Source organism: Hirundo rustica, chromosome 2 (assembly GCF_015227805.2).
Source record: "Hirundo rustica isolate bHirRus1 chromosome 2, bHirRus1.pri.v3, whole genome shotgun sequence".
Taxonomy (NCBI): Eukaryota; Metazoa; Chordata; class Aves; order Passeriformes; family Hirundinidae; genus Hirundo; species Hirundo rustica.
The window spans coordinates 18351588-18586325 of NC_053451.1; the positions used below are offsets into that span (position 1 = coordinate 18351588).

The 234738-nt window shown below is 41.2% G+C and overlaps 6 protein-coding genes across 12 annotated transcripts; 5 read left to right on the forward strand and 1 right to left on the reverse strand.

Annotated features, from left to right (window-relative positions):
* Positions 1 to 54891: 54891 nt before the first annotated feature.
* Positions 54892 to 64373, forward strand: LOC120749371 (SH2 domain-containing protein 1B-like). The gene is given in 4 exon segments (XM_040056720.1): positions 54892 to 55130; positions 58391 to 58454; positions 60746 to 60914; positions 64333 to 64373. Coding segments are annotated over 4 exon segments (513 nt in total).
* Positions 64374 to 68027: 3654 nt separating this feature from the next.
* On the forward strand, positions 68028 to 93296 carry CIP2A (cellular inhibitor of PP2A). The gene is made up of 21 exons (XM_040056911.2): positions 68028 to 68212; positions 69220 to 69367; positions 70618 to 70730; positions 72643 to 72737; positions 73348 to 73444; positions 74401 to 74523; positions 74675 to 74817; positions 75528 to 75603; positions 76702 to 76932; positions 77408 to 77567; positions 78410 to 78551; positions 79296 to 79395; positions 80272 to 80390; positions 82546 to 82738; positions 84958 to 85032; positions 85116 to 85226; positions 85973 to 86169; positions 88043 to 88156; positions 89978 to 90060; positions 90548 to 90687; positions 91725 to 93296. The coding sequence occupies exons 1-21, from the start codon at positions 68111 to 68113 to the stop codon at positions 91893 to 91895; spliced, it is 2733 nt and encodes a 910-aa protein (XP_039912845.1). The 5' UTR covers positions 68028 to 68110; the 3' UTR covers positions 91896 to 93296.
* A 19110-nt stretch (positions 93297 to 112406) lies between these two features.
* Positions 112407 to 160052, forward strand: MYH15 (myosin heavy chain 15). Its single transcript, XM_040054663.2, has 43 exons — positions 112407 to 112425; positions 115319 to 115467; positions 116526 to 116629; positions 117161 to 117304; positions 118757 to 118913; positions 120239 to 120266; positions 121154 to 121247; positions 122527 to 122544; positions 123132 to 123224; positions 124501 to 124564; positions 124657 to 124755; positions 126614 to 126717; positions 127130 to 127268; positions 127848 to 127966; positions 129068 to 129217; positions 129528 to 129698; positions 131757 to 131936; positions 133227 to 133359; positions 135136 to 135203; positions 136394 to 136481; positions 136711 to 136828; positions 137092 to 137215; positions 137924 to 138060; positions 138425 to 138680; positions 139117 to 139359; positions 139997 to 140173; positions 140680 to 140825; positions 141409 to 141499; positions 142460 to 142849; positions 143820 to 143946; positions 145089 to 145207; positions 145689 to 145885; positions 146937 to 147286; positions 147830 to 147954; positions 150712 to 150827; positions 152778 to 152970; positions 153631 to 153834; positions 154854 to 154979; positions 155362 to 155532; positions 156048 to 156152; positions 157431 to 157526; positions 158040 to 158177; positions 159927 to 160052. The coding sequence occupies exons 2-43, from the start codon at positions 115374 to 115376 to the stop codon at positions 159942 to 159944; spliced, it is 5814 nt and encodes a 1937-aa protein (XP_039910597.1). The 5' UTR covers positions 112407 to 112425; positions 115319 to 115373; the 3' UTR covers positions 159945 to 160052.
* Positions 160053 to 161846: 1794 nt separating this feature from the next.
* HHLA2 (HHLA2 member of B7 family) lies at positions 161847 to 166536 on the reverse strand. The gene is given in 7 exon segments (XM_040053707.1): positions 161847 to 162019; positions 162259 to 162549; positions 164358 to 164423; positions 164426 to 164611; positions 165061 to 165245; positions 165247 to 165361; positions 166473 to 166536. Coding segments are annotated over 7 exon segments (1080 nt in total).
* Positions 166537 to 171820: 5284 nt separating this feature from the next.
* On the forward strand, positions 171821 to 192122 carry IFT57 (intraflagellar transport 57). The gene is made up of 11 exons (XM_040056903.1): positions 171821 to 172027; positions 173409 to 173571; positions 174653 to 174771; positions 181832 to 181922; positions 183826 to 183894; positions 184453 to 184575; positions 186626 to 186697; positions 187288 to 187419; positions 188323 to 188385; positions 190161 to 190227; positions 190756 to 192122. Exons 1-11 carry the CDS (start codon positions 171849 to 171851, stop codon positions 190932 to 190934), a joined length of 1257 nt encoding a protein of 418 aa, XP_039912837.1. The 5' UTR covers positions 171821 to 171848; the 3' UTR covers positions 190935 to 192122.
* A 16291-nt stretch (positions 192123 to 208413) lies between these two features.
* CD47 (CD47 molecule) lies at positions 208414 to 229974 on the forward strand. 7 transcript variants are annotated; one of them, XM_040054988.2, is made up of 12 exons: positions 208414 to 208512; positions 211720 to 212070; positions 213411 to 213449; positions 215936 to 216025; positions 217679 to 217780; positions 218162 to 218254; positions 218780 to 218875; positions 220396 to 220488; positions 222229 to 222260; positions 225013 to 225037; positions 225685 to 225712; positions 227610 to 227750. In XM_040054988.2, exons 1-11 carry the CDS (start codon positions 208467 to 208469, stop codon positions 225708 to 225710), a joined length of 993 nt encoding a protein of 330 aa, XP_039910922.1. In that variant the 5' UTR covers positions 208414 to 208466; the 3' UTR covers positions 225711 to 225712; positions 227610 to 227750. The 7 variants fall into 7 exon arrangements, with proteins under 7 accessions (XP_039910922.1, XP_039910926.1, XP_039910927.1 ...); XM_040054992.2 differs by lacking the exon at positions 225013 to 225037; XM_040054993.2 differs by lacking the exon at positions 213411 to 213449.
* Positions 229975 to 234738: the final 4764 nt, after the last annotated feature.

A 234738-nucleotide genomic window follows, 5' to 3' on the forward strand; every position in this document is an offset into this window, starting at 1 on the left:
TATGTGATACAAACTTAATTTTTAATATTCATATTCTCACTCTAAATCATCTTGTATTGTAATAAGTTAGCAGAGATTCCATTATTTTCATGCAGGAAAAGCCCATTCTTTAAAGACATAAATTATTTTATACAGTTTTCACAGACCTTGTGTGCAACACCTATTGGCTGGCAGTTTTCTTACTACTTCATTTATTGGTCAGAAGGTGATTTGTGTGTATGTACTAAGATTCAGGTTGCTTACATTTTTCTTTTATGGGTTTTCATGGAAGAGATCTTATTGTTTACACAGATGAACTTATTTTTCAACCCAAGAATATGCTGTTGTGTTAATGAGTTTTCATACCAAGATTGTTTTTGCATGGGAACTTGCGAGTTACTTAGAAGTGACAGGCTAACTTTGGCAATTTAGCAGAGCAGGCCTGATTTTATGAGGCCTTTCTTTTATAATTCTTCTACCTGTCACGACAGTCTTGGGTTTAACGTCATGTTGAATTCAACAAAAGTATTTGGATATTTCTTAACCTAAATTACAGAACTGTTTTACCTAGGAATGCTATGTGACCCTTCCTCTCTGGAAGTTTCTAAACCAAGACCTAAAATTATTGCTGAGAGCTTACAGTTTAACAACAACAGGGTTCAGAGGCATGATGAAGGAATTACAACACTGCCAGCTCTTGAAAGTCAGGTTAGAATAACATCTAGAGTTTATGAATCTGGGGCCACAGTCCAGTACAGTTGTGGAAAGAAAGGATAAACAGCATGTGTCTTACTGTGTGTATTTGTCTTTAGAATTTAATGAAACATGTCTGTGTTTAGATAGAGAAGCCACTTTATTCTCAGAACTGGAGTAACTTCTTCCAGAGGAAGCTTGCACGCTGAGCACTGTCAAAGAAACCTTCTGTTAACTTCTGATGTTTTAGGTATAGTTTGGGTTTTGGGGTTTTTCTCCAGAGCAAACAGTTTTATTTCCTACAATGTACAATGTAGGAGGGTTTTCTTAGGAGAAAATGTGAATCACATGATCTTGTTTGTTCTTTTGGAATACATAAATTGAAATAGCTCTCAGTGTAGCCTAAGGAGCAATGTAAAGCTCTGCTCTTCAAGAAAGACACTAATGTGAGAAAACGTCCTCTGCAATCTGTGTTTACTTGGGATGCTATTACTTTGGATTATTATTTTTGTATTAACTGCCTTGGATCGATGGCTAAGAAATAATTTACTGGATTAGCATCTTATTTGAACATGAAGGAAGAGATTAATCTTGATTAATATAATATATCCCATTTAAGTCTAAGGGTGATATAGACTCAGCTACTCAGAACTTTATCATAATGTAGTGAGTAGAGCAGGCAGAATTAATCTGAAAATACTCAAACTGGTAGGAATTCTTATAGAAGGATACTGAACTGAGAGAGAAACTGGAGAGTGTAGAAGATATGCGTTGTGAAAATGAAGACAGTTGCTTAGTTTCTCAGCTAAGAGCACGAGGAGTAAATCTGAGATCTGCAGAGGATTCAGAATAGAATGCTTATCAGCCTGAACAAGAAGCTTACAAGAAATAAACTCCTTTGGAGATAATTAGGAGCATAATGGAAAGGTGAATACTGAGAATGCAGTGGGGGATTTCTGGGTTTGTAGTCCTGCTGGTGTGTTAAAAAATCTGCTCTCCAAGAGCAAACCATTGCTGTACTGTATCAGCGTCAGATGGCTGCAAAAGCAAAGTCTATTGGACTAAATGTGAGCTTGGTATGCTATTTTGGGCAACCTGCAAGAGACAGAAGGCTCTGTTAGACAGCGAGAAAATATTCATTTCAGGCAGTAAAATCCATTGTGAACAGGAGGCTTCTCTTTTTCCTTTCCCTTGTATCAGTGCTACGTTAAAATCTTAGGGAGCCAGTAGTCTGCTTAAAGCACTGTTGTTCAGGATAATAGAGACAAGGACAAATCATGGCTGTAATTGGAAAGACAGGCCATAAGGTAATGCTATTTCACCCCACCTATTGCATACAAAGGCATTTCCTCCTCTTTTTTAAGTCCCCAAGCCATAAACTCCTGGGTGCATATTCTGGGAAAGTATCTCTGCCTGCTTAACTGCTTATGTGATCTTTGGTAAATGTATGATGCTGGTATCTCCAGAAAAGAGTCTGACTCAAGAGGACATCTGCCTTGGATGGCAATAGCTCTTGCTACTGACGTTCTTGGAGAAGGTAAAGGAGCGTGATGAAATATTGATGTGCACAGATGTATAGGAAGGAGCAAGTCTCTGCTGAACTGGAGTCAAACAAACAGTACATAAGTACATTTTGTAAAGTATGCAAGTTGCCAGCAAGTTGGGCTTTTCTAAGACTGCAGAATTCATGTTTATTCTGGCTTCCTGAAGGTGAAATAAGCTGCACAACTGACAACACCATCAGACCTCAAAAGCCTACTTTCTCTATTACTACTCAAATTATAACCTTTCTTTGAAAAATCGTGTCATTTTCTATGCTGTGTTTTAGTGGAAATCCCCTTGCAAAGAATGTAAGAGACACTTGAAAAGAGTAGGTATTCCTGCAAGATGTAAATTGTGTTTGTGTTTGAAATGGAAATCTATTTTTAAAAATGAAACTTCAGAGTTTTCTGGCCAAAGTAACTACAGCAAAAATGTTTTTAATTGGGTTTATGCTGAAGTGGAGTCTGCTCTGGTTGTAGTCTCACATATTGGAGAAGTAGAACTGTTCTTCTAAGCTGAGCATCTGACTCTTTACTTTGATATTGCGTGCAGACCTGGTGCTCCTTGTGCAGTGAACACAAATGAGCAACAGTGCTACAGGAGAGAGGTTGGTTTAAAAGCTGCCAGAGCTTTAAGAGCTGCCAGAAAGAGGGAGGCCTTTCAAGTGAGCTTCAAATGCTGCAGAGAGCTCTTCTATCTCTTACAGTGAATTTTGTACTTAATGATAAGATTAAAAAACTAATCAGGGTGCTTTGTGCATTGTAGACAAGTCTGTCTTTAATCACCACTTTACTTAAGACCAGTGTTAAGCAGAATGCTATCTCATTAACTGCCCCTGAAATTGTGGCTCCTATTAAAAGCAGTATCGTGGGTTTCCTGTGGGGAAACCACTGGGTGTTTGTTTTGTTTTTTGGTGAGTTTTTTGTTTGTTTTGGTTTTTTTCTGAATGCTGCAAAACCTTATTATCAAGGACTATAAAGAGAAAATTTCTTATCTTGATAATTCTGCACTGAAAAATTTCCATTGAAATCTAACACTGCATACTTGTGCAGCTTTGGGTGGGGTTTTCTGTGCTGCACGCTTTGAGATAGCAGAGCAGTCCCTGTGCACTTAGGAGAGAGAGAAGAGATGCCACTTCACTCAAAACCTGCAGAAATAAAGTGTCACTTTTTCTTTGACTTCACTAGATTTTATTTTCTATTCAGGTAGACACTGTATCCTGACAGGGATGTAATCTCTAGTGACTATTCTTTCAATAGCCACAAGAAGAATGAATTTCCTATTAAAATGCTATAATCCATTTACCCAGTTTTAGGATTTTTTAGTTCCCTCTTGACATGCTTATACAAGTAGGGAAATACTTTCCCCTGGTCAGCCAAAGGCCTGGCCCTGCAACTCTTCCCCATGTGAGACATCCTAGTGAAGCCAGCAGGCTCCACTCTGTCCTTGGTAGCAAGCTTACAGCTCTATCGACTTTGACCAAAGTGCAAGAAGAACTTGTGAGAAAGACAGCGACCCTAAAATACTGAGCTTATTCTTTTGAGTTTCTGTGGCTCTGTTGGAGCCAGTGTAGAAAACCCAAACTCATGTACATGTGGCCTGAAGCCTCATGGGGTATCGCCCTGAACAATCCAAGTCACTTGCTGTGGCCTGAGCTGATAAAGCGACTCCTCCCTTGTCCTCACTGCTGAGGTGATGAAGCTGACTCCTGCTCTGCAGTGTGTCCTTAACCAGCTTAGCCTTCATTGTGGACTTTCTCATCATGGCTAAGAGAATGTCAGAAGCTTGTCCTCTGTGTTCCAATGAGATAAACTTGTTCTACCTTGAGTGAAGTGTTCCCAGCCACAATTCTGAATGAAAATACCCCCTTACTTTGGGGAAAATGACTCCTGTGCTCTGCTGAGTGACTGGTATTGCGGGTAATGAATTCTTGTAACTCAAGATGCTGTCTCTGCATTTGAACACTGTCTCTTCCACCACTTTTTGAAGCCTGTATTATCACAGTTCATGTTGGACTGTCCTTCTGGGCAGAAGAAGAGTTCTAAGCTCTTAAAAATCTGATGGAGACCTAGTCTAGGCTGTCTTGTTGAGGGTTCTTGTTAGGAGTCAGACTTGGGTGTACATGTGAATGCCCCCACCTCACTTTGTCGTGACATCACAGATGAAAGCACTTGAACTACATGGTTTTCTCCTCTGAAATCCTTCCTGCATTTTATCCAGAGGGACACTACTTCCCTCACACAACACAGTTGCTAGGGAGCAGTAGGAGAACCACTGAAACAGAAGTAAAGTGCAGGCCATGCACATGTCCGAAAAGTCACAGTGACAAGGAAATGAAAAAATGTTTGAGCCTCCCTCAACTTAATCTGTGATTGCAAATATTTACCAGTAAGCCAAGGTATCTCTGCAGTGCAGCTTAATGACTGCTTAGCTCTAATTAGTGTGTGTGTAGGTTAAGAGAAAGATTTGAAATATTGACGGTGAAGCTAAGCTAAGCCTTAAAAACTGGTCAGTGATGCATTGAGGTAATGAATTTGAAGTGAATTACTTAACTACTGAACCTTTCAGCTTAACAGTGTTGTGGTTGCATCTCTATTTAAAGAAGTTTCTGGTAAGCGGATAAAAGTGCTCATCTTGCCACATTCACGGCTGTTAAAACATTGTTTTTTACTACTTCCTGTCGAGCAGCACATTTGGGCACAGCAAAGCGTGTGCTGCTTCTCTTGTAGTTTAAACTGTCAGAGACTTGTTAGCATTTACAGAAAATAAGAACACAGGTGCGTGGAAAATGGCTGTCTTGTCCCACAAAATGTTGAAAGCCTGCGAGGTGACTGTCCCACATTGGCCATGAGCATTTTGGCTTTTCTCAGAGGCCAAAGTAGGAATTGTCCCAGGAGTTTTCTTTGAGCGTGAGAGTCTTAGATGAAAGTGTGTGTGTGAAGGAGGCAGGGCGTAGGCAGAACGCTGTCTCTGTGTGAGAGATGAAAAATGCAGCCATGGACCCCTTTAGGTACCGTGGGTGACCTTACTCTGTCATGCACAAACGCTGTAGCTGCAGAGGGAGGACGCTGGTTTGGAACGAGATGATCTGTAACGTTCCTTCCAAACCAACCCATTCCATGACAATTTTTTCCAAGAGAATTTTCCCAAGAGAAATATCACGGCACGTTTCACTAAGCTTCCTGGTTAACAAGACCGTATTCTTTCAAAAGTCTGGCATTGCCAAAGCACTGATAGTCTCTAAACAAGCTCTGTTATGCCTACCTTGAACTAGCAAAATAAACTCATTACTTCAATTTTTGTTCTGTTTATAATCTAGGCTACTGAAGTTCTTTTTATTCGTGTTCTGTCCTTAATAACTCTTATTTTGAGTTTGGTTAAGAAAGTTGTTTTGCTCTCTAATGAAACACGCTCCTCAGGAGTATTTTCTGTCTTCTTTATTGTATGAGTTGCTCTGTGTGCTATTATTGATGCCAAAAAATTCTTGCTGGGTTGCTTAGTCAGTGCTTTATTTTGTAGCACTATCCAGGGATGAAGAAATATTTGCATAAGTAGATTTTCTCTTTTTATAACCTAAAGAACAAAATTACTTAATATTCAAAGGTGATAGCCAGTTGTGTGATTTGGTTGCTATTTAGAGATTTCTGTTCAGATACTGAGGTAACTGATGCATAAAATATGATGCACACCCTTCCACATTACCACTGATGTGCACGTGTGTGTAGGTTCAGCTCTCCACACCAGATATGGACAGGAGGAGCAAAGACAATGTGGCTGAGATGGGAGTTGAATGAATTCAAAGCATCCAGCAGTGCTATCCCTCTCTGTGAGCACTGCAGAAATAGATGGTGTTTCCATCTTGAAAACTGGCTGTCATTTTAGTAGAAAGTCTGCCATAGCTATGTAGTTCGTAGAATACTCCTCAGGTCACGCTCAGCCACTGCTGAAAAGAAAGGTTCTTCTCAGTGGAGTTCAGGAACTTGATAGCAATCCCTTCAAGCAGAGGAGGCATGTAGATCAAGCTATTTTCCAAACTTTCCTACACTATTAAAGAGGTAGGATGGTTTTAAGTAGTATAGGGGGGTAGAGAGGAAAAAGGAGGTGGATTAAATGCTGTACCCACACCTCGGTGAGGAAACAAAAAAAAGTACCAGCATGTGTGAAGCTTGAAAGCAGAGTGAAACAAGCAAGAGAATAGTGTTAGTATTTGATCTTTGTGCACTGAGCTTTATTTTCTTCTCAGTACATAAATAAATGCATGCTTAAAACTGTTCATCTTTGCAGTGACTCAAGCATCCTAGATAAAGCATCAGTTTCAAACATTGCTCTACCCTTTACTTGAAGTGAAACATTTTTAGGAGTTAGAGCACCATGCTAAAATTGAGAGAAAAGTGTAAATTATTTTCTATCAGTTTTGAAAACAATTATCCATTTTAGCTGAACAGGCCAGGTTTTTCAGCTACTTGAGGAGAAAAAAAAATGTGGTAAAGGCTGACCATTCTGGTTTGTGGCTTTCTCCAACTGAATGCTTTTATTCTGTGTTTGAAACTGTGCACACTGTGACTTTACATCATGGGACAGACAGTTCACAGTGGGTCACCAGATCACACAGAGATGACAGGTTCTGATGTGCTTTGCACTAGTTTTTCTGGAGTCGTGCTCAGCTCAGTACCAATAGCAAAACTGTGGTGTGCAAAGAAAAGCTGGAATCTTCTCCATATGTACACGACTGGTTTTCTTTTAACCATTGTTAACTTACAGTGTACACCAAAAGTTTGCACTGGTAACATTTTTGAACAAACACGCAATTTGACATCAAACCCCAGAGTTTCTTTCTCCATAACTGGAGGCTAAGGAGGTTCTTTTAAAGAAACTGTTGGTAGCTTCTCTTTTTTTTTTTTTTTTTTTCAGTTGGGAGGAAAAAGCTCTGAGGCCTCACTAAGTTTTCTATGTCACTGGTTAAATGTGTAATTTGGTGCATGATTCATACATTAATGCTGTGGTTTGAAGCTAATTTTTTTCCCTGATATCATATAATGGAGGTCTTTATTTTAATGTGCCTGCTTATTTTAGGCAATCAAATCCAGAGACAAGGCACACAAAAAAGAATCTGTACTGACGTGCTTTTTTATTACAGGACTTGTATTATTACAGGACTGTCTGTCTTTGAAAGGTATCAAAACTCTTCATAAAGTGAAACCAATAAATACTGTGCACCACACAGAACATGATCATACAACCAGCCCTGAATTAGAATGTACACCTTACCCAGCAGCAGCTCTCTGAGGTTGTTTAAAGCCACGATGGAAAGGTGATACGCAGGGAGAAATGCAGTTTGGCTTCTGCTTGGTGCAGGTAATTACACCGTTTCCTTCACACATTGGAGTAACTTGTTTCTCTTTGTGCAAACGGATCTGTGGTATATATGCAGAGTCTTGGCTCTGCGTTTCCTTTGAGCATTACTGTATTTGCGAGTTCAGGTCTCCAATGGATTGCTGAGAGCATTAGTTCATGTCCAGTTCAGCACTAGAGAAGATTTAATGCATTTACAGATACATGTGTGCAGGTTTTCAGGAAGGGCATTGTATTAGTACTTCTACTAATTCCTGGGGTGAGGCAGTTCCTACCCTACGGAACAAGCTTGTGGTTTGTAACATGACTTCATGTATCAACTCAGTAATATTTCCCTGTGACTGTGCCTGACAAAGTAACTATGAACAACTACCTGTACTTCCCACTTCGATGCCGGTGTTTTTAAAGATGTCATATAGACGATTTAGACGGTTAAATTTCAGGTTTGGAGAGGCAAAGGAGGGAGCAGAGCATTGTTATCAGACATCTCGCTAATGTGTGGCTGGCAGTACTTACAGTACCATCCTTTTATGTGTCTGCTTTTCTGCTGTGACACCTGCTGCTGTGAGCATCCTGGTCCCGTGGTGGGTGAGGGACTCCCCCTGGGCTGAACAGCTGGCAGCTTGCTATGGGCAGGCTTCATTTTGAGCACTGTCTTTCCTGACATGACTTGCTTCCCTTGCTGTAGAGCAGAGCTGGAGTGTCTCTCCTGCACTGATCCACAAAGGAAAACTCTGATGACAGTGAAGCATGTGATGGGAGAAAATTGGGCAAGGTTGTCTTACCTCAGATGAAAGACCTGGCAGCCTTAACAGGAAAAAAGAGCAGAGGCTTGGCTGCATGCACAAACCTTCAGCAGCATGTCACTTTGTCTCCTAATAGAAGGCAGAGAGGAGTGCAGGAAAATCTTTTAAACTTAAAGAATGCTGACTAGGTTGTCTGGTGTCACCTATGAAACTAACATTCCTTTGAGCCTGCTGGTTTCTTGAATGGTCAAAAAGATCCTATCTCACTTAAGCATTATTTGATACAGACCAGCCACATCCTTCCCTTTCCTCACCAGAACACTGAGGCTGCCAATTAACTGGCAGCTGCCTTGCTGTAGCTCATAGATGAAGATGTTTGTTATCCTGGAGTGGAATCAGTACCTGTGTTGCTTTATATCCAAAGCCTGTGATTTCTGGCAAGCATAATGACTTTTCTGCTAGATTAACCCTAACTGAGATTTAAATAGAGGATTTTAAAATGATGAATACATCCATCTGCCCTGTGCAAAGACTTTCTTATGATGATCAGCTGAGCAGCTAGAGCATCAGATCCTTCCAGCAGACATCTGTGTTAATTTGGAGAGCTTTTCAAGCTCCTTTCTTTCAGGTCAGCTCTGTTCTATACTTATTTTTCTACCTTTAAGAATAGAACCTGTCCCATGCCCTCAGCAGGAGCTAGAATCTTCTCAGTGCCAGTAAATTCTCACACTCTTTTGTTACCATTTCCTCTTCCCTTCTCTGTTCAAAGTGTGTCTTATCTAGAGAAAGCAGAGCATGGAGCGAAAACAAACCAACTTATATGTTCAGTAAACATCAGGTCAAGATACATAATTCAATTTACCACAGCAGGGTGGCATTTTTGAGAGAGGTGTTTAAGGTATAGAAAGGGATTTTCTGGGCTGTATCTGATGATACATGGCTTCTGTCGGGAGAAAAATCCTGGGGTTTGTGTTTCTTCATTAGAATAACAAATGAAAAAGCAGAGTGCACTGTGTGTCAAAGCTGTATTTATCTTCATGCCGTATTCAGCACTTTCTCAAGGCAAATATTCTAGCTCAGAAAGGAATTGTGAAAATGCAGACTGAGACAGCAGGTTCTAAAGTCTCTGTGCATGCTTTTCAGCAGCACATTTTGAAGCTGAATTCCTTTGCTCTCAGGAAATTCCTTGGGTTATGGATACTTGATTTTAACAATGACTCTGTTACATCAAAGGTTGAACGGGATCATGAGTCTTACTGGAAAATACAACTGGGCAATACTGCAGGGAAAAGAAAAGCAATATTCAAGATGAGAAAGAGGTAAAAAATAAAGATATGTGGGTGAAAAACACAGAGGAGAACTCTAATCATTTCAGTAAAGGGTAGATAACAAGGGCCCCATGACGTGAGCCATAGTTCATTAAAGTAGCCAGAGGCACTGAGACTCAAATGATGGGCTAAGCACTGTGCTGGAGCTCTTGGACAGCATCTTTCCTGAAATCTTTGGGAGCCCTGCTGTGAGACCAAAACTGAGCCCTTACATAAGGACTGTGCCAGGTCTGGGGCAATAGCTAATGGAGATACAAGCCTTATGCATTTATGTGAAAAAAAGTCTGTGGAAGTGTTGAATCTTGCCACTACATCCTTCTTCCCCTCACCTGCTCTAAGGAAATACTGTGTCTCCTGCCAAGGACACAGAACAGGCTCTACACAAAGGCAAAAGAGTAACATCAAACAAACAGAAAAAGAGGGACTTTTCTGGGTTTAACAAGGGAGCAGCTGTGGAGGAGTTAATTCTTGAGGAAGTCTTAAATCTCTCTGTGTGGCTTTCTGTGGGCTACCTTCAGTGCCAGAGCTTTAATGACTCAATCTCAGACCTCTCAGGAATAACACCTCCTGACCAGGTGCGCTGTGGAATTAAGGCTGCAGTACAGGTCACAAATTCCCCCTTGAGATTTGGGGATTTTTTTGTGTGGGGTTGAAATTTTTGGCTCATTTTGTTTATTAGGTTTTTTCCCCTCTGGTGAGGAAACTCATGGACAAGTACTGCAGTGTATTGCTACCTCAGTGGTGTCAGTGCCACTTTTTGTGCTCTTATAACTGTTGTTGTGGACTGGCTGCATTTTGCAATATTCTAAATAAATTTACGTCATTTCACACAACACACTGTCTTTATAGTGACTTCTAGAGCCAAACTCAGAAGGAAGCCATGAAGAAAAAGAATGCTGTTTATAGAAGTCTATAGACTTAAAAGGCAACTCTGAAAGGACAGAGTACTGCTCAATACTGCATCATTTATAGCACTTTCATGTAAGTGTGCCAGCTTCCTTGATTTATGTGTATGTATATTTTGAGTTCTTTTCTTCCTATCATCCCAGAAATTGATTCTCTTTTGTCATGCCTCTGAGCCAGTTTACAGACCGTGTGATATTCCATCACCTGCCTGAGTTATAGTGAATACAGTGGAACAAATGCCCAGATGCTCCATTTCCAGAGTGAGGAAAGGGCATTTGTTCCTGCCTGTGGAGATGAGGACGGCTGGTTTGCTGCTGGCTAGATCATGCATGTCTCTGGTTTGGGTTATCAGAAAATGGGATGCTATTTGTGCTGCTTTCCTAGGATGTGTCCTCTCTCTTTCTGCACTTGGAAATTTTATCTGAATGTGACTGTTTGCAGTGTTTAGGATTCTGAGAAGCCTAATAGGAGTAAGTGGTGTTAGAGAGGTGTGCAGGGTGGTTTTCATGCACCTCCAATGTGTTAAACTTCTATGCTGGCTGTAAACACTGTGCACCCACACTTGTGAGAGGTGGTGTCACTCTGCTGCTCAGGACAACCATGGACAACCATGGTGAGACACCTTCAGAAGCACTTACAAAAGAAGGATCACATTAGTATTTACTGAGTGGTAGCCTTCCCAAAAGGCACAGAAATCCTACGTGTTCTCTGCCTCCTTTGGTTATTTACCATGACAGATAATTCTAAACTTCCTGACTGAACTCATTGAGCGCTAATATGATTATTGTCCAGCCACTTTAGAGGGAAGGTCTGGCAATTTAAGGAGATGAAGAAGGGTGTGTGGAAAAAAGCACCTAGAGATTTCAGCCCCAGGCATAAAAGCACTGTGCTTAGAAGTAACCTCTGAGAGAATATGAAGAGCACCATCTACTGATGCAGAAGAAAATTAACCATTTGTAAACAAAGCTTTTGTTTTTCTTTTCCTTCTCCTTAGACAAGTTGTTGGTGGCTTTCTGAATGCAGACTTTAATCTGGGTTTTGATTGTCACTGGCAAGATATTTTAACTATAGACTCCCCTTGCTAATGGTGCTGATAGAGAAGAGGGGGTTTTGTACATGGTCTGTTCTGACCCTCAGCAATCCCAGCAAAGAAGGGGCCTCATTAGCACCCTTGATATGCATAAATATGCATGCCAAATGTATCAGCTGCCTGCCTAATCCTTATTGTCATGGCAGTTGCTTTCAGTATCAGCTTAGAAAAGCATGTTGAGCTGCCACAGACCATCATGGTCTCTTCCCAGTGCCAGCTCCCCTCAGCTTCCTAGCTGAGAGCTGAATGATTTGTGGCCTTACCTGACAGCTTTATGAGCTCCAGACTTGGAACATTCCACAACCTTTAGGCACTTGACACTGTCCTGGTTTGTTGTGCATGGGAATGGATCATGCAGGTCCTGTTGCTGTCAGCTCCTAGGCAGAGCAGGCTGTGCTCACCTGAGAAATTTGAAATTTTCTTAGAATGAAAATGCACTTTTTATTTTTTCCTCTAGATCTCCATCAGCCTGACCTGCTCCCCTCTGCTAGGGAGGACTAACTCTATATTCAATCTTGTTTCCTCATTACTCACTAGTGCTCCATCATCAGGGCCTCTTTTTCAGTGTTAGACTGGGCATGAACTTGCATCATTCAGAATCTCAAGTTAGTTAATTTAAGTTTGCCTTAAGGGAGCTGTGATGGGAATGATTAGACCTGCACAGATATCTGTATCTCAGATGTTGTAATCTTTCTATCCTCTTGCTGCCTGATGACGTATGGAAGAGGGAGCACAGCCTTGCTGCCTATTTTACAGAAGCACAAGGCTCCCTCTTTTGTTGTACACCAGCACCACTTAGTGCTGAGATGTTCCAGAGGTCACTAATAGAAAAACATGTTTATATATGATCATATTCAATTTCTTAGTGAAGCCCTTGTTTGTGAGGCTGTGAATTAGCACATGATTATTTTTTGCTCTGTCTTTGCTTTTTCTTTCCTGCCTACCTCCATTTCATAGAAATTAGAGCATTTTTTCCTACTGGAGCAGTATATTTGCAAGTATACACAGTTTATTCACTGGAGTCTAGGGTACAACTCATGTCTTGGGCCACCCCTTCCCAGCCATCAGCCAGTCAGTTCTAAAATATAGATGCAGCTTCATAAAACCTACTAGATATGAAGAGATTGAATAAAGTCTGAATATTAACAAGGGAGACAGAATCTTAGAACTGGCTATTCTGTTTGGTGAAAAAAGACACAAAAATGATCTTCAGGATAGTGAAATGCTAACAGCCTGGAGTTGGTTTTAGTTTGGTTTTGGTTTTTTTTTTTCCCCCATCCATTAATCATTGAGTAGAGGGATTGTCTTCTTACCTTGTTCTACAGAAACTGAACAATCTGAAGAGCTTAGTTTAGTGCAGGTAATTACAGAGAGGGGCAAGGATCCTTTTACCTGCTTGTGTCCATTATCTCTGAACTGAATAAAAAACACATCTGGAACCATAATAGCATCTTGTTTCCTAGGAGGGAAAAGGACAAGTAAGCCATTGAACCATTCAGCTCTTCTGAACGTTTTCTTCCTAATGTCAGAGGAATGTAAGACTTGGATCAAGTCTGCCGCTGCCTTACCTTGCTCTGAGATACAAACAAACTTGAGCAGAAAGAACTATGTTAAGACTTTTCTGCGTCGTAGGCTTATACCAAATGATACTTCTGGCACCTTACACATATTTAAATGTGACACTTTGAATACTTTGAATACTTTGAATACACTTGAGATGTGTCATAGCAAATTATTTCTTTCATTGTCACGGAGAGCATTTGGTGGTCACTTTCTGAACAAGAAAATGCCAGCTAATGCTTGTTTGCAAACAGTAGTGCCTAAGGCAAGCCGGGAGAGGGAGGACAGGACACCTGCCTACATAAGAGGCAGCAGAAATTGTTTGAGGCACATCAGGTTCTAAATGTTTGGACAAGGGCAATATCCCAATGTTTTGATGGCAGTTTTTTGAGTGCCAGTAATCTCCATTGTTCTCTCCAAAAGGCTCCTTTTGTGAGTAGAAAACAGCAAAGTCCGGAGGTGACAGCTGCAGAAGGACAGCAAGCTCTTTGGGATCAGGGCACAGGGGAAAAGGAGACTCCTCTCATTTAAAGAGCCCAGCAGTCATACAACAGTGGGGGACTATGGCCTAAATTCCTTCATCTAGCATGAAAATGCATCAAGCTGAGGAAGGCACTGTCTCTTTTTATTTCACTGTGAAGGGAAATGTGTTCAAAAATACTGAATAACTTACTATGGAACAGCCCTTATGTTTATATATTTATTTATTTCCACCTATCATCATACTCTCTGTTTTTCATACAAGGGTGGGGAAGTGTGGAGATACAACTGTGTAAAGTTTCTAAGTTTGCCACAGTTATCTGGCAAAACCTGCCAGACAAAAGCATCATTTGCTCGCTCTATGCTTTATTTAGGCCATTTTCTTATTTTATTGTAAGACTTTATTGAAGATTCTCGTTCACTCAGCAAGTGAACTGAAATAAAACTTTGTTGCTCCTTTTTTCTGTACTAAATAATTTGGTGGTAGTAACTGATTTGTCTAGTAAAGAAAATCAAATGGACAACTGGATGACAGTTTCCGCAGCTAGAAGAATTTAGTATTTCACAACAAAATATATTTAGGACCAGAAACTGATCTCCAGATTAGATAGAAGATTTTGTGATCTATATTGTTTCTTACAATGAGTAGTGCAGCTGTTGTATCTTTGCATATGGACTAGGAAAAATTAATGATGTATTCAATTTTTAAAACTGTTTCATTATCCTAAAAAATGTGTGTAGATAAAAAAAGCACGTGGGGGATGCTTTTTTACTTTGTATCACTTCCTTTAGGTTTGAAGCTCAGGCAGATCTTGCAGCAAAGATGATGTTTCAGGCACAGCAGTGAGAAATAATCTATTGCGTGACACTTGTCTTCCGTAAAATTCAAGGGTTTGGTGTTAAACTGCAAGGAAAGATTTTACCTGTGAAATTTAACACTCAACAAAGTCAGGCTAAACAGAAATACAGAAGTGTTCTAGCTGCGTATTGGTCATTTGTCCCATGCCAATGGCTCACAAAGCCTAAAATTTTGTCTTGAAACTTGAACTTGCTCTAGGAATTACTTTTCTTTTATTATAATCTACTCCTGGGAAGTTTGGGGAACAAGTAGGATAGCGAGACCTTACGTGTTGTCTCGGTTTTGGCGTTCTTGTTTGTTTAGTAGTAATTCTAATACATCTGTGTACATTTTCCTTTGTATCTAGGGCCAAAAATGTCTAGATAAAAAGACATGTTCCTGTTCCAAGGAATTCCCAGTTGCTGCCACACATGAAGTTTGTGGAAGACTCGCTGCACTGCCTACGCAGGCACAGAGGTAGGAGGGGGAGCCCTGGGAGGCAAAGCAGAGACGCAGTCCTGCATCTGAAGTCAATAATTGATCTCACAGCTGATCACTGGCAGCGTGGGCGGCAGGTCCCCAGCGCCTGCCCCCGCTCGGCATCAGCACTGGTACCTTACTGAGCCCCTGTAATCCACGAAGCTTTCAGCACTGCCAGCTCCTCCTGAGCCACTGTGGGGACACAGCCCTGACCTCTGCCTCGTGTGTGCCCTGTGGGGACAGCTCGACCTTCCCACGGGGGCCTGAGCTGGCACAGCCCCGGGCAGAGCCCAGCCCGGGGCAGGAAGCACAGGTGCAGCAGGGGACACAGCAGGGCTCTGCCAGAGGGGAGTCCGTGGTGCAGTTTGCATCTCATGTCTAGCACTAATGGCTTTTACAGATGTGTGTGCCCAAGATAAAGCCATTCTCTTGTGGTGTCAAACTCAACGTCGGCCAATTTTATATTTCCTCAATGACTGTATGAATGGCAATATGCACCTTTTTCTGTTTGAGTAGCTCCTCTAGAAAGCTGACAATTGGAGGTGGTAACATTCACTGTATGAGCTTTCCTCTAAAACCTTAAATGAGATCTAAAATTTCCATTAGAATTGTTTTGATGTTACATTTTGGAATTCCTTGAGCAAGTATTTCTTGAACATCTTCTTGAATCTCCTGCTTCAGAACCATGTCACCATATATTTCTTCCCTTAAAAACTGTGGATATATAATATGTAGTTTTCAGAAACTCATTTTAAATGGTTGATTTTTTGTCCCCTTTGGGGTCAAAACTTTTTGAAACCTTGGACTTCTTCAAAGGACAAAGTGTATTGTTGCTATGACTAGTCAGACTAATATGTCACCACAGTGTAACATGTCCTTCTGAGTTTATTATCAAAACAACTTTTATTACTTCGAGTGGGTCTACAGAGGAAAATGAGAACACTAAATGAAACAAGGACTGAAGAGGCAGGAAGCTATGAAACAAAAATAATATATATATATGTAAGGGAAGTGGAAAAATACGTGGCAAGCAGCAGTAATTAGGGCAACAAAAGACATATTGTCAAACAAATGATAGAACTGAAAATGCCTGAATGAAAAGGGATGCTTTTATAAAAAAGGAAGACCCTAAAGCAAAAGGCAAGAAGGGTTTTTTATCACTGTTGAATGAGTCATGGAGACATGTAGGGAGAGAGAACTGTGGTGAATTCATAAGGAAAGGAAGGTGAGTGGAGGAAGAAAAGGAAAATTTTCTGTTGATACTTTAAGCGGGTTGAAGCCGGATGTTTGGGGGCTGGAACATTTCCATCCTTTACTGCAGCAAGCATGTAGGGAGCTGGTCAGCACCTAGATGTGAAGTGACTTGCTGAGGACTTCAGTCAGCTGGTGTCAGCTGCCTCTCCACTGCTCAAGATGCTGCCCACCTCTGCACCTCTGCTAACAAATCTCAATAAGCCTGAGGGCCCCTAATGGAAAATGCTTTTATGGGGACATTCAGTAATGTGTGTAGCAGTCAGCACCCAGAGAAAATCTCTGGGAGCCTCTCTGGTCAAGAACAGTGTCTTGGACAGCACAAAGGGATTGCTGAACACGACTAGGCAAATTAGAGGAATTAGACAGTGGTTTAGAAGATGAATGCCAAAGGTATGACAGAGGGTCATTGACCTTTCATGATATGCAGCCCTCGTTAGCAGCCCCGCTGCACAGTGAATTATCCTTTCTTCATGTCACTCGCCTGACTGGCTGATAAGCAAATTTGAACCTTTGCAATTCAATCCAATCCAATTCACTATACCCTCATCAAATCTTAATTCTGTTCCCTACTCCTACCCCCTATTTCAGCTGCATAAGGAGTAAGTGAGGCTAAAGCCTATAGTTAATTTTCATGCACAAATTAAAGGCTAGATGACTATACTGTGCAGACTCCTTGTCGTAGTGGGTGAGCTGTCCTTTTGATAGTGAAAGCAGTGTGTGGCTGCAGATGTGGTGTCCTGGAAAACTAATTTTCTTGGGAGGGTCTTGGCAGCAGGGCTCCAGGCTCCATATTAATATGACACTTTCAGCCAGTGTTCTGGACCTCAGTCTTTCTCCTTTTAATTCCTGAGTAACTTAGGTCAAGGAAGACAGTGAGAAATCAGCTCCTTTCTGAAGGTCAGGAAGAAAACAACTGCAAGAGCTCCAAGTAAATCCAGATCAAACTCATTTAACAGCAGCTGCACAAAAGATGTAAAGAGTTGCTTGGTAGGTCCATAAATTAACTGCTGAAGCAAATACTAGCAACAATATACAGAGAAGGGTTATAATGGCAGTTTTAGGCTAAAAAAAGGGATCAAATTTACAAGTCCTTCACTACTGGTATTCTAAGAACATATTAATCCTGTTTCCTCCTTCACCCACACTTTTATTTTGAATGACAATTTGTAATGAAGGAGTAAACTGGTTTGTGGTAAAGAGAGCAGGCTCCAGGAGGTCTGGTGGCAGGATACCCCAAATGGCCAGAGCAGGGTATAGCAGAGCAAACAATTTCCCCCCTTCAGTGAGCTATTTTGAATTCAGGAAAGATGAGATGTGATCCTCTGAAATACTAAATATTGAATTCAGGGCAGGTGGTATAATTTGAGATTAACTCAACCATTAGGGTATCTCATCTTTTGTTCAGTACTGGCAACCCAGGACTTAAATATTCTTAAAATAGTTCTGTATGTTCTTTGCAGCTGCATTCCAGCCCTGCTCTTCTTGGCTCTAGCACGTGCCTCAATACTGTGCTGCTGTAAGAGAGAGCACAAAGACCAAACTTGCTTTTATTAAATGAACCTGAAATGCTGCTGCATTTGGAGAACCCTTGGGATTGCTGCTAGAGTTTGTCTAAAGCCTACAGATACATGCAAAAGGGATGGGGGATGCATACAAATCCCACGAATACCACAAACCTAGGTAAATACTAGGGTTTGCACAAATTTATTACCCAAGTAGTGACAAAGTTTGTAAACTCTCTGACTGAAGGAAATGGCTGGTTTACCTACTCTGCTTCCTTTTTGCTTTGCAAGAAATAGCTGTCTTATAACTGGGAACCTTCCTCCTGTGCCTTCTTTTATTCGTCTTCATGCAAGGTTGTCCAAAGAAAAATTGATAACCTGGATTACTACTCAGTATGCAAATATCCATACTTTTTTGAACATCTAGTTTTTGGAAGCTGCTTCAACACACAAGTAGCTTGAAAATCTACCTTAAAACAGAAATTAGCTTACAAGCCAGACAGGTCTGTCTATGGGTTTGAGGTTTCTTTTTTTCTCACTTCTGGCAAAACTACTGCAAATTGGACAATGCCATTATATTGAAAAAGACTGTGAAAAATACTTGGTTTTGATGATATCTGTCTCTAAAATGAAAAAAATCCCATTTCAAAATGCTTGCTTACATTTTAAACTTTGGCACCAAATAACTTTATTTCCAAGTTTTTATGTACTATGGACTAAAAGTTATTAATGTTTTGGGAAGGTTTCCCTTGACTGTGATCAGGATACACAAAGCTGTTACACGGAGATGAGAGATTTTCGCAGGGCAGAGAGTTCTTCTGAGCGAGCTCAAGGCTGAGCCAAGCCCAGAGCCCCTCTGCCTGTTTATTTCTTACTTTTTATACATTTGTGGGTCTGGCTGTGGATTGGCTTCTGGAGTTTTCACCTTCCAGCCAAATGGCCAGACCAACTGTCAGTTACAATTGTTTTCAGGTTAGAAATATGCAAACAAAGGACAGAGAATGAAAAACAAAGGATTTGCTTATGTTACATGTGTGGGAAAAGGCAGAAACTGCTCCTAATATTGTACAGTAGCTAAAAAGTCTGACTCCATTTTATGAACAATCAAAAGGCTTTTAAAAACTCAGAAAAACCAGGGTGACACTTGACTGAAAAGCAACATGAATATTTTCTTCATACTTTCTTATATTTTTGTGGCACTTGGGTTTTTAAAAGTATTCCTACCCTAAATTATAGAATTATAAGTCATTTGATTTGGAAGGAATTGGGTTTAAAGGTCACATAACCCAACCGCCCTGCAGTAGTCAGGGACATCTTCAACTAGATCAGATTGATCAGAGCCTCGTCCCACCTGGCTGTGGATAGTTACAGGGATGGGGCATCTACCACTTACTTCTCTGGGCAACCTGCTCCAGTGTTTTACACACCCAAAACATAGTGTAGTCAAATGCAGTGCCATGCAGAGCTTCCTTTTCAGCAGTTTGTTCACGCCAGCAACACAAGTTCGTTTCACCTGTTAATTTCAAATCTTCAGACGTGAGGGAATCATCATTCCTAGTACCTTGTATGGGCACATACTCCCCAGGTAACTACTTTGTACTTCGTGTCCTGGACTGATATTCCTTTGCATATATGTTTATATGTATATATCTGTGAAAACATTGCTTCATGTCCCAGTTCTCACTGTCAGGCCCCCAGAATAATTCAGCAGTTTGGAGGCATACTTACTTATAATATTTACGTAAGATCTTGTCATTATTACAATTTATTGCTTTTTCTGCCCAGTAGACTCCTTTCTTTGAGGGCAGAAAGGATCCTGGAGGAGGGACTATATTTATCTGTGGTTGCAAAGTGTCAGACAATAGTAGGGTAGAACTAAAAAATCAACTGATAACAGGTAAGTTCTTTGTCTTCTGGCCTGATACTAAATAAAGTTTTGGGGCTCATGCAGATCAAAGGCAATATCTATTAATCTATTTTCAAGTGATCTTCTTTTGGGAAAGCACTAAGCTGAAGTACCTTTAACTTACCTTTGTCTTCTTCAGCAGCATAGCTACCTAGCCTATAAATAGTACCTCTTATTCCCCTCATGTTTAAACATTTCCTAAAATTTCAATACACTAATTTTCAAACCTGTTCATCTGAGTCGTTGTTCCCTCTCCAGCACTTAGAATGCAAATGCAGTGAAATAGTGTTGCATTAGAAAGTGCTAATTAGCTCAACATGAAACATGAAAATGAAGAGTGTAGGTAGGTTATCTCCATCAACCTACTAGATTTTTTTCCTAATAACGTTCTCATTAATTTAGAAATACATTTTCTAGTCTCTCATGGCTGTTGAATGACTCCTACAACAGTTAAATAATATGAAAAGACTGAATGCTTTGCAGATCTCTAAATGGCCACTTGAAGTTATTTAAATCTTACAGCTGCTTTTCTTAGATAATATCTTCTGATAATTAAACTAAGCCTTTTGAAAGCTCATCTTTCTTCCTTTTGAATATAAAAGGAGATCAAAAGAGAGTATTTCATGGGAACACAGTAAAATCTTAAATCATAGAAAGTTCCTGCCTCCCATGAATAAACTAGAGATTGCAACAGGCTCAGAGGGGAGCTGAGTTTTGTACTTGCTAGTAAGACCCTGGCTGCTTCTGTGGCAGGAAGGAAAAGGTGATTCAGAACCATTCTGCTTAGCCTCACACCAAAAGGGAATTTGTTCCCTTATTTCCAGCATCAGCAGTCAATAGAAAACATTCCCACTTGGATATTTTAGGATTTGAGGTGGACTTAGTACTTTCCAACCATTTTCCTAAAGCTGTCTTGAAATACTGTTTCACATCTTAGTGGAACATCAGAATAACAGGATAAACAGAAGAAACCTGAATCACAGAGAAACTTGAGGCATTGTATTTTTACCAGCTTAGGGTTGTGTGGTTTATAACGATAAACTGCTGGGACTTTCTTCTAGTTTCCCTGTTTTCAGAATAAAGAAACACTGCAGAGCAGCTTTGTCACATTGAAGCTTCAAGACCAGACTTTAATTATATAGTGTACTTGCTTTGCATTTGGGTAACGAGGACAGCAAGTGAGAACACAGCATGATGTCCTGCAACAGCATTGTTGGGATGTCTCTTTGTTCAGATTATCAGGATTTTGGCAAAGCAAACATAACAGGAAATGTGACAAATTCAGAAAAAAAAGAAAGAACCTGTAGGAAGAACTGGAGCAATTAAGAGTTTGAGCTAATTTATCAAATCTGGGATTGCTGGCAACTGGTCACCTCTGTGCATTAAATTAAATTTTCCTTAATTGACACATGGGGGATAAATTTTAGAGATATTTAAAAACATATTTTAGGGGGAAAAAAATAAAATCCATAGCTACTTAGTTATATTTGACTTATTTTCTTAAGTTTAACAAAGAGTCTACCAGCTCAACTCAGGTTTCCCAAGAGGGTCCAGAAATACTTTGTTGAAGACCCTCTGCTTTATCTCAACCTTTATGTTTCAGATTATGTTGGGACAAAGTAGGAAGCTTGTATTTTGTTGAGCAGCTGTTGCAGTGTTGTGCCTTGGCATTTGTGGGATCTTGAACTGATTATGGCATGAGAAAGTAATTTCTCAGGAAATCAAGTTACATACATCCATATGCAAGAAGCTGTTGCTCAGATTTAATTGGGTAAGATTACAAGTGAAAAATGGCCTAATGTTATTTCAGGTTACTGGTAGGGATTAGGAGTTTCTCCAGAGAACATGCAGACCACATTCATCAGCAGAAAGCAACAGCAAATCTCACTTCAAGAAAAACTGGTTTGCATAACTAGCCTTGAGTCATGATGCAGGTTTTATAAATGACTTAGTCAATCTAAAAGATGCTTGCTATTCAAATTATGAAGCCCCTGTGAGTACAGGCCCATTTCTCTGGATAGAGAGGCCATGAAAACATCAGTAACTCTGGCATAAAACTGATGTATTGTGTAATAATGTTTCACATAGAACCCAGTCCTTCATTTATCATCAGTGTCTGTAGCTAGGTTTGGTACAGTTTACAAATGAAACTCTGAATACTTCAGTCACAGATGTTAATAAAATAGCATATAGAGAGGTTGAACAAGATGAATTTGGGATATAATGACTCATTCAAGCCAAATGCTCATGAAGATTAATGGAGGAGGATGGATGGGAATCTGTGCTTTAGAATTATGCTGAGCATCTTCCTACCAATAGAAAATTGATCAATCTGCTATGGAAGAAGTAAATAGATACAAGGCAGGTTTCTTACCTAACTGTCTACTTGCATAATTCAGCTCATTTTGGCAGCTTTAACATATCACTACGTGCTGGTTTTGAACACTAACTTTCCCTAGGTGCAGAGTAAAATCACAGGGAAAAGTAGAAGTTAAAATCCAGCAGAATGCAGATTTGGTAGGAAAGGTGAAATGGGGTAGAGAACAGGGTAGGAAAGAAAGAGTGAAAGAGACAGGATTCAGGAAAGTCTAAGGATAAATTTAAAGCTTAAATGCAAAGCAACTCATATAACTGAAAGCTGGGGTGCTTTTTTTTTTTCCCTCTTCCAGTAATCCATGTGTGAATTAACAGTGAGTGACTTGGAGAGTAAAGAGTTAAGCCTTCTTCACCACAACCAGGATCTGGAATTCCTCTGACCAAGCCCTAGTGATCTGGTTTTATTTCCTTAAGAGCTCTTGGCGTGTGTCTGCAGCATGGGAATAAGGCTGCTTGCTGATAGCACAGACTTGTGCCATGTGTGAGCAGTTAGAGGTGACAAGAGAGACTCATGCATGGGAAGTCAAGGCTTTTTAAGTTGCCAGTCAGGGTCAGAGCCAACTGCAGGCAGGCCACTATCCTCTTCTGTACTCTGCTTTGTATTTGATAGCAGCTGAGACAAAATTAAAGTAAACAATGCCTCCTGTGAAGCATGACTGCTCTTGCCTTTATGTATCTTTAAATATTGCACTCTCTGATCCTTCTTCCTTGCTACATGCTCTGCTCGTGGAAGGGACAAAGGCTTTCACAGGCATCCATTACAGCATTATGTCCTTACCTAGAACAATATGTTATATCTGTCATTGTTCATGTTGCAGTCAGAGACAGGAACATCAGGAAGGCCGATGTAACAGGATGTTTAGGTAATGTATCTTCATTTCCATAGGAGGTTGTGTAGACACATCTGTGGGCTCCTGTGCTGTATACTTCTAATTAACTACTGGGCAGTGGGGTTTCTTAATATCTCACCATTCCACTTGTTAGAAAATATTTATTTATAGAAAAAAAGGGAAGCATCTATATAAACGGCAGAGTTCTAGCAAATGTATCAGGTTCCTTTTGAATTGCTTCTGAGATGCAATGATAAATCTTACCTGATGCCTTATACCACTCTCTTCCTAAGGAGAAAGCTACTTTTAACAAGAAGGTAGAGGAGCATGCAGTTTCATTATTTCTCCCCTGAAATCTCAGATTATAGTTAATCCTGTGCTTTTCAGATTTACAGTTTTGATTCCCACAGGACTACAGACCTGCTTTTGAAAGCTTTCCTCTCCCACCTCTCTCATCTTGATCCCACATGCTGTTTTTCAAGGTGACACACCATTCTTCAAACATGGGAGGAGGTGGGGAAGGAGGGGGAAAAATCATTCCATTTTAAATGGGTGCAAAATGAAATAAGACTTTAAAATGTTACAAAGAAAACATTTAATCTCCCAAAGCATTACAGGGCCAGCACATTCCCACCTTCTGCGTCCCCTTAATCCTATTAGATAACACCAAGAATAAGCAGCTGGCAAAATAAAAAAAAGCCAAATAAATGATTTTGAACTGCTTGAAACTATGAGCAAAAAAAAAAGCACGATGGATGAAAAGCACTGGGAACGTGACAAGAATATGAGAGTATTCGGCCCCTAGTCTTGTGCATAATGGCTGTCACTCAAATGTGTGTAGTTCAGGCTTGGGAAGGTATTCATTCCACTGGAGACTTTTTGATCTGGGTATCATCTTGCATGAAAATTTCCATGAATTGTTTCTTTCAGTAGTTTGATGATATTTCTTTCTCAGCTAAATGAAGAGAAGTATTTATGAGAGCTCTGCAATCTGAAAATGCTTTCAAGGAATATGGTCATCTGAGTGCCTATCTCTGCTTGTCAATTCATTAGTCAGGAATGAGGAGGTGGTGAGGAGCCCCTGTTCCTTCAGATACTCCTTGCAGCAGAATGCTCTGGTGAATGTCCTGGTAATTGTGGGGGGTTTGGATTTTTTTAATCTGATGCCTCTCCATTAATGAAGCGCAAAGTATTTACATAGCTGTCACTTCTGCCTCTCATTCCACAGAGGAAACTAAAGTAGAGAAGAGAGGAATGACTTGTGGTCCAGGAGACAATGTTAATGCAGAAATACAGTTTAGGTTTTAGTCCCTGTGTTTTCTCTGGTGACATGTTTCAGTCTCCAGTTCTCTAGCAGAGCAGGGTTACTCACTCCCTAATGAAGCAAAATGTTGAGCCCACACAATGTTCCTTTCAGATGCAAACTGTAAAAAGCTTCCAGGTATCTAGCCCCAAGCCAGTGAACCAACACTTGTAAATCACATCTGTACCAACACGGATTTCCCAACATTTAGTTAATTTGTGAAGTTTGACTTTTGAAAAGTCAGACGTAACTGTAGTTACGTAACGTCACTCCTACATTCTTACTCCACTGTGGCAATATGGATAAAATGTGTCAAAAATTTGTTAATAGGGTTGCTTTTAAAGGTGAATTAAGTCCTTGGATGAGGTGGTTGGGTTTTTTTCCCACCCCACTTAGGACATATATGACTTTAAAGCAAAATAATTACATGACTACCCATGGCTGTGACTCTGCCATATGCACAAGTTGCCACAATTGTAAGGCTGACAACAAACTTTCCATCTGATGTCCCAGAAGAGGCTTGTGATGTCTTTTACTCCTAAACAGAAAATAGTACAACTTTTTGGATTGAGATCAAGTCCTGGTAACTTTTTGCACATTTTCTTAAAATTTGGTCAAAGTATTAGTCCCAGCCACAAGCAGAGGCCAAATTCAGGAAATAGGGTGGAAAGGGAACAACAGGTGGAAAGATTTGTTATAAACCCGATCCACAGGTTAGAAAGAAGGTGAAAACACATACCTGTGACAGGAATGTTTTTTAAAAAATAAATATGTCTAAATAGCAAATGTACACACTTTTTCTTTAGAAATCCTTTTTGCTTCAGATCACTTTGTTAAAGTTGAATATTAGTAAACAGGGAAGACATTGGTGGAGACTGACACTTCGGCAAGCTCCAAACCAAAATCCATACATATGCCATCACTGTTTGCTGATTGCATGGCATAAGTGTGGCATTGATTATAGGATTTCATTTCCAAGATGTAAACTCTTGAAAGTTCAATAAATGAGAAGTCACTTTGAGTGAACTGATATGTGAAATACATGATTTGTCCACCACCTTGTTACTACCAGGATTTCTAGCAGCCACAGGTCTCTTACCTGCTCCAAGCCCATGACTAGAGCACACCTTCATGCCGAAACAGGAGTGATGTGTAAGACTGTAAGGAAACTTGGGAATTATTCATGGTTATACTGTGTCTCAGTCTGTGGACAAGCACAGGCTTTCAGTGTCCATGACTGCTGTTGCAGATTTAAGGCTTTAAGGTCATTGTGAATTTAAGGTTCTTTCATTGCACGCCAGATAGTTGTGGGTTTTTTTCTCTTTTCTTTGCTGGAGAGTCTTCACTTTCCAAGGTTTCCACGCAGAAGATTGCCTTCAAACTTGTTTTCTCCATAATGTTCAGATATGTCTTTGATTTCAGCCTGAGCGTGCTCAGAATACAGGGTTAGTTTCTTCTGGGTGTTGTTTAGGAGCTGCCTGTTCCAGTAGGCTTCAAATGCAGCATCAGAGACTCAAATATAAAAGCAAGTAATGCTGATGTGCCATTGTCCTAGGGTGACTTTATGATGCTTGCATCCCCAGTCATCTGTTCTGTTTGTGCTGTATATTGAGTTCTGTGCCTTTAAGACTGGTTCTGGGAGCCAAGGGGGAGCAAGAAGAAGTGTGGAGTTTGTTTTGAGAAAACTGCCTGACTCCTCCACATTCTTCTCTGGTCTGAGTGTTCAGCTGAGGCTTGGAGAGACTGCAGGATAGAGATCTTTTTGCTTTTAATTAGTTTCAGCTAGCTAGGGCAGAAAAGTTCCCTGGATTGTTGTTGGGTGGGGGTTTTTTTTCTTTGTTTTTTGTTTGGTTTGGTGTTTTTTGTTTTGGTTTGGGGGTTTTTTTGTTTGTTTGTTTTGTTTTGGGTTTTTATTTGGTTTGTTTGTTTTTTGTTGTTGTTGTTTTTTTCCTTTTCCTTGGAACTGTTTAAACCTGCTCTGGACAGAAAACCCAGGGGAGCACTGGGGGCTGCACCTGGGGCCCACCGGGGCCTGGAGCTCGGCATTTTCCAGCAGCGCCGGAGAGACTGGGACTGAGGAGACACTGAGAGAGAGAGAGCCGAGCTACACCCACGGCAAGGACTTTCTCAATTTGCCATCTCACTTCAGAAGGGGAGGTTTTATTGTTTCATATTATTCATTCTTTATACTTGTATGCACTTTGTTTGTTAAGTAAAATAGTTTCTTCCACTTTTCTTCAAGAAAGTTCTTTTCCAGACTGGTTGGGGTTTGCTCCCCGGAGGGACTCCATTCAGGGGTTTTCTCCCAAATTTGCCCTAAACCAGGACAGCCATATTTAACACAGGCTCTGCAGAGAAATCAGCCTTAAAAGATCTGTGTATATTGTTCTGCTGCTTCTCTAGTTTTTCAGCTAATGTTTCAAAATTACTCGTAGGTCTTTGTGGTAGCTTAAAGAATCATTTATATCCTGGTGTAATTGCTTGTTAACATTACTGTACTTAAAACCAGCCTCTATTGTAAGCCTAAAACCCATGTTAAGATTGTGGAAGCAGCACTGTTAGTGTTGTACAGCAGTTGTCAACCACACAGCCTTGGAGTGGGGAGATGCCCAACTGTTGCCCTACAATAACTAGTGGGAGAATCCCATATATTTTGTAATTAATGCAATTTATTCTGTAAAAAGAGGTTTTTTTAGGGAAACCTACATAAACTAAACCTCTCTCATCCAAAAAATGGTCTAGCTTTGATTAGGCACCAGAGCTGGATACCCAAAGTCCTGTTCTATCCATTATCCACTGAAGCAGGTTTGTGTGATCTGCCTTTCTACAGAGCCAAGTGCCTCATTGCCTTTTGGAGCACTTCCACCAGCACTGGCCACTGGGGGCACAGCAGCAGGTACCTCTCACCTGAGATGGATCTACGCATGTGCACATTACACTGAGACCATGAAGCTGTGAAACCCTGCTCAAATTTTAGTAAGTGTAAAAGCACTGGAGAAATCTAAATCCAAGCCAGAGCATCTTTGTGGGAAAGTCCTTTGACCGGTTCTTGGTTTCTTCAGAGGGTAAGAGAACTATTGCAATTTTCCAAGCTATTCAAGGGCTTAGAGATTTCAAAATTAAATATTTCAAAGCAAGTTAACGCTGTGCTTGGTTTAATGTGGAGCTGCAAAAGATACTTCTAAGTGCCAGGCAGTGCTTGTGCTCCATGAACTGTGAAATACTTTACAGCAGCAAAATACCCACAGCAGTCAGCACATCTTTGTGCTCCTGAGGCTCTAGAACATTTCTGAAAATGTTAAATTCAGATTCACCTCTTCAATTGTTATAGCCATAAATAACCCTATCCACATTAGTTTCTTGATTCAAGAAAACTGTACCTTTTTCTGCGTGTATTTTAGCAAAAAACAAACAAACAAGCTAGAGATTTCTTCACCAAAAGCTGAGAGGCTATAGAACGGTCTAAGAGGTGACTAATTCATGGATCTTGGGAGGACACACAACTAAGGAAAGTGATGCAAAGAATTGTTTTATTTGATTTATGTGTGATAATCACTGCAATGAGTGGAAAGTGATTTTTAGTTTAGGACAATAGAAAGCAGCTGGCTGCATGTAGAACAGACCAAAGAACATATTAATACTTCTGCAGAACAGATAAAATTCAATTTACCCTTTTAATGCTTATAGCCAGAACAATCACCACATGCTTGTGCAAGAGGTGTGGAAGAAGAGGCAGGTGGAGAAAAGATGGAGTATTTAAGCCAACTCATGAGAACTGAGGTTTTAGCGTAAACTCTTGATTTTTTTTTAGTCAAGACAGGTATATTTTCTATGGGGAAAATCCTTTTCCCTTTTTAATCAGTACAATTCTCCCAAATTTGGCATAGTAATTAGTCTGAAAGCTTCATGGAATAACAAACATAAATTTTTCTCATATTATATTTAATTACATATGTCATACTTTCATTTTATAATTACCTTTCATTTATAAGGTTGTGAAGATCACTTTAATGACTATTCAGTTATTTTGCAATTCATTGGTTTTAATTTCCATGCTCCTTTATTAGGGATGTCTGCAAATTACTTTGTGGATGAATGAGGAGGAGTGTTGCAGAAGGTTCTGCTTCTGTTTCTTTTTCTGAAAAACAAACTGGTGAAATAGAGTCAAGCATTCAGCATAAATTAAAAGCTCACACACATGGCATTTGGAAAACAGTTTGTAACTATAATTTTAGATGTGATGATAGAACTGAATTGATGACCTAGAAACAATACCCTTGGTGAGTACTTGAAGCTTATAGAAATTGCCTTGCTGAATGGCTTGAAACATAGGAGCTATAGATCTAGACCAAGAATCCCACCCAGCCCTGGACTCGCATGATTAAATCAGAATGTGTTTTACTCTTGGTTTTAGGAAAAAAAAACCACAACCACCACCACCACCACCAAAAAAAGAAAAAAAAAAGAAGAAAAAAACCCAGAAAACAAACAAACAAAAACCCTACAGTGTAAATGTAATTTTTAAAATATTTGAGACAATTAATTCAGATAGAGGTAAACTACTTTTATTTGCTTCAGCTCTAAAATGGCTTCCCAGAAAAAGTCTGCCCTGTCATAGCAGCAGGGATACAATATGCAGTTATACAGTAGAATGCTTGCTTGCTTGGGATGCTACTCGCCTTTTGAACTGATAAACTAAGTTTTTAATTACTGAAGTGCTGTGTCTGAAGACAGCCAATATTTGATGTTTCAAGGGCTGATTAACATTTCCTGTGACCCATAAAACTGTGCATTTTCTCTTACGTTGCAAACATCCTGAGGAAAAAAAAAAAAAAAGCCACTATTTATTTTCCCAGATGGTGAGAAGGAATCTGCATCCCACTGGTAATCAGTAAACCATTTACTTTGATTATTTCTGGTGTTTGGATTCCGTCATTGCACTGCATTAGTCCTACATGGAATAACAATGCTCACCTGAACTAGAGGGAAGTAAATAGCAGAAGGGAAGGGGGAGCAGTTCAACAGTCTATAAAATATGGATGAAAATGATCAAAATTCTCAACAGATATTAAGTCTTTTTGTTATTAAGTTATTAGCTGCAGGTTTGCTAAACAGAACCACAAGTGGTGATGTGAAAGAGACACTCTTACACTCAACTTGAGAGGTAGACAGACCAAAAGCCAAGCTCATTAAATGGACTCCAAAGAAAACAAGAAATCTTGTTTTGGCTCGTGAAACTATGGAAATGTTGCAAATTAGAGATTTCTCCTACAAAACTGAATGTCTGGTTAAGAACGTGGGCTTTTTGTAAAATTGAGACAAATACAGGGGTTCAGGAATTCTGGAAGTTTAAATGTGTCTCATCCTCAGAATATAATGTATCATTAATGCAGCTGTTTTTACAAAGAAATAACCAGTCTCTTCTTTTACAAAAAAACCCAAAAACCAGAATCTCAGACTCAGATTTGGGTCATAAAAAGTGTAGCAGAGAATGCAGGGTTATAAGAAAGCAAAGCTAATGCAGAGATTCAGATGAAATCAAGTCACTGTAATTGTGTGTGCATATTAAGTAGAAAGACAGTTTGGGGAGGCGGAGGAGGTAGGAGCAAGTGAGACATAGTCAACTGAAGGTTAATACATCCCACGTTTCACCAAATCAAGGAGATGAAGGAGCAATCTGGGATGGACTTAGAGCACTGCCTACCTACAGCAGGCAGCCCAGCTGCTCAGGAGAAGCCTCAGTATTCCACGTTGATGTGAGATGGTTCAGACACGTGCCAGCAGCTGCTATTCAGATTGAGTAAAAAGGAGAGCTTGCAGCTCATGAGGGAAGCGGGTTACCCCCCAAGTACTACAGTTTTACATGTAAAAGGTCTTTGGTCTGTTTTCACTGCAGTATCCAGGTGTAAAAGTGCATATATAGGCATGATGTATGTTCTTATGATACAGAGACCAGCCAGCACCGCTATTTTAGGGATAGAAACCGAAATGCAGAATAGTTTTCTGCTCACTCCTGTGCTAACAAACACCCATCTTCCACCCTGCTGCACCTCATACAGCAGGATCTCTGAGTATATGAGAAAATGGTGGAGGATTTTAGATTTTTTGAGTTATTCTACCTGCGGCTGAAAGAACGTTCTAAAATGTAGGTAGACTGGGCTGTTTGAGGGGCTTGGAGTAACTCTGCGAAAGCTGCAGGGAACAAGAGTGTGATTTATCCCTCCTCTAATTATTCACCTCTACACTTTCCTGCCTAAATCTTGCTCAGCCTCTTCCCATCTGCCCCAACAGATAAATTTCTCTACTGCACTCCTGCAAAAGCCCAGAAGAGAAAAGGAAAGGCAATGTGTATGTAGTAGAGACCCTCAGAGCATGTAAGGAATGGAAAAGGTATTGGGAAATTGAGAGATAGCCTGAACCAAACAAATTTCTCCTTTATTTTGCAGAATTTCTGAAGGCTGTTGTTATCCTACAACTGAATACAAAAGTATATCTTGACTCCCACTTGTGCCAATAGAATTGGCTCTGCAAATAGTTGCATATTTCACATCAGTGAGGTAGTTGTAATTATGTTTTTGTCTTCCAAGTAGAGCCATAAAAAGTACTTCAGATTAAGGCCCATGCTAGACTGTAGCCATGTGGATTGACTTGCTATTTATTGAATTTCATGGATCTAGAGATAGGCTGTTTGTGGGGAATGTGCTTGCTTCAGCTATGGAAAGGGGATGTGTTACAGGGATGCATGAGCTTGGCCATGTCAAGGCCTTGCTTTTAGCCCTATGTGTTTTTCATGTGACAAAAGCCTAAAATCCTTTTCAGTTTGAGTCATCACTGGCTCGTTTTGTCACTACTTTTGCAGGTTCCTGTCCACTATGGTATTCTTCATGGGTTTAAAGTTGTGAGTACCTGCAGAAGAAAGAGGCTATATTTTTGACTCAATAGCAAAATTAATTCTATCAAAGTTCTATAACCATGTAAGACCTGCAATAGATGCTCTTTTCAAACAAATGTTTTTGGGTTTTTTTGGGTTTTTTTCTGGTTTTTTGTCAAGTAAAAGAAGTTCTCTAACTATGCTAGTTCTGTAAAAATCACCAAAAGAAGAACAAAAAAGGTTCCAATTGGAAAGAAGAGTGTCCATCTGCATTTAAAAGTAATTTTCTGTCTGGGATTCTTGTTCTAAACTGTAAAGTCCCACTTTGTCTAGGTATGATTCCTAGTGTCAAACACACAATGTACACTCTGAAATTTTAAATTAACTTAAATGACTTTCATAGATCAAGCTGTTACGCTTTCCAGTCTGTATTGGCCTTAGAAGTGATATCCCCATAAATATCAGTGTGAGTATCAAGGATAATGGTAATAAGTCCTGTGTGATGCAATCCTGCAGGTTTTGTGCATTCTGGTCACGATTTCACTGAAGCACTGAGTAGTCTTATATTTTTGTCTCATATTGAACTCAACCTATTGAACTCAGCGGGGATATTTACATATTTAAAGGTAAGGATGCATTTGAACACTCAACTGGATTACATTCAGAGCAATTCTCAGCTGTCAAGAACCTGTTTACTGCAAATAAAGTAGCAAAACTTGCCAGAGAGAAACACTGATGTGTCACTGTCAAGCCCTGCTTTACTCTTTAGAAACCACCAAAGTAACTAGTTACATACAACCACAGTTAGTTATAAGCGATTAATATTTATTTAACAGACAGGGAAGTGTTAATGTACAGAACAGTGCAATGCAACTAAGTAGTTAAATTCCCAATCTTGAATGCTGATAAGATAAATTTCAAAGGAGAGACTTCTACACACAGAAATCCAGCTAGTGTTCAGAACACAGACAATTATTCCAAATAAATGTACATGTATGATCAGATTTGGACCAGTTTCTTGAGAGCTGGATCACTGTTACCCAAATGAAGATGTCTCTACTACCACCTCACCCCACCCACATCTTGCTGCATTATTTCTGTTAGCACATCACTACTAATCAGTGAACTTCTCTTCAGTAACTCATTTTTTCCTTTGGTTTTTTTTTTTTTTTTTTTTTGATTCAGAAGAGTTTACTTCTAGATCTTTTATTCTTGACTTGCATGCAATTCATAGCAAAATCTTTCCTTCATCGTAAAATAACTCTCTTCCTTGAAAAAGAGGTTTCAGACAAAACATTAGGCAAATCTTCTTAATCAACTACTGTATGAGGTTTTGGGTTTGGTTTTTTGGTTTGGTTTTTTAAATGTTGTTTCACTCTAATATGATTTTTATATGATAGATTCGAAGAAAAAAAAATTTTTTTTCAGTCAGTCTGCTGTTCTCAATGTTTAAATATACCACATTGAGAGGAACATTCAAATAGCCTAATGACTGCTACTAATAAATAAACATATCTGTGGTATAAGAATCCTGAAAATCTGCCCTTTCACTGAAGAACTGTCACAGGTTTGTTTCTAGTTATGGACAAATGTAGAATGAATTTCCGGGTCAGGACCTGGGAATTGCTTTAGAAAGGACAGGGACCTATCAGAAGGTTAGTTAGAATACTGGCATCTAGACTGACCACTAAAGATGTCCGTTGTGACTTTGGGAGTATTCATATAAAACCCATGATTTCCTCAGGTCACTCTCTTTCCCTTTGGCCAGAGAGAGAAAGGTGAGATGGTTTGGCAGCCGGGGTTGGGCCGGGCCGCTCTGCCCTGGCCGGGTGCCCGGGGCCGGGCTGACCCGGGCCCAGAGGAGCGGCCCCGGCCGGGCCGAGCCTCCGGCCCCATCTGCTGCCCTCCGGCTGGGCCCCTGAGAGGAGCTATGGGCTCCGTTTAGGCCAAGGCCGCCCCGATTTACACCGAGGGATGGGCCAAAAAGGCATTTCTGATCCTGCCTGCTTGTTTTTGATTTGCCCCGGTGCTCTGATCTCTGATGTTTCTGTGTGAGTTCTTCCCACCCTACACCCATCACCAGTGTGGCCTTGAAAATCTTAACACTATGAGCTGCAGCCAGAGAGAAAAAGACTCTGGGCAGATTTAACCCTTTCCTGGAAACATGAAGCTTCCAAGGCCTAACCTTTTCCTGAGAGAGAAAAGAAAGGCACAGAGTGAACATGAGGAAACAGCATGAAGTCAGTAGAGCAAGACTGAAAAGACTATTGGGATAGCGGGTTGAGGAGTTTGTCGTTCCATCCTTATTGAGCCATGGAAATGAAATTTATATGTAGATTATCCCTTTGAATCATGGGAAAGAAATGCATTTGGAGAGATGATTGTTTAGATTTGTGTGTGGATTTGAGCAAAGATGTTTGTGATGGACTAAGTGATATTAATCCCATGAGATGCTTTAACAGAGATAGAAATGAGAAGTCCTCTGCACCAGTGAAGAAGTGAGAAGATATCTCTGTGCCTTAAGATACAGAATCCTTTGCCTTTAGAGTTATTCATCTTAAAAAGGTGACACCCCAGTATGCAAAAGTCTAAGACCCATGACCCATAAGCAGCTTGGGAACCTGCTCCTGGGAGGGTCACAAAGGCAGGTTTCTCCGGGCGGTTGTTTTTGTGACAGTCAAAACCCACAAGAGAACTGTTCTGTTGTCAGTGGGATCCATGACTCTAAGAGAGACTCCTCTTCTAAAGACTGATGAAAGGCTATTTTCAAGTAGTAGAACAGACTGATCACAGGTTTTGTCCCTTTATGACGTTTTGGAGGAAAGTGAACAGTTTGTAAGGGGAGTGAAGAGTGTTTTTGAAGTTTCATTCTATTTTGTTTTAGTTTTTTCCCCAACTTTCTTTTTCCATTCTTTTAGTGTGCATTAATAAAACTATTTGTTCATTTTTAAGCTTAAGCCTGCTTTGCTTTTCTCCTAATCTCTCTCCCACAGAAAACAAACAAACAAACAAACCAACAAAAAACACCCACTAAGACCAATACACTAAATTTAGCAACCAGAATTTGGTGAACGTGAAACCACTGCATTAATTGGTGTTTCTGCCTGGTTTCAAAATTAAAACCATTACAAGAAAACACCCAAATATGCTTAAGAAGAAAAGAATGTAAGTTGTTTGCCCCCATCCATTAGTGATATATAAAAAACACTAATTATGCTAATTTCTTTATTAGAATCAACATAATAATGATCAAATAAAAGTTCAGACAGTGCCAACAGGGAAAAAATATTTTTGTAAAACAAGTATATCAGTCCCATACCTTCACACTGGACACATAAATTCTTCCCATGAGTTTTAGTTACAAAAAGTACAACAATTCAAAAACAGATTGTGAATACATTGTTTAACGTGGCTGCCAAGTTAGAAAAGTGGCACCTCCCATATAAACACAAAGTGTAACAGCTTTTTTCTACCACTCTGTTGGTTAATGCAGAAAGTACATGTTTTTCAGTTGCCTATGCAGGGATTCTCAGTGGAAAAATAAAGTGCTAACCACAGAGGCAATGTAAAGTTAAACCATTCTTAGAGAGGCTGGTAAGAGATGGGAAAACTTAACAAAATAAGTAATGAAGTAATGAAATAAGCCCATGGATGCCATCAGTCTTTAGGTAAATAATTTTAAAACAACCTTTAGCCTTAGGGAGATCATGTTTCATTTAGACATAGAATGAGCCAGCTGCGTCAGCAAATCCATCTCTCAAGGGTTACCATTTATTCTGATGTTGAATGTTAGAGCTGCAGGCAATGAAAATTACGGATCAAAGTCTGTATTTTTAAAATGTTTGCACTGGGGTGATAAACTTCAGTGAGCTATAGTTGGTGTTTCTTGGGGTAAGGAAACATCCGAGTATTATAATGTCTTGGTTTTAGTTGTGTGTGAATCTCTCTGACTTGATCACAACTCACCTAGCAGATCCGTCCTTGATGTTGAAATAACATCTCATGGTCTAGCATGTAACCAAAGGCCATGCTCTGATTCTTTGCTTGTGGTTTTTTTTTGATTCCAGGGCTCAGCCAAGAGAGCTTCCCCCGTTTGCTTCCAGGTTTTAGCAATCCAGAAGGACCGTCTGTAAGCACAACCCTTGCAATGGGACCGTCAGCCTGGCTGCAGTAAGAATACTGCATGGTCCAAAGGGAATGCCATGGGAGTACTGGTGTGTTAAACACACAGAAAACTCCCCAACCACTTGCAACAACAACGTTTTGTAACCAGTAAAAGTTGAGAAGAACTCACAAGTGCAAATCATCTAATACTCATTCGTCCCAGCCATTGCTCTGCTTATTTATTGGAAGCAGTTCCTTCTGAAAATTGAAATGCTTGAATTTACAGGAGATTGGTAACAAAAAATTACATGCTCATCAAAGGTAAGAAATACAATCTCCAATTTCATTAATGCTGTATGTTGTCTCTTTGGGATTTCTTGTTCCTACTTGAAAAAGAAATTTTAAAGTCCAAGTTATAAAATGTTTTCATTCTAAGTGTTGAGGAATCTTTTACTTCTGTAGCCCAACTCTGAGCTGACAACATTTATGAGAGTCTTTGAGTCTCAGAGTCTTAATCCTCTGAGTTTTGGCAAACACTGTAATGGCTGTCCCATTACAGTGAGTCCCAAAACAGAGAATAAAGAGTCCAAATGGTCCTTTATTGAGGACATTTTACTATTGGGCTTGCCTATGCCAAATCAGACTCAAGTAATTAGTCTGATACATGAGCTGCTTGAGGAGGATTTGTGTGCTTAAGGAAAATGACATAGTGCAATGCAGAGTTAAACTCTTTCTTATGCAAGGGGCTGCCCGCTATCTCTCTCACCAAGCTGTTCCTTCAACCAATACATAGATATGAAGCATAGGAAAAACTTAGGTCTGATCCTGAACGGTGCCAGAAAGATGATGGTTTGGCAAAAAAGCAAAAATAGGGGACAATTCCAAGCCATGCTTGGACATGTAACTACTTGCTTTTTCTTAGAACATTCTCCAACATCAATCTGGCGCCTTTTTTTTTTTTTTTTTTTTTAAACTATAATTGAACATGTTTTATTAAAAAGCAAGAATATGTTGCGTAAAGGTCTTGAAAACCCGTAACTTTGGTGTGATTGTAGAAATGGGTTTCTGCCATATTTCTCCGTTTTACTCTATCTGAACTAGAATTTGTTTCTGGAGTCAGAGTTTTTCTGCAGGGAGCAGCCTGATAGGCCACATGAAGAGTAAATGCTGCATATTGGACCAGAGAGCCCCAATTCCTCCTTACTGATCTAGAGCACATAATCATGGTCAGCCTATGAAGTCATTCTGGGCAGCTGGGGAAAGGTTAGGACACCAACAGGGAATACATTTTTGAAGTTGACAGAACAGGACTGTTAAGAAAGTATCATGTTTCCTCTTTATGTCATCATCTGACATAAAGAGGAAATCCTTTGAAAAGCACTGGCTTTGTGCCCCAAGCTTGTCAGAGAAATTCCCAAAAAGAAGCTGTGCTAGCTCTTCCAATCACTGTTTTGTCTGAATGGTGGATGTCAAGATGACCCTTGTGTAACACACCAAAGGGCTGAATTCATTAACCAGCAACACTGCCTGAAAGTGTCTTCTTCTCTTCTTTGCCTCAGAGCACGAAGGTGGTATAATTCATGGAATTCAAGACTGGCAGATGGAATTATTTTGACCTTGTTTACACAAGCAAGGTTATGTGTGGTAGTCTGATTCTTAAGAACAAAGAACATATCTAAAATGCTGGATAGGGGTGCAGAGGTCAAAGGTACTATGAACCATCTAAAGAAGTCACTTTAAAATGGGCAGTAGTGCTTAGCTTGAGAAATCAGAAAGATTCCTAATTTCAGCTCCTTATTTTCAGTCATGTGCTGTTGAATCCTGTGCCTACAAAGCAAAATGAGCACTAAATAATTTGCTCAAAATAGTTTAAGAATAGCATTTTAGCTTTTCTAGGCAGCATCCTCAGTTTGATGCATAATTTTTCAGTTCTCTAAGGAAATACTGTGATTGCTCAAAAGAGGTTCTGCATACAAAACAGCTTGATTTGAAACCTAAGACAGAAGGTGTCTCTGCACAAAAAAAAAAATAAATTCCCCTGTATAATACATCCAGAATATGCTGCAATCTGAATAGCCCATTTAAACAGAGCCTTTGGCTTAGATCCTTACTGCAATGGGAAACAATACTATTCTACAAGTTCTATACTTTGACTCCACAGTAAATATTATTCAGAAGTAAAGATTTATAATTAAGTAATAGAAAATATATGGGATTGACTAGTATATAGGTGGAACTCAGTTGTAGCTATCTATAATAGACTTAAAATTATGAAAGTTGTTAAATGTAAAATAATAATTACCTTGTAATGGCAGAAAATTACTGAGAACAAATGTTTTAGGGCTTGAGTCCCTTAGTTTATGCAAGTTTGCACCATTATTTTAATACTACAGATTACCTCCTGACTTGCAGTGGAATAAAAGGAAAATTTAATTTCCCTCTCCATTTAGCAGTGACTAACATTATGACTGGATTAAGAGTGGTAGAGATCTTATGCCTAAATTACAGATTGTCAAATATGGCAGTCACAAGACCTTTCCTCTATTTATTTATACAACCAAAGCTGATGTTTTTTCCAAATGATTTGAAAAAACAGCCCAGAAAGCAAAGCAGTATCTGGCTGCTACTTCAGCAGTATTTCACACAGCAGTACAAAATCAGAAAAAAACATTTTTTGACTGTCCCCTCTTTAGGAGCAGGATATGGTATTTTATCAAACAGGATTCCCTTGTGTTTTTGCAAATCTCTGAAGTCTTGAAGTAAAGGTCAGGAACAGATAAACATCCTTTACACATATTTATGACTTTATATTTCTATATCAGAGCGCAAAATAGTCATATCCTACCTGTGGGCTACACCTGGGATGTGATTACTGCTTCTGTTAGTGTTGGCCTCCACCAGAAAGCAGTCAGGATTCTTGTGGCCAGCTGGGAGCATGCATATTTGGTGCAGGAAGCAAGAGCCACGCTGAGCTCTGGGTCAGCACATGTAACCTGGATGTGGCCTTCAGCAGACTGAGGTTCATATCTGAAATACCAAAGCGCAAACGAGCTGACACCAAATTCAACCTCGCTTGCTATACAGAAACACTAAAAAGCATATTAAAGGAACAAAATGCCAGACAGCACTTAAGACAGCTACTGGCAACCAGCTAATAAAAAAAGATGTTTCATCAACAATTTCAAGTGATACTGGAGAGCAGGGCTCCAGTTTCGAAAAGCTGGAATTGCACAAGCACATTCTAATCCTCTTTAATTCTGTCATGTGAGAAAAATCACTCTGCTAATGGCTTGGGTGTTTTGTTGTGTTTACTTTCAAATGAATAAGTGTAAAACCTATATTAAGAAAGTAAACAAGCAAAGGTGAGCCTTGTTTTTCTGTGAACACCTGCAATAGAGATTTTAAAAGATTGATGTAAAAGCACAAGACACAAAATGCGTCAGAAGCATTTGAATAACAAAGAAACTGAAGGAGGTGCAGCAAAAGGCACTGGTAATTCAGTACCATTCATCAAGATTTGTACTTGTACAGGACCTCTTACAGATAAACAAGAAGACACATGGACAGAAAAAGAACCAAGAATAATTGCTGAGACTCTCAGGGCATAGCAAATAGGCTGGAACTACAAGAGAAACTGTTGACTGGCAGTAACTACTTGTGCTCAACTAGTCCCATCATATCGTAAGCAAAGAAAGGAAAAATGAGATTCAAGTAAAAGCCAAGGGAAGCCCCAGGTAAATTCTAAGTTAAAATGCTGAAAGCTTGTACTAAGTGTCTTGATTTTAAGAAGTCTTACACAGCCTGGGCCTATGAAGAGTGTCCTGAAAAAACAGAATAAAATGCAGATTTATCCCTTAGGGAAATAAAGCAATAGTTGAATTAATAACAAATATTCCATTTTAACAAGTCTAAATAACTTGAAACTGAGCAATCAGAAAAAGGAGGAAAATATTCAGGCCCCATGTTCAGAAGCACAGGGGCGCTTAATCAGATGGCTAGGGCAAACATTGCCAATGCTCTGTTGTCAGCTAGGGAGGATTACTGTACCCGTATCTGAATTATCCCAACTGGTACACAAAGGCTGCTCTCCGTGTAACTCCCTGTCTCATTTTGCATGAGGAGGGCCTACGTAACTTTTCCCAGGACAGTCAAAATGTGAATAGTGATTGATAACATTGGGCAGGTATCAGAGAATCTTCTCAAAGAAGGTATTTAAGTTTCCTTGTCTCTGTGCTTGGGGTGTGTGATGAGGCAGATGGAAAGATAAAGAAAGATGAAAATTACAGTGCAAATCAGGACATTTAAAAATTTGAATTTCCAGTAGGAAAATTGGCTAAAAGTTGATGTATTTTACTGTGAAGGAGGGCAATCATTATTGCTTCTCAGAGCAAAGTTCTAAAATATTCAAATCCCATGCTTTGAAAAAAAAATGTTTTCAAATCTTTGAGTTGAAACAAAAGAGTTTATGTTGGGTCTTTTCAGTCAAAATCATGAAAGAATCATAAATCTGAACCCTTTAAATAAGAAGTTTTGAATCAAAATCTGTACCCCCTTAAACAGATGGGTTGCAATCAAAAGTGGAACTTCGTGGCACAAATATACAAGAAATAAGGCTTCCCCCTTCAAATCTTCCTTAAAACAACTTTTATCTTTCATTATGACCTTTTATGTTTTCCACTGATTTGGAAGCCAGATTTGTGCATTTTCTTTGAAAGTTACTTCTGTTCCCTGGATAAAATATACTTCTCATCTTGGAGTAGAACAAGCTTGGGTTTTGTTTTCTGTAGTGTAACAAGAAGACACATGTGAGTTGGTGTTCTAGAATCAGGAGTGTTAAAATGGCATTAAATCTGTAAGTAGATGGCATTTGAGAACCAGAGGCAGGTAGACCTTACTGGCAAGTCATCTGTTGTAGCTTTCTGGTACAAATAAAACCAAGAGATTTTCAGATTTCCAAGGAGCACAGCTTAAATTGACAAATGAGATGCAGAACTATTGAAGTTACTTACTGTAAGGAGCATCATCAGTTGCTTTATTCTTGTGTTTGAATGAAGATGTGAGAGTGGGAGATAGGACAAAAAAAAAATGCAGCAGCTGTTCCATTAACAAAAATTGCTTTCACTTTGGTCCTTCTCTGGATGTGGACAGTAAAAATACGGTAATCACTCTGCAAAACGGAAACTAGATTACTTCAGACTGACTTCTCACTTAGTTCAAATTTCTCGCTAAATGTAGATCAAAACACAGTCTCATTGACACTGAGGCAAGAAGCAGATATAAACTGATTTATTGCTGTAATTCTATGCCTGCCTTGGTCCATCCATTTCCATAAGCCCTAAGACAGCTGAAGTGGACACGATGCCTAGTTGTTGGAGAGGATTTGGGATCTTCAGAACTCAATGAGTTGTAATTGCTATTTCCACCATGCTGCTGCTGGTATAGCAGCATATATACACAATAAGAACAACAAAAGACACTTGTTGATGTAAAACATTCTTCTCTAGACTGTTCGGGGCTACAGTCCAAGCCTGCCAGATGTGCACATTGCACCACCAGCAACTGGAGCCTGATCATTTTCATCCTGCAGAACGGGACCCCAAATGACCATTGCTCCTCTCCCACCTTGCACTGGCACCAGGTAACATGAGTTTGCTTCAGGGAATGTTCAAGCCCACTTCTGAGGGCAGGGCACTGCTTGGCTGTTCTGGTAAAGTTCCGTGTTGCTATGAAAATTGTCCAAAACAGGCAAATAATCTTGGAGGAACATTGAGGATGTTAGAAAAACTAAACATAGCACTTGAAAATCAACTTAAAAACTTTAAAGTTTCCTCATTTCATCTATTCAAGAATTTACTAATTATATCTTACAGTTGTGTCTCGTTTTCCCACTGAGATCTGAGACACAAAATTATGAGGCAGCATTATTTACTGGCAATATTTGTGTGGATCGTCCTTACACCATAATGCTCTCTGGTCCCCGATGATATTGTAAAGAAATTTGCTATATGGAAAGATTCATCTAGGACTAAATGGAATTCAGTGGTGATCATTATTTCTCCCAGTCCTCTTGCCATCTTTGTTGATGGCTGTGCTAAGAAATCACTAACACCTACTCTGAATACAGCCTGTAGGACAGAAACTGAACCAATTGACCGTGTTAAACCCCGTGGCCTTGGCTTAGGCTTCTCCTTGTGTTTATAGCAGTGAAATCATCTTTGTGTAAATCCGAAACATTTTACTTGAATCTGGGAAGGATGCATACCTTTTTATCCCAGAGGTCAAGGTAAAACAGCTTAGGCCTCTTTGGTATGTGACCACAAATAATTCTGTCATTTTCACTTGATAACTTTATTCCAACTGTTGTGGTTTCATTATAACATTTATTTATATCTCCATTTGAAATGTAGTGTTGTCACATAATGATAACATATACCACTATTTTAAAGTATTTATTACAAATAAGAAAGGATTAAACAATGCACTGTGATGTGGCTCTCTCTCTCCCGGAGCCCTGGCTCTGTTTTTGCCTCAGCTAGCTTGAGAGAGAGACCACGCTGGAAGGATTTTACCCTTCAGGGTCCCAAAAGATCCCAGAGGCTGCAAATCTTTTTCTTTAGAGAGAGCAGGCATCCGTTGATGACAAAAGGAAAGAGTCTGCCCTTTGTCCGGGGGGAGTCACGGCTTTATTCAGTCTCTGCTCCTGACCCCACAGGGTCCGGAGCCCAGTCCAGATCCCATCCCCATCCAGGTCCCAAGAGCAAGAGAGATTTCCATGTGGTCCCATGGCTTTTACCCAGGGGGAAGGGTCTAGAGGCAGGAACAAGCCACTACCCAATCAGGGATGAGGTGGGAGTAAAACAGAGTTGGATTACATTCCAGTGTAGGAGAATAGGCAGGGAAAAGGAGCAGGGACAAATCTTGTGATGATACATTTTCTAGGGGAACAGCGGGGTACGGAAGAAACCATTACAAAACCCAATATAAAAATGGAATACAATATAAACCCAAATAATACACAACAACATCACTGGACTTCTCAGTGGGTTGGAGCAGATTAAGCTTCTTTGTGAAGACTCTGTTCTTCTCTCATCCTAATTGTGTAGCGCTCTTAGAGACAATATCCAACTGCAGCCCAAATACACAGAATGCTCATACAAAATGGTCAGCCTGATCTTTCATCATGACAGCTCTCATGCTGCTTTCCATTCAGGAAATCATGTTAGAGGCTTTTATCATTATGAAGCAGGAGGTGACTAAATGCCAGTCTCTGAAAATACAAAAGATCCCTGTGATCATGAACCTGCTTTTGGTTTGTTCATCCCCCACCACCTACGCTCGTGTTTCTGCAAGTGGCTATTCTGAATAGTAATGTAAAGTGGAAAGTTGATTTATATTTGAAAACTTTTAAATTATATTAATTTCCAGTCTGGAAGCAAGAAAAAATATTATCTCTACTGATTTAAGATTGTGGATAATATCTCTCTCCATGCCTTAATAATGATGGCTAGCAGTAAATTCACTAGCACTGATTGAACACACCGATACCCTGCAATTGTGAACAGCTGATTAACTCTTCAATTATGTGCTTCTAATCAGACATAACAACCTGGCTATAGGTACTGATACATCCAGAGTACAGGGACTGAATGGTAGGGATGGGAACCTCTAATTGGATAATTCAGATTACTTAAGAAAGGACACATATGAGTAAAAGAGCACCAGCTGGCTGTAAGTGTGCTATTAACTGTGAACACACTGAGGGAAGTATTTTATGAAGCATAAGCTTGTGCTGTGACCCAAGAAGTAAACAGACACTATAAACACAGTTATTATTACATGCCTGATATATAAAAGATGGAAGATAGTCACTTGGCAGCTGTGACTTCTTACTCAATTGGCAATGCACTTTTTCACAAGGGTTGGTCATTTTAGATTAATCATTATAAAGAGTCACAGTGCCATCTAGAGACTACAGACAGCTTTCAGAACTGATAACTAGAGAAACAGAGAGGGCTTTGTTGTCATACTTAGGTTTAATGCCTTGAGAACTCTGCTTTTCACTGAAACAATAGCTTGCTTTGTGTTTATTAATATACAGTTTTGATCATGAGCCTACCTCCTGTCTTCATGGGCTTTCTTTGAAATCCAATCTTCAGCATGAAAAGGCAAAGAAGACTAGGGGCTGGTGGAGGCTTAAGCAAAACTAACCTGACAACCAACACAAGGCCCTGAAGTATTTTTGGCTGAAGTGGTGTTACGCACCAGAAGGCACTATGCACTCATGAGATAATCTGAGGGAACTTCAGAGGGAATGCCGGTGACCCATGCTTTCCCTTGCTCTCCTTATTGGGGTGGGAAGCAAGGCTCCTGTAGGGAGTATTGTGCCTTTCCAACCCTTCTGGTTAGGGCTGTGTTGGGAAGCCTGTGTGCTCAGTGTTGGCTGTGAAAACACAACCTTCACACCTATAAGGAGGAAGGCAGGCAGGCAGAGTGGCATGAGCATCTGAAGAGCATTACCTCTCTCTGCTAAATAATGTGTGGGGGAAAAAAACACTTGACAAAATCCAGTTACCAGAAAGACCAAGGTAAACAACCTGGGTTTAGCAAAGGAGAAAAGTAACACATTCTGATTTTTTTTTTCTTAATTAAATCAGAGAGATTTAATCAATGTCTTCTAATGACAAGAAGCTATTCTGAATTTTCCTGAGGCCTGAAGCAGGAGTTGCAATCTGCCCCTGTAAACAGTCTCCTGCATCTCTGTCAAATAATTTGGGATGGCCCAAGAGGAAAGAGCCAGTTTTGGGAGTTGGGTGACATGGTTCATGGCCATAGTTTGTGTACTTCAGTCAGGTGTCCAAAATCAGTTGGGTTATCTCTCTCTCTCTCTTCTCCTGTGGCAAAGATTCAAACATTTCATTTAATCCCTACTTCTGGGGATTTGGAAACTCAGGGCCCACAGCGGTGCCGTAATTTGTGCTTATACTTCATATTCTTGGTGCCTTGAAGGAGAAGGGAGAGGAAGATCTGGAGGCCTGGAGGCTTTGCAGGTTTTTTTGGAAAGCCCAGCAATTCCCTCAGAACTGGCAATCCCCATTCCATTATTCTTGGTGTCTGTAAAACCATTTTAGAGCTGGGACAAAAGCTGCCCACAGCTTTTACACCGGATGCTGTCGCACAACCGAATGGGAACTTCGGGAAAAGTTTATCAGGGAGACTCTCTTGCTGCTCTCTTGCTGAGTCACAAGGTGCAGGATGTATCATCATGCTTTCTAAACTCTTGAGAGGAGTCGAGGTACAGATGGATCCAGTCCTGTCCCCAGACTTGGCCATTAGTTTATGTCTAAAGAATGGCATAGGTGAAACAGAACCTCTATGCAAGTTTGTTCTGCAGGATTAAGGATGGCAAACCAGATATTCAATATTAATAAAATGAGCTTTCTTTTTTTTAATTGTTAATGATTAGGTGAAAATGGAAAAATTGAAAATGGAAAAGGACAAAAGGTCAAAAAGGCAAAGGGCTTTAATCAGAACTATTTAATGCACAATAAAACTAAAAATATAGTGCACTTCCTATTAAATCAATAATATCAGAGCTAGCTTATCAAATATATATTGATGTTACTCACTCATTCCAGTGGCCTTGGGCAATCACTTTCACCCAGCCTTGAAGAGTATCCTTGTGGGGCATTGCCATGCAAGAGAAGTGTCTTCACACACCTTAGAGAGGTATGCTAGAAATCCCCTTCGTGAAAAAGTTGGACTGGTCTTTTATTGTGTAAAATTATTGACTGTCAATCGTATACAATTATGTGTTGCTGTGCCTACGGTGGTGGGCTGACCTTGTCTGGGTGCCAAGTGCCCATCAAGCCACTCCACCACTCCCCAGCTGGACAAGGGAGAGAGAATAAGATTTAAAACAACCCGTAGATTGAGATAAGGCAGTTTACAAAGGCAAAAGTGAAAGTATGGAAGTGAATAAGCAAAGAAAAAGAAGTAAGTTTATTCTCTACTTCCCATCTGCAAGAGATGTTCAGCCACTTCCCAGGAAGCAGGGCTTCAGCAGTTGGAGTGATTGCTCCAGAAGGCAAACATTGCAAACAACTCAAGTCACTCACCCTGTTCCTCCTCCTTTCCTTAGCATTCATATCTGAGCTGACGCCCTGTGGTTTGGAACATCCCTTTGGCTAATTTGGGTCAGCTCTCCTAGTTGTGTCCCCTCCCAGGGTCTTGCCCACCCCCAGCCCCTTGATGGGATGGGGTGATGTGAGAAGGCAGCGCTGATGCTGTGCCAGCACCCCTCAGCAGGAGCCAAAGCACTGGTGTGCCACCAACAACCTTCCAGCTACCCATGCAAAGCACAGCACTGAGAGAGCTTCTAAGGGAAAATGAACTCCAGCTCAGCCAGACCCAATACACCTACTCAACAAAATATGCTTTATTGCTGAAAAAGATATCACCAGCTCTTGGGTGTCTCCTACTCGACACTTCTGGCTCTCACAACTCCTGCCAGGGCCTGCACAGCCGTACTGGTGCCAGACACAGCCAGGAAGCATCTGTCTGGCGCTTGTTCTAAATTGAGATCGCTTGTCAAGATGGGCTCAGCACTCTTCAACACCAAAAATCCTCTGCTCAGTCCATCACTGCCAACTTGTAAATGAGGCAAAGTTCGAGCTGCTGTACCCTAGCCTAGGCAGAGTGTGCTGCTACAGATGCTTGAATACCTAACTTCTTTGCATACCATGCAAACTTAAAATCTTCATTTTTTCCTTTTAAGCAGAGTGAAAATGGAGTTTGGGTAACTGAATTATAATAATAACAACATACTGTGTGTGTTAAGGAAAAATCACTGGCAGACCTATTGGATCCTCATTTCTCCCAAAAATCATCTTGTTGAAGAATTACTCTTCCCCTGGCAGAGGGAGAGACCCTGCTTTTTTTTTTTTTTTGCTTCAGGAATGAGCACATGAGGATGTTTAGCTATCATACCCTCATCTCACTATTTTGTTTCTATCTCCTGAAAGGGTTTTTTCTCTTTGAGAAATAAAGGTAGAAGGGTGCTAGAAGCTTGATGACCATCACAGCCAACCCAGGATTACACTCCTACAGGAAGAGCCATTGTGCATATCAGCATCCAGTGACCATTACACAGGGTCATTGACAGTATGTTTCAACCAAAAATATTGATACAAGAGAGCCCTATGGAAGCCTCTTGAGACTGGTCTCAATTATGGGTCCCATCCCTTCACAGAGTTCCTCTAAGAATGGTGGTAAAAACCCTCTCTGCCTCTCTTTAGACAGATATAGAGAGATGTGTATTGCCTAAATATAATATGCTAATACAGAGACGAGATCTCTCTGTTTTGCTGATTTATCTCAGTTCCCTTGTTGGTTATTTTTTAGTTTCTATACATAATTTAATTGCCCTTTAAAACCAATCACTGGACAAATTCTGTAACATTATCCAGAAATCTGTTTTCTCTCACACAATGACAGGAATTTCTCTTGTTTTGGGGATCTAAAGTTTAACAACTGAGTACCTTTCTAAAGCCAAAATCTACCCCACCTGCTGTTAGCCCAGTATTAGATGTAACCATTGCATATTTGTCTGTAACAAGCTGAGTGAGATGTTGTTTTATGAAAGATGTTGAGGAAACCTACAGTGCAGCTCTCAGTTTGAGAAGGCAATTTAATGGATTATGAAGTGACAAACCAGCATGACAGACCTTCCATATTATTCAGCAGTAAAACTGCCGAAAAAACTCCTCAATAAAACAAAAAGCCCAGCGTGCAGTAAAGAGCAAGGGCTGCAGAGCAGAAGGGCCTAATAGGGCTCTCAGAGGGTGTGCAAGAAAACAGATCTACTTGATAGTCTGCTGAAAGCTTTGCTGTTAAACATCACCTTTTAGCATGAGCCTAATAATCTCCAATTTTGCAAGGAAACTTAAAAATAAAATCTCGTTTAATTATTTATTATTTATCTACTTTAAGTGGATAAAATCCAGTTTTGCTATAAATCCAGATGCTCCACTTGCACAGTTTTACAGTCACGTTCAGGGCTTTTTCCATGAGGCTGGGGACAGGCTGGCACGCATGGCTGGGACCAGGCAGTCATCCCTGCTTTGCCAGTCTTCTGGTGGACCCTGACTGGAAGCAGCTCCTGGGTCAGCTCACAGTCCCTTGGGAGCACCCAGGACACCCCACAGCCATGCCAGTCATCCCTGGGGGATGCATTCAGGGCTCTTGAAGTTTGTATGTAAATGGTTGCTGCACTGCACTTTCTCTATTTTGGTCCTAATTACAGCTGCAGAACATTTGAATTTTTTTGCATATATATTAAGTGATGTCTCATAACGAGTCTTTTCATCACAGGTGAGTAATAACATCCTTGTGAATTCATATCCAAACATGGATGTATTCTCTAGATCACAGAAGTGAGGTGTAGAGCTGCAAATAGGACGCAACAAAACAAAACAAAACAGCAAGGGCTTGCCACGCTTACATTGTGAGTGTGACAGGTTTCAGAGCTGAGCTGAACCACAAATGATTGCACAGTAAGGTGTATTTTCCTCCTTTTTAATGGAGCATATCTATACAGATAGATTATAACAGTCTTTATGTAAGCACAAATTCTTACCCCTCTCTCCTCTACAGGAGTTAAGTAAGCTTTGTTCATAAACTCCCAGATCTCCAAAGAAAAATTGAAGTGTTTGAGCCATTAATTTTCATTTCTGCTTCCTTCTTCATGATTATTTTAACCAGTGCAGTGGAATTATTTTCAGAGGCACCAAGCCAGAGAATCATTGCACTCAGCTTTCATGCTGTGAGATGGAGCATTTGGGTTTGAATATGAATTTGATAGTAGCAACAGTAGCGGTGGGAAGCTTTATCTGTGAAAGGAGTCAAAATGGAGCAGAACTGAGAACTCCATCAGCAAGAGACTCTGTTATAGCTGGGCTGCAGTAGTTCAAGTCCTGTTTCTTTTTCCCTTCTTAATCTTAAGTGACAGAAAACATGTTCCTGGCTGGCTCAGCACTTGGCATGCTGTAAAAACACAAAGCCCTTGATAAATGTTGGCCTCTACTAACTTGTGTCAAAAAGAACAAAGGTTCTCTAACTAGTTTGGGGGTCTATAAGCACCGATTTGGGCTGAAATACTAAACTATAATCTAATTTCCTAAATTTTAATCCAATTATTTGTGAAACAATGAAAACCAGCTAAGGGTTGGGGAGAATGGTTTTTCACGGAGAGAAGCAGGTGCTTTTGCAGGCAAATAGTATGTAAAATTTGCCTTTGTAGGCAAATAGTAAGCTGCCAAAGTGAAGCTCTTAGGCTCTGAAATCCACAGAAAAGCTGGGTATCCTCACATGGTCTCCACTCAGGTCACTTTTATAAACTGTCCTTGAAAAAGAGAAAAGTTCATCTGCTCAAATACAACTGTGCTTGAGAAGATGAAAATTAATTTGATCAGAGAAGCTGAAGTAGTGTGGGGAAACCATCCTGCAATGCAGTTCATGGGCTATGTTCATGTGAAAGTCATAGTGCCTGTACTTCATACTGCCCTAGTGAATCACTTGTCATATGATCAGTGCTTGCTGATAGGTCTTTTCACAAAATTTGGTCAAATGTTCTTTAGATATTTCCCCCCTTTTATTATTCTTATCAGCTTTTGATTGTTTTTAAGGAAAATCAGGGTTTTTTTCATTCATTAATTTTTTTTTTTTTCCCCCCAGTCCCTTCCTTTCCCTCCTTTGTTGCCTCGCCTCTGCCTTTCCCTTCCTGTGTGGCTGACCTCAGCCACTGACCTGCTGGATGAGTGTAACTGCCCTTGAGACCCCTGCCACTCTTCCCATGGTTTTAATGACCCTCACTTTAAGGACTCCTAACAGGATCCCACTTATCCTTCCTATTGCCTGCTGCTCATTCTGTACCCTTTTTATCTGCCTCACTCCCTTCTACCCTATGATTTGCTCTGTTGTGATTTCTGCTCTCCTGGATTCCCTTTGCTTCTTTCTGGCTTTCCTTTGAGGAATCATAGAAGATTCTGACTGAGACAATGGGCCGACAGGCCCCTTTAATTTAATCGATGCATTCTCTTGGAATCTAGGGCTACGAAGCCAGTTTTCCCTAAAACCAATCTTCCGTTATGTTCTCTACCATAGAGGACAACTAAAGGGACACAAAGCTGAATGTCACCTTTGCTGGGGCATCTGCAGGTTCCCATATTCAGCTTTCATCTGAATTTTGCAGCTTCTGTCCAGCAGGACATGTTTTTTCCTACTGATTTTTACAGATAAGGTTCTTATCCTAGCTGTCCTTTCACAGTATTTATCCTTTTTGTATGAGAACTGTACTCACTTTTGTACAAAAATGTGTGTCTATCTTACTCTTTCCTTTTCTACATATTCACTAGTAACCATTTCTGGAAGTGGGATATAAAAATGACTTTTGGTTTAAACCAGATGGACAGCCTAAGTGCTTTCTTTGTTTTTGATATGCTCCACAAATTCTGCTTTAAATAGTTTTCCTAGCCTAATCTTTTGACCCTTTTTTTTTTTATATCTATGGCTTAAACGCCTATTTGTGTTTTAGCCTTTAGCTTTATAAAGTCGATACTTTAAAGCATAAACTTCTGCATGGGGATTCATGTCTGTCTTGTCCAAGATATGAATCCAAGCTCTGTGTGAACTTGTCCTGTAAACTCTTGAGAGGTGGGACCATCATTTTGTCCTGTGCATGAACTGCATGTTCTTGGAGAGCCTGGTTCTCTGATAATCTCTCTGTAGTGCTGCCCAGACCATCAGTAAAGGAAAAGGATTGTGTGAAAGAAGTTTGGTAGCTGTGGGATAAAAATTAAATGCTGGCACAAAGGTGGTTTAGAAAATGATGCAAAATCACTCTGAAGTTTATATGTTGTCATCCTGTTTTTCTTTACATTATTCAGTGCCTAATTACCAGAGGGGGAGGGGGGAATAAGTATTGTTTTCAATATTATGTGAGGATGGCACTGTCCCAATGTGGCAAGCTGTAGTTGCCATGTACACAGCATTCTGGACACTGTGATTTAGTGGCTGGGAAAATACTAGTAACGGTAAAAAGATCCACAAGTAAGAGAAAATTCACAAGGTAAAAATAATGACACAGTTAATATGACTCTAGATTTGAAGGACAGATAAACACCCTGGTCAGAGTCTGGTCAAATATTAAGACAAAAGCTCCAACTTTTATAGTGCAGGTATATTTGATGGAGTATGTAGTGGAAGTATAGAAACACAGAAAAATGTAAATGAGGTTTATCACTTCCGACAGCTTTATTTGCACATTTCTTAACAGGAAGGCAGTACTTGGGGTGCATCATGATGTGAACTAACTTCTTACTGCATTTCATTAATTGATTTATGTGATATCTGAGACCAATGAATGATGTCTTAGAAATGGAATTTTCAGGATATATTTTTATATATTCATCAAAAAGAACTAAAATGGCTATATTCCTTCTTTCTCTTGCAAGTAAATTGTTTTAAAATAAGTATGCCTCATATATACACCTGTCATTCAGTATTGTTTCACTCTAATTCACTTCAGGAGATCTATTAACAAGAGCCTCAGTTACCTAGCCTCAGAGGCAGATACTAACACTTAAATATGAATATTGCAGCTATTATAAGCTCAGGGAGTAATTGAATATGGATCACTCTGAACCCTGACAATGTGGTTGCCACCGAGAAGGAAATTACTGTTTTATGACTCTATCCTGTAATTAAACTTCTAAGCAAAATTCTAAATTATTTTAAGACCAAAACCCACTGCTTCCACATATCCATGTATCTTATAAACCTTTTTTAATTGTTTGGCTCTGTGACTTTTTAATTCAAATTTTAGTACAGAGAAGTTTTGAACTACCATTCTCAGTTCATTTTGAACTACCATTTTCTTTTACTTGCATTTTAAAAAACAGGGAGTATGTTAAGAGCGATGTAAAACAGGCTTTCCTCCTAGGTTTATATTTTATTAGAAAGCTAATGGCAGAGCTCTGAGGCCTTGGGGCTCCGCAGACAGCTGTCGCAGCAATCTCTAAGTAATAGACACACTAGTTCAATTTTCTTCTTGAATTTACATCATAATGATTTTTCTTTCAGTCTCAAGTAAATCTTGCCATCAACACAAACAAACAAAAAAGAAAAAAAAAAAGAAAATCCCTCCGTATCCAGGCACAGTAAATTGCAAAATTACAGCCTGGTGTAGATAACATGCTAAAGTTTAAACTGAAATGAAATGTAATTTTTTGCTCTAACAGTTCTTCTTGCAAAAGCATTATTGGTTCTGTTGGTAGAGTAAGCCACAGGGCTGGGACTCACAGGCAGCTCAATGAGAACTCATATTTCAGGAGATTCAGCTGGAATTCAACTTACTGTTTTCTTATGTTGTGGTTGTTTATTTCTTTCTGGCCAGATAACAAATGACCCTTCAGCTCCTTGCTTTACTCACAACAGTTCAAGCACACCGGCTTTGCTTCTGAACACAGCTTTTATTTAGCCCTGCCGTCGCACGCTCTGCCTGCTGATTCGCTGAATGTGTGACCCTCGGCGCTGTCAGGCAGCGCAGCTTCTCCCCAGATTTCCTGTTCTTACAGAAGGCACTGGCAAGAGCTTTGCTGTGCTCGAGCTGCAGCCAGGAGATATTGCAGAACCAGAGCTCCAACTGCGCTTGTTAACGGGAGGTGTTACTATCGAACGGCCCTGCTAAGTTTTACAGTAACATGAGGGGGAAAAAAGAGAAAATTAGTCCAGGCATGTCACAGTGTCCAGAAATCGCGCTGACCAGCACGGCCACAGGCTAGCTCAGTGTCTCACTGCGGCAGCGTGGTAAGGTCGGTGCGGCAGGCAGAGCGAGCCGCTTCCTTCCTGTGGGGACTTGGATCCCACCGCCAGCGACAGGCACGTAGATGACGCAAGCAACCACGGCAGCTAAGAGAAAGGCGGACTCTCCCGAGCAGGATGTAACGTAGGTTTATTGAAACAGAGGGAGCGCGGAGCTCTGCACGCTGCACCTGCTGCCCAGGAGAGACCCCGAGAGCAGGCACACGGCAGTTTTTAAGGGGGGTGGAAACGGGGGTGGCGACAACCGGTCAGCCAGTCACAGGAATTGGGGGGTTAACCGGGGGTGTGAACCATAGAACTGGGGACCAACCACGAAATGATGGGAGGGGATCTCCCGGGCCCCAGCCTATCACTCGGCACCCCTCCCGGAGTTTTCTAGAAGCCAGGGAAGGGTCTCCAAGTGACAGACAGGGCGACCACGAGGAGAGAGGCGGGGATTGACAGCGACAGGTGCAGGGAAGGAATGAATGACAGAAAATGTCTGGTTTTACAGTAGACAAAGCAACCAATGCAGAACACAGGGGTATACAGTGGACTCAGCCATTATAAAAATAACTTAAAAATCTTACAAAAATAACTTAATAACTTAATAAAAACAATTCTCACACCACCACACAGGCAGCCAAATGGCAGAAAACCGATTAGATATATGGTGAAGGAGGGCTTGGCGCTGCTGCCAAAATGTTGCAGGTCTTGTTTCTCTAGCAGCTATTTTGTGAGGGGAAGAGTGGCTAACTATCCTGCTCTTCTAATCAAAAGACTTTGCTTATTTATAGGCATCAAATTTTATAGAAGTAGTAGCCAAAGTGGTGTCAGAGAAAACCAAAAAAAAAGAACAATTGCAAGAAAAGGTGGCTTGTGGAAAAAGACTGAAGGAAGTGATCGCACTAAGTTCAGAAAACATAAGATTGACTAAAAGATGTGATTGTTTTGACATACAGAAGATTTTTAGGAAGTGAAACTCTACCTGGTTTTTTTCCCCCTGCCATGGTAGAAGCAGGCCAAGAGGCAGTCTCTCAGGAAAAAGGACTTGGTTTTTCCCCTGTTCTCTGCCTTTCAGAGAAAGGATAGTCACTGCAGGAGGCTATCCTAGAAACTGTGAAATCTGCTTAAGTGGAGGAAAAATAAAAAACAACCCATTTGAATACTACAGACAGATAAGGTGAGGTAAAAGGACAGTGTTAATTCCTGAATGCTCTCAGGGAGCTGTGGAGACAGCTGAGGAAGAAGGTGGTCAGGCAGCAACTGCTGCTGGAAGGAGACCCCAGCCCCATTTTTCCTCAAGCAACTTCTCCTTCTTAAGGTTTTGTTTTGGTTTTGTTTGTTTTGTTGTTGAGGTTTTTTTTAATCAGACAAACACTCTGCTAAGCCATCAGCAGGTAGCATGTGGTGGTTTAAGTAACTTCTACGTTCCGATCTTCAAGATCTACTGAAACTACAGTCTTATATTTCTGCTCCTGGGTAATGAGATCTTCATGGAAAATTGTAAAGAACGTCTATTTATTACCTTCTTGAAAGAGGAACTTGCAGTTGTTTCCTATCTACCTTCCTTTCAATGCAAGGAGAGAACCTGCCTGAAACAGGACAGTGCTGAGCAGCTGCTGCTCTTTATTTGCAGAGCTGGGCTTCTAGAAAAGCCATTCACCAATACCTCATGGAAATTGTTTATTTATACAATGTGTAGAAAAAAAAGCCACAAACAATTTTAACCTGAGGAAACCATAAGTGCATTTGATAAGAAGGAGAATCTTTGTCACATGTTCTTAAGGATGCTTACAAGACTGGGGTATTTCCCTCCCACTATCACTGTCCCCATTCCAATGGAGGATAAAAGAAGACTTATTCCAAATGCAGCTGTCTGCAGACAGCTGAAACTGGAGGAGCTAAGTATGTAAACAAGTTAATCTCCTTGGTGATCAGGACTGGTTTTATCAGTAACCTGTGGTCACTGCAGGACAGACCTCAGCGACAGCATCGCCTTTGACTTGCCATTTCTTATTTTCTCTCTTGGGATATCTTTTTTCCTTAAGTCTCTACATTTCTTTGAGTCAAAACAGTACCTTTTTAGAGGTACTTAATTCCTGAACTAAAATACTAGCTGGAAACAGCCTTAGTGTGATGCATGATCAACTTGCAGTTAAACACACAAATGTTAACATAAGATTTTTGTGTGTACAAAGTTGTCAGAGAAAAAAACATGAATGTAACAGCTGCATGTAAAACATGGTTGGTTTTGCTTACAGTGTTCCCATCAGTATTTACCTTGTTTTTTTCACAGGTTGTTTTTCTCTGTGATCAAAATTACAGCATCCCTGCATCTCACACTGTTCCTCTATTAAACATTTTGTGTCATTCTACAGCTTATTTTGATGAAATTTGTTTAAACCTCTGCATGAACAGAGAATTGCCAAGTTTTTTCTGGCACTTTCTACGACTTCATGACTGAGGTAGATTAAGGCATCACAAACACTTATTTTCTCTTCTCAAAATCACCTGAAAAAAGACAAGAGTGCTTTTAGATAATTTTATCCTCCTCAATACTGTTCTGACTTATTCCTGAAGCATAGGACCCTATTTTCTGGGCTTTGAGCCATTTTAAACATAAAAGTTCACTTAAAAATAAAACTATACCTCGCTGTCAACTTAGTGATTCCATAGCTTAGAGGTGTGATGCATAACCCAAAAATCTGCTGGTATAACGTGACAAAAGTGTGTTCCTTTTTGATGTGGACTGTGACCAGTGTAGACCAACCCTTTCCTGCCTTCACGGAGCTCAAGAGCTGTCAATGTGCAGAGCTAACCCACCTCGCTGGGGACAGCTCAGTGAACAGCACAGATGAACTCCTGTGTGTCCTTGGCACCTCCAACTTCACATGTCTGAAGGAAGCTGATTTTGGAATAAGTCTTCTTTTCAGGCCAGCCTTCTGACTTGCTCCAGAATTGCTTTGAAAGGCAAGACATCTTGTTTCCTTTTGCCCATGGAACTCCCATTTTTTCATGGAAAGATAACAAGAAGAACCTGTGAAGAGCTGCTGAGCAAGAAGAAAAAGAATGGAAGCTATTTAATACGGGAGAGTGAGAGTGTGGAAGGAGCCTTATGTCTCTGTGTTTTGTAAGTACCCTAATACTGATTTTTTAATGAGTTTTCAGTGGATCCAAAGACAACAATCATCTTCTCTAACATTAATAGTTCTTCCCTGATAATAACAGACTCCAAGGGAATGTATTTATATATTCAAGTAGTGCTGTCTGTTTTAGGTTTCCTTTATAGTGACCAGTGAGAAGGTGGCATTTCCAAAAAACCATTTTATGTAACAGATGATAAATCAACTATAATCAGGTGATGCTGGACTCTCTCTGCAGACAATAAGGGTAGGCCCAGAGAAGATAGCTCAGCCTGCCAAAACATGCTAAGAACCTTACTCAAAGTAATTGCCTCTGTAATGATGAGTAAACAGCATTTTCGCACTGTTGAGACACTGAAAAGCCTTATGAAGTGTTACAAAACACTTCCTTCTTTGTAGAATTTCTGTCTGATGAAAACTCAGCCTTAGGTTTCAAAGGAATTTTACCTGATTTAAGATCATAGGCTGAGGCAGAAAATCACAAAGTTCTGTTTCAATTCATATGACAAATCCACAGACAAGATGGGCACAGAAAACTGCTATTTCTGTCTGAAGCTTTAATTACTACGGTTAAAATATCATTTTCTTTTTCTGTAGGGAATAGCACTTTTATTTCCCTTTTTACACCTTTCATATATAATTGATCTGTTTGTAATGCATTCAAAGTTTAAAAACTAGAATCTACGTCTTTGTTTGAACCTATGAGGTTTTGCACTCTCGTGGATACATTTTGAGTGTGACATGAAAACCTTTTAACACATATAATCAGTTAAAAAATATGAGAAAATATTTTTATCAATCACTAACAATGAATTTCTTATGAAACAAATCAATGGAGAGGGGAGAAAAAGGGAGAGAGAAATGGAGGGCTACTGGGTTGGTGTGTAGAAGAAAGAAGGTCTGCAAAATAACAGAACCTGGGGAAGAGAAATAGCAAGTGGAAGACAAAGAGATTTCTCATCAAGGGAGCTACAGGAACCTGCTTTCAGAATGGTGAGGAATGAGACTGCAGGCGGTGAGGGGATGGCAGGGAGATAGGAAGGAATGCACACAAATGGGGAAGCTGACGCAGAGGAAGAATGACAATGTTAGCTAGAACCTGGGTAAAAGCTTTGTGCCACACCAAGAGTTGCTTTTCCTTTCTCCCTTTTTTTTTTTTTTTTTTTTTTTTTTTTTTTTTTTTTTTTTTTTTTTTTTTTTCCCTTCTTTAATAAGGGTAAAGCAGATTTGCCTTGTGATGTCTTACTGACATACTTTGGCCTGTCACATCTGCCTGTCACAATATTCTGTGCAGGCATATGAAAAGTTATGTGACTTCCAGTTTGCATCTGTAGGTTTTAGTGTGAAGAGCTGATAAAACTGAAGTGTTTCGTGGACTTGACTATAATCCCAACATTTTAAATGCTGTACTTAAACTATGAAAGTGGCAGCAATGGTGCACAGATAGATGGTGGCTTGCACAGGTTAGAGCAAGGCTTGTGTTTAGACAGCATATGGGATGGTATTAGTGGATTGGCTGAGAATTGCCTCAGTAATGGAGATGCCTGGCAGTGGTTCACTAGGCAAATGGCCCTAAAACTGAGGACAATCAACACTGAAACTCTTAGTGATATTCAAAGACAACTTTTTAATTAGCATTGCATCTTAACACCTTGTTTGGCACCTAAGATGGTTGATGTGCAAACTGATAAACCCTTCTCACACTAGCTAATCTGTGGGCAGAGGCACTGATCCACTTGCTACAACAAACTTTTTTGTCCTTTTTTATTGGGATATGGGGGAGAGTTCACTCCCATGGAGGACCTGGGAGTCAGTATAGTGGGACCTGTTCAAATGCATCTTCCCTCTAATTGTGCACGGTGCACAACTCTGCTGATACACCTTCCTCCACAACACAATTTCTCTTTCATCCAGAATTATTCCAGGTCTCTGACAGTGCCTCGTTTCAGACCTACTGGTTTTGCTGCTGTTCAACATGCCATTCTCCCTTCCAACTTGTTTTTCTTCCAGGCCAAACATTTTATTTGTCCCCTATTACTATCTCTTGGTAAGCATTTAGTAGTTAATAAGGAAACAGAAGTTTCCAATTCAATGGTAGTTTCATGTTCATTTAGTTAAAATTATAGTAGCTGAATAATATCCAGACAGTAACATTTTAAAATTTAGCTGATCAGTAAAGAAAATTTTCAAAAATCATCAGTTCCTGGTATTTCTTTTTTTCCCCTTTCTGTCTTTGTGCAAAGAATGAGCACTCACATTTATAAAAGTACTCCTCAGCAAGGAACATGTGGATTTCCACAGGTATCTCAAGAACACAAAAACCAAAATATTCATCTCTGTGATGCCACTCCTTGAATTAAAATAAATGTTATAACTGGAAGCCTTATTCTGATCCCAGTTTACAGTAATTTTTTTTTTTGCAGAACAGAACAAAGTAGTTTATTTTAAGAGTAACCCTTCATTTCTGTGCATGTCCCCTGAGCCAGGTTTTTGCCCCAAGATTCTCCTTCTCATGACAGTTCACATAGCCACTTAGGTACAGCTGAAGTCCTCCTGATGAACAGGCACACCAGTTAAAAAAATTTGTTGTCAGCTTTCCCTGCTCCCCCAACCTCCTCACTTATTTGAGATGTGTATTTTCTTGCAACTCTGCTATCTTTTTTGATCACAGTCACGATCTCCAGTTCACCTCTGGAATTGGTGCTACTGTGGTACCTGATAAAGCTTTTATTTCTGTTGACTGATTACTGATATTATATCAAAGGCCATCAGTAGCCTCAGTGTTCAAAAACCTGCATATTATAAAAAATAACAATAACTAAAACCATGGGAAATGCAAAGAACATTATTTTTAGAAGTAGGAACCATACAGTCATTTTCTGGGTGCTGGTGACCGGAGGCCATTTTCTGCCAACATCTCCACAGCCTTCTTGTGACAGAAATGCAAAATGAAGGTTAGAGCAGTGAGGAAGATGAGAGATGAGAAGAGGTGATGCCTGTGGAATCAAATTATGCTTATTAAAGGCCTGTGTTAATCTTAGTTCATATGTTCTTTGAAACCTCTGGTTAGGGTAATCTTGTATTTCAGGTATACCTTCACTCATTTTGTAACTTCTAGAATCTCTTCTCTTTTGCTCTTCTGTCTCTGCCTCTTTCAATTTTACTGCACTTCTTGTGTCTCTAATACTGTTTTCAGATATGTCCACTTAGTTAATGTGATATATAATGTATACAATGTTTTTCACAGCTTTGAGGGTCTTGTCTACACTTACCGTATCTTCAGTGAACACCAAAGACATTTTAGAATACAGGTGAGTAACTCTCATTACATCCTAAAGACTGTATTAAGCATCATAGATTTTTTAAAAAATCATAAATTAAAAGATCCTAGATTCATCTATGATTAATGATCATTTTAATCTATAATCATTTTAGTTTATGATCATAGATTTTTTAAAAAATCTGTAAACACAATACTATAGAAAACATCCCCAAGTTTGCTCTCTACTCAATTCTTATTATAGATGAGCTCAAAAAGTACTCTTGTGTTTGTAGACTAAGTGGCTCTGTTATTTATTAACCAGCTGCTTTGTCATTTAACCATTTATTTTTGATAGCACTGATGAAATATCTATATTACTTTTCTTACTTTCTCCTGTTCCTAATGACCTTTTTCTACTTGAAAGTGCTGCTATTGCATGCAGCACCTCATAGGGAACTGGGATATTGCAATGGTCTTTTTGATTTAAAGAATCTATATTCTGTGTGACTGTAAGGCACCTGAAGTGACAATGCCAAATAATGCTGCTTATTGAAGTTAAATAAGTCTTAGAGAGATTAATGCATCAATCAAATCCCCAGGAAATGTGAAAGGACACCTAAAAGCTGGCTCACTCCCCTGCTTGTAGTAGCATAGCCACGAGGACTGCCAATATTAAGCAGCATTTAAGTGGAATGAGGAAATCACTTCATAAAGAACACTCTAAGCTCTCATATGCTAGTAATTTATTGCTTATTAGTGGTTTTGCTTGTGTATGAAGGACACAATTTCCCATGATGAAGAATGGTTTGCTGACAAAAATACTCTGTTTTGGACCTTAGCCACTCTACTGGTGTTATGCTGTCATTCCTGTCAGCAGGTAACTCAGATATTTTTAGACTTTTTAAACCCATTCTTCCATATACAGTTTTGCCAATGATGTGAAAGAATTCAGTTCTTAAAAAATTTAAGTCAGATTATTTTGGCTTACTAAAATAATTTACTGAAATAATGTATTGATGGTGAAGAAGAGGTTGTTTGGAGGTTTTTTTAAGGCTGGATTCAGCCATGAGCTTTCTAGAGTGCAGCAGGCTGGCCCCGACCAGCTAAGCACTCCCACAGCTGTTCACTCCCTCACCCCTTAGCAGGAAAGGGTGGAGGGAAGAGAACACAAAGAGCAAAAGTGAGGAAACTCCTGGACCAGGTAAAATACAGTGTAACAGGTAAATAGGTAAAGCAAAGTCGTGCACACGAGAAAAGCAAAGAAGAAGTTTAGCCCATCAGGAGGCAGATGTTTAGTGACCTCCAGGAAAGTGAGGCCTTGGCACACACATAACCATTAACATCCTCCCTTTCCCTAAGCTTTTATTGTTGAGTACACAGTGAGATGGGGTGAGATGGGGTGAGATAGGATAGCCAGCATCTTGCACACCCCCAGCCTACTCCCCAGGGGAACCAAGTGCAAGAAAGAGACATCCTTAATGCTGCACGAGCTCTGTTCAGCCACAGCCAAAACATGGCTGTGTTATCAGCACTGTTTCTGTCACAAATTCAGAGCATAGATAGCACTAGGTAGCTTGCAATGAATAAAGTGAACTCATCCCAGTTAGACCCAGTACACAGAGGCACTGGCACCCAGTCCATCCAGGGCTGAATGGAAGGTGAAGGATGAAGAAAACCAAAGAAAACAAATACATGTTTCTTTGTTAGCTATCACATCAGGTGAAACCAAAGCCCTGTTCTCTTTTAATGACTACTAGTAGGGTGCTCACTGTCTGTCACTGCCCTGAAGTCACAGCACTGTAAAGTCTGTGCACAGATCCGTGCAGGGCTGAGCTGCAGCAGCAGTTCAGTCCTGTCATATGAACCCACACTTAAAGAACAGTTTTTTGCACACGACCTTTGCTTGCCAATGCTGATATTTTGTAAAAGTTTGGGTTCTGTTTGTCACCTAGTTATTTAAAGGCAACATTTTAAGTGAGTACTAAGTATGTTATCCCTAAATCCTCTGGTTTTGCTCTCAGAACCAGAGTACATTGTGTAATGCTGTTGCTCTTCAACACTGCTGTAGTGGATCGCTGCAGCACACGTCTACACCAATAATTTAACTGACGTTCTTTTTGGAAAAAAAAAAAAAAAATTGTGAGGGAAGTAACTTTTAGTGCCATAACCATAGCTCTGAACAAGTGTCCCTAGTGTTTTAAGGACAGTGCAATATTCTGTCAACAAACCTGTTTACAAAACAGTTTCTTGGTAACTAAGAAACAACTTTTCATTCTTTTCATTTAGGGGACTCCATGTGAAGGGAACTTGCAAACGCATTTTGTTATCCTTTCCTTACAGACTTCTGAAGGTGTTCCAGATAGGACCTTCAAAACATTAACAGACTTAATATACACTTTTGAAAAGCCAAATCAAGGACTGATAACAAACCTCCGCTACCCAGTGAAGAAAATGAAGGCCTTGCAAAGAAGCCAGAGGTTCAAGTCAGGAATGGACAGTATTTATGATGGTGAGAAACTTAGCTCTGCCTTTGTGGTTTTTTAAAGATGACAGGTTTGTGGTGAATACGTGCTAAATGTCTTCTTGCATGGACGGAAGTTTTACATCCTCCTTTCTCTCTTATGTTCACTGAAATGGTTATTCTTACACCTGCCCACTACAAATTAACAAATTAAAATCACTAGAGATACATAATGATGAAAAAAGCTTCCTTCAGCTTTCTCATTCATGGATGTTGATGCTTCTAGGCTGGAGAAGACTTGAGAACTAGTTTTACCCAATGTGCTTCTGCCAAGGTACCAGGCCTTTGCACTTCAGTGGGGGGTTGAGGACTTCACTGTCCAGGTTCTACGGTATTTTTATATCAAAACCTTACTGAGTTAGTTCTAAGATGGGCAGGTAAGCAAGCCAGCTTGTGATTTGTATTCCAACATGACTAATTGATAACAAGCATATAGCCTTGTGCTCATGAACATAGCTTTGGAACCAGAGTTCAGCCGCTCACTGCTGCTCTTCTGTTAATTCATGCTCACGAGTCTCAGGTGTAGAACGATGCTCCTACCTGACAGTATTATGCAAATGGATACAATAAAGACAGAGGTTCTCATAAAGCTTTAGACTGTGTTGTATAGCCCCATGTCATCCTCACATCCTTGTTTTGAGAAGCATGACTGGAGATACTGTTGGTCATTTGCTGGTATCACTCACACCATTCTTCATGTTCTTCAGTTCTACACAAGAACTGTACAACACTCAACTGCAGCATCCATCAGGCCATGGGCTGCAAAATAACCCTGAGAGTGTTCCATGACCTCTGGCAGAGTGTGCTGAGAGCCGCATCCAAGGCATGCGTGAGCAAGGGAAATCCTTTCATTAAGTACACATATCATAAAGGAAACAAAACTTTGGAGTCTCCATCCTGCCCTGTGATTTGCATCTCATGCCCAACAGCAGCTCATCATGGTGGTGTGGGGCAGTGTTATGATCCAGTTATTAAAGTTATTAGAAATGCCTCTGCCTGAATTAAGATGCAAACAAGATGATATGCCAGTGACAATAGTAAGGGTTTTATTTGATAGCAAATATGAGAGGGAGAGAGAGAAAAAGGAGAGTAAAAAGAAGAGAAAGGAGAAAGGGGGGGGGGGGGACACGAAAGAAAGAGAGTGACAGAAATAACTGTCCACTCCGTGGATCCCAACAATGTTCTGCTGATCCTCTCCAGCTGGTCTTGGCGGTGAAGGCCATCCCAGAAAGCATAGAATCCGATAGGTTAATATACACTCAGGCTAGGTAGGAAAAGCCAGGCATTTCCCTGGGGCAAGGGGGGAGTTTGTCATTGTCTCTTACAACAGACTCTGGGTTTGTTGCATCACTGTGCAGTCCTGTGGTGCAAGGCTTCAGGAATGACTCCGATGGGCACTTCAGGGGGCCTTTGATGGATTAAGGCACCCCCTCCGCTGCCTCTCACATGTGTGGGAAATGGATTTGTTGACAATTTTTAAAGTTTGATAGAAGGTTTTAAAAATATGTATTTGTATGTATAATTTAAAATAGAAAATGTTGACTTAGAAATATTATAGAATAGGATAGATATTGTTAAGAGAGAAATGGAACTAGAAATGAGTTTCAAATGATGACCTTGCAAATAAGACTAGATACTTTAGAGAAATAGAACTATGAAAGATGCATTGTAGTAGGTGCACTGAGATGCATTCTCAACAAATCCGTTTCCCACAGCATGAATGTGGATGAGGCCTTCCCAAGGCTAGGGGTTCCACAGCTGGGCCAGTTTGCGTAAAGGAGGATGGTCTCACTGCCCCTGAGCAGAGGTTACAACACACTGAAACTTCCTCACCGTCACCTCATTTTGGGAAGGAAATTTGTGCAATCCTGCTCCCAGCAAAGGAGTCTGTGGGCTACAGCCTCCCGCACCCTGAAGCAAGACAGAGATTATTCTTGTCTCTCGGGCTGCTGGGTTTGGCTTACATTCTTTTCCTTGTTTACTTGTTGGTTTCAGGTGACTGAAGAATGGGTTTTTCCCTTTACATAAACTCAACAGTTTGACTTGCAGTCCAGAGTTTCAGTCGGGCACCTTCAGGGAGGCTTCTTTGGCTGTAACCCCCTTATACAGTTTTTGTTATAATGGGAAGAACTTTATATCAAAGTTTGAGGCATGACCTATTTCAGTCTGACAGGCAGCCCCTCTGTGCTGCAGTCGCTGGGGTTTCACACACAAGAGCAGTGCAACCGCTCTGGCTGAGCTCCCCCAGCACTGTGTGCACTAAGCTGCAGTTTTGGTGCCTGAGCCCCAGCAACCTTGCTGAGGGGAAGTCACAGAGACACATTTCCCACATCTTCAACCTTACCTTGTCACCTGTATCACAAGGCAAATATGTCACATTTGCTCTAAAAATATTTTTATTGTTTCTTGTCATTGCTGTTCCAGGGAGACGGAAAATCCTGCAGTAGCATGGATATGTTTTTTTAGGAAGAATCAGGTGTAATACGTATTTTATTTTTGGTCCTCCAATGGAATTTTTCTAGAAGATGCACAGTGTTCTCATCTGGACTCACAGGGAGAAAAACAAACCCTTTCATTTCAATGTCAAAATATGTGTAGTCTTCATGAAAATGGAGGCATTTCAGAAAGAATCAAACTACTTTGGAATTGTTTTTATTAAATTTTGATTTTGTTTCACTTATACAGCATTCCAAACTTCCCTCTCAGACTGCATTATGACATGCCCACAGCGGGGGCTTATGTTAATGTTATGATGGCTCTCTCTGAAACACAGGCACTGCCCAAAGCATGGCAGTGCTCCCTAAAGCAAGTACCCTATTTCCCTGTCCCATCCCTCACGTGTCACCAGCAGCTGGCTTTGCTGCACATGTGGGACTGAGTGCTCCAGCACAACCAGTGAAACACCTCAGGGGACTGGAGTCACAGTCCTGGTGGCTGGAGATACTTGAGCTTGTTTTCTAGCCTAGGAACACCTTTTCTGAGGGCAGCTGCTTGGAGAGCAATAGGTTTCCATATTGGAGCTTTGAGTTCCAAGCATTGCATTTCTGCCTTTTCCCTGGCTTCTCAAAAACCACAGCCAATCTGACAAAGTGTAAGAGAGAACAGGATTTTTCAGGCTCTCCTCCTGTAGCTGGGATGGATGATTTCCAACATCCATCTGCCAACAGCAGTGCTTGCTGGCACAGAATGCACAGAATGCAGGCTTTGCCTGTAGGTGTGTCCCTGGAGAATCCAGTCCACAGGACAGTGGGCCTAAATGTTGGCCCTGCCATAGCAGAGAGAACACTGCGAAACCACACTGAGTTACTGATACCTGCCCTGCCACAGGCTGTGCTGCTTCCCATGGCCTTTCAGAAGAGTGCCTTGCAATAACATCTTTTTTTTGTTTGTATTGATTACTTCACAGAATTTGATGAAGACGGTGATTACATCACTGTCCTACCCTGAAGGATCTGCACCTGACGATTTGGGACGCTGCCATTCCAGGATGTGCCCCGCTTCAGTGCCTCAGATGGGGAGAGCTTCCAGCTGGATATCCTCTGCTCTGCATCTGGAATTACCCTCCTCCTTTTGCAGACTGTCAGAGTAGCTGTATCTTCTACCAGTAGATCCAGTACAAGCTATTAAGCATGTTTGCTCAGCAAGAAAAGAACTACTTTTTGTTACAGACACATATACACACACACATAGGTATGGGGAGAAAGTATCTTGTGTCCATGTATGTGTTTTCTGGATGTTTTTAGCCAGCAAATTATCCAAGATGTTGACCGCTAAAGAGAACATTCTGTTAGAAGGCAGCAATATAAATACATGAAATGAACGGGCATAAGTAATTTATGGCAGAATTGAGAGGTGTTTTTAAAAACCGTATAAGACAAAACTACTGGCATTGTAAGATGCTTTAAAACCCCCAACTTTGTTATTTTGCACATAATTCATGTTATGTCATTGTTGGAAGAGTGAATAGTATTTCAGCAATGTTGAGGAATACTAGTAGTCTGTAGTTTGAATAATGCAAATTGAAACAAAAATGCTGTGTTAAATCCATGCTATAAAAAAATAACCAACCAGAGGAAAATGGTTTGAAATACCAAATATGTGTCCAAAACTTCATTAACTGAAAAGAAAGTAGTTGTCCGTTGTGAAAAAAATGAGTGAATAATGAAAATGAGAGAAAACAATATTGCTTGAGCCAAATTAATTATAAAAAGAGGGAGGATTGTGAAAAGTGCACGTTATATGGCTCTATGCAAGATATTTACTATATGTATTATGTTGTATTGATATGTATTAATATTTTGATAGTATGGTAAACGTAGTTTTGTACTTAAGATGCAGTTTTTGTAGTTAAAATAGAAACTATGTATGTGAAATATTTTTTTAAAGAGAGGAAGGGAGTACTTGAAAAGAGATAGCAGCCACAGGAGACATAAATCTTTTCAGAAAAAAAGAATTTATTACTGCCTTATCAGAAGAGACTAACTTCTCCTGCCTCGCTCAGCCCTGAAGATGCCATAGGGATTAAGAGGAAGAAAGTGACACTGACCAGAGAGAATTTTTTGTTTGAATAGAATTTATGCACCATTGTCTAAGTTTGAAAGACAGGTATCTGCTAGGGAGGGGCAGGGCTTTTCTAGGAATGGGGAATTCCAATCCTCTCCCTCTAAATTATTATAATTTAGAAGATTAAGGAGGCTTTTCAGGCAGGGTTATGGGGAAAGGAATAACAGTTCTTTACTAGTAAGTATAACAAGGCAAACAAACAACAACAACTAAAGCAATAATAATAAACAGAACCAGGAACCTCAAGGGGCTTTGTTTCACAAGCCCCGGGCAGTCTGATCTCTTGGGACTCTGAGAGCATCAAGCTGGAATGGTGGAAGCTCCCGGGCTGGTGGCTGGAACGGCAGGATGTCCCGGCAGGCAGGGGCTGCGGGGTTACAGCATAGCAAAAAGAGCAGTGCTGGAGAAGCCGCGACTCCCGGGCAGGGCTGGCCCCGCTCCTGCTGGGCAGGTAAAGGTGTTCAGAATTCTTGGGCACATGAGCAGATGATGGTAGATCTCCCAGGACTGGACTTTCTGTTGACAGTGGACTTCTGCAGCAAAAAGCAGCCTGGCCGTCCTCTCCGATGCCCAGAGTAAGCAGAGCGCTTAGCTCCCCTAGTCCTGTCCTTTTCCCTCCCCCAAATCTCGTGTGATCTTCCCCTTCCCTGGCCATGTCTTTTGTGTTGGTCAAGCACTCTCTAAGCACTATACTTAGTCTCTTAGCAACTTACGGGGGGGGGGGGGGGGGGGGGGGGGGGAATTATTTAAGACAAAAAGGAAAAAACTTAACCCCTAACAACCATGTAAGATATGTATGAATATTCAACAGGCTATTGCTTTTAAGAGTTAATCCTCTGTTAAGGGGCATCCTTTTTTTTTGGAGCTTATTTGCCTGGAAAGGCACCCAGACGTCTGTAACTTTGTTTTTATTGTCTCATATTGTCCTAACCCTAATTGTCCAGATTTTTATTACTCTAATTCCATTACTATTTTTATAACCATTTTATTACTATTAAACTTTTAAAATTTTAAAACAAGTGATTGGCGTTTTTCACATCCATGAAAAGTTGTACTATGGGACATAAACATTCCAGCCCTTGCTCTGTAGAAGCAGACAGTTGACGTGTCTCTTTATTTGCAGAATCCAGCAGCCCGTCTGATAGCTGGTTATCACAGGTACCAGACTGAAGCAACTGCTGTGCTGAGACACCTCACCTCCAGCAGCATGGTCCTTAACTAAGGACAACACTGTAGTTTTCCTGAAATTACAGTCTCAGCAGCTCCCCAGGTGCTCACTCAGTCACGATGATGTTCAGCCGTGGGAAAAGGCCAAGTGACAAGGAATCCCAGCCTGTGCCTCTCAGTGCCTACTGAGTGACTCTGATGGCTGAGCAGGGGACAAGGGCCGGGCTGTGGTACCTTTCAGGTGGCACTTGGCAGTGTGTTTTGGACTCAGATTTACAACAGTCCTGGTGGCTGCAGCTCCTGGTGCAGCATCCAGGACTGAGGGTGACTCCAAGCCCACGCTCTGGTCACTTCACCAGTGTTCTCTTGCGGCAATCATGTGAAGCAGGGGACACGAGAAGGATCAAGGACTTAAGAGAAGAAAAAGAGACACAATGACATTTACATTACATTCACATTGTTCACCTGTGCTTTACAGCAATGTTTGTCCTTTTAACGGAATAGGAAAATATAGAGGCCAATATACACATTCCTACATATTGCAGGCCTAACATGGCAGAAAACAATCCATGCACGAGTTGAGAAAACATGTTCAAAAGCTTCACACAACATCTACCTGCCGACACCCGAAATGTGGGTGAGTGTGTGTCTATGTCAAGGGGTTGAGCAGTGCGGGGTTGGAACCTCTTGTCTTTCTTGTACACTCGAAAGGTTCGAGCACATGGTGTAAGGAAGAACATGGTCCAAGAAGGGCATGATCCCGGCATGATTCTGGGGCGCTCCAACTGCAAGGGGTACTGCAAGAGGAAAGGATTCCCGCTGCAGCGCAGGCAGGGAGGCGGGCGCAGTGTCTGCAGCGGCCTGCGGGGGTCGCTGTGTGAGGCGGACGAGCGGTCGAGCCGTGGGTTCGGTCCCCGCCACCGCCAGGACACCGCCAAAACGTCCTCCTCCTTGGGGGAGAGGTCAGGGAAACCACAGGCCGGAGAGGAGGCTGGCTTCTGGCCGGGCTTAAGCCCTCCCTAATAGGAGAGGAAAGGATAATGGGGACTAGAAAGACAGCAGGAAGGCGAGGCAGGGCTGCGGGCGCCAGGTGGGAACCGACGGCAGCTCGAACCGGACGCGGCCCTCCAGAGGCTGGGCGGCTGGAAGACTCAGCTCACCCAACCACAGAGCTCCGCTCAGGAAAAGCATCCCTCTGTATCGCCCCGATGGCATATAAGCCCTAAAGCCGCTGTCACCGATCCAAGCGCCCGTATGCCCCGGCTTCTCGCCACCTCGCCCAAGCCGTGGCTGCCGCCCGCCCCTGCCTCCCGTAAGCAAGATGGCGGCGGCGGCGTCTCCCGTGGTGCCGCGCGGCGGCCGCTGGCGCTCAGTGGTCGCTGCGTCAGTATGGCGGCGGCGGCGGGAAATGCGAGTGAGGGCCGAGTGGGGAGCGTCTGAGGGGCCGGGCCGCCATGGACGCCCCGCGCTGCATGAAGGCCTTGCTCCTCGCAGCCACGGAGTACCGCGCCGCCAGGACAGCGCACAACGCCGCGCTCCTCCAGCGCAGCCTGGAGGTGGGAGCGGCGCCCGTCCCGGGGGCGCGGAGGGAGCGGGGCCTGGGGGTGGCTGTGGTGTCCGTTCTTGTAATGGTTTATCGTGTGTTTGTGTGTTTACGTAGGTGTATGCGAGCCTATATGCACCCAGGGCAAGCAGATAGTATGGTTACAAGGGACTTATTTTTTTTTATTTATCTCCAAAATTCTGGCCCGCATGAATCATTTCACAGCTTAAAAGAATAGCGTGTGAATGACGAACTGGTCTTGTATCTGGAGTTTTCCAGTTCCGTGCAACACGTATTCAAAGGTCTTTCCTGCTAAGGGGGTGGGCCAGTGCGTTTCTCTGATCTTCAGGTACAGCTTTGTATACAACTTATGTAGTGTCCTTTGAATGCCTCTCCAAGTTACTTTTTTTCAAATACAGTTTTATTTTAATTGCTAGAACGTTTATATGAGAGTTAGTATCTCGCTTTGCTTTCGTCTCTATATCCCTTGTAAAGAGACATAGAGGAAACAGACAAAACAAAAGTTATGTGTCTCCATTATGCAAAATATGAATCGTGTTTACCTGTATTGGTGTGAAGGTGATTAATTTTTGGCCTCTTCTTATTTAGAGTTCCCTGAGCTCAGGTTCCATTTTTTCATCCCGGTTACAGAGTGCTTCCTAAACAGCGCTGACTGCTGCTGCAGATCCTCCCTGTGGAGTGCCACCTTTGGGTCCCTGTCCAGGCCTTTGGAAGGCAGGCTGATTGCTACGTGTTTGTGTTGAGCAATCGAGTTGTTCTTTCAAAATAAATAAATTTGGTACTTTCCAGGCACAAAGGAAGGAAAAACAGATTTTTTCTGGTTTTGGTTTGGGTTTCTTTCTCCAGCAGATGTGAACATAAATGTCCCATTAGAATGGTACTTATATGCTCAGTTTGTCTAGTAGGACGGGATCTATTTCATACAACTCTGTGCTTTGGCTTTTGTGTCAGTTACGTTGTTGCAGTTGAGTGAGGTTGTTTTTCTCCTTTCATCTCCAGGTTATCTCTGGACTGAAGCTTACCCGTTTTTTTGCTTCAAACCAGATTCTACCAAGTGAATGTCTCAGTTGCCTTGTAGAGCTCTTGGAGGACAATAATATAAACCCTTCTCTGGCTTTGTCTGTGATTACTTTGCTATCACAGCTAGGTAAGGTTTGCATCTGAACCTTTTATCTTTTGTCTGGGCAAGGGAAGATAAGACAGATGCTGATTCTGTGACATGGGTGATGAATGTCTTGGAAGAAGCATAAGGTGGGAAAGATGAAGTATTTTTCATTGAATTGGAGTGCTTGTCTAAGCCACCTGTTAAGAAGTTTTGCAGTGAGAACGAGATACGAAGTCATCCCTGTGAATGATAATGATCATGCTTGTCAGAATTTGTTTATTCACTGGGTAGGGTGAGAAATTAATCTCTTGTCCTTATTTGTCAAAGGAATTTTGGAGCTGGAAAAGATTACTTTTTAAATCAAGTGAGAAACCTGGCTAGGGCAGGCAAGGATGGGGACCAATCATGTCACATCCTCGAGTGTCATCACCTCAGTTTACCTCTCCCACTGGAGTGTTTGCTGGCAGCGTGGACTCTCCGGTAGCCTGGCCTATGTGCATCAAGTTTCCCAACTGCAAAAGATGTTCTGCTGCCTTTTGTTTGTGTCCTGAGATGCCTTTCTGGGGGGTTTCCCCCCGTCTACTTCATGGAAATGGGACTTCATTTTCCAGGGAGCTCTGTGCTCAGGGCACAGCCTTACATATACAGGGAAAAGTTATCCCATCACTGCTTAGTTTCTCATAATATGTGAGTAGTAATTCAAGATTTGAGTCCTTTATGATGTTCCCTTGTTTACCTTCTCTGGTTCATGGAGTTTAAGCCTCTCTGAGCTTCCTTTTATGTTTTTGGAACAATAACTGGAAATTTTTAAGAATTGAGTCCTCTTCCAAATGATCTATTGCTCTACCTGTTTTGTTCTACATCTCTTTGAGGGTTGCCTAAGTGGAACGGGCCTCTATTTATTTTACCAATGCTAGATAATCCTATCAAGTTATCAGTTTGAGTCTACCTTTCTACCATAGCATGAGGCAAGAAACTGCGCTCATGGAGTTTAAGATCTTAGCCTTTCAAGTGCAGGTTTCAAGATCTCAGAACTGAAACTTGGTAGGTAGGAGGCAGGCTGTTCTTTCAGTATCCAAGCATCTTAAGGAAGTGGATTAGTGTTACATTAACTGTATGTCCAGAAGTGAGGTAGAGAGGCAAGTGCATAGGAGCTGTCATTTATTTGTAGTTACCTTTAAAATATATGTGAAGAACTGGCCAGAGACTTTGGCTTCTGCTTCAACTGGTAGCTAATACGACAGTTTCTTTTGGTATTAATGGGGCTCTTGCTAATAATTCCTAAATTCCAGCTTCAGACACAGAGACTAGAGAAGCTCTCCAGGACACCTACAATCTGACCAGCGTGCTGGCAGGAGTGGTTCATCGAAGTTCTACGAACCTGAGTGACCCAGTCTTACTACAGGTAAAGGAACTAATGCTTAATAATGTTCGACTACTGTTGCCTAATAAACATTATACTGTATGCATATAATAACTCTTCAAAAGCTGTATTGGAAATAATATGTCAAGGAAAAGTTGATCTTAGCTGTGTACTTTATTTGCTATATGACATGAGTATGACAGGAATTTAACAATTTATAGAGTTCTTTGTACTCTCTTTAATCTTACTGTGCTTCTCACCTGCTCTAATAAAACCCCCAAAAAATCCCACAAAGCAAAAAATAACAACCAACCAACCAAAAAAAAAAAGCTGCTTTTTAAAAATTATTTCAAAATGTCACTACTTGAGAGCTCAGAAGATTGTTTTCCAGTTGATGGATTTGGCTATTTCTCCTAACACAAGCTGTTTCATAACACAAGCCTGGAGATCATTTTGTCTAATCCGTACTCTGACAGGTAACTGAAGGAGTGAAAGAAAAGCTGTGGCTGCCTGTTTCCATGGTGGTTTGCAGAGCATTTGTGGCCTCCTTTTTTCTGGTCAGTGCTACCCCACCAGTGAAAGCCAGGCGCTGTACAAATCGGAGCTTACAGAGCATCTGACAGCCAGCAGTTTGAACTCACCAATTTTAACCCGTCCTTAGAGTTTTCTTTCTTTTTTTCAAAAATGCACAGGTTTTCCTCTAAACTTTCAGCAAGTGCTTGCTGGTTGCCTGTTGTCACTTGTCTTTTTCTGAAAAGCAGAAAATTAATTTACTAGTTGTCCTGTGGCTCTTGTTCTGTGGCAAGTAAGTCAGGCATCCAGTAAAGATCCCTTTTCTTGTGGTTTGCGTTATTTCTCAAGGCTCTAGGAGTACCATGAGATCTAGGGAACCAAGTGACTGGCTAGTCAACAGGAGAGATGTTGTAGTCACCAGATAGATCCAAATCTTAAGATCTTGGAGCTCTTAGATATCTAAATGATGAGGTTTTGTTTTAACTGCTAACCTCTTCTGTGATTTTCGTAATGTTTGAGTGTATTGACTTCAGTTATGTGCCCTAAGAGGGGTCTGCATGAAGCTTTTTGCTACCCTTAGATCTGTTGACAGTCTTTAAAGCAAACCTGTTTTCCTGTAAGCATCCTTTCTACAAGAGCTCACAAAGTGCTTTTTGGATTTTGATGAGACTTCTAGACCATTCAGTAGGACAAAGCCCATTTATCACTGACAGAATGGAGAACTTGCTGGTGAGGCAAAGGTCGAAAATTGAATGTGATGCCTTGAGAGGCTGATGTGGAACAGAGACTAGACAGAGCTAAAAAATAAAGTAGATCTTTATTAAAAGGCCTTAAAAGGATACATCATGGGCACTACAAGAGCCTGGCCAGGGCTACAACCAAGATGGACCCAAAATGGATGACTGGTCACAAGGTTTCACACTTTTATAAATTTTGGTCCATTTACTATGAGGGTTAATTGTCCAATTACAGCTTCAGATTATGAAGTCCCATCCTCCTTATTTGCTCTCTTCAGTTTGCCATTTTTTGTGCTTGTAATGGTTGTCCTTGGTTCCCAAGCTGGAAAATGATTGTTTTGTCTATTTACCCTGTAAAAAAGAACTTGCTAACACTTAATGTGAAGCTCAGAGTTACACACCAAGGCAGTACAGAACCTGAAAAATATGAAAGTTGAAACTTAAAGTATCAAATGGGCTGAAAAAGGTAACTCCTCAGTCAAAATAAAATCTTAATAATCTTTTTGGGCTTTTACTAAGTACATCAGTATGTTAGGACATTACAATGTGCTTGCAGCAGTTTGTGTAATTGTTATGTTAATGTTAGAGTCTGAAAATTATTTCAGTTGTGGTGTCTTGATACTTGTGTTTTCAGTTTCATCTTTTGTAACATCGCTCCTGAGGTGGTGTAGGACAGGCATGTGAACAGCTTTCTGTTTCCTCAGGGTATTCAGCTGCTGCAGAGACTGACCTACAACGTTCCCATCTTTTGTGCTGGTGCCAACATCGATGGATTAATTTTGTTTCTAATGCATCATATGTAAGTGTGTACTCAGTGTCTTTTCTTAGCTCTAAGTTTTTAAACTTTCTGAAGGCCATTAGAGTACTGTACTAACAGAGCATCCACAGTGAGCTGTGCTCTGAAATTAACAGACTTTCCTTGAAAATCATGTATTGTTAGAGATTGTCAAGTGCAGTGATTGTGGAACTTTGGGTGATGGAATATTAATTGCCCTCAGCACACCTCTGGGAGCAGGGAGCTAACAAAGAGAAAAGCCAGGAGGAAATTCATGCTTGTCACTAGGAGCAGACCTGTTAGATTAATAAAAATTTGATTCGAGTGCCCTTGTAAGAAATCTAATGAATCTTAGAAGGATCTGTAATAAACAACCTCCGATAGCAGGTATCTGATACTATGGCGCTTTTTTTTTCAGATGTACTCAGTTAAAAGCTTCCCACACTGCATGGTTTACAATCTGAATTTTTCTTTGCATGGTGAAATGGTGTCTCATTAAAAAACAAGCTCCCACCAAGACAAAGCTAAATAAAAGTCCCCCAACCACCCAGCTCTCCTAGCCCCTACCCTACAATTTCTTATAATTAAATTCAGGATGCATCAATGAAAACATCTTTTGGGCTTTTCTTTTAAGTCAATCCACTGAAGATGAGTTAACAATACCGTGTTTAGGACTCCTGGCAAACCTCTGTCGTCACAACTTGTCTATTCAAAGTCAGATAAAATCTTCGGTAAGAGCTTTGCTTTTGTGTCATGATTCTCTGGCTTAAGGGTAAGAGTTAATTGACTCTAGGTAATTCCTTAGTGCTTCTTGAACACTTTCTTTCAGCAATGATAACCCTGACCTGCTTGTTCTGCCAAATGGGCTGTTGTTTCTCCCACGTTGGAGAAAACACCAGTGGAACAGCAAGCTGGGTATTCTCTTTCCCTTGCTACGTTGCTGTGTTGTTGCCCTGGCTTGTGTTATGTGATTGGTTTTTGCAACTGTCCTCTGCAGCTGAAAGGTGAATTTAAAATTTGATCATTCTTCCGCAGAGAAACTAAATGTCATTAAAACAAAGATTGTAGGTGGATTTTTGGTAAGCAAGAAGATTTGCCTTTCAAAAGATAAATCAATAAAAGAGCACTGATCTTCATGTCAGGGCCCTTGAATCCTCAAATACATATACATATCTGAACTGCTTGGTTCTTGTGTCTTCATAAATCAGTGCAAACATTTTATTTTTTAATTCAGAATGAGAAATTAATCTACATAAAGGCAAATGTTACTCTGTTTAACTTGGAAGAGAGGCAGCAGGCAAAAAAAAAAAGAGAGAAACTATTGTCAGATCTGATCATTGTTATCAGAGGAGGGATGGGAGTCAATTTTCAGTGATTATTTTCTCTTATAGGCTTTAGGAAAATGACTTTCTCATCTTTCTTTAAAATAATGACAGAATTTCTTCCTTAGTTGGTTCTCTGTTGTTTTGGGGTGGTTTTTCTCATTTTTTTTTTATGCAGGTTAAAAATAGAACATTACATCAATGCCCTTATTGTCCAGTAGAACAGTGAAATAGCTTTCCTAGAGAACTGTTACCATACTAACTTATTTTTATATTATTCATTATTTGTATGGCTCATGTATAAGTATGTCAAACCTGTAAATTTGGTGGGTTTGTAATGCCTTTGTTTCTCCTTTTTGCTGTAGAATAATGTGAAGAGTTTCTATCGTACCTTAATAAGTTTCTTGGCCCATAGCAGTTTGACTATGGTTGTGTTTGCACTTTCGGTCTTATCAAGCCTTACCCTAAATGAAGAAGTAGGAGAAAAAGTAAGTGAGTCTTTGAAGCTGTTTCTATTCTTAAGTTGTGGCTAAAACCAATTGTCACACTGGCCAAATAAAATTCTAATTTCAGCTAATTTTAATAAGCAAGACACCCAGCAAAGTGTGTGCTTATACATAACCTTCTTCTTCCTTTCAGCTCTTTCATGCTCGAAATATCCATCAGACATTTCAGTTAATATTCAATATTGTTGTAAATGGAGATACTCTAACAAGAAAATATTCTGTTGATCTACTCATGGATCTTATGAAGAACCCCAAAGTTGCAGATTATCTTACCAGGTATGGCTTCATTTCCTAAAAGTATTTTTCCTAAGCTCTAGTTCAATTTCTTTGCTGTATGCTATTTGAATTCTAAACCAAACCCTGGGAAAAAAAAATCCCAAGATGCTTTTTGAATGTTGCTAGTTGATTATAATTATAACTGCTATATATGAACATAAAGGGTTGCTGGGTTACTAGTTTGACACAGAAGTGTGTCTCAAAACCTGTTTTTTTTCATTGGCCCTGCAGGAATATTGGACACCCTGTTCTGTAATTCTTTGTCTGAACAGTGTTGGTGGTCAGACAACAAGATGAGTTCTGCCTTTTACAGTGCTATGTAATCTTGAAGTGGAATATAGTACAGTTCAAGTTGCAAGAAGTTATAATTTTACAGGGGGTGGTTATTAGAGTTGTTCTGTGGAGAGTTTGACTAGTAGTTCTGCAAATTCCACTAGCAGAATTTAGGTGCTGATTTTCAATCTAAATCAAGCAGTAAGAATAGCTGAAAAATCAGAGTTTATTTTAAGGAACTTGCTTTCATTCTTGGAAAACTTTAATGCTTGTGTTGTTTCAAATAGAAATTAAATTATCAAACTATCCCTGTACTTCAAGTGTTTGGGGGTAAGAAGGAGAACAGGGCGCTTTCATTCATCACTTGGTGTAAATGTCTAAATGTGCTGAAATTTCAATTTTATTTATAAGTTTTTTCTTCTCTATGCATGCTGTAGATACAAGCACTTCACTTCTTGCCTTGCTCAAGTATTAGATCTTCTTCATGGAAGGGATCCTGATTCATCATCGAAGGTATTTATACTTTTTCACTTAGAGGCTAAGAGGCTGTAATCCTAATCTAGTTTCTCTTCTGTTGTTATAAATAGGTTCCTTGTGTACAAGGGCTGGTAATGAAATACACAACTTCAGGACTCTTAAATGACCTAGAGAATTCACCAAGTTTATATTTTCTAGTAATTCAAAAAGCTGTCAAGTTGAATTTCTATTTTTTTTTTTTTTTTTTTTCGCCAGTTTTTGTGTCTGCTTTCAGGCAATAGATGTAAAGGTAAAAATCCAACATAAAGACCTTTAGTGCTTTGGCTAATAAGAAATTTTGGGATCTACCAGAAATGAAGTGTATCCCACTTTGCTCTCTAAACCTTGTTTTAATACAACTCCAACTTCAGCTGGTGATCAGGGAACCCTGATACTAATTTCAAGCATGTAGGAATATGTGTTCTCACATTAGCTGAACAAATAGATGCCACTTCTGTTCAACGAACTGTTACATTTGGCTTTGTCTCACTACCACCTTACGTAAATGAAACATTGGCTATCTGTCACTAAAGGCTAAAATATGAAATGTGAAAATGTTTGGGCTAAATGTATCTGTGAAACAAATCTGGAGCTTTTTTCTATGAATGTGTTGCACATCCTAGTTAATAGTAGATGCTACTGTTTCTTTCTGTGTGATTCTTGTTGTTGCTTATTGGGTTTATTTAGAGAGGCATATTGACAAGGAGCTTTCCAGGGTGGTTCTTCTCTTTGTGCATTCTCAAAGAATGGATGTGCATCCATTCCTGTCTCAAAATGTTTTCTCTTCAACACCTTTCTTCATGCTGAGTGCATACAATGTTTGTACTTCTTATTGTGCCACTTGCCAGCAGTCATGTCCAAAGGAAAGAAAGCAATGCACTGAATACTGAATGTCACAAGCCTTCACCAGTGCAATGAACTGTTTCTGCTGCTGACTTGGCTTTAAAGAAAGAGAACTATTCCTCAGAAAACTTTCAAGTGCTAAAAGGAGTTGCGCAGAACTTGTGTCTCTCTTTGGAGTTGTGTTACGGGAGTTGCAGTTTCTGTGTAAGTTCTTGATTTCAAAGCATTTGAACTCTTCTTCACTTCACACAGATCTTAGAGCTGCTGCTTGCCTTCTGCTCTGTGCAAGAACTGCGTCACACCCTGCGGCAGGCGATACTGGAACCAGCTGGCTTGCCAGTCTCTGCAAACACCAGACTTGTGACTCGCTCAAAGAGTTTTGAACCATCTGTTGTTGCATTGGTGCACTTGTCAAACCAGCCACTGGAAGGCTCTGAAGACTGTTCAGGTTTAGCATTGCAACTATTCAAAGAGATTTTTGAGGTACCAAGACTGATAACTGAGTTTAAAGAGCTTCTTAGTAGCTCTTATTTTTAAATTATTTTTAAACAACTATTATAATTCAACGGGAAAAATAGCACATTCAAAAAATTCCTGTAATAAAGTTCACTATAAACTAGTTATGTTGAAATAAACGTATTTCATAAAGCAACTGTTCTTTTAAAGACATGCAGTATTTTAGAAATGCCTGTGTTGTAAGTGGAAGACATGGCAGTTTTATGAAGTTATGAGGTAGGTAGAAAACTGTCAGAATTCCTTTCTAGGACTTACAGAAATGAGGAAATTCCTGCTCTTTCTATTCCCTGTTAACTTCCTCCAGTATGATACTGCCATCTTTAACCTGAAATAGCAAAAGGCTGAGAAAGCAGGAGCATAGACTGGGGCAGGAAGGGGTTGAGTAAGCTTGGCTTCCTTGTGCTGTACTTTTAAATACTGACATAAAATGCGTTTATTACAGGATGTTATTAACAATAAGAATGGCGAATCAACTGAGCGCTTTATGGATCTTTTGCTGCCTGTTCTTCTTGATCATCTTCAGATGCCAGAACAGATTGTGGATGAGCTATTAGTGAAGAAAAAGTGTGAAAGAATGGTCAAGGCTATTAATGTCCTGACAAATATCCTTTTTATGTGCTTATTGGCAGCTGAGTTGTTATTCCTCCACCATGATCTGCTCTAAGATATTAAAAGGCATGTCCACCTTGGGTCACTTTAATAGCTTCTGGTGACATTAACTGCCCTAATTTGACTTAGGAATGTCATTTTGCAAGATCTAAAGTAGCTTTCTAATTGCTATGAAATTATTTTGTAATACAGTGGTGCCGGGTAAAATGTTGTGGCTATTCGACAAACAAAAGCACTTTGCAGATCAAAAACTAAGATGAGTGTTTTCTGTTGAAATTGTGTGTGGAATTTAGGCAGCCATCTTCTTGATCCAGGTAGTGGTGTTGCCTGGCTAAGTCAAGTGCAGCTCCCAGCCAAATACAAATTTAGATCAGAGAAACAGGGAAAAATAATGTGGAATGATAGAGTTTTACACTCCTCGTTGAGTCCTTAGTGCCACAGTAAGTTCAGTCAGGAGGACATGACTGCAGGCTATAGTCTAAGCTGGGTTCTGTGGAGAAGTCTCTGCTAGCTCACTTCTAGGTAACCGGTTCTTGTATTAGGGACTGCCTGGTCCCTGCCTTTTATTAACTGTGTTTCTTTATGCCACCCAGTTTATTGAGATTTCCCTTCACTGTCTGTTTCCAATAAGTGTGTGTATTAACTGAAAAGTGAAGCTTACTTGACTTGTGAGTTAGGCATGATTTAAGTGCTTTATGTTGTTGGGTATTAAAAGCATTTTTAGAGGCTTTAGTCCTTTGATGCCCTAGCTTTTATGTCCCTTATTACAAAACGTTGCCTTTTGGTGCCAATACCGAGGCATAAGTATATTGAATTTATTCTTAACTCTGCCTACTGCTCTGCAGAGATGACACACTGAAAATACATGTCTCGAAGGTGCTGACTGCCAGCCAATGCACGTGTCTGATAGAACACCAGTTTCCTTATAGTGGGATTGATACTGCTTTTGGGGCAAAATTGGTGGACTCTAAAATGTGGTGAGCACACATATTTATATAAAATCTAATTAAGCATGACTGGTGTGAGAGTTGTGATATTGTTGCAATGGAAAGAATATGGTCGTTGAAAGTACCATTTAAATGCATATAAATCAATATTGGTGTTGAATCAAACTTAGTATTTTGTGGAATAAAAAGTAATCTTGCTGGTCAGTTCGTTCAGATAATGTTTTTGGCATAAGATGGAGATCCACTTATTTGGAACAATGACCTTAAACCTCACGAAAGTATTTCAGGCTGATCCAAGTTAGAGCTTATTTAGAGGTGCTCATGGAATGTGATTTCTCATTTTGATTTTATGCAATCAGAGTTCCAAAATATCACACATCACTATGGGAGGCAGTTGTACTGAAAGTTAAATACACATTTCTTCAGCTCAGTGTCAATCTAGCTAAAAGTCAATATAGCTATAATCTACATGGCCAAAACCCAGTGAAATATAATTGGACCTGTAATTAAACCCTCCTCACTTTCAACCTGGAAGTGGTGTTTTTGGTCTTCATTGTTGCCATCGTTGGCATGCTGGAGAAACTCAGGCATATGTCCAGGGAACTCAATATGGTCTCTTTGGTTCTGGCATCATTGCCTTGCCATATATATTTATTTTCTTTGTAAAGTTATTTATTATTTTTTTTAGATTGACTGAATTTGTCAGTGCTGATTTGATATATCTCACTTTTTTTTTTCCCACCCAATTTGCTTTTCTACTTGGATGTTTAAAAGCAAACTTGCTGCTGATATTATTTTGAAAATGCTTGATCTTATGAGCAGATTGCAGCAGGATGTACCTGGTATGAAGGACGGCTTCTACAAAATGTTACAGGTATGACTTAAAAATGTTTTATGAAGTGTATCTGTGAAATAAATTGTTACTGCACTATGGTAGTTTTAGTTAAAAATGTTTTGCATGCTTATCTCTGAAGTGGTAAAGCTTATAGGAAAATCCTTTATGCACAATTCCTAAAGGTTGTTTCACTATTAATTCTTCTAAAATAACAGCAGTTTGCTTTCACTACAGTCATTTGTTTGGGTAATGCATATGAAATCATATTTTAGCTGCCTGGTAAGAATTATCCTCTTAAGTCTGCATTATGACTGCAGTTTAAAGGTAGCAAACTAGAAAACAATTGCCACAACAATGTAATTATTTATGGGGTTGGTTACTATTAACTATGTACGTCTAATTCAGAACTTAGCGTGGCCAAAACAGTTTCTGGTACCTATTGGTCAGATACTTTAATAATTTATTTTACAGATGAAAAAGCAATCCAGTCAGTCAAACACTTCTTGCTGTTTTAGAGATTTTTCATTCTAGAATGGGAATGGTGTAATTCAATGGGTAACAATGAGTTTTACAGTCCATGATTAATCTTTATAACTTCAGTGACCTTTTATGTTGAGTATCAAGCACTTGAAAACTTGCAGGAATTAACTAGCCTCTTTACCTATTGTGTTGCCTTTAATGTAAAACATGATTTCAAATACGCAGAAGTACAGAGTATTTTTAAAATCACTTGTCTTCTGTGGACTTCAAGCTCAGAAACTTAGAAGGCCAAACTAAGAAAGTAACTTAAGTTTTGAATAAAGCATTTTTGTGCTCCTGGGCCTTGATATTGTGATGTTTTGGTAGTTGGTGTTTTGTGGGGTTTTTGTTGTTGTCTGCTGTATCTTGTTTTGACCAAACTAATTTCTTTTTTAGGATCAGCGCTTGATTACACCTTTGACATTAGCTTTAACGTCAAACCACGGAGAGCAAGTCCAATTGGGACTTAAGATCCTGTTTGAGGCTGCACCCTTACCAGATTTTCCTGCTGTAGTGTAAGTATTTTTGTGATACTCTGGTTAGATTTGACATTTTTATGGGCTTAGTGATATTCATGTTTTTTGGAGTATTATTTTCAGCTCATCAGAGACAGAAACTTTAGAAAAATCGTCTTGCTTCTGCTTTATGTGCACTTATGAGACAGCAGTGATCCTGGAGGCCAGAGGAAGCCATCACAATGCTGATGGTGTTCATTGTATGTCAGATCCTAGAGAGGAGAGGTGCAATTGACTCCTGTCCTTAAGTGCTCATTTGTCTGAAGTCTGTGCTTGGAACTTAGGATGCATCTAATATTCTGACTGTCAGATTTCTCTCTAATGAACTCTGTCAGGTGTGTCATTCTTCAGTTCCTAAAGCTTTGCTCATCCTTTTGCAGTAGCTTCCAAGAAAGAACAGATGAGGATAAGACACAGGCAGATGGCAGTTCAGGTAGTACTTACGGTGGTTTAAATAATGGAAAAAGTATTGAGAAACTCTGCTTGATGGAGTCCTTATTTCTGTTGTTGTAATAAAATAAAAATAAAAAAAGAAGATTTTAAATTGTATCACAACCCGGAGTTGAACATGACAGATGTCAAGGCAACAAGAAAGACCATTACATGGTCAAAAGCCAGACATGAAAATGTATGCCTTTCTGCTCAGTGGGGCAGGGGACCTGCTGATCAAAGATGATCAGCAGCACCCTGAGCTGCACTTGGAAGAGTCCTGATGACAGGGCAAAGGAGGTGATCATTCCCCTCTGCTCAGTTGTGTTGTGTCTAGGCCTGGGCTCTCCAGTGCAAGAGAGATATGGACATCCTAGAGTGGGTCTAGTGAGGAGATATGAGCATGTATTACACAAGGTGAGCCTGCAAGAGCTGAGCTTGCTTACTTTTGGGGAGACTTGCAGGGTTCTTATCAGTGTATTGAAATGTCTGATAGAAAGGAACAAAAGAGATGGAGCAAGGCTTCTCAGTGGTATCCACTGACAGGATAGATGTAGGCACAAACTGAAATATAAGGAAAAACCTTTTTGATTTCTTTAAATACCAGAAAACCTTTTACTGGAAGGGCTGGTCAAACTCCAAAATGTTTCCCAGAGATGTTGTGGAGTCTTCATCCTTTGAGAGAGTCAAAATTACAAGGCATAGTCCTGGGCAACCTGCTGGCAGGAGCGTTGAACTAGGTGGTCTGTAGATGGGTCCCTTTCAACCTTAATTATTCTATAATTACATGGATTTGTGGATATAAGAAACATTTTTATAATGGCCAGTAATGAATAGTCTGGCTGAAAGAGTGAAGGATCTGTACAATCAAATATGTCTGGAATTGTACAATGGAACAGCCAAATAACATGTCTGTAAATGCAAGTTAAAAATAGGCTATGCTCATTTAGGAAGCAATTGAGACAGCACTTCAGTGAAGTGGTTGGGATAGCTTAGTAATTAAGGAATTTATCAAGAGCAAAAAAATTATAACTGGTGCCTCTAAAATCAGCTCTTTTGGTTTATCATTCTTGTTTGAAATATGTTATTGGTACCTGCCTTGAAAATACCAGCCGCAAATTACGTACGGACACTGGAATATAGGTGCTGAAATTACTTTTTTCAAAGCTTTTGAGTTCTATTCCCTATACAAATTTAAACATTGCACTTTTATCTGCATACCTAAATTTCAGTTAAAACTTACAAAATCAAATGTGCTGTACGCAATAGAGTATTGTAAAATAGAATTGCAGACAAGGAAAAACTGAGGTTTATTGGTTGCACTCTGCCTTTTCTTGATTCAACCTTATTTTTATGCCCAATAAAAATTCTTACCAAATACTTTCTCAATCTTCTTTGAGACAAACAGCAGCCTAGTTAAGCTGTATGGTAACAGGTGAAATAACCTCTTTTTCAGGTTTGTAAGGGACATGGTCTGTTGCTCAAGAAAAGCTGAGCACTATGCCCTTTCTGATGAGATTCTGTATTTGTCTCTAAAGGCTGGCCATGATACCTTTTTTTTCCCCCCTTTTATCTGGTCAGTTTGAGCACATGCCCAACACACATCTTTGTAATGTGTGGTAATGCAAATGTGACTGTAAATTTTGTTATGAAATTGTTCTCCTGTTCAATCCTTGCAATGCTGTTTGTAGCAGGGTGTGTCACTAACAGCCTTATGTTTATACAGGCTGGGTGAAAGCATTGCAGCAAATAATGCCTACAGACAACAAGAAACGCAGCACACAGCAAAGAGAATCCAAATGCAGTCACCTGTGACCAACACTATTTCAGTGAGGTGTTCTTCATCCTGTCCTTCAAGTAATGAGTCCAAAGCTTCAAATATTGAGGAATTAATACAAAAACTTCATTCTGGACTAGAGGTTAGTAAAATTTATATGCCCTTGTGAAACATTTTACACTTTTTTTACTGGGAGGGATGGAAATTAAAATCCAAGTGTCAGACTACTGTGCGTGTAACAGTTAAATTTGGTTTAGATTCCTGTCTGTTTGGAACATGCTCTTTTTACTGAGCTCCTGAGCAGAATTCAGAGATGCTGTCTGTGTTGAGCTACACCTGAAGGCAGGGCTCCTTACTGAGGGCCCTCTCCAGTGGGTTTGCCCACTGTCATCTTAGCTGTCAGATGTAGAGGCAGGAGCCAGGTACAGTCCATCTGCTCAGACCTGCTGGGACACAAAAGGAACCTCCTCCCTCTGCTTCCTAAGAAATGGCCTGTAATAAAATAGAGATGCTGGGCTGCTGTAGAAAAGTGTGGTGCATCTCTTGTGTTCCTAAACATGCATACTGACGTTCTCCTTCTGTTGGCTGTAGCTGACTCTACTTTTGTGACCTTCTTGGAAAGGTGCTGTTTTTATTTCAGAAGGCAGTTTTTACTTCCCTCTGCAGCAGCTTGCATTGTGAATGAGACACCGAGCCAGGCACCACATACCATGTGCTGCTTTGTGGGCCATGCTGGCAGATACTGAATATATCTCCTTTCCCTTTTCTGTTCAAAACAAGTTAGCTGCTTTGTAGCTGCTTTAGACTGAGAAATGGATTGTTGATTCTGTTTTCTTTTGGCTTAAAAGAACAGTATGCAAATTGGGAAAAGGTATAGAAAGTTTCTTGATAACAGCTTGATATCTGTATGAGTGGTATTGCCTCCAGCCTTAGCTTTGCAACTCTTATCTCTTTGTTGTAACTGATTAAAGTGAAACTCCGAGAGCTACCAGTTCCAGTCAGATGCCAGAGTAACAGTGAAAAAGGTCAGGTGAGTCTTCCTTGGCTTACTTTTTACTCTGCCACTGGATGCTCCCGTTGATCATCCTTTTCAGGACTGCATGCAACAGTCTGTGGGTGCATTGCTGTGTTTATATTAATTATATGATATATCATTCAAAATCAAAGCAACCACAGGTGCCTACACAGCACTAATGCAGCAGCTTCCAATAATGTGACAGATTGTAAACCTGCTTCAGTTTTGGTTTTTTTGGGGTTTTTTTTTTTTTAGGGGAGAAAATTCTTGATGAATTGTTGAGTGATTCTTTTTTTAGACCTCCTAATTAGTAATTCAAAAGCAATATACATATTTATTTAAAATATCCAGTACTTGAGTTGTTTGTATATTGTGTGAAGCTCAAATGCTTGTAAAAACATAATTGAGAAAACAAGTTTCATAGTATAGAGAGCATGGAGGTAATTTTATTCTTAGAGCTTTTCTTAGAGTCATTTCTATGTCCTTTATATATTTTAAGTTTGCAAGCAGGAAAATAAACTGCTTGTTTCATACTTTAGGGACAGAAAAATGAGCTGAGAACTGGAGCTACACAGGGTCTCCTGTTAATTTGCAGAAAGCATTCTTACATACTGGTTCAGGATGGTGCAGAGAAAGTGGCTTTTCTGTAGGTGTTCAATGTATGAACAGCTGGCATAGTTTGCTCTTGGTCTGCATCAGCATCTGTGAACAGCTGCTCAGAACTGGTGTTATAGCAGCACAGCCTAAGGGAAAATATCCTGAAATCACTAAGTAGCATTCTCACTTGACTCAGGCATATACTTTAATAAACACTTAGGACTTGTTGTGCCATACATGGTGCATTTCCTCTACTGAGTCACTGGGTTAACACATTAGATTCTTTAGGTCCTCAATAGTATCCTTTCCAGTATCCTAGAAAAACTTTCCTGGGCCTTTTCTCTTCATTTGTATGTTGAGAAGGCCACGGAGTACGAACAAGGAGTTTTAACCATATGCATTTTGTGCTGTTAATGTTAGGGCAGGTTATTTTAGGTGTTTGCTAATTCTCCAGCAAAGATTAGAACAAGGGGAATGATTTTGGAATGGTGATTTTGCCTTTTTATAGTGCTGGACTATAGTCTTCTGCAGATGACTCCTATTAAGCCTAACCATAGTTCAATTGCTCGCAAACTGTTCTCAAAGGTCAGGTGGATATCTTTGAGTAGATAGCTTCAGATACAAAAATGAGAATTAAAAAAGCCTAGTGGCACGTGGAGTTCACAAAACCACTGAGCTCTTTAGGCACACGTTACCTGTGTAAGTAAATAGAAATTTCCAGCATCAGTAATTGGAAAATGTTCCCACAGATGAAAGAGCCGTTGGCTGACGTGAGGATATCTGACATAATGGATGTCTATGAGCAGAAGCTGTCGGCGTTAGCGGTGAGTACAGCCTAACGTGCATGGGGGTGCTGCAGCTGGTGCTTTCAGAAAATGTTAATGAGAAATGTTCTCCCTATGTGCAGTCTAAAGAAATGAGGCTGCAGGATCTTCTGGAAGTAAAGGCAGTAGCTCTGGCTCAGGCTGAGAGGCTGATGGCTCAGTACCGGTGTCAGAGAGCCCAGGCTGAGTCTGAGGTAAGTAGAGGAGCTTCGAGGTGGGACTGAGGAGTGATTGGCTGGGTAGCTTTAACTGTGTTCACATGTGGAAACTATACTGCTTATCTGTAAGCTGTGCTCGCAAGTTAAGGCAGTCTTAATTTTCACTGTGAACATCCTGTTTTCCTTTGGATTGTTCTTTGGCACAGTTTTCTGTAATGTCCTTTCCCTTACAGGAAGTCAACAAAAACAATCTACTCTGCTCATTATTGTTTGTTAACCATTAGTGTTAATTCAGCAGTATTAAAAATTAATAAACCCAGTTGCTAGAATTCTCTATAGAATTTGCTGGTATATAAAGAACTGTGTCCTGTTTGTGCCTTTTGATTCACTGGTCAGAGGTGAACTTTCAAACAAAGCTTGCTTTTGTGGGTTCTGTATTTGAGCTGCACGTTGAAAAGTGAGAATAATTTCTATTCTTTAAAGGTTATATTAAGGATTGTGCTAATGGTTACTAAATCCACAGCTAAAATGTATCATCTTTTACTTTGTTCTTCCCTCTTCCCTCACGCTGTCTATAAATGGAGCTAAAGGAATTTAGTGAACCAATTAACTTGTAGTTAATATTAGGTGAGAGAATTTATTCTCTTAATGTAGCTGGTGACATTTTGGTGTTAGATCTATGGCCCCAAGCATGCCTAATACAACTTGAGAAACAGAATTCCCTTTAATGTATGTGGCTTTTCTTTTTCATTTTATTTGGGGGGGTATCTTTCCACTCAAAGGCAAGAACTCTGGCTGCAATGCTGAAGGATGCAGAACGAAAAAATGAAGAGCTTAACGATTTGCTGAAAGCTCAACAGGTAGAATCTGAAAGAGCACAGACTGATATTGAACAGCTCTTCCAGCACAACAGGAAATTGCAAGCAGTTGCTGAAGAGCATGAAATACTAAAAAAATCCTCTCTTGATCTTCTGCAGAGGTAAGACATGTAGGACCTCAAGTATTTCATATGAAAAGAATTGTGATGTCCTTTACTGGGCTAGGCACATTAGAAGAGCAACATTACATGCTGTGTCAATTTTTTAAGTAAAAAGTTTGTTGTTTTTTTTTTCTTCTGTATGCTTGTCAATAAGGTTGACTTAAGTCATTCAGGAACTCAAATTTATGTTACATTTAACACAGTTAAATTTGTTAATATATTAACATTCAGCTTTCAGTGCAATGAGAACTGAATTGTAGGTGCTGAAGGTCCAGTTCAGGAAATAGCACAAGCTTTGTATTAAAAGGAAGCATTGTTCTCTAAGACACAGAACTAACAATGCTTCACTTTTATAATTATGCCATGCTCTCAGTATCTGTCTTTGATCTTACATGCTGTCTTGAGGACATGCTTGCAGGAGTTCTGGAGAATCAGCCAATATCAGTATGTTTGCATAATGTAGGATTTGGCATTGTTGGTCAAGTCTGTAACAAATTTTGACTTAAATTAGGTAAAAGTGAAGTAGGAGGGAGGAGGCACATTGTGTGTCCTGATTTATTTACAAGCGTTATTTCTTTGGGATCTTAAGCTAAAAATAATATATGAGACACACAAAATACTTAAAGATCGAAAATACTTGAAAATAAAATGTGCTTTGGAAGAATAAAGGCTTAAAAGAGCTTTGACTTTTCAACTCACATGAGCTGGTCTGGTCACTAGGTGTCAGCAAGGCAAAGAAACTGATAACATTGAGAAAAATTCTTGCTTAATAGTGGGAGCAAGCATTGTTAGACAATTTTGAAAGCATATTGCTGCCAATAAAGGAGAAATTGAGGGAGGAAAATGTATAAAACTTTTCCATTCCTAGATTCTTGAATAAGTGTCTAGTATGGTCATTGTGGACGTGCCTCCATTTTTGCTTGAATTGTATGCAGTCATAGAATTTGTGAACATGTATTGTCTAATTCGTGGGAAATTAACCAGCCCCAATCTAATATCTAACAGTTTTAAATTCTCCAAACTAGGAACAAAACTTTCTAATCCTTACAATGTGTTTCTAAAACAAAAACTTACTTTTTAAAACAACCTTAATACTTCAAATATGGTGTTTCTTAAAAACAATCGATTAATTGGCATCAGGGGATAGCATTTGCCTTTTGGTAGGAAGGTAGGAAAATGTTTGCTTAGAGCATGAAATCTGCCTCAAGCCTGTATTAATTACACACTGCATTGTCTTCAGTATGTTCAGTTTTTAGTATCACAAGACAAGGTCATAGAAGGTCATAGAATAACTTGAAAGATGACTGACATACACAAACTGTTACAGATTAGCTCTCTGCAAATTTCTAAAGGTATTTATAGTTTTGTCAATTCCCAAAAGTTTTCTGCTGGAGGGAGATTGCTTCCTGATCATTAATACTTCAGGATATCTAAGGGATCCTCTGAACCTTGGCTGGTTTGTTTGTCTGTTGTCTTCTTCCAAGTCAAGCACTGGAACAGGCTGCCCAGGGAAGTGGCTGAGTTACCATCCCCGGGGTATCTTAAAGATGTGTAGATGTGGTATTTAGAGACATGGTTTAGTGATGGACTTGGCAGTGCTGGATTAATAGTTGACTCAATGATCTAAAGGGTCTTTTCCAACCTAAATGATTCTATGATTCTAAGTATGTTCATTTAAAAAAAACAAACTCAAAAAACTATGACACATGAACACCCAGCTGTCACCAAAAAATGCTCAGCTGAACAACTCCCCCTTCCAAAACACCTTGCAAGTTGCTCGAGTGGGATGATTGCACAGATCACGTCAAATTTTTCTTATTTGGCAAACTAATAAAGTAAAAGCTCTCAGAAAGCAATTACGTTTCATTTGTAGGTATGAAACAACTGAAAGACAATATAAAGGTCTACAGATTACATGCAATTCACTAAATAAACAAGTGGAAGCAATGACAAAACTAAATGAATCACTCAAGCAGCAGAACGACAGGTAAGTCCAGTTCAGTCTTTTTAAAGCAAATCAAACAGGAAAACTAAATAGCACTTTAGTCTCAGTTTTTCAATTGTGCTTTAAGTAACATCTGAGAAGTGAAGTTAGAGAAAGCCAAAGATGCTTCAGGGTTTGTTTATACATTCATGTTGGATAAGAATCTGTAGTACTGACTTTGGTGGTTTACTTTATCTGCTTCTTAATTGGTTGGAGGTGGTGAGGGAATATTGACAGACTTCAGCAATAGTAGGAAGAGAAAGTTGAAGACCCAATTCTTAGGTGCACTTGAGTATGAAGGTGTTATTTCGGTTGTGGTTGAATTCTTAAATGCTTTTATCACACAAAGATTTCCATATATTCTCTTTTAGCCTTCAAGTTTTCTCTTAAAATGTCAAATTGGGGGAAAAAAACCAAAAACAACCAACCCTACTAAATGGACACATTTGAAAGTTATGTTAGAAGTCGTGATGACTGGTATTCTGCCTGTGGTATAAAACATCTTTTTCAACTATAAAACTAGCATTACCTGTGTCTTCTTGAGTAATTTAATTTTTCCTTTTTGATGGCTTAAAATAGAGGTCTGATATACCTTTCACCAATATATTTGGGCTGCTCTTTGATAGGTTTTATTTAATATATAACTTTTCAGAAGATGTCTTTAAATTATGTTCATAGGCAGACCTTGTATTCAGTTGAGAAATAAAATGCTATTCTTGGTTTTACTTGCAAAGTTCACTTCACCCTTCCAGGCTCTTGCCTTGTCAGTAATCAGAGCAGTCCAAATCACTGCCTTGAGTTCTGATTCAGATGGAAAATTTTCATACTGATACATTAGTTTGCTACTGAATAAATTTGGTTACTTACATCAAATGGTGCAATATGGAACTCAGGGTGATTGGGGAGATATTCTGATGAAAGCTGACCCTTTTTAATGCCACTCTGGAGGAGCTGTTTATTATGTAGGTACTCTTGAACGCTACAGAAATGGAGACTGTGGAAATATACATCCCTCCCTCTTGCTAGAGGCTGCAGCTTAGAAACTGGTAGATAGGGAGTAGATAAACAAGTAAACAAAAGTGACAGCAGATGCCATCTAGGCAAGGCACGTGGCAAGTAGAATATGCCTTAGAAATTAGTCTGGCTGGTAATGGAAAATTAGATTAGCTTCAGAGAGTGTAAAGCACTCATGTTAGAGCTGTACTGCTGGAAGGTGCCAGTACCTCTGTATTAAATGTGCGTGGAAAGTGAGCATCACCCGAGCTCGTGGGAACTGAGCCAGGCCTGTACACAAGCTGTGGCACTGTCCCAGGTTGTGCTCGCTTTTGAGTGTTGAGTGACAATCCAGGAGATGTTCAGAATGGTATTTTTTGTGTATAAATAGCCTTGCAGGGATAATACCTGAAACACGTTTGTACTAACTGCATTTTCCCTTCAGGAGCATAGTAAGAGCTAAAACCCCAGCATCCTTAATCACTAATGGCAGGAAATTTTTACTTGTATTGAATGACAATTTTAGTTCTTCCACAGTATTTTGAAATATTTGTGGCTGTGATCAAAGGTAACAGTTTCTGGGCTTCGTGCTTCAGGTATCAGCCTTTTTAGTAGTTCCTACCATGATCAGAGAAGGGCAGTGACTGTGTCATGGTGGCAGGAAGGAAATAAGATCTACCTCTGCTCACACCATGCACATTCATAGGTTTGATGATTCGAAGCTCTTGATGGCAGTTGGAAATAATACAAAAATCATTTTAGCTTCTTAGGACAGGGAAATGGTGGCATATCTCATTTTAATCATTAAAATTTATTTCTCTGCACTTTTAGGACTGCTGCACAGTTAATAGAAAGTGAAGATCGCAGAAATGAATTACAGCAGCAGCTGCAGGAGAGAGATGGCACAATAGCAAGTAAGTCACTTACCTAAATCTCACTGAAGCTAGAGAACTAACTGTATTAACTAGATGTTATTATGGGCTCTAGATAAGCCGCTGTATCTTACTGAGCAACTTGTAAACCTTAAAAGTTGGCCACAGAGACATAATTTAATAGCTGAGTGAAACAAATTTTAACTTTTTAGAAAGGATGCATGGAGCTGATTTCCCAGACTTCACTGAATCTCTGCATAGTGTGTCCCTTCAGGATCTTCTTGCAACATGTCCATTAGAACTATTTTCTGTAGGAACTGCAAATTAGAAGAGCTTAATTTAACTCCCTGCAAATGACTGGAAGCAACCACTAAAATTTAGCAGTAGGTGGCACTACTCAGCAATTCAATTAGCAGCCATGTTGAGTCTAAAAAAAAATTAATTAAAATAGCCCCTTGTTTCCCAGGCTGATGCAGTATCTGTTTTCTATGTTTGGCATCTAATCTTTTAATGTGTTCATTTTCTTAAGCCTTGCAACAGACTATAAGTGTTCTGGAAGAAAAAATAAAAACCCAACAGAAAGAAAAAACAGATATGGAACAAACTATCCATATTCTTAGGAAGGAACTAAGTGAAACACAGCAAGCAAGGGAAGAACTGAATGTCAAGGTAAGGAATTACTTGTGCCTGCATTCCGGAGACTGGAGTTTTAAGTAGAGTTGGTAAATCAGTGTTTTGGTGGTTAAGTACCTAAAGACCCTAGAGCAGCTGATGTGGTAGTGGACAAGAACTAATTTTCTCCACTTTAATTGTATACCTCTTGAGTTTTAAGTCAGGATCAAGTTCTAAGTTCAAGTCAGGTGTTCACACACCTGTGAGGCATGGTGTGTGAGTACGTAATGTTGGGAAGGGAAAAAAACCCACCAAACCTGTGGCATGATGTTAAATAACAGAGTGTAACAAATTCCTCTTTAGTAGTTTTGGCTACTGAAAATGTAGGTCAGCTTGCTTTCCCTCCCTTTCTCACATTGAATTAAGGTACATATGTATGCACCTAGGGTTCTTTTGATCATTGAAATTCTAATAAAAACCCATTTTTATCTCCAAGAAAATGTGTCTTTTTCCAAAGAGCTATGACTATACCAAGTTAACAGGATAATGTAAACAAAACAAAACAGAGAAACACACACACAAAAAAAAAAACCCACCCAAGCTTCAGTACAGCCTACATGTTCTTGACTGCAGGTAAGGCTCCCTCTAAAATGACAAGGCAGAGGTTCATTTTACCTGCAAACTGATCGGCAAATGCAAAGTGTACAGTCTGACAAAACATTTACTGTATTTCCATTTCCTGGAAGCAAAAGCTTAATCTCTTCAGGCAATATTATCCAGTATATAGCTAATTTTTTTTCTCTGTAAATATTTACTTGTGTGGTGCTTGAAATGAAATGTGGATGGTAGCACAATGAGAACAAAGGGGTTGGTGCTTTCCCGCGTTATCCAACATTTCGCAGTATGGCAGTAGCTGTAATCACTCCTGGGCACCAACTGTACAGCTGAGGGAGATTTCTGAAACAAGGTTGTAATTTTAAAACTGCTTTTTAATTACTTGCTTAAGCTCACCACCAGGCCACTCAGCTTTCACTGTATTGTGTGCTTTTCAGTTGGTAATGGAGGAAACGACAACATTTTGTTTGTGTCTGCAGGCATCCTCTCTGGAAGTTCAAAAATCCCAGTTGGAAGGATGCTTGGCAGAAAAAGAAGCGCTTGTGAATCTGCAGAAGGAAGAATTGGACAAACACGCCAGCATGATTGCAATAATTCACAAACTAAGTGGTGGCAAGCTAAGTGCAGAAACAGTGAACCTCAGTCTGTAGGGCTCTGTTTCCTGTGCTTTATGTATTCTGTTAAGTGAGCTAAATTACAGGGGTGACTGCCAGCTTTGTACTCAACACATGCAGTTTGGTTGCCTTTTTGCATAATGCAGTTATTGCTTAGAAAGGTCAGCAACAAAAGAAAAAGTTCTCAGAGCTGCTGAATTAAGGGGTTTTGTTGGGAGTTTTGCAAACTCAGTTGGGAAAGCAACTGTCTGTGTAATGGGTTAAAAACTTTTAGTGTTAAAGTAAATTTGCAGACATGGGTTCTTTCCCTATACATTTCTTGGTCATGGGGAAGGGGTAAGTAAATGTTGGGAGGGGTTTTGTTGTTTGTATTTTTTTCCTCCTCCTTTTCTACCAGAAAGTGCTTGAGTAAACAAATTTTCATAGGAAATGCCAAGCTTGTTAATAACTGAATTGATAAATGCCAGTATGACTTTGTCAAATGGTAGAACGGGAGGGGAAATACATCAAGCTGCTCACCAGAGTAAAAAGGCCACATGTCTGCAGAAAATGGTAAATGAATCTTTAGCATTTATGTGACAGAATCCAGAGTATGTAAATATTGATTTTATTTTTTCTCTCACTGGAAAAATGGACTGTTTCAATATGCTTTTCTAAGCCAAGTGTAGCTGAACTCTGGGCTGCATAGCAAATAAATGCATGGACACATCAAGACATTTTGACAGCATTTCTGTGTTCTTTCGTGGCAGTATTTTTTCCAAATGGTAATGAATAGTGGCTAATGGAACTAGCAAATAAATTGGTGGTTTTTTAAAATTTTGTTTAAAACATGTAAGTCTCTTTACTGTAAAAAGAACATGGAGATTTTTGTACTTAATTCATGCAAAGAAATACCTGTATAAGGGGTTTTGCTTTTAGGCATCTTGATATTACCAGTTCTGTAATCAAAATTGTTCTGTAATAAAGTTCCCTGTGCTGTTTTCATATTCATATTTTGTGCCATATCTACTGTGCTATTGGACATTTTTTCCCTTTCCCCACAGGCTCTCTCATTTAGTGCAGGGAGTAGCTGTCACAAGCACAAAAAGTAGCACTGCAATAGTCGATTTTTAATTATCTGTGTCATGTCAGGTTGTCAATTGCATGTTCTACAAGCAGAGACTTTTGTGCTGTCTTCATTCCAAGCACCCTCACATCTCAATATTGGGCACTCCGGTGCTTCTTATCTGAAAGTAGCTGCCTTTTATTCTATTAGTCTGAGGAATGTTTTCCATTTACCGAGTGGCTTTGTATGTTATTTCATTCAAATGCCTAAAAATACCCTTAAACATGTATTTATTTTTCTGTACTCTATGTTTTTCTGTGCTATTTCACTTTTGGTGTACTTACTGGGAATAATGACACAATAAAGGGTTTGGACTTTATGGTCTTCAATTCACCACCTGTTGTGTGTTGTCCTCATTTTAGCACTCCTCTTTAGTCTCGATTAAAATCAAAATATCCTTTGATATTTTTCTATTTCCCTACAAGTGGTTTATTTTAGGCTTTCACTTTCCCCTTCTCCATCTCTTCACCGCTCTTTCACCACTGATTCCAAATGACAGTGCCTACCATTTGCTTTTCCCTGGTGAAATCTGTCTTTTATTCAAATTGGGAAGCTTTCCTTTTGTGCTGTTTGGATCTATTAGTGGAGTCTTTCCCACCTCTGGGATAAAACAGGCTGTGGTGTGGTACTGTCACTTTTGAATTAAATGCAATTGATCATCCTCACCTGCATGGAAGATGGAATGGAAAGCTTTACCTGAACCAATTCCCAGCTTTCATTGTCCCCCTCACCCCACACTTATCTCTCTTATAAACAAGGCAGAGCTTTTTATGAGTAGTGGTAGTAGTGTGGTATTTGTGCTAGCACATGCAACTTAATGTAGACAAAAAACCTTTTCCTCTCGACCTTGTGAAACTTCGGCTGGAATTTTCTTAACTTTAGGATGATGTTAATATCCTGCACAAAAAGTAGGAATTCAAAGCTTTACAAACCGAATGTGTGGCTTTTCTGTAGGAAGTAGAAAGTGATCCTAAATGTAAGGGCTGGTAAGGAGGCCTATTTAAAACAAGCAATCTAATGAGCAGCTGCTGTGATCTTGGACAGATTTTTCAGGAATTACTTAGTGTTCATGGTGACCCAGTAGGATTTATTTAGTGATGGAGTAAACAAAACATAAAATTCTAAATAAAAAAATCTAGAAACCACTTATGCTACGGATTCAGCAGTGCCAAAGGTGTTAGCTGCTGGTCAGGATTTATGCCAGCTCTCTTTTATGCTTACAGTTTTCCTGATTCAGAGGGACATGTCTAGAATTATCTAGCAGTGCACTTTTCTGGAATAAGTGCAGACCAAAAATGGGGCAGACTCCACTGAAATTGTGTCATCCAGCTTTATAGGTTTGGTTCAGCATTCTTGTGAAAATGTAAGAAGAGGTTCTCTGCTCCTTTTTCTTAGAGTTTATTGTTAGCAGCCAAAGATGAAGTATTTTTAGGCGAGTACTTACTTCTCAAAAAATGCTTTCAACCTTGCAAAGTTGGTTTATATATAAATAAACTCCTCCATGCATTCCCATCTGGTTACTTTTGAAATCTTCATATTTGTTCACTGAAGCATGCTTCCTTTCCATCTCCCTCAACTATTTCCCTTCTGCGGAGCGATGAAATCGGGAACAGTCTGCTAGCTTTATGTCCCCAGTGACACATCCTTTTCTCTCTACCCCAGTCCAATCTAAATTGGATCCTTTCCTAGGAGTGCAGAGAGATGAGGGGTAAATAGCCTGAGCAATGCCACACTGGAAGCTGTATAACTTGATGTAAATATCCTGGGAGTCCTGGACCACGCCTGACAACAAGGGCCAGGTGCTTCCCTGCCTCCTGAATGGCAGTCTGGGTGGTTCTGTTTAACTGTATCCAAGAGGGCATCCATGTTAGAGCAGATGTAAGGAGGTAGTGTGAGCCTCGTTTTTACGCCCAGCTTCTGCTTGTATCTGCTGTGCCTGAAGTTTTCATGGTTGGAATATGTTAAACCTTTCCTAAGGAACAAGCTGGTGTCCCTTCCAACGTGTTGCTCTTTAACCTGAGATTGCCTGATGATCTTGGCTGAAGAGCTGCTGGAAGATTTTGTCTTGCTATGAATGATTCCTGTAAAGGGCCAAAACTAAGAGCCAACTGGCTCCATGTATGTGTTTCACACTCAGTATTACAGTGGAACCTCTCTGTGTTTCCTCTTATGCATGCATGACCGACCACATGACTTTTTAACTGAGCTTTCAATGCAAGTTTGAGTGCAGAAGCTGGAGTTTGGTTTGGGAGTTTTTTTACGGGAGTTTTTTTGTCTAAGAATGGGAACTCAGGAGTTACGGGATCCCTTATGGGATATGTTGCTACCAGTGTATAGTCTGTCTTCCTGGCCCATTATTTTTGGGCTGTGTTGGGTGTTGAGCAAACATTGCAGCCACTTTGCACTTTGCCAAAAATTGATCTGGTTTGGTTGTGGAAGGGTGTCTTTGCAAATGGAAATATGCTAATTCCTGGTGCTTAACTATTAAAACTTACGTGATGTTTGCCCCACTGTCCCATCTTTCCAGGAAAAATGTGTAAGAGCATCACGGCATGCTGCATTCCTCTACTAGTATCTTCCCTTCTGAACAGAAGGTTTGTGGAGAAACCCCTAAAAAGGGAAAGGAATGTAATGAAAACATTGGGATACAGCTCTCTCCTTTAGTTAGCCCTATGTATTCTCAATGCTGATGGGAGACAAAGAAGCAAAAAAGACGGTGTTGGGGGTAAGGCACCTGGCTCTGAGGAAAGGTCTGTGGGTTCACCTCTCACAGAACTTAAGTGTGGTAGCACAGGCTCTGGCCTAGCTGGAAAATGGACGGCAGGGACAAAGGCAACCACAAGCTAGACAAGAAATCTTAATGGCAATAGGAAATATTCAACCTCTTTATATCAACTGCATTACTGTAAAACTGAATCCAAAGCTGCTGGGACAATGGCTGAGCCTTTGCATGACCTTGAGGAAAGCAGGTAGTGAAACACTTTATTTGGTGTATGGAGGCAGGAAGGTAGAAGATCCAGAGGATCTTGAAGTATATTTGGGGTGATCTGAAGTATCTTTTCAGCCAGTACCCAATCTCAGTCCTGAACACAGAATACTGTGCTCACGTGTGGTACAAAGCTCCAGGCCTTCTCCTTAAAGAAAGAAGTGACAAACCAAGAACAACACGTTACTTGGGAGTGGGCATTGTACTCTCATTGCTTTGATGGACTTTGAAAGCACTGGTTGTTTGCAGGGCATCGGAACATCTTTTCATTCTAAAGCTCTGTATCAGAAATGATCAGCGTTTGAGAAATATGATGGAGATGGCTTGCACATTCCTCATTGCAACATGGCAAGCCTAGGGAGACAGCACAGTTTTGTTTGTTTGTTTTTCTGAGACATTTCCAGCATTACTTGTACTCCGGAATAAGGAAAGAAGAGAGTACACGGAAAGAGGAGATTGTGTCACCAGCTCCTAAGACAGGAGTGAGAAACTCCCAGATTTATTTGGCTAAGCTACTGTAGTATCATAGTTAACTGCAGCTTTCTTTCAAAGCGGTTGACTCATGTTACAGAGTCTAGTCCAGCCTGTGAGTTGTCACTCAATGGGCACTGATTAAATTCCAAAGGATCTTGTACATGCTCGAAAAGGTTATCTCTGCATGCAGAGCAAGCACCTCATACTGCTGGGATCCCCCAGCAGGGGTGGCCAGCCCTTGATTTGTAGCTAAGCCTTTATATGAAAGAACAAATACCGTCCTGGTTAAATGTTCCTTCAGAGTAACTGAGCTAACAATCTGGTTTAGGTTTTTTACACTGTATTATAAAGTTATTAAAAACTAATTTTGTAACAAGCAGCTCTTGTTTTGATTCAGTTTCACTTCAGAATTATCTGGGTGTACTATTTGCTTATATTGACACTCAAATATTGAGTTTCAGCTACGTTTTACAGCACAGCCAGGGTGCCCTGTAAGGAAATATAAGGCTATTGTAATTTAAAAAGCCAGAGGCTACTGGTAAGCCTGATATTAAAAGGGAAAAAAAAAAAACAAAAAACCAACAAACAACCAAGACCAGTGGTGATCAGTTACAATATATTTTGTTTAATCTTGGTTGGAGTGTGGGGACCATCTCTGCTTGCTCATGTGTCATGGTGAGTGCCTTTTGTTCTTCTTTTTATCCTTGGAGGCTAAAGCTGAGGAAAACAGCTTTGGTTTATTTTTGTCAGTAATTGGAAGCGAATCTAGTTTTGAAAGAAGCATTTAATTTTCTTGCTTATTTTCAGGATGAGGTGAAACAATGTTAAGTTCTTTGTCGAGGCTTTCTAAGGCAGTGGGAAGTCTCAGAGTTATTGTGTTCATTTCAGTATCGGTTGAGTGGTTTGCTTCAACACCAAAAAACTCAGAATATGCTTTGAGGCATTGTGCTATTGCTTTAGTTGTGTTCTGCAAAGACCAGGTAAATGCTTTCATGCCTTTCACTATCCAGGACAGAAGTTGTGTTAGGGAGGATTGTGTCTGAATATGCTGGGACACAGCATCCTCTCTAGTTAATGTCTGGCCAGAGTGCTCTGTATTTTTAGGTGAGGTGTGCTGAGATTGCACAGTCTCTGGGCTGGCTGATGCACGCTACCCTCCCAGATGACTGTTCTCCCCCAGGGGGGTTAACAGGCTGCTCTGCTCTGCTCCGCTCTGCTCTGCTCTGGAGTGCCATGGCAGAGGCTGCTCCTGCCTCTCCCTGCACGAGCAGAATGGGGCTGCAGACTGTTCACTGCTCAAAGGCTGCTGCTGCTTAGACACTGCTCAAATACTCCAGAGGGAATGGCACGAGGCCATGGCAAGGAGGTTTAGGTTGGATATTGGAAAAATGTTCTTCCCCCAGAGGGTGGCAGGGCACTGGAACAGGCTCCTCAGGGCAGTGCTCACAGCACCAGCCTGACAGAGCTCAAGGAGCATTTGGACAATGCTCTCAGGCACATGGTGTGATCCTTGGGGTGTCCTGTGCAGGGCCAGGAGCTGGACTCAGTGATCCTTGAGGGTCCCTTCCAGCTGAGCATATCTCGTGGTTATGTATGTACGAAGATATGCCCGTAGCTATTAACCCCAAAGATAGGATATGTAATGTGTAGTCTTTCTCAGTCACTCATTTCTGTGGGGTACTTGCTGCTACACAATCCTCATACAGTCGCCTTCACAGTACCAAGATGCTTTGGGGCAAACTGCTGATTTGGGGCTCTTTATGTGAAAAGTTGAAAACCTCTGTTTGTTAGTCCACAGCACCTCACACCTGCATGCACAAGTGTGCTTCCCGTCGCTCCAGAGGCTGGCCGTACTTTCATGTGCTTCCACTCAGCATTGCCATGAAAATCAGGGGTTTCAACCTCTAGCTACGTAGGAAATACAAGCAGTTGTGGAATTTGTCTGTCTAAAAGTTGGTGTAAATTGCTTGCTTGCCATCACACAGATACTTTGTAGTGAAGCCTCCTGGCATACTAATGTAGCAAGCAATTACTTGAATCTTAAAATCATCTTTCTTTTCCCACTTCTGACTCATACAGAAGGCAGCTTCTGCAGCAGAGTGGAAAGGCACAAGCCGACAGCAAAGTCTCCTTTGCCACCTGACTCTGCCTTCCTCCCCACGCAGACCTATCTCATATGCAGAATGAGGCAGAGCCCCCAGGGGAAAAATAGCATCTAATCACAGCACTGGAAGCAGAGCGCTTATGCACGCAGGTGCTGGAGCGAGGTCACACAGCCTCCAATTTGTGTTCTATTTGTGAAGCCTGGAGTACTCAAATGACATTTTTCCTTTCCTCTTTCCCTCCTGCTCCCAAACCTTGTTTATTATCTATCTAACTACTCAAGGCCTGATGATTCTGTCATGTTTATTTGTAAGCTGGTGAGAAGAAAGGATAGAAGCTAGACCTAAGCTACAGTCAGGATTTTACATAGCTTACCAACTCTGCTTGCAAGGGAGGATTGCAAGGCACCATTGCTAGAGGGTGAAAAGCCTTTTGGCCGGCCCAAATGAGTGCGAGTCCTGAGCTGCAGTTCTCCAGGTGATAACTGTGCTGTTTGTTGGAGGGTAACACTTGTTAAGTCCCCTCTATCTTTCCTTATTATCCTGTTGAGTTAAAGCTGATGTTTTATGTAAATAAGTCTAGAGGGAAAGTGCTTAAAAATAAAGTATTAGTGTTTAAATCTGTAAGAATTTCACCACTGTGTGTGATGTGTATAATTTAAAAAACAATTACACTACAGCCGTGGATAGAAGGATGTAAGAGTGGGGGTTGCCCCACTACCTAAGGAGCATGGGGCTTGTCTTACACAAACCAGGGTGTCCCCTACACCATCACCTCCCCAGAGTTCTTCCATTTCTCAGAACTTAAGGTTGAAAGTAATTAGAGGAGAGATAGAAGGAATGGTCCTAATCTTTGGGAACTATTTTCCACTCGCTGAAGTGTGATAACAATTTTAGATTGGGTAGCTGAAGCCTGGCATTAGTCTCTGTCTGTTGTTCAGTGATAACATTTTCCTGGGTTTCTCCCAGACTAATTAAACATCATCAGTACCAGGAAAATCTAACAAGAGCGTGTGCTGGGATGAGAACTCTGCTGGACTGAAATATTAAACGATGACCATTCATGGCACTGATAGAAACGGGTAATTTTTTGTTGGTTAATTACATTCATGCCTCACAGCTCAGGGATTGCATGGGCTACTGATGCCAGCTGGGCTCTGGTAAGTTCTGGGCTCAGGCATTTAGGTCAAACCTGTTTTAGTGCTGTCTAAAATAGTTGCTTTCCATAGTTCATGCATATGACCAGCTTCCCTTTCATTCAGTAATGTACTGTGTAGCGATTAAAAATATCACAATAGCTTTAGGCTTTTTCTTCATCTCTACATATTATTCCTCTATGCAAAGGTCTTTGTAACCTCTTTAAGGCTTTTCGGGGAAGGAGGTGAGATTTTTTTACAGGTCTGTAGTCTAAGCTGCCATATGAATCTTTTCTTTTATATATAAACACCACTATTTACCATAAAGAGCTCAACAACTAAAGTAGTACTTGCTGAATGCCCTTTAGAGGTAATCTTTTCTGCTTGGCTCAGTTCTTCAGAGTACACGTGTTCTTCCTTCTTTGCAATGTTTTAGTGTCCATAAAGGGCAAGAAAGGATGTGTTTATTTTTACCCATTTAGAAAGGGATAAAGCTTAGATCAGATCTGGGACTTGAGTTCAGCACTTGAGTAGCAACACTTACAAAGGCTGATTGAGACAAGTGAAATTGGATTTTGTTATCTTGTGTGAAAGGCTCTGCTATGCTCATATCTTTAAAGCATTAAAAGCTAAATGTCCTCAGATTCAATATTCTTTCGGCAGGAGAAATGCTAATGTGAATGTTAGCTACAAACCTATTTTGCTATGAAACTCCATGAACTCGGTGAAAATGCTTCTCCAACACCTTAAAACTATTAACACCTTGACTGAGAAATTTGTTTGGAGATATTACTGCACATTGATGTTGCATTTTTAATAACTCTGCCTTGGAAAGAGAATATTGGCTGGTTTCTACAGGCTCAAGTGGGTCGATAAGTGGGTAACAGATGCATGTGACATGTTGGAAAACCACTTTCAGAACAATACACAAGGTCACTCCTTGTCATGACTGCAGCGTGTGGCAGAACTGCAGAGCCAGAACTCCCTCTCCTGCTCTTCCAGACAGAAGATATGTGAACTCCTCTCCACAGAGCCATGCATAAATGGATTGCCTTCAGGAGAGGAGGACTCAGTGGCAGGAGCTGGTTACTATGGCTATACACATTGCTCACTCTAAATGGAGGAATCAAGCCAAGAATCACTGTATACATTAGCTATATTTGTATATGAAGGAAGCTCATTGCCAGCAGCTGTGTGAAGGTGTCCTGATGAAAATCCAACTTGGCTCATGCCACTCAAGGACTTGGTGACTTCCACGCCTTTAAAGCACCGCAGACTGAAAGCAGCGAAATCTACGCACCGTGGGATCAAGTCCTGTGTCCTCCTTAAGCCTTTGTTTTGTTCTACAGAAAAGTTTCTTCTTTTCTGTGCCTCTAGTAATCATAGAACAGCCCAGGCAGGAAGGGACCTGGAAAGATCATCTGATCCACCCTTTCATGGGAAAGGGAACCTAGGTGGGATTGTATAGCACCTGGTCCAATCACATCCTACACTTTCCAGTGATGGAGTCTCTCCTCTGTCCATAGGGAGGTTGTTCCACTGGGGTGGAAACGGCAAGTCATGATGCTGGCTTGGAAATTATGGAGATGCTTAGCAAGCCTGGGCTCTGGGACACAGGATATGACAAAAACAACTCCTAACTGTTGGCTTCATAGTCCAACCTGCAGCCAGCTACTGACTGGTTGGGCACTTGTCAAATGACATTAGAAATCATCAGTGCAGACAGAAGTAGCAGTGGGTGCTGAGACATCTGTGGCACAACCACAGCCTTATTTTTGTTGCTTACAAATCTGAGGCTGTTTGCCTTTCCTTTTTGAAGCTATCCACTGAACCTAGAGGTTCTGGGGGTACCTAGCAAAATTTGTCGCAGGCTGGCTGTTGATCAGAGGGGGCCATTGGTTTCCCCCTTCATCCAGTGCTGCACAAACAGGTAAGTATTTGATAGGTGAGGGGTTAAGCCAAAGTTGTTACTGCAGAAGGTTTGCTGAAGTTCTTGTTCCTGTCTCCAGTGCCCAGATTTTCATGCAAGTGGGAGCAGTGGACATGGGTACGCTCAGGGGGTGGTTTGTAGCCTACAGCCCAAGCCAATGGAGCACTTCAATTACCTGCTGTCACTTGTAATTCCACTATTAAGGCTGAAGAAGGTTTTGCACTTCAAATAGGAGCTGGATTAAATGGATCTTTAATCTCAGTGGAAAACAGAGCATATTTGCTGCAGATGTAAAAGCTTGCCTTTTTAAAATGAATTAGGTTGTTGCAGTCTACAAATATTTTAATTAGCCTGAGTTCAAATTAATTAAAAACTGTCATTTACAGAATTAAGCATTTGCACGGTTTTGCAGAGTTTTGAATGATCATAAAGGAATAAAAAAGACACTTGGAACTTTCCACATAATTAAAAATAATTGAAAACTTCTGCCTGAATACATTTATTAATAAATCAGCTAATAATTAAGCTAAGTCATTAGCAGTGGCTGTATTTAATGTTACATCTAGAGTATAGCCTAAAAAATTTTAACTAGTTCCACCATGAAATTTGAAATAATGTAGCTTACCATCAGTCTTCTGCAGTGGCTGGGATGTCAGTCTTATGAGGGAGATAGAGAACACACAGACTTTCACTGGTGGATTAGCTGTGTCACTTAGCTTTAGACTTTAAAGGTGAAATGGCTTAATGGTTGAATGGCTTGCATGTTTCTGCTTGAAATGCCCCCATACCACTGAGACCTTGCCTGCTGCTGGGAACAAGGGAGAACCACAGAGAACATTTGGTGCTGGTAGGATCCCTCCAGCATTTCTTTGTATGTGTTCTCCCTTTAGAGGAAAAAATGCCCTAACCCATATTAAAAGCCAAAGCCGTGTGGAATGGGCAGCAGCCTCATTTGTGTGAGGCTTCAGTCAGGCAAACCAGGTGCCAGCCTCTTTAGGGGTCGGTGACGGCGGGTTGTCTTATGCTCCTCCAGTGGCTCTGCCCTTAAAATAGCACTCTGCTCCTCCAGAAAGACAAAAATCGTGTACAGGAGCCCCAGCTGGTGCCTCTCCTTCAGTCTCCACACAGACATTTTGAAAGAGGAACTTCCTGAAGGGGAGGGGGGAAAAAAAGCCTGATAAAATGAATGAATCCTAGTGATTACTTATTCAATGAATCCAGAAAGGTGGAATCAGCTCTAAAAAGGCTCTTAGAAATACAAACAGATGCCTTTGTCACAATCTGTCCTCACTCTAACGCAAAGACTTTTGGAGACTGTAGCTGCATGTTTCTTATTTCAATTCTGTAAGGTTTCTTTTTATATAATCTCTTAATTTCCTGGATTAGTGGTGTTTGGTTGGGGGCTATTGGCAACATCATTGTCATGTTCCTAACTGTTATTCTGTCCTTAATATTTTACTTCAAGCTGAGTACATAAATGCTGGCCTGGATTTACTTAGACTGGCTGATCAGAAATACCATTGGTGTGGGAGGATGGTATATATCCTCTCTGCATTTGCATTTTTAATATTAATGATCTGTGCTTATCATCAGTTCACACAAAATTTTCAGCTTTTCTTTTATTTAGAGACTCTAATCCTTTATGGCTAGGAAGATATTCTCTTAGCAAGTACTGGATTCCCTTTTTTTATATTTGAGGTCTTCAAAGAAACTGATAAACATGGCAGGTGCTGAATCTTGTGATTGATGTCAGCGCTGAATATCTTTTGTCAGGTTGCAGTAGCAACCACGGTGAAGTGTCCACACTGTTGTTTCAGTGAGGGGTTTATTTTGGGGAGGAAGGGGATATCTTTGAAGACATTAATGAATAACGGAGGAATAAGATCCAAACAAATCTCTGCTAGCTATTCTTTTTTGCCCATATCTGTTTGCCTTGGTTTGTAAAAGTGGAACCACAAGCAATGAGGTCTGTTGGTGTTCTCCTTCTGCCACGTGCTTTTCCCGCGTCCGAGAAGAGAAAGGTGCGAAGGGAGATCACGGGTCACCTCCTAGACCATCTCATCCTTAGGGAGAGAAAGGAGGTGGCACTGAGGAAAACCAAATGCTCTGAATTTGCTCAGCTATGGCTGAATGACTGATTTGGATTCTCTTTGAACGCCCCCATTCCGAGCAGCCGGCGTGGCTGCTTGCCCCTTGGCCCCACACAACACATGCTCCCGTGCTTGGTTCACTGCTGCTGGACTGGACAGCGGGACACAGCAGGAACCCCATCCAGTGAGGGAGCACGGTGCAAAAATACCTTTCTATTGCTAATACCGCTTCACTCTTGGTTCTGATAACTGTGGTAGGAGACACTTAAAGGAGATAAAAGGATTATGGCAGATGTTGCTGAGCCCCAGAGCTTGGCTTTTGTGAAGGCACTCAGGCTGCCCTTTTTTCCATGTCATGGCTTTATCAGTGATTCAGGGTCAGGGGTGTGGAGCTCATTTCAGCAGAGCCCCATGTGACATGTCACACATTGCCACTGCTAACAAACAGGCTGTGGTATCAGGAGTAGGGAGAGCATGGAAGGTTTAGGTTGATTTGTCCTTTTGGAACTTCCTTTAATAAGCTTTTTACTTTTTTTTTTTTTTAACTCTCATTAAAGCACATTTTGAATCTGTAGTCTGAAAGACTGTTTCCTTACTGGTTAAGGAAATATTTAGGTTTGAACTTTGAACTTCACGCATATGCCATGAAAAAGTCAGTAAGACCTGCCTGCATTGCATGAGGAAGGGACAGAATGGTGCCTACTGTTGGACTTGGTCTTGCATGTAATTTGGTTTATTATTTCTGGGGAATGGATCTACACATCTGCTTTCTGGTTAGTTCTCTCATTGAAATAAATTCTGCTCATTGGTGTCATACTTTAATGGGCATGCTTTTTACCTGACAAGGAACAGACATCCTGTGTGGCACTAGAAAACTATAAGCAGTTCAGGTGTATTCGGGATAGTTTCCCAATTGTTGCAAATAGCTGAAATTCAAGTCTGTGTGTCCAGTGATGAGTGAGCCAAATCTTCCTTCGGTGTAGCTGGAAGTATAATGGGCATTGGTATTGCCTTTGAATGCATCTACCTATTCTGTTGTGAACGATAGTGCTAATTAGTGCATTGCTCCTTACGCATGCAGCATCTAAAATCTGCTCCTCTTATTCTTGATCCAGAATACACTGCTTGGGTAATAAACAGCTTGCCATTCATTTTTACACAGATTTTACAAAAATTCCTACTTTTAAAACTAAGTAAGTGTGACAAAGTGTGACCTGTGTGGTGAGATGCGTGCCTCACCATGGAGAAGGGTGGGACTTGCTCTGAGGGCACTGTCAAATTCTTACAGCCCTATTGCCTGGACTTTTCTCCCGGTCCAACAGCATGACCATGAACACACTGCCTAGTCCTTCTTCTTGGAAGGTAATCAGCTTGTAACTCCACACAGAGTAAGCAGTGGGAACTAAATGCCTCATTATTTATATGGATATAGCCCCTACCTTTGCCTCAGTTTCCCTTTCCTAGAAAGGTGTCCATAATTCTGGCATCACACCCTTTATTTAATTTGATTTTCCTTCTGATCATGGATGCCTTGCATATCTTGAAGTGTGAAGGTGTGTCAGTAATGAATAAAAGAAGGCATCCAGGGCATGCTGGCAATCCAGTGGAAATCACCTGGACTTTGGATCTGAGGTTCCTTCTCTGTGGTTCTGGTGCACAGAATTTGGGTGATGACAACAGGGGAGATTTTTCTGCTCTGGAAAATCCCTGTTCATCAACTGCAGTACAAGAAGAACCAGAGATTCTACCAGTATCACATTTCTTGACAGGCAAGAGGCAGAATGATCCAACTCAAAAAATACAACTTTTTTTTTTTTTTTTAAATAGCATATTTTCACACCCCACAATAGCCTCTATTTTTCTCAAAGTTTTGTGTCAAAATTTTTAGTTAGCTTTCTGCTGTAAATTGGGATCCTCAGAAAAGCATGAGGTTGATTTTTAAAGCATGATATACATTTTTCTATATCTATAGAAACAAAAACGTTATTTTGATGCCCTTGTTGCAGGAGTTATTGTTAGGATCTCACTTTCTTCTCTAGCAGAAGCAAGGCACAGCAGACCTGCAGAAAGGCATCTGAAAAGGTAAGAAGATGAATAACAGTGTACACCCACAGAGTGATAAACAGACTTTCAACCAAGACTGTTCCCAAATGCCCTGTTGGTGAAGAGATTCGAATAAATGAACCCGCTGCTGAGAAGTTGCTGTGGGACAGGCTGCATAGATCCAAATCCAAGGTTTTCTGTTGAGTGAGTTTTGATGAAAGTGAGTCACTCAACTGGGCTGGTGGTCTCATCAAATGAGTTTTTTAGTGTTTTCACACTGCTGAGCTACTGGCATTTAAAGCAAAGCTTCAGAGGGGCCCACTGAGGCAGGGCATGTGTTTGATTCCTGTTCAGCATTTTTACAGCAATCTAGCTTTGCATCATCATACTGGATATGATAACATTTTCTTTCCCTTTTCTTTTCTGGACCATTGGGTGAGACTGAAGTGCCTAAAACTACATACATAGCAGATACTTTGGCTTTGTGCAAGACGCCTCAAGTATATGATATAATACTTTTTTGGTTTCATCTCCTTCATTATTTCTTTTCTGTAGAGACAAAGTCTTTATTTCAGTTACAAAATTAAAAAAAGAGAAAGATAAAGAAAAATATATCTGAAATCAACTCAAGCCAATTCTGTCACAACAGGATTGGCTGCTGCTGGGGATCTGGTGTGACTCTGAAGAGAGCTGTGCCTGTAGCCTCACTGGAAATCTCAGCTGCTGCTCACTGTTGCGATAAAATTGGTTGTCCTCCTCAAAGGCAACTCCTGGCTGGTCTTGGTGATGTGTTTTGGTCTAGGTAGGGAGTGCAACCTTTCCCCAGCGGGATCCAGAGGTTCCTCTGGGTGGTCCAGCAGCAGCCTTTTCTCGCCAGCCGTCCGTCCTGTAACTCCTGTCATCTCATCCCTCCTGGCTCTGCCCTCCCCAAAGAGCTCTCCCCTTTCCCACCTCGCCCCGCTGTGCCTCCCCAGAAATTACCCTGGGGGTAGACCTGATGTGCTCCTCGCACAGAATAGGAGCACCCCGTGCAGAAGGGAGCCCAGAGCCCGGAGCGCTTCAGGGGGGTTTGCTGGGGGCAGGGTTTCAGCTCCAGCACCAGGGCAGCACAGCAGGGTACAGCAGCACTGGCAGGGTCACTTCTGCAAGGCTCCAAAGAAAAATGCTGGTTTTTTTCTAGTACTGAGCTGTAAGTGTGGAGCATCACAGCTGGGAGGGGAGAGGTTGGAAAATAAACTTGTTTTCACATTGGCAACTCTATATATATATGTATAGATATGTTTAGATGTACGCACAGATGTGTAAATGTATATGTGTGTCTCTCCTATATATACACTTACATGCACACACTGGCCAGTCCCTCCAGAATATTGCTGTTGGAGAGAAGAATGTCATGTCCATTTTTGGAGGGGTTTAAATTCAACAGGCAAAAACCATCAAATGATTAGGCCATGTGAGAAGCACAGACTTGTGCCTTTCCAGGCAGAACATAATACTCCTGGAAATAGACTTTCTTTAAAAACTGGCCTTAATATTTCAAGAAGCTTTGCTGACTGAACTTTCAGCAGAGGTGACCAGCCCAGTGTATCTGTATTTGGAAAGAAATAATGTTTTGTTGTTTCTTACAGAATGTAAATGCTGAAAAACTCACCGTCTCTTTCCTGCAGTGTTTTCCAGCTATTTAGCATCATGCCAATCACATTGGGTTTATTCCATCAGCACTTGCAAAGTTAATAAAGGATCCCCAAGACAATTGTTTCACCAATTAAACTGTCTCTGCATGTTTTAGTGTAGTTTGCAGTTGGCATAAGGTAAACAAAAGATAGCAAACAATCCTTGACTGAAAGTCGAGTTATGACTCATAGAGTTACAGCAGCGAAAAATTGAAAAATCACAAAACCTCCTGTGTCTAAAAGTGCATTAATATTTTACTTTCTTCCCCCTCAGCTCCTCGGAAAAATAAGCAGCAAAGCCAGGCGATCAGCAAGGGCTGTACCCACCCCTACCCATACCTGAGGGGCAGGCTCTGAATCCTTGAAGCTGAAATATAAAAAAGGCAAAAAAGGGCAAGTTGTCTTGCAGGAGCTTGGCACCAGGAGCTGGAATATGTTGTGTCTGAAGACCTAGGAGTATTTTAGAACGGTGCTGCCTATTGAAATGGAAATGTGGTTTTCAGGCTGCTTGAGCAGACAGAGTGCATCACAGTCAGAGGCTGAAGTAGGCTAATGAAGTACCCTGTCTTTGAAGTCAGATTGCGTAATACAAACCCCAGAGAGATGCTTAGAAGATTTCTTTTTTTACTTGCATTGATCAAGACTAAAATACTTTTGCTATTAGCTTCAGAAGGGTTTAATGGAATCGGTGTCGGGACTACGGTAATTCCAATGACGTGCTACGAAAACAAATGCATCGTTAATGAATACTCAAAAGATTAACCTGAACCGCCTGATGTATTATTAGTGCTTTTAACCCCCCTGCCTTCCTCCAGTGGTTATGGATAACGCAGAGTAGTTTGGGCCGGGGAGGGGCGGGGAAGGAACCCAAAATTTACTGATGGCGATTAGGCTACGTGATTGTTGGGAAAAGGACGAGCAGCAATTACGAATACGTGCCATTAATCTCTGACCCGATGGGCGGCGTGGGATGCTCACCATCACTGGAGACGGAAAGCTTCCCACAGAGGGCATTGGTGGAGTGGGGGATGTGGCCAGATTCGGAGAAAGAGGAGCGACGAGGCACATAACAAAAGCCTTCTTTCCCTCCTCCAGTACATCTCCAGAGCCGAAGAACTGAAGCCATCTCTTTAACTAGGCTCCCTTTTCATCTTCTTATTTTTCTTACGGCCGTGAGGCGGTCTGAGATTGGTTCATCGGCGCCGTTAATCTGCTCTCAAAACGCTGTCAGCCCCACTCCCAGAAGCCAAGCTCTCCCGTTAAAAAACCCCGACCTATTTAAACGTTCTCAAGATAGCGTAATGATCGGATGTCAGCAGGGAAGAGGCAGCGGTGACAGCTCTGACACGTTCACTGTCGCAGGCCGGGCCGCTGCAGGCCGGAGCCCGGCGCCCGGCGTGGGCTGAGGCGCGGAGGGACGGGAGCCGCCGGGCCGGGAAGAGCGGCTACACCCCTGTGCCTTGGGGGGTTCCTGCTCTGCAGTCCCCGCTGACCCCACGCTCTTCAAAGCGGGAAGAGGTGTCAGGGGTTTGCGTGTTGACGGCAACGGACCACGGATTACGGCGGCTTAAAAGGCACTTAAAGCATTTTTGGCGGCTTGGGAATTATTTCACCAGGCATATTTGTATGAAAGCAGATGCTTTCCGTAGAGAGATTTAAATTTCCGTTCCACTGTCACGCCACACAGTAGCTGTCAGCAAAGAATTAATTGAGGGGAAGTATTTAAAATGATGATGCTGAAAGGAAGGTGAAGAGATGCCCCCGGTACCTCTTCAGGCTGCGGATGCATGTGTCCACGCCGAGCTCAGGCACTGCAGCAGGGGGAGCACAAAGGCTGGCAGAGACCCGAAAAATCGCCGGTCTAATAATGGAAATGTAGCTGTCATAAACACACTTTCAATGTACCGTTCAGTGCCAATTTTCCCATCCTTAAGAGATGTAGCGGGGTGCAACTATTTTTAAACGTAAGTTTCTCTCCCCCTCCAATTTCTCTTTGGGCCATCAACGGCTCGTGGAATTAAACCATAATTCTTCATGAGACAAAATACATCACTTGTACAGAATGGGCCTGGTTTTGCGCCAGGGTACGATGTTAGCACCTTTCTTCTCCTGAAACTATTCCCAGATGGATGAGCTTTCTCATCCAATTAAGTCATTTCGGTTCTCTCCCATTTGTTTTTTTTTAAATAGAGACTGCAGCTGCAGCAGGGAACAGAGACCAAAAAAAAGGCCCTGGGGTAAACAAGAGGTTCTCAGACTCTTTAGATGCACCTTGTGGAGTGATAGTCTTTCTGCTCTTTTATAGAGCAACCCATAGGATCCTGACTCCAATGATGCTTTCTCCGAGCATCTGTATCTTGAACCGGTGTCCTCTCTCATTGATCTTGTTTTCATGAGTGCCAGGTTATTACAGTAAACATTTTATTAAGAGTAGTCTAAAGGCCAGCTTTTGTCAAAACCCAACTGGCTGGCTGATCGTTTTGTCTAAGAAAATAGAGAGGGTTCATAACTGAGCTTTACAAACCCAAGATGTCAACTTTTCTATATTAGACCACAATATTGACACTATCTTCTGTCTAGAGCTGATAAATGTTATTGCATTCCTTTCCAATATGTAATGTTATTAAAAATAGTTTAGTCACAAGAGCTCCTTATCAAAGACCCTTGTTTCCCTAGAAACAGTGACCAGTGTTAACCTTTCTAAAAGTAGACCCTGCAAAAGACAAATGTCTTTGGTTGTCCCTGTTACAAATTTAATCTGGGGAAAATGTGCTGCAAGTTCTGCGTCATATTAAGAGAAAGCAAATAAACTCCAGAAAGGCAGAATTAATGTGCAGTATCCATTCACATCAGGCTAGCAAAGAACATAAATTGATTATGTTTGAACCAGTTATCTCTGTTCCTTTCTAAGCGACACAAGCATTGAAATTGCTTCAGAATTAGCTATGGAAACAGTTGTTTTCAACCCAAAAACAGAAAAGGGAGGCGTGGGAGCAAGATTGTAGTGTTCATGCAGGACTGATGAAAGCTGAATATTTGCAGAACAGAAAAGATGTAAGTGATAACAGCATATTTGTAAGAGGATGGCTTCTCCTAAGCAATGTAGGTGGAAAATGGGAATATTGTGTTTAGAAGTAAAGCTCCTGGCTATGTGAGAGAAGAGCCAGAGGGAGAGAGTATCAGCATTTTATATCCTCATGGCTTGAAATAATAATGTTCTCAGTCTTCGCACCAGATTAGCAATGTCCATAAATCTTGGTGATGCTTGTGATTTACCTTGTTTCAAATTCTGTGATCAGGAGCATCTGCCTGAGCTTACACAACCACTCACTGTTCACCTCAGCAGCCAAAATCACCACTTCTTTTCATTTTTGCCAGACATAAAGCAAAAAGATGGTGATGTAGGTCCGACACCGGCACACATCTGTGCTGCAGGGCACCAAGCACCTCTAAAGCAGCAGGCTAGGCAGCAATTCTGGTGTGAGTGTGATGGCCAGTCCAACTCTAGAATGTGACACAAGCTGCTTGTGTTCAGCTCAAGTGCAGGTTCCTTTCACAGATGGATCCAGACCAGGATGGGAAGCTTCATCCCTAGCCCTTATCCCTGTCTCTGCTCCCTCGCAGAGCACTCTCTTCTCCAGTCTGTCTAGAGGTGAGCATGTCTCTAACACAGCAGCAGTGATTCGCTGTCTCTTGGTTGCATTCCCCAAATGCTAAAAATACCAAGTTACCAAAGTGCTCAAATCCTCAGAGCTGCCACATCAGCCTCCTGTCTTTGAGCCTATCACTTGCAGAAATTCCTGTTTCTTACGAACTAACTTTGTCTGTACAACCTGTCCCTGTCCAGTCATCAGCATAACAGCTTTAAAAATAGCAGACTCCCTACGCAGACATTTTCCTTCTTGCCTGGTCACAAACCAAGCCACTTGTTCCTGTGGGTATCTAAGAATTCAATGAGGTTGTGGATAAGCTCCCTGCTTGCTTCCTTGGAATTGAGTTTTGTAGAGCACAAATATATTGTCTTCCCTTGTGGCCAACAAGCATTATCCACAGTATTTATTTTCCTTTCCGCTTTTATACTCAGCTTACGCTAGAACCAAAGGAAACCTATATATCTACCTATGCTGGTAAGAGCAAATCAATCTGGCAGCGTCAATTGTTTTGTTATTTATGGGTTGCAATGAAATGAGACCTGAGCTACTCATGGGGCTCGTTCCACTGGAAAAATGAGTTTACAATAAAAAGGCCAGACATTGCCTAAATTTGGATTCATAAATTAGTTTCCTGAAGCAAAGGACTTGCTAAAATTGATGCTTACTTTATTCTTTAACTGTGATTCACTTTCTGGGCAGAATCAATACATTCTTATATTTCTTCCCTGTCTTGCCTTGTCCATAAACTGGGGAGCACCTGTGTATTCCAAACCTGAGCCTATAGTCTTGTCTTTAAAACTCCTGGGGCCCAAACAGGGATTTAAAGCCCTTGGCTAGAATGTGAGAACATCCTAGCCTTGTTGCTTGAAGGGAATTTGGCTCATGTAATCAAATTCCCTTAATAATCACTCATTCCTGGTGCAAAAAGCTTTGATTTTCATATTCCAGAGGAGTTATGTCTGAATAATCTTAATGTACACACACACACACACACACACACACACACACACACACACACACTCTCAACCCCACAGTAATTAAGTTCTGAAGCACTTGGAAAAGCAACACTTGCCCTAGTGAAAACACAGAAGCAGGAAAGGCTTCTTCCATGAAGTCATGGAGCAGGAATGGTGTGGCGAGGGGTGGCTGGGACCAAGTGCCACTCCCCACTGACATTCCTGCCCCCCTTCATCAGGGCACAGCCTCATGTGTCCCCTCCTTGGGCATTGTCTCCTCAGCTGGGATCCAGCAGACAAATATAGGCACGGGGGAAACTGCTGATTCCTTTAAACGGTTATCAGCAGTGACCTTGAGATAGGGGCATATAAAGGCTGGACCAGGCAGAGTCTTGACACTTTCTGTGTGCTCTCCAGGGTGAGTACCAACCTCTCTCACTTTTAAGTGTGGGTGCTGTGCTCTAACACTGTACCGTGGGTTTGATGTGATTAAGGTTTTCATGTGGCTTAAAGTTTTAGTGGTAGTATCAGTAAACATCCAGCCTGTGGTAATCACTGTAGGATGCTGCTGGAATGGTGGAATAGCAAGTACATGTTTCTTCTCTAGTATCAGTGAGTTCATTTAACCAGCTGGAATAACCACTTAGGGAAGTGTCAGGTCCCTTGTAATTATGCATCTGAGTGAAATGATTAGCCAGTGCCTGCAAGTCATCTTTTTGCCTCTCTATCATCTGCAAGAGATGATGGCTTATGCAATTTGCAATTTTAAGCAGCTTGTTGAGCCGAGGTATTCTTTCATCCAGCGTGAGTTACAACCCCTGGAGCATTACTGGGCCCCCCTTCCAGCCCAGGTGGTGCCACCGCAGTTGCTATTGCATTATCCCTGCCTGCCCTTAGAGCTACAGCCACTTCCAACAGCCCCAGTAAAGACAGACAAGGTCCCTTTTTTCCATGTCTGGATGCACCACCAAACTGTCGGTCCTGGGCACGCCACTTCACTTTGTGTAACAATATTGGTTTTCCACGGGGAGCAGGAGTTTTTGAGGATCTCCAACAGCTGATCTACAAGGGCTGGCTCCTTTTCTTGTTAGCCACAACAGGTTGAGAGGGAACACCTTTAGCCGTAACCTTCTCTTTCCTGTCTGTTCTGCATTTTAAAAATAATCTTGCATCCATAACAAAACAAAATTTCCCACTTCTTGTATCTGCCGATGGATTTGCCTCACGGGGTTCTCTGCACGCCAAGATTTGTGCTGCCTGGGCTCCAGCCTCCGCTGTAATTCCAAACAGCCAGGCTGCTGAAGGAAAAGGGATTCTCTCCCAGCTGCCAGCATGCTGCTTTACACCGTAATGTACTCCCTGTAGTGGTCCACCCTGAACATTAAGGGGGAAGAGGAAGAGATAAGGAGGTGATAGCTGAGGAACTGTCCCTAGGAGGTCTGCAAATGGAGCCAGGTTGCACTAAAGTGATTCAGGGCACTTTAGTGTATTCTAGGACCTGTGGGAACCTGCCCTGGGTCCTGGACATTAACGCTGGAGTGGTCCCTCTCGCATTTGCACGTTTAATGTGAAATGACACTTATGTGCCTTAACGCTGTTCTGTTTAAATGTCTGAACTGATGTAATTTCATTGCTCCACTAGAGCTGAGACACAGAGAGAGAGAGAGAGAGAGAAGCTCTGCCATTGAGTTGTGTCTCCAGCTGGGAATTTTGGTCAGTTCAGATGATGTTAAAATAATTGGCAATACTTGTGCTTATGTAGGTGTTTAATTTTTAAAAAGATTAAGGTTTTAAAAAAATTCTTTTAAAATCTAGAAAAAATTAAGGCTAGTTCTGAGAAAGAAAATTTTTGCTCTACAGCAACAGACAGAAGGTATCAAGCTTTTACTGCAGCAGTGGGAGAGGGCTGGGTGTAATGCTTTGGCAACTCTCTGCTGTCTTAGGGCTTTACATTCCCTAGGAGGAACATGTTGGGAAAAAAGCTGCCTTGGTTGACAAGGAGTTTTTATCTCTACCAGGATTTTGTTAGAAATAAATTGAATTAAATTTTGAAAAACTGCAGTGTCTGTGTTAATAGGGGTCTTGAAAATTTATCCAGCTGGCCTGTATATTCCACAGTAAATACAATAAGGGAAGAGATTACCCTGAGGGTCACTTATACAGCTTTAAATAGTAGTCAAATGGTGTCCCGACTTAAAAAAACCACCAAACCTGACATTCCAAAATGCGTGTACCCCTTTTAGCAGTGGAACTTCTTTTAGGCATTCTTTGGACAACATGCTGAGTACTTTATGTGTATGTAAGTATTTGTGTCTGTGTCTGTAAAAAAATCCCAAACCTAAACAAAACAAAAAACTCCAACATATCTGTTTGATTGTTTTAGAGAGTACAAAACAAACTAATTACTTGGCAGTACAAGTGCAGCAAATTAGTCTCACTGAGACCCATGTCCCCTGCCCTCTCTTTCATGAAAAAAAAGACTCATAAACACTGTGCCCTTGTCGTTTGAGAAAAGAAGTGTAGGTATTAAGCTGGACAGATAAACTCAAAGCAATCTGAAAACATCTGGAGCCCTTGCACCAATTCTGCAGACACCCTTGCCATCAGCCATGCCCTGCTGCAGGGGGATGGCAGCCTGGTGAAATCAGGGGGAGCAGCAACCTGGGAAGCTGCACCAGCACAGGAGCTCTTGGAGCCGTGTCAGTCCTCTTTTTATTGGCATGCCGATTCCTGAATCAGAGAAGTGCAGGGAGCAGAGCTGTTTCCAGCTCCGGTGCTGACTTTCTGCAGCGAGAGCATGGGCATACATCCCTGCAGCTCTGCAGCAGTGAAGTCTTGCTCCTTGTCTCCCAGAAGACGCCTGCCTGAGATGGAGCTTGAATGGGCTGAGTGGCACAGCCCCAGGGAGACCTGCGGGAGAGCATACCTTTGCTCCAGGCGATTTTCAAAGGGGCCAGAAGAGGCCCCTGTTAAGTGTTTTTTTTAAATCATAGCTTCAAGTGGGCCCTCCTGCTCTTAAGCACCATTTGTGCCACAAAAAAAGAGACAAAATCCTCCTGTGGAGTTAACTGTGACTGATGCTGGGGTTAAGAACAGTTCAAGAAGTGTCTAACTTTTAATAAACTGAGCCAAGGAAGGGTTTAACTAAAAGTGCAGTAGAGTCCCAAATCTGTGTTAGGCATTTGTGTTTAACATTAATCATCCCTTTGATCGGCCACCTGCCATGTTATGCTGAGCATTTTATATTGCCTGATATTGTTCACAAAATAAACAATTGTTTGGGGTTTTTTTTCCCCCTCTTTCTTTGGTAGACTGGGTGCCTTCCTTTTTCCTCTGTGAGCTGTGCCACCTTGAACCCTTGCCAAGATGATGGTCGATATGTCAGAGTTTGGGGAGGCTGCTCCCTACCTCCGAAAGAGCGAGAAGGAGCTGATGAAGGCTCAGACTGTTGCCTTCGATGGTGAGTTGCAGACTCACAACCCTTTGTGCTGCCAGGGGCTGGTTCAGAGGGGTAAGGGTTACATACAAATATAGTCAAGGAAGTGCAGAGCAAAGCAGGATGCAAAGCCTCCATTGCCACTGCTGTGCTGCTGCTGTTGGAGGTAGCTGGTTCAGCCAAGTCTGGGTTCCTTTATTCTGCAAAGCTATTAAAAATTCCCAGATAGTAAAAATAAAAATAATCTATGGCAAGTAAGTGTTTATCTAGATTCAGAAGCAAGGTGTATCGGTACTGCTCTACTAAAAGCAGAATCATCTCTGTCAGTTTCCGAGAAAAGCAACGGACACTGATGTTTCTGGGCCTGACTAGATGTCTTATTTGCTTTGCAGCATGTATAATAACATGCTGTTAGTTTAGTTTCCCATAATTTATTTTTCATTAAATGGGTTTCTATGAGCCCTGAGGTTTAATAGCAAGTGTGAACACATCAATAACTGGGGCCTTTCACTATTCACAACAGTTGCTGCAACTAAAGACGTAAAGTCTCATGCAGCTGCTCCAAACTCTGAAAAAGGGCATATACATAACTAAATGCAAGTTATTAATATTGGTGTTTTTCAACACAAATCTCAGAAGAATGTGAAGGAATAAGGTTAAATCTGATAGCTGACAGTCAAACAATGTGGGCTGGATTCCTTGAGCAGTTTGAAATTCTCTGTGTGACTTTTTAGCAAACGCCTTAATTTGGGCTTGGATCTCAGTTCCTCCATCTGCACACTGGTGATAATGATTATGGATTTCCCATGGAGGCTGGGGCTTAGCCAGCATTTGTGAAATATTTTGACACCTTGTGCTAGAAGGATCTAGAGGAACAGATCAGTAGTTTCAAAGGAAGACAACATTTGGGAGCCCTATGCCTTCTGCTTCATCATGCAACTTCACAGCACTGCCAATGTGCTGCAATCCCAGAGGTTTTGTGTCACTTCTACAGAAAAAGTAATCCAGCAATCTCACTTGGCTAGGCATGGTGCTGCTGTTTGATGCAAGGCTGTGAACCCTCAGTCTACTTCATTTCACAGGGAAGAAGAAATGCTGGGTTCCTGACGAAAAGAAAGCTTACGTTGAAGCTGAAATTACAGAAACCAGTGAAGGCAAAGTGACCGTGCAGACAACGGATGGACGGGTACAAAACTGGTTTTGTCTGGGCTGTCACTAACAGGGCCAGAGCTGCAAGCTACAGAATTGTCCTGGTTTCATCTCGGTTGTCTGTTTCATGAAATGGGCTGTGAATGGGAAGCCTCAGTAAACGATGCCAGCTCAGGATAGGATAACACACAAAAAAACAGCTAGGGAAAACCAGCGATGCAGTGATGGGTGGGTGAGCATCAGCCACCGCACAGCCGGGGGCGGGCTGTGACCGGAGCTTTGCAACCAGCCACTTCTGGTTTGGTCCCCAGAGCTAGAAACCCAGGCTCTAGACAAATTTCATGGCTTCTTTTGCAGCCATAGCATCATGCTTCTTACTTTTATCATCTCAACCTTCCCCCATTCTTCTGACACCTGTGGAAACACACGCTATTGTGAACATAGGCAGGAATTGACCTGGATAACTTCCCTCTGCTGAGGGAATAATGTGTTTTCTTCCATGAGGTGTATGAAGCAACAGAGAATCCCAGTGTCTTCCAGTGTTGCTGTATTTGTTTATCTTGTGCAGACCATGACCATAAAAGAAGATGACGTGCAGACAATGAACCCTCCCAAATTCGACATGATCGAGGACATGTCTATGCTGACCCACCTGAACGAGGCATCCGTGCTGTACAACCTGAGGAAGCGCTACAGCAACTGGATGATCTATGTAAGGAGCCACTGCATGGGTAGATTTAGCAACCTGCATTTCAAGTGCTGACATAGTGTGTGAACGTGTTGTGTTCTTCGTGTTCGTTTTACAACTCCAATAAGTCACAAAAGTGAGGGTCTTGCTCTTCACCTCAAGAAAGATACTGCTTCGAGCTGGCTGAATACAGACACAAAACTGAATGAGTAAGATCGTGCCTGGCTCCTTAGTTTTCTTGCTTGCCTAGGAAAGGGGTGGGGGGGACAATTTTCTTAAGTCAAGGTCTTGGGGAGACCCAGTTTATTTTCCATCTTATTAATCCATGACAATGCCAGCCACGGGGATTTCCTTTGCTCTCAGTTAGCTGCATTCAATTGTGTTTTAAATTAAAGGAATCCATTGATTTTCCAGCCAATCCTTGCTCTGTTTTTTGGTATTAATCAGAAGAGCAAATCCAACATTACCCATTTAAATTCTGATTGTCAAACATTTTCTGTGTTTCTCTAACAACCCCTCTATGGACATGTAGGGCCTAAAGCATAGCTTTGTTTGCAGATCAGTATAGGTAGAAAATTAAACTGGCATCTTGCCTTATTCCATTTACTGGTAGGGGTGTATTCTTTTTCTTTCTAGAAAACAGGACTGAGGATTCATGCCAAGCCCATTCAGGAGCATGTTCTAATGCTATATTTACGGGGAAAGGACTTGGATTTCACCTGAAACTTTTAGAACTTAATTGAGCTCATTAATCTCTGTGTATATTGTGATCGTGCCCATATGATAACTGGGTTTCTTTGAAGATACTGCCCCAAGCTGGGCTAGTACTTGAAAAGTTACCAGCTGACACCAATTGCCTGGGGTTACAACTCAAAACTGGTTCTTCCCCAGAGTGACCAGGCCCCAGAGAGCTGATGTATATCATCCAGAGAGCAACTATAAAGAGATTTTTACCAAAGTGGCATTTCCAAAAGCTGAAAAAGGTCCCCACAGGGATCTTTGGGGTGCAACACTATCAAGTGATTTTCTCTTTGAACGCCCACCAGAAATTGTCTTGAGGTTCTTGCATAAAATTAATAATGGGAGGTTGTTTCTCCTCCTAAAAATGGAGTTCAAACAGGAAGCTGTAAGTTTTCATTGCAGTGTCTGTTCTCGAGAGGAAACAACACCCATGGAGCAGCAAGGCACAAAATCAGACACAAGTCTGCTGGTTCTTTGTTTTACTGAAGGGGTTGTTTCCATTTCAGGTTGACACCTCAAAACCACTTTTCCCCTTTTGAAAACTGTTAAATGTCTGTAGTTTTGGAAGTCACTTAGCAAACCAGCAGCTTCCCAAATTCAGAAAGTCTGAAATTCAAGTCAGAATTCGAACCTAAATCAACAGGTGGCAACACCACATCCTGCTTGGTTAACCGAGACTTTTTGCCTTGCCGCTTGAGTGGATTTTTTTCTCTCTGGCTTTGTGTTACTCTCTAGACATACTCCGGTTTATTCTGCGTGACTATAAACCCCTACAAGTGGTTGCCAGTCTACAAATCGGAGGTTGTGGCTGCGTACAAAGGGAAGCGGCGCTCGGAGGCTCCTCCCCACATCTTCTCCATCGCTGACAACGCGTACCACGACATGCTGCGGAGTAAGTGCCACCGCCTGCCCTCACGCCGGCTGTCGCCTCGTCGGGCTGACGTGATTGTGCTGCAGGGAGCTGTGAGAGAGCTTTTGCAGCATGTAACAAACGTGAAAATAGTCCACAAGCAACCAGGGCTTGGCAGTGTGCGACGATTTTATATTTGCGTGTGCGTATCCATGTACTTCTGTTTCTAAACCGCCTTGCCTGTTCCTGTGGCACTTCTGGTAACCCTCTGCACAGACTGAGCTGTCTGATCTGAGCGAATCCATCAGTCCGAAAAGGGGCCAGGTCCCAAAGGCCTGTCAGTGCTTTCCCAAGCTCAAAAGTACACCTCCAGTCGGTTTGCACTGACTTACCATGACTGCTGCAGCGACCCTGGCCTGCTGCTGCCGTGCCTCCGGGCACAAATCCTGTGGCAGCCAACTCCAGATTTCCCTGGGAAATTTCCTCGCCCCGACCCTCACATTACTGGGAAGAAAAGAGTTTCTCAGCAGAGGGCAGCTGCGATGTGCTCCCACCAGGGCCTGTGGGGCTGCAGGATAAATCCATAAGAGACTCGGCCAGAAACACATCGTGCCGATACTTGGTTTTCATAAAATGAGAAAAGCACCTTAGCTGTGAGGAGACAAAAAGCACGGGGCAGAGGGGATGTGTGTGTAGCTGCAAAGAGATGCTCCTCTATCAGATAAGGCTGCTCAATATGTAGCCTGCCATGACAACTGGAATTATAAAAAGAAAAGTAGAATTTAGGCTCAATTACTTGGGAAGCTGCCATGATTTAGTGTTTGCTGAACTTGATTAATAATATATTAGGGTTGCAGAGTGTTCTAATAAATGCTTGTTTCTGATCAGGCAATTAGGCGTGGACGATAGGCTGCTTAGTTCCAGCAGCATGGCCAGCTGAAGAGGAATACACATGCATTTTAAGGAACAGCCTGTGAAAAAAGAGAAGAATTACTTGGGTTAGTCTACTATCACAGGAGCAGAAAGGTCAGACATGGACAAAGGCAAACTCAGGAGTAAGAGAATAAATGTCTTCAGAACAGGAAATTACTTTCTTTATTATAACTTCTCAGGCACAGATGAATCTGTACAACTGACAGGTATTTAATACCAATTTGAGCGAAACACAAGAGGATTCAGGGCAGGGCTGGAACCTGCACTTCTGGAAATCATTCTAAATGATAACAGTTTTTATATTGCTGTCTTTGCTTCGTGTGATCCTCGCCTGTCCTCGCATGACTGATTCTGGTACTCATTTGCAATTATAATAAGTGATTTGTTCACCCTACTAAGTTTCTCTCTCTTTTTTCTTTCTTTCCCCTCCACAGATCGGGAGAATCAGTCTATGCTGATCACGTAAGTTCTTCTTTTTTGTCTGATTTGAGACTCTGTTGTTGTGAAAAACTTTGAAGAAAAAAACCCTGATAAAAAACAAGTTGACTCTTAAAATCCCAGCTAAATTGCCTAGAACCAAGTAACTGTCAATTTGGCCATTTGATGGTTAACTTGACCTCCATGAGAAAGGAGTAGCTAAAGGTTTGATGGAGCCTAGCCTGTTTCTGATCCCCATCTGGTGAACACTCCATGTAGGCATGAAAACAACTCAGCAGGCAATTAAAACCGCTCTTTGCGGGATTAGCCTTTCTGTGGCCGTCCTCTTTGGATACAGAGGACTCCTTCTGTTCAGTGTGGTTACTCTTGCTGAAAGCTATATTTCAGAGTGTTGTGTAGATGAATCAAAAGAGGGGGAGATGACTAAGGTAGAAAAGGGGAGATATGATGTTTACTGGCAAGCATGAAAGGATGGAGACTTGGGTGTCTCTACAAAGTTGCATGTGCTCTTGGGTAATGCTGGCAAAATACTTCAGCTTTCCTCTGCTTTTTCTAGCTCATTAATGTATAGAATGTGTACCCCATAATGTATATATGTATACCCCAGAGAGTTAGTCTGGATGTTCGTAATTAAACTTCATGCCCCTAAAAGAAGTCCAGTGTAACACGGGTTTGTATGAGACTTCTGAGCTCAGTTGTATGAAGAACCTGTTACTGCTGTCATAGGACTGCAGCTCTTCATTCAGTCAATTTGATGTATTTCCACAGAAATGGCTGAGCAACAGGCTGCAGATACCAGAGTCAGTGAGTCTGAGAACAGCCTTGAGGGGAGGAGCTGGCTGGACAGGGTTTAAAAGGATGAGTTGCAGCTGTTTGAGCAAAGTTTTTTATTTTCTTCCCCGTTCCTCTAGTGGAGAATCTGGCGCTGGCAAGACTGTCAACACAAAACGCGTCATCCAGTACTTTGCCACAGTGGCAGCCCTGGGTGAAACTGGTAAAAAGAACGTAAGTCTGCTGGTGGCTGACTCAGTTCAAGGTTCCTCTCTTGTGCACAACTAACCTCATGAGTCTGCAGTACTGAGAGCATGCTGTTCTGAAGGGAGAAAGGCACACATGAACTTACCACTCTCCAGATGGAGCAGAAACACCACCTCTGGTTCTGGACAGATGCTTGTTGCTGCCACTTTCTTCCCCAGGAGTTTCAGGTTTTGTGTGTGCTAAATATCCTTCTGATTGTGTTAAAACTGGTCAAAAGATGGGAAGACTGTAAAGAATAAGAATTTTTAATTTTTTCAAATGGAAAATAGTCTTCAAAGAGACTAGGATTATAACTTCTCATCAAAATGTCTGCTTCATTGAAAGCTTTTTTGTCCACAAAAAAAAGGATTGTTTTGATAAAAGATACTTTTTCAGTCAGCTTTTCTGTATTTCTGTTTGGATAAGTGCTGTTCCGCTTATAAGTGCTCTCTAAGGCTACAGCGAATGCTGTATTCATGCTGCTTTTTATCTTATGTTGCTGTGAGCTTATTTGCTACGAGCTTCATTGCACTTGAAGGGTTCAGTGCTCTTTTGTGGTGAATTAACTGATTCCTATGAACTGTATTTATAAGGCAAAAATTTCAGCTATGCTTCAAGTCTCTGCGCAGAACTCACGTCATCAAACTCTAATACACTTTCTCCTGAGGCCTGTAAGACTTTCTTAACAAATGGTTGAGTTGTCCAGAGCCAGCTTCCTGCATGCATGAGGCTGGTGCTCATCGTGGTGTCTAAAACCTGCTGTGCTCATGCAACAGGGGTGCTCCTACCCCGAGCTTATTGTTTGAACTTCCACTGCAGAAACCTGGTTTTGCTCTGGAGATGTCCTATGATAGACCAAAACACCAACTAAGTGAACAGAGAAAAGAGACTGCTGCTATTTGGCAAGAACAAAAGAGCGTAAATGCAAACAGACAAGGCTCTAGGCAAAAGACTGTGCCGCACTTGAACTTTTGGATAATTCTGGGGGGAGAAAGGGGGATGATAATGAAAATTAAATGCAACCTGGCCTGATAGACTACATTAAGCATCTTCCAGCTGCAATGTCTGTTTTTGCACCATTGTGATATATAATGAATGCAAAGTAAGGGCCACACATGCTTTTTGAAGGCTCCAAAAAGCACTGCTGGAGTGTTGGTGCCCACAAGACAGCTAGTCTTGCTAACTGCTATATTTTGTATTGTTCTCTGTGTTAGTATTCATATTCTCTCTCTTTTTTCTCTCCATTGTGTTCCTATTTTGTCAACAGCCAGCTACCAAAACTGGGGTAAGTCATCAGCTTTGCTATTTTATTTTTGCCTCGCAGAATTGGTGTTAGGCTCTGTCAGGTGTGCCACGAGCCTCAGCATCTCACTTTGTGTAGTTCCCAGGTGAATGGTGAATGATCCCAGGAGCCCCAGCAGGAAAAGCCATTCACTGTGCAAGAAACAGTTAAAGCTTTTCCCATCGCCAAAAATCCCAAATGCATAAAATTTTAAATCAAATGCATTCTAGTGCTTGTCACTGTCTTCAGTAGCCCCTCTCCTACACACTTCCTCATTCCTGGGATGTCCCCACATGCTCTGCAGTACACTTGGTGGTTTCTTTCTCATGCAGATGGCACAAGATAGAAATCTACAAAGCCAAACAGTAGGGAGCAGCAGAATGTTCGAGGCCTTTTAAGCACTCATAATTGACTGAAGGTCTCGGTCTCGCTGTTCTGCCATTCACACTGTGCCGCCTCTAGGGTGAAGTTTAATAAATCACTTTGCTACAGAGGTTCCACTCTGTAAGGGAATACATGGCTGAGCTAGAGGTGACAGCTGAGTCTGTAGCCTGTAGGTTTCTCAATAGTATTTCAACCTTGATTTCTAGGGAACCTTGGAGGATCAAATCATTCAAGCAAACCCAGCCCTAGAAGCTTTTGGAAATGCCAAAACCCTGAGAAATGACAATTCCTCACGTTTCGTAAGTCTGCAGCATAATCCAGTGATGTCTTACTCAACAACGGCCAGTTAATAATACCTATGTCATAATCCCTTCACAGATTGCATTTTACCCACTAAAATGACTGAATTTCCACAGAGTGGAAAAATAACATAGTAGGATCTAACAAAAACCTGAAGAGAAACAAAGAAAGGTCAAGCTTGAATAATTGTTCAAACTGTTTAAATTGTTTAAAATGAACAGATGACAAGCAAAGCCCAGTTCTAGGAAGCCCTTTGAACAGCAACGATAGACCTTGCTCAGAAATGCCCATGCATTATTTTCCTACTCCTTTTTCCATTAGCCTGTCCTCCCCCCTTCCTCTTCGCCCCTAAGTGTCAGAAATACACCACAGTCCCTGTTCCTCCCCTGTGCAGACCCGCCCTGCGGCAATGCTCCTACCCTTCAGCCGCTGGGTTTTCCTTTTCGGCTCAGGAAGCTGTCCCTGCTTGTCCCTCCGTGCTGCCATCACCTTGGGGCTCTCCTCCTCTCCATGAGCTTTGCAGGAGTGCAATCCTCTTGGGAGCTCTGCCTCTGCCGCGTTTGGTTTGACATTGCCTGGGAGGTCCGAAAGGAGCGGCATGAGAATGACAAGCCTGAGTTTGGAGCCCGTGCTTCCCTAACAAATCCTGTTAAAAATTAAATTGGAAGGGGTGGGGAGAGCCAGAGGTTGTAAGCATCTGTAAAGCTACACAGTTGTATAAGGAGCTTGTCAGCTGGAATGGAAATTAATTATTTTTAAAAGTTCACGTGCTTGAATATGAGAAACTAAATGAAAACTACTAATTTTTTATGAATTGGGAGAGATGGATATGTAAATTGAATGGGCAAAGCTGTGTAAAATCACAGCACTCTTCTGACATAAGTAGGTGCGTGTAAGTTAGGTCTGCAAATGAGGAGAAGCCAAAAAAGAAGCCTGCGTGTTTTAAGTCCAGGCTTAATGCTCTGAGTCCTGCATTACAGCAAACCTGCATCCTGCAACTGGAAGCCATGTGCTTTGCCATATCTTAGCCTGGCAGATAAGTACACTGTTATCCTTTCTCCACAAGCAGATTATATAGCTCTGTGCACAGATTTAGGCTTGAAAGACAGTAATGTCATTTGTTTGATATTTTGCATTGAAAAATATGCCTGTGCAAAGCCAAGGAGTTTGTATAAATTGATTCTTTTGGCCAAATGATTGCCTTCAAGCTGCATTCTTTGTTTCCCTCTGTGTATACTCTATGCACTAATTAGAATATTCTTCTGTATGAATTAGGGTAAATTTATCCGAATCCATTTTGGAACTACAGGCAAGCTGTCTTCTGCTGATATTGAGATTTGTAAGCAGCAAACTCCCTCCTTTTAAAAAATACAATTGCTCATCTGAAAGCTGTGAGATCCTTTCTCACTGATTTTTTCTTTATGTGACTAGATTTATTGGAGAAATCCCGAGTGATTTTCCAGCAACCTGGTGAAAGAGACTATCACATCTTCTACCAAATCCTGTCAGGAAAGAAACCGGAGTTACTAGGTAAGCATTATGTGGATCCACAGCTTTTAAGAACCTAAAACTGAATGGACAGTGGATAAGGGGTTAGGAGGCAAATCCATCTGCAGAAAGGTCCCTATGCTTCCACTTGATGAAACTCAACTTCCACTGTCAAATACAACCTTTTAGAGATGTTCTGGTGGTGGCAGCAGACACCATTTTTCTCATATTACAGATTAATCTAAGGGGAGTAAGACTCAGGCAGGACTTTTAAAACATAGCACTATAAAGGCAAAAAGTGTCTCACTGAATTTGTGTAATTCAAGGTCTCAAAACATCTGGAAAATGCTATGTCTCCAAAGCATTTGTGGTGATAAAACTTTAATTATCCAGGTTTTCACATATGAGAAGATTTGCTTATAGGTCCACGAAGAAAAGCTAGCTTCCTCTTTCTGCCCCAAGTGACAAAACTGACATCCCAGCATGCTGTGTAGCAGGAGAGAGATTTCAAATCTGCCTGCTGCTGATTATGTGGTGATTACCCCTTTCAAGCTTCCCTTGGCTCAGTGTGGTCCCACACACCCGCGGGCAGAGAGGGACAGAGATGCTTTGAATCAAACCTTCACTAGTTATTTAAGTGACGTGGTTTGCTGACTTCAGTTTGTGCTCTGAAGGAACACATTTTGTGAAAGATGTTGGAGAGACACTTTATTCCTCTTCTAAACTCCCACTAAGCCATAGCAATCATAATCTCCTTTGAAGTCTTATTATCCTGACAGTGCGTGGTCAAGTCCCCAACACTCTAAGCTCTACGTGGCCTCGTTAATGACAATTACAGGAAAGATTTCAAGGAAGCTTTGCACTGAGATTCCTTTGAGAATCCCTGTGCTGGGGAAATGCTCTGTTTCTCATAAACTCTCTGTGTGCTCCACAACAGCACACGCCTTTCTGGCCAGCAGGGACATGTCTGCAGGCTCTTGAAGAGACTGAAACCAACAGGGGCTTGTGTTTTGTAGACAAGAAATGTGTGTGCTTGTATATAAACATATCCATATCTAAATATGGATAAGTGTAAATATAAATAAGTATGGATGAACATAACTACAGATAAAGTAATACATATCACAGTGACTACATAGCAAAGTAAGACAGGCTTATAGAGAATGAGATTTCATATAAACATATATTGATAGCCATATATTTACATACATACATATTTAGATATGTAGGGATGTGTGTCTGCATATAAAAGATTGAAATCTAGACCAAATCTCGGTCTGGTGAATGTGGGTGAAACTTTCAGTCAATTTAAGGAAGCAAGAATCTGCCTTTACTTTTAGAGCCAGCTAGCTTTGTAGAAAATAACTCTGCACTTTTGGGTGTTGATATGAAGGAATGACAATGGAGCAAGCCATTTTCTGACTTTTGTTTATCAAAAGCCAAGTGTCTCCTGCAAAGGGTGCTGGAAGTCACTGTTCTCTGAGTCTGTTATAAAAAAAGAGGAGCCATGCCCATACTCCCTGTCTTGGATCATACTAAAATCTTTTTCTCCTCTCTATTTAGATGGGATTTTCTAAAATCCTAAAAGCATACAAGGCAGAAAGTAGGACTATACAGGAAATTATGAACTCAATATACTTCAATACATGCTCAAAGACATGTATGCACAATAGATGTTAATATGCAGTATTTCCATATTTTTTTTATTCACACTTTCTCTACATCTTCAGACTAACATAGTAGAATAAGAGGGCTTGTTTCTACCCTGCGGTTATTAAAATAAAAATAACAAAACACCTCAGTGGTGCAGACAAATGTAGGTTACAGTTGATTTTTCCATCTCCATTTTTGAGGATAACCTGAATGGATGGCAGTTTTGACCTTGGCAGTTCTTTTACAGACATGCTCCTGATCTCTACCAACCCATATGACTACCACTTCTGCTCACAAGGAGTAGTTACAGTGGACAACTTGGACGATGGAGAAGAATTGTTGGCAACAGATGTAAGTCTGTATGGATTTGACTTTGGGTTTCCTAGATCAGGAAAGGAAGGCTGCTGGGAAGAGCCTAACTTCTGTCCCTGAAACTACTGGAGTAGAGCAAAAGCAGAATTGGGTCTTAATGGTATTCAGACTGTGAAGCACAAGGCCTGGTAAATTTACAGTTTTGAATCTGGCCTTGCTCCATGTGATGTCCACCTTTTATAATTTTTGGATATAAAATGGTAGATGAAGAGAGCTCTCCCCTGGCTCCCCTGCCACTTTTGGGTCTTCAGGGTGCTCCAGTGGCTGCTTTGGGTGATAACACCCCTTGCCAGGATAGCAATATCTTTCACGCAAAGGTAGATTGTGGGGCTGCAAACACCGCTACTTCTGAGCAGGGAAGAGATGATATAGCTGCGTTTCCTTTTCACAGCAAGCCATGGACATCTTGGGATTTGTGCCTGATGAGAAGGCTGGTTCCTACAAACTCACAGGTGCCATCATGCACTTTGGGAATATGAAATTCAAACAACGACCTCGGGAAGAGCAGGCAGAGGCTGATGGCACTGAAAGTAAGAATAACACCTCAAATGACTCCTCAGCTTCAAAAGTCTGGCACTGTACCAGGCACTGTGCTGAGGAAGGAACAGCTTGTTTGCTTTGTTCTTGCACACTGTAGCTCCTGATCAGCCAAGAGTGCTGTATTTGTAACAGGTTTATTCAGTAGTGGATAACCTTACTCAGCAGGAGATGAACAGACACAGTCAGACTAATCAAATTCCATTTTTGAGACCATTTGCAGAAAATGGTTATGAAATCCTGCTGCCTCAACTTTCTCTTCATGACTTCAGGTCCTGTTTCTTTTATTTTTTCTTGCACCTGAAATTGTCTATAACCAGTATGGAGATACGTTCTTTTGCCTAAACTTGAAGAGTTTTTTAATTGAGATTCTTTCAGCAACTGGGGTATAAAGTAGTCAGATGACCTACCATAAGAGAGAGTACAGGCATACCTAACATAAATCATTAAGAGACCAAGGCCTTTATCCAATTTATCTTTTGAAGTGAATGTACTTAATATTTTTTTTTTAAACTGGGCATGTTTCCATGTAGAAGTTTAAAGCCAATTGAAACGTTGTTTCTCCTGACCAGGTGCTGACAAAGCTGCTTACCTGATGGGAATCAACTCCTCTGATTTGATTAAGGGTTTGCTGCACCCGAGAGTGAAAGTTGGCAACGAGTATGTGACCAAAGGTCAAAGTGTTGAACAGGTAAGGAGACGTTTTCAGGACATTTGGATACGTGTTCTTCAAGCCTTGAGGATTTGCCTGTAACATCTCAGTGAGATAGACAGCTGCTAGAAGTATTAACATGAGCCTCTACTACCTGTTCTCATTTTGTATCTCTAAACTTGGTGAAATACATGGTGAAACTGAGGGAAACTGGGGAGGAGACTGGCAAAGGAATATTGGCTGGCACTATTTCAGAGAGAATTGTTTTCCTGAGGTGTTAGTAGGAGCCACTCCAGGAAACCAGGTGCAGTAAAACCACATGGGGATTGATGGCTAATTCTGGATGAGAATAGTTACCTAGAAGATTTGAGCCGTGGATTATTTATTCACTCATCACTCATTCATTATTCATGTAATTTTAATCTCTGTGTGACCTCAATCAGCTAAAGGCAATATCCACTTAAAGTTATCTCCTAATTTAAGGGAAAAGACGTCCTTGGGTTGCTATGCTGCAGCTTGAGCAATATTGTAGAAGATGCTGTAGTGTTTTGATTGCAGTAAAAGTTGCTGTTTGAAGATGGCCTGTTTAAAGATGTACAGGCTCAGAAACTTGAAAGCCTCTACAGAGAAGTGTATCCTAATGGTGCAGATGTGCACAAGCTGAAGAAGAGGCTTTAGACAGACTTTTCCTATTGCCTGCTCAGGCCATAACATCCCTCAAAAATTAGAAGAAAATGTCAATGAACCATTCGAGCATAAACCTCCACCCTGCTCTGGCAGTAGCTCTGGACATCATAGCTGGCATTCAGCCTGTGGGTTTCTGCTACCTTGCTTCCACAGAAATATAATGGATTAAAACATTTGGAACTTTGCTGCCCAGCTGTTTCCCAAGACGTACTTTGTGAGCACTTTACATACGTGTTAGTAGACATCCATATATTTAGCAGTGATTTGAAGGAAATTCAGCAGAGATAATAGGAGAGACTGTGTTGTATTAACTATGCCTTGGTGATTATACAAATCATTAGGAAATTTCATTTAAACTGTAAGCAGATGTTGAAATAGTCTACTGCGCCAAAATCTTTGTGTTCCACAGTGAATTTTGTCTCACATTGCAGTATTCCAAAACATGTATTTTAGGTTCTGTATGCGGTTGGGGCCTTATCTAAGGCAGTGTACGATCGAATGTTCAAATGGCTGGTGGTCCGAATCAACAAGACCTTGGACACGAAGCTGCCAAGACAGTTCTTCATTGGAGTCCTGGATATTGCTGGGTTTGAAATCTTTGATGTGAGTATTAATATAATCACATCCTTTGATGTGAGGACTGGGTGGAAGGACAAAAGACGCCAAGAGATAGCTCTTGGTTGGGTGTTTTTCTAAATGAACAGAAGGCTTAGTACTGAGAGAGCCATAAGGTAAATAATGCATATGATTTTACATGGGTTTTTTTTTTCCATGAATAGATATAAAACCACTTGGCTGGACATGCCGTTATTTCCTGGGAACATCTCATATGCTTTGGGCTGTAAACAGTTTCCTTCTTGCTGTTTCACCAAGTTAACTGCAATGCAAATGCTTCTTTTTAATCTTTCTGCAGTTTAACAGCTTTGAGCAGCTGTGCATCAATTACACTAATGAGAAACTGCAACAGTTTTTCAATCATCACATGTTTGTCCTGGAGCAAGAAGAGTATAAGAAGGAAGGCATTGAGTGGGTTTTCATTGACTTTGGCATGGACCTGCAGGCCTGCATTGATCTAATTGAGAAGGTATGTACATGTCAAGGAGTATTCACTGAATGTATTTGTGATGCTCCCTTGGATGTGTCCTCATGACCCAGTAAGCTTGGCAAGTTCCTTGCCTTTCTACCTGCAATACAGAATCAAAGGAAAATCAGTATTTGTGGCTACTCAGCTTTACCTTTGGAATTCTGCCTTACAGAGCCAACAAGGTGTAACTGGTAATTTGTATGGCTGTATCATCTTCCCTGGTTTGCACTTTGATCCTTTTCTGTCCCTGCTATTCCTCCATTTAGTCTGTACCACACATACTTAACACCAAACTGATCAGCTTTTCAGGGCAAATGCAATGTTTTAGTCTTGTGTCCTGTACATCTCCTGTGAGGCTCCTCTTTCTTACATTACATGCTGATGTGCAAAGTCCTTTATGTTCTTTCTACCCTGAAAAGGAAAGAAACCTCTCTCTGTCATTGTTGAGGTGGCCACAGCACTCAAGAGTGCTTCTTTAAAAACTTCAGGGGGTTCCAAGCATCAGTACCTTGTTATCTAAAAGTCTTTCATAACTTTTCTATGTTGCAGTCCCATGAGCAGTTCCATACAGCTCTGGCTCTTTCTCCTGCATTTCCAGCTCGCTCCTTCCTGTCCCTAGCACAGCCACTTTACCCTGTCTGTCCCTTGTACCATGTCTTACCCTTTCTGCCCCTCACACAGCCTCCTGTCCCTTCCTCCTCACAGCAACTCTAACAGACTCCAACTGACCACTCTACCAGTGAATTCACTCCTTTGTCACACCCATGGCTGTGAGGGCAAGGCTGTTCCCACTCTTAGATAATTAACATGGCTGCAGTGTATGGGGGGCAAGATTGCCTTTAGCACTATCTCTATCTGACTTCCCACATCTCTCCACTTCTCCAGCGTGGGTTATGCCTTTGCTTTTCCCTTCTTTGGGAGCATAATGTGGTCCTGATGGGGACAGCTGTCCCCTGCTGTATAACCTCTGTTTGTATCTCTCTTCTATGTTTTATGGCACAGCATATAACCCTCCTGATCTGTGAGGAAGTATGAAATTTTGCAGCTTGCATTAGCAGGAAATTCATAACAGCAGAAGTAGAAAGCCTGATTAATAACTGGTCTTCTATTTGAACACTTTCTTGTCCAAGGGCAGGATATCTGTGCATGATCCTAATCCCTCAAAACCAATCTGCCCAGTGCTATGTGGTTCGTTCATCTCTTCCTGAGACATGAAAGTGTTGGAGAGGATGAAATAGGAAAACCTTACAAATATAATTGTTTGGCAAAAGATTCCAACAGCATGAAACCTACGAATGAAATAGAAATGAAAGCAAGCTTTGAGATGTAGGACGCCAAGCCGGAAGACAGTGATTGAGTTAGCTGAAGGCAAGATCCCTGTTGATTGGGAAATACCCCTAACAGACAAAAGGCTGCCAAGGGTCCAAGGGGGAGGGGCCCTGCCAAGGTGGCAGGGAAAAGGAGTCTAGAAACTAGCTTTTAGGGTTTGGAATGTAGCGCGGTATGGTAATGTAGTAGGCTGTATGTAAATTCTGTAGGATTTGTGTCTTGTACTGGTTAGTTAGTGTAAACTAGAATATTCAACACAGAAGGAGATATAATTTATTGTAACAAGAACTGAGGCCTCTTGGCTTGGGCACGCTTTTAGCTGTGGCTGGCAGCTTAAGCAAAGCTCTTGCACCAGCAAACTGTGCAATAAACTACATGTTTCAAGAGCTGTCCTGGACTCCAGGGATCTCTCATCACCGTCCTCACTCTCTCCTACATGAAAGATAAAATGCTAGTTGGTCTAGCTGCCCTGAAAGATAAATCAAACTCTTTCTGGAAGCCATCATAAAGCTTCCTAAGGCACAAGTGATATACTGAATAGTCAAAGGTGACATACTGAACAGGCAATGGGGTGGTTACTATTTTAACAGAACAGTCAAAGACTTCATCCTCAGGTTGAGAAGAAATTTTTCAGACTTAAAAGTCCATCAGATAAAACTTACAGGCTGCATAGCCACTGAAAGCAGGTAGCCTAAACATTTCCCAACAAAGATGCTCTTAAATCCACAGCCACTGGGAATCCTGTCTATCCTTGAAGAGGAGTGCATGTTCCCGAAAGCTACAGATATGACATTCAAATCCAAACTCTACGACAACCATCTTGGCAAGTCACCCAACTTACAGAAGCCCAGGCCTGATAAGAAAAGGAAATATGAAGCTCACTTTGAACTCCTTCATTATGCCGGTGCAGTAAGTTCCTCTGCTGGCAGGCAGACTTTGTATCAGAGGTCTTCCAGGTGGGGTTTGGCTGTAGCGCACAACAAGGGAGGATTGCAAGGATGAAGAGGGGAAGAAAGGAAAGGTGAGGAGTAAAAGCAAGTATCTACTCTCTCTGCACAAGTGTTGCAGTAGAGTGAGATGCCATCAGACTCCAGGACATCTGCTTCTTAGATGCACAAATAGAATGAAATAAACTGAGGATGGCTAATAGTACTTTTGCTGGAAGTATGCCTTGCTTTGCCTTTATCACTTTTCCTCCAATCTGAGGAAGACTAGTAATTGAACAGTGGCAGCATCTAAGTTTCACCTTGGTTTCCTGGGAAAAAGCCCCCTAATTTCTGCTTTAACTCAAGGGACGGTTAAAAAAAGAAAAATAAAGGTATCACTTTATACTCATTTTGGGGCTGGTGTGTCAAAATAGCAAAAGGAAGCATGGTTAGCTGTGATGTGGTGGTTCAGTTTACAGTTTCACTGGTGATGAGGTGAACGAGAACATAATCCAGTCCTGTGACACCTGAGCCAAAACTTGTCCAATTTTGAAGTTTTGTTTTCACACCAGATAGGCAGAAGGAATTTGAGAGGGTCACAGGAATTTTTTAATCAAACTACAATTGAAAGGAAGCCCCAGCATAGCAGAGCAGGAATTTACCTGATGCTGTTAATTTCAAATTATAATTGAGCATTAAGATAATTTTTTAATTATTAAAAGAAATAATGCTGATCTTGGTACTTATCTGTAGTTGTTAATGCATTCAGCAAAGAAAATTAGAATTCCTATTCTCTTGTGGTACTGACAATGGAACATATTTTCCCTCTAAACAGAGTTGTGGCAAAGTCCTGGAGTTAGTTTGTAGTCATTAAGATTCTACTAGAAAACCCTCATTATTCCAGTGTAGCATGCTATTTTGAAGTTAAATTATTACTTGTATGATTTATACTTCAGCACTTTCTAATAGTGTTCCTGGGACACCAATGCCACATGGTATCTCCACAGATATCTCCACAGAGTCCATGAGAAGATGTAGGGACCAGTCTGGAAGGGGTGTGTGGAATTCACATGCTAATTATTAGGAAGAGAGGTTTGGGACTTAGGAAGCAGAGAACTGGAGGGGAAGTGATGAAAACCAGGGCAGGTGGTACTGCTCTGAGCACAGCTCTTCACAAAAAGTCATTGGCTTCAAGCTGAACTGCAAAGAACTCCTGGCTGCTCTGAAGGGGAACATTTGCAACCTCTGCCTTGTTGTCAATGCCTTGCTGTAGGTTCCCTACAACATCATTGGGTGGCTTGAGAAGAACAAGGACCCGCTTAATGAAACTGTAGTAGGCATTTTCCAGAAATCATCCAACAAACTCCTGGCAAGCTTGTTTGAAAGCTACATTGGCGCTGACAGCGGTAAGCAGAACCAAGCTCACATGGGCTTTCGGGATGTGTGCTTGAAAACGAATTTCAGAAACTAAGCCATTCTCTCAACTGCAATTGCCTCAATGCTAGATGAGGCAGCGACTAATTATTTAAATATGCACAGCAGCTGTAGGAGTTTGCCAGTTATAGGAAGGAGACCATTAACTCAGCTAGGTTGAGTGTAGAGTACCTCTGAGCAACTGTGGCAAGGAAAGCTGTGGTGTGAACAACCCAGTGGGAGTTTGAGCAGGCAAGTGTTCAGATATGCAGCCAAGAGCTGCACAAAAGACTGTGTACATAAACGCCAACAAAAAAGAACAGCTTGTTTCTCATGCTGTAGTAGTCCTTGCTAGGCCCCCCTAAAATAAATAGGAAATATCAAGTTTAAGAGAGAGTTTTGGAATATTTTGTTGGATTAGCGGCAAGTACACACTGAAGGTACTGGAACACCACGCTGCATTGGCCACAGTAGAAGGCTTTGCCAATATTTCTTCCTTCTTGCTTGATGCTGCTTTTTATTTGACATTGTACATTGTACTAATGTACAATGTAATAATGTATATCTGAGGACATATTTAATCTCTGTCCTCTACATGGAACTCTTTTATTTGTGAGGAGACAAGTAGCAAACATTCAGAAAATTGATCTTAAGTAAATAACTGGTATGCATTACAAAGATGTGTCTCTTATGAGTTGCAATCACTCACAGCCTTTTTATTAGAAAACTCATTTCAAGAGATGCTCTTGTCATTAATCACATTACACTTTCCTAGGAAGCAAGCAGGCTGAATACTTCATAATGGGAATGAGATGAAGCTGAATGTAAATAACATCCTGCCACGAGGAAATCCTTGCAAGTCACTAACTGCCTATTTGCCTGTGGATATTCCTGTCTGTCTGAATACTACCTTGCTTTTCTTTGGTGTCAGGAGAGAGGAACAGCCTGTCCAGATTAGCCTTTTCCAGTCTCAGCAGTGTCACCTTCTGAAGGGGGAAAGGCTGTGGATTGCATCAAGCACATTGCACTCTTCACTTCTCCTTTTATGTTGACAGGTGATATGATGACAGATCTGCTGGGAATGATCTAATGTCCCACTGCTTAGAAAGCTGCAGCAACTGCTGTACATTTTTGGGTCATCTCAGGAACCTGTGAAACTTTGTAAAGGTCTTGTCAGAACCTAGCATTCCTTGGGAGAATCTGAATGATTTTGACTCCAAAGCTTTAAGCAAAATTCAGGGGATGGAAAGTTACTATATCTAAAATTACAAATATTTATTTCTCTCCATTCTAGACAAATCTTACTTGCACAAGTTCAGTGCCTGCATAGCAGAGAATCAGTTTCTATACAGTAGAATGTGCAGTATAAATTTTCTGTAAGCATTATTTTTCTTTAGATTTTTTATTTTTCTACATCATCTCACCCTATGGAGCTTTTAACGAACTACAGATTACTTTTGTTAAAAGCTATTTTTCTGCCATGTTCATATTTAAGGGCTTTTCTGCATCAGAAGCGAAGCAGTATAGATCTGAAATGCAAATGCAATCCAGAAAGTATACAATGGTCTTTGACAAAATTCCTAACTATAGACAGAGAGCTGCAAATCTGTGATGTATCATACATGATTTTCAGAATGCCTTGTATAAAATTTGAGCAATCAGAGCCTTTTAGTCAAATGGAGCAGCACTATTAAAATGGCCTGTTTTCCACACTCTACCTGCACCCCTTACTGAGATACATATTGGTTTATGCTTCTTTTTTTCCTTAGGTGACCAGGGTGGAGAAAAGAAACGCAAGAAAGGTGCTTCTTTCCAAACAGTGTCCTCATTGCACAAGGTTTGTCATACCTGGCAGTTTGAGTGAAGACAACACATTGAAGAAGAATGTTAAGGATTGTAATGGACAGGAAAAAATTGAAATCCAACATTGAAATTTGACTTGTGGACAGGGCTATTGACCTTGGCTAAGGAAATACACTGCTATTAAAACTGCATGCCAGGGATGTTCCATTTCATCATCTTGGAGCAGTCAAGAAGTTGTTCTTTTTACTGTGTTTGAGAAAGTATCACAAAATGGTGCCAACAACCTATATCACTTATTTTGTTGCTTACAGCTTCATGCTTTTCTTTGGAACAGGAACTGATTGCAATTTGCTAGTCCCTATCTGATTACTGCTTGTAACTGGATCCGAGGGTTAGAGCATTCATGGAAAACAAAAGGTGTTGAATGAAGTGGCATAAAGCCTCTTGTTTCCTCAGTTATTCCCTTCTTCTGGGGCTAGCATGTGGTGGAAGTTGTCACTAGGATCATGCCTGAGGAAAAATGGGGCTATTTACCATTTTTTTACCATTACTACCATATCTGTGGGTAACATTTAGGAAGCTGTAATGCAGGTAAACCTCAGGTTGGGAAGTGGGTAGTTACCCATTAGTCATTTAATTTTATCTCATTTGGAGATACTCCCCATGAAGGGAAATCACAGGAAATGGAGTCCTGTATTTTACCAAAACACTGTCCCCAGGGCCTGGTGATCACTGAATGGTTGGCTTCTTCTGTGCTAGCTTGTTGTCTGCCTGGGACATGTCTGATTAAGACCAATAATGGGAAAATATTTGTCCAGGAGACAAAACCCCAGCCTGTATCAGGAACAGGTGGGAAAGGTGAGCTCTTCCAGACTCTGACTGGGGAAGTGACTAGGCAAAGATGCAGTTGGCTTTACAGAAATGCTCCACCGAATGATGCTTAGTCTTGTTTGCTGTTCATCTGGGGTTTCGCGTTTCTGGGGTTGTAAGTAAAACACATATCTTCTTTGCCAAAACTGATGTGGAATCCTATAATAATGTTAAATCGTACTTTGGTTTATTTGAACACATTTCTCTCTAATAATTTTGGTAAGCATATAATTTTGTTGGAGAATTTTTAGAAAAATGAGCTTCTTAAATTAACAACCAGCAAACCAAAGAAATAATGATTGGAATTCCACTAAACCACTAAAGCTAATCATGTTTTTAATGTGTCTGTTCTAGGAAAATTTAAATAAGCTGATGACTAACCTAAAATCTACAGCCCCTCACTTTGTACGATGCATTATCCCCAATGAATCAAAAACTCCAGGTATGAAAAGACAATAGTCCTTAAATTGTAGAATATTTAACTCTGTCATTTTATTATGTACTTCTGAGTCACCAGATTGTGCTTAAATACTGTCTGTGCTTTTTACCTTATCCAATCATGTTCCTCTCTCAGGAGATGGCATCTCACATTTTCCAGTTTCCTTGGGGAAATGAAGATGAAACCCTGTGGAGAAACTCTTTTTAATTTAGCCTTGTATTTTCCCCTGCAGGGGAAATGGATGCATTCCTTGTCTTGCATCAGCTCCGCTGTAATGGTGTCCTGGAAGGCATCCGCATTTGCCGGAAGGGTTTCCCAAACAGGGTGCTTTATGCTGACTTCAAGCAAAGGTAATGCAGAGCTATGATTGCCTCCTATTCCGTTCAGGTTTATCTTCCATTCAGTTTGCCTAACGTGGAAGGCAGGATTCTGCCCTTCCTTGTGTCTGTGTACATACGAAGCAGACATTTGTATCACCCTGGGTGTTTTTATTAGTTTTTGTTTTGGTTTTTTTTTTTTTTTTTTTTAAGTTATTGGGGGAAGAGGGAGAAAAAAAAAAACCCTAAAGCAGAATCTAAGCCGATTTTACACACTTTTCATTTGTTATTAACAGGTACCGCATCCTGAATCCAGGAGCAATCCCAGAGGATAAGTTTGTGGATAGCAGAAAAGCTGCTGAAAAACTGATGGCATCTTTAGATGTTGACCATACCCAGTATCGTTTTGGACACACCAAGGTAACTGAAAGAGACTGTCATTGCTTATGTAAAGAGAAAAGTGATAGATCTGCTATTTAATTTGCAGAATAAGACACTGGAATTTCTGGTGGTGGTGTTTAATGGAGATTTAATAACACAAGAAACCCGCAAAATAGCAGCAAAATAGCAGCAAAATAGCAGCAAAGTGATAGTAGGTTTTAAATTGTGCTAGAGGAAATTTAACTCTCTGGCTCAAGTTCCCACAAAGCTTTTATTGGAGCAACTCTACAGGCAGACACAGCAGCAGCTAATGCTCCATGCCCCCCGGCAAAACAATAGCTTATTTAGTATAATATAGGTACATTCAAACATAGATGGACCACAACATCAGCTGCATCTTTTGAAATGGGGCCATGTGCAATTCTCACATGATCCCATTAGCAGGGATTTCTGGAGTCAGGAGTTGTGGTTCAGCTGACCTACTTGGAACCCTGCCACTGCTGAAAGGTATTGTGGTGATAAAATTGTTCAGCCTATTCAAAACTGGGGAGACAAAACTCAGTTTTAAAACAACTGTGGAACTGTACAGTGAAGTCCCTTATGCAAGTCAAGTAGTATTTGGCCCTCTATACTCTCCTAGTTTATAAAGTGTCAATAAGAATACCAGTGTGAACCATTTCAGCATGGTCATTGTAGCTCTGATATAAATCTTCCTGTGTGGTGAACTGACATCTGTGCATGTACCAGGTGTTCTTCAAGGCTGGTCTCTTGGGCCATCTAGAAGAAATGAGGGATGAGAGACTCGCGAAAATCTTAACGATGATCCAGGCAAGAGCGCGCGGCAGATTGATGCGGATTGAGTTTCAGAAGATAGTGGAGCGCAGGTATGAATGCACCCCCTTAAATCTTAGCAGATAATAATAATTACCATTTAATTACAAACTGAATAGAGCCATTAATTACAGTCCCAAAGGCTATAGATAACCCTAAATTAAAAGCTTTAAGTGTATGTGTGATAAAAATAATAGTTGCCTGCAGCTTTGGTGAAAATTAGATTTGGAAATTTTTTCTGTCCCCAAAAATAAAGAGATCTGGAGGAAGTTTCTTGTATCTCTTGGAAAATAGTACAGATTCCTAATACTGCACAGGAAAAAACCTATGAAACTGACTGAGAATGAAAAACAAAACCCTCACTTTTTCAATTAATCCTAAAATTTACAGAATTTTGTTTGTTTTCTCTTAAACCAGGGATGCCCTTCTTGTAATTCAGTGGAACATCCGTGCTTTTATGGCTGTCAAGAACTGGCCTTGGATGAAGCTTTTCTTTAAAATCAAGCCTCTGTTGAAGACTGCAGAAACTGAAAAGGAGATGGCCAATATGAAGGAAGAGTTCTTGAAACTGAAGGAGGCCCTGGAAAAATCGGAAGCCCGGAGAAAGGAACTTGAAGAAAAGCAAGTCTCTTTAGTTCAGGAAAAAAATGATTTGCTTCTCCAGCTCCAAGCTGTGAGTAGACATGTAGATTTATATACTTATTAGATGTTCTTTGAAACTCAAAGTTTTACAGTCTAGAGCATTAGTGGAATTTAATAAAAACAAGCTGATCTTGTCAGAGCCTTGCCAAAATTCAAGAGTGGAAGGAAGTTCTCATGTTTTAGTATATAACCAGGTGGGCTAATAATGCAAATCTTAACAGATTCTTTTCAAGGCAATGTCCACGGCAGTAACACATGCAAATGGTCTCATATGTGACTAGTCATGTTCACCATTATCTCATCCTGCTCTGTTAATTACTTGTCTTCTGAAATCAAGAGCAGGAATTTTTCCTCATGCTGCTTTGTTGCTTTGTATCAGGCTCCCTGACCAGTTCCAGGCTAGGGGGCAAGTGAGGGAGAAAAAAGGCCAGGCAGTCATTGCTGTCCTCTTCCTTGTGCCACACCAGGAGCAAGACACTCTGGCAGATGCCGAAGAACGTTGCGACTTGTTGATTAAATCCAAGATTCAGCTGGAAGCCAAAGTCAAAGAACTGACAGAGAGGGTTGAGGATGAGGAGGAGATGAATTCTGAGCTGACTTCTAAGAAGAGAAAATTGGAAGATGAGTGCTCTGAGCTCAAGAAGGATATTGATGATCTTGAAATAACACTTGCAAAAGTAGAGAAAGAGAAACATGCTACTGAAAACAAGGTACATTCAGAACTTCACCATGTATTCAGAAGGGGCTGGGCATGGATTACCTTTACGACAAGTGCTATGGGTCTTCTGATGGTTTTCCACTGTTTGTTACACAGGCCACACTGAAGGGTCAGTAGCTACAACAATTCAGCAATTTGACCTTATGAGGTAAAAATTGTTACCTCTGAGCCTATGTTTCCCCCTTTTTTTTTTTTTTTTTTTTAATTGAAGTGAGTCTTACTGCACTTCAGCTAAAGAATTATACCTATTTGGGGCATTTTTAAGTAAACAATCTTCAGCGGTAACCATGATTTCCTCCAGCTTTCCTCCTTAAAGCCTATAAATGTAAAAAGCTAATCTCCTGCTCCTCCCAGAGAGAATCAGAAGCTGGAGTCCATCACAATGGGAGTGACTCTGAGAGGAATTTAGTATGTTTGAAATAATGTACTATCCCCAACCCAAAAACTGGCAGACATTAACTCCCTTTATGGCAATTTTACTCAAAAAGACATGAAGTGCTGAGAGGGGAGAGATCCCTTTCTATCTTTTGTTTTCCTGCTTACAAGTTCAGACCAGATAATCATTTGAGACATGTTATGATAATCCCTTCCTTCAAAGTCTTACAAACACATCTTCCTTTCTCACACAGGTCAAAAATCTGACAGAAGAAATGGCAACACTTGATGAGAATATCAGCAAACTTACCAAGGAGAAAAAGTCTTTGCAGGAATCTCATCAGCAAGTTCTAGATGACCTACAAGCAGAAGAGGACAAGGTCAACACACTGAGCAAAGCTAAAGTGAAACTGGAACAGCAAGTGGATGATGTAAGCTGGCTCTTCCTTTATGTTTCACGAGGCTTGTTTGACCACCACTTACAGTGGACCTTTCATGAGACTGAAAGGTTGCAAAACTTTGAAATATATTCCTCTCCTTTTAGAAATGTACTCCTTGTACTGTCTGTAAAAGGTATAATTACAGGAACACCACAAAGATTGATCTGGGTTCAGCCTTTCAAAGGATTGCAATAACAAGGGAAAATCCTCCCAACTTGCACTTGCAGTGTAACTGGCATGAAGTCAGACAGAACTTTGCTAAGAGAACTGTAATGCTTGCCCAAATGTAAAGCATGGACTAACCCTTTTGTTCTGTTTCTTTAGCCTATATGCCCACTGGCTGCTAGAAAACAAACCCTGTAAACTGGGATGCTTGTGCTTAAGTGCTTCTGCTTCACAGCTCACTAGAACTCAGCACAGAAATGGGCACAGCCTACATCTGACTGTTGGAAACCATCTGTGTTCAATATATTTATTATGTGACTTTGCTCCTAAAGCTCGAGGGATCACTGGAACAAGAGAAAAAAGTGAGGATGGATCTAGAAAGGGCAAAACGCAAACTGGAAGGGGATTTGAAGCTGACCCAAGAGAGTGTCATGGACTTGGAGAATGATAAGCTGCAGATGGAAGAAAAACTGAAAAAGTGAGTTGATTCTGTTGTACCAAATAAAGCGGCACAGTTACAACGTCATTAAAGAGCCTTCAGGTGTGCCATCCTGTTCTGATGATGGCTGAAAGAAAATTCCATTATGAAAATGTGTAGCCAAGGAGGGAGGCAAAATTACTCTCATGTACAAGATTTCTGAAACATCAGAATTCATTAAACTTTCCTACATTAAAAAAAGCAACCCAGAAACTTACTAATGTTTTTCATTGCTTAGAGGAGAAAGCTGAAGGAATTCTCTAAAGTTGTTCATCCTAACTAGATGTGGTAGTATTGTTAGGAGACCTGACTCTGTTAAATATGTTTTCCCATTGAGTAAAAATAGCATTGTTTTTGTATGACAGAAAGAACCAGAAATATAACTGCACAAATGCATGCAGAGGCTTGACTGGAAACTGCTGCTCAGAGGAAAATGTGTTTTCATGCAAATTGCAATACATACAAATTATTTTAATTTTCAGATACGTTAGAAGTTTTATTGAACAACTCTTTAAAATTTTCAAAATCCTAACTTGATGCTTCAAGGCAAATTGTCACAGTAGGATTTTCCTTTCTGTGCCAGGAAAGAATTTGAAATGAGCCAGCTGAATTCCAAGATAGAAGATGAACAAGCTATAGTGATGCAGCTGCAGAAGAAGATCAAGGAGCTTCAGGTCAGCTTGCTTTTTTATCATATATCTTAGGATGAGTTTCTCTTTGTGCCTCACTGAAAGACCTTGCAGAAACTTTTCACGGCTAGCGCTGCAGCTCCTCTTTGAGACACAAAATGGTACATCTCCATAGCTTCCCTTTTTTCCCCTCAGGATGGTTGCTCTACAGTGTTTCCTCCCAGTAGCAGGACAGATGACCACAGAATGGTAGTGGTTTCAGGCAAGGCAGAAAGGATCTGGTGTTTTGTCTTAAGCAAATAATATTGTTCCAAACCATGGAGGTGAGGGTAGTTGCTGGAGAGGAGTTCAGCAGTGATAAGCATGGTTTTGAAATTTAGAGAAAAGATTAAAACACACAGGAAGTTTTCAACAGAAATTAAAAGGCCAAGGAAATTCAGCGCATTCCAAACACAATGTCTGGACCCAAAAATAACAGCTCTACCTTTTTTTGTTAATAAAGACTATTTGTATAGCTTGTATGTAAAGTGCAGATTGGTGAAAATAATTTTTTAATAAAAAAGACTGCTTCCAATAAATATTCATTATCCAGGCAGTTCTACACACTGCTGTATTGAAACCCTATCTTCACACTCCTAGAGAGAAATTAGTCCAGTCATGGAAGTCTTAAAATGAGAATTTGTTGCTCCTACTAGCATGTAACTCCTCACATGTACTTCAGCTGAATGTCAAACACGTGAACATAAGGTCAATGCACTGGACCTCTATGTCTTGGACTAGAACTTGCAGAACAATCTACTGCAAGCAAGATGTGCCTCATCATCATTACTGTAGCTCAGGATCTGATTTACTGGCACAAATGGGCAAGTCCTTTAACTGCAGAGCTTCTGCTAGTGAGGTAAAAAGTGGGGTGGCAGTGGGTTTAACAGTTTGTAAGGTGCCTCATGGTCTTTTGATGGGAATCATCACAAAACTGACCCAAAAGTGTTCATGTTTCTGTGGCAGGCTCGTATAGAAGAACTAGAAGAGGAGCTGGAAGCAGAGAGAGCTGCTCGAGCCAAGGTGGAAAAGCAGAGATCAGATTTGGCCCGAGAGCTGGAGGAGCTGAGTGAGAGGCTTGAGGAGGCTGGGGGAGCCACAGCTGCCCAGCTGGAGATGAACAAGAAGCGCGAGGCGGAGTTCCTGAAGCTGCGGCGGGACCTGGAGGAGGCCACGCTGCACTACGAGGCCACGGCCGCCACGCTGAGGAAGAAGCACGCAGACAGTGTGGCCGAGATGGGCGAGCAGCTGGACAACCTGCAGAGAGTCAAGCAGAAACTGGAGAAGGAGAAAAGCGAGCTGAAGATGGAAGTGGATGATCTGACATCCAACATGGAGCAGATGGTCAAGGGAAAAGTAAGGATCCTGAGGCTTCCCAAAGCCCCCAAAAGTCATGGTAGCTAAAGCTGGTCTGAAGGCTTCCCAGGATACCTGGCATGGCTGAAGTGTTTTAGAAGGCGGTGTCTTGCAGCATGTCTCCCTTATCCAGCTGGTGGTACAACCCTTCTTCCGTAGAGATGGGACAGCAGCTGAGCTGGCCTGCCTGGAACACACAGTGCCTCTTCAGTCCCAGGCATATTGTTTATCCATGTATCTCAGGGCACAAAACCATGTCAAGTAAATCAGGCTCCTTCAGGCTGGTGACAACTGCAGTGATGCCTTCCAAGTCAGGATATCTCTCACCCCAAACAGACCCCTTTCAGATCCTGCCCCTTGGTTCACAGTTTTGAGCCATGTTAGCACAGAGTGCAAAGCAAAGGCCTGCATGATCACACTGAGTATTTTCACTTCCTCCAGCTGAACTGTGGATTTTGTTTCCTGAGTAGATAAGCTCAGTAGCTCTCAGAGCACTCAAAATAGATTTCTTTCAGTGCAAGTGAGGAAAAGAAATGTCAGTGTTCTCAGAGTTAGAAAGCTGTCATCAAACCCAATTTAAGATAAATGGCAATTAAAGCAGAATCAGTAGAGCAATTTTCATTGGAGGTGATTTTCCCATCTAGCAATTATGAGGCGGCTATGCCTGAACTTCACAGGCATGTGACTGTTGCTAAGTTCTTGCGGAGTCTTTTTACACTGGTGCTTACATTCAGAACACAATTCAGGGAAAACAAATGGGGAATGTGGTCTGATGGGGAGTCCCACGGCCTGGGATCATAGACATGGGGCTGCTCTTCCCTGCTTTACTACTGTAATAGTGTCTTTGCTATCTGCCATTCCTCTGAAAGACAAACACACAGAAAAAAAGGAGACATTTTGAGTGCTACAGCTTCCAAATGTTTGCCTTGGGGCTACAACTTTCTTTGTCTTTTCTCCTGATTCCCATTAGGCCAATGCAGAGAAGCTTTGTCGCACTTATGAAGACCATCTGAATGAGACAAAAACAAAACTGGAGGAAATGACCCGCCTCATGAACGACCTCACTACTCAGAAGACTAAACTCCAGAGCGAGAATGGTATGCGCGTGTTTGGCCCAGATAGACTGTTCCCCAGGAATTTATCAGGGGCACCTCTGCACCGCATCAGTGAGATGTGTTTTGCAATGGCATCTGCTCTGAAGGTGGCAGGGTTGGGATTGCTGAATAGAGCAGTAGCTTTGTGTCTTTTGACATTTCTATCTTCAGTATTCTTATAACCTTGGTGGGGAAACCCTGCCTTGGACTGGCTTTTAAAACAAACCTATAGCCACATTTATCAGCATATGGTGATACCATTTCATGAGCCAAATTGGATGCACCAGCTCGGAACCCAGAGGATATGCCAGGCTACCTAGGTACCTATTGTTTCAGGAACAAGGATATGTGCATCTAGAAATGCTAGAGGGAAAAAGGAGTTGGGCCTGTGCGAATCCCATCTTCCTCAGCTTGGCCTTGAGCATTGCACCCTAGAAGATGTTGACATATCTTCTAAATATCACATATCCTCTAACTTTTTGCTAACTTTCTGGCCAGAGCAGTATTATTAAATTTCTGCATTCTCATCAGACATCACTGTTCTGTGTATTTTCAAAGACATATCTTTCATTTCCTGTTTGTTCTAACTTCTGTGTCTCCTGTAAGACTGGTTTTCAACCTGCAGTGACACACTTCCTGTGCCCAATGGAGTTTTCCTTATGTATTCTCTGTTCCGTATGCTGATCATTGTGAGGTTCTCAGGGTGCTTTGCAGCCCTCTGAAAAGAAATCTGTGGAAAAGCAATATAAAATAATGATAAAAAGAGTAAAACCAGCTATAACTGCCCATAAAAGTAAGCATCAGTCTAGTCTGATCCACAAGCTGAAGTAAAATTAATGAATCAAGCTATTGGCAGTAAAAACAATCAATCCCAACCAACCAAACAAGAAAACTCAAGTCATTAAATCCACCTAAAAAAAAAAAAAAGAAAAAATAAAGAAAATCTAAGATAAACTATCCTGGTAAAGTATCTGATGCTTACAACTTTGGAAGAAGCTTCACAATCGGTCAATCACAATCGCTGTGAGTTCTTTTCCTCAGCAAAATGGGACATGTGGGACTATGATTTTTGACTGCAACTTTGTCATTTCAGCATCTTGCCTTTTTTGTTTGTTTGATTGTTTATTTGTTAAATCTTGTGGCAGGTGAGTTTACTAGACAACTTGAAGAGAAGGAGTCACTGATAAGTCAGCTGTCCCGGGGAAAAACATCCTTTACACAACAGATTGAAGAACTTAAAAGACAGCTAGAAGAGGAAACCAAGGTAATGCTTTAACTGGGCCCCATTCCTTGAAATGGAATGGCAAAAAGAGCTCATGTTCAATTGTACCCTAGATAAAACCTGAAATGAGACATGGAGTGACAATGATTCCTACTAATTGTACTGATATAAGTTCCTGCCCCTGACTGAGGCAAGTCACAAGACAAGACTTTGGGAAAATCATCGGCATACATAAATGCTAAATAAAACTTATTTAGGATAGCCAAAACCTCAGGTCTTACATCTTAAAAGTTTGGGTTGTTTCTCTGAAGCTGTTAGATCATCCTCAGTCTTGATAGCTTCTTCCTCATGTCACCAGTTTGGGATGACTTCAAACAATTTTCACCTCATTTGACCTAGACTGTCAAAGCCAGAGGTAAAAAGGAAAAAAGAAGCTTAAGCCTCCATTTGAATTTCTAGGGGCTGTTTGTTTTGGTTTTGCTGAACGTAACCTTGCCATTTTGTGACCTTTCTATCCCTGCAGTCCAAAAATGCCCTAGCTCATGCCCTGCAAGCGGCCAGGCACGACTGTGATCTCTTGCGGGAGCAGTATGAGGAGGAGCAGGAAGCCAAGGCAGAGCTGCAGCGAGCTCTCTCCAAGGGAAATGCAGAAGTGGCACAGTGGAGAACGAAGTATGAGACTGATGCCATTCAGAGAACTGAGGAGCTGGAAGATGCCAAGTGAGTTATGAGGGCTTCAGTGTGCCCTAGACTGGCAGGACTGTGCCCACAGCGTCCTATTGTGTGCTAAAGAAATAGGGTTGGAAACTTCCCTGGTTGGAAAGTTCCTCTTACTCAATGCTGTAATTTGGGGCTATTCTTCTGTTTTTCATATTGCTTGGGCAGGTCAATGTTTCTGCTGAGTGCTTGTCTCAGGAGTAGTGGCTGTGGATACTGGGGTTTATTTGAGAAATAACAAAATTAGATAGTCCTACTTAGTTACGTCACACTCTCTTACTTTGCCCCAGCCCAGTACTATGTTTCCTTGGTCTTGACTTCTCTTTCCCACTGGGAGATGATGGCTGTGCTGGGAAAGTAGGGCAGAAAGTCACATTGGCTCACATTGTACAGCTGCTTCCATTTACCAGGCTCAGGTTGCTGGGCAAGGTCTCTGAACATCTCCAATTCTGTCTCTGCACATCTCTGATCTGCTGGATCTTACCACACTTTCAGCATATTTTCTTCATCTATTGTCTCCATGATCCTCTTTCTAGGCCATCCTTTCCTTCCAGCACCTCTTCTTGCCAGGACTCCCTGTTTTCCCAGTCTAAATAGTCTATGAACAAAAACCCAGGGCATGACCTGGGTGATTGTCTCATATCCTAACTGATGGTTGTCTCATATCTCATAATTGGAGAAAAATGACACTGTCATTTAGAGCAGGTCCTATAAAAAATTTACAACCAGCCCATATTGGTTACAGCTAGTAAGTAGCTAGATGGTGCCTGAGAGTTCAGAAATTCAATTTCAAATATTCACAGACACACACAAAATGTTTTGCCACATACCAGTATTCAAAATGTTAGCTGCTTTTTTTCCATCATAGCCCCGTCTCTCTAGATGATCAGCTTCCCTCTCTATTCCTCTTCCCCTTGCCCTATCCTCTTTCTCACCCTCTCCCTGTTTTCCCTTTCAGAACTGATATACTGAGTTATTGCTTTGGTGTCAGTTTTTATGGATAACACAGCATCAGTGACACTTGGTCATTTCACTGTGTCTTCCCACCTGGTAGGAAGAAGCTCGCTGCTCGCCTGCAAGAAGCTGAGGAAGCAATTGAGGCAGCCAATGCCAAGTGCTCTTCTCTGGAAAAGACAAAGCACAGGCTGCAGAATGAGCTGGAAGACATGATGATTGACCTGGAGAAGGCCAACTCAGCAGCTGCCTCGCTGGACAAGAAGCAGCGTGGTTTTGACAAGATCATCAATGACTGGAAGCAGAAGTACGAGGAGTCGCAGGCAGAGCTGGAGGCTTCCCAGAAGGAGGCCCGTGGCCTCAGCACTGAGCTCTTCAAGCTGAAGAATGCCTATGAGGAGACACTGGACCACCTGGAGACTTTGAAAAGGGAAAACAAGAACCTCCAAGGTAGGCTTCATTCAGGTCCTGCAGCCAGTGCAAAAGCCACATCAGCAGATGGTTGGAGATGGGGTGCAGGTGCCCTGCAGCAGCTGTGGGGAAAGATGTTTATCTCATCCTGAGATGAGCTTTCTGATGTCATTTGAGACACTGATGCTGCCAGTGAATGTTTTGAACATGGAAGACTGGTATGGCCCAAGCAGAGAAGGCTTTCCTTTGCCTCCCTGTCAGTGAAACTCACTGGCAGAGGAGGCAGTCTCAAGGGAGGAACAAGAAAGACGATAGAGGTGCAGTGAATGAAGCCTAAACTGCAGAGCATGGTGTTCCTAGCTTGCAGATCAGATAAAAACTAAATCACTATAGCCACTTCAAAAAGCATTCACAAGAAAAGCTGCACCTTCAAGTTAAAAAATCCTGCTTTAAGGCAGGGTTCTTGTACAGAAGAGCCCTTGAGGCAGCAGTTGAGGCACGGGTCCTCTATTCACACTCCGTGAACTGCAGGATGCTCCAAACTGTCTGTTTGCTAAATCCATCCATCCTCTTTTGTTTCAGAGGAGATTTCTGATCTGACCAATCAGATTAGTGAAGGAAACAAGAGCCTCCATGAAATAGAAAAAATCAAGAAGCAGGTTGAGCAAGAGAAGTCGGAAGTTCAGCTGGCTCTGGAAGAAGCAGAGGTAAGGAAAGAAAGCTCAAGGGAAAAGGAAGAGGGTGTCTTTATCAGGATTTTCCTTTTCATCTTCTCAGAAAAACAGCCAATGTGTTGATTTCTAGCATGTGCAACTTCTCTGCACCCAGCTCCTCCAACCTTGCTAGCCAGTGTCTTCAAGAGTGACTAGTGACTTTTGGAGATGTCAGCCCTATGATCATCAGTGGAGGCCTTTTGCAAGGACATGCCTTGTAGCCTTTGGGGTTTTGTTAGAATCATGGAATTATCGAGGTTGGAAGAGACCTTTGATATCATCCAGTTCAACCATCTACCCAGCACTACCCCTAAAACCCCTAAAGCACTAAACCACATTGCCCAAAACCAGATCCAGTTGTTCCTTGAATACCTCAAGGTACGAGGACTGCACCACCTCCTTGGACAGTCTATTCCAAGGCCTGAACATTGAAATACAGTGATTTTTTTTCCTTTAATATCTAATCTGTGCCTCCCCTGTCACAGCTTTATGACATTTCCTCTAGTCCTCTCACTTGTAGGCAGAAGAGACTGGCTCCCACCTTACTACAACCTCCTTCCAGGGAATTGTAGAGAGTGATGAAGTCCTCCTGAATTGTCTCTTGTGACTAAATAAACCCAACTCCCTCAGCTGTTCCTTGTAAGACATATTTTCTAGACCCTTCACTAGCCTTGTTGCCCTCCTCTGGTTGGTTGGTTTGGGTTTTGAGTTGTTTTTCATTTTCAGGAAGCTCAGAAATCTTCTGCCCACTGTCTCAAAACTCAGTCCTTGCTCGCTTTGATGTAGAATATTTCAGTCTTTCAGAAAACAGAAATGCTGAAAATTGTGGTCTTACCCTCTTTAATCAGATATTTCAGCCATCTAGTTTCCAACAGCAAATTCACCATTTCCTGTTTATGAGAATGAGAAAAAAGCCTCCTGATGACTTTCTCTTTTATAAGGTCTCAGATATTTTTTTGGATATTGCAGCCTGCTTTAGAAAATGCAGTAGTCTCAAAAGACGAATTAAAACAGCCCTGTAGGAATTTGGTAAAGACATTTGGCCTCACTGCTTTAATTTCTACAGTGCCAAGTAGGCACATACCCAAGAGGCTTGCCTCATCCCAGTTTCCAGCAACAAACCAATATGGAACAATCCAACTGGAAATCCTTGTGATTCACTTAAAGATGAAGTGAGATGCAGAGAGATTTTTTTGGAAGTGAGGTGCATTACAAAGCTAAGAAGGGGTATATATGGTGCTGGCAGAAGCATCCCAGCACATAGCAAGGGATTTTTTACTGAGGGCTGCATTTCTTTTGAATTGCATCTAAATAATATCTGCTAAACCAAAGGTCACCCAGCAAAAGGAATCTGGTAATAACTTCAATGCTGTGCAGCCTTTTTTGTCTGTTATAGAATGCTTTATACATGGCAGGGATTTCACAGCCAAACAAATAGGTATCACAATCGGAGCAGAGGAAAGAGCATGTCTTCCTTCCACAGCTCTGAGATGTGGAGAATAATTATGTACTCTGTCAAAAAACTTCCCCTGCTAGGAAGAATATATCACTTCTTGAGGGATCTAAGGGGCACAGTTTACTTCCCTGGACTGTGTGGAAGGGCTTTCTAAAACTCAGTGGTATTAGGAACTAACGAAAGTAAAGTGGTGATGTATCTTACTCTAAATGCAAGAGAAATGGATTAATGCAGATTTTCCTTCTTTCTTGTGAATTTGGGCCTCTGGCAGGCACTGATGATGACAAAGAATTTCCATGTGCTGCTGTTCCCATTAATATGTTGTGGCTTCTGGTCATGATGCGTGTATTTGACTGACCTGCTGCATGTTGGGTAGAGATCAGCAGGGGTTTTGTACAGCTTTGTTTTCACAGTCCTCATTCTGTTTCCTCATTCTCTCAAGGGAAGCATAACTAAGCTTGTGCAATTCCACCCTTCAGAGAGCACCTCCCAAAATACGATGTTCAGTTCCGTGCTTTCGTTCCTGTTCAGTGAGAGCAGCAGGGAAACAGAATGACACTGAGCCTGGCTTATGCAAGACCTGAAAGTCAGAGGCCTTGTTATTTCCTTATGGGCTGTTGTCTGCTTAGTTCCTCACTTCTATGTATGTGAGAAATGTGGGAACAAAGACATAGGAAAAAAATCACACCTGTTTCACAGACTTGTCTTCATGTTAATTGGAAAGAACGGACAGCGAGTTTTTGCATTCTGTCATACAGAGCTGATGTCTGTTAATTCTTTCCTTGAAGTCATCTTGCCTAATAAGATTATGTAATTGTGAAGTTTCTTTCACTTTGTGATTTGGAGAGACTTTTGTGAGTAGGAGGGGATGGATGTGTGGACCCCTTCACTCTCCCCAAAACAATCTTGTTTTAGCTTATCCCTGTCCCTTACAAGCCTGTGAAATTCCGGAGGATGTCTGCACAGAGGTGTGGAGCAGGGAACATCTGTTGATGTCAAAACCATGCAGGCAGGGCTGAAGGTGTGTTGTTTGGGTGTTGTTTGTGAGCTGTGGACTGTTTGACAATTTGTCCTCTGAGGAGATTGCTGCTCGGTTTTCCAGCTGTCAGGTTGCATTAGAAGGCAAATAAATGTGTTGTTTTGCCATGTAAGCTACTTGTGTCCTTGCCTAGAGAGAGACAGAAGGAAGAAACAGGAAGAGAAGTGTGAAGGGATCATCTTTGTGCAGCTGTTTGTAGTTTGGAAAAAAAAAAATCGATTCCTGGTTTGCAAGCTCTTGGTGTTTTCTATTTCAGGGAGCTTTGGAGCATGAAGAAAGTAAGACCCTTCGTTTTCAGCTTGAACTTTCTCAGGTTAAAGCAGAGTTTGAAAGGAAATTGACAGAAAAGGAGGAAGAAATGGACAATATAAGGTACTGTGCAGGAAGCAACATGTCTCTTAAGGGAAAAGTCTGGAAATACTGGAACTGTTCTCAAGACCCAAGCCAGTAAAATGCACCACAGGTAGTTATGGCACATACTGCCCATACCAGAAACCAAGACAGCTCTGACTATCTTCCACAGGGTAGTCCTGCCACATTTCCCTTGCTCAGTTCAAATATTCCTGTCGGATCAGCCTCTGACAGTGTACAATTAAACCCATCATGCATAACACACTGCAGCTGTAAAAGAACTGGCTGCCATAGTCAATTCACAGCAGACCAGGGCCACAAACTCTGTATGATGACAGTATGGAGGCAAGTAGGTCTAGAGAGCTGTCATCTCCTAATCCTGTGTGGGATGGCTGCCTCCTAAGGAGACCCCCAGGCAAAATCAGCAGTACTTGCCTCAGTGGTGCTCAAACCTATGTTATGTGAAGGCATTTAGTGAATTTATGAAATTACAGCTACACTGAGTGTGGGAGGATGTGAGGAGCTTGTTGTTACGTGTGCACCACTTGGGTGAGCAGTGAGAATGGCAGACATGCAGAAAGTGTGAATGGAAGAGGAGACGAATTTGCAGGTAAGAGGATAAATAGGAAATAATGGAAAGCAGTTAGGTGAGAGGAGGATGGTGTCTTTAGTCTCTCCCCTCCCACCCAGCAAAAAGCAAGTCTGAAGAGTTACACCCTTAAGAGGAGGCCATGCTAGCCTATGTGCCTGTGCAGTCATTCAGAAAACTTTGGCCTTGAATTAATCAGTGTTGTAATGTCATTAATTCAAGAATCATGTCATTGGTCATTGATAGGCTAAAGGGTAGGGAAGGGGAAGGCCCACCCTGGCCAGCATACCCAGAGGGATTGATATGTAAATTCCTTCAAAACAAAGAATATTTTGGCCTTTTCACCTTCTGGCATCTTGCAGATGTCTGGATTGCAAAGATCTCAGGACAAGCTGTGCTAATCAGTGCTTTCTGCTTCCGCTTCACAATGACTGCTCAGCAGCCATTCTGTGTTGTTTTCTGGGAGTGTAGGGCACAGTTCAGTATCCTGCTGAAGCAATAAAGCCCTCAATTTTTTTCTTGTTGACTTGGTGATTTCCTAGAACTCCTACACTTCCAGCAAAACTTGGCCAGCAGTAAAATAAATGTTTCCATGTGTGCCATATTCTGTGCTTTGAGTTACTTTCTGGTTGTAAGAGAGCAAAATTTCCAGTGTAGGACTTCTCTGTTACAGGATCAAGAAAATTAGGCTGTTTGTATCTGTTTTGTCTTTAAATTGACATTAAGCTTCCTTTCCCACGGGGCCGGGCTGTCAACTGGGCAGGTTCAATCACTTCTAAATTTAGATGTCCATAACACAGATTTCTATTAATGAATAATTCCCCTTATAATTAGCACAAGAAAAGTTTTTTCAGCATCTATTTTTAAGACACAATAAATTGTAGCTTACACGTGCCATTTACTATAAGGAGCACCTAGACCTTAGAATGTAGCAACCTAATTTCAGTTTGATTAATACCCTCCACTAATGCCTTCAGCAAAAGGCTGAGATGTAAATCATTCCTGGAAATTATTCAGTAAATATTTTACTAAGTGACTGCTGGGCTGGAAGTGCTTCTTGTCAGGTTCAAATCTGTACTTGCTTGTGTTTACAAGAGCCCTGGGAGCAGTCCTTGCTCCAGTACTGGCAAAGGAAACACAGAAGAAGGATGCTAGAGGTGCTTACAGATCAGGATTTAGCTGAGGGTGTGAAGCACACCAGCCAGTTAGAGAGTGAGGCACGGGAAACTATGTATGTTACCCATGAGTGCTACCTATGTCAGTCAGAAATACACTATTTCTGGAAGGGAGACACTTTCAGAAAGTGAAGTACTGCTGCAAATACTTCTATGTCCCTGCACAGAGAAGAAAATAATTCCATTCATCCTTCATGCCCTTTTCAGGAGAAACCAGCAGCGTGCCATAGATTCACTGCAGTCCACCCTGGATTCCGAAGCCCGCAGCAGAAACGAGGCCATCCGGCTCAAGAAGAAGATGGAAGGGGACCTCAATGAGATGGAAATCCAGCTCAGCCACGCTAACAGGCATGCTGCAGAAGCAACCAAGTCAGCACGTGTCTTGCAGACACAAATAAAGGTACTGGTGTCCCCCAGGCACCCAGTGGTACTCATGGGCTTTACCAAACCAGCAGCGGTGATGGTAATTAAGAGGGAAGCTACTCCCAACAATGTAGGGGAAAGCCTTGGTGATGACATCTGGTGTAAGAGAATACTGAAATGTGGATTTCCTCTCAGACTTGCATACAAGCCGGACAAGATCCAGTTATAAAACCCTTGCTGGCTGCAGCCCCTTGCAGGGGCAGAAAGCTACGGCATGAGGAACTGAAAACCTGTGATCCTCTTGTGAGCTTCCAAGGTTTTTAAAAGAAACAGAGAGCAAGCGAGTTGTCTTGGAGTACAGGGAGTGTGTGTATATTCAGCTCTGTTTTTTGTGTCAACATTTGTAATAGCTTAAACAAAACAAAACAAAAAGAAGTGTTTCTTGCCAAGGCACCTCTTCTGTTGTCTCCTCTCCCAGAACCACCAGCTCTGAGAGATTCGAGCACACAGATTTTTTTCCTCCATTGCACCACATACCACAAAAGCTATTCAGCTTGCAGTTTGGAAATAAAATAAAAATATAATAAATAAAAAAAGCACTGAAATTCTTGAGGTTGGTCCCAGGTAGCTGCTGCAGTCTGGGTTTCTCTGATGTAAGGACAGAGGTTTGAAATGGGGCTGTGTTGTTTTATTTTAGGAGCTTCAGGTGCAGCTGGATGACTCAGGGCACGTGAATGAAGATCTGAAGGAGCAGCTGGCGGTCTCTGACAGGAGGAACAATCTTCTCCAGTCAGAGCTGGATGAGCTGAGGGCTTTGTTGGACCAGACTGAACGGGCAAGGAAGCTGGCAGAGCACGAACTGCTGGAAGCCACTGAACGTGTGAACCTGCTTCACAGTCAGGTTGGCTTTTTCTGTGCCCTCTTCCTCACTGGTTAACCTGAGCCTTCTCTGTTGATCACTGACACTGTTTGTCCATGGCCATCACAAATCAGACACACCCTGGCATCCCTCCAAAGGGAAAATCAGGCAGAGGAGTTAAGTCACTCTGGAGATCTGCCACCTGACTCCAAGTTAGCTGGAACTGATGATTCATCCAACTGCTTTAAACAGCTTCCAGAAAAAACACTGATGGAAAATAAAAAGAGTAAATTTGATTTCTTTCATTCTTCCCTGCTGTAAAACCTGTTTCCTGTTTTAGCTAGGCCATGCCCTGGATAGTGAGGCATTTCTCTGGAGAACAACACAGGTGCTGCTTTTGTGATGTTACTCAGCAGTGAAAACCACAGGGCTGGGCTCTCACGACAGGGAGATGATGCAGGGCAGGAAACCACAAGAACCCACCTGCAGCAAAGTGCTCTCTGTGCCTGCAGGTCTCCATTGAGATCAGCCTTTGGGTGTTGCCCAGATGGACACTGCCATTTCTAAGGTGCCATGGAGGGGCATGTCCTGACTTGACAGCATTTCTACTGAAACCCAAAGCTTCTCATCACCAAATAATAGCCACAAAGAAATGAAAATGTGCTACAGGCTGGCGATGCTTAGCAGTGTTTTCTCCAGCCCATTGGTGATGTTGTTTTAATCACCTCACTGGCTAATTAAGAATCCTTAATTAACCAAAATGAACAGCCTTATTCATTCTTCTATTTCAGCCTATTGCTTATTATTTTATCTGAATCAAAATCTGAATATTTACAGCTTTGAGAGTATTTTTAATATTTCTGCCAGTCTGAAGCTACCTATGCTAGTCAAGCCAGCCCTTACCACATACTCGCGTCTCCATTCCCAAATATTGCTCTGAGTAATCCAGAAATCAGGCAAAAATCAGGAAGTCTTGGTGTGCTATGGTATTTAGAGGAATTGTCTCTAATCATTGCTTTTCCTCCCCTTCCGCTATTCATTTGGGGAAAATTTAATAAAAGAACACAAGCCTGATCAATCAAAAGAAGAAGCTGGAGGGTGACATTTCCCAGATGCAGAATGAAGTGGAAGAATCACTCCAGGAGTGCCGGAATGCAGAAGAAAAAGCCAAGAAAGCAATCACAGATGTAAGTAGGCTGGTTCCTTGCTCACTTCTTTTCATACCACAGCATCCAAGGACATTGTAATGTAGTGAATATCACGTGCTTACTTGTAGGCACTGTAAATGAGAACCCTAGTGGTATAGCACAGGTATAAAGAAAACAAGAAAAAGGGAGAGGTGGAATCTCAAATAAAAGCATTAGAACAGAGAGGGGGAAAAAAGGCCTCCAGGCCTTTTTCTGTCTATTTTCTCTTGTCCAGGCAAGATATGCACACAGAAGGTATTCTGTGCAATTTTGGCTACAATTATCCAAATAAGGGATAGTTCAGGACTGATCTTCCACCATTTATTCTGAAACATAATCCAACAGCATACAGGACTTCCTGTAAAATGTAGTTGTTTTTCAGGCAGCGATGATGGCTGAGGAACTCAAAAAGGAGCAGGATACTAGTGCTCATTTAGAGAGAATGAAGAAGAACATGGAGCAAACCATTAAAGACCTCCAGAAGCGACTGGATGAAGCAGAACAAATAGCTCTGAAAGGTGGCAAGAAGCAGATCCAAAAACTGGAATCCAGGGTAAGTTTCTGAACCAACTGCAGACCCCTGCCTCCTGCTTACAGAATTGGCACCAGACCGGTAGCCTAGTGCTGCTTGATAAGTTCACAGAGATTGAGAAAGGGTAGTATAGACACTTTCTTCTGTTTCACAAAATGAAGGTGAGCAGTTCTTGGAGGCATGCTTCCCCTTCATTATACAGCTACAAGCTGCTGACCAAATGAATGATGAACAGATGAACAAAGCCCTTGATTTAAAAGAATTACAAGCCCCAGCACCTAAAATCAGCAAAAGCTTCTCCAATGCTTGCTTTGGTTAAACTTCTTTGGCCTTTGCACATGTCTGCACCGCTAAGTGATGGTGCAGCTGGAATACTCCTCTGAAAAAACAGCGTGGAAAGGTGTTATTTTGATCTCTTCCTGAAGTTTGACTCTATGGAGATACCTAGCAAGTCAACATTTCCTGAACTGTGAACCAAATTATCTGCTGCTTTACATATATGTAGCATAATGGCAAGGGTTTTTCCTTTTTTGCAGGTTCGTGAGCTGGAGAATGAACTTGAGACTGAACTCCGTCGCAATTCGGATGCCCAAAAAGGAGCCCGCAAGTTTGAGAGACGCATAAAGGAGCTGACTTACCAGGTACGCAGTAACCACCAGTAACCACCACTTCACTGGCAAGAAATGTTGTAAACAGCCTCAGTGTTACAGTGATGGATGAAGGATGGCCTTAGTAAGAGCTTTCTGATCGCAGGAAGCTTTAGGCACAGGAGGAGCATCTGCCTAGGGTGTCCGTCACAGAATGCTTTGGGTTGGAAGGGACCTGGGACATTATCTCATTGCAGCCCCCCTGCCATGGGCAGGGACATCTCCCACTAGACCAGGCTGCTCAGAGCTCCATCCACCCTGGCCTTGAACACTTCCAGGGATGGAGCATCCACAGCTTCTCTGGGCAACCTGTGCCAGCGATCATCATCCTCTTGCCTGATTTGCTGTAACCAAAGCCTCTGTTGCTGGGATTTGGACATTTTTAGCACAGTATTAATATGGAACAGGCTCCAATGACTATTTACAATGCAAGGGAAGAAAAAGCCCAGCTCCATCTCAGCTGTGCTGCTGTTGCTAAAAGAAGGCCAGAAGGACTCAGGTGACTCTAATGCCCTGCTCAGCGTAGGGTTGCTGAGTCCCCGGGCTGTGTCACCTATTATTGAGCAGCAGGGCTCAACAGTCTTGAGCCTCCTGCAGGTTTGCTAACAGCTGCTCATGCTGCCTACCCTTCAAAGAAAGGCCTGCAGCACAGAGTGCTTATCCTTTTGCTTTGAACAGCATTAAGAAGATAAACCCATCCATCTGCCTTAAGAGATTATTTAGCCTCCTACCTGTTGTTTTACTTTGACTTTTGTGTGCAGAAGCTGAAGGTTGTTTTCTTCCAATACAGTGTGCAGGCAGAATTAGCTGGTCCCTCTGCTTATGGAGCATGACAGCTTAAACTAGGGGTTTTTTTTTAACCAGGAATGCCTGTGAATCAAACTTCAGATTATGCAAATTACATAGTTCTAAGCTCACCCATATCTGCTTCAATATATAATGACATACTTTATAATGACAAGCGTGCTCCTCACCCCTGAGCAATAATCTCTGCCTGTATCTGCACACCTCTGAAACATTTATATCTTTCTTTATATACATTTATATTTACACATCTATACATGGGAAGGGCTCTCAGTCTTCACCCTCCACACTTAACATACATCTTCAACGACGATGCAGAAATTTTTCTCATGTGTACACAGGACATAGCTAGTTTGTTCTTTGAGCTGTAAGTTTCTAAAATATGCATGGCATCCCTAATTATTGTATTGTGGGAGATACTTTAAGGCTTTTTATTCTATCAACCCAATTAATGATGTTTTGATGCAGTCAGAAGAAGATAAGAAGAATCTTGCCAGGATGCAGGATCTGATTGACAAGCTACAATTAAAAGTTAAGAGTTACAAGCACCAAGCAGAGGAAGCTGTAAGTAACTATTTCGGCTTTTTACCTTTGAGACATGTATTGTTCTAAACCCATAATGTTTTATGCAGAGAAACTTCTAGTACCAATACACATTTTGCGTCCATAAATATTTCTTTTCATATCTATATAAGCCCTGAATATAAGACTGTATTTATATTATACACAAAGTAAAATAGCATATGTGTTGCTTATATTTAAGAAAAAACATTTCATTTTATCCTAAGACTGCAGTATAATTTGCAAGAGAAGGGGAGGAAGGGAAAGAAAAGGAAGGACTTTTTTCCTCCTAGCCCCTTAGAAGACACGTTGAGAGCCTCTCAGTTCACTTAACATGGAAAATGCCACTAGAAATATCAACTCTGTAAAACAACAACCACCTCAGTTCTGCAGGAGGCAATTGGAGCCCGTACAGCTGTTACCTACTCATGCTGAGCACTTTCCATTCCACTTGAAATTAAAAGCTTTGTTTCATGTGGACAGGAGGAAATCAGCTGCACTGTTTTTTCTCACCAGGAAGCTCAAGCCAATCTGTACCTCTCAAAGTACAGAAAACAACAACATGATCTGGATGATGCTGAAGAAAGGGCTGAAATAGCTGAATCTCAAGTTAATAAACTGAGGAGCAAGTCGAGAGATATTGGCATGAAAAAGGTATGGTCATAATGTATGGGGTAGATGTGAGTGTTTAACACACAATAGTGGATGCTCTGTATCTGTTACATCTCTGGAAGGAGTGTCGACTAGGAAAAATTCTTGGGTTTCTACATTATTTTTTGTTTCACTCTGGCCTTTATTTTGATGTTAAGGTAAACTGTAGGACAGCAACCTGACACTTACACAAAATATATTCTCTGTATTTCTGATGTCATTTAACCTCTGTTCTCAGCAGCCAGAAGCAGAACTGCTGATTTGGTGGATTTGTTTTGGGGTTTCTTTTTGCAAGGGATATCAGAAGACTCCACCTTTTTCTCATCCTGATGATGTAGATTCCTACATATGTAGTATTAACACATTAGCAGATATTTTAACATTGCTCTTTCAATGAACTCTTGTATAGATTTGAAGAGCTGGATGAAAAGAAAATATTGGTGATTAGTCATTTAGGTGCTGAGAAGTCATTAGTGATTAGAAATATATTTGTGGTGTTTTGCACTTGAACTAAATGGTAGCAGAATAATGTAGATGAAACTAGAAGGCACTTAAGAACTTAGTCTGGAACAGAAAGCAAACTTATCTATGCTTGCTTTGTGGCAAAAAGGGCAAGTAAGAGAGGGAATGATAGAAAGAGGAGCTGGATCATTGCTAAATCTATTTCATTTGCAAGTGAAACAAACTTCCATGCTTAACATCACGTAAGTTTTATGAAGTTGATAGCTCCCAAGCTAAGAAAGGGGAGAAAACCCCTTTACACTCTTAATTTCTGCATTTGTGTTGGCCTAATGAAGCCACCTTTGACAGATATAAATGACTGTTGCTCCACCATCTAGAGCAAAGCTACATTAAAACTACCTGAATATCGGGTTTCTCACACATTTACTCGCAATGGAAGAGGTACCGTAACTGAACCTCAAAAGATTTGCAGCTTTTAAGGATAAAAAAATTCCACAGATTTTTCTAAATTATTCTACCCCTACCAAAAAAATCAAAACTAATATAGATTCATTTAAAGATTCACAAAGCCATGACATCACATAAACACTGAAATCGGTACACCATGAGAATATATTTTTTTTTTCAATACTGTTAAGGTTGCTGTTTATTTCCTGTACCTTACTGGCACCCTCTTTCTGCCTCAAATATGCAGAAATCACAGAAGAGTGGATGCCTGTTTTTACCAGTCAGTTGGTGTTTGCCAACGCTGATTGCAGCTCTGGCAGCGGAGCAGAGGTTGCGCTGCCAAAAGATGAGCTCAGTGGCGCACGCAGAGGTGGCAGCTCCACAAGAAGAGTCTTGTGGCAGCGACTGCAGGAGCTGCCAGGAAACACATTCAGGTGGAGACTGCTGTCCCAAAAATCAGGACCTCTCCTGTGGGGAGAGAAGGGCACTGTAGAGACTGTTTTAATCCTGTAACATTAGAAATATCTTGTCTACTCCTACCAGTACCCATTTCCTGGATACTCTGGGGAGTGTGTGTCATTCAGAGCACCACCATCTATTGGAAAAGGGTTGCAGAAGTCCTCTGCCATCAAAAGGATCTATATAATCTAGAACAATGACAGGATACCTGCATTGTTAGCTGGAGTAAGAGGGCAAATGTTGGCTAGATTGCTGCTAGTCGGTTTCAGATACAAACTGGTAATACCAGGGAGCAGAAGCATTAGTTAAGCTTTTGTCACTTGTGAATTTACCCCATGACACTTCTATTTTTAATAGTTGCATACTATCTCAATTGCATTTCAGGTTCATGAAGAGGAATAAAGAAGTCCAAGCTGACAGAGAAGAGAAAATACTTGACACAATGAGGCACAACTGAAAGCAGATGTAGAAAAGAAAAGCACTTACAGAAATAAACATCAAGTGAAAATCCAAACAGACTGTATAGTGTATTTCATTCATTTATTTGTGTTTCTATTTTGCCAAGCCTCAGGGATCAATAGAAGATTACTTCTTGCCAACAGCCGACTTCATTATGTTGGAACAAATCCTAATTGGCAGATCTCTGACAAAATCAAAACTAAGGGCAAAATCCAGTCATGCTGCACAGCCTTACATATTTCATATGCAGATTGTTAAAGCAGCTGTCCTGGTTTATGAACAGTACTTCAGTTCACTCTCTCAAACCACACTGCCACTCTCTTGCTCTCCCTCCCCTTCCCCCATTCCCACTCCCAGAATGGACTTGGGAGTTGAAAGCACAAAAGGTGAAAGACCACAGGCTAAGAACGTTTTCCTGGAAACAGCAATGAGATAAGAAAATGAATAGTAACAGCAACAACATTAATTAGAAAAGTGTACAAAAGAGAAATGTACATTTCTGCACATGCAGAAATGCTCACTATGGACCCCTCCTTTAAGGAACTCCTTTTACCCCAAAGAGAGTTGTCCCCCCCACCCCCCACCCCAATGCAGAGGGGTGGTATCAAAATAGAGTTCTGGTCATGCTGCCTCATGGCTATTGCAAAAAAATAACCCTGTCCTGGCTGGAACCAGGACAGCAGTACAGATTATACCTGTGGAAGGAGACAGCCCTTAAAGCTGGCATAACCCAGCTTCCAATTGTCCTGCCTGTAGGACCCTGAGCTTTGGAGGAGAGGAGAAAGTAGAGATCATCACATGAACACTCAGTTTATTAGCTTCCACTACCACCAGTCAAGGGACTTCTCTTTGCCAGCTGCAGGACAGGCACAGGAGATGGTATCGAGGGATACTCTCCCTGTGGCTCAGAAAGAGAGAATTCTCTTAAATCCTTTCTGCCTTTAAACAGGGAACTGGTCCATGGTGGTTTAACACCAGCCAGAAAATTAAACTCCAAATAAGCCACTCCTAACTTAAACTCCAAATAAGCCATCTCCCACCCTTACTCTCTGGTAAGCCAGAGGCAAAAGCACAGACTGTGGGATGATATAATTTACTGAAAGCAAAGAGCAACAATGTTAATAACAAAAGTATACAAAAAGAGATGCTTTACCCACAAAAAGGCGTTCACCACCTCAACTTATATCCACATGGCTGCTGGGACAAAGACAAGATGGCAGCCATTCCAGTGCTGCCATCCACGTGTTTTTCCAGACAAAGACAAGGTGGCAACCATTCCCACACACCATGTGGCCCCCGGGACAAAAGCAAGATGGTGGGGGAGGCTCCCACAGCCAACATTTCCTATCCCTTAGCCCAAGACAAGAGAAAATAATGATGGACAGACCCCCAAAAGCTGGATTGTCCATGTCACACTGCCCATTTTCCAGACTGCTGTGCTAGGCTGTGCTTGGCAGCATTCAGCTCCTCGCACCTCAGTCTGCCACAGTTTTGTGGCATATTGTCACTTATTCTACCCCCTTTTCTGTTATGTTGCCTCTATTTTTCATCTTCCTGGCTTGCTTCAAGTTCTCTTCTTTGTTTAGAAGAAGTGCCCTGTCTTCTCAATCTTTTAGGTGATTGTATTTGATTGTGTGAAATGTGTCTGTGCTACTGTTGTACACGCTACTGACAATGAAATAACTGTAACTAAGTTTCCACAGCTGAGAATTTACTATAGCTCATAAAAGCACAGGAATGCATTTAAACATATATATCCCCAGGCCTAAAAAAGGCCTGCTGCATAGAATTAAAGCTTTGAAAATAACAACTGTGTTCTCAGCAAGCTTTCTTCTGCAGCTAAACTTATATCACATGCTTTGGGCTTCCCATCATCTCTCTGTGACATTTAAAGCTACGTTTGCCATCACCAAAGCATTTAGGACAGAATTCTGAAAGCACTGCTGTGTCCTCAGCTATGAGAGCAGTTGGTGGCAACTGAAGGCAGCCACTGATTTTGTAACCTTTGCCACAATAAGCTGCTGACTGAAAAAAATAAAACTTCTACTCTTTAAATAAACGCATCTTAGGTAATTTTTTTTTGTCCCTGAGCCAACAAAAATAAAATATGTATCTCTTCCCCCAACTGTACCAATCACACAAAGATGGTTTATCTCAGTATTTTATAGATTTCTGATTGACTCTGTGCATTGTGCAAAGGCTGTGCATTGTCCTAACTGGTCATCCATCCTCTGAAGCAGAAGGAGCAGGAACTTACCAACATGTAAAGTTCTCACAGTAAGTTTTGTGTAGAGAGGTGTTGAAATATTACACAGATATTCTCCACTGATGCCTGCAGTGAGATGATCCAACATCAGTGAAAAGTCATTTTCGTTAATCTGGACCCGAGGCTGGTGAGAGTGAGACGTGCCATTGAAGGGGGCCAGGACTGAGGTCACTGCATTTCTGTGTAATGTCCAGACAACACTGAAAGTGTCAGTGCTTGCCGTGTCATTGCTGCGCTCACAAGGAGTTACAGTGCTACCTCCTTCCACATTAAACAGGTGGCCTGAAACAGATAAAGAACTCTCTGCACTTTTTTTGGAAAATACTCTGAAGGTTATTTAGAGATTTTCTGATTTTTTCTCTGAGGTTTGATACTACCATGAACAAATACAAAAACATATTTCACTACTTTGATATCGTATTCAAATACCACAGTATGTTTCTAGAAGCATCTTAAGATTTTGAAAACAAACCTATATTACACTAAAAAATCTAATAGGTGTTGGCAATGAAAATCCTTTTTTTTTTAACTATATTTCCTCTAATTGAGGGGCTCATTAATAAAAGTGATTCAATCTAGTCTAGGTTACTGTGTAAAACAGCAGGAAATTCCACATGCTGAGAGCAGGGAGAAAATTCAACTGATTAGAAACCTGCACATCTGAAGGAAAAGGATAAAACACAACATAATTTAACTAAAAGAATAAAAGGGTTGTATGTAGTTGGAAATAACTTTCAGATATGGGGACCGTAAGTACTTTACTTGTCTATGTTGAACATTTAACAATTAATAGCTTTAAAAAACAGGAAAGGGAAGGAGAAGACAGGTAAGTGGAATCAACATCTAATATATAAAATACTAATACAAGACAAATTAACATCATAGCACAATTAACTATTGATTTGACAGAAGGGATTTGACAGCAGTGGTGGCTGGCAGTCAGCTGGAGAGGAAGATAATAGATTACTTTGACATGGTATAACTAGACTTGATTTCTGTGGGGGGAGGTTTAATGAACAGAGGTGTGGGGCTGAAAAATCATGAAGACAAAAAAACCCAAAATTGTACCCCACACTGTTATTATAGAAACAAAAGGCAGGCAGTTTGTTTTCATAATATGCAGGTTAGATGGATGCAGGGAAATGCAAATACATGTGTAATGAAACATACCTTTTTCTCTCGTGGATCAGAGGCAGACATAACAAAACAGACACAGGGCACTTGTTAGCTACTATGACACCATACTTAAAATCTTCCATATTATAAGCTATTCCATGTAAATAAAAAACTGCACTCCTGTTCTGGAGTTTATGCAGTGGGTTAGGAACTGAGAGTGTCTGGGTACACTTTAGGGGGTAATCAGGGTGATGGAAGCATCCATGGACATCTCACAAGGGAACTGCTCTTGCATTGCTCTTCTTTCTATTAAAAATATTTCCTAAGAAACAGGAGAAGCTGAAAAGCGCCAGTTATTTACTTGAACTGAATTTCCAATGAAATTCAGGAGGAAGACAAAGCAGAGTTGAAATTTCATAGTCCTGCTTTTCCTTAACTAACAAAATGAGCTGTTGTTCGCTTAAATGCAAACTGCTGTTCTCCATTCCCATGCAACCCAGCACTCAGACTGGTACTTAAGGATGCATATGAAGAGAAGTACAATGAAAGGATCAAACAGAATCAATGAAAGTCTGGCAAAAGATGGGAAATGGACAGAGTAAAGATCACACACAGCTGGAGCAGCAGGCAAACTTTTACCTCCCTCACAGAACCCACATATTCTCTAAGGTTTCCATGTATTTTGACCAATAGGCAAAACTCTTTTATGGATAGAGGGTAAAGTTTGTTTATCAGGCACCTCTTAAAATGTGAATCTGATATAGAAAAGATGTTAAGAGTAAAGGTAACTTATAGAAGGGTGAGCTAGCCCCTCTCATTCCTACTTCTTGGAAGTAACTTGTAATGTTGCCTTGTAATCCTAACAAACACATTTCAAAGAGAAAGGTATCTCCTTTTGCACTGTCCCATATCCATGTTGCCATGAAGCCAGCTGTGAAATTCAGTAACAATGCACAAAGAGATTTCATTCCTACCTTGCATCTTCCATTCAGCTGCCCACACTTCATGATGAAAATGAATATGACAGTAGTATCTGTCATGTTTATAGTGTCCTTGTCACATCTTAAGAGAATAGAAAACTCATTCCTGGTTTCCTCCCGATCTGTCTCTTGGATGGATATATTGCCTTGTACCCAAGATATATTTGGTGCTGGATAAGAGAAAAAGGCATAGCACTTCAGTTTCCTTTCTGTCTTTGTCTTTTGGTTTTCCAGTGCATAAGAAGGAGCTGTAGATTAAAAAAAAAAAAAAAAAAAAAAAAAAATCCTACTACTTACAAAACAATTTTTAACTTGAAGTGATTGCTCTTTTGAAATACCACTGGGGAGAATAAATATAGCTGAGAACAAAACTTAATCTGTGTTTGATTTCAGAAGAAAGCACACCTACTTACAATGCCAAGATTTGTACCATCCTGAGCAGCACATTATGCGTACCATGTAATTACCCCTTAGAAATCAGGGAGCAGTAGGTTATGGAAACAAGTGCTGCACTAAAATTTTCCAATCCATATTATAACATAAGAGAAAAAAAATTGCTTCATAACACCATCAGACCCAAAAGGTGCTCTGCTGGGTTGGAGGATTTTGAATCCATGGGAGAAACAACACAAGAAATTCTGTTGGTGCCATCCCATTTGTGGTGGTGCAATCCAAGGGCTTTTGACGTCTTACTGACTTCTCACGCGTAGCAGCACTTCCACTTCTGTTCGATCTGGTACTGTTCCCACGTAGCCCTCATCAGTCATGGTCAGGTTACTAAGTTTCAAGCAGGCATTTCCACTAGGGATGTTCTCCCGGAAAAGGTGTGCTCTGAGTCTGTAATGTGGATCTTGTTCTTTCAGTTTCTGCTGGTAGTAACTGCACTTTCTTGTTCTTTTTGCTCCAGTGAATTACTTCATCATGACCAGGTGGGAAATGACAAGGGAGGATGCGGTCCCTGGAAAACAGCCCTGTTACTTCTTCCTGTTCTGTAAAACCTAAAGCCCATAAGTACAAATGAATACATTTAATCCAGTCTGCAAGTATATTTCTGCCCTTTTTTATCCCTGACAAAAAAATGCTCTTGCAGGTGTTCCACTGTCTCTTTCATGGCTTTTTTGTCACATTAGTCTCTTGGGGCAGCAAGGGTCTCCATTCAGTTTAATCAGGATTATAACACAGAGCTCTGCTCTTTGAACATCTAATCAGTTTACATAGAAATCACAAATAAGCACCTACATCTCCAAACCAGCACACTGCCATCTTACCACCTGAGCTTCAAATGTGTTTTCACACCTTGAACCACATCTTTTCCGCCTCAGACTTTAAAAGCCTTTTGAGCTGCAGTTTCGTATGTGTTCATTCACACTGCCACGCTGCAATGCCCCGTGTTACCAGCCACCCTCACATAGTGCCAAGCAGTTGTACCATCACAGGAAAAAAAGACATGGTGCTGCAACTCGTGGGAAGGACAGAATTTCTTGAAACAGCTTTGCCACCACAGACAGCATCAGGAAGCTCTGTCCCAGCCCCTTGAGATAACTAAGGTGTGCACTCCACAGATTGACACCCAAGTGGCAGCACCTCATTTCTGTCAACACTTAACTTAGGCCTTGCTAGCATATAAGAGCAATTTGAAGTTAATCTTTTAAAAAAACTGACTGCATTGACTTAGCATCATCACGTCGACCTTCTTGGCTAAGGTCAGACAACCTGCTAGGCTGGTAGTGAGTCCCCAGGGGCAGCTGCCTTCTCAGACATTCTGATGCCCCCCTCCAGCTCATCTGGCAGAACAATCCAAATTATTTTCCTTAGTCTTCTCAAAGCAAAGTCAGCCGATTTGCTGCCAGCCATTTTCAGTCTGAACTGAAAAGCATTGCCTGCTGAGCCGTGGGGCAGAAATGTTGGCAGGTAACAGTCTGGGGGCTCCACGTGCCCAATGGCCACAGTCATCCACGCAGCCACCTGACAAACAGTCTTTTGCTTCAGAAGTGTTTTACATTACCCAAAATCGACTCTTTACCATTAATAAGCAGTGTTTGGATTCATTAACTCTCCTTAATAAAAATTACTAATAATGGTCTTTATTATTTTTCAGCTAAAATCTACCCCAAAGTGTAGCTTTGATGTGAAATAAACAGATCATAATAGCTAGTGTGTTTTGTCCTTTCATTTCTTAATGGGTTTGCAGATTCATGTCAAACTGGCAAAATAAAAGCAGGGGAGAAAACCTGTTTAAATGCAGATCAAAGACATGCCCATATAATATAATTTCCTTCCTACAGCTTGCTAAGGACTATATGCCTCTGCCTCCCATTTTTTGTTTGCAACAGACTTGGTCCAGATTTTTCACCCTACAGTCATTCATTATATGATCCTATGCATTACATAATGGTGGAGGCCCTCCCATTACCTTGTAGCCCCTTGCAGATCGATACTATATTTTTAATAAATAGAAAGTGTTTAGTCTCAGTGTTGTTGCAGGGCTAGGGAATATTAATCTTCATCATTCCTGAACAGGACACCAAGGAAAACTGGTCAAGTAAAATTTGCATAAGGATGTAAGATGTCCCTTGTCAAGCTTGATTTTCTTTACTTCTTAAAATATTTTTCTGATTACTGCAACATTTGACTTTCTGGGGTAGGAAATTTGACTGCATTTGTAAGTACTGCACATACAGAGAACTTTTCACGCTTTTTACACTTTCAAAAATGTGTGCATGGAAATCTAGGGCAGGAATGCAAAGGAGGATGAGACTCTCTCATCATATCTTCTGTTTTGTCAGACAGCAATGAACTGGAACCTCTCACGCATAACAGAAAAAGAATAACCTTACTGTAACTATTACCTGAGTGGAAGAAGAATGCAGTCTTACTATCCTAAAATACAGCATACCCCAGTGGAGAAATTACCTCATGAATCAAGTAACTTGAAAAGACTTTGAAGGACTTTCCATAGCCCATTTTTTTCCTCCCCAAAACGCAGCTATAGGCACCATTTCTGACACAGGACACAGGTTTAGCCAGGCTTGCTAGCCAGACCTTTCAGTATTATGAAATAACTTTGACTAGTGTGTGAGACTGTATTTGTGGTGGATGTGAATCTTAAATCCCAAACACCTTTGAGTATTATTTATTTTGAAAAACTAGTGTGATTGTTTTATGTATTCTCACTATTATTTTAGGAGAAAAAAACCAGAACAAAACAAAAAAAGAACAGAGGCACCAAAACATAATCTGAGAGAGAACTAGATGTAATGGTAAAATAAACATTTATGATTTAAAATTTTGTTCCATGTCAGCAACAATTGCCAATATCTACCTTCTTCACCCCTTGCATTGGCATGTGGGGTGCATCACATTTTATTGGATTTTTTTCTTATTTACCTATCACTTCCAACTTGATCAACACAATGTACTGAGCTTGATGTTTGAATTTCAGAAACTGCAATCGATGCTGTGCTTCCCTTAGTGAGGGATCTGCCATGTTTAATTGACAGGCACCTTTCATGGGCAGTGATGTCCTGAGAGTAACACAGTTCCAGTGGTACCTCTGTGATGCCTCTGGGGGCTGCACAGACAGCGTACACTGCCTCCCACCTTCTAGCTGAGCCCCAGTACCCTGCTCCAAAATACACAACTACAACTACTTAGCTGAAAATGTTCATGTTCAGCACAAACCTTAGCTTTGAATCTTCCCATTAGAGAAAAATGTATGCTGGTCTGTAGAAAAAGCTGAGGAGAGTAGGTTCTGGCCAGTCTTTTCAGCAAGTTCTGGGGTCTTACAGGAATAAACTGTGTTTATTAGATAATTAGAGACACACTGCAAAGTACTGAACAAACATGCTTTTCCTGTTTGCCACAGATGTGGCACAACCAAGAAATCATGCCCTAAGGCTTTCTAGTGAAATATCAATATGAAATTACGCATACAGACAGTGCACAGCTAAAATTGAGATGACTGTAGTAATGTTAGTTACTGATGCTCTAGTTTTCAGAAGAATTATTTCATACAAAATCACCGCAGGCTCAACTGGAAAGCAGCTCAGCCAGGGTTTCTGAGAGCAAGGCAAGGTGCTAAAATGGATCTCCAAAGACATACTGAACAGCTGGAATAATGGTAGGGGGAATGCCACATTTGCTTTGGCCACTACAGGAAAAGAACACATTTTCTTTTTCTTCTGTTGATCTGTGACCAAACTGTATCCAAATATTTCCTTATCTTTGAGCTCTGCATTCAAGCTGAAACCTGGTCAGAGCACTCCTGCAGCAAACAGCCATCAGGATTGGTAGCTGCTCAGTGTGCTTTCCTGTAACCTCTTTGAGAGCAGATATGCATATTGCAATATCCTCCTTTCAAACAAAATTTATTTCTTTATTAGTACAAAGGATTCTGATTAATTTCTTTTCAATGCAACTTAACAACAACACATTTCAAGCATACACACTTATGAGGACTGGGAAATACCAGAAGATTTTAATTTTTACCAACAAGCAAACAAGAAAAACAAACATGCAAAATTCTCAAAAACGCGTGTTGAAAACATACTGCTAAAATCTTCCACCTGCCACAATTATACCAGCTTTCTAGAATTTCCTCACTGAACCTTTAGAGGATTTCCTGTGGAAAACAGAGGATTACCTGCCTCCCCACAATGAAACTCTTACAACTTAAATAACATCATACTTCAGCTGTTGAGAAACGCTCCCAAAGGAAGGAAGTTTCCACAATCTAAGCATCTCTCCCTGCTGATCTTTGCCTCTCTCCAGAGGCACTCTGAGAGCCCCACCCACACGGCACAGGGCTCAAGCAACCAACATACAAGTTTGTGCCGTCCCATTAAGGGAAGCAGCTGTTCCTGCCGTGAAAGCTACAATGCAACACACGCGAAGATTTCACGCCTTTTGTGTTCCCTTTGTGAAAAACGCCAATCACTTGTTTTTAAAATTTTGAAAGTTTAATAGTAAATAAGATGGTTATAAAAATAGAATTAGAGTAAAAAAATTGAACAATTAGAGTTAGGACAATACGAGACAATAAAAAACAAAGTTACAGACGTCTGGGTGCCTCCCTGAGCAAAAAGCTCCAGAGAAGGACCCCTGTTAACAAAGGATTATCTCTTAAAAGCAATAGCCTGTTGAATATTCATACATTTCATACATGATGCATAAATTCCACTCAAACAAAGATTGTCTCTGGTTAGTATCACTTTTTTTCCTTTAATCTCTATGGCGTCCACAGGGCTGAGCAAGGCCGGAGAAGTTGGTCTCTTCTGCTAAGGAAGTAGTAAATTCTTTTTTCTCTGAAAGATTTACGTTTTCCTGTGGTTGGTACATAAAAACTACATTACAACTACAAAACTACATTTACCATACTATCAAAATATTAATACAACATTAACAATCAATACAACATAATACATATAGTAAATATCTTGCGTAGAGCCATATAATATGCACTTTTCACACCTTCTTCGTGGTTAAAACACTTTTTCTCTTAGCTATTTCTTCTGCCTGGCAAACCAAAGCTCGTGCAAGCTGTACCAGAGGAAACGAGTGAGCAATAGGATGCTCACAGCAGTCACGATGCCGCTCAGAAACGATTCTCTGACGGGGTAGAGAACAGGAACCTGGCACAGGGAGCGAGGTCACATCTCTGCGGGCACAGGAGAACAGAAACGTAAGGTAAAAGTAATCATGATACCCCTCTCAAAAAGCTGGTCACCTGAAACAAGAAGTAGGTGGCTAGGGCTGCCTGCAGAGTTAGGTAATTATTTTCTAACAATATTTTAACAGTGACTAATTCCTTCTGGACAATTCAAGACTTTTGTGTGCCGTCTGGTTTCCAGCAGAAAATACTGACTCAAAATTTTCGGGAAGAGGACTTACAAAAAATTCCAAACAAAATGCAAGAAGAAGTGGTAAGAAGAGGTGTTGAGACATTAAATTTGAAGAATTGGGATTTTAGGAAAGATAATAAGTTGCTGAATTAGCTGAAGGAGTTAGGTGAGCTTTGTTCACAGTTAACAGAAGCCAGATCTTAGATAAGACATCCCGGATTTAGTAACTCATTGCTTGTCAGCTTTGTGTTTGTGTAACTGTACTTGTAATGAAAACCAAAATGTGGTAAATAGGACATAAGATAGCTGAAGATTTCCTGCTTAAAGGACCCACTGAACACAGGAAACTATAAGTTCTACCAAGGATTCATTTGTCACGTATGCATTCAAAATGTAGAAAGGTCAGGATGAGGAAGACTCATCTTACTTCCCCATTTTTGGTGACCCCTCCCCAAAACAGACCCCCGACTCATTTTAGGAAACAAAGTACGCATGCTTAATAGCCTTTTTGCCAATTAGCAAAGGAAACGAGGAATAGGGGGTGACAGGGGTATGAATATGAATTTGTATTTTGGGTATTCAACACTTTTGTAAATAAAAGGCTTTGTAACTACCTGTGAATTTCGCAGTGCGTATTAGGGAAATATCCCGCGTGCTGCCTGGCCATAATAAACATACACTTTCTAACTCTAAACTGTTAGAGAGTTTTTGTCCGTCGCAGTTGGGTATCAATACTAGATCAATACCCATATTTAATAAGTCAGTGTCTCCCCTCAAAGACCTTGGCTGGTACTAGGGATACACAGGTGAGGTGTGTCTTGCATTCACAGAATCATTTAGGTTGGAAAAGACCTCTGAGATCACTGAGTCCAACCTCTGACTGGTGAACTTCTCAGTTAGACCATGGCATTAAGTGACATGTCCAGTCGTTTCCTGAACACTTTCAGGGATGGTGACACGCCTGGGCAGTTCACTGCAATGCTTGAAAATCTCTTCCAGTGAGGAATTCCTCCCAATATCCAATCTAAACGTCTCCGGGCCTTGCTCGAGGCTGTGTCCTCGTGTCCTGTTACTAGTTAACTGAGAGAACAGACCGACACCCAGCTGGCTACAGCTTCCTTTCAGGGAGTTGTAAAGAGTGGTAAGGTCCTTCCTGAGCGGCTCCTCATGGGAACTGCCCTCCACAGCCTTCGCCAGCTCCGCTGCCCTTCTCTGGACACGCTCCAGCACCTCGAAGTCTGTCTGGCAGTGAGGTGTCCCGAGCTGGACACAGCACTGGAGGTGCTTCACCAGCGCCAAGCACACTCCCGGGAGATAGCGCTTTCCCACGCGCTGCCTTCCCCACGCTGCTTCCAGCCGGCACCCGTGGCCAATGCTACAGCTCTCTCCTGCCGACACACACTTTTCCGCACCTCCGGCTGCACAGCACCACGCCTCAGCCGCTGCCCGCCCCGCACCCGCACGGAGCGAGGCGATCCGAAGTTCGCCTTCCGGAAGAGAGAGAAGTGTACAAGCTGCCGGGGTCCCGTTGAAGTCCCTCACCAAGCGAGAGGCGAAAGCCTCGGTTGGCGGCGCGGCCCCGGCGCCGCCCCGAGCGCTCTGAGGCGGCGCGGGCCCGCCTCTGTCGCTGTGGTTACCGGTAAAGATGGCGGAAGAGGGCGCTGCGGGCCGCCGCGGGGAGCGGGGCGATGAGGGGCCGGCGGAGCGCGGTCCCGGCGCGGCCTTCCACATGTTCGTGCTCATGGAGGACCTGCTGGACAAGCTGAAGCTGCTGAGCTACGAGGAGGAGGCGCTGCGGCGCCACAACATGCGGCCTCTCTCCAGGTGCTCCTGGCCCGCGCCTTCTCGTCGCGCTGGCGTGGCCGCGGGCGGGGGGCGGCGGCGGGAAGGAATCCCTCCGGGCCGGCAGAGCCTAGCCAAGGAAGGCAGGGCCCGCATGGCAGGATGCCCGGCTCAAGGGAAAACCAGCCAGTTGCAAAGCTTCCTCTGTGAGCTGGAAGCTTTCAAAACGCGAGGCCCCGCGAAAGGCTGAGATGCGATAAATGAACGGTCCCTTGACCTTCCCTGCCCCCCGGCAGGTACTGCATATCTGCATGCCAGGCTACCTCTGGAGAAAATAATCCTACCTAAGTTCTACCTATTCCGCAGAAAATAGCTCTGCCTAAATTCTAAGTTACTCTAAATAACTCTAAATGTCTTCAGAATAGCTATTCGTGGAATGTGTATACTTTTTGGCTCTTTAACCCTTTACAAAGAGGGTCTTGGACCTGTTGTTGATAAGGCTGGGGTTTAGTATCCAGTGCATATTTGTTTCATATGCAAATTTTTTTATGTCTTTTTTTTTTTTAATTATGGTGGGAGACAGGAATCCTGGGAAGCAGGACCAATGTGCACCCAACATCCAACTGCCCAAACAACTTATAAACCCATTGTCAATTTCAGCCAGGCTCCACAGCAGGGTGGAGAATTAAGGGTCACAGAATTAAGCTTTTTATAAGCAACAGTGTGGTAACGGAGTCCAAGTTATTCCCTTTTTGGGAAGGAGGCTCAAGTGTGAGCACAGTGGCTGTAAGCTGGTTCTAGCCTGCTGTTGAACCATTGCAATGTTTGGAGCAGAAGAGGAAGCCTTTGTGCACTTCAGTGAGTAGCTGTGTCAGTAAAGGGAAGCATTTCCGGAAGTTCCCAGTATCCAGTGTGCATGTCATTTGTACTTTGGGAGAAATAACTGGCTGTGGTCTGGTTTTATGGACTGATTTCTTGTTAGGTCCACGTATTTGAATTTGGTGTGATCCAAATCAGATCCAGTTTTTATTGCTCTCCAAAGCAACCCAAAAGCACAGTAGGTAAGGACAGGTGGAAGGATCACTTCAAAACATGCTCATGATCTCAGCTGAATTTGCAGATGTAGGAACACCATCCTCTTGCATCTCCTGAGGAAAGTGTGAAGAGGAGGTGATTTGGGGAACTTGGCAGCCAAGTCTGGTGTTGACTAATAACTTACTCAAAGCTGGAAATAAGCAAGCTGAGTGTAGAAAACTTGGTCTGCTGTGGCAATGTGTGAAACTAGGCATCCTGAATTTAGTTCAGATGAGTTGCTCATTGAGAAAATTGGGTAAAGAAACTGCTCTGTAGCCTGTGCTTACCTATAGTATCGTAAGAGCTGCAGAAGCTCACAATATGTACCATTTGTCCCCTTTTGAAACAGGCACTACTTTGCCCTGCCCACCAATCCCGGTGAGCAGTTCTTCATGTTCTGCACGCTCGCCGCTTGGCTGATCAGCAAAGCGGGACATCCCTTCGAGCAGCCGCAGGAGTACGATGACCCCAACGCAGTGATTTCAAATGTGCTCTCAGAGCTGCGGTCCTTTGTGAGTGTCACACGGGCTCTCTTCCCAGGCGAGTTGCAAACACCTGCGTTCCCTTCGGAAATAACAGTCCCAAGGACTGGGCAGACTTTCCCTAGCTGTAGGTTTGTACTGTGTTATTTAGTTAATTGGAAGTTTATGTAGGCTGTACCTACTTGCTAATTTTTTTTTAGCACTACAAAAATGGTCTTATAAATGATTCCAGTTAGTTTTGTTCTACAGTCTGTAAAATGGATTAAACCACGCTTACCTTTTGTAGTGCCACATGTGTTGCTCATTTATAGTAGCATGATTTTTCAGAGATTTTATCTGGACGGTTTACACAGTTTGTGATCCTGCTCCTGCCTAAGTCAATGACTAAATTTGTAGCGTAGGAAGTAGTTTAGAATAGTGTTCATGTTTGGTTTTTTGGGTTTTTTTTTTGGTTAAGGAGTAAAAGGTTGTACAAACTGTCAGGAACTGTATTGGGATTTTTTTTAATTTAAAAAAAAAAATTTAAAAAATAAAGAAAAAGAAAGGAAAATAACAAACCCCAAAGGTCAGGAGACTATATTGACTGACAAGAAGTATGATCTTATGGAAGATTATACTCTGGTGCAGCTGTGAATGATGTTAAGGACACTGTTCTCTAAAGGAGTTAAACCATAACAAACTACTATTCTATTTATTCTGCATGACAGCAATAAATTAAAATATATTATAAATGAAATCTGGAGCAAACAGGGCACTGTTGAAGAGCTGGTAGTTGAGTCTCAATACTTGAGTTGGTCTGCAACTCTTCTTACCTTGCCTTGTCACCTGTGTGCTTGAACATCCAGGTCCCTTGTGGCTTCTGCCTCTTCTGCTCCTTGGGAGTATCCTCTTACCACGTGCTTAAAGATTTCCACACTGCATTTGTTCCTTGGCTTCATCTGCTTTTCCCTCTGTTGTCTCACTGGAGCTGCATAGGAGAAGAATGTAAATTGTCATGAATAAAATCTTCATACACAAGGGACTTTTTTGTTTTAGTGTACAAAAGCTTATCTCCCTACAAGGAAATTTGGGTTGTTAGGCCATTAGTAAACAGCCTCTCTGTTTATTTTAGGGAAGGCCTGTGGATTTTCCTCCCTCAAAATTAAAGACAGGCTGCGGAGAACAAGTGTGCTATGTTCTTGACTGTTTAGCTGAAGAAGCCTTGAAACACACTGGGTTTAGCTGGAAAAGGTACAGTACACTTGTAAGCATCCTCCCTTATGCATTGTTTTCCAGCAAACAGATGAAGTTGTAGTGGTAAAATAAAGCATAGGAATGACTGAAAACATTTTACTTGATGCTTTGTGGGATGGAAAATTCAACTAGGCATCAAGCAGGGCAACCAATTAATTCCTAATGCAATTTCACACAACTGGCCTGTTACCAGCAAGGCTGAGTTTTGACCATTATAGATTTAGCTAATTAAGGTTTAACTGATGACTTTTTTTTTTTTTTCTTCTTTCCCTATACATAACTCCTTGTTAATCTGATAACTGAGTTGAAACATTTAGCCCTTCTAGGGTCTATCAATCAATAATAAATTCCTGGAGTTATGCACAGTATGATCATGTTACAAGTAAACTAGAGTAGATTTATTTAATCTGAAGGAAATCTTGGGACAGATTAGATGACAGATAATCTTGTAATAGACTATGAACACGAAGAAAAGTTTCAATAGGAATTTATTACATTACAGCAGGCAAAGCAAAGGCAAATACAGCGCTGGACGGCAGGGGAGTCTCGCTCCACCAACTGCCGTGAATTGGTAGATTTTTCAGTCTTGCTTTTATCTTGCTTCTTTCCTTCGATGATGTATGTGTGACGTGTTGCTGGGAGGGTCTCTTTCTGTCCTTCGGTGGTCGCAGAGATGAAGGCTGTAGTTGTAAGCTGGAATTCCTGAAACTTAAAGCTGATTAAGCAAGTAGAGAAGGAATGAGCAAGGGTCTGTTTGCCTATCAGCTTAGATAGTGACATAGTAACTTCTTGTTATCTTGAGTTATTTGATCTTCAGTGAACAAAAAATAGTTAATGTTTATCACAATTCCCCCATTTCTCTTGTTCTTACTTATTTTTGTTCACTGTATCTTTGCAGTTCTTGTCTAGCTAACTCTAAAGTTTTTAAATTTTCTTCTTTAGGTATCTGATCATACTTAGTCCTAAGAAGCATAAGATGTGCCGCTTCTAGCCGGCTTTTCACTATAGTAATCAGTTTATTAAATATACATGGTCTAAAGTCTGCTTGCAAATATTTATCATGCCCTCCCCTGGGTGTCTAGTCAGAGGCGATTGTTTCACAGCCCTAATATTTACAAAAATATTCCCCAGGATAATTACAATATCCTTTACTGTGATTTGAGCTTGGGCACATGTAAAATTTCGTTAGGTTCAGTACTTTTTTACAATGATTTATGTTGGTCAGATCACACAATCTTACTCTGAAACTGGGTGCTCCTACAGTAGTTACAGTTTGCAAAATCTCATTGTCATCCCATCGCCATAGTGACCATTTAAAGGGTTGGTGTGGTAGATTGTCTAAGGCATTAATCCCTCTCAAGTATAACATCAGCAAAAGAAAAGTAATCGGCTGGGTCACGTGGTGAGCATCATTGGGGGCATAGGAATGGGAGTATATCTGAGGATTGTTCTATTTTATAGACTGCAACCTGTCTCTCTGCCCAGGGTCCTTGCTCTTATTCTTATTCCTGAGGCAATTTCTCAAATATTGTTTTGTTGTCCCACTCCTGGGGTTTCTTTCCTCCACAGCTTTTTACCCCTCTGCCTTTCCTGTCGACTGGGTTGCTTCGAGCCACAGGGGGTACTATCTTCTCGGCAGCAGGGATATTCTTCAGGAGGTCCCCGGGGGCGACTCTGTTGCCTCTTGACATAGGAATTTTAGTTCTGATACTTAACCGGGAATGTATCACACCGGATTCCCTTTAGGCGTGTGCGGCAGGTGCAGTCAACAATTTTAGCTATGAACGGGATGGGTTCATTAGGGTGATAACAATAATATTTTGGTTTAATCCCTAATGCAAAAATCCTCTACCACTCTTCTGATTTTCCTACTAATCCCTCATATTTAACTTTATATTCTAGAATCCAATCAGTTATGTTCCGCTGCAGTACCCAACAGGGGCTGCAAATTTCTCTAGGAGGGGTTCCTCGCCTACAATGACTCCACCACCTGTCCCCGCAGATTTTACAAATATAACAAACAAAGGGATAACAATTGCACTCTGGGTCTCTACACTTTATCTTAACATCAGAGTTACAAATTAATCTTTCCTCCGTGTAGTGTGGTTCTGGTGCATATTTTACACGGTGTCTATTCATTGATGATCTCTCCTCTGGATCCGTAACTTCAGGTCTCCAGGATTGCTTGTTACTTGCTACTCAGGAGTCAGTTTGCTTACTGGCTCTTTAATTCTGCTAGCATGGGTCCCTTTCTTTTCTGCTGTTTTGACTGCAGTATCTGTAGTAAGTAATACAAGGTAAGGGCCCTCCCATTGTGGGGCTAAGGTTGCTTCTTTCCAGGACTTTATTATTACTCAATCTCCTGGTTGCACCTGGTGCAGTTTCAAATCTAGTGGGGGTCTCTGAGCTAACCTTCCCTTATTCTATAGATTTTCCCTATATTTCATTAGGCTGGTAATGTATACATTTATATTTTGATCCCTCAACTTTGGATGATCTTGCGGTTCCTCTATATTGTAGGGCATTCCATACAACATTTCAAATGGAGATATTCCCATATCCGATCTAGGTTGTGTCCGGATATTAGCAATGCTAATGGTAGGCATTTTACCCATGACAGTTTGGTTTCAATCACAAGTTTGGTCAATTGTTTTTTTAATTTCTCCATTTATTCTTTTTACTCTTCTTGAACTTTGGGGGTGCCAGGGGGTGTGATAATCCTATTGTATTCCCATTATTGCCATGGTTTCCTTAATTATTTTGGATGTAAAGTGGGGGCCTCTGTCCGAGTCAATGGTTTCTGTGACCCCATATCTGGGAATAATCTGCTCTAATAGGGTCTTGATCACTGTTTATGCCGTTGCTCTTGCCGTAGGGAATGCCTCTACATAATGGGTTAGGTGATCCACTATTACCAATAGATATTTATACCTCCCAGTCTTTGGTAACTCAGTAAAGTTTAGTTGGATGTTAGCAAATGGCCGGTATGCTGTAGGTCGTCCCCCCTATTAAGGTTTTTTTTAAATTGGCTTTATTTACTTTTAGGCAGGTAACGCACCTCCTCACTACCTGCTTTGCTAAGTTATCTGCCCCAATACACATATGTTTGGTGGCGAATTGATCTACTAATGCTTGTGCCCCCCAATATGTTTTGCTATGTATTCTCCTCATAATATCCATAGTTATGGATTTAGGCAGTACAGTTCTATTATCCTCTGGAAGTCGCCATTTTCCTTCTGGGTCTTCTCTCAACCCCATTTCTTTCATCTTTTCTTCTTCCTGCATAGTAAAGCTATATATCTTTTGCAAATTCCCTCTGCTAGTCTCACGCTCTTTTCTTTCAGCCTTCGGATCTTTCTGGGGGGTAGATTGTGACGTCTGCAAAGCAGCCCTTCTTGCTTCCTGATCTGCTGCATTATTTCCCCTGCTTTTAAAATCTAATCCCTTTTGATGCCCTTTCAGGTGAACAACAGCAATTTTCCTAGGTCCCCTCAAGGCCTTCAGCAGTTTCCTGATTAGATCCTGGTGAACTAGGTTTTTTTCCCTGGGAGTTTATCAACCCCCGTTCTTCCCATATTTTCCCAAAAGTGTGTATAATCCTATAGGCATATTTTGAGTCAGTATAGATGGTACTTGATTTATCCTTCAACAACTGCAATGCTCGCAGTACAGCATAAAGTTCACAGGCCTGCGCTGACCAAGATCCACTTAGAGGGCCTGATTCGATAACTGCAAGTCCTTCTCCCCCAACTATTGCATAGCCAGAGACCTTTTTTCCATTAATTACTCGCGATGAGCCATCTACAAACAACTTACCCCCCTCTAGGGAGATGGGGTACTGTTTAACCCTTATCGGTGTCTCTGGATCTTTAATGATTACCGAGAAGGGGGGTATATTCAACCTTCCTACACTATCAGGAGTGTACTATACTTTTGAGTTAATTTTTTCCTCATCCTCTACCCTCAAGGGACAGAGTTTTATTTTGATTTCCTCATTTACTACTTCTATATTAATACCCATTTCTATAATTAAGTCTCTCCCTAACAAATTATAATCTGCTTCTGGTACTAGCAGAAGGTTCCTATTCTTATTTTGGACCTCGATTCTACCAGTACATTCTTAATAACAGGGACTTCAAAGGGCTCCCCCTTCGCCCCTACTACTTGAGCAGTTTTTTTTTTTGATGTCTTACATCCCTTCGGTAGTACCTGGACTGTCGATTGCTCAGCTCCAGTATCTACTAAAAACTCAAATTCCTGCTGCTGAGGACTTATTTTTAATTTTATCAAGGGCTCCTGATGTTTCTGTGTCCCCAGCAAATGAAGCCCCTGACTCTTTCAGTCCTCTTTGAAGACTCTCTCATCCCTCAGCTGCTTCCTGCAGTTTCTCCGAAAGTGTCCTTTATTCCCACAGTAGAAACATACGCCTCCATCCTTTTCCTCTACCCGGAGAACCCCTCCCCCATTTCTCTGGGCTACTTGACTTGTTTTGGGAGGGGCATCAATTCTCTTAGTTTCTCTTACTGCTGCCACCATCATTCTTACTTGTCTCTTGTGACTCTCTTCATCTCTTCTCACACATACCTTCTGTGCTTCCTTCAATAGCTCATCTAGGTCTCTATTTTGCCAATTATCTAGTTTTTCTAACTTCTTTCTGATATCTTCTCACGATTTAGCCACAAATTGTGTTTTTAGTAGTGCTTGCTCTAACGGTGTCTCAGGATCTAAGCCCGAGTACATCTACAGGGTTTTTTTTTTTTTCTTTTTTTTTTTTTTTTTAGCGTTCTAGCTAATCTGTAGGTATCTCCTCCTTTTTCTGTCTCTCATTAAATGCTTTGTTGATGTTCTGCCCCCTAGGCACCGCTTCCCGGATCCCTTGTACTATTATCCCCCTCAGATCCTGCATATTGATTCTGTGATCCTGCTGCTGATGATTCCAATTGGGATCCTGCAAAGGCTACTTGGTGTCTGCTAAAGGTCCTTGTGCATGTTGTGAATCTCATATCTGCATCCTCGCTCGTCTAATCATATTTCTTTCCTCGGCCGTGAAGAGAATATTTAATATGGCTTGCAACTCGCCCCAAGTATAAATACTGGGTCCTAAAAATTGGTCCAGTCTCTCGGCTACTCCCAAAGGATCTTCTAGGAGGCTCCCCATCTCCCTCTTAAATTCCTGAACAGCCCCAGAACTCAAAGGTACTGAAACAAACCCTATCGCTGGGTGAGGTCCCTGGCCCCCCCACCACAGGGGATATAGGTTATGCTGTCTAGCTCGACCTCGGGTTATGGGTCCCTGCACTTCCTCGGGGGGCTCGGGATTACTCCCTGCTTCATGAGGCTCTATTGGAGGTGCATCAGGAATCTGGGGGTTCTGAGGGGGTATGTAAGGAGGTGGGATTAGTAAGGCTTCTTCTTCTTTACTCCTGTCTTTCTTTCGTCCTCCCTCTTTGAGGGGAAACAGGAGCACTTCACCCCCAGGTCTTGTAACCCATACATTAGCATATTCACTTTCTTCCTGACTAACAGGAATTTTAGTGTTTACTCACAAGTTGAGTTTTTGCCTCACCCAATCTTCTGATGATCCAAAAATAGGCAAAAAAATATTCCAGGAAATCTCCTTTCCACCCTATACTACTACACAATAATGGATCATTTTAGCTTTATCTTTACCCCCTGTGTTAGGGTAATGTTTCTAATTGTCTAATATGAACCCCAGTGGGCTATCTGTTTTATGGGAGTAGAGGGCCTGCTCTTCCCCTGTCCCATCTTCTGGAGTGCCCTCACACAAGCGTGGTGCGGAAATCACTCGCTTCCCCTTGTTCGTGGCTCACGCCCTCTCGGGCAATGAGAACCGCACTACTGAGGGTCCACAATCACTTGGAAAATCCGAGCTGCCGGTTCTCCTCTCACTCACACACACACTCGCAGCACTCCAGGATACCCGACCCAGACCGAACGGAATCTTCCACACAGATACTCACGCGTCTTGCGTCTTCGTCCGGACCTTTGTGCACAAAGTTTATAGGGTCTGCCGGCCTCCTTTGCCTAATGCCTTGAATTTAGGTTCGTCGGTCCAACCGAGACAGGAATCGGGTCTACCAGGGCCGCCGACTGATCGGCGGGGCGCCCCCCAGGCAGAACCAAAAGTCCTATCTCACAGGTGGATCCGAGTCACGGCACCAAATTGTAATAGACTATGAACACGAAGAAAAGTTTCAATAGGAATTTATTACATTACAGCAGGCAAAGCAAAGGCAAATACAGCGCTGGACGGCAGGGGAGTCTCGCTCCACCAACTGCCGTGAATTGGTAGATTTTTCAGTCTTGCTTTTATCTTGCTTCTTTCCTTCGATGATGTATGTGTGACGTGTTGCTGGGAGGGTCTCTTTCTGTCCTTCGGTGGTCGCAGAGATGAAGGCTGTAGTTGTAAGCTGGAATTCCTGAAACTTAAAGCTGATTAAGCAAGTAGAGAAGGAATGAGCAAGGGTCTGTTTGCCTATCAGCTTAGATAGTGACATAGTAACTTCTTGTTATCTTGAGTTATTTGATCTTCAGTGAACAAAAAATAGTTAATGTTTATCACAATCTGAAGTGTATGAAAATGTCTTTAAAACTATTCTTTATTTCATTCTTTTCCTCTGATGGGTTTTGAAATGGATATAGCAAAGTAATTTCTACCTTGGAAATATTTCACTTTAGTACACAAGTTCCACTCTAGACTGAAAAGAAGCCTGTGGTGACTTGCTCTTGAATTTTAAGAGCTTAGACCAATAGAGAAAACCCCCAAAATTTACTTCCTAGATGACTTTGTAGTGTGAATGTACTGTACTGCCTTTACTTTTAAGTCAGTCCAAGATGAACAAGACTTTCATGCTTTTATATATGAAAAGCATGAAATACACACAAGGCTGAGTGTATATTTATTTAAGTTGTGAAACACTAGTCACTTTCTAGGTATGTTCCACATCATCCATTTTTCTCATGAAATATTTTGTTTGCAGAGGTATTGACAGTTTATTGTGTTTGAAAGCTCTGCTGTTTTTTGGATTAATTTCAGGCCAGCATACCCAACAGAAGAGCCAGAAGAAGAAGAAATAACAGAAGATGATGCAGAATTAACACTTAGTAAATTGGAAGAGGATGTTGCAGTACGTTTATTTGACTGTTTTTTATTATATTAGTATTGGTCAACTATGAGGAAAATTTTATTCACTGTTCATTTTGTTTGGCTTTGTTTAATAAGTCTTTTCAATTAGCTGTTCAAGTTTTTTTCCTGCAGCTCTATTCCTGAATTGTCAGATTCTCTCTAGAGTTTTTTATTGCTTTTCAGGTAAGATTAACTCTTCAAAACAGAGCTTATGTTCATATGTGCAGTGGAATCTAACTATGCATTAAGAACATGAAGATTCAGATTTTTTTCTACTGATAAATCTAATCTTGATGTTAAACTAAATGGTTAAAATAGGAGAACAGCTGTCTACTCTTTTCTGTATCTTGTTAAGGCCTAAGTTCTTTAAATTGGGAAGTGGGGATGAAACAGTTAACTAAAGCACAGTTGAAATCCTTCAAAGAACCTCTGTGTTTCCTCTCAGGTATTGTCCTAGGCCATGATTTTCACAGCTGTTCTGTTAGCTCTTTGGAATGTATGTGTGCTAATAAAACCATTGAAGTATTATTCCTTTACTAGGTATTATATTACCAGGGAGCTTATACCAAAAGGATACTCACTTTTTAGAGCCTCTAGTGGTTCTACAGGGATTAATTACATGGCAACGTAATTTTTTTTGTTCAGTCCATTGTTGCTGCCAGTATATTGATACTGGCTGTATCCATAATTGAATTTAGCAGTATTTCCAGCAATTAAATGCTAATGATGAGGTTCATTGATTGTCCTTTGGTCTTGATTCTTCTGAATAAAAATGAGGATGCTTGCAGAGACAAGGCTAGTTCTGTAAATCTTGGGCAAGGGGATAGCCTGTATTAGCTGTAGGCAGTGAGGCTGGGTGTGCAAGGAAATCTGCACAGTTTGGTTTCTCAGTTCTGATAACCAGTCTTCTTGTTCAGGTGGTATGTTCTTTTAAATGCTGCAAAAATATGTATAGTCCATTTAGCAAAAGATAGTCTCAGTCTAGTCTTAATTTCTTGCAAGTATTCAGGGGATTTGGGGCTAAACATGCCAGAAGAAAATAGTGGTCCCTGTTAGTTAAAAACTAGGTAAAGCAGAGGAAAGAGGAATAAACTCCAAGGTTTTCACTGAGTCTTGAAGGACTTTACCTTAAGACCTGTGTTACTGCAGCTTTTGTGATTTGTATAGGAAGGAGGTGGATGATAAAATTTCACTTTGGTGGAAAAGACAGTCAGGAGGTGGGGGGAAAGGTGTATAGTGGTGAAGTGTATGGGTGATAAAATGGCAGATGAAATACAGTATAGATAAATGAAAGTTAATGCACAGAAAAAGCATCTTTACTTACGGGTGATGGGCTCTCAGCTGAGAGTCAGGGAAGAAGGGCATTTTGAGACTGTAGCAGATGTGAGCAGAGCATGTGGTCTCATGGGCAAGAAAAAATCAATTGCCTCAATTTCAGTTGTGTTATTTTGCACACTGAAGATGTGGCATCATTCTGTAACTCCAAACATGTAGCACACACAACATCTTGAAAACTGTGTTGAGGTCTGGTTGTGTTTTTTGTTTTGATGGGATTTTATTTTTAAGGTAGAGCTTTAAGAAATACATTAAAAATACAGTTGCCATACAATTATTGATAATGGGCCATTTGATGTCAGAGGCCTTAGGTTTAGGGTTTGGGTTTTTGTTGGTCGGTTTGTTTTTGTAATACTGTGGCTCTCTGAAGGAAATGTGGCGTAACTTTGATCTTTCAGCTTCTCCCAGGTATTACGTCTCTTTATAAGGTCCATATCATAAATTCTCCATGTCTCATTTTGTTCAGAAATATGGAACTTAATACTCCTTGGTTTGTGCTCCTGCAAAATAAAATTATGGATACAGATTGTGCAATACTTACTGAAGTCTTATTTGAAACTTCTCTTAAGGAAGAAGAGTCAGACAATGAAGAAAATTATATTGACCTGAATGTTTTAAAGGCACAAACGTCCAGATCAGTAAGTTGTAACCCATCAGTCCTCTCTTGTGATTTTTATACCTGTAGCAGCAATTTGTGTCTGTTGGATTTAAGTCTAAAAATCTTTTATAGTCTTTACTTGAAAAAACACCCCATCTGAAATGAATCAGATATTATATATTAATATTATTTTGAAAGAACAATGTACAGCCAGTTTCTAAACTGATGTCACTGAAGGGCTGCTGGGAACATTTGCAAGAAATTTTTTGCAGAGACTTCTAGAGAAACAGCCTGTTAGTTTCAGAATATGTTTTAATCCCACATACATAGACCATTTCTGAAATTTATTATAATTTCTTAATATATACATTTAATTGTCTTCAGTTTTAAATAAGATGAGAAGATACACTTATTTTAATTTCAAATCTTGATGAATTCAAAGAAAGCCATTAAAGAAATCTGTTTCATCAGTAGTCTAGATTATTCTGGATAAATATTTTTCAAATATTAACACTGCAGGCCATTATAGTGATTTCTAACAGTTCTCACTGTGCATAACAATGATATTTTGTATATAAAGTTTGTGATTTTTGCACAGAACATGAACGACACTGCAAAGCAAGAAGAGATTTTACAGTCCACAACAGATGCAGCAGAGTGGAATCTGGAAGTGGAACGTGTGCTTCCACAGCTGAAAGTCACAGTCAGGACTGACAATAAGGTATGGAAGAATGGATTTGCCTGTGTACATGTGGTGACAAAAACGTGATTTCTGCCAGTCCTGTTTACTTTTTGTTTACAGTTACTGTCTTTTGTCGTGCAAAGGCCTGTGAGTAATGGGCTCTCCAGTGCTACCTTGTGTGAACCTTTGTCAGCTACTTTGATTCTAGAAACAATAATTTTCAGTAATGTGTTTTTTCAATATTATATATTTTTCTGCTGCTTACAAGGCACCTTTTTTTAATATATTTATTCACTGGGGATTTTTTATCAGTCCTCTGATATCTCCAATGTATTCCTGCTTTTAAAAAATTATATTTCCAGTTTAAAAACAATTAAAGCATCTTCCTTTCAACTCTTCCATTTTTCAACCACATGGAAGGCTGACTGTATGGAATTCCTCTTAGTGAACTTTACATTACAGTCAAGTAGGTCTGTATCCCAGCAGAGTCATCCTGAACTCCCCTTACGTTTAGTGAAGTGAGCACTTTTTTCAACTGCTTTTGCTCACCATATCCTGGTAGCTGCCTCAGGGTGAAATTCACCCTGTCTTAGAACTGTGTATTTCTCTCCATGGTCATTTCAAGGAGTCTAGAATGAGCAGGTTAGAAGCAGGCATCCATTTTTGGCAAGTCCAAACCTAGGACCTGCTCCTGGCATTGCCGTAAGCATTCTTTCTAGGAGCTTGTGTAGCACACACAGATCAGTGCAGTATTGAAATTGTTCATTTGCAGTGACCCAGCTGGTTGGGGTGTTGGAGCAATCTGCAGCGCTGACATAGCAATACAGTATATATACATGAATACAATGGAAGATAATTATCTTGCCAAAAATAGGGGAAACCTTCAACTCTCTGCTGAGCTGCTTGCCTGTCTTACACCATACTGCATTTTTCTGTGTGAAGAATTGCCTGGCTCGAACCACTCTGCTGTGATCCTCAGCAAGCCCATCTGTTGCAGAGAACATGATGCTTGAGTCTCACAGTGAGGAATTAAAACTTAATAAAGACATACATGAAAAATTAAAGACGCTGTAGGATCTGAGGTTTACTAGCTTCCAGCTTAATGCACCATCTCTTGGCCTTAAGGAATATGTCAAAATGAACATGAAAAGAGGATTATTCTTCTAGCTTCTTTCAGAAATGATTGGAGGGAAGTATTTGGTCTTTTTTCATTCTGCCAGAAAACATCATACTCTGTTTCATAAAATTCTGTTCATGTAAACATAGTACCAGGAGAGTATTAATGGTTTAATCAATGGCGCTAGAAACTAGAACTTACTGTAAAGTCCTGGACAGAGGTGGGGATAGGTTTGGGTGCCTCTTGTTTTTATTTCAACTCCAAAGTTTGGCAAATTGTGAACAGTTGTAACCAGACCAGCAAGAGTCACGAGTCTCCTGCAAACCTGAAACACAACATAAGCACATATTCTCCGGTGGCTCGTTATCTGGTGTGTAGTGCCAATTCACAGCACTTTTCTCAGTCCTCACCTGAGTCCATGTATGTTTCCTATGATCTTGAAGCTGGAAATAATTTTCTCCCTTCTAATTGTATCCCGTTATCAAACCCAAGATTTGGTATTTCTGCCTCTTTCATTTCTTCCCATTCTTCTCCTGGTAACAGTAAGGACTAAAATAGGAAAGAACAGATAGTCCAGAATGGTAGGTGTTGGGCATTAAAAGCACTCATTTTGTCTAAGAATAAGCTGAACTAGTGCAGCTACAATCAATATTTTTAGTATTTGTGCCCAGAGTGGTTTCTAGCAGAAATAGTCCATGAAGATCAGACTCTAAAAAGCATAGCTACTATGGTATCAGTGAGGATGTCAGTGTTTGTTTATGGATCTGAGTGTAACATGTGACATTTAGGAGATTTATAAATTGTGTCACATTGAGCCAGTGCCCCTGGCTATGAACATGGCAGTGGCAGGATGATACATGACAATAGTATAAAAGAGGACTGACCCTGCTTTGCATACTCGCCCTTGTTTAGTAACCAGAGAAGGATAAAAGCTGTACTTACCTGTGTTCTAATTTGTGATGTCTTTCTTAGGATTGGAGGATTCATGTAGATCAAATGCATCAGCATAAGGATGGAATTGATTCTTCTTTGAAAGAAACTAGGGTATGTCTTGTATGTACAGAATATTTTACTAATGTGTCCGCATTTTTATTTTCTCTTTTATTTGATATACATTAAGAACTAAATTGATCTTTTATTTCTTCATTTTATTTGTGCTAGTACTGTACGATTAAAAAGGGAAAGATGTGACAGTGATCATTAAGGACAGTGCTAGTGGCAAAATACCTTGTGGGAAAGAGTTGTATGTGTGAGGATTAACAGGGCTGTCAGGGTGCAATAATGAATGCATTACCGTAAGTACATCCTGACTACAAAGGACAAAATAGAATAATACAATCTGAAGGTGCTGTTAAAAACACCCAAATACTCTCAAATACTGTTGTTAGGGTAACTTACTGATATTGACATTTGTATTTAATTGAGATGGGGGGAGCAATGAAGCAGTAAAGAATGAAATATGTGTTTTGGAGGTAAGCAAACCAGAACACATTGGGAATAATTTTTGTTGACTAAACATAGTATTTCTGTACTATTTTGCTCTTTCTCTGTAGGCTTCCATAGCCTTTTTAACTACAGCACCATCTTTGCATACTGTCTGTATACTGTCAACCCACAGAATGTGATTTTTCTAGGGTTACCTTGACAAACTCCATCATGAAATCAGCAGAACACTGGAAAAGATCAATAGCAGGGAAAAGTACATCAACAATCAGTTGGAGCACTTGGTTCAAGAATACCGTTCAGCACAAGCCTTGTTGAGTGAGGTATTGCTGATCTTTAGTTGTTGCCTTCTCCAGTATTAACTTACTGTTAAGTGAGGGTAGAGGCAAAGATGACATGGAGGGAGCTATCTGTGAATTCTGCTGTTGGATATAAAGCAGGGGAAATGTTGATTGGCTGTCAAATTGTATTCTTCCTAAGCTAAACTTGCAATTTTTATTCAACTGTTCTGCAGGGGAAAATAGATGGTTTTGCCTGAGTATTATGTATAGCTGTTGCCAGTCTTGAGCAGCTAGTAAATTGCTAGTTCTGCTTTTACTGTGAAGTTCACACATCTGTCAGGAGTGGAAAAACTACAGTCTCAGTCCAACATTCATCCTTTAGATTGAGTACTGGTGCTAACCTGCACAAAGCACTCTGATTACTTCTTTCCTTCATTTAGTTTTTATGCCAAGAGAAAGAGTGCTGTCTGAGAAGCTTTTTGATCCCCTGTTTAGCAGGCGTTACAGTCTGCCTTTTTGCAAGCCCTCCTGGTTGTGGCCATGCTGACAATAATGCTAGCAGAATTTGACCTCTGCATCTTCCGTGTTTGCCTTGTTGTCAAGGTATCTTCCAGATAGTAATTTATTGTTGATTAAGTATTATTCTGGATTTCAGTATTCAATCCTTTCTGCATAATGGCAGATTTTCTTCCTGTTTATTTCCTGACGCAAATGATTAGAAAGCATAGCTCTTACCAAGTGTGTATTTGGCCTTTTTACTGCTTTACATTTTTGAATGATAGTCATTGCAGGGGCTGATGCTTCAAGCTGGTCCTCATTTGTAAACCTCACTGGGGCTTTGTGGGAGAGTTTCTGGAATTGAAAGCAAGTCTTGAAGTTTTCTCTGAGCTATCTGCATACATCTCTTCAACTCTGTCATAACAGCAAAGACATGTTTCTTTCCAGGCTAAAGAGAAGTACCATGAGGGAAGTGGAGGAGTAACTGAAAGAAGTAGAGTGCTTTCTGAGGTAAAACACATCTCATTTTAAAACAGTCTTCAGAGAGTTGGCATTTCGTGGTTGCAGTTTAATGAAACCAGTTCTTTCTGATTTGCTCTCATGTTAAAGATTATTCTTTGTTTGGGGGAGGTGATCTAGTCCAGTCCCTAAATTTTAAATCCAGGCTGCCGTTGATTTTTAACTCATGAAATGTGAGCTCAGTTTGTGCATGAAGGTAAATGTTCTGTATTTTTTAACCTGTGTCCTGGAATTATGGGGGATTAATAAATCATGCCCATAAATTCTTTGGAAGAAGGAAAGCTTATTTTAAAACTTACTTTGGTTGAAATTAACAATTTGAAATTTTTATCTTCAAGGCCCTTAAAAGCAATATTTGACTAAATAGTAAATTTTTCCATACATCAAATTATCTTATTGCCTATATCTGTTTTTCTGTTGTGGATTTTCTTTTTCCTTTATATTGCTGCTCTGACAAATTTAAATAATTTCATCTCCTGTCTCCTAACGTCCTCCCCATGTTGAGTGTTTCATGGCATTTCATTTAGAATTACAGTCCGATTTCCAAATACTTCAACTCCTTGTCCAATTCAAAAAAAAATTTAATGCCTCTGTTTGGTTTTAGGAATCAACTTTATTTATTAGACAATAAAATCTCAGGAATAGTCGCATAAAATAGATCACACAGTAAGAATGTGTTAGAAATTGTACAAATTTGAGATGTTTCAGAACAGAATAGAGTAGTTGAGTTGGAAGGGGACCTACAGCGATCACCCAGTGCAGCTGCAGTAGGTAATACGGCGGTTTAATGTGAGTTTTCTAGCAAAGATTTCTGAGTGTATGAATTCTACAGAACTAGAGCTGCTTTCTATTTCACTTTCAAGGAAGTCAGTTTGAAAAAGTATTTTGAAAAGTATTTTGTTCTGACTTGAGATTTACAGTGTGTGCTTTGGGAGCTGATTGACTGATAAGTAATGGTGAATATTTTACTAGCTGGGATGCTTCAAACTACGTAGGTGCAGTGATGCATGTCTGAGGTAAACCAGACATTGGGTGTTAGTACTGATCTGTTTTCAGGTGTGCAATCAGACCTCAGCACACCTGGAATACCATTACCACTGCAGGTATGGTAACAATGATTCTTTTTTGTTGCTGAAAAGGCTTATTGAAGCCTTAACGAAAGGCAATCTTCACATTATAGACAAGAATACTGAATTATTACCTTGGCTATACTTTAGAATCATATATTTGCTTTTTTTTTTTTTCATTGTCTACAAAGGCAAACTGGTTGCTAGACAGTGCTGAAATGCACTTTTGTTCTTCATATGTGGATTTTACATACCTGTGCCAGTGCCAGCAGGCTGGACTGCTGGACCTGCTTTTGCTGCAGTGCTGTTTCTCAGGTTTCCAGTGTAACATGCTGAAGTCCTGATGCTTCCAGAAGGGCAGCAGGCATGGTTAAATAATGAATCTTGATCTGTAGGGATATTGGTTCCTTTGTTCTTCCATCCAGCGTCACGTTGAAACACTTATATTGTTGTTTTTATTGGGGATGCACAGATATTCAGTAACACCATGGTGTTTGGTCAAATTGTTACCATTTTTCTGTAATTTTTTACAACATTAATTTAGTTAAATTAAAAATTCTGAATGTTTTAAAAATTGTTCCTCTTTATATAACAAGTAAGATGGATTAGTTAATTTTTTTAATAAAAGCAGTTATTCAGCAGAGATATTTTTAATTTGATATTAATCTGGTTTAATTAAGGAAAAAAATCTATTTTAAGGTTACAGAAGCATTAGAGAAAGTAAAGCAGGAAACAGAAGAGAAAGGAAGCAGTATGACTGATGGTGGTAAGTACATTTATGCTTCAGACAACACACCCTTTTTCTTGGTGACAGTTTCATGATATGTACTTTATTAAAATAAGAATAAGAGCAATTACGAGGAGAAAAATGATTCAACAGCATCATATTGGTGGGAAGGAAACAAAATGTAGGGCACAAAACATTTTAATAGCTTTTCACAGGTAAGATTTTCACAGCCTGCTGAAGATGTCTTCAGTTCTCTACCAAACCTCAAGTCAGATGTGGGGATAAGGCTTTCAGCTGAGTAAAAGACATCATTGAAAGACCTGTCTTAATGTTGATGCACATTTTTATGAATCTCTTAGATGTCAAGAAGACAGCAAAATTGTCACTGCCTTTTTCTGCCTTTAAAGTGTTTTGCGTATTAAAAATGATGTATCAGCACAATCATGTCTTCAGAGTAGAACACCCTTTTGTTCATTCAACTGCAGTTTTAAGGAGTGAATTACAGCAAACAATGCTTTTGTGTTAGGTGGCTGACAGAGTTGTACTGTTTATCTTTTTTTTGGACAGCTCCTCTAGTGAAGATTAAACAGGCCTTAACAAAATTGAGGCAAGAAACCATTCAGATGGACATACAGATTGGTGTGATGGAACACACATTGCTCCAGTCAAAGCTGAAAGAGAAATCCAATATGACTAGAGATATGCATGCAGCAGTGATTCCAGAAGCCACAGTAGGTGCCTATTAAAATTGGTTGGACCTGACTTGGTTTGCCCAAAATGCAGTTTTCTACCATTTGCTTTGTTGTGAGTTCAGAGGTTTCATTTTTGTTGGAGTAGAAGGATGTTCTTTTTTCCTGATCCTTTTGAACAAGATGCTTGTTAAAACATGCACTTTTTTTAACATGCGCGCTTCAGACTCAAGAGGGAGCCATGTTTAGTTTTGTGCTGTAAAGATTTACTGCATATCTTTTCCAAATACACTAATAAATTCTTGTTACTGATGATGCCTCTATTTCTTTGGAGAATGTTACGTAGTGTGAAAGTCTGTAGAATGATGCTGACAGCCTGTAATCTTGATACTCTGCAGTGCTGAAAGGAAATTACTTGCAAAGGACTTGAAAGGAAGGTCAAATGTCTGTCATTGCCACTTACATACATTTAGGTAAAGTATTTAATTGATGATACTGAAATAATAGAGCATCACCCTTTTTAACAGGCTGGGCCAAAACTGATAATCAGCTGCAAGACTCCTTTATCAGCAGCAACAGTGTCAAAATCTATATAAGAGCAAAGAAGGTGAAAAGTATTGTTTGGAAATTACTCTTGGCTCTCTAATTTTTTTCCATGTGCCATCACTCTTTCAGAATCACTTTATATTAGTATTCGTTCAAATGCTGCTTTTCATTTATAGTATTTAGAAGAGCTCTGTGGACATAATTTGGATTATTCTTGTTTTCTGTTCTTCTGTCAGGACACCCACTTTTGATTTCTGTGAAGGAAAAATGTTGCCAAATCTGGCTGAGTAATACAGAATGAGAAGAAAAATGTAGGAGGAATGTAGGGCTGGGAATGTAATGGCAAAAGGGAGCTTGCTTTGTCTTAGTAAATGTGTAGGTAGGGAGTGATTCTTGATGTTAGTGGTAATGAAGGAATATGGAGCAAAGAAATAACCTTCTTAAATTACTAGTACATGCTTTTGGTTCTGGTTGTTCATGAGCCATGAATGATATTAGTACAATTCCAGTGGCATTAAAATCCTCACCTAACATGTGCAAGCTATTCCATTCATCTGACAATTTCTCTCACTTAAAGGTGAGCAGTATGTTTGCAGAATCAGTGGATCAGTTCTGTGTCTGAAAGTCAAGATACTTGACACAGTTAGTACTATGAGCCAGTGTAAGTTTGTTGTGCTTCAATATTTCATTTGCCAAAAAGAAAAAGCTCTAAACCTATTGGATTTTAATAACTGAAAAGCTATCTGTAAATGTCGACTATTACAATTTACCTGTGCAAGCCACTGCTGAAAATCTTTATGAATCACGCTGGAAATTGGTTTTCAGCTCCTTTTGCTGCCTACCTATATCCTCCCACATTCAGCTGAAATTAGAAAAGTTATTATTCATGTTCCCTTTGTTAGGTGCTGTTGCTACTGCATATTTACTTTAACAGTGGCTTTACTTCAGCTTAAGCGATAGCAACTCCCTTTTGCATTGCCTGCAAAGCAGCTCACTGATGCTTGTGGATTGCAATCTTGTGTTGTATAAATGCTGTTTATGTAAATGCTTTCCTCAGAAAAACTCCTCCTTCATGCTAATATAACAAACATGATTAATGAAAACCCTTTCCTTATGAACTGAGCCTCTTATTTTATTAGAAGTGAATCTGTTAAGACAAGCTTGGCCAAAAAACCTCTAATGTGACAAAAATCTCTGGAAGAAAATTCTCCTTTGTGCCAGAGTAATTCTAAAATAGCATGCTAATTATCTGGAATTGCTCTATGTTATTTTTTACCTTACTGTCTGAAACTACCTTCATTTAAGTAGAGCATTTCTGTTGTCATCTCAGGAGTGATACATGGTGTTTATTTGTCATCTGTCGAAGAGTGGCATTTTCCCCTTGAAGACAGTAAAAGCACTTGACCCCTCCTTTGAAAGCAGCCTGGCTGCTCTGGCAAGTGGCCACACGATCCTCCTTAAAAGCAGAGGAGAGCAGTGAGGGCTGTCACAAGCAGCCTGAAAAGCCCTTCTAGAGAAGCAAAGATCTGTGTAATTATTCCACTGCTGAATCAGTGCAGGAAGCAGAAGCCACATTAAAATTAAATCACTTGGTTCACATTACTTCCTGCACTGCTCATTATCTAATGCAGTGTCAGAACCGAAGACCAGCAAAACAAAGATGTCCCTAAGTTAGTTGGATGTTCTATAAAACAGTCTCACTTCTTCTGGAGAGGATTTAGGAAAGAAGGACTATTTGCAAGAGTTAACTTTTGTGTACAACTGTCCTCTTCCAAGGTCTCTTTAACATTTCAGTTCTCTGGAATGTCAGCATGGCAGCAAAGTGTCACTGTCAAAATTTTACCTAGAAGCCGAGTAGAAACTGCCTGTAGGCAAACCTAGAAATTGTGTAGTGAGAGAAAGAAGGAGCTTCATTTGCTCACTTTGGTTAGAGGAGCCATGGGTTTTGTCCTTGCCATGAGGACTGCAGTAGTTCAGTCTTACATGTGGCTCTGGTATGAGCTGACACTTAGCCATTGGAAACATACTGAGGAAGGTTCATCAATAGCCAGCTCTCTCTCTTGCATGTATTCCTCAAACTTCTAGGAATTGAACACTTGCAGCATATTACTTAGGGTTTCTCCAGCTCTGAAATACCTCTGAACTTCACAGCATGACCCAGTGTCTTATTTCCCTGTCTTTTGTCTAGGCTAGGATGTAAGCACCCTACTGGGAACTGGAAGTAGCCTTAGTGCTAGGTACTCTGTTAGAGGTGCTGTTTATAGGCCATTTAGGATATCTGAGAGTCATTACCTTTTTCGACATGCATTACCTTTTTATTTTAATAAATATAATACATCACTCCCCATTATCTTCTAATGTCAGCACACAGCAGGAATTGCTGTGCTGATGAAAAGTGCAAAGGGCCATTTTTTTATCTTTTAATCCATTTCTCTCACAGGGAGTTTAAAAGTGGCTTTCAATCATATGCCAAGAATTCATTGTTTCAGTGCTGAGACACTGAATTTGAACTTGCATTGCTGAGTGCTATGCAGGAAGCTGAATGAGTTCACATGAGTTTAAGAAACCACTGTTACAAACAATTCTCAGATCTGGTCAAAATATTCTCACTCCCGTCTGCTGATGGCGTTACAAGCCTTCCTCTCTTCACCCACCCAAAAGAGGGACGTCAGGGAAAATTTTTTCTTGAAAGGGAAAATCTTTATGTCCACCTACTAATAAACTTTGCCATTTCTTTTTGGAGTACAGCTCTACTGTGCACTACAACATACAAAAAAATCACTGTATTGCTAACTGTAAGTTACAGTAAGAGCAAGTAAGTCATCTGTGCGTGACCTATAAAAAAACCTAAGCATAAATGAGGAGCCTGCGTGTGAACATTTCCAGCTTCTGTGCTCTTTGAATTTTGCATCCAAATTTTGCATCCTGGGCTTCTCTCCAAGTTTGACAAATGTTAATTAGAAAAAGAAGGAGTTGGTTGATGCTGTGCTGCCACGCTGGCCGCATGCCCGCGCGGGGATGTCAATGCTGCACTGTACCCCCACAAGGCAGCTGCACGTGCATGCGCACAGGCCTGCGTGCGCGCCGACCTCTCCCGGGGCTGGAACCAGCAGCAGAACAACATGCCTGGGAAAACCCTGGCCTACTTCCTGCAGCTTCACTGCTTCCCATTTGCTTGTGGATGGATTCATGTTTTAGGAAATGGTTGGGTGATACCTGGCAAAAGCGTGAAATAAAGCTCAGGAAAAGTTAATCGGTACCCGTGAAGTTAAAGTAAACAGAGGATACGAGCACTGTTTTTTCTGCATGAATACTGCTCATAGGTAGGGACTTTCCACAGAAGGCTTGGAGATAGCAAAGGTTATTTTCATGTGCCATTTCCTCCTTCCAATGTATTTTTCATTCAGCAAATGCCATTACCACAGCTTTCTCATGTATTAGCTAATACTTATTGCTCCGGGGCTTGGTGTGGCTGGAAATGTCTTTCAGCCTCCTAGTAACAGCCCTACCATTTCACAATTACTCCCACGCAACACTGGAACGAGCAGGGTTGAGAGCTTTTTATTGAGAGTAAGTAACGATTTGAATAAATGCTAGTCTTTCACTTACTGCCTAGTTTTACTCTGTTCTTTTTCTCTCCTGGTCCTAGTAGTTAGGATTGGCTGTATTTCAGTACTCCATCTCACAAGCAGCTGAGATGCTTACATGCATCCTGTTGTAAAAATCAACAAAGATGAATATTTTAAGGTCAGAAGGTCTTCATAACACACTAATTGCAATTGTTCATTCAAAAATATTTTCCTATTTCTGTGGTTTTCACAGGATGGCAGTACTTCAAATGACACCTTTGTTATTCAATAGTAACACAAAGAATTAAACTGTGGAGTGTAGGCATCCCTTGGACAAAAAGTTTCCCATTCCTCCTCTAGTTTTAGGGCAGAAGTTTCTTGTATCTTGGTAGGGGGACTGTTGTAAAGTTTTGGAGAGTTTTCCAAATTCTTCTTCATCATGGCTTGTCCATGAGCATTTTCAAAATGGATCCTTTCAAAGAATCCATGTGGGAAAGAATGCAAGCCAGTAGTCAGGCCAAAAGGGACAGGCTGTTTGTGAAATTTTCCTAGAAACTAGTGCAAAAAAAAAAAAGGTGCAGAAGGTTTCAAAAGGTTTGACAGCATCTGTTGAACATTGTTTCCTTTGTTACAGGAGGTGCAAAAGTTCCTGGTATGATGGCAGGAAAAATTTCAGCCGAGTTTGTCAAATGCTGTCTAACAACAGTAAAAAAAATGAAAACTGTGATCTTAAAAGTGTCACTCATTAATTTTGTGCTAATTTGTCCAGCAGCCATTTCATTACAGCCTTCTGTAGAGTGCCTGTGAACTCAAGTAAAACATTCTTGAAAAGTTTCATCATCTTCAGCTATGTAATATCGACAACGAAAAAGAAAAAATACTGTTCTGAGAAGACTTTTCCCAGGGCAGAGGAGTATGCTCTAGGTGTGGCAAGGCGTGGCAGGTTTGGAGGGTTTTTTCTGTAAGTATAGTCCAGCATGCTGACTTTTGTTTGAATAAGGACATACCTGTTAGTATGTTTGGATTGTGAGAACTCTTATCAAAAAAAGGATAAATTGGTAATAACTTTGCAGGTAACCATGTAAGATAAGATAAACAACTGAAAGCCAGTTCAGTTTCCTCTCAGTTGTGAACAGGATTGATACACGGGTAACAAATTCATATGGATGGAATGAAAGGGCTTCCTTTAAAAAGCTCTTCCATACTACCTTGGCTTAAATGGACAAAAATGTGCCTTCGCTTAGTTACATTCCATTTGTTGCTTCTAGTTAATCTTCATCTCTCTGAAGTGCACAGTATACACCTCTGTGATGATATTTCCCTGCAGATAATTAGAAGTTTGGCAACATGACCTGAATTTAACAGATGTGGTCAGTCCATCTGAGCATCTGCTAAGCTGTGTGTAACTGACTTGGTGTGTCTCTGTAGAGTGCCACCTGTGAGCAACCACTGCTGGCACCGATCCAGTGGGGGTGTCAGGAGATGAGAAGCAGGAAGCTACTCCCACTTCCTGTCAGAGAAACCACAGCCTCTGTGGCACTTGTCTCCTGTAGAAGGCTGGACAGACTGATTTGCTAGTACAGCTACATACAGAGGGAAGGTGAACACCACGGTGCTTGTCACCCTTCTGCTAAAAGCAGCTAATCAAAACTCAGCGTCCCATTGATAGCTCTAATCAGGGGGAGGAGGAAGTGGTGAAGAAGCTAAGTGGTAACTTTTGTGCCTAGAATGAATCAATCAAACGGCAGAAAATAAAACACAGAACCTGCTCACAAATTCAAGTATTCTTGTTGAACTGATCTCCTGACTAGTTTTTGGGGTCAGGCTAAACATTCTGAGTAAGCGTGGCTTTCCTACCTCACCTGTGTTTTTGCAGATCTTCACTATTTCTCTCTTTCCTATATGCAATAACATTTATGCCTGAGGCCTCAGAATTTAGGCTGGATCATTTATCTCTGTCTGGTGGATAGACATTTTTATGTTGCACCTTTCAAAACCACCTGCTTCTGGAAAAGAACTTCCTTTTTATCTTTACCACAAAGAGTTGTATTGATACCCAGAGTTTCAAAGCAGTTTAACTTGACCTCTACCAGCATAAGGTTTGGCTGGGAGGAGCAAAGCTTTCTTTTGTGAAAAACAGTTGTTCTGTTCAGTGGTGGAAGAAAAGAAGAAGCAGAAGAAAATATGGCCAGACAATGTATCTTCTAGAAAGCTGTAATATCCCCTACAGGACTCAGATTTTTATCCTGTGCCAACATACCGTGTCTCTAAACACACGAATTTGCCACTCCTGATTTTAGCAGTGACCTCAACATAAAGCTTGAAGAACATAGCAATGAGCAAGACCTGTGGCATAGGAAAGAAAGATCTTTCAGTGCTCAACAGTAACTAGGTCTGCATTTGAGATAAAACATGTCATTTATTTTTTAGAGACCCAGAATACAAAATACCAGTTTATCAGTGTGAGGGACCTTCTGACAAGCAGCAGAAAAAGCTTTACTGTGATGCAGAAAATGCAATAACAGTAAAGGGTTATTAAGTCTTTGGATGACAATCCATCCTATATTTCATCCCAGAAAATGCCGATAGCTCCTTTTCACCATGTCTTAAGTGTGCCAGCTCTATTACACAGATCCCAATCTTTAAACCGTGCTTTGGCAAATGTATCCTTTGTGGCACTTGTGTGATCGATTATGCTTTACTCAGTGCCGTGATTGTTTACAACACACCACAGTCTTCCACTGCGTGAAGACACATTTATTACAGACAATGGTGCCAGTGCTGATCTGTTCTTATTAGCCATTTCAAAACAAAAGCCAGACAAAAAGGCATCTGTTTTCAGTGGCTGGTCAGGTTAGTACTGGAAGTCTCTTCTTGGTGCCTTTCACCCTATGTTGGAATACAGCTGCCAGTGCTCAGGGGCCCTTTTCACTGAGGGCCACCTCCCTGGAAGAGCTGATGTGGACTTAGGCTAATTCTAGCACTGACCTGCCTTTCACAAGCTGTTCAGGCAAATCTTCACACTGAGTCATTAGAGCCCTACAAATGGTATACAGTTAAAACATCCAAGAGTGTCAAAATGAGTCATATTTTTAAGTGACAGCTGCTATTTTGAGTGACTTTTGCATTACACTTACTAGGACATGCAGGAAACAGCAGTGTTTAAGCTTTCTTGCTGCTCGTGGTTCCTAGCACGTGACCAGCCAGGGCAGTTGTATCACTGAGCCACACCTTACTCTTACCCAGAAATCATATTCCCAGACATACATGACACCTTATCAGAAGGAAATGACTCCGGACTCCTACAAAAAGTTGTTGCAGGCAAAGAAGGGTGTTGCTTTCAGTGGCCAGCCTGACTTGCAGGCCACACCCCCTCTGTCTTGAAGAGAGCTGAAAATTAGACCCTACAGGTATCTGCAACAGTACCAGCATGCAGAGGGGAGAAAGGCAACGTTAAGGACTTAGTAGTAGTGACTATTCCCATGGATTAAGACTTGGAAGACAAAAGCTGGGGAATACAAAGAAACAATCCCAAAAAGTAAATGGCAAGGCTGCAACATTGGAAGAGTCATCAGTAGATGAAGGAGCATGTTTCTGTCATGCAGAGGGGCAGAACAGATCTCTGCATTTGCAGAGAAAAGCTAGCAAGGAAGAAAACAGCACTGGAATGAGCATATTTGCTGTGAAAGTGAAAAGTGAGAGAAAAGCACACAATAAGAAAAAGAGGCAGCTCATTGGAAGAGGTAAAGAAGTGGTATTGAGTGTGAGGAGGACAGACTGATAAAATATGGAAGTTCTCTACAGCCTTAATGTAAGCTAACACAAGTCACAGGACATTCCCACCAGCCTATGCACACACACAAACACCCCAAACAAACAAACAAGCAAACCTGTTTACCACAGCTACCTTGGGTGTACAAAAGCCACAAGAAGAAATTAAATTAGGAGAGAAAAACCAGGGGATTTAAAAGGTTAGGTGAGGACAAGAGTATAGACTTCAGGAACAGATACACAAGCAAAGGAAATTCTAAACGGAAGAAGAGGAAGGGGGAGGAGGAGGAAGACAGAAACCAGTGAGCTGAGTATGCAGGAATAGTGTTGGTTTCCACATAAACCTCCTTTGTTAGCAGCTCTTCCAGTTCTGATCTCTGAATAGCTGGAGCAGTTCCCGCTGTTCTGCAGGGAGATACCGCATTATTTGCTGCAGCCACAATGAAACAGTTAAGCGCGGTGTAAACTCCTGCAGTAGGACAAGCAAGGCCCTACCCCTAACAGCTACAAGCCTTGTTTGGCTACAGCCATGAGGAGAAGGGGGAAAAATTAAGAAACCCTTTCCAGGGCACTGTTTTCCCTCTTGCCTTTTTTTTTTTTTTTTTCTTTCTCTATGGCGATGAGCTGCATTTAACTGCTGCTAATTGGTAGATAAACAGGATTTAATAATTTAATGTTGCATGTGTTATATAATTCTTCAAAAGTAATAGGGCAATTTCAAACAAAACTAAAGCTGTTTTACAGGTTTTTTTCAGTTTTTTTCAGCACTATCTCCAGTGGAGTTCCTGTCAAACACTTCCCTTTTTTTTCCTGTTTACAAGTCCAAATTTGGTGTCAAAGGGCAGAACCCACAACTATCACTTCAGGCAGGTTTAAAGACAGTTATAGTTAAGTAAAACTTAGTTGAAAAAAGCATCTGTTGGAGACCTACTCCTTGAGGAGAGCCGTAAGCTAAATTTAAAGTTGCTTCATGTAACTCAGAAAATTAATTTCATCCTTGTTTCTTCTTTGTCCCTTCTCCAAACTGAAGACTTGTGATGACAAGTTGGTTGAAAATACTCATGCAGAACTAAATTCAGGTGGAAAAATGTCCACATGAGAAGGCCAAAATCCTGTACAAACCTATTACCACGATTCACAAAGCAGTCACACGGAGAGAGAGGTTTTCCAGGGCAGAGGTTTCTCCGACTCAAAGCTGAGATAGGGCGGAGAGAGCCTCTTTGTTTATTTCTTACTTTTTATACGTTTGTGGGTCTGGCCAAAGATTGGCTTTTTGGGGTTTCCACCCCTCAGACTCAGTGGTCAAACCAGCTGTCAGTTACAATTGTTTTCAGGTTAGAAATATGCAAACAAAGGACAGAGAATGAAAAACAAAGGATTTGTTTATGTTACATCTGTGGGAAAAAGGTAGAACTGCTTCTAATATTGTACAGTAACTAAAAGATCTGACTCCATTTTTATGAAAATTCAAAAGGCTTTTAAAAACTCAGAAAAAACACAAACCAGTAGGAGAGTTCCAGCTAGGGTTCAGCTAGAGCCCTGCCTGTCGCTGGCGTCCTGCAACCGTATGTCTGTGTGCCCTGGGCCAGTCTGCCTGGGAAGACTCCTGGCGCCACAGGGATCCACCAAGCTGGAGATGGCAGTGCCCTGCGGTCTGCCTGCGCTGGCTCTGGCAGCCCCAGCTCTGTAGAGCCACCCGGCTGTACAGGCAGGCATTGGGATGAAGCCTGGCCAGAGATGGAGCACTCTGCTGGACAGTTACAGCAGGAAAAAGCAAACATGGCCCTGGCACTCCAGCTTTTCTGCTGGGATAAACGGAGCTAACGAGAAGCTGCCGTGGGTGTGTTCAGCTGCCCCTCATCTGCACGTTTTTATCACTTCCCTGCAGGAGTTGCCGAGGCACAGCAGGGTGATGAGCAGGAACAGCTCCCAGATCAGGCTGAAAGCTAAGCTGGTAGGAGCCCCCTCTGCCCACCCATCCCATGCAGTCGGCTCAGCAGCCCCTTGAGAAGACAGAATGGGAAAGAGAGGAAAGGAAGGCAGTGGGGAATTTTCTCTTGGCAATGCACAACCAGCTTGCACTGGCTGCCACCTGCAATGCCAGTCTGTGATTCACCGTTAGCGGGTCCTAGCAGTGCTGAAGAGTTTCACCATGGAGGCAGGCAAACAGTACATAACAACTAAAACTAAAATACTCTGCTAATTATTCCAGTACTTAATTTTTCTTACATTTGAATTCTTGAGATGTTCAGTCAGAGAAACGATTAAATGATCCTACCTCCACCTCACAAAAGCTTTTACTTTCAAGACAGAATAGATTCCTTGCTGGTCACTCCCCTCTGGACTCTCATGAATATAATTTTGAAAGACCTTCATGGCTACATTAAATATTGGGGAAAAGAATGGCAGAATGCCAGCTGCTTTATCTCGTACTTTTATAATAATAAAGATCTTGTATAATATTATTACCCTTTTAAACTAATTTTGGCCTTTTCCCTGTTGTCTTGGAACATCTCCTTTGTCATTCATTGATTTTATTCTCAATAATAGCATTGCACTGAAGCACAGGGTAGGCTGAGGGTCATGCACATAACTATACAAGAAGTCAGAGCAATCACATTCACCCATGGTGCTTTTCAGTGTAATATCTGTTGTCCTCAGTGCAGGCTGCATCTCCTCTCTCTATTGTGGGCTTTAATATATGCAGAAAACAGGAGCTCAGGGAGTCTGAGCTAAAATAGACTGGAGGCTGAGGACCCAAGAAAGTAAGGACTGGTGCATATGTTTGCCCTTGTCCCCAGCCACCCACATCTGAGCACTGTCATTACAAAACTGCTTTTAGGGCAGACCCAACACAGCCAGTTCATATATTCTACAGCACCTGAATTTGGCCCGTTTCTCATGGAGTTCTTGCCATCGACTGAAGCTTTGTGGCTGGCAAACTACACATCATCACAAATCATGTTGCACACTCACTGGGGAAACACTCCTCAGTCAGTTCAGTCTCCCTGTTCGAACGGCTTCATGCTACTCAGAATGCTCTACAGAAGTAGCATACATGACATTACATGCACATAAATAGTCTCTAAAAAAATTAGCATTTGCTAATCTTGTGGGGACATTGTGCTGAAAGGGGTGTATCCATCAGAAGAAAAACAATTCCATTTCATGCAAGCTTATCAAGAAAACATACACAATATGCAACCATTTCACAGCTGCCAAAAGAGATCAGTCTAATTTCTTTTTTTAGCTAGAAGGGGAAATACAACCAGGCAAAGCTGTTGGAAGCCAAGAAGACTATTTAAAAAAAAAAAAAGTAGAAACCATCCACAATTTCAACCAAAGGCAGAAGAGTTTGTGAAATCAAGCACTTGGCCAAGTGACATAGTTGTGACATTAATGTGGCTGCAGGTGAGGCATGTCTATTAGTGAATTTATTGGTGGACTGTCTGTAATCCTGAGAACTAAACCTACGGAAAACATTTTGTGCAGTTCTGTTTCTGGTATTTCTCTGTCCTCATCTCTCCCACCCTCCCTCCTCTCTATTCCCTTCTCATCCCTCTCCCATACAACAACTGGTTGCATGCTAACAATATTTTTCTTTGTGTCTCTGCAAATACCATTAGATCCAAGCATATCTCATGGAATTTGAGGCTATCATCTGTTCATTTGTACTGGGTAGTCAGCAACTTCCACAAGACAACCATTCTCCTCACCCAGATTTCATTTGCTTAAAAACATCTCAGGAATTCTTATGAATTGTTTAATTTATTTACATTTGCACCGAGAGAAGCCCTCCCACTTGCCTCCCCAATTGCACCCAACCTGAGTTTGGATGCATTAAGAATAAAATCAATGAATGCCAACCTGTATGCCATTAGAAACCATTCAGGCCAAAGAGGGGCCAGATGTTAAAGTAATTTGGAAAAAATGACTGCTGAAAAGAAGAGACTTTGTGTAGGGTGTCTGGATTATCCTGCTCAGTTGGTGACTGAGAGCTGCTGAACCAAGATAGAGGGAGGACAAGGCTGAGAGTGTTGGGGTTGTCCAACATAGAGAAAAGAAGGCTCCAGGGAGCCCTTAGAGCAGCCTCCCGGTACCTAAAGGGACCTGCAGGAGAGCTGGAGAGGAGCTATTGACAACAGCAGGTAGTGACGGGACAAGGAGGAATGGCTTTAAACTGAAAGAGATTTTCATTAGATGTTAGGAAGAAATTATTAACTGTGAGGGTGGTGAGACACTGGAACAGGTTGTCCATAGAAGCTGTGGCTGTGCCATCCCTGAAGTGTTGAAGGCCAGGCTGGATGGGATTTTGAGCAATATGATCTAGTGGAAGCTGTCCCTGCACGTGGCAGGGATGTGTTGGGAATTGGAACTAGATGATCTTTAAGGTCTCTTCCAACCCAAACCATTCTACGATTCTAAGGGCTGCACAGTCCTTTGCTGGGCTCCACTAGGAAGCTGAGTGAAGATGGCACAGACTCCTCCTGGGGATGGCATGTGGGCTGCCACAGAAAAGATGGTTCCAGGAGATTGTGCTTCAGAGATATACCTAGGAATCAAAACTTTTCTGCTCTCTGGGAGAGGGTAGTTAATGACTTACTCCAGGAATAAGTGATCCATGTCCAGCAATGGATCCCTATGCAAGGAGCCCTTATAGACACTATGTGAATATGTTTACATTTTTCTGTGTTTGTGGTGCAGTCACTCTTCAGGTCCTCGTGGCTTAATTATTCTCTTGGGACCTCAGTTACTGCCTCTGAGTGGGTTGATATGTCCCCATCTAGGTATTCCTCAAATGAAAGCAGCGATATTATAATTCCTGCAGTACCACCGTGCTGCAAATGGACTGCTTGTGCTTGATTACCTACCACAGATTTAATCCATGGGCATAACAGTCTTCTCTTTGTGTTTTCACAGCCTCGATCTTCAAAGAAAGACCTTTTGTTTCCATCCAGGATGATAAATGGGTTTTAGCTTTATTTTCTCAGAGGGAAGCTTATGTGATTGTACTGTCTGTCATCTGTCTACACCGATAAGTTTTTAACTGCCACAACCAATTATAATTATTTCCAAAGGAAAAAACTGCCAGAGGCAGACATCTCCATGATAATTATATTTCTATGGATTTTGTGAAAGACAGCAGCAGACTGGGTTGGGGCTAAGGAGGAGGAGGAGCAGGGAGAGGACAAAGCACAAGACCACACTGGGAGTGTGCCATGTCATGGAAGTTTGGGAGGCCTCAGCTGATCCTCAGCCCATCCTGGCTGAAGGCAGCCAGCCAGCCAGTCTGCAGCACTGGAGAGTCAGTGGGCATGGGTGTCTCTGCAGACATCTCTCCAAACGTACCGTTCTTGTCCATGATTTCATCACTGTGGCCGAGGGGGAGCAGGCACAGCCCTTCTTTCTGCTGGCTGTGATGCAGGGATCTTGTGCTGATGCAGGCAGTGGCACTGTGTTGTCCTGGGCCTGTACGTCCTTGCAGGCTGCAGAACCTGGGTGGTGGCTGGGCTGGTAGGTGCCCCCAGGCAGGACAGACAGGCAAAGTGCAAGGCACGGTCAGCATACGCTCCATGCTGTGACTAATTGAACATAATGGGTGCCCCGCTAACAAAGACTCGTAGTGTGGGGGACAGTGTGTTCTCTGTGCTCAGGGACTTGCCAGCCACTAATGAAAGCTGCTAAGGCCAGCTTTGTAAATGCATTTAGGTGACTGAGCCAGATATTTGAGGACAGGTAGAGCCTAATTCTCTCTGACATCAAAAGGGACTCTGACTTGCACTGCATAGGAAGTCATGTCTTTAAACAGCTTCAAAGCTATGAATGTTTCTCCTTAAGTATTTCAGAAAAATCAACCCTCTCTCTAAGTGAATCTTGGGTGAAATGAGAGGTTTCTAGAACCCTGGAGAACCAAGTAACTTAGCTGAACCTTTCTCTGGAATGATACTGCTTCAGCATTCCGGGTTGTTCTTGGAAGGAGCAAAATGCCTAAGGTGAAAGTGGGTCACCATCTTCACTGCCTAACTACCATGACATGTAATTCCTCTTGGCTTGTCAATAACCTGATCCAGTTCTCCAGGTCTTACCTAAGTGGAGGGCAGCTGCAGGTGACCCCCAGGTTGCTCTACCCAGCTGTCTCAGCTGTGGCCTGCAGCAGGGGTTCAGTGACCTGGAACACAAATCTGCATTCAGAAGCCCTCATGGCAGGAGAGTTTCACAGGCTGGAGTTTCAGCCCCCTTATCTCGCTGTTAGCTGAACCTTTCCCAGAGTGCTTTCTGTTGAGCAAGAGTGAACAGGATTTCTTGTCTCCCACATCCCCCAGCTAAGTCACTAGTGTCACTAAGTTGCCTGATAAATCCCAGCAGCTACAGCAGCCGCTGAAGAAAGGAAAAGGCAAAAAACTGCAGTCAAATACACAAGAGTAGAAAGAGGGTAAGTGAAGAAGGGGAGGATTTAGAGCATGAAAGAAGCACTGTTTCCCTAAAATAGTTTGTTTTGAAATGGAGGACAAATGACTGCTTTTTAGCCCTACCAAACATCTGTGAAAGGTTAACTTTTCTTCACAGCATTGCTTTATTTTTGCCTAGGTCTTCAGCAACTATTACTCAAAGTTAATTCAGGCTTTGGCCCTTGGGAACTTATTTAATGTGCTAGTGCTTAGAAGTCCATTAATATTTATAAATGTCACTTGAATTCCATTTTTACCTTCTTACCCAGGCAGCACTACTCATAAAAAGAAAATATTGTTGCTTTTCCTTTTTTAAATTTTTCCCCATGTTTTTGTTGGGTTTGGTTTTGGTTTGTTTGGGTTTTCTTTTAGAACTGTAGTAAGTTCAGAGCTGAGCCTGTTCTAAAAATGTCATATTCTATACAGCTGTGATATACAGTTTTGCTGGCCTGCCTATGCCCCCAGGAAGGGCCTGAGAGTTAGATGTTAGGCTTGGAAAAATGGAGATGGTGTCTATTCTCAGCTCTGCCACTGGCTAATTATGCAACCTTAGTCAGTTCATTTAACCTCGGCATGCTTAGGCTTCCAGATCAGAAGCGAAAGGGATAAAAGGCTCCTCTGTGAATCCTTTGTGGTGCCTGAGGGAGAAGAAGGTATTACCCATCACATTGCTGCTTTGTGAGCTCTGGGTGTGGGTGGTTTCTGTGTTAGGCTTGGCTACCTATGGTGAGTGGGTCCAGGAACACAGATGGAGGCCTGGCCACTGCATTTCTTGCCAAGGGAGACAGCCCTCACAGTCGGTTTGACAAATTACAGCTACTGACACCCTTTGCTTTAGGCACTCAGGCTTTTATGTCACTCTTCAGCAGTTTCCTGCCAGCCACAGCAGTCGCTGCCTCCTGTACATTGGCTTTTGTATGTGACTCGTGCCTGTCACAGCTTGCTGACCCCAGAGAGTGATCAATGGCTCTCCAAAGAGCTGTAAACCAGTATAAAATGGCAGATCCGTGCCTAGTAGTGGTAATAAAATAAGTTGCCTAATTTAGAGACCAGAAGTGTGCCTTGGGAGAGACTCAGGCAGTTTTCAAAATATATGATCTCTCACTTTTGGAGTACTTGGACTTAAACACCAGTCAGCGTTGGGGATGTGCTTTTCACAGCTGCTGAGATGTGCTTCTCTTTGAGCTTCTACAGCATGAACTGCTGGGCAAAACAAGAGTGATATTAGTGGTTAAAAGCATGCAGCTCTTGCATTACAGCTCTGAACGGCCTTGTGCTGCACAGTCCTGCTGCCAGAAACCATCAGCAAGCAGAGGCACTGCGGACGTTTCTCGGTAGCGGAAGGCAGAGCATTACAAGGTAAAAGTATTTCAGGTGTGCACCCACCCGGGTGCACAGCAACCTCCAACACGATCAGGGAAACTGCGTGTGAAGAGTTATCTCCTGAGGGATTTGTGAGACCCGGCTCAGTAGTACAGGAGGCAGCAGCACCTGAGAGAGCAGTGCTCTCCCACGCGAGGCTCCTGGCCCTACGAAATTTCCCATGCGTGCTGTTTTGCTTCTAGGCCAGCGTGGGCGTGATATGTGTTACCTTAGCAACAGGGACAAGTGCGTGCTGCAGCTGTAGCCTTCTCCTCTTTGCAGCAGGAGAGCATTCCTGGTTTTCTTACCGAAAATGCTGCGCAGCTCCCCACGAAGGGGACCCCAGTGCCTGTGGCTATCAGCGTGCTGGCACGCAGGGCACAGACACAGATATGAGCTAGAGCTGACGCAGATATGTCTTCCCTGCTACCCTCTGCTCCAGCTCATCTCTTCTGGCCTCCAACGAACATCATCGGAGTCAGTCTGGCAGGAGCAGGATCAGCAGCTTTGTGCCAGCCCCCTCCATCGTTTCTCGAGTCAGATGGCTCCCACAGCTCAAGGCTTTTTACTAAACTTGAATGCCAGAGGATGTCTGAGTGCTTTATGAATACCTGGAGGAAACGAACACGGCAGTCAAGGCATCGGTACCCATTAACCACTTAGGGAGGGCTGGGGTAGAATTTAAGAGAATAGAGACTCAGGAAGCAAGCAGGTGTTTGTGGGGTAGACTCACCTAACATAAAGCCAATATAAATGTTGCAAAACCCCATAAATGCAGTAAATTCACACGAGATGTAAAACTTATGGAAATTCAGTTTCTCACAGGAATTTGATTCTGCCCTGGCTTTCATCCTCTACTGAACTTTGGGACTTGTAACAACATTGTAAATATATACATATCTATAAACACAAATAAAGGTGTGTTCCCAAAATATATTTAACGGTCCTTTTTTTAATGCTTCACCAACACATATGTTTGAGAACAAAGTATGCATAGACTCAAAATTTCAAGACAACTCTGTATTAGAAGTTCTAAAAAGAGCTACTCCAGGGAAAAAAAATTAACTCGTTGAAACATTTGCCGAAATACTCAAATGCACGTATTACTGCAAACATAGGAGAAAAGAGCATTTATGCTCGCTTTTAAATGAAGTGCAACAACTGATCACTTACAAGTTCTTCAGTGTTTTTGAACATCTTGTGTTTCACTTGCACTTAGCGCATATGACTGCAGCCAGGGACAAACGCGCCCCTGGCAAAACCCATCTTCCTTCCACAGGCTTCAGACGACGAGGAGGATGCGCTCAGCCCCCGGCGTCAGCTGACTCAAGGGAAGGGACGGGGAAAACGAAAGCGCTCCCTCCGTCCCCTCCCGCCCCCGCCGGGCCGCGGCCCTGCCCACCCCGACTGGGTTTTTACCCTTCACAAAAAAAAAAAAAAAAAAATCAAGATCCGTCGTAATCAATAAAGCGGTGGAGGAGTCACTCTGTCTGTGCTTCACCTTTTATTGGAGCCGGCAACTTCCCTGGCAGCCATTTTACCCGGACGCGAGCGCTACCCGCTGCGCCGTGCGTCCGGGGAAACGCGAACCACCACACCGCGGCTCCGGAGCTCGGGCGAGCGTGGGATATACGTCCTGCTAATCACTTTAGAAAGACCGAGCACAGCCCCGAGTACAACCCCTGTAGCAGCTCACCCCGCGGGCCGCTGCGGAGTGCCGGGGGGGGCGGCGGCGCTCTCCGTGAAGGCGGGCCCGGCCCGCGCGCACCTCCGCGCTAGCGGCCGCAGCCAATCAGCGGCGGGAGCGCCCCCCCCGCCTCCTCCTCCGCCGCCGCCCGCTGCGGCGCCGCTCGAGCCGTTGTTGCGCCGGGCCGCGCCGCCGCCGCTCCGCCATGTGGCTGCTGGCCGCTTCCGTGCTGCTCGGCGCCCTGCGCGCAGGTGAGTGCCCGCCGCACCCGCCCTCCCGCCTTCTCTCCCCTGCCCTCGTCGTCCCGACTCCTCCGGCTGTGGCCGCAGCGATCGCCCCGAGGCGCATCCCGTGCGGTCCCGGAGCGGAGACCCGGCGCTGTCTCCGGCGGGGCCCCCGGGGTGCGAGGGAAGAGCCGAGCTGCCCCCCGAACCGCGGGAAGGGGAGGGTCGGGTGGCGGGGGCCGGTCCCGAGGCCGGCGGGGCGGAGCGGCCCCCGCCCGTTCTGCCGCCCGTTCTGCCGCCGCTCCCGCCGCTGGGCGCGGAGACTCCGGGCGCTGCTGCCCGGAACTCCCGGCTGTTCCTGTGGGCAGCCGGCGCGTGTGGGAGTGCGGGTGCCTAGCGGTAGGTCGCCATCCTCTGGGAAGGAGCGGCGACACGCACTGAAACACACACACGCTCACACACACGCTGTTACCCAACTGCCGCCGCTTCCCGCATCGTCCCCGGGGCCGGCAGTGGGCTGCTCCCCGCAGAAGTTGTGGGAGAGAGGAGAGACAGCGTGCCCAGAGCTTTGCACCTCACCTCCCTGTGCATTAGGGCAGCTGAGCTCCGTGTGCTTTCCGGAAACAGCCACACTGGTCCTCTGCTGCACAGGGTCTAGGGTTGACAGCGTTTCTTGATCTTTAATATTAGGTGTGCGTGCCATCGAAGTGCAGTTGACATCGCACAATCTTAATGTCTTATTTTCTCTGCCTTGAGAAGAAACTCGTTGGGGGGGACAGGGCTAACTAAATTTTACCGAGGTGCAGGTGTTGTAGTGTTGTTCTGTCCGTAAGCAGCGCATCGAAACTTGAGTGTCTAAACCTCGTGTTGAAATTCCAGTCTGGATTCCGGGGTTAGCAGTAGGCTGGCTCCAAGTGCCCCGGCGCGGTTTGTGTGAGAAGGGCCGGCTCGCATAAGATGCAGTGACCAAACTTAACAGCTTCGTTGACGGTGTGCGGCTGTTTTGAATTTGCACTGCGTGTGCAGCGACCTTTCTGTGGCCGCTTCACAACTGCGAGTTTTTCGGAAGCCCCCACGCTGCTTAGAGTGTAAAGCTCTAAAATTGTCGCCTTCAAGTGACGCCTCTGAGATGATTATCTCTGAGAAAGTTGGAGGCTCAGAGCCCACCCATCCGTTGCCTGCAGGGTTTGCTAGCTGTTGGGAGGCGGTTCTTTCGGCTTCCTCTTAACACCAGAATTATTGGGAAGTTGGTAGTGGAAGTAGCATCTGCCGGAAGCCGTCGGGCTCCGTTTAGTGAGAGAGCACGCACACAACCTCTTCTTCCGTGAAAGCAGCCGGATCGCAGAGGACAGCCTGCAAAAATGTGAATGTGCTGGCTCTGAAAAAGAAGAAGAATCCCAACATAATTCAGTGTGAAACAGGTGTGAATTTTGTTTCACAGAGAACCATTGGAGATTTTAGTTGTGTGTGTTTGCTTTTTGTTGGGGCATAGGTTGAGGTTTGTCTATAATTTCCCTTTGTTCTGCTTTTACTGCTTTTATCAGTTAAAAAGTGCAACACAATGAGTAAACCAGAGAGTACTTCTTCCTTCATTGTGAGGAGCTGTCATGCGTAATATATACAGAGGCAATTTATTTTAAGCTTTTGATATTCAGTAGTAATCCAGGAAACAGTGTTAGAATATTAAAGCGATATTTGAAACAGGAGTGGTTTTTTAGATGTGATCTGAGACTCTTGATTTGATGGGAAAAAAAAAAAAAAAAAAAAAAAAAAGAGCTACTGCAAATAGTGACATAACTTTTTTTTTTTACATTTCCTTTTTTTTTTTTTCTTTCACCCCTTGCTGTAATTAAGTTTAGTCATTAAATACACACCATCATTCTGGGCTGGTTTTATATGTGTGATTATCAGTAGCTCCCCAGAAGTCCCTGGAGCTATTCCAGTTTGTAAGTCTCAGTGCTTACAGTACTAGGGGATTGTCATATCCTTTCCCATATTTGATTTTATCAGATGGATGTAGTATAAAGCAGTTTGAATTATTAATTCTCTGTCTAATTATTAATTAACTGTCTCTGGGACTTTGGGGAGCAATTACTATGATGAAAGCTATTAAACTTTGTTATGATTTCATACAAACAAGGAAAAATAGAGAAAATAAAATATTCAAAGCCTTTATAGCTTACAGCCAAGCTAGTTTAATTGACCTCTTATTTTTATCTGGTTCCTGATGTAATTTATATACTGCTGTTAAAATTTTTTATATTCTTAAGAACTGATGAATGGATCTTCATTTCTGATAAAATCTTGGCATAGGGTTTAGGGTCTTTCTTGAAACAGTGGTCAGTCAGAACTACTGTTTTAGGGCTGTAGTGCAGTGTGGGGGAGAGATGGGAAAAGCCAGCAGTGGTAACATAATCCTGTGAGGTCTTTATTTTTCCTTACCCCTGCATTGAAAGTGATTGTTAGAGACATTAGTCACAGTGATTTGTAATACAGGTTGGTCATTATTACAAGTTCTCCATTTTCAATTCTGTTGTGTATGCAGTCAAATACTAAGTAGCAATCCTATTTAATATATGACATCGTGTGTGCACCTTTTCCGCTGGAAAGGAAAAGAGAGAGAATTTGCAAGAAATTATATAAACCTGTGGACATTTGGCTCCACCTTCAGAGATGAGAAGGAACAAGTGACAGAGCTTTCTTCACTAGGCTGCCTTGCCTGTCTTCTCTCAGAATTGTAGTAGTAAAGCTTTCTTCCCTGTGTCCTTAATGAACTGTAAAGGAAGCTTGTGGGACGCTGATGCCTGGACCTCAGTTTCTAGATACTTGTGTGGTCAGCAGCAAAAATCTGAACGTCAGTGGGGCAGCCTGTGGTTAATGTTGTCTGTATGCTTTGCAGAAGAGACCAGGCAGTATTTCTACGTGTGAAATAGGAGACATGTCCAAGTAAATAAATGGCAACTCCCCCCTTTTTTTATTTTTAATGTATGTTAGGTTATGGTATCTGTACATGACATGAACGTGAAGATGGCTGAGTTTGTGTAGAGGAGTAAGTGGAATTATAATAATGCCTTTTTTTTTGTCTTCTGTTGATCCCTTAAAGCATGATTCTCTTTTTATGGTTTCACAGGAGAGTTTGTTTTGTTTTCCCAATTCACTTATAATTATATCTTCTGTGTTCTTGAGTATTTAAGAAATAATTCTGAATGTGTCAATTTTCATTTTTCTTTATAGGTTCTGCCGAGTTGACACTTGAGGGGGGAGGTATAATAGAAAAAAATGACTGTAATGAAACTGTGGTTTTACCTTGTTACGTGACTAATCTGGAGGAGAAAAATGAAAATGCCTTGTTTGTTACATGGAAAAAGCAAGAAACACCCATTTTTTCTTATCGTGGAGCAACCAAGAAGTTTACTATTGATCCCTCGTTTTCGTCTGCAAGATTTTTATCCCAGGGGAAATTAATCGATGGGGATGCCTCGCTGGTGCTCAACAGTGCACAAGCAACTGTTGGAAATTACAGCTGTAAAGTAACAGAATCAAACAGAGAAGGAGAAATAAAAATGGAACTTAAAAGCAGCTCAGGTGAGTTGCCTGCTATCGTTTCAGAACCTGTTGGGAGGGAAAGCAAGCAAAATCTTAAGGGAAAGAGAAAAATAATGAACATGGCAATGTGTACCTTTATATACAAGAAATGTAGCTCCCAGGCCTTCTAATTTGTAAGCTGATGCAGCTTATTTTGGTTTGTTAGAGGAGAGTGCTTCCATGGGAAAGATCTGAACACATTTTGTCATTCTGTAATAGTACCTGAGTGTGACTTAGGTCCCATATAGGAAAATCTATGCTTTCCCACTTATTTTTCATTATATAAGTGCTGATGTATTCAGCAGTCTCATGTTATTGCATGACATATTTCTGATTATCTTCATATTACTGAAGTGTATATACATCCATCACAGTGGCTGCAGAGATCTTTTCTTGGAAGAATTGCTTCTTGCAACCTTTAACTCTGCTGGAAAGTTACAGGTAGAACTAATACAAATTCTGTTTTAAGAGCTCTAAAACTCAGTGTGAAGGTAGGCAGTTTTCTAGCAAGGTTGAAAATACTACTGCTACATGGCAACTTGGGGTTTTCTACCATTAAATGCCATCTTCAAAAGATGTTTAAAGTGACGTTAAAATGAATGAGGTTCACTAAATGAATTTCTCATCTAGAGAGCTGTTTTATTTTATCTTGTCAGTCCCAGCCCACATTGTCCAGCACCTCAGCTGTTGGATAATGGCTTCTGCTCACAATGTGTTATCTGTCCAGTGCTATGCAGATGTGATGGTTTCACGGGACATAGGTGTGCCCTGTTCATCTGTTTTGCACAGGAGACTTGCCTCTGGAGAGCTGCTCAGAAGCACTGAACGTGTTGCATATGTGTAGCTCATGGAGCCTTATCCATGCACTCTAGAATTTTGTTTGGTTTTGCTATTAGTTTTTGCATTTCACAATAAAATATTTGTGAAGCTCAAACAGATGTTACTTGTGTCCTGCTGAAGACGTTTGTGTTATTCTCAGTTGGGTCTCGTTGTTGAGTTAGTGATATACCCTGCAAAGCAAACGTGATCCTGAAATTGAGAAGGGCACCACCACTGAAAGTGAAGATGCTAGAAAATCATTTATTTCTTAGAATGCTGCAAAAACAGGGGAAGAGATACACACAGTTTCAATTTCCTGCGTTCTCTTACAGCTTACTCAGCCTTTTTTTGAGTGTTTTTGCAATTCAGTATTACGCTCCAGAAGAGGAGGCAAGGCTTGAGAACGTAGAGAATCAAGTCCCGTTTGCAAGTTTTATTTTCTCTGTGTTTATAATTATGAAATCGGTATAAAGACAACAGAGCAGGAAACTGATAATAGTTTTTCTAATTTCATTTTCTAGTTGTCAGTTGCGGCGATGAAACACCAGAGGATAAACGCGGTTGGTGAAAAACTCATAGTTTTGAGGTTGCATTAGATTTGAGAGTATATGCTAGAAAATGTAAAACTTAGGTTCGAGGGTATGAAGGAAACACGGTCGCTTGCTCTCTTTCTCACTTCTTCTGCACAAACTTTTTGTTGCTTGCTCCTCCTCAGTGTTCTAGAGAAAGTCTTGAGACAATAAGCTAATAGAAGAAAGTGTAGTAAGTGAGTTTTGAGAAGGGTTAGTGAATAATGGAAATCCTGTACCAGTCTTCACTGGGTCATTTCTGAGCAGGGAATTCATGCTGTTACTCTTAGCATGTTCCAGTTAATGCTTTTGCAAAGATAGTCATACAAGAACCAGCTATCTTTAGAGAATTCCTGGATTCACCTAGGCATTGGGTAGCAGTGTGAGCAAGATTTCTCTGCAAGTACCCTCGTCTTTGTGCACAGACGCTCTTTCCTGATCAGTAGAGTGACTGTCAAGTTTCCCTCTTTTCTTTTTCCTCTCTTCATCATCTCTTTTCTTGCTGCTTTTTCTCTTCTTTCCTCTTCCTTCTTGTTTCTTCTTTTCTTTCTTGTCTTCTTTCCCTGATTCCTTTCCCTTTTACCTCTTCACTATTCTTTCCCCCCAAGTCTGGAAGTCTCTCTTCTTAGCCTGGAACTGTCTGCCCTATATTGGCTTTCAAAACACTACTGATGAAGCACCAGAGTAAGGTGTTGCCATATTATGTGAGCTTTTGTGAGATGTTTACAGCTCTGTAACTGAAATTCCCACAGCCTGTACTGTAAACATCATGTTTCCACACTCCTTTCTGAAGATAGTCAACTGATGGACTTCTAGCCTGGCCAGTGGGATGGAGAGGTGGTAACCTTGTTCTCCAATCCCTAATCATTCTTCAAAACCTATAAAAGCAAGGTCTTTGTAAACAATAAAGTTCTTCTTCAGCCTTTATCTCGTAGAGTCAGATCTATGAGTATTTATTTGTGTCCTCTAGCAACAGTAAAGGAAGTATATTTCCAGGAAAATGCATTCAGCAGTTCCTCTCCCTTGCATGTTGCATGTGTCTGCAGTATTGCAAGCACTTCTGTAAGGAAGCTCTTTTGGACTCCAGGACCAGACCACACATGGCTCTGTGCTGCACGCAGGAGCCCCAGCAGATACCAGGCTTCTTGGCTGCTTTCTTTTTGTGATAACAGGATAGTGTCAGCTAGAAATGCTACAGAGGAAGTGAAGTGGTTCTCAAGAGTCTCTGCTTGCAGTTACCTTCTTTATTTATTCTCAATTGCATTGAACTGCATTGCTGGGATTTGGCATATCTAGGGAATGGCCACTGCACATTGAAGTTACTATTCAATATTAGTTGCTTTTTCAATATTGCAAATGAAGCAAAAAGTCTTGCTTTAAACAATTTGACAAATTACCCTTGTTTTGGTGAGTTAGAAGTTAGCAGCTGTTTCTCCATTTTCTTGCTTTCAGCTTAGTGTTTGCCTTGTATTTCTGTTGTATACTTCTGTGACCTCTTGTGGGAGGAGGGGAGGAAGGGAAAGAGGGAAATTTGTGAACTTAAAAGTTGCCCTCAAAGGTATTTAAAGGTATTTAATTCACATTGAAAATTGTGAGGCTGCTTGATTACATGGTTCTGGAGCAACAGATAAAACTTTTATGTATGGAGAAAAATGCAACACATATGCATCTTAATGAAGATTAGAAATTTCTTTGGAAGCAAATGTGCAGGCAGAGGAATGATGGCAATATAATGTAAGAAATGGAGACTTTGGATTCCACTGAGTGAGCCTAAACGAATATATGAGCAGAGATGCAAGAATTAACTGCATTTTCTGGTTCAGTGGAGATATTTTCAGAATTTTATGTTGGAAGGTGGCTTACAGGGTCTTAAAGCATGACTGACTGAGCAGCCTAAGGCATCCAAAATGCAGGGGGAAAATGTCTAGATGGATGATGTTGGGAAGACCTAGAATTAAAAAGGTAATGTTTCCCTCTCACTTAGGCTAGCTCCTGCATTCTTTACCACACATCTGGATTTCTTCCAGAGTTGCCACCATTGAAAGTAGAATAGAATGGCTGAGGAGGCATCAAACTGGACTTCTCACATCTTCTCTGCTTAGCCTAAATACTTTTTTCTGATTTTCTGTTTTTTCTGATTTACAGAGATTTTTGTAGTTCCACAAATTCAGTAGCTTGTAGTGCCAAAAATTAGCACCAGCATTATTCTCTGCTCCAGCGGAAGTTAAGACTTCCAGTTTGGAAAATACTGGAATAGCTGGAAGTTACTGAAAAAGCAGGTTATCACACAGAAGAGCAGGGAGACAAATACACAGGTAGAGGAGATGGGTTTCTTAGCTCGTTATAATTTTTAATGCTAAATTACATACAGTATTGGGCAATCTAGGGTGCATAGCCTAAGAGAAATGATAAATGTAAAGCAAAAAAAGCCTCAGTTTTTGTTATCTTCCTACTTTTCTTCTTTGTTTACTCTCTAGGATCATGGTTCCTTCTAGTGGAAAGGGCTGTCATCATATCACTGGTGTGCTTACTTGTTATTTTGTGTGCAGCTCAGTTAAGTGTTATTGGTAAGTATTTATTCTTTAATTCTTTGCAGTTACTGATTTGTCCTGAAATCACTTTCCCATGCATAAAGGCCTCCATGTAAAATGAAAGGTGGTGCTCACATGTAAAAGATGTGTGGGAATGGATCCAGATAATACACAGACATGTGGTATGTGTGAAGCTTTTCTTCACTGCTGATTCACCATGAAATTATTGAGTAATTCAAAAATGTTTCATTATATGGCCATGAAATCAATATGAGAGAAGGATGGCATGCTCCCTTCTTAATGTAAAACTTTTCAGTAGTCTTTTTGCGCTTAGTTAAGCTCTTTGGCATAGTGATCGGTGATATTGTTAAATGTTTTTAGAGGCAATTTATCAATTCACCAGTGTAAGACATCCTTAGATGTTCTTTATACACTGTTGTCCAACATCTCTGCAATGCAGAATGTGCTTTATGTCCTGGTCTTTCACATGGCGCAATTTGTTACCTCAGTCTTGGGGGTTTTTCAGCCTTTTTCAGTTTGTAGACTTCTAAAAAATAAATAAACATTTCAGCTAAGGGTCAAATCCATAAGAAATGGATAGTAATTGCACTCAGGGTGATCTGTAATAATCACATACATATTCAGACGTCTATAAATAACTTCCTTTATTACTTTTTCATGAATCTGGAAGTGTTACATGACTCTTCAAAGGTCCATCCATGGTCCAAGGTTGAAAACTAATACATACTTTTGAAAATTATTTTATCTCTGATTTTCATGTTTTATAATGGTAGAGGAACCTCTGATCTGTTCAGGACTTGTCATTGCCCTGCATTCATAGCAGAACTTCAGCATTTTTAGGAAAGTAGTAATTTCATAGAGAAGCACTGCCATTTTATAAGAGTAATTTTAGTGTGCTTGGATATTTTTACACCTGGGCAATTCATTGAAAAGTCTTGGCCTCTATGGGAAAATGAGATGTTCTATCTCTAACTTAATAAATATGGGTGTACTTACTGTTTGTTGGGATTTTTTTGTGTTGGTGCATTTTTTTTTTCCTTTATTTGTGCTCTTCTAGATAAGCTGGGAATCCACCAGTGATACTTTATACCTTTAAACAGGTTGTTGAATTGGGCATGATTTTTCTGTGTAATATTTGGGAATGTGTGTTTTCTTGGTTTTGTGCGTTGGGGGATGTTGTGTTGGTTTGTTTGAGGGTTTTTGGGGACTTTTATTTATAGGATTGGCTTTTAGGATTTAAGTTCCTTTGGGGACAGAGGTGATGTGATGTGTCTGAGCTCACACAATGTCATGAGGAAGAGAGGGAAACCTGGAATTTGTAAATCCCTCTCTGACACTTGAGTGACAAATTCACTGTAACATTTAAATGTCAGCAGTGCATCTACCTGAATTAACCTGTACCATGTCCCGAAGTTATTCCTATAACATACCAGCTGAATTGTATGGAAGGAGAAAGTAAGAATTTGACTAGAACATTGATGCCACTTGTCATTTTTCTGAGTGAGCCATATTAGCCATATCAAACAATGAAAACAAATTAAATCTTGTATATAGTTTTAGTTTTTAGGAATTTGAATTTCTTTATTTTGAAACAGTCTGAATCATAAATCTGTGTATTTTAGTGAGAGAAACTGTATGTCTGATTGTTTTCCTCTCTGTCTCTTTAAGGATTAAAATATGAAATTGAATCTCAGAGGAAAGTGTGCATTATTGTAGCACTTGTCATCTTTGCAGTAGTAGCCGGTGTAGGTGCTGCTCTTTTTATCCAAGGTAAGTGATTCATCTCTTAATTTAAGGGAATAAGAGTGGAAAAGAATCTCTCCCATACTGTAATATAGCATAGGTAGTACCACCTATTAATTACCATCTACTAATTTTTAAATAAAAAAGTATACAGACTGCAGCAGAAAATGACATTGGAGTTGTCAGGCCTTCGAGTGATCATAGGAAGATACAGACTCCAAGTTTATATAGTTTCTCTCTTACTGCCTTGGGTGGATATTAGGGACTAGAGAGAGACTTCTGGTCCTCCAGTGGGATTTCTTTCTGAACCCAAGAAATTTGGTGATGCCAGTGCTTTATGTTTGTTGCTTTGTGCTTTAATCCAGATAATAAGTTTGGTTTTACTGATTTCCACATAAACGTTTGCAGATGGCTACACTGCACAGAATCAGGCTGGTCTTGGCCTAATTGTAATTCCTGCTGTGATTTTGGTACCACTTCAGTATGTCATGTTTGGAATTGGTGAGTATTTCTTTACTCACTAACATTTGCATGGAAAAAACTGAGCTCCTCCCATAATCTACAAAATACTCTTATTTTTATAAACAGGTGCTACAATAGCATCCTGGGCTCATCACATTTAGTATTAATATTTTGAAGCAGAATGTTTAGCCTGTGTTTGTTGGGCTGAGTTGCTTCGCAGAGGAAGTAGGAGTTACCTGCTTGAAGAGTGAGATTTAGGGTAGCACATCTGAGTGATTTCTGCTCTCCCTTCCTGGGTTTAGGGAGTGGGTTGAATAACTAGCTCTGAGAATGTGGGTTCCATTTTTTTCTACTTGTGGTTTGTTTATAATGTTATTTATATATGTGTAATTTTATGTGTGTGTGTACATACAAGAGCCTTGACTTGCAGTGACTTGCGGGTTTGTTATCTGACCGACTGGCTGAGCTTAGAACTTAGGAGAATCTGATTTCTGGCTTTATGCAATTGTCTGTCTTTTATGTCTCTGTAGTTAAATTTTATAATCTTGTTTCCTTTTTCTCCAGTTTTTGACAGTCTACTGCAGGCAACATTGGCTCTGATAGGTTTGAAACTTCTTGGTTTTATAATTGCTGTGGTTGGTTTTGCACTGTGTGTCCCAGGTAAGCAGTTAAGTCTTCTGTGAAAGTGTGCTTTTTACTCTTGTCCACACCTGATGTTTATTTCTAACACTAAAACTTTGTGAAGGTGGCTTCACTACATGGAATGTTAGCTAGTAACTTCTCTAAATGTAGTTTAGAACTACTGTGCTAATGTTTTCTTATCTAGTGGAAGAAGATTAGCCTAAAGGAAGTATTAGATACATCCGTTTCATGACTGAATTCTGTGAGCAGCTGCATGAAAAAAAAGTTAGTTGTTTTAATTTTGTGTGTTAGTTTTGGGTGACTATGATTGTTATTCTTACTGAGGCCTAGGGTATTTAGAAATTAAATAATAATAATTTTCTCATGTTTAGTGATTAAATCAGAAATTAATTGCTAATCTCTTCCTGTGTGCAGCTGAGTCCATGAATATTTCAATGAATACCATTAAAACACATTAAGAAGGTAAATGTAGAAGCAGTAAACTTGGAAGTGTTCTTGGGCTGTTGTAAGTGTAGTTGTGGCTGACACTCTCTTTCCCCACTGAAAAACTGTCACTGTGGAAAAGGAACACCAGCTAACCACCACCCACAGTGACGTCCCTTATCCCTGCCCCTGGCCTCCCTTTGTCCCCTCCCTGCCTTCCCCTGTGCCTCCAGAGAACCCCACAGCAGAGAAAAGGGTCTGTTTAGGACTGGTTGTCCTTGGTAGTATATTTAGTAGGAGAATACAAATGCCTTGTAGGCATTTTGTGCTCTTGATTTATTGTTTTGTACAGATATTCTTCATTTTAGTAATTGATTTGGTTGGGGATTTAAGACCTATTTCTCCTTGAAGTGGCTTTTAAAGATTTGTCTAATCTGGGTGAAATGATAGCTATTTCAGTGGAGTTGATTTGAATTTTATGCTTATTGTTTAGTATTTACAAAAGTATTTTTAAGTTATAATAGTAAAATGAACTGATGAGACATTTCTGGTAAAGAATTAATACAAGGATTTTTTGGAGGATGTTTTTATAATGCTTGTAAATAGAAAGTGTCCCTAGTTTTTTCAGGGTGTTCTTCTCCCAGGTCATACATGGTAGTGTTACCTGTATCTCTGGAAGTTCAGCTCAGTGATCCTGAACTCTCAGAAGAAACCAAAACTCATCCTGGGTTGAGTTGACAGACAGTTGTAATAACAATAACAGTATTGTATTCTCTCATCTAGTACAATTGCAGTTGGGTTTGAAGATGCAAGTTTAAACTTAAAATACAGTTAATGAAAAAAGGTTATCAATTGCAGTGAATCACAGTGGAGTACCTAAACTAGTAGAACAGTTCAGCTAAGCAGGATAGATCAGTAAATGCCTCTGTATCACTAAAGAATGTATACAAAAAAAGAAAAATGCAGGAGTAGTTCTGGGACAGCTTTCAAAGTGAAATTAATCATGTCTGTCTTTATCAGATTTATTTATTGTACTAAGCAGTTATATCTGAAAATAAGAGTTTATGCTTTTTTTTGTGTCAGTTGATACAGTTCTTTTATTGTGTTTCTCCCAGCCTGTCCTCCATTACATGGGTCTGTTCTGATTGCTGGCTTAGCTATTATGGCTATTGCAAGTTTGCTTAGTCTGGCTTACGTGTTTTTTATGGGTAAGTAGCACCTGATATTCTGAATTATTTTCCTTTCAAGTGGACATAATTTATTTGAGCACAAGGCTTGATTTCACAGTTACATAGCTTTAAAATTACTGAAAAGTTGTCTGTATGTGTTGGCTTTGTTTCATAGAGCATGTGGGGAAACTTGAGTTAAGAAACCCACAGTTTATCATCATAAACTGTTTCAAGATCAACATAGCCAGGTTTCTTAAGTAAGCGTGTTTCAGTTGTAGGAGGGATGTTGCTGTTTAAGTTCTGCATTTACACAGTTGGCCAGCTGAATCTTAGGATGAAGAGAGCAAAAGGGTGTCAAAGATTCTGTAGAGTGGGTTGTGGGGTGGTGGTGGTGGTGACAAAAGCTTACCAAAACATGCATTTGAAGAAGCAAAAATCTGCCTACTGATTTGCACTGGTTAGAGGTAGGTTAAAAGAAGAGCAATTTGAATGCACACCTTTCATTTTGGTGAACCCTGCTTTTCCTCCTGTTTAATTTTAAAACCCAGTAGAGAAGAATAGCAAGGCATTGTTTCAGAAACTGATGTGTTCATCAGATCTCAAAAAGATGAAAGATTTAAAGACGTGCTAAATAAACAAAACCCAGCAATGCTGTGGGATTGGAATGCTGGCACACCGCTGCGTAAACATTGCGTGGACTCCAGAGCTTGACTCCAGAGCTTGAGTCCCGAGTGACAATGTTTCAAGCTGTGCAGGAAGGCTCTTCGAACACCTTCTTGTTGTCCACCTTCTGTGGACACAGAACTGTGCAGTTGAGGATATGTTGCTTCCAGACTCAAGCTGCTGAAGTGTTTACAGTGAGTGCAGTCACAAGTCTGCGCTGAACCATGCAGTCTCCCAGGTTTAATGTGTGCACACCATGTGGGGGCATGGCCAGAAATAATAGACCCTAAGGCAGAGAGAATTTCCAGTAGGGAAAATTAAGGCAGAATGCCTAATATTTGATATCCAAGATAAATGAAGATGAGTCAAAAACATGGCAGATGTGAATCAAGCCTTTTAATAACGACAATAAATTTGTATTTTATTGACTTTGGTTTACTTGTATATACTTGTATAGTGCTGACTTGAATGCTGCGCACTCATGGTCTACATAAATGTTGCATTTCTGGTTTGATTGTGCTGGCTGAAGAAGTCAAATGTGACTGTTGGGGTAGATTCTGGCATGCCAGAATAAGCACAATAAATAGTGAGTAGCCTAATTCACTTTTAGGGCTGAGTGCATGAGTGAGGCCATTCACGCACTGTACGTGATACGATGATTTGGTTCCTAAACAGAAGAGTGCTTAGAGGCTCTAAGAATTTCCAGGTCATAGAATTAAGTGGCTTTGGATAGGGAAAGCTTCAATTATGTGTGTTACAACACTGTTGCAGGTTTTATCAGTAGACAATACCTTTTCCAAGGTAACAAGATGAGAGGAAATGGCCTCAGGTTGTGCTGGGGGAGGCTTAGATTAGATATTAGGAAAAATTTCTTCTCTGAAAGGGTGGTCAAGCATAGACTGCCCAAGACATAGTGAAAGCATGATCCCTGGAAGTGATGTTTAGGTGTGGCCCTTGGGGACATGGTTTAGTGGTGAAGGTGGTGATGCTGCTTGGGTTGGGATTGATGTTCCGGGAGGTCTTCGCCAACCTTAACAATTCTATGGTTCTGTGTTTTTATTTGGTTGATTGTGACATTTATTCATCTGCTTGGTCACTTTTTTGTAATCATTTTAGGTTCCAGAATGAAAGATCATCCTCGTCCGGGGGTAAGCTTAAAATTAATAAATTTGGGGTGACTAGATGGCTCAGGGGATTGTAGTGAGATACTGAACCTTTCTTCACTAGTTCGAATTCAGACCAGGTTGGTAGCAAGCAACAGTTCTGGCTGTGTAACAGATGTCTAATGTTGAGTGAGTTGATGGTCTCCATTGTCCCTATTGAGTGTGTCTGTAGTCCTGTAATTGCCACCCAGACATAGGGCTACTCCGACTGTTGTGCCCAAATGGAGTTTCCTTTGCTGTCACTGAAAGGTGGTGGAAGTTTGGCATTCTTTTACAATGCACTCTTCCACTTGAATATTTAAAAGGCATTTTGCTCACCTGATTAAAAAGTTTTTTCATTAATGTGAGTGCAAAACATCCAGGTGGCCTGTAAGAAAGACTTAGAAGGTTTTTTTCCTATGGTCTTGTACACCAGAACTCTTTGGTATTCGCTTCAGTTCCTGGCATAGACTTGACCTTTTTTCTGATTTTCCTATAATGTCCCCTAATTTGATGAGACCTTCTGAAAAGAAAGTGCCCATCTTTAGGTAACACAGAACAATTTGAAAAATACCTTGTTTTTTTTTAAAGAAGGTTTTTCACTTGGTAGTTTTGAATTGTAGAATAGTAATTTCCAAAACAGTAATTTTCACAGACTTACACAGTGCTTTTGAGTGATCCATGAATGTGAACTGTCTGATTTCTGGTGTTTTCCAGAAGGAAGGAGAGGCACAGCTGTAGAATACCAGTAAAACTTCCTTGTAGCAAGGGGATCTGGCAAATACTAGCTCATCCCACCTTTTGGATGCCAGCTGTCTTTTGAGACATTTTCAGGTCTCCAGTCTAGAGCATGAGACTCTGTTGAAGGAACATGGTTTCTAACAGTGAGAGCTGATTGCAGTTAGGACAAGAGATTTTTAGGGTTTTTTTTTTATTTATTTTGCTTATCCATTTTCATTGTAGGGAAGAGCATTTCAGAGCATTAGTCTTTCTTGATGGAAGGAATATAAGTGCACAGAGTTCAGAAAAAAAATGGAAGGAAAAGAGGTTAAGAGATAATTATGTTAAAAAAATACAGAAGTGAATTTAAGATATGCTTCATTCAAAATTCAGTCTTGCCTTTATCTAACATCCTTGTGCTTACTTGTAGAATGGAAGTAAACAGGGCAAGAAGAGGGTGTTTTTTTTTCCTTAACTTAGTTTTGGTTGTAAATAAACTTTGAACTAGAAAACCAGCATGCAAAAATGTTCTCATCTCTTTGATGAGAACTCTGTTCTCTTTATGAGCTCTCTCCTCACAAAGGGGTCTTCCATGGCAGCAAGGAATTGAGAAATTAATAGCAACAGCAGTGCAGGAATGAACATCATGTTACTCTCTGAATTGGGGACAGGAATGAAATCAAAAGAATTTTTTAAAACTTAGAGGTCATTGGAAACCTCAGCAAGTACAGATACGTTCTTTGCAGCTGCAGATAGCTGAGGGCTAGATACAGAGGAATTCAAGTGCATAACTTGTGTCCATGAACTTATCGTGATGCCTTAAGTTTAACTTCAATGTTTTTCAGTTTCTGTGCTGCCTAGGGGTGTAGTTCTGAGCCTCATATTAAGTGTTAGTAAGCTCTCTTCACAGAGTAGGTAGGCAAAACAAATTCTTTTCTAGATTCAGACCAAGGACAGCAGTTAAAACTTTCAGGCCCAAAAGCATAAACAACGGTGGACTGAAGAAAGACAACAAGAAGGATGAGACTTCACAACCCAAAGCTGTAATTGGACAATTAAACCCCAATATGCAAACAGACCAAATCTTATAAAAGTGTGAAACCTCGTGACTGGTTGTCCATTTTGTGACCGTTTTAAATCCACCGTGGGGGTACCCCTGGTCAGGCTCTTGTCCTGCCCAAGGTGTACCCTTAAAGACCCTTCAATAAATATCAGCTTTATTCTCTAGCTCTGTCCAGTCTCAGTTCTAGGTCAGCCTTCCCAAGGCATCAGTGGCTGCTAGGGAAAGACCTGGTGGAAACTGGAGTGTCTCAATATGCTGCTTGTTTCCATCAAGGGCTGTTCAGCCTATATTGCTGTGCTTTGAGGCAATAAATAGGTGTGAAGTGAATTAAGAATACACTTTGATTCTGTGTCATCTAAAGACTGTGGAAAACTTAATATTGGTGAAGGGCATAATTTTGACACTGGGGCACACTTAAAAAATGATTCATGAGATTTTCCTGAGTCGGAGGGCAAAAAGGTGTGTATTTTGAAATCTGCCGTCTTAAGCAAGTACTGATCTTTTTTTTTAGCATTTATGTAGGTTGCATGTGTTGTTTCTGATGATCGTCTTCCAGACCAAATGCAAAACTGTCATGTATTTCTTTTTGAGGAGATTCCACTTGATTTGCTTGGCTACTAATTTTCTTTTCTTTTTTAGTCCTGCTTGCTTTGTTACTAACCATTGATCAAATGACAGAAATAATCAGTTAGGTTTTAGAGCTTAAAAGTAGTATCTGCATGGCTTCCGCTGCCACCTAGGGGTATTTCATCTGGGTAAATATCACAGTAAGGGAAAACAACCTGGAGAATGCAGCTATTGACTGATAAATTTTTTTTTTTTCAGACCTTCAGTCATTAATTTAACATTAAGCTTTCTTCGTTTTTGTAGAATCACTACTTACTGTATATGTCAATTAGAGTAATTTAACTGTGGCCAGCCAGAAGTAAACATGAAGGCTTTTTATACATATATATATTTTTAAATGTTTTGCAGAAAGCTGTAGAAGAACCACTAAATGGTAGGTGATATTCAAGGTTTATCTTACCATTAAGGGATTAATTATGGATAAAGATGATTCTAATTCCTAATACCACAGCACTAAGATGGCAGATAAGTGTGGGAACTTAGTGGCTCTGTGAAGTCAGTAAGAGTTTGATTTCTTGATGAAATGTTGCCTGCAGCTCCAGATTCCCTGTTCTATGCCACTGTGCTTGCTAGCCAGAGGCATCTGGACTGTTCTAGGATAAATCTAGCCTCTCAGGATATTAGGTCCACCCTCATTGCTTTGCAGAATGTCCAGCTTTTAAGGGAAGAAGAGGGACTGGTATTGAAAATTTGTTACTTCTTCATAAAGATTTATTTAGGTGAAATACTTAATGATCACAGCAAAATCTATCCTTGCCACTCTATTCTTTTCATATTTCCTTGGGTTGGGAAACTCTGATAGCGTTTAAGGTGAGGGAAATTTACCGTAAAAAAGGGATGACTGTTTTTTTGTTTTTTTTTCTTTTTGCTATTATCTTCACTAATTGGCATGCTGAGTAGTAACAAGTTCTAACCTGAATTTTAGAATTAACCTGAATTTTAGAATTAACCTCAATATTACCTGTGAAGCATTTATTTCTCTTTTGCTCATTACTAATCCATTTTTTTTGACTTTTAAAGATGCAAAAGGAGTGATGTTAGAATGATGGTAAGTCTAACAGATATTTGTTTTAATGGCTGAACTTTTGAGGGTTTTGATGTTTAGAGTTACCCAGTGCTAAGTCAGTGAAACTTGGAGGACAGGTTTCAGGGCAGGTGCTGTTCTTGCTCAAATTATATTTAATTGAAAAGAAAGAATACATGCATCCTATATAAAACATAAGGGAAGAATGTGTATTCCTAAACAGTGAAGAGGATGAGTCAGTGAGAGAACTGTGCAATAGTATGTTTCTGATCAAATGTGGAAAGTCAAATAGCTTTATGTTTCCTTTATGCTCCTGTAGTATTTAAGGTGCATGGAAGGTTTCCTCGATGGTGGGTTATGTATTTGGTTGGTGGTTTTTGGGGTGTTTTATATTTTTGTTTTATTGCTGTTGATGTAACTAAGCTTTCTCTCCGCATTTAATTGATCATCTCCAATGGAAATTCACAGGAAGATGGTTTAAAATTAACTTTCTTTCCCCCTCTTTAGGTGTTACTTGAATTCTGTGGGTTTTGTTAGCTTGTATTCCAATCAGATCTCACTCAATTTATTGTTTCTCATACTGCTCTCATTGAAGAGCTTAAATTTTAGGCTAGATGATAAGGTTTGAAAATGAAAACAGTATTGTTGAGTCCTTTCTATTCAGCAGCTGTACTTTTCATGGGAATAGGATACAAAAGCACTAGTGCATGCTCTTGGTACTTACGTTTCTCCCTGAATACTGAGCAAACTTGTCTGGAGGTATCACTGGGCCCTTAGCCTAGTACTCCTGCATTCAATTACAACATTTTGCTACTTGGGATAAAGAGTAAGGTCACTCCAAATCTGTTAGCTCACTTGAAATACTTTTATATCGTGACATTCCTAGGAGGCATGGATTGACCATGGGCAAATAAATGAGGTGCTAGTTAGCTCTAATGGGAGAAAGGTTTATGAGTTTTTAAAACAGGCATCCTTATAAATACCATGTGCTGTTCAGTTTGCGTTATTATGACTACTACATTTGGTTCATCCAAATATCCTATATAATTATTTCGTAACCCAATAGGAATACAAGCATTTCTGCAGTACAAAGGACAAGTGCATTGGTGTCTCATAAACACATTGATAAATGTATAGCAATTCTGAGCTGGATGGAGTGGAAGGCAGGGCCTGCTCCAGAACTGGCTAGTGCTTGTTCTTAACAGAGTTGAGACCAGGAAACAAAGAGATATTTGCCAGTCTATTGCATTCAGACCAAACCAGCAGGATGATCAGGATGGGCTCTCTGCAGTTATCCTGCTGAAGAATAAGGCAGAGTTTTGCTTGGAGATCCAATTTTAAATAAGTTTCCTGTTAAAAAACAGGCCTCATTTGGGTCTCATTTAGGTTATGAAAACCAACCTTCTAGTGCTGAGGTGAGCTTCCAAAACCACAGAAATTGTCAATTACCCGTTTAATTTTAGGGTAGAGCTAGAAGTCTGTGTGCTTTTTCTGCTCTGAAAGATGGCTCCTAACCAGTGACAGAAGGTTTTACAGATGGAAGGCAAATGCTCTGACTCACATGCTGGAGCAGTAACCTTTTGAGCTCTACCTGCTTCTGTGTTAACCTTCCCTGGAACATTCACACACAGACTGAAGATGCTGAAGCTGATTAGCTTACAGAATAGCGTGTGAAAGTAAACTAGCATTAGAATACATGGACAGGGTGTGTCAGACAGCTGAGCCTGTGAGCCACTTCAGCTTATTCAAATTCACAAGAGAAAGCTCCAAGACAGTGTCCACCTTTCTTTTGTGGAGAGGCTGAAACATCGCTTGCTGCTAGTAACACCTTTTCCCACTATTTGAATGCTAAATGTGCTTTCAGTTTTGAAATAAAAATAAATAAATCTGTAAATCTTCTTCTTTCTTTTTAAATTCCCAGAACTGCAGAGCTATGTGATGCGTACATAAAAAGTACACCATTGTTGATACACCGTGGCCTTGATGATGCACTACTCAACGGGAAGAAATTCAGGAATCTAGTTGTTTTGCATGTGTGGCAAAAGTGCTTTTGATATAAATGACATAATTTTATAGTCACAGCAGCTGTAGCAAGGAACATGTGTGTTTGCCCACATGTGATCTTTATTTTCTTTTGTTATGGTCTCTATGGGATGGTTGAGAGTGAGAATATAAAAAGCACTTATTTGCCCAGTACAGAGTCTCCCTGCAGTAATCCTTAGTGGTATTATTTTCAAAAACTGTCATTAATCACTGCTTTCGTAATGGGCCTGCTGAGCCCAGAGATTGCAATACCATTTAGACTATTGTTTTCTTTATTTGTGTGCATGGACAAAGTATGGTTTATGTGTATGATACAAGCAGGAAGTAGAGATTGTACAAATACATGTTTTCTGACATTCAGCAGGTTTTTATTAAAAAAAAAAAAGAAAAAGTTACACACAAAGTTGCGTAAGTACAAAGTTTACTCCCAGTTCTCCTGAAATTATTAACAGAGTTCTACTTCTGTGAGACATTAGTATTCCTCTCCACGGACAGTAGTCACGTGTGCTCTGGTGGCTGATATTTTTTTCCAGTGAGAGGGCTCCCTGTGCCTCCTCTGTATCCTTTGATGAGAAACTGCTCAGCTGTTGGAGCCTAATTCAGCACTGGAATTACAGAGCACAGGAGCTGGTAATCTTAATGCTGAATGTGGTTCTTGTGTGTGTTCATGTTGTGCAGTATGTGGAACTGGAAGCAATTTCAGGCTTTCTTAACTCAGTGAATTTGTGAAAGTCGTGGATGCTTCATAAAAATAGGAGTTGTCCTATTCAGTGTATTTTTGACAGAGTTTAAATCTTGTTTTCTTGAATGGAAAAGAGCTATATAATTTCTGGCCCAGGTTTGTGTTGCTGCCGTTACATCACAAATACATAAAATAAAAAGTAGGAGTGAGGAAGATCAGTTTCTGTATATATCTAATGGTATGGTTAAAAATCAGTTTACTAGGACTTGCACATTTCATGAGGTTCTGCTATGTTTCACAGCTGTTTTGAGAGTTGTTCCAATATAGTGGGCTGCTCTTGGACTTTGTGTATGCTTTGTAGAAATCTTGACACTGTTTCCTGTTTGTACTAAGGTACTGTATTTCAAAGGCACACACGATTTTCTCCTTCTAACAATTTCAAACTTGGTTTGGAAAGCTGTTGCCAAACAGTCATGTAATAAAGTCCTTGTTTTTAAAGATCCTGAGTAATTTGGCACTTCTCAAGAGTTGAATGTTACAAACCAAGGTTCATATCCATGTTGTGGGTGCACGTTGTAGGGATTTGGGTCTCTGCACGTTGAGCTCCGAGTCGCATTAAGAATTCAACAAAAGAAAATTGCGGTGTCTGATTTTACAGTAGGTGCTGTCATAATCGTCCCTCTTGCCCAGGCTGCAGGATTGAGCCATTTAAAGCAAGCCATGGGTCAGCCCTCACTGGGATCAGTGGAACTGGACACAGGGAAGAGGATCACCCACGGGATAAAATATGGGAGAAGCGTGTAGGGTTCACGCTTAGTGTCCTGCTTTGCCAGTGGGAGTACTCACGTAAGGTTTGAGTTCTTACATAGGAATCTTTTGGTGCAGGTTTTTCCATAATCTCAGTGATAACTAACTAAAGGTGGGAGCTGGTTCTCCATTACAATTCAGTATAAAAATTGTTCTAATTTAGTAGTGTGCAGTGCTCCCTGTTTATAACTAGTGATTCCCTCTGGCAAGTTGAAAGTCTTAGCAGCAGAGGAATAAGAAACCAAATCAGCTGGAATTTTGTTGAGGTATTCTGCCTTATAAAAACAGTTATGTATAATAGCTTTATGTTAATTTCTGTAAAGCAAATGGCAACAGAACCCTGCTGTGTCACCGTGGGATCAGGCTGAGCTGTTCCTAGGAATTGTTGAAGCACGAGGAGCTCAGTGGCTGTGTATGGGCTGCAGAATTGTGGCCCCAGAAATGAGGGAAACCCATCATCCTGTTGCGTTAAGGGCTGGATTTCTTGTAGGTGGGAATTTAAAAGCAAGAATTTAAAAAGTCATTGGTACACCCAGCCAACCCTTTCCCACCAAGTAGTATAAACCAAAGTTGTTCATAACTGTTTGCTTTCATTTGTGTGTGTACATATGTGTGTATATATAAATATATAGACATTTTAAATATCTATAGATCTATAGTCTTTACCCAAGAAACTTTTTATTTATGAAACATAAAATGATTTTGTAAATATTGTGCTAATATACTTAAAAAAATAAAGTCATTTTAAGTTGTTTTTGTGGGAGATTTTCTTCTTGTTAGCACATTGACCTTCTCTAGCTGCTTCTGTAAACTTCATAGTCATAGCTGCTCTTCTCCCTGTCTTTATGTACTACTCACTGGATCTCAGGAATGTTCTCAGCGTTACATAGGCTGCTGCATATGATTTTGGGTAGCTTTCTCCTTAAAAAGGCCATCCAGATGGTGAAGCGAGTGTGTAGGCTGCCTCGTAATAACTTCAGTTGTGCTCTCCAACATCAGCTGTCAAATGTTGTCACCCCAGTGTGCTGTGGGAGGAAATGAGGAGTAACAAGTTGCTGCTGCCCCTGCAACTTCAGAAACAGCAGAGCAGCACTTCAGTCCAGTCTGTCTTTGCATCCCTGGAATGGTATTTCTCTAAGAAGAGGATTCCTTGTGTTACTGCTAAAGCACTGCTGGATAAGTTCTGGATTTCCTGAAGTTGTCTTTAATGTTTGTTTGACTGTGGAGAAGGGAGCTGCAAGTGCTGCCTGGTAGGCTTTCCACTCACACATCCTCTTCAGTGGAGCTGAGCTGATGGGAACAGTGGAAATTACTGGCGGTTCCCTCGTTTGTTCAAGGGGACTTTAACTGTGGCTGTTGAATGACAGCGTCTCTTCAGAAATGCTTTGTGACTTCCCTAGACACACATAAAGGAGCCATGAACCACAATTTGAGCTATTTAAACAGAATTTTAACACTTTTAGAATTTTCTGTGCAGGGTGAGCTGGAAGCCCAGGAAAACTCGTCCTAAAGCTCAGGAAAAGTGCCTGCTTGGACTTTGGGGTGAGAGAAGTTGTGCTAATCTAAATGTATGGGACTGGAGAACATCTCAGCACAGTGCCATCAGCGATGCCCAGTACCTGTGATCCAGACTGCTCCAGTCAGTTCAACCAGGAAAACCAGCCTAAACCTGAACTTCCAGTGCAGAAGCCTTCTGAAAGCACTTGATCAGAGCTTCATAATTCATCAGTTGCTACTGAGTTACCTGCCTAAGAGTAGAAGTGGTCAGCTTCTGGCTCGTTTTCACTTGGCAGAAGAATTTTTATTTCTTTCCCATGGAAAATAATTCTTTTGTGCTCTAGTGCTCTGTGCCTTTGTCACAGATGGAGCCAGGACTGTCTTGGACTTCAGTACCTCTTGCTTCCTGCATCCTTGGGGACTCTTGCAAAGCTTTCACCATGAGGTGTACCCCAAATCCTTCACACTGCACCTGGGCTGTGGAAAAAAAGGCAAGGAGTACTCATGAAGTTCAAGAAAAGGGCAGAACCAGACTATTTTCCAGTGAAATGATGAATTGGCAAGAAACTTTAATACACAAATGTAAATAGCACGGAGACAAGGATCATCTGCTTTGGGGGAGGAAAATTGCAATGTTGAAACAAGTTTTGGTTTCCTTCTGTTCTTTTGCTTGCTTGTTTTTAATGACTACGGAAAGGAGGCCTTTGAAATTATTGGGCTGGAGAGTGGGTGCTGTGAAGGGAAGAGGGAGTCTGCCGTGAATACAAGTTTGGTGGGAGAATTAAAGAGCATAGGAGCTGCAAGTTTGCTGGAAGAGTGTGAACAGTTTGTCCTAACATTGCTAAAATTGGTACTTCTGGACCCTCCAGAGTTATGGAACTATTGCTGTTTCTTCACTGAAAGGGTTGTCAAGCATTGCAACAGGCTCCCCAGGGAAGTGGTGGAGTCATTGGATATGGCAATCAGCGATACAGTTTTGTCGACAGGGTGGTGTTCAGTTAAAACTCGGCATTGATGATCTTGGAGATCTTTTCTGACTCTGATAATTCCGTGAGTCCGTACAGTGCTGCTGTCTGCATGTGACTGAGCAGCTGAGCATGTGGAGTTCCTTGGGGATGTGCAGTTGTCACATGAAGTCAGACTCTGCCTCCACACCCCAGCGATGTCCCCTGGGCACAGCAACTGCTTGGTGCAGAGTAAGGTCTGGCACACCTTCAGCTTGAATTAGAGTGCTGAATTTTACTGTCATTCACTATTTATATACCTGCAGGTAGTGAAAGGTTTTGAAACTGCTCTAGTAATTAGTCTGCCCAATTTCCTACCCCATCCCACACCCCCTCAGCCTTTCTTTCAAGGCTGCACAATAGGTGGCTGCAGGTTAAGCTTGGAATGGTTACTAGACCTGTGGAAAAATGAAGGAGACATCATTTTTGAGAACTTGGCTTGAGGATACTTGTATTTGGTTGCATTCATTTAACTTGCTTTTTTGTCTTCCAGAAAGGCTGCAGGAATTGCTTTGAGAGCAAGAATATAGGGTTGTATTTTGGGCAGTTGGGCTTTTGAGTTTTTGTGGTTGGTTCTGGTTTTGGTTGTTTGGGTGGTTTTGGGTTTGGGTTTTTTTTTTTTTTGTTTTTTTTTTTTTTGTTTTGTTTTGTTTTTTGTTTGTTTGTTTGTTTTTTTTTTTTGTGTTGTTGTTGTTTTGGGGGTTTTTGTTTGTTTGAGTTGTTGGATTTTTGGTTTTTTGTTTGTTTTGGTTTTTGTTTTGTTTTTCTGGGGTTTTTTTCTGTGTAAGAAAGCAGTATTCTTTAACAAACTAGATACCTGGGAAGGAGGCAAAAACCCCCAAATCCGGCAAATCACTGGAAATTCACGATCCTGTTAACCAGAAGGTTCATCCAAGAAAAAATGGAATTCAGACAGCAGAAAGGAGAAAAGGGATCTTTAAGATCTGTTCATTGCAATTTATTTCATCCAACTTGGAGCATAGCCAGTTAAGATGGTTTCAGTGAAGAAAAAGGTGATCAGGGTTCTCTGACATTCTGTACGAGTTCAGCTCAGTGAAAAAGATCCACCTGTTGAAGATGAAGTGAAAGTAAAAGCACTGTGTTGTGTGCAGGGCTCTGCAGGAATGGGAGTTAGCCTAGGTGGAATGGGAGCTTTGATTGTCCCAGGTCAGGAAACACTGCGAATTTAAGGATCGTAATAAAATGATATAAATTGAAATTAAAGAAGTCCAGCATGGAAATAGATTCCTGCACTGTAATTACAAAACAGGTTTTCAGAAACAATCCCTCTGTACCTGGAGTTACAGTTAAGAGTAAAACACCGCACCAGACTTTGATGGAGCCAGGCACTTACTGTTCTAGGAAGCTTGTGAGGTTTTGGCTGGCACAGATAAACAGATACCACTGTAGGAATCTAAAATGTCCTCCCTTACCTGGTCTCTAAGTAGGAATAAAAGCTATTTTTTTGATAGACTGAGCAAGCTGAAAACGATGGTGATGTTATTTCATGTGTCAGTGTGAAGAAATGTGGGTTTAAAAGGTGGTGATGGGGAGGAGGGCAACTGTTTGTTCTTTACAGCACCCCTTACCTGTCCTGTGCTCTGATTCTGTGGCCACTGGAGAACCTCATCCCAGCAGAAGATTGGGTAGGAGGCACTGGAGCCTTGCTGCCTTTGCCTTCTGTTCAACCCTGGGTGCCTCCTCCACTGCTCCTACAACAGCAGCACGGCGGCTGCTCCCAGGATGTGGGGAGAGGGGGGCATACAGCTCCTCTCCTGCCTGCAGGGGAGGGGAAAGAGACTTCCCTGAAGAGGATGGGTGGCGGTGGATGCTCAGTAGAGCCTTGGAGCAGGGTATTAGATATGGCATCCTATCACTCTCAGAGCTCTTTATTTAACAAAGGTGATGCCTTGATCCTACCCTGCCCCTGTTAGGTTGCCCTTCCTTTATGCTGCCCTTTTTTGCTCATACCAGTTCTCTGGGAATGATATAAACCAAATAGTAATGGGCAGTAATGGGAATAAAATCACCTTGTCCTGAACCACGAGGTAGCTGTTGGCATATGGAACACCAGAACACCAAAGCATAAACAGCTTTAATGTCGTGCTGAAGAGGAAATTACAGTATCAGTGAGGAAGTACAATTAATGTGGGATAAAATACGTCATCGCTCTGGCAGTCACAGGGAAAGTGACAGGAGAAGATGGTTCCTGTACCCCAAGGCCATCTAAAGGGGCTACATCTACTTTATTGGTCACAGTGTGGGCTCTTGACATGCTCTCTGGGTGAATTAATAGCACAGACCATGTTAAAGGCAAGGAAGTAAAAGATGCTAAAACAAAACAAATGGCACAAGGGAAAAGCCCTGTGCTGAAACGTACAAGTCACTGTTTATTTACCCACCACGGAAAACAGCCCATTTACCATGTGCCCTGAGCCTGCTCTTAATCCACATTACAGCCTTGGGCTGGAAAACCTGAACAAAACAACCTCAGTGCATAGCTGGAGCTGCCAAGGGCTGGGGAGCAGCAAAGAAAAACTGCTGGGAGCTCACCGGGCTTTGCAAAGAGCAGGGACTGGCAAAAGGGAGGAGGAGGGAGAGGCTCCAGCAGTATTTTCTCCATGCCAAACTGGTTGTGGGGGTGTCACAGCAGCAGCTGTGGCTGGTACAGTTCACCAAACTCTGGGCAAGGCCTTCCCTTGCCTTCATGCTGCTCCAACACGTATAATTTCCCTGGCACTGTTCCAGGAAGACACACCTTTGGCAGGTGAGAGAAACCTCTGTCTTGCTTTGATGCTTAACCCCTGTTGTGTGCCATCACCAGTTCAGCTCAGGTTGGTTTCTGCCTTCCTGAGGAGGAGAGCTGAGACCAGGATTTTTTTGTTGAGTTGCTTCTTAGTAAAAAGACCTTCATTGGGAAAGTGTCCCCCTCCTCCCAGGGAGTGAGGCATTGCAGGGCCTGTGCTTCACCTGCATCCCATGGAACTGGAGAGATGTGAAACCCACAGGACGAAAGG

Bases quoted from the DNA above. Each gene is read 5' to 3' on its own strand.
- CIP2A (XM_040056911.2), top strand. From the start codon at position 68,111: ATGGACGCCCCGCGCTGCATGAAGGCCTTGCTCCTCGCAGCCACGGAG. The intron at 69,368-70,617 runs GTAAGGTTTGCA...CCTAAATTCCAG, and splicing joins TACTTTGCTATCACAGCTAG to CTTCAGACACAGAGACTAGA. The intron at 78,552-79,295 runs GTGAGCACACAT...GATGTTTAAAAG, and splicing joins TTGGTGGACTCTAAAATGTG to CAAACTTGCTGCTGATATTA.
- MYH15 (XM_040054663.2), top strand. From the start codon at position 115,374: ATGATGGTCGATATGTCAGAGTTTGGGGAGGCTGCTCCCTACCTCCGA. The intron at 124,565-124,656 runs GTAAGCAGCAAA...TTATGTGACTAG, and splicing joins TTCTGCTGATATTGAGATTT to ATTTATTGGAGAAATCCCGA. The intron at 124,756-126,613 runs GTAAGCATTATG...GTTCTTTTACAG, and splicing joins AAAGAAACCGGAGTTACTAG to ACATGCTCCTGATCTCTACC.
- IFT57 (XM_040056903.1), top strand. From the start codon at position 171,849: ATGGCGGAAGAGGGCGCTGCGGGCCGCCGCGGGGAGCGGGGCGATGAG. The intron at 183,895-184,452 runs GTAAGTTGTAAC...ATTTTTGCACAG, and splicing joins AGGCACAAACGTCCAGATCA to AACATGAACGACACTGCAAA. The intron at 186,698-187,287 runs GTATGTCTTGTA...TGATTTTTCTAG, and splicing joins CTTCTTTGAAAGAAACTAGG to GGTTACCTTGACAAACTCCA.
- CD47 (XM_040054988.2), top strand. From the start codon at position 208,467: ATGTGGCTGCTGGCCGCTTCCGTGCTGCTCGGCGCCCTGCGCGCAG. The intron at 208,513-211,719 runs GTGAGTGCCCGC...TTTTCTTTATAG, and splicing joins GCTCGGCGCCCTGCGCGCAG to GTTCTGCCGAGTTGACACTT. The intron at 217,781-218,161 runs GTAAGTGATTCA...AAACGTTTGCAG, and splicing joins TGCTGCTCTTTTTATCCAAG to ATGGCTACACTGCACAGAAT.